The 283087-nt window shown below is 33.1% G+C and overlaps 7 protein-coding genes and 1 long non-coding RNA gene across 11 annotated transcripts; 6 read left to right on the plus strand and 2 right to left on the minus strand.

Moving 5' to 3' along the window:
- Positions 1 to 13012: 13012 nt before the first annotated feature.
- LOC145328018 (uncharacterized) lies at positions 13013 to 21568 on the plus strand. Its single transcript, XM_080171565.1, has 12 exons — positions 13013 to 13083; positions 14921 to 15031; positions 15692 to 15779; positions 16373 to 16468; positions 16991 to 17077; positions 17910 to 18014; positions 18364 to 18444; positions 18970 to 19065; positions 19649 to 19738; positions 20084 to 20179; positions 20587 to 20679; positions 21099 to 21568. The coding sequence occupies exons 1-12, from the start codon at positions 13081 to 13083 to the stop codon at positions 21305 to 21307; spliced, it is 1155 nt and encodes a 384-aa protein (XP_080027691.1). The 5' UTR covers positions 13013 to 13080; the 3' UTR covers positions 21308 to 21568.
- A 7256-nt stretch (positions 21569 to 28824) lies between these two features.
- LOC145328019 (uncharacterized) lies at positions 28825 to 36979 on the plus strand. The gene is made up of 8 exons (XM_080171566.1): positions 28825 to 28952; positions 30620 to 30694; positions 31388 to 31459; positions 31887 to 31948; positions 32473 to 32588; positions 32841 to 32927; positions 33762 to 33858; positions 36593 to 36979. The coding sequence occupies exons 1-8, from the start codon at positions 28901 to 28903 to the stop codon at positions 36632 to 36634; spliced, it is 603 nt and encodes a 200-aa protein (XP_080027692.1). The 5' UTR covers positions 28825 to 28900; the 3' UTR covers positions 36635 to 36979.
- A 2618-nt stretch (positions 36980 to 39597) lies between these two features.
- LOC145328409 (uncharacterized) lies at positions 39598 to 69120 on the plus strand. The gene is made up of 12 exons (XM_080172049.1): positions 39598 to 39698; positions 43889 to 43972; positions 46142 to 46173; positions 46632 to 46668; positions 48546 to 48625; positions 63966 to 64027; positions 64685 to 64745; positions 65883 to 65935; positions 66519 to 66579; positions 68339 to 68443; positions 68840 to 68911; positions 69008 to 69120. The coding sequence occupies exons 1-12, from the start codon at positions 39598 to 39600 to the stop codon at positions 69118 to 69120; spliced, it is 861 nt and encodes a 286-aa protein (XP_080028175.1).
- A 1525-nt stretch (positions 69121 to 70645) lies between these two features.
- LOC145328021 (uncharacterized) lies at positions 70646 to 109545 on the plus strand. The gene is made up of 15 exons (XM_080171567.1): positions 70646 to 70671; positions 71420 to 71492; positions 73807 to 73871; positions 79776 to 79855; positions 81159 to 81202; positions 81858 to 81901; positions 85773 to 85837; positions 86502 to 86549; positions 87487 to 87534; positions 87912 to 87984; positions 92538 to 92623; positions 93343 to 93459; positions 93937 to 94003; positions 94438 to 94491; positions 108569 to 109545. Exons 2-15 carry the CDS (start codon positions 71483 to 71485, stop codon positions 108653 to 108655), a joined length of 888 nt encoding a protein of 295 aa, XP_080027693.1. The 5' UTR covers positions 70646 to 70671; positions 71420 to 71482; the 3' UTR covers positions 108656 to 109545.
- Positions 98707 to 105520, minus strand: LOC145328015 (uncharacterized). Of its 3 annotated transcripts, none has more exons than XM_080171552.1 (2): positions 103241 to 105520; positions 98707 to 103191 (listed from the first exon to the last, which is right to left on the minus strand). In XM_080171552.1, exon 2 carries the CDS (start codon positions 102698 to 102700, stop codon positions 99446 to 99448), a length of 3255 nt encoding a protein of 1084 aa, XP_080027678.1. In that variant the 5' UTR covers positions 102701 to 103191; positions 103241 to 105520; the 3' UTR covers positions 98707 to 99445. The 3 variants fall into 3 exon arrangements, with proteins under 3 accessions (XP_080027678.1, XP_080027677.1, XP_080027679.1); XM_080171551.1 differs by having other exon boundaries at positions 98707 to 103202; XM_080171553.1 differs by having other exon boundaries at positions 103222 to 105520.
- Positions 109546 to 112792: 3247 nt separating the features above from the next.
- Positions 112793 to 150989, plus strand: LOC145328022 (uncharacterized). Of its 2 annotated transcripts, none has more exons than XM_080171569.1 (18): positions 112793 to 112858; positions 113412 to 113480; positions 116429 to 116482; positions 121477 to 121528; positions 122644 to 122684; positions 124094 to 124182; positions 124512 to 124603; positions 125580 to 125618; positions 126626 to 126671; positions 137743 to 137804; positions 138469 to 138530; positions 142562 to 142678; positions 142966 to 143049; positions 147981 to 148073; positions 148675 to 148742; positions 149204 to 149276; positions 150190 to 150293; positions 150863 to 150989. In XM_080171569.1, the coding sequence occupies exons 1-18, from the start codon at positions 112808 to 112810 to the stop codon at positions 150930 to 150932; spliced, it is 1266 nt and encodes a 421-aa protein (XP_080027695.1). In that variant the 5' UTR covers positions 112793 to 112807; the 3' UTR covers positions 150933 to 150989. The 2 variants fall into 2 exon arrangements, with proteins under 2 accessions (XP_080027695.1, XP_080027694.1); XM_080171568.1 differs by having other exon boundaries at positions 125574 to 125618; positions 150863 to 150987.
- Positions 150990 to 153934: 2945 nt separating this feature from the next.
- LOC145328410 (uncharacterized) lies at positions 153935 to 233925 on the minus strand. The gene is made up of 46 exons (XM_080172050.1): positions 233915 to 233925; positions 233411 to 233638; positions 232825 to 233009; positions 225598 to 225731; positions 219369 to 219446; positions 210558 to 210636; positions 209304 to 209390; positions 208785 to 208797; positions 208574 to 208612; positions 207031 to 207160; positions 206565 to 206685; positions 205144 to 205212; positions 204962 to 205078; positions 204594 to 204722; positions 204186 to 204266; positions 203664 to 204033; positions 203242 to 203518; positions 202986 to 203166; positions 202592 to 202834; positions 201764 to 201860; positions 200596 to 200732; positions 200238 to 200306; positions 198859 to 198974; positions 197352 to 197478; positions 196720 to 196823; positions 193513 to 193643; positions 192154 to 192191; positions 191148 to 191222; positions 188782 to 188858; positions 187699 to 187848; positions 186470 to 186480; positions 186123 to 186185; positions 181467 to 181558; positions 180836 to 180950; positions 179212 to 179344; positions 177343 to 177466; positions 176706 to 176854; positions 174556 to 174661; positions 174238 to 174359; positions 166806 to 166882; positions 165921 to 165985; positions 161236 to 161336; positions 160383 to 160465; positions 159135 to 159201; positions 155193 to 155273; positions 153935 to 154156 (listed from the first exon to the last, which is right to left on the minus strand). Exons 1-46 carry the CDS (start codon positions 233923 to 233925, stop codon positions 154094 to 154096), a joined length of 5145 nt encoding a protein of 1714 aa, XP_080028176.1. The 3' UTR covers positions 153935 to 154093.
- A 1123-nt stretch (positions 233926 to 235048) lies between these two features.
- On the plus strand, positions 235049 to 242878 carry LOC145328023 (uncharacterized). The gene is made up of 6 exons (XR_013882313.1): positions 235049 to 235907; positions 237112 to 237172; positions 239278 to 239355; positions 240883 to 240951; positions 241991 to 242060; positions 242621 to 242878. It is a non-coding gene; the product is annotated as an uncharacterized LOC145328023 (long non-coding RNA).
- The last annotated feature ends 40209 nt before the right edge of the window (positions 242879 to 283087 follow it).

The following is a 283087-nucleotide window of genomic DNA, read 5'->3' on the forward strand; positions in this document are numbered from 1 at the left end:
AATTTTCGTTAAAAAACGGCTCCGGCTCCGCACTAGATAAATAAAGAGATTTTTTTTATAAATTATGATTTGGTAACTCTGTTTTGTCATGTGCAAATGCCCCTATTAAGTTTTTCAAGTCCATTATTATCATAAATTGAACTTTTTAAACCTTCAAAAGTCAAAAATAGACTTTGGAAAAAAATGTGTCGAGTTTTTTTCTTGATTTTAGGTCGTAGCCGGAGCCGCACCAAAATCAAACGGCTCCGCAACGTTGCTAAAAGGTTTAGAGACTTATTATCAGATTTTGATTGGTAGATCTCAAACTAGTCCATGATTGTAGTTATTAATTTCAATCTACAGAAGGGAAATTATCATCCATCCTCTTATCCCTTAAGATCTCTGACAAAATTGCATTATATAAAATCCATCTTGGCTTTTAGTAAACATGTAGTTTTATTAATTTAATAATTATACATACATTACATTATACATAAACTAGTGTTAATGTCCGTTTGTCCTACCGTTTCAGTGCTTCGCTTTTATGGATGTTGTCATCCTTGTTTATTTGTTTTTAATTGACAAAATATTCATTTTGTGAATTTCTATAATGAAATAGAATATACGTAGATATATTAAAATGGGAAAGGTATAGAATACAGGGAATGGATAGGGGGTATCGTTATTTTAGCCAGCTGACTGTGTAACTTTATTAGAGTATATGAAAATCTGGTGCAACATCCAAGTCAAAATATAGTGTATACATATATCTAGTAGTTTTATCTAGTCAACGGAAAATTATTTATTTTACAAAATCTGTATATGTGTTAATTACCTCACCGAAAACGGAAAACAACAAATATATGTAAAAAATATTTGGTTAGGTTAAGATAATAAAGGATTTGAAAAGCCCGCAGGGATAGGACCCTCCTTGTGTCTTTGTATGGGCTTTAAAAAAAATTGGAACATTTGGGGCTTCAGTGATTTCAAAAACGTCCTAGGCTGGGTAGCTACCCCCTCTCTGACCATAAAAATTAGGAGTAGGGTAATAGAACGCCGACCTCACCCTTAAAATGCCAGTTCTTTATTAATGTCAGTTCTACCCTAACGATATCAAATAAATTCTAATAATTATTTGTCAAAAACTTAAATTTCGTTGCCCGTAGTCTAAAAATGTGTACATTTTTTTCTTTGTCTCAATTTTCCTTTGTTCTTCTAAAATTATGATAATTGCCTTTTTCTTCTAGTGCAATGATTTTACGACTACACGGCAGCAATATGAATATGTTATTACTTGGATCTTACACCAGATTTTCATGTTCTATGATAAAGTGAACTCTGTAGTGGGCTGAAATATAGATGTATCCCATCCCCCTTCTTTACCCTACCCTCTCCATTCCTACTGTATAAACGGCCAGTCCAATAAATGCGAGGGGAAATTGCAACCTAAATTGACGACAATTTTTGTCCTGTCATAATATCCATGTATTTTCTACATCCATTACGACAGCAAGGCTCTTTTCATCTTTTGTACAGTACAAGTTTTTGTAATTTTCATATTTTATAACGAAACGTTGCTACTCAAAAATTTACCGCAGTAATATTATCGGCTTGTCTGACACTTATACACTTAAATATATGTCAATATGATATTTTAATATTTGATAAATTAATGCTTTTATTTAGTTATTTTATGCATTATTTCATAGACACCTTTCCGCGGATATTAAAATGGAAAGAATAAAAGATTAAAAACAGTTTTGTTAGTTACGAGGGGCCAAAGTCCTGGGCTAACAAAACTGGTATTAATTTAATTATTTTTATTTTAACAGTCTTGGAAAATTGTGTATAATATGATTCTATACATGATTTTTCAGTATGGTTGAGAACCAGTTCCAATCCATCGGATATTAATCGGTTTCGAGGCCATACTGGAAATATACTTATTTGTAGTTTATATGATTTATTTCCCCCCAGCTTCGCTACAATCCTTCCTTGTATAGTATTTGTACAGTATAATAATTGTATGCCACTCAGGGATCATGGGGGATAAGACAAGGGAGTCCCCAATTATTGTCAACAAAATTAACCCTGACGGGACCGGAAATTATAATCACTGGTGATAAGTGATTAAGAGACCACATTAAGGTTATTTTTCTTAGAAAACATAGTTTTATCATTAGAGTAAAACACTAGAGGGAGAAAGGGTTAAAAAACAGTATCTCCCTGTCGCAACTACCTTGTGCAACCCTTCTATTGGGTCATTGAAAATCAACCAATGGTGTATCTTATATTAACACAGCCAAGTAGAAGAAAATAATTTAGAAACAGACGAAAGAGGTCTTTAAAAAAAGGAAGGGAGGTAGTTGTCTGTATATACATCTATACTATAGATCTCTTTTTATCTCAACGAATGTACGAACGTGTTTATAAAACTTTTGTGGCCAGTATAATTTACAGTCCAATGTCCCCTTTCTCCCTGAAGATTCTAGCAATATTGTACATTTTTTTATGTTATAAAATATTAAACATAGTCTAAACCATGAATTATATTTTTCATATACGACGCCAATATTTGTATATTAATTCTAATTTATCGACCGATATATCAAAGACAATTATGTTCAGTGCTATAAAACAAGGATGACAAAAACCATAAAAGCGAAGCTCTGTAACGGTAGAACAAACGGACATTAACACTTATATAGTGTCAAAACTGAACAATCAGAATGTGAATGTATAAGAGTCGTTGCAAAATTGAAAGAAGATTTTTTGAAAAAATGCTTAATACAGGATAATGTTTGTGGAGATACTTACACTTTTAGGACTCCATAATAGGGTTGCTTAGCTTTTGATATTGTACTTTGTTGTCCCAGGAATCAGTGTTCCAAAAATTAGATAAATCGGATAATTAGATGGCTTAAATATTTGTTGTTAAAAAAGTAAAAAAAAATCAACGTATTAAAATGGACGTACGGACATTCTGGTAATGATTATAGAGTTGCTACGATTTCTATATCGTACCTAAATACTATAAAAATCTCCATGCACAGTGTGAAATCGTTAGGACAATTCTAACATGCCTAAATTAACGAAAAAAGCTATCCGTTCCGGACGGACGTACGGAAAGACTGACTGACGGACGGACTAAACTAATTATAGAAAAGCTTCGTCTTTAAAAATTCAAAATAGAACAGTGGATTAGACTCTAGCCCATATGGCTTAAGTTTGACGAAATAGAACCCGTCCCCCCCCCCCATACCATACCTACAAATATTTTATATTTTTCTGATTTAATAAATTGAATTCTATATTTTCCCCAGGCCATTGCCAACAACTTTGAAAGTTATTATTCGTGTTTCTGTGTAAAGATCTTAAAAGCGAAGCTTTTCTATAATCAGGATCGGTCCGTCCGTCTGTCAGTCTGGAACTTTTTATGGTGATTCCTGTAGTAGTATTTAAGTCCAAAAAATGTAAGATGTCCTTAAACGTTATCCTGTACTTCAAAAAATTTACTTAGAATTTTGATTCGACATTTATATATCTATGTTCTGATTTTTCAGTTCTGACACTTTACAAGTGTTAATGTTCTTCTGTCCTACCGTTTCAGAGCTTCGCTTTTATGGATGTTGTCATCCTTGTTACATGAAAACAATTAGGTATTTCCAAAATAAAATATTGAAATTAGACAAATGTAATTTTTGAGATTTCCTAACAAAATTTATAAATGTCAATTTTTGATAATTTTATCTAATTGCTCTCTTTCTAATTCTTTTTCTATTGTTCCCATCCAGGAATTATTTTTATGTCAAGGGATACTCTTTCACTTAAACAAGATTAAAAACTATATTAAACTTATTTAATTATTTGATTGCTCTAAATTGCTTTAAATCTATAATAAGAATTACCTACATAACTTAGAGCTCTTGGTCCACATAATTTAATAAGAAGGAATTATTGAAAATGCATATAAACTGAAGTGTAGGAGTTTCCCTTTAAGTCAAAGTTTGTTTTTTCTCTTTAAAGTGTTACTAAATTAGTTAACTTCATATCTTTAAAATACATATAAACTGAAGTTTAGGAGTTTCCCTTTAAGTCAATGTTTGATGGTGCCCTCTGTTAAGGGTTACTAAACTAGTTAGTAGTGCATTTTTTAAATACATATAAACTAAAGTGTAGGAGTCTTCCTTTAAGTCAATGTTTTAGGTGCCCTCTGTAAAGTTGTACTAAGTTAGTATGCTGTGAATTTAAAAAAAAAATACATATAAACTGAAGTTTAAAAGTTTTTTAAGTCAATATTTGTTGGTACCCTGTTTAAAGTGTTACTGAACCAGTTAAATTAAAATATTCATAAATATATACAAACTGCAGTGAAGGAGTTTCCCTTTAGGTCAAAGTTTGTTTTTACTCTCTTTACAGTGTTACTAAGTTAGTTAACTTTATATCTTTAAAATACATATAAACAAAAGTAAAGGAGTTTCCCTTTAAGTCAATGTTTGATGGTGCTCTTTGTAAAGTGTTACTAAATTAGTTAACTTTATATCTTTAAAATACATATAAACTAAAGTTTAGGAGTTTCCCTTTAAGTCAATGTTTGTTGGTACCCTCTGTAAATTGTTAATGAACCAGTAAAATTAAAATATTCATAAATACATATAAACTGTAGTGAAGGAGTTTCCCTGTAAGTCAATGTTTTAGGTGCCCTCTGTAAAGTGTTACTAAACTAGTTAACAGTGGATTTTTAAAAATACATATAAACTGAAGTTTAGGAGTTTCCCTGTAAGTCAATGTTTGTTGGTACACTCTTTAAAGTGTTACTAAACTAGTTAGCAGTGCATTTTAAACATACATATGAACTAAAGTGAAGGAGTTTCCCTTTAAGTCAATGTTTGATGGTGCCCTCTGGAAAGTGCTACTGAACTAGTTAACTCTGGTTTCACTTGAAAATTTTTCTTGCTTACAGCTTACCCACCAAGATGTCCATAAAAAACCGCTAAAATTTTATTTTATTTCTGTTTCTTTCAATGACAATGTTATTAGACTATGATATTCTAATGTTTATGGGTATTATCTTTCATAAATTGAGGCTAGAAAGAATAGGGAAAATGATTCTTTAACGATTAGGAACGATTAGAAGCTTTTTTTTATAGTTTAAGCATGGCATTGAACCATCTTAGTAGCAAAAATATGCTGTATAACATTAGAGTAAAACACTAGAGGGGGAAGGGTTTAAATAACTGGATATCCCCTTCCCAAGGACCCTGTGTACAATTTTAATAGGGTCTCTAAAAATCAACGAATAGCGTCAGGAATATTAACACAGCCAAGTCGCTACAAAAGGTCAGAAAGCAATTTGCTAGCAGACAAAAAAGATCCTTACTAGGGGGATACAGGTAATTGTCTCGTTGTACTATAAATTTATTTGTATAACTTTTTTGTCAGTGTGTTTTATGTGCTGTTTTGTATGACACCGAAAAAGTAGACTTTGGCAATATTTTTAGAATCCCAACCCGTCTTATCCGTCCTGGCCGTCCTTGTTGGCTCAATAAATCCATAGAAACTGGTCTGTTGAATTTGAATTGCCAAATGTGTACACAGTTTCCTCGTTGTTTCCTCATCCGATCTCAATATTTACTACTAGCTAAAAAGAACTTCAAACTTACAAAAAAAAAATCAAAATTTGAATGTATAAACAATTTATACATTATACATTCAAAATTTTTATATTTCAAATTTTGATTTTTTTGGAAGTTTGAAGCTTTTTAGCAAGTAGTAAATATTGAGATAGGAAACTGTGTACACATTCGGCAATTAAAATTCAACTGACCTAGAAAATATAATATTCAGGGATCTTAAGGGATAAGACAGTGGAAGTAAAAAATTGTACGTCATTGCTTATTTAGAACTAGTGGCTAGGCCCCTAGAGGCCTCTAGTGGCACTTTAAATTTTTTTTTATTTAAAATATGTCTATGTTGCGTTTGACGTTTATGTTTGCGTTGAACTCTCTTTCTAAAATCAAGAAACGTAAAGATGTTTTCGATTTTTTGTGATTTCTCTTGGGAGGGTGGTGGTACCCTCCCCCCAAAAAAAACCTTCCCGGGACCTATAAAATCTACCCTGTTAAGAAGAACCCGATCGATTCAGCGATTAGCGAAATCCTTCGGTACAGACACACTGACAAACACACAAACATCCTGTTACTTTAGTATAAGGATTATCGGTTGTAAGTTTAAATACTGCTGGTTTAGTCCAATCAATCAATATTTTTTTAAAAGTACCTAAAACGTGAGAGAACGTGATTGTAAAATTTTGGGTACCCATATACTTTACAGTCCAATTTACCCACCATCCCATTCCCTGGTAATAATATTAGAAGTTAGCTGCGCTCCAGTCTTCATATAACAAGAATGACGACATCCATAAAAGCGAAGCTCTAAAACGGTAGAACAAACGAACATTAACATTTGTAGAGGGTCAGAACAGAAAAATCAGAACTTAAATGTGTAAATGTCGAATCAAAATTGTAAGTAAATTTGTTGAAAAGGGGCTTGATACAGGATAATGTTTATGAACATACTTACATTTTTAGAACTTGATTACAGAGTTGCTTCGCTTATAACATTTTACTTTCTTGTTCCAGAAATCAATATACCAAAAATCAGATCAATCAGATAATTAGATCACATAAAAATTTGTTGTTAAAAAAAGATTTTAAAAATCAACATTTTCCTACGTTTTCAAAATAATCTTTTCATTCTGTAAAGAAGAAGCCAATGTGTCCATTTTTGTACAGATATTTTTAAATTTTGATGAAAAAAAATTGTATAGCATTGTAGCAACATTTTAAAAACAGCATTTTTGTCTATAGCTTAGGATTTTTAGAACTAATGCACTGATTGAGTTTTTTTTTATTTTAGGGAATACTTAGAATTAAGTGGTTTAAGGCTATTTTTCTGCCCTTCCCTGAGATAATAGGGGGGGGGGGGGGCGCGTTCAACGCCCCCCCCCCCTATTATCTCAGTTCCTGTTAGAGCTAGAGGGCTAAATTTTTTTTGCAAGTCGCCTGTTTGATAATGAATATCCGACCTTTTATAAGTCTCAGTCAATTTTTGCTTCCTTCACCCTTTTATTTAACAACCTTTGTTTTAGGTCTTTTTTTACTAAAAATTTCAAACGGCTGTAATTTTCTTATTTTTGGATCTAGAAGAACAATTTTTTTTCCAGAAAATGTTTATCTTTATGTAAATTTTACATTAGAAATATCAAGATATAAATTTCAGCGGCCGCAGCTGTACTTGGCAGTTGCCAGCCGCCGCAGTCGGCGGTCGGCGGGAAAACGGAGGCGGATCTTTGTAAGAAAAGCTTAAGTTTAAAATTTGAAGTCTCTAAGTCAAAAATTGCGGCCACAGGAGCCTTTTAAAGATTTCTGGAGACCTGGAGGATCAGGACCTGCAGGGTCATACCTGGAACCTGAAAGTGACTTGAACACCTGTATTTCACATAAGAGTGTACTATTAGAGGATATTTTAGTATTTTGGTATGATAAAATGCTTTGTTTTAGTCAAAAAAATATTTTTGCTCTTTACCTGGATGACCCTGCCAGATTTGCTGGTATCCTGTGCCCGCCAGGATTGAGATATTCAAAAAATTCCAACTCTCAGTTATGTTCATACCAATACTTAAAAAGTCACGCAGTTTGGGCTATTTATCTTTCACACACAGAAAATGAGATATAAAAAAACGGAGGGGGGGGGGCGTTCAACGCCCCCCCCCCCCCCCCCCCGACCGTTAAGGGTTAAAGCTGTAAGAGTTTACTAGTAGCTACGCCCCTAGAGGCCTCTAGTGGCACTTTAAATGTTTTTTTTTAATGATACGATACCTATCTATGTTGCTTTCAAGTCTCTACGATACCTTGCAATGTTGCGTTCATGTCTCTATAGGTAAAAAAAAGTTTCGATTTTTTTGTGATTTCTCTTGGGAGGATGGTGGTACCCTCCCCTAAAATATTTATAAAACTTGCCGGGATCTATGAGAAGCTAACCTGTAAAGGAGTATCATACCGGTTCAGCGATTAGCGAGATCCTTCAGTACAAACATACAGACAAACACACAGACAGACAATCAGACATCCTGTTACATTAGTATATAATTACAAGCTCATACCATTATTGAACATTTTAAAGCTATAACTTTCATATAATTTTAAGTTTTGTAATATATTCAAATAAGTAAAATACTTTTTGCATAAAATGAAATAAAGAAAATCATCATGGATACTAATTGTACAAAATCTTCTTGAAAGAAACTTATTAAAACTCAGGTTTATTCTGGTTAATTATTCTATTGGCACTTTTATACCTAGAATAACTCTAGGCCAGCGACAGTTTTTATAAAAAATATTAATATATCTATAATACAAAGTAGATTGATGTCTGTCCGTCTGTCTGTCTGTCCGTCTGTCCGTATGTCCCTTAAGATCTCGGTAACCACTGAACCGATCGGATTCTACTGGTCCTGTGTTGGTTTTAGGCTATTTTCTTGGGGCGTAGGATACCCCCAACCCCCCAAAAATAAAAAAATCACCCTCATTTTTAATTTTTTTTTATTTTGATAATGATTATATGATGAAGATGAAGATCCACCACATGTACTGCATTTTTTAAAATTACCTCTTAGGGCACAGCCTCTAAAGGCTAGGGGAGAATCCGCTAGTAAAGTTGAATAGCATGAGATATAGGTCTTGTACGGTTTTAGATACAAAATAAAAGTGATTTTTACTACTGTCTCTAACGTAGGGGCAGACCTTAATTCCGCTGGATTAAAACCTGTTCTCAGCCATACTGAAAAATCATGTATACCATCGTATTACAGACAATTTCCTCAAATATTAAAATAAAAATCATAAAATTTATACCAGTTGTGTTAGCCCAGGACTCCGGCCCCTCGGGGCTAAAAAATGGTTTTAATCATATAATTTTGCATTTTATTATCCGCGGAAAGCTGTCTATAATACGATGCGATAAATAACTATTCTTCAACATCGAAAGATTGGGGGAAAATTCTGGTATGAGCAAGAAAAAGTAAAGTAGTTTATTTCCAATAAAAATATGTTTTACTCTTACATCTTAAATACATTAGAAATAAGGATGACGACCTCCAAAAAAGCGAAGCAACGAAACGGTAGGACAAACGAACATTAACACTTGTAGAGTGTCATAACTCAATAATCTGAATATAAATTTATAGAATTATAAGCAAAATTTTAAGCAAATTCGTTGAAAAAAATGATTAGATACAGGATAATGTTTAAGGACATACTTATATTTTTAGGACTTGAATATAGCGATAATTTGCTTTTAATTCTGTACTTTGTTGGCCTAAGAATCAGTATTCAAAGAATCAGATCAATTGAATAATTCTATCATGTAAAAATTTGCTGTTTAAAAAGTTTAAAATGGACTTAGGGACATTTTGGTAACGATTATAGAATTGCTTTCTAGATTTTACTCAACTACTACAGGAATCACCATGCAAAGTTTGAATTCGATAGGTCAACTCTAACATGCCTAAATTAACGATAAGAGCTAACCGTTACGAACTGACGGACGAACTGACACTAATAATAGAAAAGCTTCGCTTTTAAAAACAAGGATGACAACATTCAATAAAGCGTAGCTCATATGATTGGCTGTTCTTCATATTTTTAAAAGCGAAGCCTTTATGTAATTAGGGTCGATCCGTCTGTCCGTCCGAGACAGATAGCTTTTGTCGCTAATTAAAGCATCTTAGAATTGTCCTATCGATTTCATACTTTGCTTGGTGATTCCTGTAGTACTTGGGTTCGATTTAGAAAGCGCAGCATCTCTATAATCATTACCAGAATTCCGTACGTCCATTCTAAACATGTTGATTTTTCTACTTTTTTAACAACAAATTTTTATGTGATCTGATTAACCATTTGATTTGGTCTAATTTTTGGTATATTGATTCCTGGGACAACAATATTATAAGTGAAGCAACTCTATAATCAAGTCCTAAAAATATAAGTATGTCATTAAACATTATCCTGTATCTTTAACAAATTTACTTAGAATTTTGCTTCGACTATATTCTGATTATTCAGTTCTGACACTTTACAAGTATTATTGTTCATTTGTCCTACCGTTTCAGTGCTTTGCTTTTATGGATGTTGTCATCCTTGTTATATTTATGTTGCCATCCTCGTTTTATATACATTTTAAAATCTGCTTTTATCAAGATTTGTTGTCAAATGGACTTTAAAGATTTAATTTTATAAAGTTGTAGAATTAAACGTTTGCTTTAAGAATATGATTTTATAAAAGTAGCAAAGCTACTCTATAATTCCAAATATTTTCAGCTGCTGTTAGAAATAGAGGACCTTCTTCTCATATACAGAAATGGATACAGAATATTGGATAATATGACAAGTAAAAAAATATTGTCAATTTAGGTTGCTAAAATGGACATGATTTTTTGGTCAGTTCGTTCATCCAGTAGGAGTGTAGGGGGTAGAGAAAAAGGGGTGTTATTTTAGCCAGCTACAAGTTAAAATTTATTAGAGTAGATGCGAATCTGGTGTAAGATCCAAGTAATAATAAATCCATTTAGACAGATTGGCTTTTTAACTTTTCGGTGTCTGCTCTTTAACAATAATCATAAAAAAAATAATTTCATTGATTATAAAAAGAAAATCATGAAATAACAATTGTTTTGTGTTTTACATTTAATAAAATAAATCAAATGAATAAAATAAATTACTAAATAGCATAGTACGTTAAAATTCATAGAGCGTGCTAAACATAAAGAAAGAAATAAAGAGAAAATATATAAAAACAAGGATGACAACATCCATAAAAAACGAAGCTCTGAAACGTTATGATAGACGAACATTGACTCTTGTAAAGTGTCAGAACTGAATATACTAAATTGAATGTATACGTTTTGACAAAATTGTACATAAATTTGTTACAAAACTTCTTACTTTTTAAGGACATACTGACATTTTTAGGACTTGCATATAGAGTTGCTTTGAATTGTACCTTATTTCAATTGGAATCAGTAATCCAAAAATCAGATCAATCAGATGATTTTATCACATACCTAACTACTGCAGGAATCACCATGAAAAATTTGAAATCGATAGGACACTTTCAACATGCCTAAATTAACGAAAAAAGCTATCCGTTACAGACTGACCGACCCTAATTATAGAAAAATCTTCGCTTGTAATAAATAAAAAAACAAGGATGACAACATTTGTAATTACCACAAGCGCAGCAATAATAAAAACAATATTGATTATTGATCTGAATTTTTCTGAATTTTCCGTCAGTCAAAATAACAGTTCTTTAAAATTTTCTTTTAAAATGTTTTAATTTTACTGTAGAAACTCTGTGACCAAACCGTTTATTTCTAGATAAAATATCTCTTTTTAAAAGCGAAGCTTTTCTATAATTAGGGTCGGTCCGTAAATACGTCCGTCAGTCCGTAACGGATTGCTTTTTTCGTTAATTTAGGCATGTTAGAATTGTCCTATCGATTTCAAACTTTGCATGGTGATTCCTTTAGTAGTTAGGTACGATTTAGAAATCGTAGCAACTCTATAATCAATCATTGCCAGAATATCCGTACGTCCATTTTAAACATGTCGATTTTTTAAAACTTTTTTAACCACAAATTTTCATGTGATCTAATCATCCGATTGATCTAATTTTTGGTATATTAATTTCTGGGACAACAAAGTATAATGTTATAAGCGAAGCAACTCTATAATCAAAATGTAAGTATGTTCATAAACATTATCCTGTATCCAGCAGTTTTTCAACAAATTTACTTACAATTTTGCTCTGACTTTTATAAATTCATATTATGATACTTAAGTTCTAACACTATACAAGTGTTAATGTCCGTTTGTCCTACCGTTTCAGTGCTTCGCTTTTATGGATGTTGCCATCCTTGTTAAAAACGTTATTTTATGAAAATTCTGAAATTCTGATGAATTTACATACATCAATGAATAGCAACCAATACCACCGAAGAACCTTAGAAATAAATCTAGAAAATACGAATGACAATATCCATAATAGCGAAGCTCATCAAATCAGAAGGACATATCCTTATAATAAAGTAACAGAATGTTTGTATGTTTGTCTTTGTGTTTGCACCGAAAGATCTCGCTAACCGCTGAACCGATCGGGTTCTCATTAACAGGGTAGCTTCTCATCGGTCCCGGGAAGATTTATAACTATTTAAGGGAAGGGTACCACCACCCTCCCAAGAGAAATCGCCCCTAGAAAAAAATTCCCACCCTCAAAAAAATTTTACTTTTTCTTTTAAAATCTAAAATAAGAAATTGGGTTATCAAATTCGATTACCCCTCTTTTTCTAGAAGCCTCTAGGGGCGTTGCCGCTAGTGTATTATAAACGGTCAGACCATGTTGACAAAAAATTAGCTATATGCTTTCCAAATTGTACCTACCTGTTACAGGAATCACCTGCAAAGTTTAAAATCTTTAGAACAAACCTAAATTGTCAAAATAAATGGACGGACATTAGAACAGAACCTTATTGTACAAAATCTTCGCCTTTAAAGAGGGGAGAGAAAGGTAAAATTTTTAGAAAGCAAAAAAAGAGAGAGATTAAACGTGTAAGAGTTACATGCGTTCATAGAGTGAGAAAGCGCGCGAATGGGCAGGAGAAAGGGAGAGAGAAATGTGCGTACAGAGAGTGCGACGCGCATAACTTTATGCGTCAGCGCGCACCGTTAATGTATTGACGCATTTTTTGCGTAAGCTTTCGAAAAAATGTTTCTTTTAAAAAAAATTCATAAAAAAATTATCAAAAATCTTTAAAGAAAATTTTATTTATAAATTTTAAATGTTTAGCATTTTATATATTTTAAAATTAGTATTTTTTTTTAAGTAAAAATAATATTTTTTTGTACCATAAGCAATTTCTTGAGCAATCCTGGTTTATCGTGCATAGTATTTGTTTGAGTATAAATAGAGAATGCATAGGTAGATATAGTTTAGTTCATTTCAAGTTTAGGGTCCACAAACATATATTTATTTAGGGATAACATGGTAAGACATTTTTTAAAAAATTATTCAGCTTTAATTAATATTTTATATTGTCTTTTCAAAACATAAAATCTGGTACAGTAAAGAAGAGAGGGAGGGGACATTGGGCTATTTATTACACTAGTCCACAAAGTTTTATAACAACTTTGGGGACTAAAATTTCATTTGATATGTTGGTTAAAGCCGGGAGGGAGGGGACATTGGGATATTTATTACACTAGTCCCCAAAGTTTTATAACAACGTTGGGGACTTTTATTGAATTTTGATCAGTTGGTTTATTTAGTTGAGTGTTCAAACGTTTCAACCACTAATAGTAAATTACAGAATGGTACATCATTTTATCGGACATTGTCTTATCCCTTTAGAACCCTGGATTTTATCAGATAAACTGAAACGACAAAGTATCCCTTTATTAGAATCTTGTTTTGGTGAACAAAAGAATTTAGAAGTCAAGTGCATGTAGTTGAACAAAAGATTAGTTACAAATAATGTGATCGCACCTACAGATAAAGAGTGATAAAACACAGGGAACCAAAGGGATAAGACAATAGCTGATAAATAGATCACATCCCCAATGATGATACACAAATACTTCTGTAGATTGAAATTAGTTGTTGAAATGTTTGAACACTAGACCTAATGAGCCAAACAATCAAAATTCACTAAATTCAACGCCAACGAATAAGAATCGTTATTTCAAAAATTTGGGGACTAGTGTAATAAAAAGCCCATTGCCCCCCCCCCTCTCTCTCTCTCTCTCTCTGGATAAAACAACGATTATAATAGCTTCTCTATAATAAAGGTTGTACTTAGTTAGCTTGAATTTTTAGTTATTAAAGAACTAAATTACTGATATTAAACTTTATTTATTATTTATAGAGTGTCATTATAATTTTAGTACAGATACTTAATATTTTTTAACAAAATAGAACATTATAAATTTGTTTCAAAACTTTTCTCGTATTCATTCGTAACCGATTAATATCCGGTGGATTAGAACCGGTTCTCATCCATACGAAAAAATTATGTCTAGCATCGTATTATATCCAGTTTTCTAGTACTATAAAAAAAACTGGTTTTATTTTTGTAATTGTACGTTTTATATCCGCGGAAAGCTGTTTATAATACTATGCGAGAAATAACTGTCATATACTACTTTTGGATGTTGTCATTCTTGTAATATATGTAAAGATATGAAGTATTAAAGATAGACAGAAAGGGCTTATATTGAATATCTCTCGATAATAAAAAAGAAATAAAAAAATATTAAAAGATTACAATACAAATACTTTTTTATTGACAGACATTTATTCATTTTGATTCCTTTAAGTGTATAAAAAAAAGTTAGGGGTATAGTCACTTTCATGGCAACGCCTCTGAAGGGGCGTTTCTTCGCATTTTCACAGTAGCATTTCTAGCTTCTGTGGGGGGCTCTAACCCTGCGGGGCAATAACCTTATATACAACCTAGCCTAGCCTAAAATAACCATTTTGAAAAACGACGAATCGCCCCTTAAGAGGCGTTGCCACGAAAGAGAATATACCCAAAGATAGAATCAGAAATAAAATAAAAATAAAGGGGAAGATGGAAGATTATATTCAGGGGGTTTGCAGTCCCCAAAGTTGTTAAGCCAACGAATAAAAGTTTGGGGGAGTAGTGTAAAATACAGCCCAATGTCCTCTCTCTCTCTGCCTACAACACCTTTTATACGCTTCTGTTTTCAAGTTGGAACATTTTTTAAAAAAGCCTTTATATCAGTTTATTACAAGAATTATAAATTCTGCAATATAATTAAATGAAATCTAAATACTAATTGAATAATTCTATATTATATTTAAGATTGGGTACCTCGTATGCCTGCAGCTTGCTGTAGTTCTTGTTCAGACATCTCCCCTCCCCCAGGAGAATATTGAGACACTTCTGGAACATGCCATTGAAGAACAACAACAGGTAATAAATCCATTAATCTACAAATAAATCCATTAATCTACAAATAAATGTAATCTACAAATAAATGTATAAGGATTGATGTGTAAACTTACAACTACCTGGCCCAATCAGTGGAGATTCTTTACGTCTGCTAGCAAATTGCTTTCTGTTCTTTTGTAGCGACTTTGATGTGTTTATGTTTCCGACGCTATTAGCTGATTACAAAGACATAATACAAATCGGGAAAGAGTCACTGCCCTGTGGGCAGAGTTACATATAGCTCATGCCCCGTCTATTCTTTTACTTTAATCCATTTTCAAGCATATTAGTCAATTCACAGCCTATTTGACTTCATGAAAAAAACATGTGAACTTTGATTGCCAAAAGAAATTAAACAAAAATATCAAAAACAATCATTTTGTTATAAAATGATAATGTAGAACTCTGTATTTTCTTTATTGAAACTTTAAAAACTAATGTTTAGATTGCTTCTAAGCCGATTAATATACGCGCCATTAAAACTGGTTCTCAGCCATACTGAAAATTCATGTATAAAAAAAATAAAAATCTTAAAGTTAATCTAATAATTTTTTATTATGATATCCACGGAAGGCTGTCTATAATACGATGTGATTAATAGCTATTAAAATATGATTTTAATAATGGATTAAAACTGTACAGGACTTGAGTCAACCTATATTTGAGCAAGCTCCTAGGAATGGAAGAGCAAGAAACTTCGGCAATGTTGCTAATATCCTTGCTGTTGCAGGTCAGAATTAATCATTATTAGGACAATTTGTATTGTTATTGCAACTCATTTGAAGTAATCCTATTATATAAAGTAGTATGCTTTTTGTCTGAACCGTAGAATCTCGTTAACAGCTTAACCGCTATTGTTCTCTTTTACAGTGAAGCTTCTTATGGGTCCTGGGAATGTTTATAACTATTTTGGGGTGTGATATCTCCACTCTCCCAAGGTAAATCACCCCTAGTGTATAATAAAAAATTACAATATTTAGCATAATCTCTATTATTGCTTGCAAAATAGTTTTTCTCTAAAATGATATTGTTTTATTGAAAACAATATTTATTGCTTGACTGAAATTTCCAAAGAAAAAAATTCCGTGCCTTCCCTCAAAGTGAATAGCGGGCACAGACAAACCCCCTCCCTTATTCTTAACCTCTACCGGATACCATAGTTCTGAGTGGCTACCCTGTACCCAATGTTACCTAACCTGACCTTATATAAAACATGAAAAAACCCATCCCCTTATAATATATTTTTTATTTTATTATTATGCTCGACTTGACACTTTAAGAAAAATGACAAAAAATTCTATGTGTTTTTTTTTGTATCGCCAGGTGCAGAGCCCCAAAAAGTAGATCCCAGTGGTGGTTACAGTGGCAGAAAACGTCGTCAAACCTTTGAGGACTATGATTATGAGCAAACTGAAACCGGTAAGTATTTATCTTTTCAAAGATAGAAATTTCCTTAAATCAGACCAGTTTCAAGTGTTTGGAAGGGTAGGGGGGAGGGTCCGTCCGTCTGTCTGTCCCTTAAGATCTCGGTAACCACTGAACCATTCGGATTTTAATCTTTAGGAAATATACCTAATGGTCCTGTGGTGGTTTTAGGCTATTTTTTGGGGCGTGGGACACCCCTAACCCCTCAAAAAATAACTCCCCCCCCATTTTTCCCCCCGAAAATTTGAAATCGAAGGAGGGGCATCTCCAATTTTTTTTTATTACCTCTTGGGGCAAAGTCCGTAGAGGCTAGGGGTGAAGCAGATGGAAAGATCGTCAATTTTACTAAGTGTTGCCCCCTAACGACAGCTGAAAAACACGTATAGGTTTCGTGATTTCTTCCCCTGAATTATTTTCTTTATTGGTATAAGCTGGCAAAATCCATTGATATAAGTAGACGTATGGACTTCCTTTTTTTTCAATTAGAATTAGTTTAGATTATTTTCTCCTATTTAGCCAACCAAGAAGAGCAGTTTGAACAGGCCCAAGCTCCCAGAGGTGGTAGAGACTTTGGAGATATTGGAAGTATTCTGGCCATTGCAGGTACTTGTCATTTCATCTTTGTAAAAACATCACTGACCTCAGGACGAACCCCAATCTGTCCTACTTTGAGAAAGACGATTCCAGTGACGTCATATACGTTTTGGGAAAGAAAAAGGCAAGGGGGGAAGAAAATCTCTTCAAAAGAGATGGGAGAAAAGGGAAGAGATTTTCTTTCCCCCTTTCCTAAACGTATATGACGTCACTAGAATCGTCTTTCTCAAAGTAGGACAGATTGGGATTCGCCTGACCTCAGGGATAAGTAGACTAAATATTTAAATTTCTGTTTTGTAGGAGGAGGTGTTTGAAAAGTTGTTTATTTAACTAGTCTCCAAAGTTTTATAATAACGTTTTCTTATTCGTCGCGTTTGCTCAACAACTTTGGGGACTTTTTTTGTAAATTTTGATTTGTTGGTAAGTTGAGTGGCCAAACGTTTCACAACACTAATTATAGAAGAGGTAATTATGTACCTCATCATTGGGGATGTAGATCAATATAACGGCCATTTTCTTATCCCGTTAGATATCTGAGTAAAACTTTAACATTCATCCAATCTTGCTAATGGGTGTAATGTAATATTGAGTTTAAAAATCATAAGTTGGCTTATATTTACTGATGTAAGGTATATCTACCAAAGGGGGGGGGGGAGCCTGTACCATCTTTCAATTGAGTCTTTGAGTATCAGCCCATAGCGTTAGAAATATAACCACAGCAAGCCTCTACAAAAGAACAGAAAGCAATTTACTAGCTAAACAAAAAGGTTCCCAACAGTTTTCTGAGTTATACATCTATACTTTCATACATTTTGTGTTGTGACCTCCATTTTTGTTAAAGGAGCCAAGCCCGTAGAAGTTGATCCTAGCGGCAGTTACAGTGGCAGAAAACGTCGTCAGTCTGCTGATGATTATGATGAATATGTTTATGAGCAAACTGAAACTGGTAAGGATGTCCTTTATTTCATTAATTCACCATGCTCCTGCCTCCTTAATTTCTCTAATCATCTTAGAAATCAGCGTTTAAAAAAAAACAAGTTAATTCGAAATAATATTTTTAAAATGATTCAAAAAAGCTAAAAACCATTATTTTTTAAATGGATTCATGGTTTCTTAAATATTTAGTTGGTACGCTTTTCAAACTGTACATTTAGAGACGGACGGAATGATCCTAAATGTTGAATAGCTTTGCTTTTCGAATTGAATAAAAATTGAAAATAACCCCAGTAGTTAGGCCCTAACCTTGCGGGTCTACCCTACACCTAATATAACCTAGCCTAACCTTATATATTTAGCTGACCAAGAGGTAGAACAGACCCAAGCTTCAAGAGGTGGTAGGGACTTTGGTGATATTGGAAGCATCTTAGCCATCGCAGGTACATTGTGTAACACTCATGCTTCAGGGACGGACGAACTGACAAAGTGAATTATATAGCATTTGTTCAATTGGCATAATAAAGAAAAAGAAAAAGAGAGAATAGTTAAACGGCTTTCCGCAGATATTAAATGTGCCGAAGGCACTGGCTAAAAAAACTGGTTTTAATCTTATGATTGTACATTTTTATATTTGTAGAAAACTGGTTATAATACGGTGCTAGACATAGTTTTTTCGTATGGATGAGAACCGGTACCTATCCACCGGATTCAAATAAATACGAGAAAATGAGATAATTTCTAAAAACGACTAACCTTAAAAAATGTGTATTATTGTCTTGTAAAGAAACACTGACAAAACCAGTGATGGATCATCACCGAAAATTTCAGCTGTCTATCTTAAATAGCAAGAAGAAAATCTAATTTCTCCCACAGCGTTACAGACTGACTGACGGACGAATTGAGACGGACATAGTGAATTGTAAAGTAGCTTGGCATTGATTTTATGTTATTTTTTGTGGTTATAGGTGCCAAGCCCCAAGCTGTTGATCTTAGCGGTAGTTACAGTGGCAGGAAACGTCGTCAGACCTTTGAGGATTATGACTATGAGCAAACTGAATCCGGTAAAATATTGATAATACGAGACCTTTTTCATTACCCTTTTTAAGAGCGAATCTTTTCTATAATTAGGCTCGTTCAGTACGTCCGTCCGTCCGTGCGTAACGGATAGCTCTTTTCGTTAATTTAGGCATATTAGAATTGTCCTATCGATTTCAAACTTTGCATGATGATTCCTATAAGAGTTATGTACGAGTTAGAAAGCAAAGTAACCAGAAAGTTCGTAAGTCCATTTAAACATGTTGCTTTTTAACTTTTTTAACATTAAATTTTGTATGATAAACTTAATCTATTTAGTTAAATTTTGGAATATTGATTCCTAGAACAACAAGGTACAATATCATAAGCAATGATTTGGTGGAATATTGTATAGAAAACAAGCAAAATAAATCTAAAATAATATTTGTTGCTCCCAAATGACAAATAAAAATTCACGTATAAATTTCGTATAAATTTCGTATTAATTTCGTTGTTGGTATAAGTTGGTCCATTTGTCCTTTCATGTGATTTTAGAGCTTATGGATGTTTTCATCCTTGTTTATATTTGTATTGAAGATATATCCGTAATTGACCATGTTGAATGTTTAGACAATGCTGAAGTGATTGACCAAGTTGTTGAGCAGAATCCCCGTGGTGGCAGAGACTTTGGAGACATTGGCAGTATCTTGGCCATTGCAGGTACATTCTTAGGCAGTATTTTATTACTTTTTATCGCATCGTATTATAAACAGCTTTTCGCGGATATTAAAATTTTAAGATTGAAACCAGTTTTTGTTAACCCTGTGGGGACGAAGACCTGGGATAACAAAACTGGTAGTAACTTTATGACTTTATTTTACTATTCGTGGAAAAATTGTCTGTTATACATGATTTATCAGTATGGCTGAGAACCGGTTCTAATCAAGCGGATATTAATCGTTTTCGACTCATACTGGAAATATCTTGACGCCATATATTAATTAGATTTAATATTTTATTAAACAGCTACTTTTCGACATTTTTATGACATCTTTGTAATTGTAGGTGCCAAACCCCAAGTAGTTGATCCTAGCGGTGGTTACAGTGGCAGAAAACGTCGTCAGTCCATTGATGATTATGATTATGAGCAAACTGAAACCGGTAAGTATTATTTTTTTTTCTCTCTCTCTCTCTCTTTCTCTCTCTCTCTCTCTCTCTCATTCTCTCTCTCTTTCTCTCTCTCTCTCTCTCTCTCTCTCTCTCTCTCTCTTTCTCTCTCTCTCTCTCTCTCTCTCTCTCTCTCTCTCTCTCTCTCTCTCTCTCTCTCTCTCTCTCTCTCTCTCTCTCTCTCTCTATCTATCTATCTATCTTTTTCTCTCTTTAACTCTTTTCTCTTTTTTTTATTTCTTTCTCTTTTCTTTACTTCTTCCTTAAGGTATTCAATTTTATTTTTCTTATTATTTCAAACAACTTCATTTCTTCCATACATAAATATTCTTGCAGACAACAAATTTATAATATAACTTTAGCTAAAAAGGATAAAGAAGATACAATTATTAATGTTTTAGTTGAATCTGATGTAGCTACTGGTGCGGAGGCTGCTGAGCTCCCAAGATCTGGCAGAAATTTTGGCGATATTGCACACATTCTGGCAGTTGCAGGTGAGGCGTCAATTTACTACAGGGATCCAAAGGGATAAGAAAACGGCCGATAAATTGATGTACATCCCCAAATTTAATACACAAAATTATCCTTTCTGAAGAAAACAGTTTTTGGTTAAAACGTTTGGACACTCAACTTAATGAAACAACCAATCAAAAAAGTCCCCAAAGTTAATGAGTTAATAAGAAAACCATATTATAAAACTTTGGGGACTTATGTAATAAACAGCCTAATGATCCTTATTCCTTAATTTGATACATAAATTATTGAGTTGACCACCAAAGAACCTCCTCCAACCCTCCAACCATCCTGCATTCATTTGTATAATTTCATATATATTTCTAGTATCTGAAGGGTGCCCAATTCTTATTTTAAGACACTTTACTATTTACACTTTAAAATATAAATTCTCATTCAGGTGCTGAGCCCGTGGAAGTTGACTTCAGTGGCAGCTACACCGGCCGTCGCAAGCGCAGCGACACTCTCCCCGTCGACTCTCTCGTCAAAGAGGTGAAGCTGAAGGCCGTTAAGGTGAACACCCATGGCAAGTATGGCTCTCTCATCCATGAAGCTGTGGACGGCGCTACGCCTTCTAGAACAATCTTTGACGAGGCTATCTATGGCTAAGAAAACTATTGCTCCAAACCAAACCAGAAACCAAAGAGTCTTTCGCCTGTACAACCCGTACAAACAAATACAAACCCACAATTGAGACCCTAAAAGTTGAAATGAAATGAAATTGAGAATTATGAAAATTGTAGATCAGTGCTTTCTTCAAATATAAGATGTGAAGCAGGAGGAAATATTATTGTGATATCCATGGTTTATTTAGTTCATATGTATTTATTCTAATATTATTCTATGTATTAAATAAATAATTGAAAATTATTTACACAGTTTATTTAAAAACTAGCGGCTATGCCCCTAGAGGCCTGTAGGGACACGTAAAATTGTTTCTTTTCAATCTATTTTAAAATCAGCTAATTACCAAAAATATTTTTTTCTCCCATAGATGGTGTTACTTATGTTTTTAGCTAATTGCAAAAAATGTCCGCAGGGCGGCGTTTATTTAATTTTTTTTGCCAATTTCTCTGGGGAGGGTGGTGGTACCCTCCCCTTAAATAGTTATAAACCTTCCTGGTACCTATGAGAAGCTACCCTGTTAAGGAGAACCCGATTGATTCATCGGTTAGCGAGATCCTTCGTTAACAACAAAAAGACAGACAGACATCGTTCTACTTTGTGTTATAGACTACATTGTATTATAGATAAAAAATTCCGAATTTCATTTGGATATACCCAAATAAAAAATAGCTTTTTCCCAAGTTAAATTAAACTTTAACTAAGCTCAAAGAATCAGAAAAACGTACGTAAACAATATTAGAGTAGCAGCGTTATCAGATCAGACTGACGAACGGATAGACCCAGAATGTAGAAATATTTTGTTAACTTTTAGAATAATACCAAAAAATGTTTTTAGACCAACGATCTAAAGGGATAAGACAATGGCCGATGAATTGATGTACATCTCTAATGATGACACACAAAATTACCTCTTTTGTAGATTAGAATTAGTGGTTTAAACGTTTGGATTCTAAACTTATTGATCAAACCAATCAAAATTCACTAAGGCCCCCAAAGATGTCAAGCCATCTCTCTCTCCCTCTCTTTCTATCTTCCTCTTTCTATCTTCCTCTCTCTCTCTCTCTCTCTCTCTCTCTCTCTCTCTCACCTTTTCTTACTCTCTCTCTCTCTCTCTCTTACTCTCTTTGTCATAGTACATAGTCATTGTATGGTATAATGTTTGTGGCTAGGTGTACAATGTACATATTTGTATAAAAGCTTAGATAAAGGATTTCAGAGGATTTCAAACTTAAGCTTTTTAGTATTTTTACAATACAGTGTTTAGAATAGATATCATACTATCATAATATGTAGTCAATATTATATAAGCATAATGACTATATCGTTAACTAGCGGCAACGCCCCCTAGATTCCTCTAGGGGCACTTTATGTGGTGGTGAATTGAAATTGTCCCTCCCCCCTAGTTTTAGTCCTTCTAATCCTATTGTACAAAGTAGCACATTTTTTGTCTATTAAGACCTCGCTGACCACCACTGAACCCATTTAGTTCTCATTTTAGAGAAGTCTCACATATGTCCTAGAATAGTTCCAAATGCTTTAAGATACCTTTAGGCCAATTTTCTGACCCCTCTTTCCTTATTCGAATACAAAGCTCCTAAATGCTACGGGCGCAGCCGCTTGTTGCCCTAAGACTGTAACGTAGATATGTTTTCGAAAATAAAATATTTTTTTCAGTCAACATATCATGTATCAAAACACAATGATATGATCAGAATATTTACATAGGTATATTGTTTATATAGTTTTATTTTATTTATTTTTAATACATAAGAAATATCAAATATGTTGCCTAGTGGCAGGACCTAACGCAAAACACAATGTTGAATTTTTTTAGCATAAAGTGGATTATTAAGCAATAACATTATGATCATGCGGTAAAAAACATAGGGTCAATAAAGAAATGTGTATAAATATTGATCTAATTGTGTATATCTAGTGTTTATTTCTACCAAAAATATGAGAAAAGTGAAGGAGAGAGATATATTGAGATACATGCAAAGAATAAAAAGAATACTTTTCCAGTATGGCTTCGAAATCGTTTAATATCCACTGGATTAGAACCAGTTATACGCCATACTGAAAAATCATGTATAGCATCGTATAATAAACACAATTTTCCACGAATATTAAATGAAAAATTAGAAAATTTATACAAGTTTTGTTAGCCAGTGCCTTTGGCCCTCGGAGATAACAAAACTGGATTTAATCTAAATTATACTGGTACTCTAAGTGATATAAATGTAATTTTTTTATTTGATAATTTCAAAAATTTCTGCAATTTTATTGAATTTGATTGGTTGGAACCCAACCAGTAGTGTTTAAACTTTTCAACCAATAACTAAAATCATCTGTATTACTATCATTTGGGATGTGCATCAACTGATCCCTGAAAATTAACATATAAAAATATGGTTAATGTTTTTTTTTACTTTCATACACTATTCGTTTTTGGGGGGATTAGGGTTGTCCCACCTTCCAAAAAATAGCTTAAAACCACCAGAGGAGCAGTTGGTATATTCCCTGAAGAGTAGAATCCAATCGGTTCAGTGGTTACCGAGATCTTAAGCTTCAAACAGACAGACGGAAGACAGACAGACATCGTTCTACTTTGTATTATAGATAAATTTTTCCTAGGATCGAAGCTAGATTTATTTGTCCGTTTCTTCGACAAAGCTAGATTATCTTAGCTGCTTTTTGTAGATATATAAGTTTTTAGAATGTTAAAGTGTATTAAAAGAAAAATTGGCTATCTATATGATATGTTATACTGTGTTTGGTGTAAATTGCAAAGTAAGCTAAATAATCCGCGAGAAATATTTATTGCAAATGTGCAAAACCTTATTTTTGCAAGTCCCTTCACTCAACTTATTAACTATCTTTTCCTTTTTAGATGTATAAAAAGGAATCTTTAACCAGGATCATCCACATAATTTTGCCAGGAAGAAGGGGGGGGGGGGGGGCTACGATCATACAATATCAAACTAAAATTAGGTGAGTTAAGAGCTTATAAAAACTATATTAATACACTAAATTACCCCTTCTATAGATGACAATCAGTGGTTGAAACGTTTGGACACTCAACTTAATTAACCAACCAATCAAAATCAGTTAAAAGTCACCAAAGTTGTTTAGCCAACAAATAAGAAAACGTTATTATGCGACTAGTGCAATAAACAACCCATTGTCTGTCTGTGTGTCTTTCTATTTTGCATACCCTTTAACCCTTAACGGTCGGGGGGGGGGGGGCGTTGAACGCCCCCCCATCCGGTTTTTTCTATCTCATTTTCTGTGTGTGAAAGATAAAGAGCCCAAACTGCTTGACTTTTTAAGTATGGGTATGACACATAACTGAGAGTTAGAATTTTTTGAATATCTCCATCCTGGCGGGCACAGGATGTCAGCAAACCTGGCAGGGTCATCCAGGTAAAGAGCAAAAATATCTTTTTGACTAAAACAAAGCATTTTATCATACCAAAATACTAAAAAATCCTCTAGTAGTACATCCTTATATGAAATACAGGTGTTCAAGTCACTTTCAGGTTCCAGGTATGATCCTGCAGGTCCTGATCCTCCAGGTCTCCAGAAATCTTTAAAAGTCTCCTGTGGCCGCAATTTTTGACTTAGAGACTTCAAATTTTAAACTTAAGCTTTACTGACATGTCTACATAACGTTTTAAAATTTCATGAAGATCCGCCGCCGTTTTCCCGCCGACTGCGGCGGCTGGCAGCTGCCAAGTACAGCTGCGGCCGCTGAAATTTATATTTTGATATTTCAAATGTTAAATTTACATAAAGTTAAACATTTTCTGGAAAAAAAATTTTCTTCTAGCTTCAAAAATAAGAAAATTACAGCCGTTTGAAATTTTTAAGTAAAAAAAGACCTAAAAACAAAGGTTGTTAAATAAAAGGGTGAAGGAAGCGAAAATCGACTTAAACTTATAAAAGGTCGGAAATTTATTATCAAACAAGGGACTTGCACAAAAAAATTTAGCCCTCTAGCTCTAATAGGAACTGAGATAATAAGGTGCGGCTAGGGGCCCGACTGTAAAGGGTTAATTTGACAAAAATATGAATTATTAATCAAGTTTTCTCTACTTATTATCTAATTATCCTTGCTTATTAATATTTATAAACAGCAAGGAGTACAAAGCACGGTCTTGGCAGTTATATTATATTATGTTTTATGTAAGAAAACTTTTATATTATCAATCAGTACTCAATATACACCACTATTAATAATCAACCATTTGCTTACAAGGATAACAATATTACATGTACTGCAATGATATCCGTGTCAAAATTGATAACAAGCTGTTGCTTTGCAATTCTAATTTTTTTTATTTCGACATTTAACAATTCATAAAAGTATGTATTAATGACATATTATTGACATTTTATGGAAAATTACCTTCCCTCACACTGAACAAATTACTCTGTCCATGTAAATTTTACCCCAAAAAGTTATGTCAGGTAGTGAAGGGAGGGGGGAAACTAATTGCACCCTCCCCATGTTAAGATTATATCCCTCTCCCCCACTTTCTTTAAAAAGCTTGGATGTCCTTGTCAACCATGACCGCTTTATCAATTACAAAACAGATCGAATTAAACCATAAATTGTACATCGACAGAATACTATTAATTAGGGTTGGGCCGGATATCCGGCCATTTTCAATACCCGGACGGATACAGGATATTGAATTTATCCAGATACCGGATATCCGGCTGATTTTTAATGCCGGATATCCGGTTATTCCGTCGTATCTCCGATAATTTGCCAGATATCGAAAGTTGGCCGGATATAGAACGTTGGCCAAATATCCGGCCAGAATCAATTATCCGGCATTAGAAATCAGCGGAATATCCGGTATCCGGCCTAACCATTTCATAAGTATGCAACATATGGAAAAACTTGGTTATAGAGAATCTTTGAGTATAAGATATCATCAATACAATCTAAAATAAATCAGGAATTTGAGGGATACTATAACATTATAATTATTGTAAATGCACACAAACAAGCACAATCATATTCGAAATTAATGCTACAATAACAAAAATTTCTTCCTATGAGAAAAAAAATATATGAATATATTTTTGGTACAAAACTATATCAAAATATTTAATAATTCAAGATTAAATAATTAATAAAAATCTAAACTTTTTTTTAGAAGATTTCAAAAAATAAGAACAAAACTTATTGTCATTTTTATTAATTGAATATAGGAAAATTTTCTTTTAAAAATCTATTAATCTGATGGCTTTTGGAAAAAATTGGTATCTGTTTTTTTAAAGAGAACATGTCCTAACTTTCGTGATATTTTTTTAAAACAGCTAGTCGGTCTTTTAGTGATTAGTAGATGTAAAATGATCCACAGAATTTAGATATGCAATCGTTTTTTTTTGTAGACCTCTTATTTTTCTTTCTAAAAGCAGTGTGGTGTCATAAAAAATAGATGTCAGGCATATGGACATACTTTCTTGTAGAGTAGCTGCATTACGTTGTTTAGGGGCGTTTACCAATCCTTTTTGTCCCTGACTGGGAGCATAAGCAATCAGATACAAATTGGCATATTATTGATTATTCATTACTTTACAGGAATAGGGTAATGGTGACGATATATTAATATTCCCCTTGGATTATTGCTTGTAGATTTATGCCTTTGGCAAATTGAAAGGGAAGATTGCCTTTTATGGCATCACCCCTTAAGGGGCGATTCGTCGTATTTTGAAAATGGCTTTTGTAATGTCACTTTGAGAGCTCGTCACGAATGGGTTAAAACAAAATCACAAAAGTTAGTAAACGTTCTTTTCAAAATTTTGAAGCACTTTTTCCAATTGGAGTCTGGAGCCGTTAGAGAAACATTTTGAATTATGAAAGTAACTTTAATTCTAATTTAAATTTAGAATTAATGCATCTAGGGGCACTTGAAGAGGGGAGAGTTGAATCCCAAAACCTCTGTTTCTTTATTTTATTTTTAAATTTTTTTTTCGAGGGGGGTGGAATTATTTTCTAGTGACGATTTCTCTTATATGTAAACCTTCCCAGGACCTATGAGAAGCTAACCTGCAAAGGAGAACCTGATCGATTCAGACAAAGTTAGGTACAAACAAACAATCAAATAAACAGACAGACAGACAGACATCGTTCTACTTTGTATTATAGATAAATTTTTCCTGGGATCGAAGCTAGATTTATTTGTCCGTTTCTTCGACAAATCTAGATTATCTTAGCTGCTATTTGAATCATATTAAAGAATATTTTTGTTAATATCAGTCTGGCCATTTAATAAATCTAAGTGTTTAATACCGATTACTTTTACAGGAGATATGCTACTCTGGATTTTACTATCCTTGTTTAAATATAAATGAAATCAAATATAAAGTCTTGCTAATGTATTCAAATGAATTCTTTTATCTTATTTACGTAGGTATAAATGTATGTAATTCTTAAGTTTGGACAGGGAGTGAGGGAATGGTTAATTTTATCTACCTCACATTTTCTTCCTAATATTGAAAATATATAAAAAGCACAATTTTACAGATAAAATAAAGGGAAAAGACAATTTGTCATCAATTGTCGATTCCCTGTCTCACTAAGTTTTGAGGATATTGAATTGTTTCATAAACACATCTTATCTCACGTTTATAACAAAGGGTGTCCCAAAAATGATCTTAATATTTTGTTTTCAACTGATTATTTGTTAAAATTAAACAATATAAATTGTTTCATTATCAAAAAAAAGCATGTTTGAATAAACAGTGTTGATAACCCTATGGTTATGATTATATCTTTAATTATTGCTTCACCACTAGCCTCAAAATGGTATTTGCCTCAAGATGTCACATTTTTTTAAGGGCAGCTTGTTATATTGCAAAGCCTATTTAATAAGCCATTAATTAAACATTTAGTATAAGAAAACAAATGATAATAATGGAGTATTGCAATTTACAATTTAAATAATTTGAAAAGGAAGAATATGATGACAAATATATTGTTTTAAGCAGGAATTAGAATTCATTGTGAAAATTTATGTGACTTTTTCTTCCCCTCTGCCAAATAAATGCATGTTCAAATAAATTACACTTTTTAATATTAACAAACCTTTTACTTTGCATTTCTATTTTTCATTACTTTTACTTTAATACTATTCATAATTGATATTTGATAGATCTGTTCTTAATTTTTATTCATATTCAATTTTATTGTTTGTATATGAATATTTAATACCTGTATTATAATACTGTTATTTTTAGTACTTTTTTGTGTGTCATACAATAAATATCTAATCTAAACAAATTGTTTTCATAAAATTTGCATTTAAGATTGAAGTTAAGGGTTTTAAAATTAAGAATAGATGTTCCTTAAAATATCAGTAGCTTCAAACAAATGGGAAAATAATACACTTAAAATCTTAAAAACTCATTATTAACAATTCTTATTTCAATCAACAAAAATCATTTTTTTGAGGACATTCCTTAATGAGATAAGAGTAAAAGAATTTGACAAAGATTTATTTTTCTAATCTTTTTCTTTTTAGTGTTTTACTTGTGTTGTTGAGAATTTGTGGCTGGACCATGTTACTGAGTTATCTTGTACTTGTGTCCTCAGCCTTTACAATAGCAGCAGGTACATGTACTTTTTAAAAGCGAAGCTTTTCTATAATATTGGTCAGTTCGTCCGTCCGTCCGAGACAGATAGCTTTTTTTGTTAATTTAGGCATGTTAGAATTGTCCTATCGATTTCAAACTTTGTATGGTGATTCCTGTAGTAGTAATGTACGATTTAGAAAGCGTATCAACTCTATAATCATTATCAGAATGTCCGTACGTCCATTTTAAACATGTTGATTTTTCTTCTTTTTTAACAACAAATTTTTATGTGATCTAATTATCCGTTTTATCTTATTTTTGTTATAATGATTCCTGGGACAACAAAGTACAATAAACAATGTCCATAAACATTACCCTGTAACAAGCAGTTTAAAAAAAATTTACCTACAATTTTGCCTCTACTTTTATACTTTTATATTCAGATTTTTCAGTTCTGACACTATACACTATGTCCGTTTTGTCCTAACGTTTCAGTGCTTCGCTTTTATGATAGTTGTCATCCTTGTTTGTAAGGAAGCCAGGTATAGGTTTAGATGTTGCTTTAATTATAAGTGACAAGTAACTAATCTTGTTCTTATTTCAGCATCCTTTACAATTATTATGAACTAACTAGCATTTTTTCTTGAATTTATTGGACATCAATCAGCATTTAGCAAAGAACCTGGTATATTTAAGTGTGTAGGAACTTAGATATATGAATAGCACTAAAGTCACAAAATTTTAGTGACATTACAATTTTTGTAAAACAATATCATTTGTATTTAATAAAGGTTTTAACAAATCAGACTAATTTTATATTTTTATGATATGAATGTAATAACAAGTTTGTATACATGATTGTAATTGCAATCAAAAAGGCATTCAACTCACTTAAATTAATAATTCATAACATTATTTTGAGTTTGATTTCATACGGTTTGATTAACACACACTTTCATTAAATAAATATCTGCTTTGCGCATAAATTGAAAATTAATGTTCAAATGGAAAAAAAATTCAATGAATGTCATAAATAAAGAATAATTACACCTTATTTACTAAGTATATTTGCGATAACTTTTATTTAATGAAATCTTCCAATTTTTAACATGTACAAAACGGCCTGCTTAATTGCTTCAAGATCCATGTCAGATCTATATAGGAAATAAATGTCTATAAACGAGCTCAAGTTTTCCAAGGAATATTTGTTTAAAACTCATAGTGCTCCAATAATCCATAATAAACTCTCACTGCCCAGAACGATAAGACCCATTATTTTACTTTATTAAAAATAAATTCCTTTTTTTAATTTCATGTTGCTATTTACCTTATATCAATGTATTTAATTTCTAATCATAAAAAAGAAAATTTAAATTTATAATATAATAAATTTAAGAAAACTCTGTTTTAAAAGAATTCGATTGTGGCGACACTTTGTGTGTTCAAATATTAAACTAAAATTGTAATCATCATCATTAACCCTTTGGTGATGGTAATGTAAAGAAAAAAAATATAATTTAAAAAATCTTTTTAAAATCATTTAGATTATGAAATATCTACTTTCTTTTAGATAGTAATGCCGGGTGAGGAAAATAGATTTATTGAGAAATAGATATGCATATAGAAAACTAGCCAATAGGGAGATAATTATATCGAGCCAACTCTAGTAAATCATATAAAATAGATACAAATACTTTTTTTCAGGCATTGACTGTTCCCCACCCACTGATGATGACTGCAAGGGAATAATTGATTCTGAAATTCTTCATCCATGGCCATGTAAGTGTTGTTAAACATGCAAAACTCATTGAGTTAAAAAACACCAGTAATTTTATTTCTTATATTCATTCGAATCCAGTGGATAGGAACCGGTTCTCATCCATAAGAAAAAACTATGTCTAGCATTGAATCATATCCAGCTTTCTACGAATATAAAAATGTACAATCATAAGATTAAAACCAGTTTTAATCTTATAATTGTACCTTCTATATCCGTGGAAAGCTGTTTATAATACGATGCAAGAAATAACTATTCCAGTATTGCTTTAAAACAAATTATTATCCAATGGATTAGAACTGGTTCTCAGCTATATTGTAATATTATGTATAGCATCTTATAAAATCCAGTTTTCTACTAATATAAAAATGTACAATCATACAATTATAAGATTTAAACCAGTTTTTTTAGTATGTGCCTTTGGCGTCTTGGGGCTAAACAAACTGGTTTTAATCTTATAATTGTACATTTTTAAATCTGCGGAAGGTTATTTATCGAAATAAGTTAAATATTATAACTTTCTGACATAATAGTGATATTCCATTATTGGTTTTTAGTCTGTAATGCTACTAAAAATTAAAAATCTTGCTTGCTTGCAAACATGGTCTATATGCCCAAGATTCAGACTTTGTTTTTAATTAACTAAATAAAATTATTTTTAATCATCACATTTGTCCATATACTCTACTGTTTAGGCAACTGTCACAGATATTGGCAATGCACAGATGGACATATGGTTGGACACGATTGCCAACCTTACAGCTTAGGTAATGTTTTTAATCTTTCAAATTGGTATTTTTAGTTATAAGTAATATATGGTTGTCAAAAACCTTTTAGAATACAAATGAATTGATTTCATTAAGAACTTAGTTGAAGAAGTTGTTCATAGATCTTGTTGTCATTATTTGGCACTGCATATAATATATTGATTATTATTTTACTGTATAACTAAGAAATAAATTGTTAAAGCAAATGTAAGGCAATTGTGAAAATGAGCATTTGATTGATATTATTTTGTGACTTTTGTTCAACAATTTCTGTACATAGTCATAAGTACCCTATTTGATATAATTATATAAAAATTTCAACTATTTTTTGAAATAGGATGTCAATTTATCAAAAAAGCTATTAAATTAGGTTATTATACTCTATAATCTATTGAATTTTTATAATTTTTCATTCTTTGATGTCTAGTGTTTGATCCCTTGGTTGAACAATGTGTGTATGAGTATTCTGCTCCACCTGGAATTTGCACTGTAAGTTTACTTTTTATTGTTTTGATTTTATATTTATAATAAGCAGATTATATTTATCCTGTTATATAGAGTAGTCATTTTTGCTATCTGAAGCTAAAGATCTCATAAATTGCAGGTCTTAGTTAATTGTATTTTCAGGAAAGTTTATAAATGACTTTTGGTGGTTTCAGGCTATTTTCATTACCTTCTTTGTCCTCACCTAGAGGCTTAGAGTGAAGCAATTAGCATTTAAAACCACATTGACAGATTTACTATCAAAATGAAATCTTTTTGGGACAAATGTTTCTAAGAAATGACAATAAATGTAAAATTTTGATTAATTAATTTGAGATACATTTAAAATATATAAAAATAAAAACAAGTAAAAGTCAAAAACAAATAATTTATATGACATTATTTTAATTTAAGATAACAAACTATAAAGATTCATATTAAATTAAGTGTGTAAATGTAAAATTGATGAGTGAGTTATTCACAAAACTATAGCCAGCTTATTGAAATTTAAAAACAAATAATTATTCTAGTCCACTCCTGATGGTCCTACCACCACATCAAAGCCAACCACAACCACAGAAGCTCCCACAACTACAACTCCTAAACCAACAACAACCACCAGAGCTCCAACTACCACTGCTGCCAGGTAATTTAGTTTTTATGTTTAAAGAAAACTAAAATGGGAATAATCAATTACTTCGTCTAATTTTATGACAAGTCAATCTAATCAATTGTAGTGATTCCAAATCCTATTGATTTGTGTTTTGATATTGCAAGATATGAAGGTATATTTTAGTCATGAATTACTTTCAAAATATATTATTTACAGTTCAAATACCACAAATAAAAATTTTTCAGTATAAAATTTAAACAATGAAAACAAAAAATATTTTATTAGCTGTTTTGCCTGCCCTGCTTGCACCTGTGAGAATCCTCCAAGCCAGGACAATTTCTTCAGACCTACTCCAGGAACTGACTGCCATGAGTAAGTAACTATTAAAATAAATTAGGAGATTACTGAAGTAGAAGAGTTTGTTTTACTAATCATTACCCTGAAAGTTTATGAATCCATTCAAATGCTTCACCTGTGGTCTTTATCTTTGACATTTGTATTGTATCTGAAGTATTTTAAACAACGTTACCAAATTATACCACATACTCATTATAACAGTTTACCAATGACTACCTTTTGCCAATATGGTATACACCTAAAATGAAAGAATGATGTGGTTCAAGATTTGTTAACCCCTCAAATTGACATAAATAGTTTAAAGCAGGAAATTTTAATTTTTCATTTCAAAGAGAAAAAAAGTACACTTCACAAAGGAAGAATAAATAAACCTAAATAGGAATGTAGGGTTTGAATTACAAAAATACTTGACCTGTTTAACTCCAAAAAGAATTCTTAAACTCTATTTGAATTATTCTCTTTCAAGTTTTGTTTCTTTTTGTTTTCTATTGCTTCAATGGAAGAATTTAAAGTTTTACATTGTATATTTCTTTCTTAATTTTTAAAATTAGATGGTATTCAGTAAGTGTGTGAAGTATAAATGTTACTTTTTAATCAATCTGATTAATGGTTGAATTGTTTGTATATTTTTTTCATTTGTTTTTTTTTAACAAATTTAACAAATTTTTTTGTTTAATTATCTTTCATGACACTGTTATAATTAATACAAAACTTATGAGAAAATTGTATACTAATTGGATCTGCATTTTTTTTTAAAATCATAAATAGAGGCAAACCTGTACACACATCCAGTTACTTTCGCTATGTAAAGGCTGAACTAGTTTGCAACCTAAATTTGTCAATTTGTAGGTACTATGAGTGTATTCACAACTCTCCTGAGAGGCCAGACTGTGAATGGATTTCTGTAGGATATGACTGCGGAGACTGGATCTTTAATCCTAACCAGGTACTGTATGTACATTGTAGCAAAGCTACACAATAACTGTCTGTCATTCAGATCTTAGAGATCATACAATAGTGTCTTTGAATCTAACCTTCTTTCAAATTATTTTGATGGACATTTAGCTAATTTTTAACAACCCTAACATTTAAAAGCTATTTTTGTTAGCTTAGCTATCTAACCATTGGGGGGGGGGGGGGTTGATCTTGAGGAGGTGAAAAGAAGGGGAACATAAGCCTCTTCCATTTAAGTATTTATATTTCTACTATTTTTTAAAGACTCATGCTATATACAATTGCCAACAGTCTTTTTGCTGAATAAGTTGTTGGAAATTTTTTTTATTGTTGATATATAATAGTTATTTCTCGCATCGTATTAAAAACGGCTTTCCGCGGATATAGAATGTACAATTATAAGATTAAAACCAGTTTTTTTAGCCCCGTGGTGCCGAAGGCACGGGCTAAAAAAACTGGTTTTAATCTTATGATTGTACATTTTTATATTCGTAGAAAGCTGGATATAATACGATGCTAGACATAGTTTTTTCGTATGGATGAGAACTGGTTCCTATCCACCGGATTCGAATGAATACGAGAAAAAAAACTTATTTAACTTTACAATGAAAACAAAACTTAAACCAACTTACTTCCTGTGTTACATAAGGATTTATAGCTCCCACCTTAATATTTGTTTTGTTAAACTTTTAGACGTATTCATTTTAGCAGTGAAGCTTTTTTAAAAATATGTTTGTCTGTTGACTAATGTAATTGTGTACACTTTCTTTTTTATTTTCTACTTTCCTGATTTTTTTTACTTCTTTTAAACCTTTTTCTTTAATTGCATATCATGTTAAATCTCTTGATTTCTCTTAATATTTTTTTTTAATTTCCCTTATTTAAATGGTAAACTTAATATTTTTTCATTGACAATAAGGGCATTTACACACTAAAATTCTATATTTCATCATGAAAACTATATGTATATCTAACAAGAAATTGCGTACTTAGCACATAGGGACTCTGTATTCAAGGGTTTAGATGGGAAAAGAAAAGTAGCCTTAAACAATCCCAATGCTTAGATCTATAACAATATAGCTTAAAACCATCCCGATAACCTATGTGAAGGGATAACTTAATCAGTAGTGAAATCTTAAGCTTCAGACAAAAGAAACCTTACTACTTTATATAATAGGAGAATTAGTACTTTTTCCATGATCCTCCTTGTTTTGATCTTAACTTCTATCAAGTTTTGTGTTGGCCAAATTATTTGTCGGAGATGGCTTGTTAGTGGCAAATTTTTCCTACTTATTTCTTCAGGACACTTCGTTTGTAGACACATTTGTTTTTATTAAACATTACGATTTTTTGGGTGGAATTGGATATGGAAAATGAATAAAAATCCTCCAATTCTAACTAAAAAAGGATGACAACATCCATAAAAGCGAAGCTCTGAAACGGTAATACAATCGAACATTAATACTTGAAGAGTATCAGAACCGAATAATCAGAATATAAGTGTATATTGTATAAAAGTAGAAACAAAATTGTAAGTAAATTTGTTGAAAAACTACGTAAATACAGGATATTGTTTAAGGACATACTTACATTTTGAGAACTTGATTATAGAGATGCTTCGCTTATATATTAGTATTTTGTAGTCCTAGGAATCAGTATTCCAAAAATCAGATCAATCGGATAATTTTATCACATAATTATTTGTTATTAAAAAGGTTAAAAATCAACATGTTTTAAATGGACGTTTTAAATCGTACCTAACTACTACAGGAATCACCATGAAAACATTGAAATCGAAAGAACAATTCTAACATGCCTAAATTATCGAAAAAAGTTATCCGTTACGGACGGACGGACGGACTGGCCGACCCTAATTACAGAAAAGCTTCGCTTTAAAAAAAGGCAAATACAGTGTTTATATAACTATTGGTTGCGCCCCTAGAATCTAGGGGCCCTGTATGCGAAGGAGAAGCGAAGGAAAGAAAAATATTATAAAACCATCTTTAAAAAAGACTTAAATCTACATATTAAAATAGCCTTAAACCAGCCCAGGACATAAGTAAAGCTTCCCTATAATGAGAACTCATTTCGTTCAGTAGTTATTGAAATTTTAAGCTTTAGACAAATAAAGCCTTACTTCATTGCCTACTAAAAAGTAAGTAAATAGTAGCAAAGTAATTCTATAACTTATAAATTCTGTCAGTCGATCGATGATCTTTTTATTGTTATTGAATTTACTTTGCTACCTTCTTAGTTTATGAAACCAAAATAAATTAGTAAAGTATGAAGATTTTCATTACTAGCTTAAAATATCACTTTGTAACTTTCTTTGAATACTGAGCTGGATCTTTAAATGTTTAGCCGTTGCCGCTGACGTAGCCTTAGCCGTTGCCGTAGTCGTAGCCATAGCCTTAGCCGTAGCTGTAGCCGTCGCCAGTGATGCTAAAAAAAAATTAAGCAGTGCAATGCCAGCTATCCCAGAAATATGTATCTCCAAAATCTTCTATGGCCCACCCAAAAAATCAATAATTTTTATAAAAGAAATAGAATTATTATGTCTAATTTTACGCGTAGCCAATATGATTTGAAGGTGAGCCAACTTTCCACCAATGAGAGCACAGCATTTTATGAAATGCTGCGCTGTGATTGGCTGAAATTCGGCTCACCCCGATCTGGCTCACCACTAAAATGATTTAAAGATCCAGCTCTGATGATTTTTTTTTCAGGCTTCCTGTGCTTCACCTGACTTTGCCCAGTGCAATGAATAATCAGCTGATTTATACCGCAAAAAACAGCTGATTTTAATATGACATAACAGTCACAGCTAATATCGAACAGCTGACTTTTTGTTACTTCATAGTAACAGCTGATTTACACAATAGTTTTTTTTATCAATTCGAAAATTTTATAACAATTTACATATAAAAAATATTTGAACCATTATAAAATAGAAATTTTTATGTGCTATATTTTCATGCCATTTTAGTGATTTTTATTATTGTTTTTGTGAAAGTTTACTATATTTTATTTATTATGATTATTGTACTGCTAGATATATTGATATATTGTATACCTAAAAATATGAACTGTTTCTAATATAATACTCTTATAAATCAGGTTTTTTTCTATGATATTATAAGCTAAGCTATTCTACAATTAGATATGTCAAAACCTAAATCTGCTTTTTAATGGACGTTATAGCCTATCAATGAATCACATAATGTTCACAGAAAACTGATCCTTGAATTGCATAATATTTGTCCTAAATTTATTTTCATCAAAGTATTTTCTTCTTTAATAAAATGATGCAATTTAAAACCTACAATGCTTTAGCATGGCGCTGTTTTGTCAAGATGTCCCAAAAAATATGCAATGATTTGAAGCAGAGGTTTGCAGAAGTGGTTTGTATTCACTCTCTAATTCAGCCAAGGGGCCAGGGAGTCAAGTAAATGAGTTAACCCCTTTAAAAACTCCTCTATAGATTAAGTCCCCTACACATCCATCTATCTTGGTTAAAGGGTGAATCAAAGTTTTGGGTCCGCTCCACGCAAAATCCAGTGCACGCCACTGCTTTAAAGAATAATCTTAATGTTATCTCTTTTTCTTTATCCAAAGAAAATCTGCAAAAAAAATACTTGAACCATGACGATTTATTGTAAAATGTAGATTACAATACACAGTATAGAATTTCCAGCAAAACCACATAATTTTTGGAAGTTCATTGACGTTTCCATTTTTATGAGTTGGTGGTACATATGTTTTTTATGAACTACACACCATTGCAAACTTTAAGAATTAGTCATCCTTGATTTTAATTTGATTTTACTGTAGGGGTGGGGGAGGGGGGGTGTTTCTTTTTTTGCTTTACCCTGTTGTGTGGCCCTTAAACCTACGGGACAACTTTGACCTACAATAACATATCCTAACCAAACGTAAAACACTAACACAGAAAACACACAGAAAACCCCTTCCCAAATGATTTAAAAATAAGGGAAGGGTGTTTGACTAGGCATTTTAGGAAAACCACCTAAAATTAAATTCAATATGAACTCTAAAAACAACAGTAAAATTAGATTTGTTTTGTTATTTAGATATGATAGACTACTTATGAAAAGGATGTATTTGATTTTATGTGGGTGTGTGTGAGTGTAAGTGTGTGTGTGTGTAAGTGTAAGTGCGTGTGTGTGAGTGTAGTTGTGTGTGTGTGTGTGTGTGTGTGTCTGTGTGTGTGTGTGTAAGTGTAGGTGTGTGTGTGTGTGTGACCACCAAAGCATGACCAAAGTAAGCTAAAGAATTAACCTGTACATACATAACAAGAACAACTATTTACCAAAAGCAGCGAGGCGTGACAACCAAGCAAAGATTAATAGCAAGCATTGTAGCAAAACTTCCCTATTACTAACTTCTTCTTCTCGTCCATCTATCAGACCATTTGTAATGGGAGTAATTAGATTTGTAAAGTAGAACGATGTCTGTCTGTCTATTTGTTTGTTTGTTTCTACCGAAGGATCTCGCTAACCGCTAAACTGATCAGGTTCTTCCTAACAGGGTAGCTTCTCATAGGTCCCGGGAAGGTTTATAAATATTTTGGGGTAGGGTACCGTCCACCAACCTCCCTCTCGAGAAATCGTCACTAGATGCCTCTAGGGGGTTGAAGCCGTTGGTATATTAAATGCATTTGTTACGGTCGAACGACACATAAATTGTAGAGTAGCTTGACGTTTGAAAACTCATAAACCATTCTACTGCTTTCTTTTCCTTCCTTTAATCAGTCTAGCGAGCTCAGTCGGTTCCGGTCCGAGGTTTAGAAAACATAAATTTTGTGTGTGATTTTGCTCTTATCCTATAATAGTTTCATAAACAGATTTCCGCGGTTATAAAATCATAAAAAATTGTTTTAATATTATAATTCTACATTTTTATATTCGTAGAAAACTGGATATAATACGATAAAATACATAATTTTTCAGTATGGCTTGAACCGGTTCTAATCCAGCGGTTATTAATAGGTTTTGAAGCAATACTGGAATAAGTATTATTCTTTTGTCTGATGCTTAATATCTGTGAAACTGCTTGTCCTAATTGATTTTACTTTTATAAATATCTTAAGATGGTTTTAGGATATTTTTATGACCTTCTTTGCTTTTCCCTAGAGGCTAGGGACGAAACAACTAGTTATTGATAAAGTGATAATATTAAATATTAGTGCCTACTAATGCTATTTAAATCACATGACATTTGCGTATGCAGAATTCCTTGGCTCATTAACAGACAGAAATTCGAAGTATTAGACAAACTGTAGCAAAGAAAACACGTTTTTCTGTTTGTGCTGTAGCTCGTATTGTGTTTTAATCATTTTTATGTTTTCTACTGCTGCTATGTCTAATGCCATACCATCTTATTATTTAAAGCATTGCTATTCAATATATAGTTTAATCAGCTGGTTATTGGTGCGATACTTTAATCGTCTATGACTCTATGTGTTGTTGTTTTAATGGATGTAGAATATACATGGATATTATGACAGTGAAAAAATTGTCGTCAATTTAGGATTCTACTTCTTCTATAATTTATTGAGCAGTTCGTTAATCCAGTAGGAGGGTAGTGGATTGGGTAAAGGGGGCGGAAGGAAAGGATCGTTATTTTAGCCCAATACAAGTTTCACTTTATTAGCATACATGATAATCTGGTGTAAGATCCAGGTAATAATAGATTCATTTTCGTCTCAGAAATGTTATTAAAATGTATATCCATATTATCATGCATAGTGATCACAAATACAGAGTTGCATACTGATGATGTATGGAAAATTCCACAACAAATCATACTCAGGTAGATAGATAGATAGATAGATAGATAGATAGATAGATAGATAGATAGACAGAAAGACAGACAGACAGACAAATACAGAGTTATATACTGATGATGTATGGAAAGTTCCACAACAAATTATCCTCAGGTAGGTAGACAGATAGTTAGATAGACAGACAGACAGACAGACAAACTGACAGACAAACTGACAGACAAACAGACAGACAGGCAGACAGAAAGACAAATACAGATGACGTATGGAAAGTGCCACAGGAAATTATACTCAGGTAGATAGTTAGATATATAGACAGACAGGCAGACAGACTGACAAATACAGAGTTACATACTGATGATGTATGGAAAGTGCCACAGCAAATTATCTTCAGGTAGGTAGATAGATAGACAGACAGACAGACAGACAAATACAGAGTTACATACTGATAATTTATGGAAAGTTCCACAGCAAATTATCCTCAGGTAGATAGTTAGATAGACAGACAGACAGACAGACAAATACAGAGTTATATACTGAAAATGTATGAAAAGTTCCACAACAAATTATCCTCAGGTAGGTAGACCGACAGACAAATACAGGGTTACATACTGATGACGTATGGAAAGTTCCACAGCAAAATATCCTCAGGTATATAGACAGACAGACAGACAGACAGACAAATACAGAGTTACATACTGATGATGTATGGAAAGTGCCACAGCAAATTATCTTCAGGTAGGTAGATAGATAGACAGACAGACAGACAGACAAATACAGAGTTACATTCTGATAATTTATGGAAAGTTCCACAGCAAATTATCCTCAGGTAGATAGTTAGATAGACAGACAGACAGACAGACAAATACAGAGTTATATACTGAAAATGTATGAAAAGTTCCACAACAAATTATCCTCAGGTAGGTAGACCGACAGACAAATACAGGGTTACATACTGATGACGTATGGAAAGTTCCACAGCAAAATATCCTCAGGTATATAGACAGACAGACAGACAGACAGACAAATACAGAGTTACATACTGATGATGTATGGAAAGTGCCACAGCAAATTATCTTCAGGTAGGTAGATAGATAGACAGACAGACAGACAGACAAATACAGAGTTACATACTGATAATTTATGGAAAGTTCCACAGCAAATTATCCTCAGGTAGATAGTTAGATAGACAGACAGACAGACAGACAAATACAGAGTTATATACTGAAAATGTATGAAAAGTTCCACAACAAATTATCCTCAGGTAGGTAGACCGACAGACAAATACAGGGTTACATACTGATGACGTATGGAAAGTTCCACAGCAAAATATCCTCAGGTATATAGACAGACAGACAGACAGACTGACAAATACAGAGTTACATACTGATAATGTATGGAAAGTTCCACAGCAAATTATCTTCAGGTAGATAGATAGATGGACAGACAAATACAGATTTACATACTGATGATGTGTGGAAAGTGCCACATCAAATTATCCTCAGGTAGATAGATAGATAGATAGACAGACAGACAGACAGACAAATACAGAGTTATATACTGAAAATGTATGAAAAGTTCCACAACAAATTATCCTCAGGTAGGTAGACCGACAGACAAATACAGGGTTACATACTGATGACGTATGGAAAGTTCCACAGCAAAATATCCTCAGGTATATAGACAGACAGACAGACAGACAGACTGACAAATACAGAGTTACATACTGATAATGTATGGAAAGTTCCACAGCAAATTATCTTCAGGTAGATAGATAGATGGACAGACAAATACAGATTTACATACTGATGATGTGTGGAAAGTGCCACATCAAATTATCCTCAGGTAGATAGATAGATAGATAGACAGACAGACAGACAGACAAATACAGAGTTATATACTGAAAATGTATGAAAAGTTCCACAGCAAATTATCCTCAGGTAGGTAGACAGACAGACAAATACAGAGTTACATACTGATGACGTATGGAAAGTTCCACAGCAAAATATCCTCAGGTATATAGACAGACAGACAGACAGACTGACAAATACAGAGTTACATACTGATGATGTATGGAAAGTTCCACAACAAATTATCCCCTGGTAGATAGATAGATAGATAGATAGACAGACAGACAAATACTGATGATGTATGGAAAGTTCCACAGCAAATTATACTCAGGTAGGTAGATAGATAGATAGATAGACAGACAGACATACAGACAGACAAATACATAATGATGATTAATGGAAGGTTCCACAGCAAATTATTCTCAGGTAGATAGATAAACAGACAGACAGACAAATACAGAGTTACATACTGATAATTTATGGAAAGTTCCACAGCAAATAATACTCAGGTAGATAGATAGATAGATAGATAGACAGACAAAACAGATTTACATACTGATGATGTATGGAAAGTTCCACAGCAAATTATCTTCATGTAGATAGATAGATAGATAGACAGACAGACAGACTGACAAATACAGAGTTATATACTGATGATGTATGGAAAGTTCCACAACAAATTATCCTCAGGTAGGTAGACAGATAGTTAGATAGACAGACAGACAGACAGACAAACTGACAGACAAACTGACAGACAAACAGACAGACAGGCAGACAGAAAGACAAATACAGATGACGTATGGAAAGTGCCACAGGAAATTATACTCAGGTAGATAGTTAGATATATAGACAGACAGACAGACAGACTGACAAATACAGAGTTACATACTGATGACGTATGGAAAGTGCCACAGCAAATTATCCTCAGGTAGGTAGATAGATAGATATATAGACAGACAGACAGACAAATACAGAGTTGCATACTGATGACGTATGGAAAGTTCCACAGCAAATTATACTCAGGTAGATAGATAGATAGATATATAGACAGACAGACAGACAAATACAGAGTTACATGCTGATTATGTATGGAAAGTTCCACAACAAATTATCCTCAGGTAGATAGATAGATAGATAGACAGACAGACAGACAGACAGACAGACAGAAAAACTGACAGATATACTGACAGACAAACAGACAGTCAATTTGACTGACTTACTGACAAATACAGATAGACAGACAGACAGACAGACAAATACAGAGTTACATACTGATGACGTATGGAAAGTTCCACAGCAAATTATCTTCAGGTAGATAGATAGATAGATAGACAGACAGACAAACAAATACCGAGTTACATACTGATGACGTATGGAAGGTGCCACAGCAAATTATCCTCAGGTAGGTAGATAGATAGATAGACAGACAGACAGACAGACAAATACAGAGTTACATACTGATGACGTATGGAAAGTGCCACAGCAAAATATACTCAGGTAGTTAGATAGATAGATAGATAGATAGACAGACAGACAAATAAAGAGTTACATACTGATGACGTATGGAAAGTGCCACAGCAAATTATCCTCAGGTAGATAGATAGACAGATAGATAGATAGATAGACAGACAAACAAATACAGATTTACATACTGATGATGTATGGAAAGTGCCACAGCAAATTATCCTCAGGTAGATAGATAGATAGATAGATAGATAGATAGACAGACAGACAAATACAGAGTTACATACTGATGACGTATGGAAAGTTTTTACAGGAAATTATCCTTAGGTAATTAGATAGATATATAGACAGACAGACAGACAAATACAGAGTTACATTCTGATGATGTGTGAAACGTTCCACAGGTAGGTAGACAGACAGTCATACAGCCAGACAGACAAACAGACATACAAACAGACAGACAGACAAACAGACAGACAAACATACAGACAGATAGGCAAACAGGCGATAAACAAAAAGACAAACAGACAGACAAACAGACAACCATAGAATGACTTACAGACTCTGTTTTTCATCCTCACGACTTGTTAGAAAGATAGATAGATAGATAGACAGATCGATAGATTTGAAAGTAGAAGTATTAAAGAATGGGGGTATAGTCCTCTTAAGGGACGTTTTGTCGTATTTTCACGGTAGATTTTGATAGGTTATTTTTGGTAAGGTTAGGTTTAGTTGGACCCGCAGGGTTAAAGATTTCCGCAGGGGCTAGAAATAAGGGAAAAGCTGCTGTGAAAATGCGACAAAACGCCCCTTAAGATTAGTTGTCACGAAAGGGACTATACCCAGGAATAGATATATAGACAAAAATTTGATTATTTCAGAAAAGTATTTTTATTATTTTTCAGTAATGAATCTTCAATACATGACATACCGAAGAACAAAAAGGAAGATTTGAGCTTCGCTCCTTTGAAATGTTCCACCTCGTTATTAGGAAAAGAAAGTTGGTTGTCTTATTCGCTGGCTTTGAACCAGATTAATATCCACTGGATTACAACTAATACTGAAAAATCATGTATAGCAACGTATTACAGACAATTTTCCACGAATGTAAAAAAAAATCAAAAAATTGATACACGTTTGGATATACAAATTTGATTCTAATTTTATCATTTTTTCATATTAATATCTGGGGGAAAGCTGTCTATAATATGACGAGATAAATAACTATTACAATAAAAATACAAATAACAGGTTATAAAACAGATATTTTATGAGAATTTCTCTCTCATAATTGATTCTAAAATAATGAAAAGTCCAATTAATTAAAATTAACCTGAAACTTAAATCTATATTAATTTGGAATAATTCTGTTTTATGAAAGTGTACCTGTCCCCACCGCAGTTTTTATCAATAAATCACTGAATATGACCTTTTTAAGGGGAAGTTTAAATCTATCAATAAAGAAAAAAATTAATAACGTTTTCTTATTCATTGGCCTTAAAACTTTCAGAACTTTTATTTAATTTTGATTGGTTGGTTTCAAAATAATAATTGTAATCTACAGAAGGGATAATTTTTGTAGCATCGTTGGAGATGTACACCAATTTATCGGCAATTGTCTTATCCCTGTCGACCCCTGGTCGGACGTACTGTAATACTATAAAATTTTAGTTATAAGAGGGGGGGGGGGGAGATTCCATGTGCTGAAAATGGGAAAGCGCTGAAAAATTAAAATTGAGAACAATTTTATAACATCAGATATTTTTACAAAATTGGTTATTTTATATCCGCAGTAGTTTCAACAATATAATTTTAATATATTTAATTCTATTTTTATTAATTTTCGATTATGATTAATTTATATCATTTAATTTTTGAATATTACATTTTCAATTTCATCACCAATTTTACTTTGACAATCACATAGCCTTCTGAAAATGTTTTGTTAAAATACTACCCTATTAAGAAAAACCCGATCGGTTCAGCGGTTAGCAAGATCATTCGGTACAAACAGTCAGACATACAGACACACATCCTTTTACTTTATTATAAGAATTGAAAGTCTAGAATCCCCATATTACACTAATAAGAAAAATTCGTTCATATTAGTGGACAAAAAGTAGACACTGTTTTGATACGAACGGGTGGTTGATGTAGTAAGGTAGTGAGATTTTTTTGTCTGTAGCTAAAGATTTCAATTTCTAATGAACAACTGAGTTATCTATTTTATGGAAGCTTCTTATAGGTCCCTGTGTGGTTTCTCGCTAAGTTTGGTTTCAGGCTATTTTCCTACTTTCCATACTCCCTCGAATACAGAGCTTCTAGATGCTAGGAGCGCAGCCGGTAGTATAAGATATGTCAGCAATTAATAGTAGAATTTCTTATGATGAAGCTAGCTGACTAAAAATTATCATATTAGTCACTACGTTCTTCTATGGTCTGAGGAAGGGAATTTTGTCAAGTCATAATGGTTGGTGTATCGTTATATTAGCCAGCTAGGAGAAACATTTTATGCTATAATTATTACAATATCGACGTATTCTATATTCATTAATGTGACTAAGTGTAAATAAAATTCTTTTTCTGCTTTTTTCCATATATTAAAGTAAAATACTATAGGGAGAAAGGGTTCAATAACTGTATCGCCCCATCGCAATCGTCTTGTGCAACCTTTCTATTGGGTCATTGAAAATCAACCAATGGTGTCGATTATATTAACACAGCCAAGTAGCAGAAAATGAATTAGAAGCAGACGGAAGAGGTCTTTGAAAAAGGAAGATAGATCGTTGTCTGTATATACATCTATACTATAGATCCATATTAATTAAAGGGATTACTTTTATTACATGATAATAAATCTATCCTATTATATAAAGTAGTAAGCGTTTTTTGTCTGTCCCGAAGGATATCGATAACCACTGAACCGATATTGTTCTCCTTTACAGTGGAGCTTCTTATAGGTCCTGGGAAGGTTTTAAACTATTTTTGGGTAGGGTGTATTCACCCCCCCCCCCAAAAAAAAATATTTGTTTCTTTTTTGAAACCCAAATTTAAAATGATATGAGGTCAACTCTTCTCCCTCCTACTTTAAGTGCTCCTAGAGGCTTCTAGGGGCGTAGCTGCTAATTGTTAAAATCTTACTAACTTTCTTTATGAACAGAGCATACAATTAAAGAGTTAAACAAGGCTTGTAAGTATAATTTTTAATTTAGTAGCGTTGCAACTTTATAAATCTTTAAATATTTTCTATATTGTGCAGTTCATGGTAAAATTTTTAAATTGAAATGCCAAACGACTGAACGTATATATTATGCCAGCACATCTAGAATAGTTAAGATCCAATGATGCAGAGCGAAAGCTGAACGGAAGGAAACGCGTGTAAAAAAAGTATTTTCGCGCATTTATGTGCGCTGCGAGATTAACGTGCATTATTGAGCTTCAATGTTTTAGATTATTTCGGTTGAAATTATTTACAAACATAATATATACGTTAAGCCGTTTGGCCCCTAAGAGCCTTTATTGTTTATAGATTTTTTAAGATAATCTTTTTTTTTATTTTGTTGTAAAAAGTTTATGATTTGTTTGATAATTTGATTTACTAATTTTAATTAAACATAAAAAATATAATTAATTTTTTTTATTTTTCAGCTATCAGAAAGTATTATCCTCTGCTAAAAGACATAAGGTAGTTTTTTCTTTATAAAATTAAGATTTAAAACAAGGATGACAACATCCATAAAAGCAAAGCACTGAAACGGTAGGACAAACGGACATTAACACTTGTAAGTGTCAGAACTGAATAATCAGAATATAAATGTATAAGAGTCGAAGTGTGGTAATAAACACCCAAGTTTATGTATCCTTATTCCTGTTCACATTCCTATACTTCTCTGGCTGAGTCAGACCTCCACTTGTAACCGCCACCATACTCCATCCTGCTGTGTTGAGGGCTAGTTGATTGTTGCAGGCCAAAGAGTGAATACGCTTCCTCCCGTCTGCACTCGGTTAGATACAAGCCTATAAGTCTAGGCTGGCGGTATCTATATTTCCCACGTGTTCAAGTACGTCGTTTCTTACCTAACTAAGAAACAGGACGTCCAAGCCTTTAATATATATATCATAATAAATATATCCTATAATAATAATCCCATTAATCTGCCTATTTCTAACCAGTTTTATATGTTTAATAAATGTGTATTTTTTAGAAATACTTTGTTAGATTATTGATTATTAAATTGTATCGGAGCTACTCTATACTCGTATTCGCAGTCTGTCTGTACATCCCCTCATACGTCAGAAGCAAAATTGTAAGTAAATTTGTTGAAAAACTGCTTGATACAGTATAATGTTTATGGACATACTTACGTTTTTAGGAATTGATTATAGAGTTGCTTCTCTTATAATATTGTACTTTGTTATCCCAGGAATCAGTATACCAAAAATCAGATCAATCGAATAATTAGATCACATAAAAATTTGTTGTTAAAAAAGTTTTTAAAAATCATCATGTTTAAAATGGACGTACGGACATTCTGGTAATGATTATAGAGTTACTATGCTTTCTAAATCGTACCTAACTACTACAGGAATCACCATGCAAAGTTTGAAATAGATAGGAGAATTCTAACATGCCTAAATTAACGAAAAATGCTATCCTTTACGGACGGACGGACGTACGGACTGACCGATCCTAATTATAGAAAAGCTTTGCTTTTAAATAAAAGTAAGGAAATGTTCGTCTGTCTATTGGTTAGAGATTAATACATAACCAAAGCCCATTAATTTTCATATTTGATTAAAGCCCTCTAAATCTAGCCTTAAACATGCGTTTGCAAAGCACTAGTAATAAAATTTAAGAATATTGATATGAGAGAAAATTATTCGTTTTTCAATTTGCAATTTAGTTCTAAAACATTTTTTTCAAGTTCTTTAAATATTCGTGGATCATGGATAGAAAACGAAGTTGCTGGTTTCAGTCGTATTTTCACAGTGACTTTTTATAGGTTTTTTTATAGGTTAGGTAAAGTTAATGATTACCCCGCAGGGTAAGAGCCCCCACAGGGACTAGAAATAGGAGAAGATCTGTGAAAATCCATAATCGTTTTGAAATCCTTATTGAAATCCTTATTTGGCATTGATTTTCCATTATGGCTTCGAACCCAATTAATATCCGATGGATTAGAACCGGTTTTCAGCTATACTGAAAAATCATGTATAACATCTTATTGAAGACAATTTTCCATGAGTATTAAAATAAAAATCATAAAATTGATTATGATAAATAACTATTATACTTTATTTTGGCTGTAGGGTTAGGCTGGATACTTTTGTAGCCGGATACCTGTTATCCGGCTGATTTCTAATTCCGGATATCTGGCCAATGTTCGATATCCGGTAAATTATCGGATATCCAGCATTTGAAATCAGCCAGATATCCGGTATCCGGATAGTTAAAATATTCGGTATCCGGCAGGATATTTAAAATGGCCGGATATCCGGCCCAACCCTACTTAAAACTAGCAAACCTTGGCTGCTACTAATGTAGTCTTTCTTGTTTTATAGACGAGCCTATCCATCCACAGAAAAGTTTACCTCCAAATCTCCATTTGAGGAAGATAATGGAGACAATATTTATGACTCAGGTTTTAGTCCATTATTATGCTACAATGTGTATATAGCTGGAAGAACAATGAAACAAGGATGACGGCATCATTAAAAGCGAAGCACTGAAACGGTAGGACAAACGGACATTAACACTTGTGTCAGAACTGAATAATTAGAACATTAATGTATAAGAGTCGTAAGTAAATTTGTTGAAAAACTTGATACAGGATAATGTTTATGGACATACTTACATTTTAGGACTTGATTATAGAGTTGCTTCGCTTGCAATATTGTACTTTGTTTTCCCAGGAATCAGTATACCAAAAATCAGATCAATTGGATAATTAGATCACATCTAAATTTGTTGTTTAAAAAGTAAATAAATCAATATGTTCAAATGGACGTACGGACATTCTGGTAATGATTATAAAGTTGCTACGCTTTCTAAATCATACCCAACTACTACAAGAATCACCATGCAAAGTTTGAAATCGATAGGACACTTCTAACATGCCTATATTAACAAAAAAATGCTATCCGTTCCGAACAGACCCTAATTATAGAAAAATTAACTGCAACATTTTTTATTTTGGTGTTAAACGTATCAAATAAATGGAACCTTATGCAGGGATCGAAATAAATAAAACAATAGCCGATAAATTGATGTACATTCCCAATGACGATACATCAATTTACCCCTTCTGGAGCTTGCAAATAGGGACTGAAACGTTTGGACACTCAAGTAAATTATCTAACCAATCAGAATAATAGTCCCCAAAGTTATTAAGCCTACAAATGAGAAAACGTTATTAAAAACTTTGGAAACTAGTATAATAAACAGCCCAATGTCCCCTCCCTCCCTGGTATGTTTACATGCATGAGGCTAAATATAATGTTAACCCGGTTATAATCTTATAATATTTCATTTCGATATCTATGGAAAGCTGTTTATAATACGATACGATAAATAACTATTACAGGTTAAAATATTTTACAAAAGTATGGTACAATAGATATAATCAGCTACACCTAGTAGTGATTGTAAGTCAAATAAATCTTTTCCTAAAATATAACATCTAATATTTTAAGGTAAACATTATTATTTAATTTAAATTTGCACAACTACTCAATAGTTTGGCAATGTCCGAACGTCCGTCAATACGTGCAACTGGAAGGGTATTTAAAAATATTCTTTGCTTTGCACTAAAAGTGTATTCTTTTAGCAATTATATGGTTGAAAATAGCCTAAAATCGGAAAATTTTACAAGATATATTGTCCAAATTTTTGTAAGTAGCAAAGCTACTCTATAATTTTATCAATTATCCGTGTGTCCGTAATAATATGGAGAAAAGATTATTTATGGTATTTAAGGTATAGTTCAGATGTTTTTAGAAGATGTTTCTTGCATCCAGTATACTAAGAAATTGGTCCGTCAGGTCGTCTGTCATGCAACGAAATATATCTTTATTTTGATATGCAAAGGTTTCGTGATATTCTATGTAATATTATCATTTCCTCTCCCTCATTTTCATGACTCCTAAATATCAGCTTTGTCCGTTTTACCGTCCATGATTTTTTTACGCTTTCCTACTAAAGATTTTTCACATTGTTTAATTCTTATTTAAACAGATCTATAGTATAGATGTAAATACAGAAAACTACCTCCCTTCCTTTTTCAAAGACCTCTTTCGTCTGCTTCTAAATTATTTTCTGCTACTTGGCTGTGTTAATATAAGCGACACCATTAGTTGATTTTCAATGACCCAATAGAAAGGTTGCACAAGACGGTTGCGATGGGGAGATACAGTTATTTAACCTTTTCCCTCTAGTGTTTTACTCTGATCTTATTTATAATGATAAAAAAATACTAATATAAAGCATAAGATATGATTTAGCAAGATTTTGAAATGCCAAGATCTGTTTGGAACATAGATGTAGAAAATGATCAAAAGCACACACAATTTAATCCCTTTGATCATACAACCATTTAGAACATGGTAGCAAGAGTAGGGTTGGGCCAGATATCCGGTCATTTTTAATACACGACCGGATACCGGATATTGAAGTTATTAAAAACTAAGGCCGGATTCTTATTTAGCCGGATACCGGATATCCGGAATAATAAATCAGCAAGAGTGAAGGACTTGAGTCAACTACTTTAAATTTGTCCTGCAGGATCCTGCTTATTTTTATGCTATTGTGGTATCCGCCTTGGTTAAATGGCAGACACCCGAGTTCAAATGACTACGGCAGTGCGAACATACGTGGACACATATATTATAGAGAAGCTATGCTTCTCTAGCAATCACTAAATAATAAACAGAGTCTATTCAGGTGTTACTTTATTCAGGGTCTAAGGTTTACTAAAGTTATATACAACAAACAATAAATACACAGATTGGAATAAATAATCCTAAAGCAGAATCAATATAAATACATATACAATAATCAGATTGGGCAATAATGATCCCCCATCCCTGGAAAGGGTGGGGGAACCAAACAATACAGCTTAACCATAATAAGGCTGTCAAAATCTATCATTAATTTTAAAGCATAGGGAGGGGTCAGGCTGACCCCTTCCCCAGTACTCGGGGGAGGGCCCTCGGCCCTTCTCCGAACCAAGGTCAGGGTTGCCATAGAACATGGCTCACGGCTGCCGAATACCACAACTCTCCCCTCGGAAGGCTGGGAGGGGGTTTCCCTGCCAGACTTCCGACAGTGGTTGAGGCCTTCGGCCCGCTCATTAGGGGCTATTATGTACAAGAGATAATGATTCAATGGAATCCTAGTGGTGATTTTCAGGGCTGATGGGCCCCCAACGTGGGGTAGAAGGTAGAGGCTGGCTTTTGTTGGGCACGTAGCTCGGCGCCAGCGGGTGTCAGGTTGGCATGGGGCGCAGCCGCTGCTGGACCGGTCAGCAACGGGGCATTCTGGTTGGTGTTGGCAGCGGCTGGGGCACTGGCTACCAGGTTGACTGTCTGGGCGACAGCCTGGCCTCCCGAGGGGCCGCGGGGCTTTCCAGAGTGCGGCCCAGGCCTGCCTGGGCGGTCATTCCCACTATCGGCTGATTTCATGGATACCATCTCCTCGGCTGCTTCCCGGCCAATAGGAATGGCATCCCAGTCCACTGAAAAGTCCCGGGACTTGGCATGGGTGAGCCTGGCCCTGGCCAAGGCCTTACGATACAAGGTTGGGTGATACAGGAATACTTGTGACATCGCGTTCAGGGCGGCTCGTACACCTCCTTGTGCAGCTGCCAGGGAGATGATGGTTAAGTCTCCCAGCAGCTTGAGGATCAACAGCAACAGACACAGTATGGCTGCGCCATCTCCCCACTCGTGAATAGCCTGTCTGAACCCAGCCCAGACATCCAGGGTTTCCTCCCCTTCCTCCGCCAGTCGGTCAATATTGTAGGACACGATCCCATGGTCTCCGGTGGCTGAACAGCTGCCTTGCTGGACGCATGAGCCATACGACAGGCCGGTCAGCATGGCAGCCTTATACGCCGGGAACGCTAGTAGCTGCTGCCAGTCATTCAGCTCAGCCTGAGAATACAATCCTCCCGAGCTAAAGTCATCCAAGGGCTCGGTCAGCAGCTGCTTGGGTGTATCCAGCGGGGGCGGCCTCTTCTTAGGTGCAGGAGTTAGCTCTATCCACCCTTCCTCGGCGTGTACAGTTAGGGGGTAGGTGGAGGAGCAGGGAATCTTGGTGGCGTGACCGCTATACACCTTTGTCACGGCATCTACAAATCCTGTGGGCTCCACCGGCACCTTGTCCCAACATTCATTGCTCTCCCTTACCACGTACTTATTACGTTGGCAGGTAAGCTGGAGCAATACATCTCCCCTCAAAATAGAGAACGTGCTCCCCTAGACACGCACCGGATGGGCCGGGTCTAACTGCTGGAGCTTCCAGCAATTGGCCGCTACTTCTTCTGCTGCTGCGCTTCTCATTCGAGTCTCCAGGGTAAATCCGATGTAACCTGCGTGTATCTGGGCCTGGAGGGGGACATCCACGTCCCTGGCCGATACTCTAGGCAACGCTGCCGCGGCCGGGTCGGCTGCCACGAACAATGCTGGGTGGTTGGTGGCATGGGCCTCAAAGTCGCAGTTTACTATCGAGGTGGGGGTAGTCATGTTGATGAAGAATTGGGCCTGATGGTCAACCAGGAACGCATCAATCACCAGGCTGGGCTGGAGGCTGCGGATCAGCCTCAAGGGGCAATCTCTCCCCAGGTGGTCCCACACATATGTGGCCTCTCCAGTGACACAGGACAGCTCGGACTGGGGACACTCTAGGGTCAGGTGGTCGGACTGGGACTCCACCCGTCCGTTCTCAACTACGTAGGTCTCTTCCTTGACCAGCAGCCGTCGCTCCTGGAGCACTAACTCATTTCGGTACAGCTGGCCTTCAAAATGGACGTCCTCCCCTTCACAACCCACCCCCTCGGGGCTGTTGACCAATGCGCCTACCATATCGAGGGTAAAGAACAGGGGGTGGTTCAGCTGGAACGTCAATGGCTTGGTCTTGCCTGGCAGGGTGTAGACTCGGCTCCGGGCCAGGTCCCGGCACGTTTCGGGGTCAATCTTGGTTGGCCGCATGAGGGTGGGGACCGAGGTCACCTTCAGGTGGCCCCAGACTCCACACCTAAATGTCCACTGGGACACTGTGAGTTGACAGCTATATCCCGTGGTCTCCTGAATCTTAACTTGCTGCAGGACATGTACCTCATGGCCCAAGGGCACCTCCTGGTGTAGCGGCTCCTTGCTACACATCTGCTCTTTGTTGAAGGCGGTGACATGGGTGGGGTTGGCACAGTCCCACCCTACTAAGACATAGCTAGTTGTAGGCCACACAGCTGCTAGCAATAGGCCCCACAGAACCATCCACCAGTGGGAGAATCTGCCAGACAGCCACCGTCCTCGGGCGTGCATCTGGGGATTCTTGGCTCTGGCCACAACTGCTTCCTGGGGCTGGACACTGCTGGACTGCTCCTGGCTAGATATGAATTTCCATTGAGTGTTATCTTTAGACGCCCGGGGCGTCCCAACCCCCTCCCCAATGACGGACTGACAGGCGACGGGCGCCTGTCTGGGCGTCGGCTCCCCTAGCCCCAGGGTGGCCCTTCCCTCGTCCATGGCATGCCCAGTGGCATGGGGCTGTAGTGCGTGTGGCACAGGCTCGCCCTGTATTACATCCCTCCCCTGCCCTAGGAACTCAGGTGCATGTGGCACAGGCAAGTCCTGGTAACCCCAAATCTCAATCTCCCCAGCCTCTGGTGCGGGAGGCACAGGCAAGGCTGGAGGGTTACAATATTTTGGATACAATGCATTTGTCAATTTTAACTTATCCTGGCTCAGTTGAGGGTGGTAGACAGCTGGACTCTCTCTGCTGGCAGGGGGCTCTAGATGAGGGACAGCTGGACTCTCCCTGCTGGCTGGGGGCTCTGGATGATGGATAGCTGGGGGCGCGCTCCCTTCCATGTTGGCTACCTGGCTGGGCTTCCCTGAGTGAGCGCCCTTGCCAGCTACACTTCTCCTGCCGGCTACCTGGTCCCAGTCAGCCTTGCACTCGGCTGCCGTATGGCCTGCGTAATGGCAACGTTCACATTTGGCAGGACGGTCACGGCGTGGCTGGGTGCGTCGCTCTTCTAGGCTGACCTCCATAGGCGTAGGACAATCTCTGATCCGGTGGCCCTTCCCATGGCAGCGGTAGCAGCGGCCTGGAATCTTGTCGTCTGGTGCAACCTTCCCCATCTGGTGGAGACCCGGAGCCAAGGCGCCAATCTCCATTGGCTCCGACTCATCGTACTGGGGCAACTGGACGCTGGCCGATCCCGTGAGCCCGTCGGTGGCGTCCACCAGGCACACACCCTCCTTCAGCTGCTTGGTGATCATGGTCACGGTGAACATGGCTCGCCTCGTGTACTCAGGTACCGAGGCGATCTCATGTCCCATCATCACGCGTTTCACATTGGCATTGCGGATGCCGCGGTTAAGTTCATCGATGAGTAACTCCAGGTCTTCGTGGCTGTAGGCCTCCCTGTACAGCGCACACTTGGTGGATATGTAGGCTTGTATGGGCTCCGTCAAGTGTTGCCTGTAGTCTCTGAAGGCTTGCTTCAGGGTCTGAGACTCATAGGCTGGACGAAATAACATTTCACACTCGGCCTTGACTTGTTCGTAGGTCAAGGCTTGGCCTGCCTCTCCAAACAGATGAGAGGCCATCTCCGCCGCTTGCCCCGCCAGGGATAGTAAAAGGGCGTTGCGGCGGTTCAGTGTGTCATGGGGGGGTACGCGGTAAGCCGCCCATGACATTTCCAGCCTCCGGATGTGGGAGTTCCAGGACTGCTTGGGCAGTCCTCGGTACTCCGGCAGGTTACTCAACATCAGCTTGCGGTACTCGGCTGGAGCCGGCTGGGGATCGTCCTGGAGCCATCCTTGGAGCTGGTCGCCTCCTTGCGCTTGTGGCTGCTCCATCGGGTCAAAGGTTCAGCGGCGGGACACTAAGTTTTAAGTCAATACTATAGGCGGTTTACACTGATGGTTTCTATCCTAGCAGCCAATACCGTTTATCACTTGGTTGGTAGTTTGAACTACAAAGATCTAAAATAGGTGTACACTAGGATACTTGTCACTAGCTTCTAAGCTTTAAGGTAGGCTAATAGGTGTAGAGAGTTGTTGAGGGTCTGAACTGCTGTCAGGAACTGATTTGGTTTTCCTTATCACACTGTAGATAGGAGGGAGGAGCTTGCAAATCTTTTTTTTTCTAAAAATATCTCTGTTGTATGCTATAGAGTAGCTCCTCTCCTGTGTGTGTGTGTGTGCGTGAAATCTCCTTTCCTTGCAACGCGCCTACGCGCCGTCAGATTGCGCACACAGGTAAAACGCGCATCTATCCCTCAATCTGCTCTCTCATTGGTCCGCTTTATCTCCTTTGTCCGTTGAATTTTTGTTGCGTCCCGAGCTCCGCTGCGCAACCCGTGAAGTGCGCTCCATTCTCCCGGTCGCTATCTCCGCACAGTGGACGGACTTATCCAAGTGTGGGGAGAAGGAGGAGTTCGTGAGGGGACGGGGTAAAGCCGTCCTTCCCCAGATGGGGAGGGGGGTGCCGCAGGGTTGAGGTGACTGGGTGGTGAGGTAATTGTGCTTCTTCCTTAATCCTTGGCTTATTCTTATGTCACCTCAATTGTATTTGCTTCAATTTATGGTGGGCCCCTCCCCTTCCGTTGGGATAAGGGGGTGTATTTGTCGTGCTGCAGGTTTGGGGTCAGATTGTTTACCAATGCATTGTTATCTTACATCTAGGTTCTATTTTTGGCTTTATCACAATACACAACAAATTTGTTTACCAAGCCCTGCCCATAAATCTATTGTTCAGCTTTCACATCAGGGTGGTAATCCATAAAATCTGATATAATATCTGTTTTTCTCAATGGGTGGCTGCGCTGTAGCCTCTCAGGATACTTGGAGTTGACGTAGTTTTTTCTTCTGCTTGGTACACTACACTCGTATTTTCGCTCACAGCTCGCAGCTATTTTGCTTGTTTCAGCCAGTCGGCGGCAGGGAATGTCCCGTCCTGCAGCGCCGTGGGTCCGAATCCGGTTGGTGGCGGCAGGGAATGTCCCGTCCTGCAGCGCCGTGGGTTCGGATCCTGCTATCTTTTGCAGTAAATGTTGGCCTATTTTCAGCCGTTTGCAATTATTTGGCCTGTTTCAGCCCGTCCGCCGGCCTGTTTCAGCCCTTGAGCGCTCAATCCTCCATTAGATTTCGGCGCTCTTCGCGGTTCTCCGTCAAGTTTCGCTGCTCTCCGCAGTCTCTCGTCCGATTTCGCTACTCTCCGCAGCTCGGGTTCCGCCACTCTCCGTGGTCTTTCGCTAGGTTTCGCTTCCACAACTGCCGGATACAGAGTTAGACCTTGCTATCCAGGGTGGGTAATTCAGGTTGCTTGTGTCAGTTTTGCCAGTTTCACTGCTGGGAGTACCTTAGCCTCAGCTGCGCGTCTGCTCTACACTTGTGGTTTGCCGTAATCTCACACAGCTGTCACCAAAAGTTGTGGTATCCGCCTTGGTTAAATGGCAGACACCCGAGTTCAAATGACTACGGCAGTGCGAACAGACGTGGACACATATATTATAGAGAAGCTACGCTTCTCTAGCAATCACTAAATAATAAACAGAGTCTATTCAGGTGTTACTTTATTCAGGGTCTAAGGTTTACTAAAGTTATATACAACAAACAATAAATACACAGATTGGAATAAATAATCCTAAAGCAGAATCAATATAAATACATATACAATAATCAGATTGGGCAATAATGATCCCCCATCCCTGGAAAGGGTGGGGGAACCAAACAATACAGCTTAACCATAATAAGGCTGTCAAAATCTATCATTAATTTTAAAGCATAGGGAGGGGTCAGGCTGACCCCTTCCCCAGTACTCGGGGGAGGGCCCTCGGCCCTTCTCCGAACCAAGGTCAGGGTTGCCATAGAACATGGCTCACGGCTGCCGAATACCACACTATCAACTCATCTACCCGTATATTAAAATAAATTTAAAATAAGGTTACCCTAATCCTACCGGGCTTTACTGCGGTGCCCAATAAAATCTAACCTAACCTGACTTAAAGTAATAAACAAGCAATCGAAAACTAGCCAGCATATTAAAAATAAGGGAGGGGAGGGTTTAGTGCTCCACTGGGTGTTTTGTGTGTTAGCGCCTCTTTTAGTTAAAATTTTGTATTCAAACTAGGGTTAAGCCGGATACTTTTTTGTCCGGATACCAGATATCCGGCTTATTTCTGAGGCCGGATATCTGGTATCCGGCAAGATATTAAAATAGCCTAATATCCGGCAAATTCCCGGATAACCAGATATCCGGCATTATAAATCAGTCGGAAGTCCGGTATCCGGATACATTCAATATCCGGTATCCGAACGGATATTGAAAATGGCCGGATATCCGGTCCAACCCTAATTCAAACCTATGAGACAAGCATTTAAACTTTACTAGATATTTTAGCATCTTATTATAGACAGCTTTCCGCGGATATAAGATGTAAAATCAAAAGATTAAAACCAGTTTTGTTAAGCCCGAGTGGACGAAGGTCAGGGCAACTGATCTATAGTATAGATGAATATACAGACAACTACCTCTCTTTCTTTTTCAAATACCTCTTTCGTCTACTTCTAAATTATTTTCTGCTAATTGGCTGTGTTAAATATAAGCGACACCATTGGTTTGTTTTCAATGATCCAATAGAAGTATTGCACAAGTTAGTTACGATGGGGAGATACAGTTATTTAACCCTCTCTCCCTCTAGTGTTTTACTCAAATGTTAAGGCTAACATAAAAGGTATTAATTTTATGATTTTATTCATTATACGAGGAAAATTGCTTGCTATACACGATATTCCATTAAGATTTGTTCTTATCCAGCAGATTTTACTAGGTTTCGAAGCCATACTGGAAATTTGTTTACATATATGCCTACATAAACCCAGATGACGTCACTTCTTTAATACACTAATATCGATTTCAAACTTTGTATGATGATTACTGTAGTACTTAGGTACAATTTCGAAAGCGTAGCAACTCTTTAATCTTTGTCAGAATGTCCTTACGTACACTTTAAATGTGTTTTTAACCTTTTAATAATAATTTTTTATGTTATATAATCATCAGATTGATCTGATTTTTGGAGTACTGATTCCTCTTACAAGAAGGTACAATACTATAAGCGAAGCATCTCTTTATTCAAGTCCTAAAAATGTCAGTATGTCTTTAACAGTATTCCGTATTTAAGAAGTTTTGCAACAAATTTATGAATAATTTTGCGAAAACTTATATATTTATATTTCAGTATATTTAGTTCTGACACTCTACAAGACTTAATGTCGTCTGTCTTAACGTTTCAGAGCTTCGCTTTTATGAATGTTATCATCCTTGTTTTAATGTTTTTCCTTAACTGTCTTAAAACCTTTCAAACAACCAACCATTTACCTTATTATTGAATGGCAGGTTTGCCCGTTTCTGTACCAAGGAATTCCCTAGAATTGTAAAGTCTTAAGAATATCTTATTCTTTTAATAATAGTTATTTCTCGCATCGTATTATAAACAGCTTTCCGCAGATATAGAATGTACAATTATAAGATTAAATCCAGTTTTTTAGCCCCGAGGTGCCGAAGGCACGGGCTAAAAAACTGGTTTTAATCTTATGATTGTACATTTTTATATTCGTAGAAAGCCGTTTATAATACGATGCTAGACATAGTTTTTTCGTATGGATGAGAACCGGTTCCTATCCACCGGATTCAAATGAATACGAGAAAACAGTTAAAAAGATTTGAAAATTTTTGTTAAAATATGTTTTGATGTTTACTTTACAAAGTAAAATGCAGTTATCAAGACCATGCAAACAGGGAGGGAGGGGACATTGGGATGTTTATTACACTAGTCCCCAAAGTTTTATAATATCGTTCTCTTGTTCGTTGATCAACAATTTTGGGGACGTTTATTGATTTTGATTTGTTCGATGAGTGTCCAAACGTTTTAAACACTAATTGTAATATAGAGAAGGGGTAGTTTTGTATATTAGCATTAGGGGTGTACACTAACTTATCTGCTATTGTCTTATCCCTCTAGCATGAAACTATTGATGTCATATGCAGGGGTGGGCAGTTTATATTTGTAAACATATACATGGGCCAAGCCCTTAGGCATTCATATGCACATTACATGGTCCCATATACAGATAATATACGCCAAAATTTTGGGCGTTTTTCCTTAAAATGCCTCAGAATCCCGTTCGCCTATTTTAGATGAATTGAAAAAAGGCGAGGGGAAAATTTTTTGTTTTTTTCTACAAGGTTAGAGTTCACCCCCCCCCCCCCCCTCCCTTCCTCATATATTTTTTCAAAAAGAGTTTTAGTGCTCGATATAGAAACTTTGAAAGACAAAAAATAAACCATTCAAAATAGTATCTTAGAACGTTTGTAAAAAGGCAAATAATAATCTCCCCTCTCAGGTATTAATTTTTAATATAGGGCAGTTATTTAATGTTATTCCCTAAAGATGGGACAATGTCCTACACATTTGTTACCGACAAATTATTATTTGACCCCCCTCAACCTCCAACCTCCTCTAAGAAATCGTTTAAAATTTCAACAAATACAGACAATAAATGGTCTAAATTGTGTAAGAGCGGTTTTTAGCTTCATATTTTTATTATGCCAAATTGTAAGGCTATTACCTATAAGTGGGACAATGTCCTACACATTTGTACCAAAAAAAATATTATCTGAACTCCCCCTTTCCCCCCCCCCCCCCCCCCTCCAAGAAATTGTTTAAATTTTCAACAAATACAGACAAAAAATGGTTTTTCACTCTCTAGTTTTGGATTACAGCAAAGATTTGTAGGAGAAGTTTTTATTACCAATAGCACCATATTTTGTGTGATGCCAAAATTTTAATGTTATTCCCTAAAAATGGGACAGTGTCCTACACATTTGTTATTAACAAAATATTATCTGAACGCCCCCACCCCCCTCCAAGAAATCGTTTAAAATTGTAAAAAATACAGACAAAACATGGCTTTTCACTCTCTAAATTTGGATTACAGCAAAAATTTGTAGGAGAAGTTTTTAATACCCAATAGCACCATATTTTGAGGAAATACTAAACTGTCCCAATTTTGTATAACTTTTGCGGAACAAGTCCCAGTTACGTCATATTTTTCTTTCCCGAAAAAGAGAAGGGGGGAAGAAAATCTCTTCAAAAGAGATGGGGAAAACCCCCTTTTCTCCCATCTCTTTTTTCTTCCCCCCTTCCCTTTTTTTTTCTTTCATCCTTCCCTTTTTCGGGAATGAAAAATATGACGTAATGGGAACATGTTCCGCAAAAGTTATACAAAATTGGGACAGTTTGTATTTCCTCCCATATTTTGTGTGATGCCAAAATTTTAATGTTATTCCCCAAAAATGGGACAATGTCCTACACATTTGTTACCAACAAAATATTATCTGGATGCATCTAAACCTGAACCAGCATCTGTGTGCCCAGGCATACCTGGTGTTCATATCAAGTCTTTAAATTAAAAAATTATTGCAATATTGTCCTTGTGGCCTCTAGGGGGCAATGAAAGTGGTAGCCATGGGGGGGGGGGGATAGTGAGCCTTACATTTTAATTTTAGTTTTTAAAAAAGGATTTTTTTCAAATGATAGTTGTTTTTTTTCTAAGGGTGATATCTCTGGGGGTAGGAGGTATTCTCCCCCAAATTCCTTGGCCTATTAAGGAGAACCTTATCGGTTAAGAGGTTAGCAAGAATCTTCGCTACAGACAGAATTATACATAGACATCCTGTTACTTTTTATAATAGGATAAAATTTTTCTATTTATAAAATTGTTAACTAAGAAATATTATAATATTAATATAAAGATCATTAATTATTTTACTAAAAACAAAAAAGAAAATTTTCTAAATTACTTGAAACTTACTCTTGTTGTAGTTGTAAGATCTCTAGCATCACACAGCACCATGCTTTAATATTCTTGTTGTAGTGTAAGATCTCTAGCATCACACAGCATCATGCTTTAATATTCTTGTTGTAGTGTAAGATCTCTATATCATCACACAGCATCATGCTTTAATATTCTTGTTGTAGTGTAAGATCTCTAGCATCACACAGCATCATGCTTTAATATTCTTGTTGTAGTGTAAGATCTCTAGCATCACACAGCACCATGCTTTAATATTCTTGTTGTAGTGTAAGATCTCTAGCATCACACAGCACCATGCTTTAATATTCTTGTTGTAGTGTAAGATCTCTAGCATCACACAGCACCATGCTTTAATATTCTTGTTGTAGTGTAAGATCTCTAGCATCACACAGCATCATGCTTTAATACTCTTGTTGTAGTGTAAGATCTCTAGCATCACACAGCACCATGCTTTAATATTCTTGTTGTAGTGTAAGATCTCTAGCATCACACAGCATCATGCTTTAATATTCTTGTTGTAGTGTAAGATCTCTAGCATCACACAGCACCATGCTTTAATATTCTTGTTGTAGTGTAAGATCTCTAGCACCACACAGCATCATGCTTTAATATTCTTGTTGTAGTGTAAGATCTCTAGCATCACACAGCATCATGCTTTAATATTCTTGTTGTAGTGTAAGATCTCTAGCATCACACAGCATCATGCTTTAATATTCTTGTTGTAGTGTAAGATCTCTAGCATCACACAGCATCATGCTTTAATATTCTTGTTGTAGTGTAAGATCTCTATATCATCACACAGCATCATGCTTTAATATTCTTGTTGTAGTGTAAGATCTCTATATCATCACACAGCATCATGCTTTAATATTCTTGTTGTAGTGTAAGATCTCTAGCATCACACAGCATCATGCTTTAATATTCTTGTTGTAGTGTAAGATCTCTAGCATCACACAGCACCATGCTTTAATATTCTTGTTGTAGTGTAAGATCTCTAGCATCACACAGCACCATGCTTTAATATTCTTGTTGTAGTGTAAGATCTCTAGCATCACACAGCACCATGCTTTAATATTCTTGTTGTAGTGTAAGATCTCTAGCATCACACAGCATCATGCTTTAATACTCTTGTTGTAGTGTAAGATCTCTAGCATCACACAGCACCATGCTTTAATATTCTTGTTGTAGTGTAAGATCTCTAGCATCACACAGCATCATGCTTTAATATTCTTGTTGTAGTGTAAGATCTCTAGCATCACACAGCACCATGCTTTAATATTCTTGTTGTAGTGTAAGATCTCTAGCACCACACAGCATCATGCTTTAATATTCTTGTTGTAGTGTAAGATCTCTAGCATCACACAGCATCATGCTTTAATATTCTTGTTGTAGTGTAAGATCTCTAGCATCACACAGCATCATGCTTTAATATTCTTGTTGTAGTGTAAGATCTCTAGCATCACACAGCATCATGCTTTAATATTCTTGTTGTAGTGTAAGATCTCTAGCATCACACAGCATCATGCTTTAATATTCTTGTTGTAGTGTAAGATCTCTATATCATCACACAGCATCATGCTTTAATATTCTTGTTGTAGTGTAAGATCTCTAGCATCACACAGCATCATGCTTTAATATTCTTGTTGTAGTGTAAGATCTCTCTAGCATCACACAGCATCATGCTTTAATATTCTTGTTGTAGTGTAAGATCTCTAGCATCACACAGCACCATGCTTTAATATTCTTGTTGTAGTGTAAGATCTCTAGCATCACACAGCATCATGCTTTAATACTCTTGTTGTAGTGTAAGATCTCTAGCATCACACAGCTTCATGCTTTAATATTCTTGTTGTAGTGTAAGATCTCTAGCATCACACAGCACCATGCTTTAATATTCTTGTTGTAGTGTAAGATCTCTAGCATCACACAGCATCATGCTTTAATATTCTTGTTGTAGTGTAAGATATCTAGCATCACACAGCATCATGCTGCCTTAATGTAATCTAATTTAAACTCAGAGAAAATTCAATCAGAATTTTAATTCAGCTCTGCTTATAAGATTCTATATCTAAGCTTCTTCAGAGATAAGACAATGGATGATAAATTGATGTACATCCCCAATTTTTAAAGCAAAATTACACCCTTCTAGAAGAATGAAGATTGGTTGAAAAGTTCGGGCACTGCAAGTTGGAAACAAACAAGATTCAATGTTTCTGTGCCATGTAATGAAAGAGGATGTTCTAAAACTTTGTGTACCAATTTAATTTACAGTCCAATGTCCCCTCCCTCCCTCTACATAAACTTAAGGATGAATAGTTGAGGTTAAATATGCATTTGGGGTAAGAAAATAAGCATTGAAGTCATGTTTTAAATATACATAAAGCTTAAACTTTAAATTAATCAACATTTGGTTAAAAATAACAATACTGAATTATACAGTTCTATTAAAAGTTACAATGTTAATAAGAAAACAAAAAAGTGAATCATATTCAAACGTTTCAAACTGTGCAGATTGACGTTATATTTCCTTCTAATATGACGTCAATCGGGACATTTCAGCCAAGCGTCTTGACATTAGTCCACCTTTTTTTTGGAGACACTATAAGATGCTTCAATAGTGGTTGGATATTCAGGGAGGGAGGGTACACTACACTGTAAATTACACTGTTACCCAAAGTTTTTCTAATCCTAATTATTGGCTTTAAATTTTGGGTACTCTAAATAATTGATTAATTAATTTTAATGTGATTGGTCGGTTTAAAACTGCTATTATCACATCTTTTCTACCAACAATTTTAATCTGATGTACAATATACAGTCCATTGTCTTATCCCCTAAGATCCCTTCTAATATTGGACTAAATATTGTTATCAGTACCAGAAGATTATTGTACTGAAATGGCCAGACTGGGCACCTGCCTTGGACAAAATAATAAGGTAACAATTTTAGAACAAACACAGTAGTTCCCAAACGCAGGAGTCCCAAACGTCGGAGTGGACACTTAAACTAACCTAACCTATTTAAGAACATCTTATAGGTTTTTAATGCTTAACCCCTGCTGGGGGCTTATTTGTTCATTCATATCTTAACCTAACCTAATATGTATAGAAATACTTAATTAAATTAATATTTTAACACTCCTGCGTTTGTCCACTTTGACGTTTGGGACTCCTGCGTTTGTCCTCGAACCAAATTGTCTCCATTAATAGCGAAATAATTTTCTAGAATGAATTCGCTGGATTTTATAACCGCTACTCAGCCATAATGAAAAATCATGCTTGGTATAAAATTATAGACAATTATTCACGAATATTATAAAATTGGTGTAATCTTTGAGTTTAACATCCGTGAAAAGCGTCTATGATATATACGATGTGATAAATAACTGTTAAAGCATTAAGAACAAATAATAACTTTATATGTATAAGTATAGATGAATAATCCATACAACTATCTGTCCAATTGGTGGAGACCCTTATAGTGTATAATGAAATTGCTTTCTGTTCTTTTGTGTTTAAAAATCCGACGCTATTTCAAAGACCCAATACAAAATCGGGACAGGGTCTCCGCCCTGTGGACAGAGTTAAATATAGGTCCCGCCCTATTTATATGCTCATGGAGAGATGTGGAAACCTAGAGATCACACTGAAATAGGTAATCTTTTATTACACGACCTTTGTCAAGAAGTCCACACTATGCATGGTAATACATTGCGCCTGTTTTTACACCAATTGCCCTACTTTTACTATTTACATCTTTTGTCATACTTGTCATTCTGCAGACGATATTACTTTTCCAGTATGGCTTCGAATCCGCTGGATTAGACAAACCCCCTTGATTTTAATTTTAGTTTTAAAAGTAGAAAAAATAGGGGGGGGGGTATATTTTTTTCTAGGGGCGATTTAATTTGGGAAGTTTGTCGTACCATTCCCTAAAATACTTTTCCAGGATCTATAAAAAAATCTTTGCTATCAAGGAGAACCATATCGGGCCAGCTGTTAATAAGATCCTTGGTACAAACAGACAGACAGATAGAAATCCACTAACTTTTATATAAGGATATAACTAAGAGACTAATATTTCTCATTTCAACTTTTATAATTACATTTGAAAATTTTCCAAAAGTAAAGTTTTCTTTGATCTTTCATCTGTTTAATTCTCATTATGTTTAAAGGTACATACATTCATATATTTTTTTTATGGGGGGGATTTTCTTACATCTTTCACTAGTAGGATGCATAGTGTGAGAGGACATTGGGCTGTTTAATACGTTAGTCCCCAAAGTTTTATGATTTCTTTGGATTAACAACTTTGTTGACTTTTATTGAATTCATTTTGATTGGTTCATTAAGTTAATTGCCTAAACCGGTCAAGCATTGATTGTAATCTACAGAAGGGATAATTATGTGTATCATCATTGGGAATGTAATCAACTTACCAGCCATTGTCTATCTCTTTCAAAACCCTCAGCACCTCAAGTGCCCCTAGAGGCCTCTAGGTCCGTAGCCGCTAGTATTTGTATAAAGTACAGTATTACACAGGCTTTAATTAATTTCAATATTATGTAACAGATGTATAGATACATTCTCCAATAAATGTATAAGTATAGATGCATAACTCAGATAACTTGGCCCAAGTGGTGGGGACCTATTTCGTCTGCTAGCAAATTGCTTTCTGCTCTTTTGAAGCAGCTGTGTTTATATTTCCGACGCCATTGGCTATTATAAAATAATAGTTGTAGCTAGTGCCCCCCTCTATTCTTTTACATTCACCCTTTTATGTTTTATTTAGGTCATATAGATCAGATAGTGTATATGGCAGCTCATTGTAGAGAAACGTGCCAGGTAAAGATTTAACAAATATCAGAGATGGGTTTTTGAAAGATGAATGCCGCGTTTTTTTAATTTGCGAAATTTAAACAGAGTATACAACTATTTATTTAATTATTTCGCTTTTGTAGGTACGGCCTTTTTAGAGCTGTATTAGACATCATACAAATGGCTAAAATAATAATTTTAAAATTTTGAATTCTTAAGTTGTATACTCTGTTGAAATTCTATCGTCTTCGTTCAATCAATCAATGTTAAAAATGTCGAAAAAACGCGGCATTCATCTTTCAAAAACCCATCTCGGGACATTTACACTAGACGAAAGTAAATCCAATGTTTCAGTTTGTATTTGAAGAAATATTGTAGTTTCTTCTGCTTTTGCTCGAAGATAACTAAAATTTTGCTTCTGATATTTTTCAATATACATTTGGTAAGTACGTCTGGCTGTTTTGGAGGAGCGAAGTCACTCTATAAATAAAACATTTTTGAAAATCACATAAATCCGCCAACAAAATTTTTTTGTAATTCCTTGTTTGGCTCTACTTACAGCTATATCTAGAATATATGAAGAATAATAATATTTACTTTTCTATGTTAGAAAATGTACAAAGATGTGAAGCTAGAGTTGATGCCAGGAATAAGGATTTTGAATTTTATTTGTAGTAGCTTAGCGAAGCTACTTTATAATGAGGCTATGTCCATCTCAGTCCACCGATTATAATATCAAAATAGACCAGATCTAAATGTAGATTTTTGATTTAGTGGCAACATTTATTCGTTTAAAAGTACAACCCCGACAATAAAGAAAATGCCATAATTATTTAATAAATGACTATTAAAAGCTATACTTTCTTAAATTAAGAACGTTTTTTTATTTAGAACTTGATGATTCATTTAACATAATATAATTAACGAATTTATCCTAATCACTTGTTTTTTGAGAAATTGAAACTTGAAACAGTTTCATCTTCTAGTTTTATGAATATAAATCCTGGGTTAAATAAAATATTTATCTTTTAAATAATTCAGTTTTCTTTTCTATTCTTCAAATTTGCTCTCTCTCGTTCTCTCTCTGTCTATTTATCTATCAATCTATCTACTAACTTTCTATATATCCATCTATTTATATCTATCTCTCCTTTCTCTTTATCTCTCAAATACACTCTCTTTTTTCTCTCTCTCTCTAATCTATTTATACCTTTCTTTCTTTCTTCCTTCTCTCACTCTCTCTCTCTCATTCTTTCTCTATCAGTCTATGTATCTATCCCTCTCTATATATATCCATCTATTTTTCTCTCTCTCTCTTATCTATCTATACCTTTCTTTCTTTCTTCCTTTTCTCTCTCTCTCTCTTATCTATCTATACCTTTCTTTCTTTCTTCCTTCTCTCACTCTCTCTCTCTCTCTCTCTCTCATTCTTTTTATATTTGTCAATGTATCTATCTCTATTCTCTCTCTATATATATCTATCTATATCTTTTTATTGCTCAAACTCTCTCTTTCTCTCTTTTGCTGTATTCTTTTATTTGCTCTCTCTCTCTCTCTCTCTCTCTCTCTCTCTCTCTCTCTCTCTCTCTCTCTCTCTCTCTCTCTCTCACTCTCTCTCTCTCTCTCTCTCTCTCTCTCTCTCTCTCTCTCTCTCTTTCTCTTTCTCTTTCTCTCTCTCTTTCTCTCTCTCTCTCTTTCTCTCTCTCTTTCTCTCTCTCTTTCTATCTCTCTCTCTCTCTCTCTCTCGTTCTCTCTCTCTCTCTCTTTTGTTTTATCATTATCTATTCATTATTTTTTCTCTCTCCTCCTATCTATCTATTTATCTATCTGTCTATTTACCTATCTATATATTAACATCTTTCTATCTACCTATCTATCTATCTATTTATCTATCTGTCTATTTATCTATCTATCTATTTATCTTAATCAATCAATATTTTGGAACAGTTTTTACAAAAGAAACAAATGAACCAGCCCCAAACTGTCATATCTCTAGCAATATCAAACTTGAAACTGTTGTTATAACACAAAGCAAAATTATTGAAAAGATTAAGAAGCTGAAAGTTAATTCTTCCCCTGGTCCTGATGGTATCTCTGTCAAACTACTTCAAAGCCATGTTAATAGCTTATCTTTAGGATTGGCGATAATCTATGATAATTCTATAAGAACAGGCAAAGTTCCTAGCGACTGGAAGCTAGCAAATGTCACCCCAATCCACAAAAAAGGCTCTAAAGGTAATGTTGAGAATTACAGACCAATATCACTGACATCCATCCCATGCAAAATTCTCGAGGCTATTATTAAAGATAATATTGTGGATCATCTTTTAACGAACCTTCTTTTGAAATCAACACAACATGGTTTTATCAAGAACAAGTCAACTGTACCAAACCTTTTAGAATTTTTTGAATATGTTTCAAAAACTGTAGATGAAGGAAACAGTGTTGATGCTATCTACCTTGATTTTTCAAAGGCATTCGATAAAGTACCCATAAACAAACTTCTCATCAAACTGAAAGCTCATGGAATAGAAGGTTGTTTATTAAAATGGATTGGGGACTGGTTAACAGACAGAAAACAAAGAACAGTGATTAATGGACAATTTTCAGATTGGATAGCAGTTTTATCTGGAGTCCCTCAAGGGTCAGTTCTAGGACCAGTTGCCTTTATTATATTCATCAATGACATTGATTTTTGTATTAACAGACAGCTAGTTAACAAATTCGCAGATGATACCAAAGTTTGTACCAAAATACTAGACCTAAAAGACGCCGAAGACCTCCAACTTTGCCTAGACAACCTCCTTTGCTGGTCCAAAAAATGGGGCATGTCATTTAATGTTGAAAAGTGCTCTGTAATCCATTTTGGGAATAACAATCCAAAATTTAGTTACAAAATGTCTGACACATCTCTCAAGGAAACATGTTTAGAACGAGACCTAGGTGTTTACATTTCTCCAGACTTGAAGCCCAGCGAACAGTGTAAACTAGCTGCCAACAGAGGTATACATGCACTGTATCAGGTACAGAAATCATTTTTATACAGAGACCATAAAATATTTGTTAACATTTATAAACAATATGTTCGTTGCCACTTAGAGTATGCCTCACCTGCCTGGAATCCATCTAATCTAGCTGATATTGACAAACTTGAAAATGTGCAAAAAAAAGGCTGTCAACCTCGTCCAGGGATTAGAAGGATTGACCTATGAAGAAAAGCTTAAAAAGCTTAACCTAGAAACATTGAGAGTCAGACGAATAAAGGCAGATCTCACCCTTGCATTTAAGATCATTAGAGGATTTTCCGACGTTGATAAAAATACATGGTTTCATCTAGTTGATCAAAATAACAGAGTTACCCGTTTATCTTCCTGTCAATACAATCTTAAAAAACAAAAATCAAAAACAGAACTGAGAAAAAACTTTTTCTCTAACAGAATAATCAACTTTTGGAACTCTCTACCAACAGAAGTGAAAATGTGTGAAAATGTTAAACAATTTAAAGAAAAACTAAAAACACTTACAATTGATGCTTGAATCCAGTGAAAATGACGCTTTTAAAAGTTAAAAATTTTGTTAATAGACACTTGATTCCTGAGACAATATGATATTCCTTTAATGGACCTCTTGGTCCGCATGGAATTATAACAATCAAATCAAATCAAATCAAATCTTTCTATCTACCTATCTATCTATTTATCTATCTGTCTATTTATCTATCTATCTATTTATCTACCTATATATCTATCTATTTATCTATCTATCCTTCTCTCTCTATCTCTCTTGCTCTAAAAATATGTTTTGGTCTCTCTGTTTACATTTTTAATATATTTTCCAATTCAAAACATCAAGAATTATATTTTTTCCGTGGAAGTTTTTCTAAATATTTTAAGTGTTTTGTTTTCTTCAAAATTGTTTTACCAAATTATTTTATCAATCAACCTTTATATAAATTAGTAAGGATTTTGTATTTTAAGATTAAGATCTCATCTCAAAAATTGGTGGTTAGAATGGGATTTGCTAACAATGAAGTTTTTAAATTTTTTTGGGGTGGTTTTAGGCTATTTTCCCGCCCTTCCTTAATGACTACGGGTGATCCAGCACATCAAATTTCTCTTAAAGATGAAAAACATTTGGGGGAGGAAGACGAAGAAAGTCCCTCCAATAATCAGCATGTTACGTCATAAATACGAGGGATTATCCATCTCTTTTTAGGGGTTTTCTTTCCCACTCCTCCTCTCCTCATCCCTCATTTTGATGACGTCTTTGAGGGACTTTCTTCGTCTTCTTGAGGGAGATGGGTGGGGATTATGGGTAATTTTCCTTGAACGGGTGGAGGTATTCTCCCCACAATTGATAAACCTTTCTGGAACCATTTGTAAAGCCAACAGATCTATAGTATAGATGTATATACAGACAACTACCTCCCTTCCTTTTTCAAAGACCTCTTTCGTCTGCTTCTAAATTATTTTCTGCTACTTGGCTTTGTTAATATAAGCGACACCATTGGTTGATTTGCAATGAACCAATAGAAAGGTTGCACAAGGCGATTGCGATGGGGGGATACAGTTACTTAACCCTTTCCCCCTCTAGTGTTTTACTCTAATGTAAAGCCTACCTGTAAAGAAGAGTCAATCGGTCCAGCTGTTAGATAAATCTTTCGGCAGACAGACACATTTCCTTTGATATATAATCATTTATATGATTAAGAAATTATTTAACTAAAATAAAAAATCCTTATTTTTGTACCAGAGTTTATACAGGTGACTTTTTCTAATTTAACAAGAATAAATATATCCATTACTAGCGCAACAATAGGCTGTTAATTACAATATTAAGATATTTGTAATAAAAAAATAGTAATTTAGTTTATCTTAATGGCAGAAAAACAAGTTTAATAATAACCACGTTATCTTATTCGTTTAATCGTTGGATCAAAATTTTGGTTACTGAATGTTGATTGGTTGGTTCCTTACTAGTAGTGTCCAAACTTTTCAACCAACAATTTATATAATCAGGTAGTTTTGGATGTATAGCAGTTTATTGTCCATTGTCTTATCCCTTTTGATCCCTGCAGCAATAAACGTAAAATATTTTTCACCTTACTACCAGCGGTCAACCAACCAGCCGGATTGGGGAGTGGAGGGGGGGGGGGGGTGTAAGTTGAGCAACTAACCATCTTAAGTTTTGAAAACAAGAGTAAAAAGGTTTAGATATTTTTTAGGGCCTTTGTCGCTTTAACGGTTTCAGGTACCTTCCCTGAAACTCGAGAAAAAACTTCCGCTGTTAGGAACTTTTTTCGTCTGCTAGCAAATTGCTTTCTGCTCTTTTGCTAATCGCCAATCGTTAATTTTCAAAGACCCAATTGAAAGTCGGCACAGGGTCCTTGAGAAGAGAAAAAAATACAGTTATTTAACCCCCTACCCCTCTATTGTTATAATCTAATACACACAGATATACATACACTTATTGTGTTATGTTAGGCTATTTATTTTTTTAATTTATTTTCAGAAACTTGGTGGATATAACCGAACAATACAAGAAAACTTCAAGGAACCAATTGACATCTTTGATATGAGTCAAGGTGACATACATTATAATTATTGAGTAGCTACACTCTTCAACTACCACCCCTTCCTTTTCTTTGCCTGATATTTTTTTAACAATATACAGGGTCATTCAAGAGAAATGATTTTTAAAAAAGACTTAATTATATATAGAAAAAATACGGTTATATAAAATGATTTATATATTTGGAAAACCTGCCATGGGACATTTATATTTAAATATCTAAAAATGATTATTTCAACAAATTATGCCTTAAAAACCAGTATTTCTGTTATTGAAGGTCGTGCAAAAAATGCGCTTATTTGAAGGTTGAAAAGTTTTAAGTAAGTTTGGAACATTTTACCATATATGTCCAAAACTATATGTAGCACAGGAATGTTTTTTACATATTCAAAAACTAGATGTTATGGTAATTCTAACGGTAATGAGCGTTTCGTCGTATTTTCACATTAGCTTTTCTCCTTTTTCTAGCCCCTGCGGCGGGCTCTAACCCTGCGGAACAATCACCTAACTTAAAAATAACATATCATAAGCTACTGTGAAAATACGGCGAAACGCCCATTAAGAGGCGATGTCACGAAAGGGACTATACCCACACCCAAAAAATTAACTAGTCAAATATCTAATACTAGCGGCTTCGCCCCTAGCCTCTAGGGGCTTTGCCCCAAGAGGTAATTAAAAAATAAATGTAGTACATGTGATGGATCTTCATCCTCATCATATTATAATTATGCATCATCAAAAAATAATAATTATAATTATTCCTCATCATCTTCAAACTATACTTTAAAAAAAAAAAAAAAAAATTGGGGGGAGGATTTTTTTATTTTTGGGGAGGTTAGGGGTGTCCAACCCCCAAGAAAATAGCTTAAAACCACCACAGGACCAATAGGTATATACCCTCAAAAGAAGAATCCGATCGGTTCAGTGGTTACCGAGATCTTAAGGGACGGACGGACAGACAGACAGACAGACAGACAGACGGACAGACATCGTTCTACTTTATATTATAGATAAAAAAAATTGATGTAACTTGATCATTGTATGACAATTTCTTTCTCTCTCTATTATAAAATTTTTTGTTCACAATCCCTTTTTTCGTCACTACAGAATAAAGTGTCACCAGTTTTTGTTCAACTGTTTTTCATTTGATAACATAAAAAATACAAAACATCTGTATATGTGACCAACGGACAGTCAGACAAGCCCTAGTTATAAAGTAGCTGCGCAAATTCTTAATAGTTAATTATCGCATCGTAATATAGACAGGCTTCTGCGGATAGTAAAATGAAAAATAAGATTTATACAAAATTTTGTCAGCCCCGAGGGGTTCGGGCTATTAAAACTGGGTGTAATTATGTGGTTTTTCTCCTAATATTTGCGGAAACTTTTCTGTAATACGATGCTATACATGATTTTTCAGTATGGCTTAGAACCGGTTCTAATCCAGCGGATATTAATTGGGTAATCCACTAGTTTTAAACGGATATGTCTATCCCTCTATTGACTAAATATTAACAATGAAAATTGTGTTAAATAATTTTAATTAATTTATTTCTAACAATCAACTAAGGATTCATTAAAAATACAAGAATGATCTACAAAAGAAATCATTTAAATATGGCAGAGCGTTTTTTATGATACAAAATTTACGTTGTACAGTTAGGGAGTTGAATCTATTTTTATAGAAGCAGAAATATAATCTATGATTATGGTTTGGACCCTCTAAAACTGTAATCTACCTTTCCACTTTCCCCTCTCTTGTTGAAGATATCTTCAACGCCGATACGATTTTTGAAATGTAAGATTCTACTTTCCCTTCTCTTGGTGAAGATATCTTCAACGCCGATACGATTTTTGAAATGTAAGATTCCACTTTCCCCTCTCTTGGTGAAGATATCTTCACCAAGAGAGGGGAAAGTGGAAGGGTAGATTACAGTTTTAGAGGGTCCAAACCATAATCATAGATTATATTTCTGCTTATATTAAAATGGATTCAACTCCCTAACTGTTGTAATGGTGAAAAAATATAAAGAAAATACACAATATGTTATTTTAGAAATATCTTACTTAGCATTGAGCTTTATCGTACTAGGAAACTAAATTGTTGTCAAATTAACATTAACATTTCAAAATTGTACCTCTTTGTTTAAGAAATCATTATAAAAGCTTTTCATAAAAGTCAACTACTTAATAATTAACACAAGAGTTTTTTCCTCTTACAGTAACTTTTCTGGGGTGATTAACCTAACCACAACCGCCGTTTTTAAGACATAAATGGACAGACAAATCTCCATAATTTAAAGTTGATTAAATCATATTTTTTTTAGGTTTTAATGATGATGCTCGTTACCGCCTATTAGGAGTATTGGCTTTCAACAGTCTTCAACCTCAGGTTATATATATGTATCTGTCTATCTGTTTGTCTGTCTGTCTGTCTGTCTGTCTGTCATCTGTCTTTCTATCTGTCTATCTATCTAACTATTTATCTATCTGTCTATTTATCTATCTGTCTATTTATCTATCTAACTATTTATCTATCTGTCTATTTGTCTATCTGCCTATTTGTCTATCTGTCTATTTGTCTATCTGCCTATTTGTCTATCTGTATATCTGTCTGTCTTTTGTCTGTCTGTCTATCTATCTGTCTATCTGTCTATCTGTATATCTGTCTGTCTGTCTATCTGTCTATCTATCTATCTATCTATCTGTCTATCTGTCTATCTGTCTATTTGTCTATCTGTCTGTCTGTCTGTCTGTCTGTCTATCTATCTATCTATCTATCTAACTAACTATCTTTCACTATCTATATATCTATGTACATATATGTTCTGTCTGTCTGTCTAACTAGCCATCTGTCTTTCATCTTTCCATCCTCAAACTATCCATCCAAATAACTTTTTTTTATCTTTTATCTATCTATCCATTAATTAGAAATTTTTTTTTTATATTTATAGGTATTTAACTTTTATCTATTTTTAGAAATTTAATGTATACTTTATATTTGTATGCAAATAGAAAAGCTTAAAAGCTAACAAATCATTTTATTAGAATTAGAAAATTTTTATACAATTAATCTATAATACAAATTAGAATTATGTCTGTCCATCCGTCCGTCTGTCCCTTAAGATCTAGGTAACCACTATACATTCATTCTATTTCAAACCTGTAAAAAAAATATAGGGTTGTTTGTTAAATAACTTGACTATGAAAAAAGATTATACAAACAAATGATTTATGTAAGGAATTCGTGAAAACTTAGATAACAAAAAAAAAGGCTCGGCAGCCGCAGTTACAGCCTCATCAGTAGCGCAGCTTTCAAAACCCTCGATAAGAAACTTAATTCACGAATGAACTCATCCAAATATTTTAAGCAAAGCTATAGTCGCTACCGCAACAAACTTTACCATTGGATATTTTAGCTGCGGCAACTGTGAAGTGCTGTTGTAAATTTGTATTCAGCCACAGCAGTGCGACTGCCGACCCCTTGATAAATTCCCATTTGGAAAATTAACAGAGCAAGAGAAAACTAGAGTGGATATAAAAGAAAAACTAGAAAGCTAGACAATTAATTAACAAAAATAACACTTCACTCTCGCTCTTCTCTTTCAAAAAGAATAAAAATTTTACTCTAAAATAAATGAAAAGATAAAACTAGAATGAATATACATGAGTTATATAAAAAGATACATGGCAAGACGTTAAAAATGTTCTTTCCTTCAAACTTGTCATATGCGCATTTTTATTGATTGTTGGGAATACCCTGGCCAAAAACAGGCACAACTCATTATCCTGCACATTAAGGTCTCCCAGATTAAGGTTGCAAGATTTGGTTAGTTTATACATTAAGAATAGGTTATCCAGGTTAGGTTCAAGAAAAACAAAATTGTATTAACATAAAACACGGCCAATTAAGGCAAAAATTAGTGCAAGGAAGATGATTAAGGTCCCTCATCAGATTATGACGTCCTATGATAGAATAGCCAATGAGAGGCCAGTATACACTGTAATTGACCAAGGGTAAAATTAATGCTGGCCTCTCATTGGTTATTTTTTATTGTAAATAATAATTTGTTGAGGGACTTTAATCATCTTCTATTCTAGCGCAAGTCTTGTTTTACAAAAATAAAAATATGATCCTAAATTTGTTTACTGTTATGATTGTAATGTCTGTCTCTCTGTCTATCTATCCCCCTATCTGTCCTATTGTGTAAAGTAGTAAGCTTTTTTGTCTGTAGCGAAGGATCTCACTAACCACTGCACTGAACCGATTTGGTTCTCCTTTACATTGAAGCTTCATATTGTTACCGGGAATGTCTTTAACTATTTGGTGGGACAATATCTCCACCCTAACCATCTCATGTGCCCATAGATGCCTCTAGGGGCGTAGCTGCTAGTATTCTATATAGTGCAATGGCACATAATGTGAAATAAAACACAGTATCTTGCAATGTTAAACAAACGAATGTAACAGACAATATCTGCTTTTTAAGGATTTATACAGTAAAGTCCAAATGCCACTTCTGTAAAGTAAAATTATTGGTCAAAATGTTTTAACCTTTTCTAGGAAGCAAATTACGACATTATAACTTACTAGCGGCATCGCCCCTAGCCTCTAAGGGCTTTGCCCCAAGAGGTGATCAAAAAAATTAAGGTTAAATTCGTAAAAGGACCAAGGAAATCTCCTGGAAAAAAAGGACCAAGGAAATCTTCTGCAATAAAAAAAAATGGGGGGGGTTGTTTTTGGGGGGGTTGGGGGTGTCCCACCCCCCAAGAAAATAGCTTAAAACCATCACAGGACCAGTAGGTATAATCCCTGAAAAGTAGACCCAATCGGTTTAGCGGTTACTGAGATCTTAAGCTTCAGACGGACAAACAGATGGACAGACAGACGAGCAGACAGACGGACAGACAGACGGACAGATAGACATCGTTCTACCTTGTATTATAGATAACGAGGTCTCTTGTATAACCTGCCCTCCTTTTTATTGTATTTTGACTTTATTATTTGTGAGATAAGTATATTTTCTGTCTGTAGAAAATAAAAAGAAAATAAATTCAATTTGCTTCAGACAAATTTTCAATTGACACATAGATTAGATATCAGATGGATAGATAGTTAGATGGATGGATAAATACATACAGTGTGTTTTTTTTATGAGAACTTTTTTGAAAGCAATTTTACCCCACTTATAGTTATCAGAATTTAATGATTAATGGCTTGTTTTCTTCGTTTTTTAATGCAATTAATATAACAACACAAAAAAAAGTTTCAGTTTTTATTTAAAAAGTGCAGTAAAATCTAAAATTCAAAACTTAGGTGTCAACATCTAAAAATGTTTTTTTTTACGCGTTCAAATATTCAACCTTTTGCAAGAATGGCTGCTAAACACTTCAAAGTTGATATACAGATCTAAAAATGTATACAGATACTATTAGGGACTTGTACTAGAACATATCAAAGTTTGAAGGTCATATCTCAACCAGGGAGGGAGTACTGGCCCCCCAAAGTCGACTACAAAAATCCAATTTTTTTCTTGCAAAGGGTAGAAGATTTAGGCATAAGAAAAATGCACTAAAACCATTTTTAGATGTTGACACCTAAGTTTTGAATTTTAGATTTTACTGTACTTTTTAAATAAAGACTGAAATATTTTTTTGGTGTTCTATTAATTGCATTAAAAACGAAGAAAATAAGCTATTAATCATTAAATTCTGATTATTATAAGTGGGGTAAAATTGCTTTCAAAAAAGTTCTCATAAAAAAAACACACTGTATTACATACCTTATTATATAAAGTAGTCTGAAGCTTAAGATCTCATAAAATACTAAACTGATTAAGTTTTCCTTTATAGGGAAGCTTCACATAGATACTAGAATGGTGTTGGGCTATTTTATTTTTAGATTCAGGCGTTCGAATGGTTTTAGATTATTGGTATGCCGATTTTGCTCTATTTTTTAAGTAAGCTCCTGCGATAGGTTTAGGATATCTATTTTTAGTTTTGATTCTTTGGATGGCTTGAGGGTATTTTTATAACACACTTCGGACACAGATCCTGTAGTTGCTAGCGTAGCGTAGCCACTAGTAAATTAAAAAATACGTCACTTAAACGGATGTAGAGACCTTTTCTATTTGTATAGTAGCGACAGCACAATAATGTACAATGTACAACAAAGTACTCACTCTTTGAAAGCGAAGCTAGGGTCGGCCCGTACATCCGTCCGTACGTAACGGATAGCTTTTTACGTTAATTTAGACATGTTATAATTGTCCTATCTATTTTAAACTTTGCATGATGATTCCTGTAGGAGTACGGTACGATTTAGAAAGCATAGCAACTCTATAATCGTTACCAGAATGTCCGTACGTCCATTTAAAACATGTTGATTTTTAACTTTTTTAACAACAGTTTTTTATGTGATATTATCATCCGATTGATCAGAGTTTTGAAGTACTGATTCCTATTACAATATGGTGCAATCATCTTTAGAATAAAGTCCTAAAATGTCAGTATATCCTTAGACAGTATTCTGTATTTAAGAAGTTTTGCAACAAATTTACGTATTATTTTGTCAAAACTTGTATATTTTGTATATTCAGTTTTGACACTTTGCAAGATTTAATGTTCGTCTGTCATACCGTTACAGAGCTCTGCTTTTATGGATGTTGTCATCCTTGCTTTAAAGTATAAAAGTTGAATAGATAGGTAGATTGGAAGAATGAATTCAATTTAGTTGAGCCAAACTCCAAATTTACACATAGTTCCCGAAAGAGATAAGACATCCCAAGAAAAACAATTTCATTTTTTATTCTTTAATTATTTCACCCTTCACTATATGGTTAATTCTCTATCATTCTGGAACAATATTATTTGTCTAGTAGAAAAGTTAGAGGCGAAATAGTTTATTTTGTAGATGCTAAATCACTACTCCTGGTTTCAGACAAATTTACTTACTTGTTCAAATTGAAGAATTCAGTCTCAACTTTGTAGTATTCCAACAAAAGCACATGTTTTGATAATAGCGTGGTTACCTAATAAATAGAGAATTAATTCTAAGTAACAACACACAAACAAACAAACACAGGCATATTTTTAGAGCTAGTATAAGACTAGCAGCTACGCCCCCTAGAGCCCTCTAAGGGCACTTGAAGAAGGGGGAATTGAATTTTAGAGAAAAAGGAACAGTAGTAGAAAAAATTTGGAGGGATTTTTTTGGAGGTATGTCTCTTGTGAGGGTGGTGGTACCCTCCCCCAAAAATAGTTATAAACCTTCCCAGGACCTATGAGAAGCTACTCTATAAAAGAGCACTAAATCAGTTCAGCGGTTAGCGAGATCTTTCAGTAAAGACAAACTTGAGATACACAAACTTATAACCTGTTACTTTTATATAAGGATTATACCAATGCATATTTTAAAGAATAGTTATCTATCGCATCGTATTATAGACAGCTTTCCGCGGATATTAAAATGAAAAATTATAAGATTAAATCCAGTTGTGTTAGCCCCTAGAGGCCTAATCCCTGGGTAACAAAACTTTTATTATTCCTTGTCCTTAATGCGACGCTATAAATGATTTTTCAGTATGGCTGAAGCCACGCGGGAATAAAAGTTTTTTCTCGTGTCATAGATGAAACACTTTTTATGTAGATTTTCAAATTATTTTCTTTTTTCCTTTTTTTTCAAACGTTATAAACACTATAACAGCCTAAAAAAAGTATAAAATTTAAAAATGTTGATCCTAATGTATGAGTAGAATGATGTCTGTCCGTCTGTCTGTCTGTCTGTCTGTCTGTCTGTCTGTCTGTCTGTCTGTCTGTCCGTCTGTCTGTCCGTCTGTCTGTCTGTCCGTCTGTCCGTCTGTCCGTCTGTCCGTCTGTCCGTCTGTCCGTCTGTCCGTCTGTCCGTCTGTCCGTCTGTCCGTCTGTCCGTCTGTCCGTCTGTCCGTCTGTCCGTCTGTCTGTCTGTCTGTCCGTCTGTCTGTCCGTCTGTCTATCCGTCTGTCTGTCTGTCCGCCTGAAGCTTAAAATCTCAGTAACTGCTGAACCGTTTGTGATCTACTCTACAGGGCAAATAGTAAGGTTTTTAATCACTGATACAGCTTATTGTATGTAAGTCCAAGTTGGTTTATATATATATTAGGAGGGTATATTAACCCTCATAAAAAAATTATCCCCTTAAAAAACAAATTAATAAATCAATTTATTTTTCTTATTTATTTTTATTTATAGAATCAATTATTTTACGCCTTATATATCCCAAGATCCTACTGTTTATTAATTTAATCTGTTTATTTAGGTAGTGCCAGCTTTACATCCAGTTGGTTTCACAAAAACTAAGATTCCTAAAAAGATTTATGCTAGGATTTTAACAGCCAGGTATAGTCACATTTTCATCTATCTATCCATCTTTTTGTTATACTATCTTTATAAACCAGAGCTGGATCTTTAAATCATTTTAGTGGTGAGCCAGATCGGGGTAAGCCGAATTTCAGCCAATCACAGCGCGGCATTTCATAAAATGCTGTGCTCTCATTGGTGGAAAGTTGGCTCCCCCCGATCTGGCTCACCACTAAAATGATTTAAAGATCCAGCTCTGTATATTATTTAAGGATAAGACATTGGGCGATTCGTCGAATTTTTAAAATGGCTTTTTATAGGTTATTTTAGGTTAGGTTAGGTTATATTTAGTTAGGTGATTGCTCCACAGGGTTAGGTAATTGGCCCCGCAGGGTTAGAGCCCCCCGCAGGTGCTAGAAATAGGGGAAAAGCTACTTTGAAAAATACGAAGAATCGCCTCATAAGGTGCGATGTTACGAAAGGGTCTATACCCGAATTATTGGTTTAAAACATCAGACACACTACTAGCGTTACCAACCAATCAAAAATTATTAAAGTTTTTAGGTCAACAAATAAGAATTATTTATAATGATTATAATTTACAGTCCAATGACATGTCCCTTCCCTCCCTGAAATTTATCCTTATTTGTCTTTATCTATTAACCCGAGGTAGATTCCTAAAAAATTTTTGGCTCACTGCACTGCCTCACTATACTTAGTGAGGCTCGCTAAAATTTGCGTGAAAATCCTCCAAAATCGAATGAAATCTACAAAAATTAAACAAAATCTTATGTTGATAACCCTTTTATCATTTTATTTACTTTTTGTAGATTTTTATGCTATTTTGGAGGATTTTTCACAAAAACTTTTAGCGAGTCCCACTAATTTTACTGAGGCATTGAGCTAAACAGTTTTTTTGTTAAGAATCCACCTCTGTTGTCTTCACTAGAGCAAAGACTACAATGAAAATTTTGAATTTCATACGATTTTTTTTTCGTTTGTGTGCTTTTCCACAAACTGCCTGTCGAACACTAAACCCTCCTCCTTATTTTTTTAATAAATTGAAAATTTTATGAGGTTATTTTTTTCTATGCCTAACCAGCAAACTTCGGGGGGCCTTAAATCAGTCCTGATATTATCCGATGGACTAAATCTAACCCTTCAAGACTACCCCTCCCCTTTTTTTTATTTTAATTTTATCTAAAAAAATAAGAGGGATAAAAATGAGAAGTTGGGTGATTGAAGCAAAACGCCGTTTTTACTTTGATATTTATTTTGTATCTACATAATTGTAGGCTTTGTCTATTTTCAAACATTCTAAGAAAAATGTAAATTTTTGTAGGAAGAAAATGAAAAAAGAATTTGAGGTGGAGAGTTGTGATTTGGGTAAGATTTTTTTTTTATTTTGAATTTCTACTACAAAAATTTACTGTAAAGGAGATCCAGCTAATCTTTTGGTACAGACAGACTGAAAGACAACCTGCTATTTTTAAAAGCGAAACTTTTCTATAATCAGGGTCGGTCCGTCCGTCCGTAGTCTGTAACGGATAGCTTTTTTCGTTAATTTAAGCATGTTAGAATTGTCCTATCGATTTCAAACTTTGCATGGTGATTCCTGTAGTAGTTAGAAAGCGTTAGAAAGCGTAGCAACTCCATAATTATTGCCACAATGTACTTACGTCCATTTTAAACATGTTGATTTTTTAACTTTTTTAAAAACAAATTTTTATGTGATCTAATTATCCGATTGATCTAATTTTTGGTATACTGATTCCTGGGACAACAAAGTACAATATTATAAGCGAAACAACTCTATAATCAAGTCCTAAAAATATAAGTATGTCCATTAACATTATTCTGTATCAAGCAGTTTTTCAACAAATTAACTTACAATTTTGCTTTGACTCTTATACATTTATATTCTGATTATTCAGTTCTGACACTATATAAGTAATATTGTCCGTTTGTCCTACCGTTTCAGATCTTCGCTTTTATGAATGTTGTCATCCTTGTTGGTTTACCTTTATTCTTCCATTTCCAGGTATGCAGAATTGTGCCAGAATTTTGTATAGCAATATCAGTCAGGTACAATGTTTATATTTGTTGATATTCTACATGTGGCTGGTTAACCATTGATATACCCTTCCCAGGGACGTCAAGCTTTTATTTGGGGTGTGGGTGGGGGGTAAATAAGGGTTTTCAAAGGTTTGAGGGGGAAAAACAACGTTCTACCTCCTACCTTATACGTTAATGCTTTCCTCCTTTTTCAAATTCCGAAAATTTAAAAAATAATTTAACTACCAAAATGATTAAGTAGGGCTCGGAAGCCGCGAGTCAGCTGGCTGAAACGTCAGAAAAAAAATCAATCTTTTACAATTTTAAAATCAGCTGAAAGTCTAATCCTTACCCAAATATGGCAATCCCATTTTTTTGATTTAAAGCATCTAAAGTGGTTTAATTGGGGGGGGGGGGGGATGGGACACCCCCAACCCTCCCAAAAACAAAAAACAAAAAAAACATTTTTTTAAAAGAATTTACTGAAGATTTCCTTGGTCCTTTTACGAATTTCGCCTTAATTTTTTTTTAAATCACCTCTTGAGGCAAAGCCCCTAGAGGCTAGTATGAATTTTATAATAATAATAAAGGTGGTATTGGCTATTAATTATTAAACTTTGTATAGCAGCATTTCCCTTTGTGGTTATAACTTCTTACCATTTCTTCAAGGCCATAATTTCCTAATTAGTTTATTTGAACCGTCTATATGGTAGTTTAAAGAAAAACTCGCAGTATTAGACTTTTATGGCTATTTTAGGGGTTTTCTTTCCCACTCCCCCTCTCCTCATCCCTCTTTTTTGTGACGTCATTGAGGGACTTTCTTCATCTTCTACATTTGCCTATAGTCGCAATGAATCTTGATTTCAAGTCGTTGTAAGTAACTAGTAACTGCACCCCTATCTGCATTCAAGAGGGAGAGAAGGGTAGAAAAATAGCTTAGAACCATCACAAAGTAAGTCTAAAAATAATATAGCCTTTTACCAACCCGAATCCTATGTGAAGCGTTCTTGAAAAGAAGAACTCAATCAGTTCAGGGGTAGAATTCTTAAGCTTAAGAAAGAAAACCTTACTAGATATTACCTAGGTTGGATATAATGGGAAGATATTTTTCAAATAAAAAGGTAAACGTTTTCATCTAAACTAATTTTGTTATCTTTGAGAGTTTGCTAAAACACAGGGACTGCTATTCAGCCAATAATTCCATTTGAAATTGCCGAAAATTAAATATTTTGTCTGAGTAAAGTTGGATTAAAACTTGTTTTTTTTGTGTAATTGAAAGGAAAGTTGGTAAGAAGGGGAGAAAAAAAGGAAAGGGGTTGAGGGGATATTTTCACTTAGAATAGTTTGTCAGAATCACATCCCCTTTTCCTAAATTTACTTACCGGCCAGATAGATCCACAATGATGATAAACAAATTACCCCTTTTGTAGATCAAAATCATTGGTTCAAAAGGTCGGACAATGCTAGAACCAACCAATCATGATTAAATCAAAATACTCAAAGTTTGTAAGTCAACGAATGAATGATCGTGACAATATAACTTTGGGTACCAAACTCCCTCTTTTTCATTCCCTTTGGGAATGAGTTATTTAATCAAACAAAATTTAGCATAAATGAATATTTAAATCCCAAGGTAATAAATGACCGAGCGTTTTTTGCAACAAATGATAATTTTATGTAGTTACATAAACAGTGTAAAAGTGGGTCCAAGTAACCTTAGATGGAAATATATAAATGGCAGGAATATATTCCCCCTACTAATATACAATGCAATCTTACCTTTATATGCACAATTGTTTGTAGTGTAGCCACTCTATAATCATCTTTTAACAATACAAATAGTTGTATGAGTAAAACATGATTTAATAAATGGCCTTGTAAATCCTTTTTTTTATAAAGTAGTAAGGGTTTTTCTTTAAAGCTTAAGATCTTAAAAATAATTAGCCGATAATGTTCTTAGATTTATGTATGTTTTACACAAGTAGTTTTATGCTATTATATTTTTAGATTGAATTCTTAGGGTGGTTTTAATCTATTTTTCTGCCTACTCTCTGCCCTATCGAATACAGAGCCCCAAGGTGCTAGGGGCGCTTGAATTATATAAACTATAAATGATCGATTATTTTTTTCTGCGCAAAAATTTCAAAATGATATTCTTGTTAATATTTATAAGAGGGAGTTAATCAAACGCTTTTGTTAGGTCACGAAATAAAAGTATCAACAAACATTAAATGTTAAATGTTATCTATCTACCTATCTACTTATAAACAAATACAATAAATAATATATTTATTTAATTTATTAACATTTAACATAAATCACAAAAAGGAATAAATGATAAAAATAAGTTTCAAAGCAACCAGTACCTTTAATTATTAATGGGTTGCATTTAAATCTAGTGCAGTTCAAAGTATAATGTTCCTAGGATCGATTATTTTGAAAATATATCATCTTTAAATGCTGATAGCTGCCAAAAAGCATTCATGTGCGCTGCGAAAAAATTGTGCATTTTTAAATAATTGCTATTCCCGTTTAACTGCTTAAAATAGTTTAATTTTTTGCAAGCCGTTTGGCCGCTAATAACCTTTAAAGTTTATAGATTTTTTGAGAAAATCTATGCCAAGAACATTTACCGTGAACTGCGCTAGATCCTCTCTTTTATTGGATAATTTACTGTACTATAGCCATAAAAGAACCTTTATGATGTACTATCTTATGCATGAGTTAATCATAAAACTTAAAAATTCATGAAAATCTGCAGTAAAGCATAGTGGTAGTGGTTGTTAATAAGATTATAGAATATCTAAAACTTAGTAAGTCCGTCTCTCTCATTTTCTTTTATTGCCAAATTCAAGTTGTATAAACCTCTAAAACTTTGATTTTTATCTTTGCCGATTCCCTTGCACAAATCTAATCTTGCATTTGAGTTATTCAAATCGATTTATCACTTTGCATCATATTTCATGTATTCAAATAACGTGATACTCACAGCTGGCTATTATAACGATACCCCCCATCCACGTCCTTTCCCACACCCCCGCTCCTCATACTGGATTAACAAACTAACCAATAAATAAGGTCCATATTAGCAACCCTAAATTGACGAAAAATTTCCCCTTTCAATATATCCACGTATTCTATACCCATTGTTATTTGTCTTTATTCGTTTTATAGAAATCTATATAATTTTGTAAACAATAGATTTGTTATGATTTCTATCGAGTTTGATTATTCAGCTTAACAGGAACGTCCAAGCCTTTTTATTTTGAAGGGGGTAAAATGAGGGGTTTCTAAAGTAAGAGGGGGTAATTAAATGTAGTTTTTAATAAATTATTTGTTGGGGGGGATGAGGGGTTTCGAAGTTTGATGTGGTAAACACACTTGGACGTCTATGCAGCTTAACACAAAACAAATGTAGACAATTGTTCTTGTTTAACGTTTTTATTCCACTAGAGAATGAGTTAAATTTATTATGAATATATGTATCATAAATTTGTTAATCTAATAAATCAAATTTTCTACATATATCTTTAGTCTTAGAACAAAGCTTTGTTAGAAATTATTTATAAGTTTCTTGAAATTTAAAAGCAATATTTTATTTTTGAATCAAAAAGACATTTACCTACCGGATGAAAGTTAAAAGTGCAATCAAATTGTTTTTTGTTTATTTTGTAGTGACTCAACCGTATTTATGTTTTCCACAACAACCCAATACAAAATCAGTATTGGGTGTACAAGGTTACATATAGCTCGTGCATCCTCTATTCTTTTACTCTAATATGACCACAAAGTTTATAAGAAAAATTCAACAACATTAAAACCTAACAGATAAGAGTATTTGTTCTATTAAAGAACATTTATACGAGACCTCTGTAGACAATAAAATGAACTAAATTGTCAGGAATGTCACATGGTCAGTGCAGAAAACTATTGGTACGCGGATCTGGGAAAACAAACTAAAAGCAGGTAATACACGCGTGGCTTGCATAAATGCGTAATTTATCCGTTTGGAAACTGAAGAACAACATGATGTTAATAAAAATGGCTAGGTAGAAGGGGCCATAGGACTAAAAAGCATACTGGTTTTCAAAGTTTTATCAACTCGTTATCTCATTCGTTGGGTTAAAAACTGCTTTACTTAGACTCCTTATTAATTTTTTGTTTGTTGGTCCAAACTTAAAGTGTTCAAACTTTTTTACTAATACTTAAATCTACAGATAAAGTATTTTATGTATAACTAGCGGCTACGCCCCCTAGAGGCCTCTAGAGGCACTTTAAATGTTCTTTTTGTTCCAGTCTCTACCGATGTTGCGTTCAAGTCTCTCAATTATTTTTTTTTTAAATTAGATTTTTCATGATTTCTCATGGGAGGGTGGTGGTACCCTCCCCAAAAATAGTTATAAACCTTCTCGGGACCTATGAGAAGATACCCTGTTAGGGAGAACCCGATCGGCACAGCGGTTAGCGAGATACTTCGGTACAAACACACAGACACAAAAAACATCCTGTTACTTTGGTATATGGATTATTATTTAGGATGTAGAACAATTTAGCATCTATTGTCTTATCCCTTAAGATCCCTGAATCGCGACCCGTCATTTCTAATAACTACTTGTTGTTACTTTTTTAGTGTTTTTGAAGAACTCCGACCATTAGCTGAAAAATGGATCAATAACAAGTAAGACATAATCAGGGCTCGGCAGCCGCGCGTCAACCGCGACTAAGACTCAAATTTAAACCCTTCTCGATGCTTCAAGATTTCCAGCTGATTTAAATGTGTAAAAGGTTTATTACCCTGAGCCTTACTAACGTGTTACGCGCGGCTGCCGAGCCCTGGAAATTATTACTAGCATTATTTTAAAAATATTAGTACGTTTGTTTATTCTATTATGACAGATTTTGTTGAAATAGTAACATTTAAACATATCTTTCTCGTATTCATTCGAATCCGGTGGATAGGAACCGGTTCTCATCCATACGAAAAAACTATGTCTAGCATCGTATTATATCCAGTTTTCTACGAATATAGAAATGTACAATCATAAGATTAAAACCAGTTTTTTTAGCCGGTGCCTTCGGCACCACGGGGCTAAAAAAAACTAGTTTTAATCTTATAATTGTACATTCTATATCCGCGGAAAGCCGTTTATAATACGATACGAGAAATAACTATTATGTACTTTTAGATTTGTTTTTTTTTTGTTTATGCACATGAATATCCTTGATTCTCATAATCAAAATCTCGATAATTTTTTTTGAAAATAATAAACAATTCTTATCTAAAATCAGTACAATATGTTGTAAAATGTTATCAAGATAAGTTTTTTTTCAACAAAAAAGGATTAATTCACTGAAATTTTTTTGAAGATGAAAAAAAATGAAAAGTTATTTATTGCATCGTATTATAGACATTTAAGAATGGATGATAAGATTAATAAGTATTCGTGGGACATTATCTGTAATACGATGCTATACATGATTTTTAGGTATAAATGAGAACCGGATCTAGTTCAGCGGATATTATTCGGTTTGAAGCCATACTGAAAAATCTAATTTGATTTTTTGTATGTTTGTCCATGCATTATAGAGATTAGATAGTAAATTTATATTTTAAGGATTGAGCTGTTAGGAACATCAGTTTATGGAATCAGAAAATATACAAGGTGAAACCATTGTTTTTTTAAAGTAATACAAAATATTTGGTGCTTTTCCCAAAAGAGCCTGTCGACCATTGAACCCTACCCCCCACCCCCTTATTTCAAAATAAATTAAAAATGAAAGGTGTAGTTTTTCCTATACCTTACCCCTGAGGTGCCATAGCCCTTCAGGGCTTACCATTACCAAATATAGCCTAACTTAACCTGACCAAAAGAAAAAAAAAGCAATTACAAAGTAATTTTACATAATTGCATAAACTTAAGACTATCAGGACGTGTTAAAGGCCTCCACGCTTCTGGCAAATCTGTATGCACGTTTCTCAAAACTATTGAGATGATGTGAATAACTCGTGTGATTATTATTTATAATACTTTTTTTTCAGGGGAGCTTGGTTGATGTCCCATTTGGACCATCTGAAAACCCATGTGGTGTCTGCTATACTAAATATTGCACAGGTAGGTTATTCAAATACTTTAGTCTTAAAGTCTTATATTGAGTAGCTTTACCCTCGGCCAAGGACGTCCAAGCTTTTTTAATTTGGGTATGGGGGGGGGAGTAAAAAATTGAAGTAAAAAATGGGGGGGGGGGTAAAAAAAAAAAAAGTACTTTCCTGTACATGACTAAATATTTTGCCTACTAAGCGATGAACCGAATGTGTACAGTGTTTTCGCGGTGTTTCCTCATCCTATCTCAAAATTTACCACTAGCTAAAAAAGCTTCAAACTTCAAAAAAAAATCAAATTTAGATTTCTTTTTAGTTATAAGTTAATATTGCACGGTTGGACCCTCAGATGTCAAAACTTTATTTTAGTGTTTGGCCAAAATGACTTTGCAATTGTATCTGTAAGTACGTCTAATAACACCCTTTGCTATTTTTAAAATCCTAGAAAATTTTTTTTGCAAGAAAATTGCATAAATTCGCAACCTTTTTTAGAACCACTACATAACTCGAGTTTTAAAACTTTTTATATAAAATCCTTTTTACAAAAAATATCAATAATTACTTTAAATTAAACCTGAAAGAAAAAAAATCTCATTACACGTGTTAATTTGCATGTTTTAGGTCTTTTTTTGAGGAAAGTATAACTTCCACATTTTTGACAATAATTATATTTTTTTAACATTTCAAAGTAAAATATAATAAAACTTAAACGATTTTTCTTGAATTATCAGTTGAAAATTTCATCAAACATGCAATTTAAGTGATGAAAATTTAATAAAATCATTTTTTGAATGTTTAGAATTACCAATTTTCTACATTTAAAACAAAATGTTAACAAAATTTAAAAACATTTTAACATATAACTTCAAAAATCAATAACATTTTATAAAAAGATGTTTCAAAAAATAAATCATTAAAAGGTATTAAAATGCATTTCAAATTACTTAAAATTAAAACGAGAACATCTTTTTACAATGTATTCTGTGTAATAGAGTTTAAATGACATGATTAGTGAATGAAATATTTCCTAAACTCATTAAGCCTTTTTGTGACTATATTAAAAATAATTTATTTTGTTTTATAGTGTTTTTTTATTCAAATATTTGACAAAATTTTCCCTACGTCAATAAAATAAAGTCAGTTTTTTACTGTTTCCAGGTTTTTCTTTATAATTATAACAATTAAATATAATATAAATCTTCATTATCTTTTATTTGAATTACCATACACATTAAAATGTAAAGTATAAGCTAGAATAGCACTTTTTTTAACGAATATTTTAATGACATTATATCAAAATAATTCCTCTTAAATATCACACAACATATGATTGGGAAGTATAGCCATTTCTTGGAGGTATAATATTTACAAAAATACCATTAATTCTGTTTTTATCAGAAGTTAAAAAAATTGAACAATTCTAAAACAATGGTTGGCTGTCTAGATATTTAGTACACTAAGACTACGGCTCTGTTCTATTGAAATAACGTTGCAAAAAGAGGGGTTCTGAAAGTAATCTACCTAATTATTTTTAAAGAACCAACAAGTACTGTCAGTATCTTTTTTCTTGTAATCTAGCAGACAATCAAATCATAACACAATTTTCATGATAAAATATTCAGGTTTCTACTTCACATTTTAAAAAATATACTGATCAATAAAATGATCAAAATTTTACTTTGTACTAATTGGAAAAATATGTTGTAATTCTTATTTTAAAGTTACATTTTTATCCCTGACAAAATCATAGACGACTTTTAAAGGCATCTTATCTAAACTTTTTGAAGAAAAACTTAAAAACGTTAATTAAGTATTAAAACTATTTTCTTCGATTTTTCTGAAGTTATTATCGCATTCTATGGGTTTTTTATTATCATTTACTTATATCGAAAGTGCCAAACATTGTACCCTAACTTATTCATTTAATAAAAAACCAAGCGTGATTGAGAAACTGTGTACACATTCGGAATTTCAATTTCAGTTCACCTACTAAACTACTATGAATTATGTCTATTATATTAGGTTGGGGTTAATGTTTCATACTCTCTTACAAAGTCACAAAAATTAAAAGTCAGCTATTACAAATTTAAAGTTCATTTTTATGTACTTTACGATTTTAAAAATCAGCTGGAAGTATAAACCTGACCCCAAAGACGTCCTGGGGGGGAGGTAATGGGGCGATTACCCCCCCCCCCCTCAAAACGATTTAAATTTTACCACCCCCCCCCCCCCCAAAAAAAAAAAGCTTGGACGTCTATGCCTGACCCAAATATGGCAATCCCTAAAAGCATTCAAACAGGTGTTAATTAAAGCTTAGCCGCGGCAGCTGAGCTCTAACATTTTAAAAGCGAAGCTTTTCTACAATTAGGGTCGGTCCGTCCGTCCGTCCGTCTGTAAAGGAGAGCTTTTTTCGTTAATTTAGTCATGTTAGAATTTTCGTCAAATTACTAATCAATGTTGAAAATTATTTTAATATTTTCTGCAGCTTAATATGATAATATTTCTATTTAACATGGTTAACATGCAAGAAAATGATTCCTAAACCAGGAAAGGAGGGGATATTGGACTGTTTAGTCTCCAAAGTTTTAGAATATCGTTTACTTATTCGTTGGCTAAACAACTTTGGGGACTTTTTTTGAATTTTGATTGGTTGGCTCATTATTTTCTTTGTTCAAACATTTCAACCACTTATTGTAATCTACAGAAATTTTGTGTATCATCATGTGGGATGTACATTGTACATCAATTTATCGGCCATTGTCTCATCCCTTTAGAACCATGTTCTTAAACAATAATGTAATGGATATTTCAGGGAAAGGTTTATAGAAGATTAAATAATTGTGCTACAAAAATTTACCCCTATCATTTTGTCGCTTTTAAAAAATTAAGCTTTTCTATAATTAGGGACGGTCCGAATGATTAGACGTATGTACCTAACGAATACATCTTATTGTTAAAATAGACATTTTATAATTGTCCTATCGATTTCAAACTTTGCATGATGATTCCAGTAACAATTTAGAAAGTGTAGCATCTCTATAACCCATACCAGAATGACCGTACGTCCATTTAAAACATTTTAACCTGTATTGACAACAATATTTGTATAATATTTTTGACACCCTTTAAATGTAATGTCCGTTTGTCTAACCGTCTGAGTTTAGAGCTTTGCTTTGACGGTTGTTTTCATCCTTGTTTTTTTGTAGGATATGATATTGTAATATTTTTTTTTATATTTTATTTTGTACTATGCTAAATTTAACCTTGCATATGACCTATAAGATATCACGTAATGTTTCTATTAAAAGAATGATTAAAAAAAAAATCTACTAATATTTATCTACGACTTACAATTGAACTATATTTCATACATGAAAATTAACAATTACAAAACAAGGATGACAAACGCCATATGAGCATTGGGCAAAGTTATTTCCCCGCCGTATTTTTGTGTTGAATATTCTTAATCATATATGTCGACTAAATAACATTAAATAATGATTTTCTTTTTAATTGAACAATAAATAGATGTATACCTCAGACAACTACCTCCTTTGTCTGCTAGCAAATTGTTTTCTGCTCTTTTGTATTTAAATTTCAAGTTATTTTATTTTAATAATTGAACCATATATTTTATTGGCAGTTTGATTATTACTAAATCAACTAGGTAATGTGAGAAGCTCCAACCCTGCGGGTCTTTTCTAAATATTTTTATCAACGAAACGTAACCTAAGCTAATTTGAATAGTAGGTAAAAACAAATGGACTATTAGACTCTTAAGACGTACCTAAAAACATTTACTATTGAAATGTTTTGCTCTTTAAAGTCACGTAGTAACTTAACCTTTGTTTGTACATTCTAATAATAGTTTTATTTTATTTTAATCTCGTACATACCTTATTTAAGACTAGCGGTTTCGCCCCTAGTCCCTAGAATCTTTGGCCAAAGAAGTATAATTACATCTTTAATTACCTACCCAGCGGAAAAAAATGCGAATGGATCACTATACCCAGCGAAAAAAAATGCGAACGAATCGCAAATTTCCGCGAAAAAATGGCAAATTTCAGTGGTTACCGAGATCTTAGGGATGGACGAACAGACAGACAGACATCAAGCTACTTTGTATTATAGATACTTAAGAATTGCTAAATTGATATAAAATAATAGCTATTTATCGCATCTTATTATAGACTGCTTTCCGCGGATATGAAAAGGAAAAATTTTAAGATAAAAACCAGTTTTTAACCTCGAGAAGTCGAGAAGAGAAAAAAATCTATGTTGATTATGTTTAGATAACCCCCGGGCTGTAAAATATTCAGAAAGTATGGTTAATGTTATTGGACTGTTAATTATACTGACACGTTCTCTCTTCTGTTGGGCAAAAATTATGGGTGGCTTTATTTAATATTGATTGGTTGCTACAAACCTAAAGTGTACAACCTTTTTTACCATAGTTATAATCAATAGAATGCATAAATTTTCATTCTGATAAGCGATGTACAAAATTTTATTTAGATTGGCTAATCCCTTCAAATAACATTTATATAAACTAATTCTTTTTTCAAGGATGTGAAAGAGGAATGGCCATTACAAATTTTCGACCACTCTGGTAAGATGCACGAGATTCTACTAGCCCCGGGAGATATGGTTTGGTAAGTTTATACAATTTGGTAGCACAGCTGCTCTATGTTTTTAGTTGTCTGTACGTCCAGCTGTACATTATTTAAATGCTATGTAGTTATGAAAAAGACTAAACTAGTACTAGCCCCTGAAGATATGGTTTGGTAAGTTTAAACAGTTTGGTAGCACAGCTGCTCTATGTTTTTAGTTGTCTGTACGTCCAGCTGACCGTCTTTACATTACCTAAATGCTAGCTATGAAAAATACATAAGAATAAACTAGCACTAGCCCCTGAAAATATGTTTGGTAAGTTTATACAATTTGGTAGCACAGCTGCTCTATGTTTTTAGTTGTCTGTACGTTCAGCTGTACATTACCAAAATGCTAGCTATGAAAAATACAATTGACTAAACTAGCACTAGCCCCTGAAGATATGTTTGGTAAGTTTATACAATTTGGTAGCACAGCTGCTCTATGCTTCAGTTGTCAGTTTGACCAGCTGACCATCTTTACATTACCAAAATGCTAGTAATGAAAAATAGACTAAACTAGCATTAGCCCTAGGAGATATTGTTGGTAAGTTTAGGCATTGTCATAACACAGCTTCTCTTACCAAGTTGCCCGTACATCATTTAATGTAAGTTAATAAAAATGCAGCCCCAGAAGACAAATTTTGAATATTTTAACATTTTATCATCCTTTAACATTCATATATACAATAAATAACATGCAAAAAAAGGCTTTTTTTTAGGTATGAATCTGCTAAGCTTATTCACGGACGAGTGAAAAAGTTGAATGGCAAATATTTTGAAAACATGTTTGTGCATTACATGCCTCGGTCTCTTAATTGGTATGATAGCGACCTAGGGTAAGTATTATCATTCTAAGTGGTGAAGCTTTCTTCAAGTATTACATAAAAGTCTGGTTTGCTTAATGTATATGTATGTCTGATTCAATAATAGTACAAAGGACCTGTATGCAAACAAAGCAAAATAGTTCAATGTAAACTAATTATTGTTAATTATATGGTCTATAAATTGGTAAAATTGCGACATATCGTAAGTATTTTCATTCAAAGTGGTGAACTTTAATGGTTCTTAGAGTGTTTATTACACAAATATCACAATAAAGTTTTTATCTATGAAATGATATTTTCTGGAGAAAAAAATTTTTAAACCAGCCACATCATAACAAATTAAGTTTATTTATACTCGTCTGCTATATTCAAAACTAAAAAGCGAGTTGATGCGCTAGTACCCTAAGTCAGTCAGAACCTACTAAATTGTTTCACATTCCCTTTAAGCCTGACATTTCAATAAAATAATTCTAGTGTATTCTATTTCAGATTAGGCACAGAACCTAAGAGTGTCATCAGTTTAGAAGATTTAGAAAAATCTGAACGAGATTTTAGGGTAATTATTCTAATAGTATAAAGATGTAAAAACAAGGATGACACATACAGCATGAAAGTTCTAAAATGAAATTTGGCATAAACGGACACACAAATTAGACAATGGAATCAAATCTTTGTGAAGCATAACATGACAGGCTGACATTGAGAATCATAGAGAAGTAGATGCTCAACTATTTTAGACATCTTAAAAAATCTTTCAAATACCTTCAATGAAAAGGAGATGATTGCTATTGCATTACCAATAGAACGACAGACAATTAAAAAGATGTGTTTGTCATTTTTTGACACCACCCGTGGCTTTTTTTTTTTTGGGGGGGGGGGTGTGGGGGTTGTAGACCCCTCTGTCAATGGTATAGAGGGGTTAACCCTAATGAGATTTATCCAAACCATTAAAATTCTGAAAGCTTCTGATTCAAAGATATTTTTATCTAGGAAACCAGACAGAATATGATAACAGAAATGGAAACAAATCAGAAACAACAAGAGGTAACAAAAAATAATATTTTTTACATTGCATTGTTATAGGAATTTTAGGGGCTCTTAGGCCAATATTTCAATATCTTCATAAATGGCTTAAACTGTTTTTAACCTATTTTTAAAACATATATCAAAAATATACTATGACACCAGTAGAATTTAACTGCAGAGCCTAAATTTAAATTAAGTCCCCAATAAACTTTTTTGAGGGGATTTAAAAATTAATTTTACTGTTGCTGTGGTCTTTTTTGATCAGAGCAAAAGGTCTTTTTTTTATTTGGGTAAAATTCGTAGCTTTTAGAGTGTTTTACTTCATATATATAGTATTCTGGTGTAGAGTAAAATTAGGCCTTTTGATTTCATCTAAATCAATTCATTAAAAACTTAATTCTTTACAATATATCAATGAATTAACTTTATTGTGCTTGTTTTCCATCACTTATTTAAAACACAAAAAAATTGGCTGTAAAGGGTTAAATAGTGAAAGATGACAACAAACGTTTACGCAATACAACAAATTTTTTTGTCACATATACAAATATGATAAAATATAAGATTATTCAAACTTATTTTTTTAAATATTTTTAAAAAGCATGTATCTTTTATGTGTATAGTTTTCATTCTTTTCATTTTAATTAAATAAAAATTATTTAACTTTATTGGAAATAAGTCACTTTGTGAAAACACTCTTTTTTGAATTGTAAAAAACTGAAATGAAACGAGACTTCTAATTGGTTCAGACTTCAGAATAATATGTTTTATTTTAATGTTAAATTTCTTCTATATAAATTATTGTTTTAGAAAAAAATTATTTGCATCGAACAGAGTAGAGTTTTTATTATTGTATTGATATAATCTGAATCACATCAAATTGTTCTGTAAGAAACAATTTAACAGTTAGGGAGTTGAATCAATTTTTATAGAAGCAGAAATATAATCTATGATTATGGTTTGGACCCTCTAAAACTGTAATCTACCCTTCCACTTTCTCCTCTCTTGGTGAAGATATCTTCAACGCCGATACGATTTTTGAAATATAAGATTCCACTTTTGTCTCTCTTGTTGAAGATATCTTCACCAAGAGAGGCAAAAGTGGAATCTTAAATTTCAAAAATTGTATCGGCGTTGAAGATATCTTCACCAAGAGAGGGGAAAGTGGAATCTTACATTTCAAAAATCGTATCGGCGTTGAAGATATCTTCACCAAGAGAAGGGAAAGTAGAATCTTACATTTCAAAAATCGTATCGGCGTTGAAGATATCTTCACCAAGAGAGGGGAAAGTGGAAAGGTAGATTACAGTTTTAGAGGGTCCAAACCATAATCATAGATTATATTTTTGCTTCTATAAAAATGGATTCAACTCCCTAACTGTTTAACCCCAAACTAAAAAATGCTTTTGCTTCCATCAAAATGATCACAGCAACAAATAAAATTGATTTTTAAATCCCCCCAAAAAAGTTTATTGGGGACTTAATTCAAATTTGGGCTCTGCAGTCTGATTCTACTGGTGTCAGAGTATATTTTTGATATATGATAAAAAATAGGTTAAAAACAGTTTAAACACATGACTTTTACAATAAGCATACAAAATTATGAATATAAAAGATACTAACATTTAAATTGTATATATGCAATGCAACTTAGAAAATGTTTTCGAGTATGGCTTCGAAACCGATTTTTATCCGCTAGATTAGAACGGGTTCTCAAACATACTAAATAATCATGTATAGCATCGTAATACAGACAATTTTCCACAAATATTGAAATAAAAATCATAATATCAATACCAGTTTTGTTAGACTAGGCTGCTGGCCTCTCGGTGCTAACAAAACTGGTTTTTATCTCATAATTTTTAAGTTTAATATCCGGGGAAAGCTGTCTATAATATGATGCGATAAATAACTATTATTCTATTCAAACTATAATTTATAATAAAATTACTCTAATTTCTCTATCTTTCTTTTATTTTATTTCTTCATATAAATAATTGATAAATGTTAAAACATGTATATATTATATAATCAATCACATATATACAAGAATGAGTTTTTGAAAAGTAGCTCAGAAATTTAATTTTTATTTAAATGGTTCAGATAGTGTGATTTTAAAGGATTTTAATATCTTTACTTCTTGTAAAAATGATTATTACTAAATCAAAATCAATTGTTGTCCAATACAGCTATTATTATTACTTGGGTGTTGCACCAGATTTTCATCAACTCTATTGAAGGGACACTCGCAGCTGGCTAAAATAATGGGCCTCCTTTATCCCAATCCTTCCCCTCCAAATGGATGAATGAACTGACCAATAAATGATATAAAAATCCTTATTGACACAAAATACAACAACATTCAAAAATCTTAAACACATTTTTAACTTTACCTTACAAAGAAAGACAAACATATAAAGTAAATCATAGAAAAGGAGTAGAAGAAACTTTTCTAAAAGTTGAGAATAAGTTTGGCAAAACTATCATTCCATGTTAAAAACTTGGCAGTATCCCTCATGTTTAAATTGGAACATCCCCTGTCCATTAGAGTAAAACACTAGAGGGAGAAAGGGTTAAATACCTGTATCTCCCCATCGCAACCGCCTTGTGCAACCTTTCTATTGGGTCATTGAAAATCAACCAATGGTGTCGCTTATATTAACACAGCCAAGTAGCAGAAAAATTTAGAAGCAGACGAAAGAGGTCTTTAAAAATGATGGGAGGTAGTTGTCTGTATATACATCTATACTATAGATCTGCTCCCTGTCATGACAATCGATATATTATTACTTTTGCATTGCACCAGATTTGCATGTACTCTGATAAAGTGATACTTGCAGCTGGCTAAAATAACCATACCTCCCCATCACCTCCCCTCATACTGGATGAACAAACTGACAATAAATGCGGTTAAAATAAGCAGCATAAATCTACGACAAATTTTCCCCTGTCTATATATCCACGTATACTCTAAATCCATTGTAATAACTGTTCAGCATTTCATTGATTTATGTCGACTGAATGGCTCTAACAACTTTGATTTAATTAGTTTGTCATCATTGGGGATTTACATTGATTTATAGTCTATTGACTTATCACTATGTAAGCGAAATAAAAAAAGTAAGGAGGTCCAAAGATAGGAAAATTGAATAATACCAAAAACTTTGACTTTTTATTTTACTTTTGGATTAGTACGGAAATGGATATTCAGAAATAAAAAAAATAATAATTTTCATGATTGATAAATAACTACAGGCGTAATTGGTTAATCTTTTAAGGTTAAGATTTGACCAGTGAGGTAAATGACATTGGACTGTTAATTTTAGGTCTTATAAACTTAGCTTTACAACTTTAGGTACTTTTATTAGATCTGGCAGAAACTGAAATAGTCTAAACTTTTGTTTATTATGATTGGGGGTGGGGGTTGGTACATTAATTAGAAGGGATCTAAGGGGATAAATTAATGAATATCTCCAATTATGATGCATAAATTTAACCCTTCTGTAGATTACAATTAGTGGCCGAAACGTTTAAAAACGCAATTAATTAACCAACCAATCAAAATTCAAAATACCCCCAAAGCTGTGTAGCAAACGAATAAGAAAACGTTATAATAAAACTTTGGGGACTAGTATAATAAACAACCTATTGTCCAGTACCTATTAATTTACACTCACTTTGTTTATACCTTAAAAACAAAAATAGCGAAAATTTATAAAAGGCTGAAAAAATAAATGCAAATTTAGAATCTACTGCAAATTTCTTTTTTTTAAATATCCTTCTCTAACTCTGAGCTGGATCTTTAAATCATTTTAGTGGTGAGCCAGATCGGGGTGCGCCGAATTTCCGCCAATCTCAGCGCGGCATTTCACAAAATGCTGTGCTCTCATTGGTGGAAAGTTAACTTTTCTTAGTTGTAACAATTAGAAAAATGCTAATATCTATATATATAGGGAAATAAATTATATAAATACTATACAAGTTGTAGGATGTCTATTAGTCTGTCTGTCTGTACCGAATGATCTCGCAACCGCTGAACCGATATGGTTCTCCTTTAACATGTTGCTTCTCATAGGTACGGGGAAGGTTTATGATTATTTTTTGGGGAGGCTACCACCACCCACAAAAGAAATCACCCCTGGAAAATACCCCCCCCCCCCCATAGAACAAAGTCTTTCTCACATACGGAGTAGCTTTCCTTAGAGTAGCTGTGGTATCTGCCTAGGGTAAATGGCAGACACCAGAGTTCGAATAAAGACTACGGCAGTGTGAACAGACGTGGACACCTTACTATAGAGAAGCTACGCTTCTCTAGCATTCACTAGACAAGAATCAACATCTATTTCAGTTGTCACTTTATTGAAGGTGTAAAGGATACTAAAGCTATATACAACAAACAATAACTACATGGATAGGAATAAATGATCATAACATAAAAGCATTATAATACATATACAATAGTCAGTTTGGGCAATCATGATTCCCCATCCCTGGAAAGGGTGGGGGGGATTAAGAATACAGTTAACCATAATATAAATACATATGGATTAGGAATAAAGATGGTTAAAGATAAATCATACAGTAAAACATAGATAATTGCAATGGTTAGGTAGATGGCTATCCCTGTCTGGGGCAGGCAGGATAGCCCATGGAGCAGCACAATAGGTAGATAAGCATAGAGGGGTTGAGTGGTAGGTCTGGGTACTAAAGAGGGAAGGTTTGATGATTACTTGTGACAACAACAGTCTGTGTGGGGGCAGGTTTAGATCCTTTATCCTCAGGGTTGAGGTGGTGCTGATAACTTGGTGGTTGAAGGGGAAGGTTCCGGTGCTTAAGATGGGAGAGGGAGGGGTAACACCCCTCCCTCCATTTGCAGGACAACTGAGAGATAAAATCAGTACCGTTATCTGACATCTTTTCAGGTGGCTTCATAATTGTAGAATAACAGGATTTAACTAGGTGCGTAGCATCACTATAATGTCTTGGTTTCTGCATGGTCCAGAGCTGCCGCATACCACAACTCTCCCCTCGGAAGGCTGGAGGGGTTGTCTGCACCGCCAGACTTCCGACAGTGGTTGCGGCCTTCAGTTTGTTGTCCTTGTGGAATGGGTCCGCCAGGATACCAGTTGCTGGACGGTGGTGGACTCCAGCCCTCCCCAGGTCTAACGGAATCGGCTATATCTGCTGGAGTAGCTGGTCCTGTTGGATCTTCTGGCCGTTGGATGTGTACCTCTGAGGCCACCCTGGCAACCTCCAGGGGTGGCACAGCACATGAGGGGGCTTGGACCAACAGCCGCCTGGTGTACACCTCTGCAGGTTTCTCCACTGGGCTGGTGGTCTCCATCGTGTTGGTCACCTTGCTGCTGGCAGGCTGGCTACTGGATGCAGGCGCAGATTCTTCGCCCTCGGGGCTGGTCAGGTTCATTCGGCTTCCAGGGTCTCTGTCAACGCGGGCAGGTGGTGGTTGGCATACTGTAGGAGCGTTGCCTCCTTCAGGCTCATTCTGGACATTGGCAGGGTGGTGCATGGCAATCCGACCTGCGGGGTAGGGAAAGGTAACAGTCCACCCTTTATGCCGGAGGCTGTCTTGGATCTGCAAGGGTGGCTCCGCTCTAGTTGGCTGGGAGACAGGCCCATCCACGGATACTGCTGCTAGTGGACTGGAGGCACAAGGCTCCGGATTTCCTCCCCTAGCCTGAAGGGGTCCAGGCACATTGTCTCCATCTTGGGTAGACATAATTGTTGGGGATCCTCTACTTCTATGGTTAGGCTCGGCACTTGGCGCATCTAGTTGTGTTACTCCCCAGGCAGCGGTCAAAGCTTCTTCAGTTTGGCTGGTAATGGCTGATACCCTGGCTCCTGGGGCAGATGCAGGGGGCGCAGGCAAGTTTGGCCCAGCCCAAACTTCCTGGTACACCAGTGCAATACAATTACCCTGGCTTGGTTGAGGGAGGTAGACAGCTGGATGCAGTTGAAGGTGAGGGACAGCTGGACTCTCCCTGCTGGCTGGGGGCTCTGGCTGGCTGGGGGTGACGGGTGTCACCCCTTCCTCTGGGGCTGCGGGCTCATTCCGGGGTCCAGGTATCTCGGTGGCGGCGACGGTTGTCGCCCCAGGCACCAGTGTGGGGGCGCTGGATAGCACCCCCCAGTCTTCACAGGGGTCCAGGTCTCTCGGTGGCGGCGACGGTTGTCGCCCCAGGCACCAGCGTGGGGCGCTGGATAGCACCCCCCAGTCTTCACAGGTGGCGGCGACGGTTGTCGCCCCAGACATCAGCTTGGTGGTGCAGGGAAGCACCTCTCGTTCCTTCCAGGTGGCGACGCCGGTTGGCGTCCCATACATCGACTCAGACTCGCTGGCTAGCGCCTCTTGCCTCTCCCACTCGGCGGCCGCCAGGGCCTCCCCGTACACCGTCCCGGTGGCGCTGGGTAGCGCCCCTCGGCTCTTGCTGGGGGTGACAGGGGTTACGGACACCGGTCCCCTGTGGTTGCGGCTGAGGTCCAGGCCAACCCGGTTGGGTTCAGCCGCTCCTCCCAGCACGTTGATCCTGGCCACCATGGTCCCAATCTGAGACACAGACTCCTGGGTAGCCGCGGCCCCAGCGGCGGCAGCTAGTTGGGGTGACGGCTGGGCATCTCCCTCCAGGTGGACCTGGGTGGCAGACTGGTTGCATGCAGGTTGTTGGGCGGCCTGGTGTTTCTTCGTTGCCCGGTCCCAACCGGTTCTACACTTGGCGGCTGTGTGGCCGTTGAAGCGGCAGCGCCCCTTCGTCCAGCTGGGTCCCATCAGGCCGGCTTCCCCAGGGTGTATCAACCTGCCAGGTCTCTCCTCCTCCAGTTGGGGCACCAGCTGACAAACAGGGTCTCCCCTACTAGGGGGCAGGCGGTGCTGGGCTGCTTGTGGTGGCTCCTTGGTTACATTCAGCCTCCTCCCCATACACACAGGTTCCTTCCATCCAACAGCGGCTCTCCTCCCCTGGGTGGCGAGGCCAGCCTCGGCCTTAGCTTCTGCAGGTGCTTCTCCACATGAGGGATCCTGTCTCTGGGTATGCCAGGTGGTTGGTAGCAAAGGCTGTTGATGGTGCCAGTCGGAAAGGGGGCTATGATCTCTGGGGGGTACCTGTGGCCAGTGTGTGGACAGGTACCCACAGGTGGACCAGCAAGGCCCAGAAGATGCCATACTGATGGTAGCCTGAACTGTATTCCGGACTGTCAGCAGACTGTTGGTAGCCACCTGAGTTGGGCCAGAGTTGCCAGCTAGTATTGCGTCCCTGCCAGGCTCCGTCAGCGGCTGGTGGGGAGCCCCTGCGGTGGTTCTGGTTTTGGCAAGGGGTGGCCTTCTTATTGACTTTCCTAGTTGGAGCTCTGCATCCTGGTGGGCCTCCATCTTCAGCAGCATGGGGGAACTTGGCTGGGACATGTGCAGTGGTTCAACAGAGTAGCGGCATCTGGTCTTGGAATGTGGGGGAACAGCCTCACTGCTGCTGGTCAACCCTGCTCTCTCCGTGCTGGGTAAAGTCTTCCACTGCAGCAGGTCACCAGTCCCCATCCTTAGGCCGGTCCCCAGTCGTTCCATGCCTGGGGGCTCCCAGGGAGGCTTGGGTGGCGGCTCCCCCACCCCCAGGTACGCGTCGGGCATCTGGGTGAAGAGCCTATTCCCCTGGGACAGCTCCCCATCCTCCAGATTGGTGAGGCCAGTGCCAGGGAGGACCTTTCCACCCCAGAAACAGGTGGTACTGGCCCTAGGGCTGGGCCCCTTTGAAATCTCAGTTCTGGTAGTAGTGTCCATCTTGGGGCTGGCCACTAAGTCTCTGAAGCTTGTCACCTTCTCATTAGGCTCAGTTGCATTGTTCGACACCCCCAGGAGGACACCTACAGGTTCAGCAACCCCCAGTCCAGTATTGCTATTTCTCGTACGTTGAGCACCAACTGAACAGGAGCTGTGCAGCGGACATTCAGTCACCCTTCCAGACAAGGGCATCTCAGGGACCAGGGGTCTGTGACCTGGCATGTGTTTGATGTTCACTGTACTCGACACAGTAGGCCAAAGTAATAACAGAAGCAGTATCTTGTAGATATAGGAGCAGAGTAGAGTAGCCGCACCGCAAGGAGGTTCGAGCCGGCTCACCCCTAGTATAAATACTATAGCTGTGTAATTAGGGTGGTAGTCCACGTAGCCGTAGGCTCGGTCCTCCTGGCTCAAGAGTTTCTGTGGCTGGCGCGCCCCCATGATAAGTAGTAGGGGGTTGGTCTGTTGGTGCCAGCGTCTTGTTTAACTGTTGAGCCTGAGTTGTTCTCCTTTCCAGTATAGCTCTTGATTTCTGTGGCAACCAGCGGATCTTAGCTTAAAGGTAACAGGGAATATGTTAGGTATCACAGATGTCTCTAGGAGCGTATCCGCTAGTGGATATATGGATAGGTAGGTTATCTATATATATACATGGCTACACGCCCATATATATATATATACGTGTATAGGAATATCCCCAGAGCTAGATAGCTTTTCCTCCTTGCTTCAAAAAAATCACGCTTCCTCTGTATATAGTTCACAACTATGAAGGTCGATGGTCCAGGTACACACCACCACTGCCCAGTGTGGGGCAGCAAGTCAGGCTATGTCCACAGGGTGGGCGTACTTTCGTTCAGTTATCATATCAGTTTCCAGTGTTGTTTGGTGAGGTTAGTATTCACTTACTTGTACCCATGATACAAAAAAACAACCTTATTTATCACTTGGGTATTTATATATACATATATTTGTTTCACTAACCATTCAGCTTTGAAGTAGGGTTGGCAGGCTAGGAAGATGTTGAGGGTCTGAGCGGGTTTAAGGAACTGGTTTAGTTTTCCTTATCACACTGTAGACAGGGAGGGAGGAGCTTGCAAGTTTTTCTCCTAAAAAAATATCTCTGATGTATGCTATAGAATGGCCCCTCTCCTGTGTGGGTGTGTGTGTGTGTGTGTGTGCGTGGAATCTCCTGTCCTTGTAACGCGCGTCCGCGCCGTCAAATCCGCGCACACGGGGAAAACGCGCTCTCACCCCTCAACTCGCTCTCTCATTGGTCCGCTTCGTCCGTTGGATTTATGATATTTTCCGCACTCTGTTGCGCTATCCGTGAATGGCGCTCTGTGTGTCCGATCGCTAGCCCCACACTACAGACGGACTTAGTCTAGTGTGGGTAGGAAGGGGGAAGCGCGTGAGGGGACGGGGGTAACTCCGTCCGTTCCCCCTGTGAGGGAGGGGGGTAACTGTGTGCTGGTGTAATAGGGCCTTTTCTTCTTAATCCTAGGTTTATCTATTATATCACCCTGATTGTATTTGCCTTCAATGGAGAGGGGCCCCTCCCCTTCCCTTGGAATAAGGGGTGTATTGTTGTTGTTGTGCTGTGGGCTTGAGATTGTTTTGATTGTATATCAGGGTCTTTATTATGTTACATCTAGCTTCTATTTCTGTCCTTATCACAATTGCATAACAGATTTGTTTACCAACTCTGTTCTATTTTTAGCTGTTATCACAATACACAATAATCCAAGCCTGTTCTATTCTTAGATTTATCACAACACAACAATTTGTTTGCCAAGCTTTGCTCATAAATCTATTGTTTGGCCATCACACTAGGGTGGTAATCCCTGAAAATGTGATATAATATCTGTTTTCTAGATGGGTGGCTGCGTTGTAGCCTCTCAGGATACTCGGGGTTGACGTAGTTTTTCTCTGTTCTGGTGCACTACACTCGTATGTTAGCTCGCAGCTTGCAGCTATGTGGCATGTTTCAGCCTATCGGCGGCAGGGAATGTCCCGTCCTGCTAGCGCCGCTTGCAGCTATGTGGCGTGTTTCAGCCTATCGGCGGCAGGGAATGTCCCGTCCTGCTAGCGCCGCTTATCCAAATCCAGCTGATGGCGGCAGGGAATGTCCCGTCCTGCTAGCGCCACTGGTTCGGATCCTGCTATCTCTTGCAGTAAAATTGGCCTATTTTCAGCCGTTTACACTTATTTGGCTTGTTTCAGCCGGTCCGCAGGCCTGTTTCAGCCCTTTTGGCGCTCAATTCTCCGTTAGATATCAGCGCTGCTCGCGGTTATTCATCAAATTTCGCTGTCTCGCTTCCACAACTGCCGGATGCAGAGTTAAACTTTGCTGTCCAGGGTGGGTAATTCAGGTTGCTTGCGTCAGTTTTGCCAGATTCACTGCTGGGAGTACCTTAGCCTCAGATGCGCGTCTGCTCTACACTTGTGGTTCGCCGTAATCTCACACAGCTGTCACCAAAGTTGTGGTATCTGCCTAGGGTAAATGGCAGACACCAGAGTTCGAATAAAGACTACGGCAGTGTGAACAGACGTGGACACCTTACTATAGAGAAGCTACGCTTCTCTAGCATTCACTAGACAAGAATCAACATCTATTTCAGTTGTCACTTTATTGAAGGTGTAAAGGATACTAAAGCTATATACAACAAACAATAACTACATGGATAGGAATAAATGATCATAACATAAAAGCATTATAATACATATACAATAGTCAGTTTGGGCAATCATGATTCCCCATCCCTGGAAAGGGTGGGGGGGATTAAGAATACAGTTAACCATAATATAAATACATATGGATTAGGAATAAAGATGGTTAAAGATAAATCATACAGTAAAACATAGATAATTGCAATGGTTAGGTAGATGGCTATCCCTGTCTGGGGCAGGCAGGATAGCCCATGGAGCAGCACAATAGGTAGATAAGCATAGAGGGGTTGAGTGGTAGGTCTGGGTACTAAAGAGGGAAGGTTTGATGATTACTTGTGACAACAACAGTCTGTGTGGGGGCAGGTTTAGATCCTTTATCCTCAGGGTTGAGGTGGTGCTGATAACTTGGTGGTTGAAGGGGAAGGTTCCGGTGCTTAAGATGGGAGAGGGAGGGGTAACACCCCTCCCTCCATTTGCAGGACAACTGAGAGATAAAATCAGTACCGTTATCTGACATCTTTTCAGGTGGCTTCATAATTGTAGAATAACAGGATTTAACTAGGTGCGTAGCATCACTATAATGTCTTGGTTTCTGCATGGTCCAGAGCTGCCGCATACCACATAGCCACGACACGAGAAAAATAATATTGTAATGAATAAAAATGTTTAACATATTGTAACTTATACTTATTAGCTGATTATAAGATAAAATAATTATATTAATACACTCTGTAATAATCACACTATCCATAGAAGCGAAGAAAGGTATAAAAAATCTAATAAATTTTATCTGCAATATAAAGTCTGTAATTTTTTTATACGTTCGATCGTGTATTTGGCCAAAGCTTAGGTTGAAAAAGTTTTGAAAGAATTTATGACAGAGTTATTGCCAAATACATGATCGAACATATACAAAACTTACAGACTTTAAGTGCTTAAAATACAGTTTGGTTTATATGGACATGCTTACAATCAATAAGTAATTATTGTCTTCTCAAATAATTCTAAGTAACCATAACGTTTAAATGGACATACTGAATTTCTTAATAAGAATATAGAGTTGTAACACTCTTCGGTATCCTCATACTATGATGGCTGGAAACGTTTGAATTGTGAAAAAGCTTTGCTTTTTATAACTTTATTAATACTTATTAATATAATATTACACATTATACAAGTTATATTCGGTGATAGGGTAAAGTTTTAAGAAATATAAAGTATAAAAGCCAAAAATTCTTACATGTGTTTGAAGTAATATAGAAAAACCGAACCTAAAAGAAAGGTTGTTTAAAAAAAGAATTTTATAATTGTAAGTTCTTAACAAAAATTTCTCTAGCTGAAATAGAAGCTGGATAATAGGGGTGGAGTATCGAATGCATTTCTTACCCCCTCCGCCACGGGATTACGCTTTGGAAATTCTTATAGTTAAGTAACAGGTCCTGTGTATGTCTGTCTGTGAGTGTGTACTGAAGGATCTCGCTAACCGCTGAACCGATATGGTTCTACTTTACAATGTAGCCTCTCATAGGTCCTGGGAAGGTTTATAAATATTTCGAGGGAGAGTACCACTACCTCCAAAGAGAAGTCTAACCTAGAAAAAATTATCAACCAACCCCCCCCCAAAAAAAAAAAATTAATCTATAATTAAAAATTTTAGCCGATAGTGATAGTAATAATACAAAAATATTTTTGAAAATACTTTTGAGAAAAATTTTCATGATCCTAGATTGTGATATTCTGATATTGATATAATATGAGATATTGGTTTATGTTAACCCTCACCCCCCACTGCTGCACACACCATATCTAAAACCCTCACCCCCATTGCATCTCCCCCTCCATTATAACCCTCACCCCCACTGGAAATATATCACCCCTCTATTTATATATCAAATTAATTGTAATATCAATATGTGTTTGTCAGACTTGACTCTCAAACTCTTTGCTGTAATACAGGAAAAGATTGGTGTATATTTGTTTTTGTTTATGGCTTTGTTCACAAAAACAGCTGAACTAAAGGCGTGCAGAAGGTGTTGTAGTGAGGGTGGGTGTATCCAAAATTAAACCAACAACAACTCCACTCAATGATACCAATAACATAACACCCCTTAGGTTGTCTAACTTGCTAAATGGTCTAGGGGTGGTGTCAAAAAGCATGAGAGGGTTGGCAAATTAGAGTAAAACACTAAAGGGAAAAAGGGTTTGATTTCCCCATCGCAACCGCCTTGTGCAACCTTTCTATTGGGTCATTAAAAATCAACGAATGGTGTCGCTTATATTAACACAGCCAAGTAGCAAAAAATAATTTAGAAGCATACGAAAGAGGTCTTTGAAAACGGAAGGAAGGTAGTTGTCTGTATATACATCGATACTATAGATCTGTTGTTGGCAAAAACAGATTAACAAACTGCAAACACACCAAAAATAAAAAAAATATTGTCCTTAATACATTAATGTAAAAATAATTATATTAGTGGGAAAAAAGTTATAAAAAACAATTTCCTGATTGTAAGGAAAAACAAATAAAAGAATTAACTGAAGGGAAAAAGTGAACAAAAAAACATTATATTTCTTTATAATCAATTAGATTGATCTAATTGTTGGTGTTAGAAAATTGTCATTTCTTTCCTTGTCAATGGTCCTTTTAAAAATGGCGGTTTTCCTCAAACTGCCTAGTCGAGCGAATATGAACCCTTATTAAAAGCGAAGCTTTTCTAAAATTAGGGTAAGTCCGTACGTTCGTACGTCACAAACGGATAGCTTTTTTCGTTAATTTAGACATGTTAGAATTGTCCTATCGATTTCAAACTTTGCAAGGTGATTCCTTTAGTAGTTAGGTACGATTTAGAAAGTGTAGCAACTCTATAATCATAACAAGAATGTCCGTACGTCCATTTTAAACATTTCGATTTTTTCTACTTTTTAACAACAAATTCTTATGTGATCTAATCATCCGATTGATTTGATTTTTGGTATGTTGATTCCTGGGACAACAAAGTATAATTTTATAAGCAAAGCAACTCTATAATCAAATCCTAAAAATATAAGTATGTCCATAAACATTATTTTGTATAAAGCAGTTTTCAACAAATTTACTTACAATTTTGCTCCGATTTTTATACGTTTATTCTGATTATTCAGTTCTGACACTATATAAGTGTTAATGTCCGTTTGTCCTACCGTTTCAAATGCTTCGCTTTTATGGATGTTGTCATCCTTGTTTTAAAATAAAAAAAAGTAAGGAGAGGGCAGTTTTTCTTGTTTTGAATTAAGTTATTAGATAATATTGGGTGTAGGGTCTCCCGCATAGGTTAGGCATAAAATATTTACTTTAAAATTAGATATGGGGGGTTTCTATGCACACTCGGCATTTTGAGAGAAAAAACACACAAAAAAATTTTATGTTGCTTGATGAGTTGAGAAATTATTGAGAAAAAAATGTCCCTAACAAATAACATTGATAGATAATCTCTGTAATCAAGTCGTTAAATGTAAGGTTGACCACATTTGGCATTTTGTATTTCAGTAAATTTAAGATAGATTTATAATTGATATATTTCATAAATACTGTATAAAATTTTGCTGTAGAATTTAGTAGAACTTTAGTAGAAATGCCGCGCAACATTATTTTATCTATTTCAGGAAATGTATGGTCAACTCTCATTGGAGGAGAAACTATCAAAACTCGGAAATTCTGACCAACCAGGAGTCTTTGCGGAAAAATTATAAATATAATATAAAGTGTGTTTTTGAGTTCTTTAAGTCTATATGACAAATTTTGAAAAGAACATGTCCTAACTTTTGTGATTTTTTAAAAATAGCTAGTCAGTGCTTTTAGTAGATAGTAGATGTAAAATGATCCAAAGAATTTAGATATGCAATCTTTTTTTTTGTATATCTTAAGTTTTAATCTTAATTTTTTTAAAAATCAAGTTGGGTTTAAGGTACTAAAACGCAACAAAAAAAGAAGAAAATTGCCGTTATGAACAAAAATAACAACATCTTAAATTTGACACCTTACTTTTTTAATTCTGTAGAGTAATTATTGAGAAACGCGATTTTGTTGAACCCCGTTGAATCAAAACTTGGAACTTCGGGTTAAACAAAAATCACAAAAGTTAGGACACGTTCTTTTGAAAGAATAAAAGTAATATTTGACTAATACAGTTTTTAATGAAACATTTTTTGGGACAATAATTACTAAATTCTCGATTATAAAATTAAAAGTAATTTGTATTTGTTATAGTTACCATTTGTAGAAACAAATAAGGGATGACAAGTTACGAAGAAATTATAAAGAATTATCCAAATATTTAGAAAAGTTGAACAAACGGACTGACAAAGTTTTTATATAGTAGAGAATCAACGGATAAAGTAATACTTTTTTTTACATTTGGCGCCAAATGAATCACTTTTGTAAATTCCCCCAAGCATGACCAAAGTATACGAAAAAAGTTTATAGATTTTTCTTTGGTCAAGGGAATCTTCTTAAATAAATTCAGCCGTCTATCTTAAATAGAAGCCGAAAAAATGTACTTATATTAGAATGACTTAAAGTTATATGGTATTACAGAGTAGCTTTGTTAATATAAAAATTTAAGTAACCATTTTGTAGATCTGAATCTCATACATTTAAAAATCTTTGTTTTATTTTCGATAATTTTATAATTTTTATAGCTTTAATAAAATGATTGTGATATTTGTTCTTTTATATATATTTTTTAAATATATAATATCAAAATTGTAATTTTTTTGTTAAAAAAATTAATAACAACATAACTTTAAAACTCTTTTTATCATTTTGCATACTGATGCTAAGAAAAATTATTCTAGCCCTCCAAACAAATAAAAAATTGTTGATGAAACCTACTCAGTTTTTAATAGTTATTAGATAAAATTTGTTTGAAATATTTGTGTCAAATATCATATTTTGGTTGGTAGTCAAGTCATTAAAGTAAAAGAATAGAGGGGGCATGAGCTATATGTAATAGATCGGGGATCCTATCCCGATGTTGTATTAGGTCTTTGAACTCTCCAACACAGGGAGGTAGTTATCTTGATTATACATCTGTACCCATAAATCTATTGTCAACCCCTTACAAGCATCACCTATTAGGATCTTATTCAGTTAGGAGTGGCAATTTACAAACTTACAAGGTTTTATTGAAGTAATATTAATAAAAGTGAAGGTACGCTTAATAAAATTTCTAAAAAAATAATGGATATATTTTTATTATAAAATATCATAATTCTGGCACTACCCCTAACCTCTATCATTCTTTTTGTAAACCTCCATACCTCCACTCCCCACCTCCATTACCTCTAAAAATCATTTGACCAATACATTACATTAATGAAAATAACGCTGGGTCCTACCGCTTACTATTTAGCAGTTGACAAACAGACATAAGTCCTACAACTTTAAAATATACTAGCGGATACGCCCCTAGAGGCCTCTAGTGGCATTAAAATTTTTTTTATATTTTAAATATCTAATTTAAGAAATAATTGTCTATGGTCAATCAGCTGTTAAATTCTACGCAGCGCCACTACGCTAGCGACATTATGCAGCGGGAATATTTCAATTTTTTTCGATTTTATTGTGATTTCTCTTGGGAGGGTGGTGGTACCCTCCCCCAAAATAGTTATAAACCTTCCCAGGACCTATGAGAATCTACCCTGTTAAGGAGAACCCGATCGGTTCAGCGGTTAGCGAGATCCTTCGGTACAGACAGACATCCTGTTACTTTAGTATAAGGACTACCGGATACGCCCCTAGAGGCCTGTAGGGGCTCTTTATGTGGGCTGGGGGATGAGTCTTTCCTCCCTTCTTTAAAATTTAGTTTTTTAAAGTAAAAAATATTATTTATTTGGTGTGTTAGGCATATTTTTAAGGAGTGATTTATCTTTGTATGGTGGAGGTACCCTCCCCCAAATTATTATAAACATTCCCAAGATACATTGGAACAGACAGACAGACACAGATCCTGTTACTTTTATATCATAATGATCTGCTTTTGGGGGGAAGTAAATGTATATTGTATAAACTAGCGAAATAATAAATTCTACTGTATTCAAATACTTTTTTTTGTACATAAATATTTTTTTTAAAGCGAAGCTTTTCTAAAGTTAGGGTAGGTTTGTACGTCAGTCCGTCCGTTCGTACGTCCGTCCGTTACAGTTGGATCTTTTCGTTAATTTAAACAGGTTAGAATTGTCCTATCGATTTCAAACTTTGCATGCTGATTCCTACAACAGCTAGGTACGACTTAGAAAGCGCAGCAACTCTATAATCGTTACCAGAAAGTCCGTACGTCCATTTAAAATAAGCTGATTTTTTACTTTTTTAAAACAAATTCTTCAATGTTAAAATTATCCTATTCATCTGATTTTTTAATACTGATTACTATTACAACAAGGTATAGTGTTATAAGCGAAGCATCTCTATATATAATCAAGTCCTAAAAACTTCAGTATGTCCTTAAACAGTAATATGTATTTAATTAGTTTTGCAACAAATTTACTTTCAATTTTGTATAGACATATCCATTAATATTCAGTTTATTCAGTTCTGACACTCTACAAGTGTTAATGTCCGTTTGTCCTACCGTTTCAGAGCTTTGCCTTTATGGATGTTGTCATCCTTGTTAAACCAGAGGAGAGATGAATTTGTTTGTTTTTATGAAGGATAAATTATAACCATAGCAACAATCACAATATACACTCTCTTCAAATATTAAATATTTAATTTTTCTCTCTCTACCTCTATATAAACAGGGTGTTCAAAAAAAAGTTTAACGACATATTTTTATAAATAAATGTATAAGTATAGATGTATAATCCAGACAACTACCTGCCACAAATGACAGAGACCCTGTTCGTCTGCTTGCAAATTGATTTTTGTTCTTTTGTAGGGACTCGGCTGTGTTTATATTTCCGACGCTGTTAGCGGGTTTAAAAGACCCAATACAAGATCGGTGGAAGAGTTACATATAGATCATGCTCCCTCTATTCTTTTACTTCATGTATTATGTCTAAATATAGTTTTATTAACTTGTTTTTTTACATATTTTTTGCCTCTCACAATACGTCATAGGATATGATTTGTCTGTTATTTACGTTTACATTACATAATGTTTAGTTTTTAGCAATACTACTAGATACGTTTATCTACTATTTCATTTGCCATTTGATAGCGGTTTCCTTCAAAGTGCCTAGACAAGAACCAAACCATCCCTTAATTTAAAATAAATCATTATACTAAAATAACAGAATGTCTGTTTGTCTGTGTGTTTGCGTGTTTGTGTGTTTGTACCGAAGGATCTCGCTAACCGCTGAAGCGATCGGGTTCTCCTTAACAGGGTAGCTTCTCATAGGTCCCAGGAAGGTTTATAACTATTTTGGGGGAGGGTACAACAACCCTCCCAAGATAAATCACCCCTAGAAAAAAATTCCCTCTCTAATTTTTTTTTATAATTTTTTCAAACAAAATTAAAGTTGGGGGGGGGGGGCAACCCCCCCAAAAAAATTATTTTTACTTTTTCTTATAGAATCTAAAGTAATAAATTATCAAATTCGACTCTCTCCTCCTCGAGTGCCCCTAGAGGCCTCTAGGGGCGTAGCCGCTAATTAAATATAATGGGTGAGTGAAAAATACACCATTATATTCATTATAGGGGTGGGACTATTTGCTCGCCGGGCATTCTTAGTAAAACCACCGTTTGATGTTATAACAGCACATGTTCTTTTAAATCTTATTCTATATTTTTAAATTTGCATTTGATATTACTTTTTTATAATTTTTGTTGGTCACCCTGTAATTCTCTCTTTGGTTTTGAAATATATCTGCTGACAATTATTAAACAACAAACATTTTATAAAATGGACTTGAAGGAGACGGAGGAGCACGAAATCAAATCTTTTGAAAATAAGGTATGGTGATAGATAGATAGATTTTATAGACGTCCAAGGTAGGGCTAGGTGTGTAAAAAATTTAAAACCCTTATATTTGCCCCCTAAAAGAAGTATTTCAACAAATTTACTTACAATTTTGCTTCGGCTTATTCATATTCTGATAATTCAGTTTTGACACTATACAAGTGTTAATGTCCGTTTGTCCTACCGTTTCAGTGCTTAGCTTTTATGGATGTTGTCATCCTTGTTTTTAATGAATTAGATTAGATAAATGGATGGATAACGGAAATCTAACATTGGCTAATATTTCTGTGATCTTTAGATGGACATATAGAATAGATAGATTAATTGATTGATTTTTTATGAATTAAAATTGGTGACGGACTGAAAATTACTTATGGAAGGAAAGTTTTAGGATAATATAGCTGATAAATAAATAATTATATAATTGAAATGAGATATATTTGGACAAGATGATATTAAAAAACATAGTATTAAACCACACAAACTGTAAGACTAACGTACAGACGGTCAACTTGTGCAATGGCTTCGCTGATAAATAATTTCTTAGGAGTTGGGATTGGATGAAAGTCCCATAAATTGTAATGAGGAACCTGACAAGCCAGCAGATATCATTAAGGTAAATTTATCCTTGCAAATCCTTATATAAAAGTAGCAGGGTCTCTTTGTGTCTGTGTGCGTGTATGTCTGTAACGAAGGATCTCGCTAACCCCTGAACCGATGAGGTTTTCCCTTGAAATGTAGATATAGAAATGGTTATTGTGTCAAGGAAATTTTTGTCGTCAATTTAGGTTGCTTATTTAAGCTCAGAGCTGGATATTTAAATCATTTATAGGTGCGCTGAACCGGGGCGATTCATTTCAGCGCACCATCAGATTATTAATACCAATCTTTAAATCGAAATGGCATGGGGCGAATCGGCGCGGCCAGTGGCGCAGTACCAGCGCGCCAATGGTACTCAGCGAATACCATTGGTGCGCCAATCCGGGGTGATTTATTTAATAAATAGATATTTTTTTAAAATTACTTTAATATTTTATTGCAAAACTATCATGCAAACATTTTTATAGTTATTTTTGAAATAAATTATATATTGTTTTATATAAAATACCGTACTGACACGGCATTTTATATAAAATACCGTACTGACACGGCTTAAGTAATAAAGTTGTACTGGCGCGGATTGATATTTTATTGAGTGTCGCCAGCGATCAAGCAACACTGCGCCGAAACCTTTTAAAAATCCATGTTTTATAGCAGTAGCTGTGGTGCACCATCAGCGCACCTCCGGTTCACCTTTGAATCGCCCAAATTCAGCGCACCTCTAAAACGATTTAAAGATCCAGCTCAGATATTGGTCAATATTTTTCTTCTTGGTCATGGAAGGGGATGGGGTAAAGTCATTGAGGCGCGCTATTGTTATATTAGCCACATGAGAAAAACATTTTATCAGTTTATGCTAGAATCTCTCACAATATCCACGTATCCTATATCCATTGATATAGAGTTATTCTAATCACCCAAAATGATGATGTGTAATTAATAGCACCTAGACTTTAGCAAAATGTGTGATATGACAATTAATATACAATTAGTTTTTACATAGTGATTCTGAATACTCTGTAATACTCTGTAATACTGTAATACTCTTTAAAAAAAAAATTATTTTTTTAATTTTTACCTGTACAGAGAGGACCTGGAGGCCTGGAGCTCCGGAACCTGGAGGCCTATCCAAAAAATCTTAAAACTTGGGAAAATTCATCATATAAGAATGATTTTATCCCTAATAACCTATCCTCTCAGTCCAAAGATAAAGCCTATGCTCCCTGTTTACGCAAATGTGTCAAAACTTCCCCCCCCCCCCCTTAGTTTTTACATAGTGATTCTGAATACTCTGTAATTTTGATTACTAAATGATAAAAAAAAAAAACAGTCTTCTACTTTTTTATTATAATATCTATCTAGTTATCTTTGTCTGTCAGTAATTTCGTCAACACATATAAATATTTTGAAGATAGTTTTGTGATTTGTCTATAATTCTTAATATTTCTAGTCTTGTATAATTTCTTTTTCATTTCCTTCCTTTTTTAAAGGCCACTGAACGTTTGCTTCAAAATTCACTTCGTCTGTTTGTCTTTCAATTATTTTTGTGTTTCTCTTCTTATAAATTTTGTCATTCTTGATTTTAATTCATCCTTAAATTAAACAGATTAAATAAGATGCTGTGAGTATTAAGAGATATAAGTTTTCCGGAATTTTAATGTAGGGAGTAGATTTGAAATCTGCATCAAATTTTAAGGATTTTTTATAAAATTCGTTTTTTGTAAAATTCTTTATCTAAAAGCGGAAACACATTTTAAGTTAATTAATTTTGACCAATAGGATAGGTGGATATTAAACTACCTGCGCTCTAATTGGTTGAATGATGTACGACATCCAATCAGAGCGCAGATTTTTTAAATCCATCAATCACGGATGCCAAAATTAATTAACTTAATTTGTATTTCCGCTTTTAGATAAAGAATTATACAAAAAACGAATTTTATAAAAAATCCTTAAAATTTGATGCAGATTTCAAATCTACTCCCTACATTACAATTCCGGAAAACTTATATCTCTTAGTGAGCATTGGTGCAAAAAATATGACGTAACAAAAAAAATTAACCAATGAGAGTCCACTATAAATTTTACCATATTGGTCAATAACGGCCTCTCATTGGCTAATTTTTTTTGTTACGTCATATTTTTTGCACCAATACTCACAGCATCTTAAATAAAATCTATCCATTATTTTTATGTAGTGATAAAGCTATTCTATAACTCCTTGTCCATTTTAAATGTTTTTGAGGAAACGTAAATTTTATTGCAAAATTAAATTTGCTTTTGAATCTACTTCTCGTGTTACTTTGTTTTTTCCTCTATTTATAGATATTGTCATTCTTGTTTTTTTATATTAAGAAAGCTTGAACCTACGTTAAATCGTCGAATGTAAAGGGATAGTTGCATGAAGTGCATTTAAGAAAAACGATTTCAAGCATAAGTTACAAGTATACCATCAAACACATACATTTTTGTATTACAATGAATAACAAACAATTAGACATAATTAATTGTCATACTGTTTTTGTGAAAATAAGCCAGCATATAAATTGTATATTTCACAAGAATACGATTTTCAAGTCTTGATATTTTTAAAAATACATGGTAGAAAGTTTTAATTCTTTTTAATATATGCCTTAAAAATGTACTTTAAACCATTGAAAAAACGCAGTTCACTAAATTCAAGTTTAAATACATTTCGTGCAACTACCCCTTTGTTAGTCAAAATCCAGTTGCAATTTTTTACCATCAAATTTTTCTTAGCCATTATTATTTGTTATCTAAGTTAAGTTTAAATTTGTTACCTATTAAGAAAGTTTTATCATATACTTATTTTTTTGTATTTTTTTCCAGATGTGATTGATGAAGAGGATTTTTTACTTGAAATATTTTTTGAAATGATAAAGTAGACTTTTTCCCTGTTAATTGGGTTGAAAATGATTCTTAACTGATTGTTTTTTTTTTAAGGAAGCTGATTTTGGAGGCAAGGAGGGTAAAGAAGATGATGATTGTATTCCAAAGGTGATAAAAAATTTTGGATCTACTGCAGTTCACGGTAAAATATTGCTGGTAAACAATATTTCCAAAAATCTATGAATTTTAAAGGCTGCTAGCTGTCAAACGGCTAAACGTACAGATCATACCCGCACACCATTTTAAGCGGCCTAGAAATAATCTGGAATAGCCAAGATTCAATTATGCACAAGGAAAGCTTCACTGAAGAAAAAACGCGTAAAATAGGTATTTTTCGCGCATTTCTCTGCACTGGGAGATAATTATGCATTATTGATTTATGGCTATTCCAGATTATTTGTAGGCCTTTTTAAAACAGTGTGCGGGCATGATCTGTACGTTCAGCCGTTTGGCAGCTAGCAGCCTTTAAAATTCATAATTTTTTGGAAATATTGCTTACCAGCAATATTTTACCGTGAACTGCAGTAGATCCAAAATTTTAGTAGCGCAGCTACTTTATAATTTTTTTTTATTTGTTTGTATTTTGTTTATCAGTAAATTTTAGCTGCTAGTAACCAAATTAGGGAAATAAGCCCACCTATAACTAGAAAGTTTTAGGATTTTAAGATATTTTTGAAAGAAACAAGGATGACAACATCCATAAAAACAAAGCACTGAAACGGTAGGACAAACGGACATTAACACTTGTATAGTGTCAGAACTGAATAATCAGAATATAAATGTATAAGAGTCAAAGCAAAATTGTAAGTAAATTTGTTGAAAAACTGCTTGATACAGGATAATGTTTATGGACATACTTAATTATTGAGTTGCTTGGCTTGTAATATTGTACTTTGTTGTTCCAGGAATCAATATGCCAAAAATCATATCAATCGGATAATTAGATCACATAAAAATTTCTTGTTAAAAAAGTAGAAAAATCAACATGTTTAAAATGGACGTACGGACATTCTGGAAATGATTATAGAGATGCTACTTTTTCTAAATCGTACCTAACTACTACAGGAATCACCATGCAAAGTTTCAAATCGATAGGACAATTCTAACATGCCTAAATTAATGAAAAAATCTATCCGTCTCGGACGGACGGACCTACCCTAATTATAGAAAAGCTTCGCTTTAAAAAAATATATTTTGTACCTTTTTTATACTTTCTGTTTCATATTTTCCTCAGACTAAATTTTATATTTCTTTTATTTCTCTTGCAGCTAGAATTATGTTAGCAAAAATTTCTAGAATTACGATGCAGTAAAACATAAATGTTTTTGTAAAAAGGATAAAATGCGCTAAATGCTATGATGCAAAGAAAAGGAACCATATCGAGAACTTCGCTACAAAAAAAACAACAAACATCATGTTACTATTAAAAATGTATAAGATATATTTTATCTACAGTACAAAAACAATACGGTTCTAGGACAAACGTAGAAGTCCACAACCTAACCTATTTTAGACCATCCTTCAGAGTTTTAAATGGCTAACCCCTGCGGGGGGCTTATTTGTAGATTCATATCTTAACCTAACCTAATCTGTATAGAAATACTTATTTGAATTAATATTTCAACTATCCTGCGTTAGTCCTGGAACCAAAATTACCACTAACTTTCCTCTCGGTTACAAATAGCTAAATTTCAAAAAATAACAATGGGCTAATTTTCTATTTATGTAAATGATGTTTTTATTTAAAATGAAAGCAAAGTTAGAGACAAAAATCTCTTTAATAAGATATAACTTTTTCGCTAAAAGTATAAGTTGACTATTTTGTGAAAACTCTTAGTAAAAGTATTTCCATAATATTCGCAATATCTTACCAAAAGTATGTAACAAGAGACCTCTACATTTTTGCATCATTTTCCGTTTTTTTCCTTTTTTTTTGGAATATATAAAGATAGAAATCTTCAAACAAAATCTGAGGTGAATTCTTACATGTATACTTTAAATGTATATTGTTTTAAAAATACTGTTCTTTTAAACAGTAGCTTAAGAAAAGTTCAAAGGACGTACTGACAGACAAAGAACGTTCGGACGGACAAGCATAGAGAAAAAGAAAATTATAGAGTTGTTTTGCTGTTAAAGTGTTTTTTTTTACTGTACTTTATTTTTAAGCATTTTTGTAGAAGATCTTGCAAACTCTGATTTGATAAATGGTTGATTTTTTTATTGTAAACAATACTTAGAGTTTTATTATTTATCATAAAGGTACTTTTTTTCCTATTCTGTTGCTAAGTAAGAAAAAGCTAAAAAACATATTTCATATTAAAAGTGAACTTTAAACCTAACCTGTTTGAATTTGACTTACGTGTGAAAGGAGAAAGTCGCTCAAAAAGAATTCTGACGTCATAAAAATGAGGGATAATCCATCTATTTTTTAGGGGTTTTCTTTCCAAATCCTCCTCTCATCATCCCTCATTTATATAATGTCAGATTTCTCCTTTCACGTACTATCTAGTATTAATTATTGAGTTGCTGCACTTTTCAAATGTACCTAACTGCTTAATTAATTGCTATACAAAGTTTAAAACAGTATTATTTTACTAATTCAATAAGAAATATTCTATTTTGTTAGAAAATTAGGTTAATAATTAATTTTAATGGTGTTACTGTATAAAAAATTTAAACATACAACATTTGCTTGGTTAATTTTAATGACTGTAGCTGAATTTGCGAATGTTTCCGAAATAAAGAACATAAAAAATAGTATATATTCTTAGTTAAGTGTGCTAGTTTTATCGGATTTTTATTCTTCCAGTATGGCTTTGAAACCGGTTGAATTAAGCTGGATTAGAAAAATTTTCAGCCATACTGAAAAATCATGCATAGCATCGTATATGAGACAAATTTGTATGTATGAATAACATAATAAAATCCTAAAATTGATAACAAATTTGTTAGTCCGGACCTTCGGCCCCTTGGGGCTAAGAAACCAGTTTCAATCTTCAATAATTTTTCATTTCATTATCCGCGGAAAGCTGTCTATAATACGATATGATAAATAACTATTCTGGCACTACTCCAAAACATTTACATTTCAGGCTTAAAACCTCATCAAAATTAGAATAGGGATTATCTGTAATACAAAGTAGAATGATGTCTGTCCGTCCGTCCGTCTGTCTGTCCGTCTTAAGATCTCGGTAACCACTTAACCGATCGGATTCTACTCTTTAGGGAGTATACCTATTATTACACTTAAAAGTTTTCTGTGTGGTTTTGTATTAACATCAAATTTACAAAACTCAGGGAGGGAGAAGACATTTGTCTGTAAATAACACTGGTACCCAAAGTTTTTATTCTTATGATATCTTATTTGTTGACTTATATACTTTGGGTACTTTTACTGAATTTTGAATATCAGAAGATATGCATATAAATTTATCGTCCATTGTCTTATTCCTTAAGATCCTGACAAAGCCAGTAATTTTAAAACTTAATGGTTCTTGTAGAATTAGAATTAGAACAATAAATATTCTACAGGGATATAGGCATTGGTAAATTATTATTAGCCCCCCCCCCCCCCCCCCCCCTATAAAACTATAGTACGTAAGGATATTTCCAGTATGGCAATGAAGCGATTAATATCCGATAGATTACAACCGAATCTTAATTATACTGAAAAATCAGGTCTAGCATTGTATTATAGACAATTTTTTTACGCATATCAAAATGAAAATAATAAATTAATACCAGCTTTGTTGATACGGGCCTCCGGCCCCTTGAAGCTAACAAAACTGGTTTTAATCTTATAACTTTCCATTTGAATATATGCGAAAAACTGTTAATAATAAAATGCGATTAATAACTAATATTGCGCCTAAAATTTCTGTACATTGTTTAAATGTTAACAAATTTATGAATTTTGAAATTCTTGAATAGATTGATTTCTTCATTGTATCGATTTTCACATATGTCTCAGGATTGTTTTAGGCTATCTATTTCTAGACTTGAGTCTTGAAATAGTTTGGGCTATTTCCATAAATTAAAATACAGAGCTCCTAGATGTTTTGGTGGCAGCCGCTAGTTATTTAAATAGAACTACTATTATTTCGTCTAAAGTTACGATAAAAGAGTTGGTTATAACTTTGAAATATACTGGATTAATAAATAATTAGTACAACATGATATTAAGTTGTAAGGTTTTTTTTTTGTCTGAAGCTTAAGATCTTTATAACTATTGAACTGATTGGGTTCTCTTTTTTAGGTTAGCTTCACATGGGTCCTAAGATGGTTTTAGGCTATTTTAATGCCCCCTTCTTATTTACCCCTAATAGATGCTATGGTCGCAACCGCAAGTCTTATCATAGAGTATGCTATGCTACAAAAACAAATAAAAATTAGTTGCACTACCCAGTTGTGTAATAATAAAGAATTTATGAAGGTCGTAAAAGACGTTAACCCCACTGGATAAAGATAAAATTAGATGATTAAACCTTGTAATATAACAAGGTTGATTAATTACATTATTAGCAAAACTTTTTTGAATGGTTATTTTTTGTAAATACAATATTATAAAAATGTTCCCCTCAATGGGCCAAGTCAAACACAGAAACCCTATCCCCCTTATTAAAAGCGAAGCTTTTCTATAATTAGGGTCGATCCGGCCGTCCGTCCGAGACGGATAGCTTTTTTCGTTAATTTAGGCATGTTAGAATTGTCCTATCGACTTTGCATGGTAATTCCATTAGTAGTTAGGTACGATTTAGAAAGCGTAGCAACTCTATAATCATTACCAGAATGTCCGTATGTTCATTTTAAACATGTTTATTTTTTTACTTTTTTAACAACAAATTTGTAAGTGATCGATCTAATTATCCGACTGTTTATGTTAGGTTAGGTTATTGTATTTTGTACTAGGTAGCAACGCAGGTTCATGACCCCCACAGGGGTTTGACAATAGAATATATTCCTTTGCTTTTTCTATACGTGAATAGAAAAATAAGAATAAAGAGGGATTGAAGGTTTTTGTTCTCACTAGAAATTTTGAAATACAACCTAAACATTTAAAAAAAATACATCAAAATTATTTTATTAATTTTTATTATTTGTAGGCGTCCAACAGTTTGGCAGCGAGAGCTGATTTGCTCTATATAAAAAATGAAGGTAATGTTAGTCTTTTTCTATCAAATGCTTTGTTAAGTTCAAGGTGGCATAAATTGTCATTCGGTATATTTCAGGAACAGATCTATAGTATAGATGTACATACAGACAACTACCTCCCTTCTTTTTTTAAAGACATCTTTCGTCTGCTTCACCATTGGTTGATTTTCATTGACCCAATAGAAAGGCTGCACAAGGCGGTTGCGATGGGGAGATACAGTTATTTAACCCTTTCTCCCTCTAGTCTTTTACTCTAATATTTCAGATAACTGTGCCTATTTGGTTGGGAGGAGTTTAAAGTAGACAGGACGGGGACATTGAGCTGTTTATTGCACTAGTCCCCAAAGTTTTATAATAGCTTTTTCTGATTCGTTGGCTCAACAAATTTGGAGACTTGTATTAAATTTAGATTGTATGGTCCATTTTTAAACCGCTAGTTGTAATCTACAGAAGGATAATTTTGTGTTTCATCCTTGGGAATTTATCAATTTATCGGCTATTGTCTTATCCCTTTAGATCCCTTAGTTTAAAGGATAAGACAATGGATGATCATAAAAAAATATATACATCTGTAGATTTAAATTATTGAAACCAACCAATCAAAATTTAACAAAGTAACCAAAGTTTTTAAGCCAACGAATACTTAGTTACATTGTAATTAATAGTCCAAAAGCCTCAACCCCCGCCCCCCCCCCCCCCACGGCCTTGGGGGCTGGTAAACATTTTCTACTTCCCTTGAGACGGTTAAAAACCTTCCCAGTATCAAATATAATTTTTCTAAATTTAGGAATGCTATAATCTCTCTATCTAATTCATCTAAAAATTACTGTATTATGCCCTTAAAATTTTTTTAAGCTTAGGTCAATCTTAAATCATGATGATTTTTTGTTATAAACTTTATTTTTGGAATGGTTTTCAATGTTAATAATTCTGTCTTGGAGCTTTACTATAATATGGGATGAGAGGAGAAGTAGGAAAGGAACCCCCTTAAGATTGATCTATTGACGTCACACGGCTCATTTTTTAGGACACTTTGTAGAGCTTACTCTGTCTCTTTATGTATAATTTTTTTTTTGTTCTGTTTGTTGAGCTTATATTTTATTTATCCTTGTTTTTAGCTAGTATTGACCAACAGGAGGATGAAGAATATTCAGCAAGGGTATGTTGCTATTTTTACCCGTGACAGTGGCTCAACACTTACCCTTTCCGCTCGTTATCGGGGAGGTAATATGTAGGTTCAAAAACACCGCGACATAACTAAAATCTTTATCATGGTTCTTACTGCTGCTATGTCAGGTGCGCGACATAAATATTTAGAATACTCATTACCATGCACATTTAGGACTTCTGAAAAAAAGGTCGTCGAATCAAAGAGTTGGTTGTCTGATATCGTTGTGTATCCCGTCCTCAAGGCTATCCGAGACAATAAAATAAGGATGACAACATCCAAAAAAATCGAAGCTCTAAAACGGTCGTACAAACGGACATTAACACTTGTATAGTGTCAGAACTGAATAATCAGAATATAAATGAATAAAAGAAAAGGCAGATCTTCTTGTAATGATTATAGAGTTGCTACGCTTTCTAAATCGTACCTAACTACTACAGTAATCACCATGCAAAGTTTTAAATCGATAGGACAATTCTAACATGCCTAAATTTACAAAAAAAAAATGCTATCTTTCTTGGACGGACGGACGTAAGGACCGACCCTAATTATAGAAAAGCTTCCTATGCTTGGGGTGAAGTCAGACAGATAAAATAAGAATGTTTCTTTATCTTTTACTAGCGGCTGCGTCCTTAGCATCTAGGGGCTCTGTATACCAAGGGTGAGGAAAAGCAGTATAATTGCCAATAATAATATAAAAAAAACTGAAATCTAAAAATGAATTAGCCTAAAACCATCCAGGGACCTATGCAATGCTTTTCTAAATTCTAAATCGGATCAGTAGTCGAAATTTTAAGGAAGTTCAAAAAAACTTCACAACTTTATATTATAGGAATCTTTTTAAAGTTTTGATTATATGTATGTTGTCGTATTTTTAACAGTGAAGCTTTTCTATAATTAGTGTCGGTCCGTCCGTCCGTAACGGATATGTTTTTTCCTTAATCTAGGCATGTTAGAATTGTCCAATCGATTTCAAACTTTGCATGGTGATTCTTGTAGTAATTAAGTACAATTTAGAAAGCATAGAAATTCTATACTCATTACCAGAATGTACGTACGTCCATTTTAAACATGTTTTTTTCACTTTTTCAACAACAAATTTTTATATGATCTAATTATAATTATCCGATTTATCTGATTTTTGGTAAACTGATTCCTGGGACAACAAAGTACTATATTGTAAGCGAAGCAGCTCTATAAATTAAGTCCTAAAAATGTAAGTATGTCCTCAAACATTATCCTGCATCAAGCGGTTTTTCAAAAATTTACTTAAAAATTTGCTTTGACTCTTAAACATTTATAATCTGATTATTCAGTTCTGACACCATACAAGTGTTAATTTCCTTTTGTCCTACCGTTTCAGAGCTTCGCTTTTATGAATGTTGTCGTATTTGTTGCAGAAAGAAGTGGTCCAAGAAATCGACAGAATTTGTTCAAATATTGAAGAAAGAGAAACATTGCTAAAAATAAAAAAGGATGAATTCAAAAAGTAAGATTTTTTATTTGATGATATACAAAATTGTCACTTTTGTTGATTAAAATTATTTGTAAGATGACATTGCTATTTTGAACCAACTAATTAAGATTAGTGGAGTGGACACTATTCTATTTTAAACCATGTTTTCGGTTTTTTAAATGCCTAGCCCATGCGGGGTGCTTATTTGTATATTCATATCTTAACCTAACCTAACCTGTATAGAAATACTTACTGAAATTAACATTTTAATACTCCTGCGTCTGTCCACTCCGACGTTTGGAACTCCTGCGTTTGTCCTTTTTACCCTCTCATTATTATCAAACAAAATTTGTTTTATTTAGTCTTGAAATCGACATAGAATTGGATGTGTTTGCTCTGAAGAAAAAGGTTCTCGAGCTACAATCAAAGCTCTCAAAGAACAATCAAATGGAAGGTGAATACTATAACTTTTAATTGCAAATCTATTCTTCAAAGCACATATGTTAGTTTGTATAACAATCGGTCAACTTTTTTTTGTTATTTCGTGGTTTACAGGGATCTTTGTGGATGCAACAATGAACGATAAAATAATAAAGTAGTAAGGGATTTTTGTAGGTATATTAGATAGGCTTCAGCTTCACCTGGGTACTATGATGGTTTTAGTCTACGTTATTTAAAGATTTAAGTCTTGAGATGGTTTAAGGTATTTTTAGCCTTTCTCTACTCCTTTAAATACATAAAACTTAGATGCTAGGGGCGTATATTAATAAATGATATACAAATTATCCCTTTAATAGAAACAATTATTGGTTGAATGTTTGAACACAGCTAATTTGAAACAACCAAACAAGATTTATAAAAATTACCTTAAGAATAGAAGAATGTTTTTATAAAACTTTTGATACCAGTATAATTAGTTCATTGTCTCCTCTCTTCCCGGAATTTTATTTGAAATTCAAACCCATAACAATCAAATAGTAATAAATATCTTTCGAGTATTGCTTCGAAACCGAATAATATCCGGTGGATTAGAACCAGTTCTCATCCATACGAAAAAACTATGTCTAGCATCGTATTATATCCAGTTTTCTACAAATATAAAATGTAAAATCATAGGATTAAAACAAGTTTTTTTTTATATCCGCGGAAAGCTGTTTATAATACGGTGCGAGAAATAACTAAACCAGTACTGCCTCGAAACCGATTACTATCCGCTGGAATATAAACGGTTCCAGGCCGTACTGAAAAGTCATGTATCGTATTATAGAAAATTTTCTACGGAAACGAAAATGAAAAATCATGATATATTGTTAGCTTTGGGGCCCTGGGGTCAACAAAACTGGAATTAATCTTCTAATTTTTCAATTTACTAATTAGTATTAGTTTGTCCATCACTATCCCTTGAAGTGATATTTACTATTTAGATGAAGAAATGTTGGAGGATCTCAGCAAACTAAAGAGAATAATAGGTAATAGATAGATAGATAGATAGATAGATAGATAGATAGATAGATAGATAGATAGATAGATAGATAGATAGATAGATAGATAGATAGATAGATAGATAGATAGATAGATAGATAGATAGATAGATAGATAGATAGATAGATAGATAGATAGATAGATAGATAGATAGATAGATAGATAGATAGATAGATAGATAGATAGATAGATAGATAGATAGATAGATAGATAGATAGATAGATAGATAGATAGATAGATAGATAGATAGATAGATAGATAGATAGATAGATAGATAGATAGATAGATAGATAGATAAATAGATAGATAGATAGATAGATAGATATAGATAGATAGATAGATAGATAGATAGATAGATAGATAGATAGATAGATAGATAGATAGATAGATAGATAGATAGATAGATAGTTAGATAGATAGATAGATAGATAGATAGATAGTTAGATAGATAGATAGATAGTTAGATAGATAGATAGATAGATAGATAGATAGTTAGATAGATAGATAGATAGATAGATAGATAGATAGATAGATAGATAGATAGATAGTTAGATAGTTAGATAGTTAGATAGTTAGATAGTTAGATAGTTAGATAGTTAGATAGTTAGATAGTTAGATAGTTAGATAGTTAGATAGTTAGATAGTTAGGTAGTAAGATAGTTAGATAGTTAGATAGTTAGATAGTTAGATAGTTAGATAGTTAGATAGTTAGATAGTTAGATAGTTAGATAGTTAGATAGTTAGATAGTTAGATAGTTAGATAGTTAGATAGTTAGATAGTTAGATAGTTAGATAGTTAGATAGTTAGATAGTTAGATTGTTAGATAGTTAGATAGAAAGATAGATAGATTGATAGTTGATAGTTAGATAGTCAAATCTTTTGATAGATAATAGAAAGTTGTGTTACAAAAATATTGAAAAAAATGATATTGTCAACAATATTATCCATTATGAAATTAATATTAAAATTATTTTCACAGATATTTTATTTTAGGCAAAGGCTGGAGGAACAGCATTACTCAAAGAAAACTCTATGGAAGGTAGGAAACTAGTATAACAAACATGCAATCTGACTATTTAATAATTATAGAATAGGTTTGCTACTACAAAACTAGATATAGAGTAACTTTAAACTGGAAGATATGGAATATACATTTTGAGTATGAGAAGTATTAATTTGTGATATTTTATCCTATAACTAGGGCAATTTCTCTTGGGGGGAGGGGGGGATTTGAAGGTAACCGCCCCCAAAAAAAGTTATAAAACTTCCATGGACCTATACGGTTCTTCCTTGTAAAGGAGAACCATATCGGTCCAGTGGTTATACACAGATAGACACATAAAAATCCTCTTATATCAAAGGATATAAGGGTCTTTTCTAACTAAAGCTTAAGTTCTCGGAAATGGGTAGTCCGAATGGGCTGTAAGTTTCAGGAAAGCTTTTGAAATGTTCCGGATAAATTTTAGACTTCTCTGTCTTAACTTCCTATTTTAGAAGTAAACTACATGTATATAAAAACACAACTTTTTTTTATTTATGGAATACAATTGTTTAACTAATAAATGAATCATCAGCTTCAATAAAGATGTTAAAAAATAACAGTTAAAAATGAATTTTGAATCTTATAAAGAGACTGACTAGAAAGTAATGAATATGTGTTATAAATTGTTACACCCGCAAGGTTTTTGCAAGCTATTTCCTGAAAGGGCTGTGGGAACAGATCTATAGTATAGATGTATATACAGACAACTAAATCTCTTCCTTTTTCAAAGACTTCTTTCGTCTGCTTCTAAAATTATTTTCTGCTACTTGGCTGTGTTAATATAAGCGACACAATTGGTTGATTTTCAAGGACCCATTAGAAAGGTTTCACAAGGCGGTTGCATTGGGGAGATACAGTTAAATAACCCTTTCTTCCTGTAGTGTTTTACTCTAATGCAGTGGGAGTAGGACGAAGCCCCTTTGGGCTATTGGCGCAGGCATAAGTACAAATAATAGGTAATAGAGAAAAAAAAGATAAATAAATAATAATAATGTTTATAAATAATTAATATTCATTATAAGTAAATGATGAAAGAAGATATATTAAGAAAAATTAAGGAAGTTTCTAAAAAACAACAAATATTATAAGCAATTATGATTATATTCAACACTAGCTTTTGATAAGTAAAGCTTTTCAATAATTATGGTCTGTATGTTAGTCTGTGTGTAACAATTAGCTCTTTTCGTTAGTTTAGTTATGTTAGAGTATCCTATCGATTTCAAACTTTGAATGAAAAAATGATTGCGTACGACTTAGAAAGCGTAGCATTTCCTTACAAACTATTTAAATTATAATCCAGAAAGTCCAATTAAAACATTCCCTATTCATCTGATTTTTAAAGGAATAATTCCTTGGACAATAAAGTATAATATTTTAGACAAGTTCTCTAAAATGTTCAAAAGTCCTAAAAATATAAGTATGATCTTTAGAATCCTGTATTTACGCAATTTTGCAACAAGTTTATTTAAAACAATTTTATTTATACTTTTGAATTAATATTCTGCTTATTAAGTTTTGACACTCTCCAAGTGTTAATGCTTGTTTGTTCTATCGTCTGATTTTGTTCTTAAACAAGGACAATTATGTCAATAACAATGAATATGCTTACAGTGCTTTAGACATTTGAATACCAGAAAACATTACTAATTATATCTTATCGCTCACACTCACATTGCAGCATGAGGACGGTCATACACATATTACAAAGTAGCTGCGCTACTTAAGAAATATATTATTTGGTATTATTGTACCAACATGTTAGAAATTAGTGATGTGCTGAATTTTAATTTCCAAATGTGTACGCAGTTTCTCCGGTGTTTCCTCATCCTATCTCGATATTTACTACTAGCTAAAAAGCTTCAATTTTCCAAAAAAAAAATTTGAAAATTAAAGTTTTGAATGTATAAATCGTTTATACGTTCAAAATTTTGAAAGTTTTGAAGTTTGAAGCTTTTTTTAGCTAGTAGTAAATATTAAGATAGGATGAGGAAACACCGCGGAAAGAGCGTACACATTTGGAAATTAAAATTCAGCACATCAAATTAGTAACTATCCCTTAATACGGTCAGTTGAATTTGAGTTGCCGATTGTGTACACATTTTCCTTGGTGTTTACTCATCCTATCTCAATATTTAGTAGTAAATTTTAAGATAGGATGAGGAAACTGTGTACACAATCGGCAACTCAAATTGAGTTGACCAAATTAGTAACTATCCCCTAATATGCTTATAATTAATTATAGTATAAATAACCAAGAACATATTTTTCCCATGAGTAGCAAAGCTTTAAAATAATACGATTGTATCGCTTTCAAGGCTCTCCTTGAGTTTCTTTTGTCGTGCTCTGTGTGAAATCCCATAGGACGTTCATTCCTTATCCCAATACAATAAAGACGACTAACTTTCTTCACTCTGGTGAGTGATCAGCGCGGCATGTGCGCATTGTTTTCAGCTCCGGCGCGTTATTCTTTTGTTTCCATTGGAGAACTCAAATTCAGTTGACCAAATTAGTAACTATGCTTATAATTAATTATAGTATAAATAAACAACCAGGAACAAATTTTCCCCATGAGTAGCAAAGCTTCTAAAAACTTTTACATTTCTTTTTTCCAAAAAAAAATATCATAATATTAATATTAGAAGCTTCACCCCTATACGACTTAAGGAGCATTTGAGAGAAGGGGGCCGGGAGTGGAGTGAAAGATTTCTACTTTCAATTTAATTTTTTTATAATCAAAGGTGTTGATTTTTCAAGAGGTTTTTTGGGGAATTTCTGGGTACTCTCCCCCAAAATAGTTATAAACCTTCCCTGGACCTTCACTGGAACTGAGAACTCCACTGTGAGAGAGATACTTTGCTACATACCAGTAAGCCAGACATCCAAATACTTTTATATTTAGAAAATGTTAAATATAAGAGTTAATAATAATAACTTAATGTATTCCTCAGAAGAGAAAAAAAAGCTTTAAAATTGAATGAAATCCAGGGAGTAAGGGGACATTTGACTATAAATTATACTGGTACCCAAAGTTTGAAAGCAACGTTGGTTCTAAAATTTAGGATGCTTTTATTGTATTTTGATTGGTTGATTTCATAGTTGTAGTGTCTAAACTTTTCAACCAACAATTCTTAATTCCAGAAGGTTTATTAACCTTGGGGATGCTATGCATCAATTTATCATCCATTGTCTTATCCCCCAAACTCTCTGAGCCTGGCAGACAAAGTTGTTGTAAGGTTAAGGAGAAAAATAAGTTTGAAATTTATTATTCCACAAATAAATTTGGTGGGCCAATGTCATGAAACGTCTGGACGGATCAGATTTAGTAGTAGCGAAGCTACTCTTTTAAATTTTGTCTGTCCATACATCCGTTTAAGAGTTTTCAGAAATCCTCGGCTGCTGATAAATATGGATCCCAATTTTGGTAAAAAATTTACTGTGAAGCCTATAGTCTTTTCCCTAACTTACTTTGTCCGTCACTCATTCTATGTTGTAATCAATTTTTTGTACAATGAAATGTATATTTTCAGCTGCTGTTCTGTTAGAATTATGTAATGGTGTTACGCGGCATGTGCGCATCAATGAAAAATTTTAAATTTAAGCTTTATTAGGTTATCTTAGGTTATTTTAGGTTATGTTATGTTAGGTTAGGTTAGGTTAGGTCCAACTAACCTAATAAAGATTAACTCTCATTGATGCGCGCATGCCGCGTAACCTTTCAAATAGTATATAACACCATAACATAATTCAAACAGAACACTGCTATTAAAGTTATATCTCAAAAAACGCGCGGCTAGAGCCAACTACACATGGAAGAACACACTTCTTTGTAGAAAATATATTTCGCTTTATTCAAGCCTTCTCAATTCTATAAAATAACAACCATATTTGCAAAAATTCCTAAGAAAACAACAAGCTTCATACTAGTTAAAATTAATATAAGTTTAACAAAAAACAAGTTAAAAATATTAAGTAATTTGAAAAATAGAATTTTTTAAAACAAAATAAAATCCAAATTTTTTTACTTTGAAATATGGTGTACCTAATTGTTTGAAAGTTTATGTACAACTGAATTATTTATTGTAATGGAGGGGGGGGGGGGAAGGGTTAGCAGATAAAAATTGGTGGTCAAACTTTTCAACAGTGGTAAGAATTTATACAACAACAAGGAAGAAAATATTCAAAATTTTGGTTGGGTTAGCATTTTTTAAAAAATATTGCAATTTGCAAGTCAAATAGGTATAAATTATGTTACAAGAAAAAACAACATGTATTAGCAAAATTTACTTTCATTGACAAAAATATATAACAATAACAATAATTTTAAATTTTTCTGTTCAGCCCCAGGTGCTTTGTTTCAAATTTATTGATGAAGAAGGATTCTTGACATTTTCTGTACATGGCTGACTCCTGCCTGCAATTTTCTATAATAGATACTTTCATGTTGGCAACACTGTGTCCAGGAAGATTAAAATGTTCCCCAACTGCAGTTTTATTCAAGTTTTCATTTTGAGATCTGACACAATCTAAATGTTGTTTGAATCTTTCTTTAAGCTGTTTCCCCGTTTCTCCTACATACTGCGTGTATTTGCATTCTCTCCTATCACATGTTATAACATAAACGAGATTTTTTGTAGAGCAGCTGCCTGGTGTAGAAATAGGTACCTTAAAATTATTTGCTGAGCTGTAGACAACTTTGGCTTCACAAACATGAGGGCAGGAAGAACACAGTTAGGTACCTTCTTTTTTCACGTTCAGGTAGCTTTGATTTCACCAATATTTCCTGGAGAGAGCTGTGTTTAGGCAGACGATATGCAACTAAAGGTGGTTCTGGAATCATCTTTTTCAGTCTCTCATCCTTTACCATTATTTTCCAACCTTGTTTTAGGATTGTGATGATTGAAGGTAGAGCTGGATGGAAAGTAATAACAAATGGTATTCTCTTGGTTGATACTTTAATTTTCTTTTCCAGGGCCGCATTTCTATCAATATTTAGAGCCTTGGCAATAGCACCATTGATTATCTGTAGGTTGTAATTTCTAGAAAGAAGCAGTTGTTTAAGTTCATCTAGTCGTTGGATTAGTGTGTTTTTTTCAGAACATATTCTTACTAGTCTGTAACATAAGCTGAAGGGAATATTTTTGGTAATGTGTGCAGGATGTGCTGATGTTGGCAACAGGTACTGGCAACGGTCTGTAGGTTTTTTTATAGATATCTGTGACCAAGGTTTTGTTTTTGATGGTAACTAATGTGTCCAGGAAAGGTATGGATCGGCTTGAGTGGCAGAAGCAGTCATGTTCAAATCCAGCAGGATAAGTACAAGGGAAAGGACAGGTGAACGAACTTGAAAATTTAATTGTGGGGTGGAGTGTATTGACCAATTCTAAAAACATTTGTAGATTCTCCACACTGCCTCTCCAGATCATAAACAGGTCATCCAAGAATCTTTTCAGCAAAATTAGGGGATTTCTGCCAGCTGCCACTTGCCTTGCTAGATTTTTTATCTTGACATCTATACTATGCATCATTATTGTTGCATAGTTTGGAGCACAAGCCGTGCCCATGGCTGTGCCACAAGCTTGCAGGAACAGAGATTTGTCAAATTCAAATATATTACATGTGAGGACTAGTTGCAGAAGTTGAATTAGAAAGAGTGTTGGTACAGTTTTGTCTGGTCTGTTTTCTAGAGCAGATTTCATACAAGATATTCCATCATCATGGCGAATATTTGTATACAATGCAGAGACATCCATGGTCACCAGAATGTCCGTGTCTTCAATGTTTCCAGAGTCATTGAAATCTTTCAGTGTTCTGAGGAAATCTGGAGTATCTTCAATAAAGGCAGGAATTTGATGAATGACTTTTTTTGCATGAAAATCAACGAATCTTGATATGTTTTCAGTAATTGATCCATTACCAGAAACAATAGGACGGCCTGGGGGGATTGTGCCAGGTTCATGTTCCTTATGAACCTTAAAAATCTGGTAGAACCTGCCTGGGCCTTTGTCACTAGAATTCATGGCATTAAATTCGGATTTTGTTATCCATTTGTTGTTTAGCCCATCTTTTAATACAGAAACAATTTGGTGTTTCATTGTATCCAAATCCTTTTCAGATGATGGTTTGTAGTAAGGTAGCGGTGGCCCAGTTGGTTGCTGTTGAGAAGAAAGAAGGTGTTGATTGCAGCTGTTTACATAATCATCATAGTTAACCACAACTATACCACTGCCCTTGTCCGCAGGCTTAACTATGATCTGGCGTTCTTTCTGCAGCTTGACTAGGTTCTGGAGGGCCTCAAACTCGTCCTCTGGTAGATTTCTAATTTTTGGATTGAGGTGTTTTTTGTTCCACAGAGTTCTGTTTTGTAAATTAGATTCTACAGTATTAAGGAAAGTTTGTAGTGGTTTAGCTACATTACCACGATTTGGAAAATTTGTTTTCTCCTGTTTAAATATTGATGGAATAAAATTACTGTCCTCAGGTTCAACATTATCAGTGTAGAATTGTTCTGCCCATTGCATTCGTCGGCTGAATTTTAAATGATCTGATAAAATTTCTGTCATATCTATATTTGAAGGTTTGATACAAAAATTTAGACCTTTGTTCAGAGCTCGAATAGCTGCATCACTTAAATCAATGCTGGAGTAATTAAACACAATGTTGACTGGTGTTTTTTTCTGTATTAAGTATTGTTGATTTATACTTTCTTTGTCTCGCCCCTGGTCTATTCTTCTTTTTTGTCACTCTAACATTGTTGGTCCCCACTCTAGTGTTGTCCACGTTTTGTTGGCTCATATCTGTAGTTTCTGAGAGAGATATTATGTGTTTTAACTTATTGTTTTTGGTTTTTAATGCTTGACACAAAAGTTTTCGGTTTTGTTTCACTAAAAATTCTTGTAGATTCAGCTTGTCAATAGTTGTCACTAAACATAACATTTTATCTCTCAATTTATCAATTGTTCCCTGTACAATTTTAAGCAACAGTCATTCATGTCATCAATTGAATTTTGTATCCAAAGTTATATCTAAAATTATGCTTGCTAATCCGCTTGTTCAGCTGTATTTCTATATAAAAACTAATATTGACTTACTTGAATGCTGTTAAAGTTAGTTTTGTTATACCATTATATTTTATATTGTGTTTTCTTGAGAAAATGTGCTTGAAAGTACTACAACAACAAAATAGACATGATCCCTGTTATTTTATTCAATAAATTGAGACAGTCAGGTTTAATTAAGGAAAAGTTGTTATTATTCATCGCAGCATTCATTCAGGGAGCTAAAGGGATAAGACAATAAATTGATGTACATCCCAAATGATGATAACTAAAATTACCCTTTCGTAGATTAAAATTATTGATTGAAAAGGTTTAACCAAGGTTTAATGAAAGGTACCCAAAGTTTCTAAGCTAATGAAGGAGAAAAAGTTTATTGTAATACTTTGGGGGCCAGTGTAATTTTACAGAGAATTTCTCCCCCCATCCTGGATTTTCTGCATTTAGACTGCGGGTAATAATGAATAGTATGACCGAACAATAATGATCAGAAAATGATGTTGTGCAAAAATTTTAACTCACCCACCCAACCCACATATATTTTTACATCCATTTTTCAAATTAGACTGTAGTAAGCCTTCAGTGTGTTTTTTAAAGATGATGTTGGTTTTAATTTGACCAGTTTAAGTTTTAATATCAGAATTTTGACTGTACAAATACAGAGTCTAACATTTTTCAACTTTTTAAAATTATTTCGTTTCAAGCTTTTTGAAGTATAAGTAATTTATCTTGTGCGTAAAGTTGCACCAAAAAAATGACGTCATACGATAAAATAACCAATGATAGGCCAGTAAAAATTTAGTTATTGGTCAATTACTGTGTATATTGGCCTCTCATTGGTCAACTTTATTGTATGACGTCATTTTTTGGTGCCACTTTGGTACGCTGTTCTGGCGCGAAGCAGTAAAAAAGTATTCTTTAGTTGATACCAAATTGATATGATTTATTAAAGTTTATGTTTGACAATTTAATCGTAATATACACCTGGGGGTAAATCCGTTGCTTATTTTCATGCGGTTTGCCCCAACAACCAATTATCATTATTTTTCATTTATATAACTTATTTCAAAAGTATTAATTAAGTTAAAAACAGTTTGGCCTGTTTTGACAAATTACAGTATAGATTTAGACTTAAAGGATTAGAGGGAAAATCACCTATATTATATTTTTTTTTATCTGCACTTATTCAGTATAATTAACTAATTGTTTTTAGTAGTAAAGATGTTTGAAGAATTTTTCCAAAAAATTACAACCACCCTCCCCCCCCCCCTCCAAAAAAAAATCTTCTTAAAGAAATTTACCTATATCAGCAAGAAGTTTTGGTACCGACAGGGAGACATATACCCTTCTTATAGTTAAAATTAAAGGGTGAGCACAGGAATCGTTCTTATATTTCAAAAAAATAGACTCTTAGTGGTTCTAACGGTATGCGTAACATTTTTCTACAATTAACACAAGCCGCGCAATTTCAATTTTTAAAAGGTACGCATTTTTTTTGCTCACCCTTTAGTTTAATTCTCATAACAGTATTATAGATCTAAATTTCATTATAATTGAATTTTTTGGGATCTAACGGATCTCTCTACATCTAGTACATCCATTGTATTAAGACAACCTTGGTAGAGTTTAATTGTCAACTATTCAGACACTCTACATCTAGTATATCTATTGTATTAAGACAACCTTGGTAGAGTTTAATTGTCAACTATTCAGACACTTTACATCTAGTATATCTATTGTATTAGGACAACCTTGGTAGAGTTTAATTGTCAACTATTCAGACACTCTATATCTTGTATATCTATTGTATTAAGACAACCTTAGTAGAGTTTAATTGTCAACTATTCAGACACTCTATATCTAGTATATCTATTGTATTAAGACAACCTTGGTAGAGTTTAATTGTCAACTATTCAGACACTCTATATCTAGTACATCTATTGTATTAAGACAACCTTGGTAGTGTTTAATTGTCAACTATTCAGACACTCTCTATCTAGTACATCTATTGTATTAAGACAACCTTGGTAGAGTTTAATTGTCAACTATTCAGACACTCTATATCTAGTACATCTATTGTATTAAGACAACCTTGGCAGAGTTTAATTGTCAACTATTCAGACACTCTATATCTAGTACATCTAATGTATTAAGACAACCTTGGTAGAGTTTAATTGTCAACTATTCAGACACTCTATATCTAGTACATCTATTGTATTAAGACAACCTTGGTAGAGTTTAATTGTCAACTATTCAGACACTCTATATCTAGTATATCTATTGTATTAAGACAACCTTGGTAGAGTTTAATTGTCAACTATTCAGACACTCTATATCTAGTATATCTATTGTATTAAGACAACCTTGGTAGAGTTTAATTGTCAACTATTCAGACACTCTATATCTAGTACATCTATTGTATTAAGACAACCTTGGTAGAGTTTAATTGTCAACTATTCAGACACTCTATATCTAGTATATCTATTGTATTAAGACAACCTTGGTAGAGTTTAATTGTCAACTATTCAGACACTCTACATCTAGTATATCTATTGTATTAAGACAACCTTGGTAGAGTTTAATTGTCAACTATTCAGACACTCTATATCTAGTACATCTATTGTAATAAGACAACCTTGGTAGAGTTTAATTGTCAACTATTCAGACACTGCCAAAGTCAACCTAAAGAGTTCACTCATTATAAACAATTTAGTTCTATGTTTTTAAGCAATCCTGAATTTTATTTGTTGGTTTTGGGTAGCTATATAGTCATCCTACTCCCCTTTAAGTTAAAAGCTCTAAATTAGTTGTAAGAAAGGTACAGTTAAAAAATTGACTTTTCAAATGACACAAATAAAAGTAACCATTTCTGGAAGAAAAAAATTTAGGGATACAATGATCCTGGTGTCCCCAAACAGGTGTACATTTTTCAAGATGCTTGAAATTGATAAAGCACAATTTGTAAAACATTTTATAAACCAAAAACAAATGCACTCAAAATGGATGTTTAATGGTATTCATGGCACCAGAAGTATCATATACCTGATACAGCTCTTCTGGCTTTAAATGGCCATAAAAAAGGTTAAATTGGTAGAAGAAAAAAAATTAACATCACAAAAAAAACACTGAAAATGTTATCAAATTTGATTCATTGTGAAAATACTTTTAATTCTTGAAAATTAAAGTTTGTGGCCTATTCTTGTTCCAACAAACAAATCATTTTCTAACTTTGAGATAGATAGATAGATGGATGGACTTACTGATGGATGGATATATAGATGGATGTATAGTTATATAATTAAATAGATTTTGTTTTGTAAATTATTACACTTAATGATCAATCGTTTACAATAAATTCTCCAACTTAAAAGGAATTTCAATCACATACGATTCAATTCCATTACACTGCATGCGACCAAATTTTTGACAGTTTAATTTCCCAAAGCAAAGATTTCTTCAAAGATTTTTTTATACCTGTATATGCGTAAATGAAAAAAAAATCTGCTTTCTTACCAAACTTTGTACATGTTCTGACCAATAACGTGGTCGCATTTTTATTTCACTGTGTTCCTATTGGTACATTTAATGGATTGATCATCTAGACTTTACCTGCAATCGTGGCTCAACACGTAGCGCATCCGCTCGTCGCCGAGAGGATCGAATCTCGGCCGACACCATGTCATAACTTAGACGTTAAAAATGGTTCCTACTGCTGCTATGTCTGGTATGCGACATAAACAGTAAGAGTAGGGGGAATGCCTTGGCCCATAAAAAGGCGCAACTCACTACCATGCACAGTTAGGACTTCTCAGACAAAGGTCGTACTATCAAAGGGTCGGTTGTCTGATGGATGTTGCTTAACCTAGGGTGTTAGAGTATCGCATCCAATTACACGTTGATGATGCTTTGGATTCTCTAGATGATCACTTAAATCGAAGTAGAATTCCGCCCTTATGAGGTAATGGTAATGCAATGGTAATCTAGAGACTTTTTATATATATTTGTTTTGTTTTTAGGTTAAACATAAACGCGCGCAAAGAAGCTGAGGATTGGGCTAAGCTAACTAAGAAAACATTGGGTAGGTTTACTTTTATAACATTGTACCTTGTTGTCATAAGAATCACTTAGAAAAGTTTTTAAAGTTCAAAATATGTTTTAAATGAACCTACGAGCTTCTGTTAATGATTATAGAGTTGCAACGCTTTCTAAATCGTAGCCAACTAAATCATGCCAAGTTTGAAATCGATAGAAAATTCTAACATGCTTAAATCAATGATGAGGGCTTTTTGTACTGACGTACAGACCTTAATTATGATAAGTATTGCTGATTAAAAATGAAGAATTACTAAAAGTTGCAGGAACTATATATGTAAACTAGCGGCTATGCCCCTAGAGGCCTCAAGGGACACGTAAAATTGTTTCTTTCAATCTATTTTTTAAAAAAAAACAGCTATTTACCAAAAATATTTTTTCCGTTCAATCGTGTTAGTTATGTTTTTAGCTAATTGCATAAATGTCCGCAGGACGGCGTTTTTTTATTTTTTTATACATTTGTCGATCTCTCTGGGGAGGGTGGTTGTACCCTCCCCCAAAATAGTTTAAACCTTCCCGGGACCTATGCAAAGCTACCCTGTTAAGGAGAACCCGATCGGTTCAGCGGTTACCGAGATCGTTTGGTACAGACACACATACAGACAGACAAACATACATCCTGTTACTTTATTATAAGGATTATATTTTAGTGATGGACACACTAAAACAAAGAAAGCAAAGTATTGCCCAAGTCCAGCCGATAACCAAACAGGTACACTGTGGGCTAGAATTGAATCAAGACAAAAGTAAGTGCCGAGCCATGGGACCAATGTATGGTGAAAATAGACATAAAACCATGATGATTCCAGGTAAAACTAAAATATTTCAGCGGGGTCTTTTTGTTTTATTTCAATTTTAAGTTCTGAAAAAAAATTGAAAAAAATATGAAAATCTTTAATAAAAAACAAACAAAAACTGTTTTTTTAAATTTTTTTTCACTAAAAGATACTAACAACTTATATACATACTATAAGCTTTAAAAAAATCAAAATTTTCAAATTTAGGACTGCCTTTCCAAGGTTAGAAGAAAAATCCTAACAACGAATTCTAACATATTTCTGATCAACATAGCAATAAAACGTCTTTTGCTAAATCTTTAACATCAAAATTAAATAGCACTTACTAAAGACTTTTTTTCATTTAAACTTATACTTTTTACATTATTTAACTTTTAAGATTGTGTTTTTTTTAAAGAAAGGTTGCGTGATTTTTTCTCTCATAATTAATTTATCTTAATATGCTGCATTATAAGTGACTGACATTGTAGGCTGTGATGGCTTAGAAAACTCAATACCAGTTTTGTTAGCCCAGGCCATCGGCCCCTCGGGGCCTACAAAACTAGTTTTAATCTTTTTATTTTTATTTTACTATCTGCTAAAAGCTGTCTATAATCCCATACAATAAATAACTATTAAACATACAAATTAAAGTGAAACAGGGATCTTAAGGGATAAGACAAAGGATGATAAATTGATTACTCCTTCTGTAGATTAATATTATTGGTTAAAAAGTTTGGACTTTGCATGTTTGAACCATCAAATCATTAATCAATTCATAAATTATCAAAAGAATGAGAAAATGTGTTTATAAAACTTTGGATATGATTTACAATTCTATGTCCAGTTCACTCCCTCCCTCCTTCATTAAACATACACTTATATATAGACAGAAAGACATCCTGTTACTTTTTGTCTAGAGTTTTAGGATCTTTTGTTCTATCATACAAATTATTTAAATATCCTGTTTTGAAAAGCAGAATGCCGTTTTAAAATTTATTTTGTTAATTATAAGAGGGAGGGGACATTGGGATGTAAATCACACCAGTACCCACGTTAGCTCAAAAAAATTGTGTACTTTTACTAAAATTGATGGAATGGTTTCAATCAAACTAATATTTTACAAACATATAATCAAACAATAATTTTACATAAGAAATGGTTAGTTTCCTGTCATTATTTGTGGAAATCTACACGTATCACTTTATTGTCCTTTGTCTTATCCCTTAAGATCCCTGAAAGAAAGAAACAAGGATGACAACATCAATAACATGGATGAGATGGGAATATGGACAAGCAGTTTTAAAAAGAATTTCTTTAAATCCTGAAACCTTTCTTGCGTATTTTATAATTTTAATATTTATAGACCTTGACTGATATACAAAGTAAATTGTTTAGGGAATCTTCACAAAAAATGCAGCCGTCTGTCTTGAATAGCTGCTATACAAATTAAATTTCCCCTGAAAACAGACAAAAACAAAACTATTCAAAAGTACCCATAGTTGTTAAGTCAAAGAATAAGAAATGTCTTTATAAAGTTTGGAGACTAGTGTATTAAACAGTCAATTGTCCTCTCTATTTCTGGGACACATTCCATATAAGTTTCATTTTAAAAAAACCTAGAATAAACAAAACAAAATATTCTTACTAAAATATAAGCCAACGAATAGTAAATTATTATTATAGAGCTTTTTAGACTAGTGTTATAAACAGTCCAAAGCCCTCTACCTCCCAATGTATGATAAATAATTGATTTTATACATGATAAATACATGCAAATCGGCAAGATGGGAGGAAAAATGTGACTGTTTATTTGTTTGTGTAGCCATTGTTTCTTAGTGTTTGGACCTAAGTAGTAATGAAGAAGGATGAGACACTTTTGTTTAGCCACTAGGGCTATTAAGCTCCACGCTCAAGTATATTATACCTTGACCCGCTGTCACAAGTGAGCTACTCTTTATTACCTCACCCTCGCCAATTATGGCATGTGACTATAAATTATACTGGTACCAAAAGTTTTTATAGACACGTTATCTAATTAGTTAACTGGTCTTTTATTAAATCTTAATTGGATGGTTCAAACTAGCAGTGTCCACACAAAAGAAAACTTTTCCTATTTCTAAGAATCTTTACAGTTCTTATGTCCCCTTCTTCCCTGTTGTTTTGTTGTTTACAATTAAATTATACTGATAAATAAATTCTTCAATTTATGAAATGGTAGATTTAATATGGATCAAGGGGACATTGGAATGTAAAATTTGCTGGTACCCAAAGTTTCTCATTCATTGGTTCAAAAACTTTGGGAACTTTATTTTTCATCTTGATTGTTTGGTTTATACTATTAGTCTTGGTATGTTTTATTGATAATTTATGAATTGATTAATGATTTGATGGTTCAAACATGCAAAGTCCAAACTTTTTAACCAATAATATTAATCTACAGAAGGAGTAATCAATTTATCATCCTTTGTCTTGTCCCTTAAGATCCCTGTTTCACTTTAATTGGTATGTTTAATAGTTATTTATTGTATGGGATTATAGACAGCTTTTAGCAGATAGTAAAATAAAAATAAAAAGATTAAAACTAGTTTTGTAGGCCCCGAGGGGCCGATGGCCTGGGCTAACAAAACTGGTATTGAGTTTTCTAAGCCATCACAGCCTACAATGTCAGTCACTTATAATGCAGCATATTAAGATAAATTAATTATGAGAGAAAAAATCACGCAACCTTTCTTTTAAAAAAACACAATCTTAAAAGTTAAATAATGTAAAAAGTATAAGTTTAAATGAAAAAAAGTCTTTAGTAAGTGCTATTTAATTTTGATGTTAAAGATTTAGCAAAAGACGTTTTATTGCTATGTTGATCAGAAATATGTTAGAATTCGTTGTTAGGATTTTTCTTCTAACCTTGGAAAGGCAGTCCTAAATTTGAAAATTTTGATTTTTTTAAAGCTTATAGTATGTATATAAGTTATTTGTATCTTTTAGTGAAAAAAAATTTTGAAAAACAGTTTTTGTTTGTTTTTTATTAAAGATTTTCATATTTTTTTCAATTTTTTTTCAGAACTTAAAATTGAAATAAAACAAAAAGACCCCGCTGAAATATTTTGGTTTTACCTGGAATCATCATGGTTTTATGTCTATTTTCACCATACATAGGTCCCAGGGCTCGGCACTTACTTTTGTCTTGATTCAATTCTAGCCCACAGTGGGTATCTATCTATCAATATTTGACTATCTATTAATGTTTGTCCAATCCATCTATAAAGGTCTGTCGATCGGTTTATAATGAATAAACACAAAGATAAAGCAGATAATTATTTTTGTTTATCTGTTTATATATAAATCTACCAATGTCTGTTTGTGATCTTATAAATCTAAATTAGTTTTGGGCCGGATATCCGGTTGGCCTGATATCCGGTTTGGCCAGATATCCGGCCATTTTCAATATCCGCCCAGATACCGGACATTGAAACTATCTGGATACGGCCGGATATCTGGTAATTTGCAGAATATCCGGCGTTGGCCAGATATCCTGCCGAATATCGGATATCTGGCATTAAAAATCAGCCGGATATCCGGTATCCGGCCAAACCCTAATCTAAACATCCTATTTGGGGACAATAAAAAAACTTAAACTATCTATCTACATGTATATTTATTACATATCTATCTATCTATTTAGATACATTTAAATACTTGTAGTGACCGCTATCTATCTATCTATCTAGTTTTCTTGTATATCATCTACCTATGTATTTAGGGACAGCCCAGTACTTGTAATGAGACATCTGACCATAAAGAACTAAAAATCTGTCAGACCTTTTCATTTATCTATTTGTTACAAACTATCTATCTATCTTGTGATTGTAATTAACATTTATATATTATTAGTCAATATATGTTGCAAGCTATCTATCTATCTATCTATCTAGTTTTCTTGTATATCATCTATCTATGTATCTAGGGACAGCCAAGTACATGTAATGAGACATCTGACCATAAAGAACTAAATAAGGAGGATCAAAATTTTGGTTACAATGAGACAAGCAATGGATGCATTGAAATGCAGAACGACGCTAAGGTAAAAATATCAAGCTATCCAGTAGCTTGGGGGGGGGGGGGGTCAACACTCCCTAAAACAAGATACTAGAGAAATTGCTCTGCGTTTTTTTGATTGTATTTTCATATTGGAAGCCTTCGATCTGTTCTTAAATTTATCTAAATTTCATTTAATTAAGAAGCATAGAAAATCACTTTAACAGTTATTTCTCGCATCGTATTATAAACGGATTCGAATGAATACGAGAAAAGAATAGAAAATTAACCTATACAATTTTCTACCCATATTGATCATTTTCTGTTTGTTAGATTGTGCCTACATTGGCGTTTGAATCTATCAAGAACCAGATAGAAGCAAAGTGGAAGCAAGAAATAAAGCATAAAATACAAGAGGTCAGACTTTTTATTAGGGTTGGGCAGGATATTGAAAATGGCCCGATATCCAGCAAATTACCGGATATCCGGCATTATAAATCAGCCAGATATCCGGTATCTGGATAGTTTCAATATCCGGTAGCCTGCCGGATATTGGAAATAGCTGGATATCCTGCCAAACCAGATAGCTGGCCCAACCCTACGTTTAATTGAAGTAAAAGAAATAGAGGGGACACGAGCTATATGTAACTCAACCCATGGGATGGGTAACCTGTGTCGACTTTCAATAGCGTCGGAAATATTAACACAGCCAAGCCGCTACAAAAGAGCAGAAAGCAATTTGCTAGCAGATGAAAAAGGTCTCCAGCACTGCATTTTGACTAGGTAGTTGTCTGGGTTATACATCTATAAGGGTACATCTATTATTATACTTTTGATTTAGTTACATTCAATTTTTACCTGTAATAAATATAAATTAATTACAATATTAGTAATTTATCACACCGTAGGCAGCTTTCCACGGATATTAAAATAAAAATTTTAAGATTAAAATCAGTTTTGTTATCCACGTTAGCTGGGTTAATAAAACTGATATCAATTTTATGATTTTATTTGTATTTATGGAAAATTTCCCCTTATATATGATGCTATACATGATTTTTTCATTACAAACCGGTTCTAATCCAGCGTATACAAATCGGCTTCGAAGTCTTACTGGAAATATGTATAGTAATAGAGGCTATAAATATAATAATAGTTATTTTTTCATTTTTTCAGTATGGTTAAGAACCAGTTTTAATAAAGCTAAAATAAATTTAATTCGGAGCCATACTGATTATTCAATTATTTTTTAAGTATCTTTTTTTACAGGTTTACAATTTTAAGTAAGTTTTGTTATTTTCTTTTAATTGTTTAAGATCTAGAAGAATAGAAAAAAAGAATGATTATCTTGATAGTTCATTTTAAACACTTTTTTTTAAATTGCAATATTGATATAAAAAAATCTTCTGATTCATTTAAATTATAAATCACTCTTAAATCAGTATAAAGATTTGTATGTATAATTTGTTGAAATAGAAGGGACAAAGAGATTTCACTTTTATAAAGAAGAAGATATATAATATCTTTTAGTAATTTATACAATTTACCAAATAATACATTTAAAAATAGCAAAAAAATAAGGGATATTTAATATTCCTTGATATTATGACTGGGGAAAAATTGTCGTCAATTTAGGTTACTAACATTGACATCATTTATTGTTTATTTCGTGGGGATGGGGTAAAAGGGGTGGATACTGGTTTCATTATTTAGCCAGCTACGAGTTTCTAATGAAAATCTGGTGTAAGATCCAAGTAATAATAATGTTTTCGATGATAATATTTTTTGGTGCAGGGGGTGAGGGATTAAACATTAATTTTATCAGTATTAAGTGCTAGAACTTAAATATATCTATTTGTTCAAAGATGCCAGCAAAAATTGGTGGTTTAATAGTTTTTTTTTAAAGGTATAGTCCCTTTCGTGACAACGCCCCTTTAAGGGACGATTTTCCTTATTTTAACAGTAGCTTTTCTCCTATTTCAAGCCCCTGCGGGGGGCTCTAACCCTGAGGGGTCAATTGCCTAACCATGCGTGGCAATCATCTAACCCAATATAACCTAACCTAACATAAAATAACCTATTAAAAGCCTTTTTAAAAATACGACGAATCACCCCTTAGGGGGCGTTGTTAAGAAAGGGACTATACCCGTTTTTTTTAAACTTGTAAATGAACATCATTATTAATCAACGAGTTTGAAAGAACACCTTAGAAGATAACTCAATTTTGGTTGTAAATTCTCTGAGGGATAGAAACAAATTTAGTTCTGTCCCTATCAGCTGTTCAAACATTACTGCAAATGTTTGTTTTAAAAGATAATAGGCAGTTTGTTTTTCTATGTGTATATATGTATGGTGTTCTAAATGATTGTCTTTGTATTATCCGTATATTTGTGACTAGCGGCTACGCCACCTAACGCCTCTAGGGGCACTTGAGGAGGGGAGAGTCGAATTTGATAACCAAATTTTTCATTTCCTATTTTAAAAGAAAAAAAATGGGGGGGTGGGGTTTCTAGGGAGGTGGTACCCTCCCTAAAATAGTTATAAAACTTCCCGGGACCTCTGAGTAGCTACCCTGTTAAGGAGAGCCCGATCGGTTCAGCGGTTAGCGAGATCCTTCTGTACAAACAAACAGACACCCTGTTACTTTATTATAAGGATTGTTCCTGTCTGTTCTTTGTCTGTCTTTCTATCTGTATACCTTTCCAGGTGTCTCTCTTGCATCTTACTATCGATCTTTCTGGCTATCTTTCTACCCAACTGTCTTTCTATCTGTTTAGCTTTCTAGATGTCTCTCTTGCATCTTACTATCGATCTTTCTGGCTATCTTTCTTCCCAACTGTCTTTCTATCTGCCAATTTTAGTACAATTTTCTGTCTGTCTTTCTATCTAACATTCAGTGTGACTGTCTTTCTATGTGTCTTTCAAGCCGTCTGACTTTCTGGCTATCTTTTTATCTTCTATCTGTCAGTCTTTCAAGAATAATAAACCAAGTTAAAAAAAAAACTGATAAGGAAACAAATATTTTCTCATATTCATTCGAAACTGATTAATACCCGGTGGATTAGAACCAGTTCTCATCCATACGAAAAAACTATATTCAACATCCAGTTTTCTACGAATATAGAAATGTACAATCATAAGATTAAAACAAGTTTTTTAGCCCGTGCCTTTGGCATCTCGGGGCAAAAAAAACTAGTATTAATCTAATAATTTTATTTTCTATATCCGCGGAAAGCTGTTTCTAATACGATTCGAGAAATAACTATTATACGATTTTTTTACCAACATTGTATGGTCAATTTGATATCTAACTTAATATGCTTGTCAGGCCTCATACCTTTTTTTCATTCCAAAATATATCATAATTCCTTTTTTTCATCCTCTCCTCAATAATTTTCCTTCATTGAAAGTGAAGCTTTTCTACATATAAATTAAGGTCAGTCCGTCCGAGACGGATCGCTTTTTCCGTTAATTTAGGCATGTTAGAATTGTCATATCAATTTAAAACTTTGCATGGTGATTCCTGTAGTAGTTTGGTACGATTTAGAAAACGTATTAACTCTATAATCATTACCAGAATGTCCGTACGTCTATTTTAAACATGTTGATTTTTTTTACTTTTTTACAACAAATTTTTTTACAACCTAATTATCTGTTTGATCTGATTTTTGGTATACTGATTCCTGGGACAACAAAGTACAACAATATAAGCGAAACAACTCTATAATCAAGACCTAAAAATGTAAAAATATCCAAAAATCATTAGAAATTAGAGTTTTCTAACTTCAGGGTTTGTCCGTTTGAACATACACAACAAATAAACTCATCGGGCAAATATAAACATGTTAAAATCGTTCAATCGAATTAAAACCTTGAATTCTGTATCGATGAAAATGCATCAACTTTATAAATATATCCTAAAAAGTTACAATCATACATTTAAGCATAAATCAATTTCTTAACGTCCAGTATCCTACATTTAAAGCAATTTTAAGATATATTACTTACTAGTTATTGTTCAGATAATAAATGTATAAGTAAATATATATAACCCAGAAAACTACATGGTTCCAGTGGTGGAGATCTTTTTTGTCTTCAAGCAAATTGCTCTTTTGTAGCGACTTTGCTGTGTTAATATTTTCGACGCTATTGGCTGATATTCAAAGATTTAATTGAAAGTCAACTTAGGGTCCCCACTTAGTGAACCTACGCCTTCTATTCTAATGTTATTTTTTATCTTTATTTTAGTCAAAAAAATTTAGCTACGCTTTTCTTAATGTTGTCATCCTTCTTTGATCATTCTGAACACAAACTCTAAACTAAACATCCAAAAATAAACTATAAAAACCAACAACAAAAATTATTCGGAAAATGTTTGTCAAGGTTTCTTGATTTCATCTGTTTTTGGTGGTCCTTCTTATCTAACCCCTAAATATATATTTTTATTTAAAGATTAGATCGTTATAATCATTTTTGTAAACAAAGACATTTTAAAATATGGTTTAAACTTCTTAAAAATATCGCCAATTAAAAGTTTTTATATCTTTTTTACAGTGTTTTTTTCCTTAATCAAAAACTTTTCTCACTTGCTTTGTTTCTAAACTACCTAGTAAATTTTTAATTTAGATTTTAATTAATTTTCTGGATTTAAGGTTCCAAAAATCTTTATTTAAAATTGTTTAGAAACATTTTGTAAAAGTTAAAAGATCGACAAAAATTGTTCATCAACAAAATGTAATACTTTAAAAAGTTCTCCTATTAACATCTAATCAGATTTTTTTCCTAGAAATTTATAAGGTGGTTTCCCTTAAAGTGTTTATAGTTACCACAGTAATCCCCCTTTTAATTCAAATTAAATTGAAAATAAGGTGACGAAGGGTAATTTTTCGTGTTTTTGAGTTTCACCTTCGGTTAAGTTAGGTTAGATTAAATAGGTCACAAAGTTGCCCCGCAGTGTTAAGGCACCGCACTTTGAGGGAAAGCCCAATTAATCCTATAATTTTTCAGGGATTAAGTTAAGCAGAGTGTACCCTGTTTTGGTATACTCTGCTTTACTTGTCGAAATATTGGCCTACTCTGCTTTTCTTTCCAAAATATTGACATACTCTGATTAACTTGTTTAAAAAATTGGCTTGCTTTTTTTACTTGATAAAATATTGGCATACTTTGCTTTTCATGTCAAAATATTGACATACTCTGCTTAACTTGTCAAAATATTGACATACTCTGCCTTAATTAATGAAATTGATATCATCTGCTTTACTTGATGAATTATTGGCATACTCTGCCTTACTCTACATCCTTTTTTATATCTCTGCGGACAACTGATTATAATTAATTAATTTCAGCTGGAGGCGCAGAAGCAGTTGGATCAGAATGAGCTGCTCCTGAAGCTAGACAAGGTCCAGAACACGGCCATCCTTCAAACTGAGGCCCTTCAGGTTATTTAGATTTGGACAAGCCCCAAGGATTCTTGTGAAAGAATAGTTCATTCTCGCATCATATTATACACCTTTTCGCGGATATAAAATGTACAGTTATAAGATCAAAACCAGTTTTTTTAGCCTCGAGATGCCGAAAGTTTTAAAAAATGGTTTTAATTTTTTGATTCTACATTTTTATATTCGTAGAAAACTAGATATAATACGATGCTAGACAAAACAAACAAAAAACTGGATAGGAATATCTTCTCATTTAAACAAAAACTCATTTTTATGCTTAAATGTGGTTTAATTTTGGTTTTTAAATTTCATTTATTTCCCTGATATTATTTTTCTTTCTTTTAGTAATTAATAAAAATTCTAAAATCTTCCAAAACAAATTAAAAATCTTCTAAAATTGATGGATATAAATGATCATACCCGGGAATAAATGAATATTTACATCCACTATTTAAGGGGTCGTTTATATGGGAATGAAAAATTATCATTATTTTCATAAAATTAAATTCACACAGGCTGCTAAATACTTTTGGCAAAATTGTTCTTATTTATTCTGTAATAAAATTATTTTTAAATGTATTCTTTTTTATGAACTTTTTAGAAGGAGTATGAAAATTCTTGCTATGCCATCAACAAGATGATTGAATTGCTAAACAAAATGCTGAAAAGGTAAAAAATAATTTTTTTCAAATATTCTTTTTTTATTATCAAACCATTTGTTATTACCTATATTTAAAACAAGCGGCTTCGATCAACCTTATTTTTCGTGTTTTAGATTTAAAAGAAAATTAAATAAAAAAATTTTAGGGGATATTTTTTTTCGGGGGGGGGGGGGGGTAGTCGACCCAACTATTATAATTTTAGTTTTAAAAAGAAAATACAATTTTTTGGGGGTGAGGTATTTTTCATTTTTTTTTGGGGGGGGGTGGTTGGGGGTGTCCCACCTCCCAAGATAATAGCGGTTAGCGAGATCTTTCGGTACAAACAGACAGACCGACATCGTTCTACTTTGTATTATAGATAGCAAAAAAACTTATTGTTCTGTTGTACTGGGGTACAAGGGTTTGCTATCAAAGATAAGCTTGCTAATTTTAAGTTTATGGAAATAATTTTGATAATAATAATTGTAGTGAGAGACCTGAACATGAACCTGGAGAGCCTCATATGCTCAAATCAGAATTTGAATGCCCAATTTGCTTTGAGGTATATTTTTTATTTTTCATAATCTTATTTAGTTTTAGAATACTTTTTTTTCCCCTGCTTAAGATCATGCATTAAAAAAAATATTTAATCAAAGTTAATTATTTACTACCAAGTAAGATTGTACGATTTGCACGTTTCAATCAATCAAAGCATAATGCAGTTAAAGAGTTTACTAACAGGGCTAACAACTTTTTTTAATCTTATATTTTTTTGAATAAGGACACCTGCATAATTCTAACAATAGAAATATAAGAATAGAAGCATATTCTGAACCCTTTTTTCGTCAAATCTAAGAAGGAACATTTCTAGCAGACAAAAGTATTGTTTACTTTCGACTCAAGCTGATGTGGATTCTTTAAAAATGATAGACTCGCTACTCGATAGTGAGGCAAAATTATTTTTGTGAAAAATCATCTAAAAGCATGTTAAAAATCTACAAAAATTAAACAAAATCATATGTTAATAACCCTTTTAAGATTTTATTTAATTTTTGTAAGTTTTTTTATTCGATTTTAGAGGATTTTTCTCAAAAATAATTTTGCCTCACCAGAAAGTAGCCAGCCTAACTTTTTTTTTTTTTTAAAGAATCCACTTCTGTTTGAAGCTTTCAAATTGAAGACGAAATTTTTGGGCAATTGATTCTGATTCCGCAAAGCTTTCTACTATGAAAATATACTGTTTACAGCTGACTTTTATCTATGTATGAAATGAAAAAAAACATACGTTCATAACAAGATGTATACACAATTTCAACCAATGAGATTAAATGTATGTACCTATGCAATTCTCCTATTGGCTCAATCAGACATTACCTCTCTTACTTAGTACCTTTATAAATCTAACAATGTTTTCAGACCCTTTATACAGATAAAAGGTTTCATCATCAGGGTTGTAATTTTTTTCATGTTTAAAGGAAATGAGACCACCTGTGAAAATCTGGCAATGTACTGATGGCCATGCTATCTGTGAGTTCTGCAGAAACAAACTCAATCCTAAGAAATGTCCAAGTTGTTCCAGGTACAGATTTCGTTTTCTTTGACATCAATCGCCACATTTCATTTAATTTCACTGTAATACATTGATATCTGATTTTGTGCGTATCTGTGTCCACTAAGATTTTCAGACCCCGTTTTTTCACTTGTCATTCAAAATGCTATGGGATTAGTAAAAAGAATTTACTAATAGCTTAGCCTCTGGGATCTAAAGAATCTTTAATCAGGCAAGTGAGAAAGCTTTCCTTAAAATGAAGAACTCAATCAATTCATTTGGTTTTTGGAATCTTAATGAACAGATAAAAGAACTATTTCAGTCGATCCTCCCAACCTTTTGAATTTTTGATTTAAAAGAAAAAGTTTAAAAATATTTTGGTGGAGGTTAATTTTTTTCTAGGGGCGATTTATTTAGGGAGGTTGGTGGTACATTCCCCTAAGATAGTTATAAACCTTCCCGTGAGAAGCTACAATATAAAGGAGGATTTTATTTGTTCAGCGGTTAGCGAGATCCTTAAGTACACACATACAGACACAAAGACAGAAAGACATCCTGTTAAATGTATATAAGGATGATTGTTAAATTTAAAATTTTAGGATTTTGGAGGGAAGGAATCATACAGTTGAGAAGATGGCTAGAAGCTTCTATGGAGAGGACGACAATTAAACAAGGACAATAAAGTCGAATAATAGAAAGGCATTTCAAAGCTATTGTAAATCATATTATATTAATAACAAATTTCCTTCACATTTATATATTCGGCTGGTCACCTACTTTCAGATACAAAAATTAAATGATTTAGAGCCTATCAAGGGAGGGAGAAGACATTAAATCAAAGACGCTAAATTAAACTGGTACCCAAAGTTTTCATACCTACGTTATCTTATTCTTTGGCTTAAAAACTTTGGATCCTTCTTAAAATTTGATTTGGGGGTTTAAAACTAGTAGTGTTCAAAGTTTACAACAAATAATCTATAATTTGTTTATCATCATTGGGAATGTATATTAATTTATCATCCATTGACTTATCCCTTAAGATACCTCCATATGTTTATACTAGCGGCTTCGCCCCTAGCCTCTAGGGACACAATCATTTATAGAGTAGCTTTGTCAGTTATAACCATAGTTATAAGATTGGACCTGTATTTATGTAATTAAGAGCGAAGCTTTTCTATAGTTAGGGTCGGTCCGTCCGTACGTCCGTGACGGAAAACCTTTTGTTAATTTAGGCACGTTAGAACTGTCCTATCGATTTCAAATTTTGCATGTTGATCCCTGTAGTATGTAGATACAATTTTGAAAGCGCAGCAACTCTATAATCGTTACCAGAATATCCGTAAGTCCATTTTCAACATGTTGAAAAAAAATTTTATACGATCTAATTATCCGATTGATCTGATTTTTTTGTATACTGATTTCTGGGACAACAAAGTACAATATTGCAAGCGAAGTAACTCTATAATCAAGTCCTAGAAATGTAAGTATGTCCATAAACATTATCCTGCATCAAGCAATTTTTCAACAAATTTGCTTACCAATTTGCTTCGACTCTTATACATTTATATTCTGATTATTCAGTTCTGACACTCTACAAGTGCTAATGCCCCTTTGTCCTACCTTTTCAGAGCTTCGCTTTTATAGATATTGTCATACTTGTTTTTAATAATGTTTGTAGATGTAAACTTGTTAATAAATGCAATAACAATAAAATACAATAAAAATTGTCTTATAAAATATTCATAATATATTTTATTGAAGCGAAGCTTTTCTATGATTAGGTATTGTAATTCTGTCTGTACGTAACGGATAGCTCTTGTTTTTAATCAGGGGCTGCTATTCAGCCAATTAATTTCATTTGAAAATGCAGAAGATTAAATATTTTGTTGGAGTAAACATTTTGAAACAATGAGTCCTCAACAAGGAAAGTGTTAATGTTCGTTTGTTTATGGTCATATTTTATTCCTTCGCTTTTATGGATGTTGTCATCCTTTTATTTGCAAATTCAATCTAAAAATGGACATAAGGTCTACATAGAATTCACTTTATTGAAATTCTAATAAACTGAATTAGCTGCGCTAGTTATGAACATAATTTTACATTTATAATGAATAGTTAGGGCTAGACTGCATTAATCAAATCTGTATGTTACTTATTATATGTTATTATAAGCATAGCTACTCTATAATCTGTATGTTATTTATTATATGTTATTATAAGCATAGCTACTCTATAATCTGTATGTTATTTATTATATGTTATTATGAGCATAGCTACTCTATAATCTGTATGTTATTTATTATATGTTATTATAAGCATAGCTACTCTATAATCTGTATGTTATTTATTATATGTTATTATAAGCATAGCTACTCTATAATCTGTATGTTATTTATTATATGTTATTATAAGCATAGCTACTCTATAATCTGTATGTTATTTATTATATGTTATTATAAGCATAGCTACTCTATAATCTGTATGTTATTTATTATATGTTATTATAAGCATAGCTACTCTATAATCTGTATGTTATTTATTATATGTTATTATAAGCATAGCTACACTATAATCTGTATGTTATTATAAGCATAGCTTATATAGGTTATTTAGATCTTAAGCCTAAGAAACAAAAGCCTTACTACTTTAAATTATAGGATTGTGGTTACTGCGCTGCTAATAAATATAATTATTCTCGTTGTTATTTAATATATTAAGATTAATCATTTCTTTTATAAAACATTTGTTGTTACATATTAACAGTAATATAGTATTATATACAAGCGAGGGAGTACATACTGGGCTGTTTATTACAATAGTCCCCAAAGTTTTACAATAACGTTATCTTATTCGTTGTTTTAACAACTTTTGGAACTTTTATTTAATTTTAATTGGTTTGTATCCAGACGTTTCAACCATTGTAATCTACAGAAAGGATAATCATGTTTCAGAAAATATAAAATAATCAGCATTCAAACTTTTGCACCAATAGTTTTAATTTACATACTTAAGGCCTAACAACAATTTATCGTCCATTGTATTATCCCTTAAGATCTCTAAATGTAAATTGTAGTAGTATCCAAAATTTTATAAACACATTCTTCTCTTCGTTGTTTCAAAACATTATTAAAAAGCATCATTGTCTAAAAATGTTTACCAATAGTTTTATCATAACTTAACATCAATTTTTCTAAATTGTCTTAAGATCCTCTCTCCACATATCTATAATACAAAGTATCTTGATGTCTGTCCGTCCGTCCGTCTGAAGCTTAAGATCACGGTAACCACTGAACCGATCGGATTCTACTCTTCAGGGAATATACCTACTGGTCCTGTGGTGGTTTTAGGCTATTTTCTTGGGGGGTGGGACACCCCCAACCCCCCCAAAAACAAAAAAATCCCCTCCAATTTTTTTTTGTAGGTGATATCCTTGGTCCTTTTTTTGTAGAATATTTCCTTGGTTCTTCTTATTTTTTATTTTTTTTTTACGAATTTCACCTTAACTTTTTTTTATCCTCTCTTGGGGAAAAGCCCCTAGAGGCTAGGGGCGAAGCTGCTAGTATAGTCATATTGGACCTAGTTTGCATTTAAAATAAACTTTTTAAAAGTGTGAATAACCTAAATATACACAATACATGCCCAAAGTAATTTATTTACATAGTAAAACAATGTAATTTAGCTTTGATTTTATTTATCCATGACTTAGTTTCATGCTTTTCTTTATTGAAGGTTTATAATAATAATAATATAATTAAAAGACAATGCTAAACCAATTCTAGTGTACATATTACATTTAAAATCTAAAAAACAAAATAGAAATGATGATAAAATTATCCATTCTTCGCTTTCTCTTCCCATTTGGAAATAACTTTAGATTTGGCTTCTCCGGGTTTCTAAAAAAAGGTATATTATTAACAAGAATGACAACATCCATAAAAGCGAAGCTCTGAAACTGTATTAAAGACGAACACTAATTCTTGTGAAAAGTCAGAACTGAATATACAAAATATAAATAAATATGTTTTGACAAAATTATACGTAAATTTGTTGCGAAACTTCTTAAATACAGAATTCTGTTTAAGGACATACTGACATTTGGACTTGATTATAGAGATGCTTCGCTTATAATATTGTACCTCATTGTAATAGGAATCAGTACTCCAAAAATCAGATCAATCGGATGATTATATTCCATAAAAAATTGTTGAAAAAAAGTTAAAAATCAACATGCTTAAAATGGACATTTTAGTAACGATTTCTAAATCGTACCTAACTACTACAGGAATCATCATACAAAGTTTGAAATCGATAGGACAATTCTAACATGCCTAAATTAACAAAAAAAAAGCTATCAGTTACGGATGGACGTACGGACGGACCGATCCTAATTATAGAAAAGATTCGCTTTTAAAAAGGAAATATTATTATTTGGATCTTACGCGAGATTTTCATGTTCTCTAATAAAGAATAACACGCAGTGGGCTAAAATCACGATTTCCATCTTCCATCCCCTCCCCTCCTCCCCCTACTGAATGAACGAACTAAAAGGCATAAAATAGCCTTAAACCATACAAAGACTTAGAATTTACATAATATAGACTAAAACCATCCAGGACCTAGTTAAGCTTACCTAAAATAAAAAAAAATCTGTCGATTCACTGGTGAGCGAGATCTTAAAGAACAGACAAAAAACTTCACTTCTTGATATCATAGCAGGGACTAGGGAATGTGATTCAGACAAACAATTCAAAGTGAAAATTTCCCCACATCCCTATTTCCCTTATTTCCCCCCCCCCCCCTACCTCCTTATCCACTTCCCTTCACCTACACTAAAAAAAAAAAGTTTCAACAAAATATTTAATTTTTCGCAATTTCAAATTAAATTAATTGGCTGAATGGCAGCCCCTGCATAATAGGATGGATTAATACCTTTGCCCATTTTTGACCACTCCTGGAACTATTCTTGTCGTTCTTGCTAAGCTGTAACTCTCTCAGTATATTAATCACACTCTGAAATAAAATTATCTATATAACAATACTATAATATGGCCATAACATGCCTAATTAATTGCATTATAGTTATATATTGCATCGTATTATAGACAGCTTTCCACGGATGTTCAAATGAAAAATTATAAGATTAAGATCAGTTTTGTTGGCCTAACAAAACTGGTATTAATTTAAAGATTTTTATTTTATTATTTGTGGAAAATTGTCTGTAATACGATGATATACATGATCTTTCAGTTTGGCTGAGAACCAGTTCTAATCCATCAGACATAAATTGGTTTTAATCCTTATTGGAAAATAAATTTTATGCTTATAATACAATTAAAATTAGATACATTCATTAATCCCCCACACCGCACCGCCTTAAAAACACTTAGCTTAGGGGTGTTAATTTTTTAAATTGTATGACAATTTAAATAAAGTCACGAGTGCAACCTAAGCCCATACTTATCGAAAAAGAATTTTCATGTGTGCCCTTCCCCTCTAAATGATTATTGTTTGCATGTTTTAAATATTTAACGTCAAGGTACATTATTTTTTTTTACAAGACTATTTATAGATGTTTAGATTTACCCTAAAAATTGAACCTAACATTTCAATGAATTTTTAAGTTATGCCTTGGACTTCCAATAAGTGAAACATTTTATTTTTTGTTGGTTTATAAACCCATATCTGCAGTGAAAAAGTTACCAGAAGCTTTGCACAATAGAAATAGAAGAGTAGAAGAATATTCTGAACCCTTTTTTCGTCAAATCTAAGAGAGAACATTCCTAGCAGACAAAAGTATTGTTTACTTTCGACTCAAGCTGATGTGGATTCTTAAAAAATGATAGACTCGCTATTCGATAGTGAGGCAAAATTATTTTTGTGAAAAATCATCCAAAAGCACATTAAAAATCTACAAAAATTAAACAAAATCATATGTTAATAACCCTCTTAAGATTTTATTTCATTTTTGTAAATTTTTTTATTCGATTTTGGAGGATTTTTCACAAAAATAATTTTGCCTCACCAGCGAGTTGCCAACCTAACTTTTCTTTTAAGAATCCAACTTTGTTTCAAGCTTTCAAATTGTAAACGAAATTTTTGGGCAATTAATTCTGATTCCGCAAAGCTTTCTACTAAGAAAATATACTGTTAACAGCTGACTTTTATGTATGTATGAAATGAAAAAAAACATGCCTTCGTAGGAAAATGTGTACATAATTTCAACCAATGAGATCCAATGTAAATTCTGATGCGATTCTCCTATTGGCTCAATCAGACATTCCCTCTCTTTCTTAGTACCTTTATTCTTTGCACATAAAATGTAATGAAGAAAAACGGAAATCTATGAAGGTCATTAGCAACTCTTTAATTAAATTTTACGGAAATTTTCCCTTATATTGTTAGAAGACTACCCAACCTCCTATAACTCAGAAAATATTGGACTATCCTTATACTAAAGTAACAGGATGTTTGTCTGTATGTCTGTGTGTCTGTACCGAAGGATCTTGCTAACCGCTGAACCGATCGGGTTCTCCTTAACAGGGTAGATTCTCAAGGGTTCTGGGAAGGTTTATAACTGTTTTGGGGGAGGGTACAACCACCCTTCCAAGAGAAATGACAAAAAAATCGAAATTTTTAAAAATATATGGAAGACTTCAACGTAACATAAAGAGGTATCGGAACATAAAGAAGTAACGTAGAGACTTTAACAAACAAAAACATCTAAAGTGCCACTAGAGGCCTCTAGGGGCGTAGCCACTAGTATAACATAATTTCGTATGTTTTGTCCTTTCAATTTCATTGAGATTCCTGTAACACTTAGGTACAATTAAGGTAGCTAAGCAACTCTATAATACAGTGTGTGTGTTTTTATGAGAACTTTTTTGAAAAAAATTTTACCCCACTTATAGTTATCAGAATTTAATAATTAATGGCTTATTTTCTTTTTTTTTATAACTATTTCTAGAACATCAAAAAAATATTGTTTTTATTTAAAAAGTACAGTAAAATTCAAAAATTCAAAAACTAGGTGTCAACATCTAAAAATGGTTTTAGCGCATTTTTCTCATGCTCAAATCTTCTACCCTTTGCAAGAATGGCTGCAAAACACTTCAAAGTTTAGATACAGAGTTAAAAATTGATACAGTTACTTTTGGGGACATGTACAAGAACATATCAAAGTTTGAAGGCCATATCTAAACCAGGGAGGGAGTACTGGCCTCCCAAAGTCGACAACTAAAAATCCAATTGCAAAGGGTAGAAGATTTGAAAAAAATCGCACTGTATTTACCAAAAAGTCCCTACGACAACGAAGATTTCTGAATGTAATCAAAACAATATTTAATATGATGTTATAATCAGATTTATTTGGTTTTTATCATTGATTCCATAAACTATTAGGTAATATGATACAAGCGAAGCATCTCTATAATCAAGTTTAAAATGTAGGTATGTCCATAATATGCTTCCCGTTAAAGATCTAATTCCAGTATGACATCGAAACTAACTAATATCCGCTGGATTACAACCGGTTCACAGCCATACTAAAAAATCATGTATAGCATCGTATTACAGACAATTTTTCGCGACAACTAAAATAAAAATCATAAAATTAAAACCAGTGTTGTTAGACTGGGCCTTCGGTCCCTCTGGCTAACAAAATTTTTCATTTTAATATCCGCGGAAAGCTATCTATACTACGATAATAACTATTATATAAGAAATATTTTAATTCTATCATGTAGCTGAGGTGTTTGTTTATCTACTTACAAAAACAGGATTATACAGTTTTTTCATTGTTCCTAAGTATAAAGTGGATATAGCGAAAAGTGCAGCTGGAAAAGTGCAATTAATATAAAACAGTTAACAAATACTTAATTTTATTTGTACAGCATGTAGACATAAAAATACATTGAGTGAATCATTTTTTAATAGTGCAGCTACTCTATTATTCACTTTGTCTGTCAGTCCGTAACGCTATGTGGGAAACGTGATTTTCTCGGCTCCTATTCAAGATATACAGCTGAAATTTTTAGTGAAGATTTCTATTACTTACGTACATCGAATCTATACATTGTTTTGTCAATCTGTCTGTTACTTGGGGAACTAGATCGATTCCAAGATTTTCAAGTTTATGTGATTTTCTCAATTTCTATTCAAGATGGAAGGCTGAAACTTTCAGAGATTATTTTATTTTACATTCAAAATATTTTCACCAAGTTTTATTAAGATTTGTTTATTAATTGGAGTGCAAGATCAATTCCTAGATTTTTAGGTTTTAATGATTTTCTCTATTTTTATTATACATATTTCCATCAAGTTTCATTCATGGTTGTCTATTATTGCGGTGCTAGATCGGTTCCTAGACTTTTCAGTTTTCGTGATTCAAAGGTTGCGTGATTTTGAAGGCTTCGTGATTTCCCTATTTTATCAAGTTTAATGATAAATGTATAAATTTTTCCCGATTTCCATTTAAAATTTTTGAGTGTTGCTATTTATGGATGTTGTCATCCTTGTTTGTTTAGATTAAGTCATTTTTCTCCTCAACATAGCTAACAATTTAACATCAACTAACTATCTATTAACTTATATTACTATCTATCTACTATTCTAAATACATGAATATAAATATTATTCTATCTAATATCGGAGCATCTCTATCTTACTATCCTACCTATCTAACTTTTTATTCATATATCTTTCTATCCAACTATCTATCTTTCTATATATCTATTAATCTACCTATTTAACCAGATATCAATCGAACTTTTTATTTATCATCTACCTATCAAACGCTATAGCTAACTCTCTACCTAACTAATTATCTATCTACCAACATGACTATATATTTATATCTATCTATCTATCCTTCACCTTTGTTTCTTCGCCAGCCCCTGGTGCTAACAATTCATCATCACGTCCCAAACCAGTTAAATAGCTTCTACAAACAAAGATCAATATAAAAGACCAGGGAATGGCCTATAAATTGATGTATATCCCCAATGTTGACATACAAAATATTAGTGGTTGAATTGTTTGATCACTCAACGTAATTAACCAACCAATAAAAGTCGCCAAAGTTGTTGAGCCAGCGAATAAGAAAATGTTATTATTAAACTTTAGGAACTAGTGTAAAAAACTGACCAATTTCCTTCCTGAGTTTTGCTTTTAAAATATCTGGTGACTTGTTTACACAGGGAAAAATATTAAATTTTATGATGGAATTTTTAAAAGCGAAGCTTTTCTATAATTAGGGTCGGTCCGTGCGTACGTCCGTCCGTCACAAACGGATAGCTTCTTTCGTTAATTTAGGCATGTTAGAATTGTCCTATCGTTTTCAAACTTTGCATCATGATTCCTTTAGTAGTTAGGTACGATTTAGAAAGCGTAGCAACTCTATAATTATTACAAGAAAGTCCGTACGTCCATTTTAAACATGTTGTTTTTATATACTTTTTTAACAACAAATTTTTATGTGATCTAATCATCCGATTGATCTGATTTTTAGTATGTTGATTCCTGGGACAACAAAGTATAATGTTATAAGCAAAGAAACTCTATAATAAAATCCTAAAAATGTAAGTATGTCCATAAACATTATTCTGTATCAAGCAGTTTTTCAAAAAATTACTTATAATTTTTGTTCGACTCTTATACATTTATATTCTGACTATTCAGTTCTGACACTATATAAGTGTTAATGTCCCTTTGTCCTACCGTTTCAGTGCTTCGCTTTTATGGATGTTGTATTACATAAAAATAAATCCTACTAACGGCTAAACCCTTAGCACCTTTAATTCTTTCATGCTTGAACAAGCGACAATTACAACTTCCAGGCAAAGGTGAAATTAAAGAAAACTGATGGTAGTGCATAAAAAATGACGTCATACAAATGACTAATGGTAGGCAGTAAATATTTAAATTGACCAATAGTAGGCCGGCATGACCTCATTTTTTTAGGCACTATCATCAGTTTCAATTACTTTAATTGCATATAACTCTTGCTGCTATAGGACCTTCTACAAAGATATGAACCTGGTTTCAAATTATTAATTTTTTCTTAAAATATATATATTGAAGAACAAATGTTATGCAATAAAAGGGCCATTAAATAAGATGCACCTGACAACAACTGCCCACGGGATGGCTGTATTCAGAGGTTCCAGCTCTTCAAAATTTTGTGATCCTTCAAACATTTCTTTCTCCTAAATATATTAATAATATCAAACTACAAATTTATCAATTTATTCTTCATATCAAGGACGTCCAATGAGGGGGGGGGGTAATGGGATAATTACCCCCTCCCCCCTTCAAATAAAAAAAGCTTGGACGCCCTTGCTTCATATCCATAAATTAAAATACAAATGACCAATGATAGGCCAGTATACATTGTAATTAACCAATGGTAAATTGTATACTATCATTGGTCATTTGCATTGTATGACGTCATTTTTTATTTTATTGTCTTACTCAGGGAGGGATGAGACATTAGTCTGTCCATTACGGTAGTCCCCAAAGTTTTATAAAAACATTTTCTTATTCATTGGCCTAACAACTTTGCTGACTTTGATTGAATTTTTATTGCTTGTTTTATTAAGTTGAGTCTCCGTTTCCGCCACTAATTTTAATCTACAGAAGGGGTAACTTTGTTTATTATGACTGGGGATCTGCGGCAATTTATCGGCCCTTGTCTTATCCCTTTAGATTTTCTGTCTTCTAGGGATGGGCTGGATAATTATTTGGCCGGATTTCGGATATTCAGTTGATTTATAATGCCGAATATCCATTATCCGGCCGGATAATGAAAATGGCCCGATATCCGACAAATTATCGGTTATACGGCCGAATAACCGGATATCCGACATTATAAATCAGCCGGATATCTTGTATCCGAATAGTTTCAATATCCGGTGTCGGCCAGATATTGAAAATGGACTTATAATCTTTCGGATATCCGGCCCAAACCTAGTCTTACCCTTATTTTAGCCGCCTGTTCCCTATCCCATTTAGTCTGTATCCTCTCCACATCAATTATTTCTCCGGAGCCGGGAGGATTAAAACTCCATTTCATGTTGCCTGCAAAATAAATCATTTACAAAATATGAATCGATATATTATTTCTTGGATGTTGCATCAGATGTTCATGTTATCTGATAAAGTAATACTCGCAGCTGGCTAAAATAACGATCCCCTCATCCATCTATTTACTTTGTCCCCTCACCTTACTGACCATATAAGAAATATCTGTGTTAGCAACCTATAGTGACGAAAAATTTTCCCGTGTCATAATATCCACATATATTCTATATTCATTACAAAATATGAGTAGCTACTAAATATAATCAGGGAAAAAGGAATAGATCAATGGGCTCAATTGTATTGAAACCCAGGTTAATCTAGAAAATTGCAACAATTAGACAAGTGTAAATGTAACCAAAATTGAGACAAAAATGAGTTAAAGAAATAAATGTTTGATTAGTTGGGATTTAAATTATATTATTAAACAATAAAGTTTTCCAACAGAGTAAAACACTATATGGAGAAAGGGTTAAATAACTATATCCCCCTATCGCGGGTCATCTCAAAAAACGCCAAAAGTAGCAGAAAATAATTTAGAACCAGACGAAAGAGGTCTTTGAAAAACGAAGGGAGGTAGTTGTCTGTATATATACATCTATACTAGAGATGAATTCTTTAAAAGCTACCTTTCCTTTTATACCCAAAACTAAATTAGGCACTGACTCAAGAATAGATTTATTATTACTTGGATCTTACACCAGATTATCATTTTCTCTTATAAAGTGAAACTCCTAGCTGGCTAAAATGACTCTATCCTCCATCCGCCCCCTTTTCCCCATCCGCCTGTCTGTGTAGACAAACATCTTAGTTTATTTTTTGCATTTTTTTTGGCGACGAAATTTTTAAGGATATTTAATTTCTAGAAAGCTAACTATTCATAGCTAACTTATTATAGGTTTTGTCACTGTATTACACTATAATAGAAAATGAATTTTACAAGATGTAATTTACTCAAGAAAAGCTTTATCTTAAGAAATGCTCATTTTGCGAACGAAATGAACGTATGGACTTTCCTCCCAAAATTTGTGCACAATTTCAGCCAATGATAAGTCAGAGATGTTCCTCCACTATTTTCCTATTGGCAAATTTAGAGAGTATGTCTCTATATTACCTCTATTATTTGTATGTACCGTATTCAAATTTTTAAAAGCGAAGCTTTTATATAATTAGGATCGGTCCATCCGTAACGGATAGCTTTTTTTGTTAATTTAGGCATGTTAGAATTGTCCTATTGATTTCAAACTTTGCATGGCGATTCCTGAAGTAGTTAGGTACAATTTAGAAAGCGTAGCAACTCTATAATCATTACCAGAATGTCCGTACGTCCATTTTAAACATGTTGTTTTTTTTACTTTTTTAACAACAAATTTTTATGTGATCTAATTATCCGATTGATCTGATTCTTTCTATATTGATTCCTGGGACAACAAAGTACAATATTATAAGCGAAGCAACTCTATAATTAAGTCCTAAAATGTAAGTATGTCCATAAACATTATTCTGTATCAAGCAGTTTTTCAACAAATTTACTTACATTTTGCATCGACTCTTTACATTTATATTCTGATTATTCAGTTCTGACACTATACAAGTGTTAATGTCCGTTAGTCCTACCGTTTCGGCGCTTCGCTTTTATGGATGTTGTCATCCTTGTTTATATGAAAAGGATAATATGAATATAACAAAAACAGTTAATAAATAATTGTACATGAAAGAACGAGATATCAGGAATAAAGTATTTATTAGTTTATGTTATTTTTTAATTTCTTATTGAGACAGCGCAAAATGGCACCAAAAAAATGACGTCATAAAATAAAGTTGTCCAATGAGAGGCCAGTGTACATTGTAGTTAACCAATGGTAAAATATATACTCGCCTCTCATTGGTTATTTTATCGTATGGCGTCATTTTTTTATTGCCTTTTTCCGCTGTTTTTTTTATTTACTAAATAGTGTTTGATTCCTAGAACAAATAGGCAAGATGATCTGAGAGTAGCAATTTTAAAATATGTCCATATAGTCTTTATTTTTCAATTTCTGTAGCCAATAGAAGCTTGAACATCAAAGTATATTTTAAGTTCTTAAATTGATATTTAATTTAAATCTATTGTGAACTAAAGACTTTAGAAATGGGTTATTGTATTATGTTAGAGAGAACTGGGAATGGAAACAAAAAAGATATTATGACAGGGGAAAATTGTTATCAATTTAGGTTGCTATACCCCTCTTGTCTTTCATTGGCCAATTCGTTAATTCAGACGGAGGGGAGGGGATGGTGGAGATCGTTATTTTAGCCCGCTACAAAGTACACTTTATTAGGAAACATGATAATCTGTTGTAAGATCCAAGTAATAATAATACACTTGGATATTTCGGTACACCGACAAACGTCCTACTGCGACAAACCTCCTAAACGACAGTTCAATTTAATCTTCCTCCTAACTTTTACACTAAACTAGATTAGAGGTTTTAATAATATTTGAATAAATATATAAATAAATATTTGATAAAATCTTTTTTTCATATTTAACAAAGACTTGCCAGAAATTAAATAATTTCACCAGACAAAAACTTTTTTCTCTTTTATGTTTGTAATTTTTTTCTCTAAACGGCCTCTCTCCCCCATTTCAAATTATACTTTTTTCTTTTCTCAAGAAGAGGGGGGAGGGGGGAAACGACTACGCCCCCATCAAGTTGATTAATCTTTTATGTATGCTAGAACAAGCAACCAACTTTACATACCAGGGTTTTTAATACAGAGTGTTTGGAAGGGATTTTTCATCTGAAAAAAAAAAATACTTTTCCTCCAAATTTTTCAACCTTAACAGAAGCTTTGACAGGTCAGAAAGATCTCAGGAACCGCTATTCAGATAACAGATCTATAGTATAGATGTATATACAGACAACTACCTCCCTTCCTTTTTCAAAGACCTCTTTCATCTGCTTCCAAATTATTTTCTGCTACTTGGCTAAGTGACACCATTGCAGGTTGATTTTCAATGACCCAATAGAAAGGTTGCACAAGGCGGTTGCCATGGGAAGATACAGTTATGTAATCTTTCTCTCTCTAGTGTTTTACTCTAATATTCAGATCAGTCAAAAATTTTCTGGAAAGCTTAGTATTGGTCTAGAACAGGATAACAGCTATTTTAGCTAGCAGGGGATATATCAACCTAACCTAGCCCCAAAAGAAAAATTCAAATCACCCCCTCTAGAAATAGTTAGGAAGGGGGATAGAAACATTCGGTATAGTCCTATTTTTGGCAATGCCTCTTAAGGGGCGTTTTGTCGTATTATCACATTAGTTTTTTAGGGTTTAGGGTTTAGTTTGTTGCCGCAAGAGCTAGAAATAGGGGGAAAGCTACTGTGAAAATACAACGAATCGCCCATTAAGAGGCTTTGCCACGAAAGGAACTATACCCGAAACAAATATACAAAATAGCGTTGACTAATATATTCAGAGGCGTTAGAATATTCTTATAAATCTATGGTCCCTTCATCCTTGGATGGGTATACATATATTAACAATACTCCCAATTTTTGGTCAGCTGAATTTGAGTTTCCGATTGTGTACCTAGCACCCCTCATCCTATCTCAATATTTACTACTAACTAAAAAAAAGCTTCAAACTTAAAAAAAAATTCAAAATTTGAATAAAATAAATTTTAATGTGTAATGTATTAATCGTTTATACATTACTAGCTGCTTCGCCCCTAGCCTCTAGGGGCTTTGCCCCAAGAAGTTTAATCAAACCAATTTTTCGTATATTAGATTTAAAAGAAAAATTGTGAGAAGCGTCCCTGTAAAGGAGAACCCGATCGGTTCAGCGGTTAGCGAGATCCTTCGCTACAAACAAACAGACAGACATCGTTCTACTTTGTATTATAGATATCGCTTTTCCCTTTGACCGTAGTAGCTAAAAATGGCGTTTGCAATAGTTGAGTTATCTGCTGTACAACTTCGGAAATTAGGGAAGGAATAGGCAATCAATTTTCAGTTGATCCAATTTTTACCATACATGTACTCAACAAAAATATATTATTTTTCTTTTGTTTCTATTATTGATTGCTAGGATAGAAGAAAAAAACAATAATATACAACAACAAAAATATAACTACATACATAAAAGTTAATAAATCATTTTTATCAAGACAAACAGACATAATCAATTTTAGAATATTTTTTTGATATCAACATTTTTAAAATGGAAAGAAAATGAAGTAGTGGGTTACGACGTATTTTCACAGTAACTTTTCTCCTATTTCTAGCCTCTTTGGGGGGGGGGGGTGGAGGCTTTAACTCTGTAGGGCCTATTTCCCAACCCTGAGGGGCAATCATTAACATTTTCCTAACATTAACCTAAAAAAAACTTTCAAAAGCTACTGTGAAAATACACCCAAACTCGCTACATTAGAGTAAAACACTAGAAAGAGAAAAGGTTAAATAACTGTTCTCCCCATCGCGTCAACCTAGTGCAACCTTTCTATTTGGGCATTCATGGGTCTGTATATACATCTATAATATATTTAGATCTGTTCGCGCTACTTCGTTTCTTTCCATGATCCGAAAAATTCAATGTTACCTAAGGCATGAATCACTTTTGGCTTGGGTTTAACCTTCTTTTTCTCTTTATCTTCTACTACAAATCTAATAATGGTTCGTATTATTAGCATCGTATTATAGACAGCTTTACGCGGATATTAAAGTGCAAAATATTAGATAAAACTATAAATATTAATCGGTTTCAAAATCATAATAATTATAATTATGTATATTCCGTTACTTAGATATTAAATTTTCCTTGTTTTTTTTATCTAAATAGATGTTTATTCAGTAATACTAAAGAAACAAGGACAAAGATTTCTATTAGCAACGGGCACGTCTAAGAGGATATAAAGGGGAGATTTCCCCCACCCCCAAAACTTGACCTCCCCAAAACATTACCTCCCCAATATAGATTTTGTCAACTAAAGAAATATTTAGTCAAAAGCTATTTATATTGCCTACTAGCGGCTACGCCCCTAGAAACTTCTAGGGGCAGGTGGGAGGAGGTAAAGACGCCAACCTTTACAATTTGAGCTTTACGAAGAAAAAGTAAAAAAAAAATTTTTTAGGGGGTTGGGGTGGTTTGGGAGGATGGAAACCCCCTCCCCCAAAACAGTTAAACACCTTCCCTGGGCCTAAAAGAAGCTATACTGTCATGCATAACCATATAACAAAAAAATGCTCACTACTTTATATAGTAGGGTATAAAAGGTAATAAATTTAAAAACTTTTGGCCGAAGAATCCCGAATGACATCCATTACTCTAATATGACATCATTCGGAATACTTTGGCTAAAAGTTTTTTTACTTTATCCCCTTTCTTAAAGGCACTATTTTTTGAAAAGAAGTAAAAACATCTTAGTTACAGAGTAGCAGCGCTCCTGATAGTGTATTCAGTGATACATCTTGTGAGTGATTGTACCTCATTTCCGGGGCCTTCTGCATCATTTCCTCTCTCATGGCTCGACGAAACTTCATCTTGGCCTTTGCTTTGTCTGTCTAGAAACAATTAGTCAGGTTTCAGTGATTGGCTTTACTCAAAAATAGCTCAATATGGAAGCGACTTTACAAAATACGCATAACATATTTAGGGCAAATACGACAACAATTAAGTAAAATATGTTGATGTCATCGATGCCTTTGCTTTGTCTGTCTACAAACAATTAGTCAGGTTTCAGTGATTGGCTTTACTCAAAAATAGCTCAATATTAAAGCGACTTCACAAAATATACATAACATATTTAGGGCAAATAGGACAACAATTAAGTAAAATATGTTGATGTCATCGATGCCTCCGCTTTGTCCGTCTACAAATAATTAGTCAGGTTTCAGTGATTGGCAATACTCAAAAATAGCTCAAAATTAAATGACATTACAAAATATGCATCACATATTTTCGGCAATTAGGACCAAAATAAGTAAAATATGTTGATGTCATCTTTGCCTTGACCTTGTCTGTCTACAAACAATTAGCCAGGTTCCAGTGATTGGTAATACTTAAAAATAGCTCAATGTTAAAGCGACTTTACAAAATATGCATAACATAGTCAGGTTTCAGTGATTGGCTATACTCAAAAATAACTAAAACTTAAACGACCTCAAAAAATATGCTTTACATATTTGCAGTGACTAGGACCAAAATAAGTAATATATGTGAATGCCATCTTCACCAATTCTTTGTTTGTCTACAAATAATTAGTCAGGTTTCAGTGATTGACAATACTCTAAAGATTAAAGCGACTTCCCAAAATATGCATCACCAAAATAAGTAATATATGTTGATGTCATCTTTGCCTTCACTTTTTCTATGTACAAATAATTAGTCAGGTTTCAGTGATTGGCTATACTCAAAAATAGCTAAAAACTAAACGACCTCACAAAATATGCTTTATATATTTACAGTAGCTAGGACCAAAATAAGTAATACATGTAAATGCCCTGTTGACCAATGCTTTGTTTGTCTACAAGAAATTAGTCATGTTAGACTGTAGTGAACAATACTCAAAAATAGCTCAGAGTTGTTAAAATGACATCACAAAATACACTTTATTTATGGCAACTTGAACCCCGATAAGTAATTGTGTAAATGCCATCTTTGTCTATGCTTTATAGATCCACAAACAATTAGTTAGGATTCAGTTATTAATAAATTTCAAAAATTAATTCTTTATAGTAAACATTGGCTAATATATTCAAGGTAATTTGTCTATGAGTTTAATAATAGAGGCGCATTTTACTGTTTCCTGTTTTTCAATCTTTATTTTACATTTATGTGGTTAAAAACCTTTTTTCTATACAAGTCTGCAAACATAAATTAATACTAATCATTTTTAACAGTTCCATGCTTCTTTGCCTTCATAATTTTCTGGTAAATAGGCCATAATGACATTGTAGCTTTATAACTAATGAAAATATATTTACCAAGCCACCTTATATGCATACAAAGTAGAGGACATAATTTATACAAACATTGTTTCTTTGTATATTCAGTGTACATTATACAGTTTGGAGTTTCAGTGGATTACAGTTGTCATAGGCATAAACATAGATATAAATAAAAGAGAAAAAATAATTTTGATATTTTTTGTGGGATAAGTATTTTACATACTTGACATAGTTACCGTATGCTGATAGAATGAAAGGGAATCAAATTATTGTTTACTTTTTTGTTAAATGAAGTTTTTTGTGACCTCTATTGATAAACAAAGATTTATATCCTATTTACTAATATTCTTTTTTTAAATAAGATACGTTTAGGTACATTGAAGTCAAGTAATATCCCACACACATATTCATATGATACATACCTACACAAACATATATTACAAGGAATTATATACATACACAACAAACATTATATTCCCAGCTACTAAATATACAACATTACTTGTAACAAGGAGGCAAAATGAATAATCTTCACATTATTGTGTGTGTTAATACTCTTCACTGATAAAAATAGCCAAACAGGAAAATGTTCATATTTTGATAAAAATACACATCTAGCACAAGGACTCTGGCAGGAAATTGACAACTTATTCATACGTACTGTACTAAATCAATCTTTACGTGGACTAATTTAACCAAATTAGGTTTTTTTTAGGTTTTTTATAATTCATACAACCCCCTTAAGTTATTCATTACAATAGAATACAATTTTAAAATTTATTTACTGTGTAAATATGCATAAATATGACGTTTTTACTGACAATTAGGTTGATTTTTACTCAAAGCATTTTTCTTGTAGACAATAAAATGATTATAACTTTCGTTCTATTTAAGATAAATTGATGAAATAAAAAGTATTTTCAATTTTATTATGCTGAGAAGTCACCTATTGGTTTTAAGAAATAATAAACCCCTTTGAGTTGGGGAGGGGGGGGGGGCGTTGAGTATCGAAATAATGAAACTAATGTAAATTTCTTTTTATGGTGGGTTTTAATGATTCATATAGCAGCCAATTTGTTTTTAGGCAATACCCCTTTGTCTGTCTGTCCCTCTGTCTGTCTGTTTTTTGTCTGTCTGTCACTCCACTTGTCAGTCTATCTGTCTAACTGCCTCTTTTTCGGATTTCAATGAATCATCTAGCATAGCCTAATTCTAATTTGTTAATGCCTCAAAAACTGTCTGTCTGTCTATCCCTCCATCTGTCTGATCATTCACAGGTTCTCTATTGGATTTTATTTAATGAATTGTCTATTATGGTCAAACTGTAATTTGATCATTCTTCTTGCCTGTCTGTCTGTCTCGTCTATCTGCTGAGTTTCTACCATTGGTCTAACAGACTGATTCACTTAATTAACCCCTTACGGTCGGGCCCCTTACCGCACCTTAATCAGTCGGGGGGGGGGGGGGGGGGGTCACCCTATAAATGAACCTAACCTTATTTTTCTCAGACACCATTTGACCAATAGGGATGATTTCTTAAACTTAAGCTTTTATGATTATAAACTAACTCCTAGATTATAAGTCACCCCCTGCCGCCAACCCCTAGCCCTCCAGGGCTCCAAAAACCCTAAAAATGAACCTACCTTTATTTTTCTCAGAAACCATTTGACCAATAGGGATGATTTCTTAAACTTAAGCTTTTATGGTTATAAACTAACTTTTAGATTTTAAGTCACCCCCTGCCGCCAACCCCTAGCCCTCCGGGGCTCCAAAAAATCCTAAAAATGAACCTAACCTTAATTTTCTCAGAAACCATTTGACTAATAGGGATGATTTCTTAAACTTAAGCTTTTATGATTATAAGCTAACTCCTAGATTATAAGTCACCCCCTTGAAAATAAAGGTTAGGTTCATTTTTATGGTTTTTTTTGATCCCCGGAGGACTAGGGGTTAGCAGCAGGGGGGTGACTTCTATACCAAAAGCTAGTTTATAACCATAAAGGCTTAAGTTTAAGAATTCATCTCTATTGGTCAAATGGTTCCTGAGAAAATTAAGGTTAGGTTCATTTTTAGGGTTTTTTTGAGCCCCGGAGGGCTAGGAGTAGGCGGCAGGGGGGTGACTTCTAAACTAGAAGTTAGTTTATAACCATAAAAGCTTAAGTTTAAGAAATCATCCCTATTGGTCAAATGGTTTCTGAGAAAATTAAGGTTATGTTCATTTTTAGGGGGGTTTTGAGCCCCAGGGGGCTAGGGGATGGGGGTAGGGGGTTGACTTTGAAACCATAAGATGTTCATACCCCTAAAAGCTTAAGTCCAAAAAATTTGCATGGTTCATCAAGTGGTTCCGGAGAACCCCCCCCCCCCCCAGCATCAAAAAAGCTTCAGTTACGTCCCCCTTTTAAACGTAAGCTTTTCTTATATGTCAACATAACATATCTAAATTTCATAGAGATCCGCAGCCGTTTTCCCTGCTGACCGCCTGCTGCGGCCGCTGAAATTTATATTTGATATTTCTAATACAAAATTTACTTAAAGATAAACATTTTCTGTAAAAAAATTGTTCTTCTAGCTTCAAAAATAAGAAAATTACAGCCGTTTAAAATTTTTAAGTAAAAAAGGTTGTTAAATAAAAAGGTGAACTAAGCAAAAATTGACTTTGACTTATAAAAGGTCGGAAATTTATTATCAAACAGGGGACTTGCACAAAAAAGATTTAGCCCTCTAGGTCTAATAGGAACTGAGATAATAGGGGGGGAGCGTTGAACGCCCACCCCATCACCAACCGATTAAGGTGCGGCAAGGGGCCCGACTGTTAAGGGTTAATAATACATATTTAATAATTCATATTAAAATCGATAATACTGTAAAAATGGTTGAATGCTTGTTTCAATAGAAAATTAGATTTAACTAATAATAATGTTGAATCTTGTACCAGGAGATAAACAAATAACCTTGTGTTGCAATAAAAAATAAAAAAAATTATCCAATTTACTTATGAAAAAAAGTGTAATACTGTATCTATAATCTTTTTGTACATAAATGATAATAATATCAGGTTATATTCCATTAATTTATAACCACCTAAATTTTTTGACACTTACAACTTTTAACAGCTCCCTTTAACCAAAATCAAGGATAGTTTATTTAAGTATGTCACCAAAACTTCATTACATAAGTAATACATTTTTACAAACTTTAAAAAGAGGATTGGGAAATATCTCCCTCCCCAACATTAACTTTAATCACTATTGTAAACAATATTAAAAGTTATAAATATATATCAATCAAGATCTTTAGAGGTATTAACTGTGGTTTAATTACATATGTATGAGAGCTCCTTCTTGTGTCAATCACTTTTATTTACTGATTAAAATTTGTACAGTACAGTTGTACAGAATATTGCAAGATTTTTTTAGTTAAGTCTGGAAATTAATGATTAATTTATCTAAAAATAGATAGCATAGAATTATCTTAATCAGTGGCTTAATTTTATACACCCGCCTTAAACACCCCCCCCCTCACTCTTTATTTTAAGGGGTGTAAATTTATTTCCTTTACACCCCCTTGGAATTTATAGAGGGGTGTATCTGAGGGTGTAGGCTCTTGTCAAGAGGGTGGACATGGGTGGACACCTAGGGAGGTGTATCCATCCCCCTTAATTTTACAAGGGTGGTGTAAACAACCCCTACACCAACCTTTTGCACGCCTTTGATCTTAACTATACTTTTAGTGTACATAAAGTTGTAAATTCAGTAACTATTCTACAAAAATTACCTTCCTAAATTGATATATGATTTTCAGGGTAATCTCCGGTGGACTAAACATTAAAATTTTATGGAAAAAAAGATATCTTTGGAACATGCATGACTTGAAATTATCCCCCCTTTGTACTCAATACGCATTTTTTATTCTAAGTGCGTCAATTTTGCGTTTAAAGATACCCTTAGTTTAAGCATTAATTTCTCCAAAAAATGATGAAAAAAGATAAATTTTTTTTTGATAAAATGATAAAAGTATATGTAAAATGAAATAACCAGCAAAAAAAATTACAAAATTACGTTAAATAGAACGAAAATTAGAGCGTTTTGTAAGCCTTATAAAATGCGTATTTCTCATGAAAATTGTAACGATTTAGTGTCTTGAGTAAAATATTTACAAACTTCCCGCTTTTATAAGAAGCTAGAGTCTTTGTGCTAGGCAAATATAGCAGAATTTAGCTTGTAGCAATTTTGGCTCTATATTCAAAGATGGATAAAAGGCTAAAACTGTTCCAAGGCTTAAATCATAAATAAATAAGCCAAAAACCAGCCCCAGACATATGTGAAGCTTCCCTTAAAAGAAGAAGACAATCAATTCAGTAGCTATTGAAATCTTTAGCTTCAGACAAAAAAACCTTACTTTATTAAAAAGAATACAATTATAGATTAAAAATTTCATTAAAAAAGAAGATAAAATAGCAAATTGCCAAAAAAAATTTTAAAATACTTTTTTTTTGCAATAAAGAAAAGAGAAATGATAAACGTTTACAGTGCATTAATAACATTTGTTTGTAAATATTCATATATTAGCCATATACTTACTCATAAACACCCAACATCCACTGTACCCAAGTATTACTTACTATGTATGATCAAATTATGCAGTATACAATATTTCATACCATCTACATATAGGTAGGTCTCAAGAAATAAATAATTTATCCAAAGTTAGGTACATTTTTAAGGTATTTATTTTACAATTATAGACAAAACTTTTGTAATAAAATACCAGAATAATATTTACTCTATTTCCATTTTTCAAATAACATTAGGATCCAAATAATATACAATAATGAAGCCAATAATTTATTTTGCTTCTTTCAAGTCTAACCATTATCTATATGCTTCAAAATATGATATAGAATATATGTACATAAATTATAACATATTCAACATATTTACATCAATATAACTTTTTATGAGTTCATATAATAGCTTTATATGAGTTGCAAATATTTTAGTTTTGTAACTACATTTTTATTTTAGTTTCTGCATGGAGGAATGAATTTTTAAACTGCTTCCTTTGACTGTTAATAAACTGGAAGTAGTAAAGTTAATTTTATTTGAATAGCACTACCTTGATCTGATTAAATATTATGAAAATTAGCCAGTGAACTAAGTATGTTTAAATTAGGTAATGTTAATTTTTTATCCATCTAAATATTGCATGACAATTTGTCATTAAGGTAAAAGTAATTTCTTTACCAAACATATATTTAGTTTTGGCTGATTATCAAGTAAAAGTAATTTCTTTTCCAAACAAGGATAATTATGTCCATGGTTAAAACAACAGCAATAAGCTGAAAGTAGATTTTCATACAAATATTAAGATATATCTAATTGTATGCTGTATTTAAACATCACACAATTTTTCAAGTAAGAGTAAAGTTGTTCAATTTTAGATTGCTTTGTGTTTGTTTGTGTTTTCATGAGTTATAATATGAGCTTTGCAAATAGTGCAACAGTTTTACATAATAATTCATAATTGGTTGGTTAGAAAAAAATTGAATCGTTGATGAATAGCTGCACTACATAAACATACATTTTCTTTAAACTCATTATCTTTTCATTACAAATATATGTACTTCACATGGTACATTTACAATATTATAACTAAAAGATAATTATTTCAAAGTTTTACTTTGGAGACAAAGAAAGTCCTTAAAAAAATCAGCATGTTATGTCATAAAAACAAGGGATTATTCATCTCTTTTTTATTGGTTTTCTTTCCCACTCCTCATCGCTCATTTTTATGACGTCATTTAGGGACTTTCTTCGTCTTCTTATACTTTCATTAAATTTATTACAATACTAGTTTCACAATATGACTGACATGCACTCGCACATTTAGACCTGTAAATCAGCTTTGTTACTTATTAAAAGTTAGCATCATAATTAGACAGATTGATAAACATTTTAAAAAATACCCACCTTTACATCTCTATATTTTTGTCTGATTAAAACACACCATGTAGTAACTAGATTTAGAGGTGAAGGTGCTACTTGGGTTCTTTGCATATTTCTAATTAGTTTTGCCAGTCCAAACTTCCATTCTAAAATAAAATAAACAAAAAAGACTTATTGACCAATCTTTATCACTAATATGGTTTATATAATAGATTCAGGTAAAATAGATATGAATGTATATGCAAAATATTTTCAAGGCGTTTTTTCAAGTAGTCACAAATAAAAGAGTCTTTATTTTGAGATACACTTAAAACTATTATTGAATTAATTGTAAATTTTTACCTATATCTGACTGTTCTTGGATTCTACAGTACGTATCCGACATCATGGCAATCAGCAGATTAATTAGGACAATGACAGTCAGCAGAAGATAAGAGGCAAACACAAGCTTGAATCCATACCAGGTCCAGGCCTTAAATAAACATGAGATCATTCCTTTAAAATGTATTTGTTAACATGCATAGCATTTGTAATCCTTTATACTAGAGTAACAGGATGTATGTGTGTTTGTGTGTCTGTGTTTGTTTGTACCAAAGGATCTCGCTAACCACTGAACCGATAGGGTTCTCCTTAACAGGGTAGCCTCTCATAAGTCAAATTTTTATTTTAAAATCTATAATAAGAAATTAGGTTATCAAATTCGACTCCCCCCTCCTCAAGTGCCCCTAGAGGCCTCTAGTGGCGGAGCCGCTAGTCTTTATAAAAGTAACATGATGTATGTCTGTATGTCTGTCTGTCGCTGTGTACTTGCTAACCGCTGAACCGAAATGGTTCTCCATGTAGAACTTCAAGAATACCAAAAAGATATTAAATATTATGTTTTTTGAATATTTTTATGAAAATGCTTAATCTTATTTGCAATTTGTTCTGTTATGTAACACTTAGTAATTTATTAAAGATCAGAGCAAAATACAAAGTTTACCCAAATATATAAATTTTACATAAGATGGGATTTTCGAAAATACAAAAACATGGTTATGTAAGTTACAAGAACAATTTAAGCCAAAGCCATTGACCAATGAATGGTTAAGACTTTAAAAAGAATCTATACAAACAAGGATGACAACATCCATAAAAGCGTAGCTCTGAAACGGTAGGACAAATGAAAATTAACATTTTGTAGAGTGTCAAAACTGAAAAATCAGAACATAACTGTATAAATGTCGAATCAAAATTGTAAGTAAATTTGTTGAAAAACTGCTTAAATACTGGATAATGCATAAGGACATAATTACGTTTTTAGGACTTAATTATAGAGATGATTCGCTTATAACATTGTACTTTGTTGTTCTAGGAATCAGTATTCCAAAAATCAGATAAATCGGATAATTTTATCACATAAAAGTTTGTTGTTAAAAAATGTTAAAGATCAACAATATTAAAATAGACGTACACACATTCTGGTAACAATTATAGGGTTGCTACGCTTTCTAAATCTTACCTTACTACTACAGGAATCAACATATAAAGTTTGAAATCAATAGGACAATTCTAACATGCCTAAATTAACGAAAAAAGCTATCCATTCCAGACGTACGTACGGACGGACCGATCCTAATTATAGAAAAGCTTCACTTTTAAAAAGCGATAAAAGCAAAAATTAATGTTAGATTTATATCAATATATTATATTTTTCTCTCTTATAAAGAAAAAAAGCCGGATAGGCGGACGGTAAAAGTTAGTTTTAGAGCATCAACAATATAAACTTGTTCTCAGAGTAAAATATTTTGTAGAATTTTGTGTTACATAAACTAATCTTGCCAGAAAAAACATAATTTTTTCTTCATTCATCTTAAAACTAAATAGATAAATAAAATTGAAGCTCAATAAAGGTAGGACAGATGATCATTAGCTCTTGTAGAGTGTCAGAACTGAATATTCAAAATATAAATATATATAAGTAAGTTTTGACAAAATGTACGTAATTTTTGCAAAACCTCTTACATGGAGAAAACTGTTTAAGGAAATACTGGCATTTTTAGGACTTGATTATAGAGATGCTTCGCTTATAATACGGTACCTTATTGTAACAGGAATCAGTAATTAAAAAATCAGTTTAATCGGATGATTATATCACATAAAGATTTGTCGTTAAAAAGTTAAAAAATCAACATGTTTCAAATGGACGATTTTAGAGTTGCTACTCTGTCTAAATTGTACCTAACTACTACATAAATCACCATGCAAAGTTTAAAACCGAAAGGACATGTCTAAAGTGCCTAAATTAACGAAAAGAGCTAACCATGGCGGACGGGCGTACAGACCCTAATTATAGAAAAGCTTCGCTTTTAAACAATAAACCTGTAAATATTTGGAGATCATGATATCACTGGGTCCAGTGACTCCAAAAGTAACTCCAAAAGTGACTCCAAAAAGTGACTCCAAAAAATAAACTCCAAAAAGTGACTCTAAAAAGACACTCCAAAAGTGACTCCAAAAAGTGACTCCAAAAAGTGTACCTGTAAGTATTTAGAGATCATGATATCACTAGGTCCAGTGACTCCAAACAGGGCAAAAAATAATTTTTCAAACAGCAAGAATGGCTGGATCTCCTCCTCCCAGTTCTTCTCTGCCAGAAAGTCTCTGGAATCAGCCATTTTAGTTAAACAAGAACGAAAACATTCAATTTTATTAAGGATCTGTAATTCGTTTAAATGTTTCTGTTGTATAGTTCTGTATCTCTTTTTTTTCATCGATTTATTATCTTAAATATGATTAAGGCCAGAACAAACCTATGAACTAAATCACAAATAATGTTACTACAGATATATCTAAAAAATAGAATAAATATGTATGAAGATACAACCTTTCTTTTTTAACTATTGGTGATAAGGAAATGAGAGAAAAAAATTAAAATTTTTTTTGGAATTTTACTTATCCGGGGCAAGATCTCCTTTGACTAAGCAAAGGAATTAGTTAAACCTTAGACTAGATGAGAGGGATGTTATTGGGTAAAGGGGGGTTATCATTATTTTAGCCTTCTGCTGGCATAACTTTATCACAGTATATGAAAATCTTGTGAAACATCCAAGTAATAATATGTATATCAATTGATTTAATTAAAATAGCTGTTCCTAAAAGTAAGGTTATCTGGGTTAGTAGTAAGATTTCCATTGTACTCATCCGGAAATCCAAAAGGTTGATTCATAGCAGTCACTTGTAGGGCATAACCCATTATAAACAGACTTAATACCTAAAAAAATGTATAAGTATGAACTAAACAAAGCATTTAATTGTCTTATTGTTTGATCAAAAGCTATCACTTGTAGGGCATAACCCATTATAAACAGACTTAATACCTAAATTTATGTAAGTTTGAAATAAACAAAGCATTTAATTATCTTATTATTTGGTCAAGAGCTATCACTTGTAGGGTCTATCCAATAAACAGACTTAATACCTAAAAAAATTTATAAGTTTGAACTAAACAAAGCATATAATTATCTTATTTTTGATGTATTATTATCACTTGTAGGGCTTAACCTATTATAAACAGACTTAATACCTAAAGTTATTTATGTAAGTTTGAAATAAACAAAGCTTATAATAAACTAAAAGTTTTATATATTGCTGACACTTGTAGAGCATATCCCATTATAAACAGACTTAATACCTAAAAAAAATTGTAAGTATGAACTAAACAAAGCATTTAATTATCTTTTTTTTTTATGTATTATTATCACTTGTAGGACTTAACCCATTATAAACAGACTTAATACCTGAATAATTTATGTAAGTTTGAACTAAACAAAGCATATAATTGTATTATTTTTGATGTATTATTATCACTTGTAGGGCTTAACCTATTATAAACAGACTTAATACCTAAAGTTATTTATGTAAGTTTGAAAAAAACAAAGCATTTAATAAACTAAAAGTTTTATATTTTGCTGAAACTTGTAGGGCATATCCCATTATAAACAGACTTAATACCTAAAAAAATGTGTAATTTTGAACCAAACAAAGCATTTAATTATCTTATTTTTTGATGTATTATTATCACTTGTAGGGCATAACCCATTATAAACAGACTTAATACCTAAAATTTTTTTGTAAGTTTGAACTAAACAAAACATTTAATCAATTTCACTTTTAGGGTGTGTCCCATTATAAACAGACTTAATACCTGAATAATTTATGTAAGTTTGAACTAAACAAAGCATATAATTGTCTTATTTTTTATGTATTATTATCACTTGTAGGGCTTAACCTATTATAAACAGACTTAATACCTAAAGTTATTTATGTAAGTTTGAAATAAACAAAGCATTTAATAAACTAAAAGTTTTATATATTGCTGACACTTGTAAGGCATAACCCATTATAAACAGACTTAATACCTAAAAAAAAATGTAAGTTTGAACTAAACAAAGTATTTAATTATCTTATTATTGATGTATTATTATCACTTGTAGGGCATAACCAATTATAAACAGACTTAATACCTACAGATAATTTAACTAAGTTGAACTAAACAAAGCATTTGATAAAACTATTTTTTTATATATTACTTTCACTAGTAGGGCATATTCCATTATATACAGACTTAAAACCTAAATCTTAACAAATTTAAAATGTGTAATATAAAAATATATTCATCTAATTGTTACGCATGAATAAAAAAATATGCATTTACAGCTTTAAAGACTTATATTTTGATTATAAATAACTTATGGCTTCGCCCTTCGACCCATGGTGTAGTAAGGTTTTTGTTTTTAAATACAAAAATTTTTGAGGGGGTATTTTTACTTTTTTTGGAGGTGAAGGTGTCTCACCCCCCCCCCCCTCCCCAGTAAAAAAATAGTTTCAACTCAGATCATATGGGGGTATGAGTATAATAAGCAGTATTTTTTTTAATTTACATTAATCTTACTTCTCACTCCTCCCCCCCCCCCCCCTACTTCTCTTTAAAAAGAATAACTTAATAAAACAACTTACAACAACAAACTTGCCCACATCCATGAGAAGTTCTCCAATGATGATAGCCCAAGGTCCAAACAGATGGTGGAAAGCAAGAAAGTCCAAAATTTGGACAGCTGCCATAAGAAGGGTTACTCCGAGAAATTGGTTCCTATCAAATATATTTTAAATACTTTAAATATATTACTAGAGGCTATGCCCCTAGAGGCCTCTAGTGGCACTTTAAAAGTTTTTTTTTTAAATAATACGATACCTTTCAATGTTTCGATGGAGTCTCTATTAATATTCTATTTTACTTTGCAATGTTACGTAGAAGTCTCTATTCGAGAGAAAAAAAAATCGATTTATTGTGATTTCTCTTTGAAGGGTGGTGGTACCCTCCCCCAAAATAGTTATAAACCTTCCCGGAAACTATGAGAATGTACCCTGTTAAGGAGTACAGCGGTTAGCGAGATCCTTCGGTACAAACACACAGACACACAAACAAACAGACTGACATCCTGTTACTTTAGTATAAGGATTTATTAATACTTTTAGACCAAATTTCTTCTTTAATGTTAAAGTAAAATGTTGGGTGTTGATACCCCCTCCCCACCCCCCATTCTTATTTTTAGATAAATTGAAAATAAAATAAGTGGGAGTATTTTTTCCTATGCGTAACTCCTGGGGGGGGCTAACAATGGAGTCATTAATCGTAGTGCACTAACCCTCTGGGGTTACCCAGTACCCAATAAAACCTAACCTAAAGTAATAAAAAGACGAAATGAATAAACAATAAACATCCTCCAACCCCTCCTTATTTAAAATCGGATCTACTGCAGTTCACGGTAAAATATTGCTGGTAACGAATATTGCCAAAAATCTATGAATTTTAAAGAATGCTAGCTGTCAAACGGCTGAACATACAGACCATGCCCGCACACTGTTTTAAGCGGCATAAGAAGGCCTACAAATAATCTGGAATAGCCAAGATCCAATTATGCACAGGGAAAGCTTCACTGAAGAAAAAACACGTAAAATAGGACTTTTTCGCGCATTTCTCTGCACTGCGAGATAATTATGCATTATTGATTTAGGGCTATTCCAGATTATTTGTAGGTCTTCTTATGCTGCTTAAAACAGTGTGCGGGCATGATCTGTACGTTCAGCCGTTTGGCAGCTAGCATCCCTTAAAATTCATAGATTTTGGCAATATTCGTTACCAGCAATATTTTACCGTGAACTGCAGTAGATCCTTAAAATCTATTTCAAATTAAGGGTGGGTGAGTTTTTGGTGACTTTTACATTCTATTCTACCGCTAGACAAAAATGTAGATACTCTTTGTTTATATAAACAAGAATGTCAACATTCAAAGAGTCCAATCTAATTGTAAAGTACAGACGACATACTTATTGTGTAGAAGCTGTGCAATTAAAGTAAAATAATAGAGGGGGAGGGGTCAAATAACTGTATTTTTACGGGGCGGGGACCTTGTACCGACTTTCAATTGGTCTTTGAATATTAGCCAATAGCTCCGCCAAGTCGCTACCAAATAGCAGAAAGCAATTTGCTAGCAGACGAATAAGGTCCCCACCACTAAAACCAGGTAGATGTCTTGGTTATTATACATCTATACTTATACATAAAATGTTGTGTATTTACCTGATATAGATAAGAAAACTCCAATAATAGGCATCTAGAAATATTGACACCAAATGAACAATCAAAGCACAGAAGCCAAGCATTACGTTGAAAGATTTTACCCAGGACAAACCACCTGAAAAATCAAACATTAATTTACAACCCCTGAGTGCCATTAAGCTACCAATGGCAGAACTTGGCACATAATTCTAAATATATATCTAAAAATCTTAGATAATATTTAATTCTATGTATGATAGAATCGTTCTATGTTATAAGCTAGTATCTCAAAAAAAAAATTTTTTTTAAGGTTGGACTTTCCTTTGACAATTCTATATCTTATTAACGATATTATTCTATGTTTGCTAAATAATATTCGTTTCAAAATTTGTTAGGATTTTCGCTTTTTATAGATACTAGCAGCTTCGCCCCTAGCCTCTAGTTGCTTTGCCCCAAGAGAAAGCTTTGATCAACCTAATTTTTCGTATTTTAGATTTTAAAGAAAAATTTATAAACCTTCCTTGGACCTATGAGAAGCTATCCTGTAAAAGAGAACCCCATCAGTTCAGCGGTTAGCGAGATCCTTCGGTACAAACAGACAGACAGACATTGTTCTTCTTTGTATTATAGATTGTCATCATTATTTTTTTACCTTTAGCAGAAGGAGTAGTTAATTGGGCCAGGAAAAGGCCAACATACCATGTGATTGATACTATCTCATACCATAGGGGCCATAGGTTATCTCTAGATAGATAGATAGATAGATAGATAGATAGATAGATAGATAGATAGATAGATAGATAGATAGATAGATAGATAGATAGATAGATAGATAGATAGATAGATAGATAGATAGATAGATAAATAGATAGATATATAGATAGATAGATAGATAGATAGATAGATAGATAGATAGATAGATAGATAGATAGTTAGATAGATAGATAGATAGATAGATAGATAGATAGATAGATAGATAGATAGATAGATAGATAGATAGATAGATAGATAGATAGATAGATAGATAGATAGATAGATAGATAGATAGATAGATAGATAGATAGATAGATAGATAGATAGATAGATAGATAGATAGATAGATAGATAGATAGATAGATAGATAGATAGATAGATAGATAGATAGATAGATAGATAGATAGATAGATAGATAGATAGATAGATAGATAGATAGATAGATAGATAGATAGATAGATAGATAGATAGATAGATAGATAGATAGATAGATAGATAGATAGATAGATAGATAGATAGATAGATAGATAGATAGATAGATAGATAGATAGATAGATAGATAGATAGATAGATAGATAGATAGATAGATAGATAGATAGATAGATAGATAGATAGATAGATAGATAGATAGATAGATAGATAGATAGATAGATAGATAGATAGATAGATAGATAGATAGATAGATAGATAGATAGATAGATAGATAGATAGATAGATAGATAGATAGATAGATAGATAGATAGATAGATAGATAGATAGATAGATAGATAGGTAGATAGATAGATAGATAGATAATTTGGTAGATAGATAGATAGATAGATAGATAATTTGGTAGATAGATAGATAGATAGATAGATAGATAGATAGATAGATAGATAGATAGATAGATAGATAGATAGATAGATAGGTAGATAGATAGATAGATAGATAATTTGGTAGATAGATAGATAGATAGATAGATAATTTGGTAGATAGATAGATAGATAGATAGATAGATAGATAGATAGATAGATAGATAGATAGATAGATAGATAGATAGATAGATAGATAGATAGATAGATAGATAGATAGATAGATAGATAGATAGATAGATAGATAGATAGATAGATAGATAGATAGATAGATAGATAGATAGATAGATAGATAGATAGATAGATAGATAGATAGATAGATAGATAGATAGATAGATAGATAGATAGATAGATAGATAGATAGATAGATAGATAGATAGATAGATAGATAGATAGATAGATAGATAGATAGATAGATAGATAGATAGATATATAGATAGATAAATAGATAGATAGATAGATAGATAGATAGATAGATAGATAGATAAATAGATAGATAGATAGATAGATAGATAGATAGATAGATAGATAGATAGATAGATAGATAGATAGATAGATAGATAGATAGATAGATAGATAGATAGATAGATAGATAGATAGATAGATAGATAGATAGATAGATAGATAGATAGATAGATAGATAGATAGATAGATAGATAGATAGATAGATAGATAGATAGATAGATAGATAGATAGATAGATAGATAGATAGATAGATAGATAGATAGATAGATAGATAGATAGATAGATAGATAGATAGATAGATAGATAGATAGATAGATAGATAGATAGATAGATAGATAGATAGATAGATAGATAGATAGATAGATAGATAGATAGATAGATAGATAGATAGATAGATAGATAGATAGATAGATAGATAGATAGATAGATAGATAGATAGATAGATAGATAGATAGATAGATAGATAGATAGATAGATAGATAGATAGATAGATAGATAGATAATTTGGTAGATAGATAGATAGATAGATAGATAATTTGGTAGATAGATAGATAGATAGATAGATAGATAGATAGATAGATAGAAAAAAAACAATGAATAGACAAAAAGAAAAATTTTCTAAAATTTCTAACTTGACATAAAATTTTTTTTTTTCTCTCTTTGTGGTTATTATTTATTCATCTATATCTAACCCACTCTGCTCCCACTTTCCGGTCAGTTGAATTTGAATTGCCGAATTTGTACACAGTTTCCTTGGTGTTTCCTCATCCTATCTCAATATTTACTACTAGCTAAAATACTTCAAACTTCCAAATAAAATCAAATTTTGAAAAATTAAAATTTTAAACGTATAATGTATAATTTTGATTTTTTTTAAGTTTGAAGTTTTTTAGCTAGTAGTAAATATTGAGTTGGGATGAGGAAACATTTGGAAATTAAAATTCAGCACATCCATTTTCCGCTATAAAACATTCACACAAAACAACTTGAGAATCTGTTTTGGTAAACAAGGACATAGCAAAGATTTTAGATTGATAATAGTTATTTCTTTCATCGTATTATAAACCGCTTTCCGCGGATATAGAATGTACAATTATCAAATCTTATGATTGTACAGTTCGTAGAAAGCGGTTTATAATACGATGCTAGACATAGTTTTTTTCGTATTGATGAGAACCGGTTCCTGTCCACCGGATTCGAATGAATACGAGAAAGATAATTCTCTCTTTCTCACTCTCTCTCTTTTTATCTTTATCTCTCTCTTACTCTCTCATTATGGGGGGGGGGATTTTTATTTTTGAGGGGGTTGGTGGTGTCCCACCCCCCAAGAAAATAGCTTAAAACCACCACAGGACCAATAGGTATATACCCTGAAGAGTAGAATCCGATTGGTTCAGTGGTTACTAAGATCTTAAGCTTCAGACGGACAGACATCAAGCTACTTTGTATTATAGATAATTCATTTTTATCAGCGGTTAGAAAGAAACATCTCCATCTCTTTGGAAGCCGCAGAATTATTGATAATGGTTTTAAACCAGAATAAAAATATTTTCAAATTTATAATATTTCAATGTTTGAGAAAAGTATAAGAGCAAGGAAAGTAGGAACCAAACCAGCGAACGGGGACATATCTAATTTAAGAAATAAGGGCTAGGGAACATTTTATATAAATCTGCGACGAAGACCAAACTGCATAACTTTTGTGTCACTTTAGATTCCTGTGACGTCATAAAATGAGGAAGATGAGAGGAGAAGTGGGACAAAATCCCTAAAAAAGATATGGTGACGGCAAAAGTAATGCAGTTTGGTCTTCGTCTAAATCTGCCTTTAAAATGTCTCAATTTACACCCTTTTATTTTAAGACTTGCTCATAGAGATATGCTTCGCATAACGTCTGAGGAATCATCACTTTATAAATCAACAAGCGGTTACTTCCCTAGATGCCTCTAGAGGCACTTAAGGCGGAGGAAGTCAACTACCCCCCCCTGTTTATTTAGTTTTAATTTTTAACAGAAAAAGTTAGGAGAAATCTTCGGGGGAGGTAATTTGATTGGAAGCAATTTCTCCTGTCCCACCACCCAAGAAAATAGCTTAAAACCATCCCAGGACCAGAAGGTATATTCCTTGAAGCGTAGAGCCAATCGGTTCAGTGGTTACTGAGTCTTAAGCTTCAGACAGACAGACAGACAGACAGACAGACATCGTACTACTTTGTAATGTAAAGTTAGTAAAGATTAAGAGTTTGCTACGCTTTCAAAAGTGTACCTTATCGTCGAAAGAATCTAAATCGAGTTTTAAAATCGGTAGGACAGTTTTAAACATTAGGACAGTAAATACCCAAATAAAATTATAACAGTCCACACAAAAGACAGACACACACAACTGTTCTAAAGCTTCGCTTTTAAAACTATGAGAATATCTGAATTTTATAACCATACAGAAAGAAATAATATTCAGATCTTTTTATACATTGGAAAAGAATGGAAAAAAAGCACAAACTTTAAATCAGGGTATGTTTTACCTAAAAGAAACAAAAAATAAGAAAAACAAAGTAATAAGGGTTTTTAATAATACGTTAATACGATTGATTGGTCCGTTAAGTTGAGCGTCCAAACGTTTCAACCACTAATTGTAATCTATAGTGGGGTTAATTTTGTTTATCATTATTTGGGATGTACATTAGGGTGGGTCGGGGTGGGTCGATTTTGAAATTTCACATTAGTACACATTGGCAAAGGTTACTGGGGCTTTGTAAAACAGACATGTAACAGACAGAAATACACTTACCTGTAAGTTGAGTCTGGGGGTAGAACACATGTTACAGACAGAAATGAATACACTTACCTGTAAGTTGAGTCTGGAGGTAGGACACATGTAACAGACAGAAATACACGTACCTGTAAGTGGAGTCTGGAGGTAGGACACATGTTACAGACAGAAATGAATACACTTACCTGTAAGTTGAGTCTGGAGGTAGGACACATGTTACAGACAGAAATGAATACACTTACCTCTAAGTTGAGTCTGGAGGTAGGACACATGTGACAGACAGAAATGAATACACTTACCTGTAAGTGGAGCCTGGAGGTAGGACACATGTAACAGACAGAAATGAATACACTTACCTGTAAGTGGAGCCTGGAGGTAGGACACATGTAACAGACAGAAATGAATACACTTACCTGTAAGTGGAGCCTGGAGGTAGGACACATGTTACAGACAGAAATGAATACACTTACCTGTAAGTTGAGTCTGGAGGTAGGACACATGTGACAGACAGAAATCCCATAAAATAAATATGACTACAACATTGTTTGTATGTGTGTTTTTATAGGATTTTTTAGATGCTTAGTTTTTCTAAAAATTGTCTAAAAGTTTTATTTTTTAGCTTGACTATTTGCATTGCTTTTTTAGTATGGCTTCGAATCCGATTAATATCCGCTAGATTAAAACCAGTTCTCAGCCATACTGAAAGATCATGTACCTAAACATAAACAATTTTCAACGAATATTAAAAGAAATATAGCCGGGACTTGTTTTGACCTTTTAATTTCTATATTAAAATACGCGGGAAGCTTTCTATAACATGCGAATAACCTGTGAATAAAATAATAAGTAATTGCTTTAATAGATAAAAACACACACTATTCCTTGTTAAATAACCCATAAATCTAATCACAGGAATTTTGTTCATTCTGAAATAACATTCATTTTCATAGCATCCTTAAATAAAAGTAACAGGATGTCTGTGTGTGTCTGTCTGACGTCATAAAAATGAGGGCGGCTGAGGAGGGAATGAGTGGGAAAGAAAACTCTAAAAAGAAGTGGATAAACCTTTATTTTTATGACGTCACATGCTGATTTTTTTAGCGTACTCTCTCTGTCTATGCCAAAGGATCTCACTAACCGTTAAACAGATTTTGTTCTCTTTTACAATGTAAGTTCTGATAGGTTGTAGGGGGGATTATATTTATTTTTGGTGGAGGACACACCCATAATAAAGGAGAATTAGCCCCTAGAAAAAATGACCCTCCAAAAAATTACTTTCTTTAAAACTGAAATTGAAAATGGAAAATGGGGGAGAGCGAGAAAGATAGATAGACAGAGAGAGAGAGAAAGATGGAAAGAGAAAATAGCCACATCAAGGACGTCTAAGCTTTTTCATTCTGGGGGGGTAAAAATGCAAAATTCAATTTTTTTTTTGGGGGGGGGGGGTGGCGGGGGGTATACTTTATATCATATAGACAAGGACGTCCAAGCTTTTTTATTTTATGGGGGGGGGGGAATTCAAACTAGAAATTCATTTGGGGGGGGGGGGGGGGGTGGAATCACGTATTTATCCCCCCCCCCTCACCATTGGACGTACTTGAGCTACATATTTAGTAGTGAGAAACATGAGGACATTTTACGATACTTAATGACAAACTCAAATAATCCAGAAGCTAAACAGACATTTTGTCAGTAATTTACCAATGAAAGGATTTATTTGCCCTCAACCAACTCTTGTCTTCCTTATCTATAATACAATGATGATCTGTCCGTCCGTCAGTCTGTCTGTCTGTCCGTCCGTCTGAAGCTTAAGATCTCGGTACCTACTAAACCGATTGGATTCTCAGGGTATATACCTACTGGTCCTGTGGTGGTTTTATGCTATTTTCTTGAGGGGTGGGACACCCCTAACCCCCCCAAAAACAAAAAAAATCCCCCCCCATTTTTTTTTTTTGCAGAAGAATTCCTTGGTCCTTTTACGAATTCCACCTTAATTTTTTTTTGATCACCTCTTGGGGCAAAGTCCCTAGAGGCTAGGGGCTAAGCCGCTAGTTTAATATATGATTTTAAGTATGAAAGATTCCTAGTCTCCATTGGCATACTAAAGAAAATCCAGACAGGCGGAGCTATGACAAACAGGATGAACAGAGAAACCATCTTCCAGGCTGGCCACTCCAGCTGACCGTTCCAGATCTCCTAATGGACATTTTTAAAATCAAGACTATATTACTTTTTAAAAGCAAAGCTTTTCTATAATTAGGGTCGGTCCGTCCGTACTTCCGTAACGAATAGCTTTTTCGTTAATTTAGGCATGTTAGAATTGTCCTATCGATTTTAAATTTTGCATGGTGATTCCTTTAATAGTTAGGTACGACTCTAATAATTATCACCAAAATGTTTTTTAACAACAAATTTTTATGTTATCTAATCTTATGTAATTTAGAAGCAAACTAAATAGGTCTTTGAAAAATGAAGGGAGGTAGTTGTCTGTATATACATCTTTACTATAGATCTGTTTATACGGTATTGACATGTTCAATTTATATTGTAACTGCGCTACTAAAAATATTATGTTTAATTTTCTTTTCCAAGTTTTAAAAATGTCCCTGTAGATAATTCTGCACAACATATTCAGAAATTACCAGCTTCTGTACATTTTTAAACATCAAATTAATGTAAAACATTTTTGCAGAAAAAAAAATAGTTTTTAGCTTATAACTATTGGATAGATAGATACCAAAATTTTAGTTTAAATCTCTTGGATAATTCCTCTCTCTTGGTAGGTTAAAGTACCATTACCCAATATGGTGATGATACTTCTTTAGACCTATAAGAAGCTTCACTGTAAAGAAGAATCTGTTGAGTAATAAGCTACAAACAAACAGACATCCTGTTACCTTTACGACATTGCCTTTTTTAATTGTATTTTCGTGACAACGCTCCTTAAGGAACGTTTCTTCGTTTTTTTACAGTAGCTTTTTTCTATTTCTAGCCCCTGCGGGGCCAATTGCCTAATCCTGTGGGGCAATCACCTAACCCAATATAACCTAAAATAACCTATCAAAAGCCATTTAAAAAATACAACGAAGGGACTATTCCCGTATATTTGTTTTATAATGTTCAATTTGATATTTGTTCCTGTTGAGTTTCAATGAGAATATCTATGAACTGATCTTCTTTCTCGTCTATGGCATTCAAAATCTTTCCTGAAATATTTTACTGCATTCAATTAAAACCCAGAGCTCGGCAACCGCGAGACAGTCTTGTATAATCCCACACTTGACATTTTTTAAAACCGAAAAGTACAGAATACGTCTTTACGTCTGTATGCCCGCCCTAGCGTAAAAGTTAGCTCTTATTATTAATTTAGGCATGTTAGAATTGTTCTATTGATTTCAAACTTTCAATGATGATTCCTCTATAATCATTTCAAGAAATGCAATCTATTTAAAAGACATTAACTGGTTTGACAAGAATATTTTGTACATTATGATTATACTATTTATATGATTTTTATAATAATGATTCCTACGACAACAAGGTACAATTATTTAAGCTTTGCATCTCTAGAATCGATTTCTAAAGTATGTATAAAAATATATACATTTAACTTTGTATTTTGCTTGTTCATGTTGGTTTGTTAAAAGAGCTTTGCTTTTATAGATGTTAAATGTTTAGGTTGGTAAGATCCACAAGTCGGAGGGAATATATAATATTCATATTGTTTTATATTATTTCACATCTAGCACATCTGTTACACTTTTATAGTAGAAGGTTATCAATTTATTGGAATAGAGGGGGCATGAGCTATATGTATCTCTACCCACGGTTGGGGAACCTGAGACGACTTTTAATTTGAATATCAGCCAATAGCGTTTAAAATATAAATACAGCCAAGACGCTACAAAACAGCAGAAAGCAAATTGATAGCAGACGAAAAATGTCTCTTCATTACTTGGGCCAGGTGGTTGTCTGGGTTATACATCTATATTAATATATTCATTAGCAACACTTCATAAACAATTACTCCTAGCTTCTACAAAATTCGTTTTTTACTCTCTCTTTTTATAAGAGTGTTATTATCAGAACTCTAAAGCGATAAGACAATGACCGATAAATTGATGTTTTTTAAAAGCGAAGCTTTTCTATAATTAGGTTCGGTCCGTCCGTACGTCACAGTTAGCTTTTTTCATTAATTTAAACAGGTTAGAATTGTCCTATCAATTCCAAACTTTGCATGATGATTCCTGTAGTAGTTAGGTACAATTAGAAAGCGTAGCAACTCTATAATCAATACCAGAATGTCCATACGTCCAATTGACAACAAATTTTTGTATGTTAAAATTATCCGTTTGATCTGATTTTTGGTATACTGATTCCTAGTACAACAAGGTACAATGTTATAAGCGAAGCATCTCTATAAACAAGTCCTAAAATGTAAGTATGTCCTTAAACAGTGTCATCTATTTATGCAGTTTTGCAACAAATTTACTTACAATATTGTTTGTACTGATGCATTTAATATTCTGCTAATTCAGTTCTGACAATCTACATGTGTAAACGTTCGTTTGTCCTTCCATTTCATAGCTTCGCTTTTATGGATGTTGTCATCCTTGTTTTTTAATTAATTTATAGGTCTGTTTGTTCGATGTTTTTTTTTCAATTGCCTGTCTATAAGTCTGTCCTTCTGTATCCTTATACTAAAGTAACAGGATGTCTGTTTGTGTCTGTGTGTTTGTTGTTGTTGTTGTAGCCATGATCCTCTGAAGTTAGAACTCAGATGCACACGGAGACTGGAAGTGAGAATCCTTTGGCCAATCTTAGATTGGTAAGCTTTGCGCACAGCTGATTGTATTCTATGGCAGGTGTTCCATATTAAGCCACCCTAATTAATGGCACTCTCGTACGAGGAGCATGGACTATGGAAAGCATGGTTAGAGCTGCTTGATTTGTAGAATCCTAACTTCCTGCAAATCTCCCCCCTTACAACTCTAGGGCATCTTAGGCAAGGTTGCGTGATCATAATCTGACAAATTGCGACAGCATTTGTCAACCAAGTCTATGTGGGGACTTGAACTCGGTTTGTCCCAACCACAGCGTAGTGCGCTAATCACTACACTATGGGATACCCTTTCTCTTAAAAACTGTCTGTGTGTTTGTACTGAAGGATCTCGTTAACCGCTGAACCGCTCGGGTTCTCCTTAACAGGGTAGCTTCTCATAGGTCCCATTTATAACTATTTTGGGGGAGGCTACAACCACCCTCCCCAGAGAAATCGAAAAAAAATAAAATAAAAACAACGCCCTGCGGACAAATTTGCAATTAGCTAAAAACCATACACAAAACCCATCTATCGGTGAAAAAAATATTTTTGGTAAATAGCTGATTTAAAATATATTGAAAAGAAACAATTTTACGTGTTAGGGGCGTAGCCGCTAGTAAATTTATTGAACTAAATATACATTTATAAGTTATGCATTTATCTATCTATCTACCTGGGCTAGTAATTTCTGAAGAAACTACAACCATTTCCCTGGCAATTTCTTCACAAAAGTCTCCAGCAGCAACTATAAGATGTAAATAGTATCATATGTTTTTTTTTATAAAAAGTTCTAGATTATATATTACTAGCGGCAACGCCCCTAGAAGCTTCTAGGGGCACTTAAATTAGGAGGGAGAAAAGTCAACCTCATCCCATTTTAAATTTGATTTTCAAAAGAGTAAAAAAATAGTTTAAAACCTTCCCAGGACCTGTAAGAAGCTTCACTGTAAAGGAGAACAATATCGGTTTAGCGGTTAGAGAGATCCTTCGGGACAGACAAAAAAAAACGCTTACTACTTTATATGATAGGATTTTATATTATTTAATGATTTGTAAGGTGCTTTACCCTGCGTTAACATAAAACACCCGCTTTTTAAAATAAATTAACAATAAGGGGGAAAAACAAAAACAATCATCTCTTTGCTCCACAAGGAACTTTAAGAGAAACTGCCTGTTGTCCTTATTTATTTAGATAAGATTGATCTTAAATCCTCCTATTATATAAAATAGTAAGCATTTTTTGTCTGTAGCGAAGGATCTCGCTAACCGCTGAACCAATATGGTTCTCCTTTACAGCAAAGCTTCATATAGGTCCTGAAATAGTTTTAGGCTATTTAATTTTTATAAATAAGTCAGGGTATAGTTTTAGGCTATTTTTCTGCACCTCCATATCCCTTCGAATATAGAGCCCCTAAATGCTAGGGGCGCAGCCGCTAGTATTTTATAAAGTAGTAAGTTTTTTTGTATGTAGCTTAAGATTTCGATAACTACTGAACCTATTGAGTTTTCCATTTTATGGAAGCTTCTTATATGTCCCTGAATGGTTTTAGGCTATTTTATTCTTTCCTTACTCCTTCGAATACAGGGCTCATACATGCTAGGAGCGCAGCCGCTAGTTATTTTTAAAGTAGAAGCCTTTATTCTGTCTTTATCTATTTATGATATTTTATCCATCCCTAAATCTGCAGCCCTTTCTTTTTCTGTTTCTGACATATCTCTGAGGTCATTCAAATTTTCAAATATATTTTAAATGGTAAATGCCAGGGGCGTCCAATCTTTTTTTGTTGGGGGGGGGGTTAAATTTTTTTAACCCTCAAAAATTTTTACCCTGGGGATAAAATTTGCTTTGAGGGGGGGGGGGGGGGTAATTACCCCTCCTGAAATCTGTTGGCCGGGGAAAATTCCCCCCCCCCAAAAAAAAAAAATTATGAAATACTATTAAATATTTAGTAGTAAAAATGCAGGCGAAGTGCGCCAAAAACTTTTTTTAGGGATTATTAATTTTGGGGGGGTATTTATCCACCAAATTCGTTTGGGGGGAGGGGTAATCACCACTTTCACCTCCCCCCCCCCCCCTTGGACGTCCCTGGTAAATGCATTATCAATATGTAGCACACATGCATCTAAAGGGATAAGACAATAGCCGATAAATTGATGTATATCCCCATTGATAATACACAAATAACCCTTTTTTTTATTAAAATATTACGTATTTGAAAAGTTTGAACAATCAATTAAATGAACCAACCAATCAAAATTAAATAAAAGTCTCAAAAGTTGTTGAGCCAACGAATAAGAAAACTATAAAACATTGAGGACTAATGTCCCCTGTGTAGCATAGCTAATCTATTACAAGTCAGAGACGTTTGTAATTAAATCCAAGCTGTGTGTATGTATTTATATCCTTATAATAAAGTAACATGATGTCTGTCTGTTTGTTTGTTTGTTTGTACCGAAGGATCTCGCTAACCGCTTAACCGATCGAACTCTCCTTAAAAGGGTAGCTTCTCATAGGTCCCGGGAGGTTTATTTTGGGGGAGGGTACCAGCACCCTCCCAAGAGAAATTTTTAAAAAATTGTAGAGACTTGAACGCAACATAGACATGAAATAAAAAAAAACATATACAATGCCACTAGAGGCCTCTAGGGGCGTAGCCGCTAATAAGTAATTAAATTTAAAAAGAAAGATTTTCAAAAAATTGAACCAAACACTTGTGTTTTTTTAATATTTTAAGACAGCTTTTATTGGCTTAATTTTTCAACTATTTAATTCACTTTTAGTAGCCAATTGATATAGATATTGTGAAAGTAAAAATTTTGTCGCCAATTTAGCTTGCTAATTTAGACCTCATTTATTGGCCAATTCGTTCATCACGAGGAGGGAAAGTGATGCGGTAAAATGGTTAAAATGTTTTTTGTTTTGTTAATTCAGTCATTTGCAAGTATTTCGTTTTCAGAGTACATGAAAATCAGGTGCAACATCCAAGTAATAATTCATCGATTATATAATGACTTTAAGACATGTGGAAATTTTATGCATTTGAAAATTCCTGTAAATTGAGGATAATTTAGCGGCTGTATCGGCTGGAGCTGGTGACACAAATATAAAATTCTCAACAGCTTTGTAGTTATCCTTCGCGGACATCTTCATCAGATTGTAAACAAACTTCTAAATAAAAAAAAAATAAATGTTTTTGCTGTGTTATTAAAAGCGAAGCTTTTCTATAATTAGGGACGGTCCTTACGTCCGTCCGTACGTAACGGATAGCTCTTTTTAGGCATGTTAGAATTGTCCTATCGATTTCAAATTTTTCATGGTGATTCCTATAGGAGTTAGAAAGCAAAGAGCAATTCTATAATCGTTACGAGAAAGTCCGTACGTCCATTTTAAACATGTTGATTTTTAACTTTTTTAACATCAAGTTCTAAAAATGTAAGTATGGCCTTAAACAATATCCTGTAATTAAGCAGTTTTTCATCAGATATACTTTCAATTTTGATTCGTTCGACTTTTCTAAATTTATATACTGATTATTAAGTTCTGACACTATGAAAGTGTTAATGTTCGTTTGTCCTAACGTTTTAGAGCTTCGCTTTTATGGATGTTGTCATCCTTGTTTATTAGTGGTTTTTATCCCTAATCTATAGGGGCTTCGCCCCATGAGAGGAGAAATCAAGGAAAGTTGCATATCACACATGTAGGATAGTAGCCATAGTTCTTATCTTTTTTTTACAAAAATACAAAATAGCTTAAAACTACCGCAAGACCAGTAACTAAAAATTAGTTAAGTTAAAAGGGCAAATTTTGCATTTGAAAAGAGAAACATTTTTGATAGACAACTTTCTGTGGATATGAAAATGAAAAATTATAATATTGAAACCAAATGGACGAATGAATTGACCAGGCTAACAAAGCTGGCATTAATTTGTATCCTAATATTTATTTGATACGATGCTATACATGATTTTTCAGTATGGCTAAGAACCGGTTCTAATCCAGCGTAAATCATTATTCAGGTTTTGAAGCAATACTGGAAAAATGTCTTTTCCCATAAATATATCCAGGTTTACACAAAACTAGAACAAGGATGACAACATCCATAAAAGCGAAGCTATGAAATGGAAGGACAAACGAACGTTTACACATGTAGATATTGTCAGAACTGAATTAGCAGAATATTAAATGCATTAGTACAAACAATATTGTAAGTAAATCTGTTGCAAAACTGCATAAATAGATGATACTGTTTAAGGACATACTTACATTTTAGGACTTGTTTATAGAGATGCTTCGCTTATAACATTGTACCTTGTTGAAATAGGAATCAGTTTTCAAAAAATCAGATGAATCGGATAATTTTAACATACAAAAATTTGTTGGCAAAAAAGTTAAAAATCGACAAGTTTAAAATGGACGTACGGACATTTTGGTATTGATCATAGAGTTGCTACGCTTTCTAAATTGTACCTAACTAAAACTACAGGAATCATCATGCAAAGTTTGGAATCGATTTTAACCTGTTTAAATTAACGAAAAGTGCTAACTGTGACGTACGGATCGACCCTAATTATAAAAAAGCTTCGTTTTTAAAAAGAAAAGTAAAAGCTTTGCAAAATAGTTTGAAAAACTATTTTAACTTTTTAAAGTAAATTTTGTTCTGTAGATCTTATATTTACACAAGTAATACTTCAATTTCAAATTCAAGCCATTTGTCATTTTACCTTGAATATGTTTTTACGAGAAAAAAGGATTTTAAAAAGAAATATCAAAGACAAATAACAATAACACGAAAAAATCTTAAACTTAAGCATAACTAACTAATTTTTAAAACGTATTAAAAACTTTTTCTGAATTTATATCCTTCCAACAAGATTTAAGTTAATAAAGGTACAGGTAAGTTTCTGATTTCTGACATACAATTTGGATATCAGTAAACCAAAAAAAATAACTAGTTACAATGTATTTTTAAAAGCAAAGCTTTTCTATAATTAGGGTCGGTCCGTCCGTACGTCCGTAACGGAAAGCTTTTTTCGTTAATTAAGGCATGTTTGAATTGTCCTATCAATTTTAAACTTTGAATGGTGATTCCTGTATTAGTTAGGTACGATTTAGAAAGCGTAGCAACTCTATAATCATTACCAGAATGTCCGATTGATGTGATTTTTGGTATACAGATTCCTGGGACAACAAAGTACAATATCATAAGCGAAGCAACTCTATAATCAAGATCTAAAAATGTAAGTATGTCCATAAACATTATTCTGTATCAAGCAGTTTTTCAACAAATTTACTTACAATTTTGCTTCGACTCTTATTCTGATTATTCAGTTCTGACACTATACAAGTGTTAATGTCCGTTTGTCCTACCGTTTCAGTGCTTCGCTTTTATAATTGTTGTCATCCTTGTTTATGCAACAAAAGTACTGCATATTTATCCACTTACCCTTAACACAAATCAATCATTAATATCTAATTTTCTTTATTGACTTCAGGAGAATAAATCATAAAAAATAGTTCCAACTTTTGATGTTTTTTTCATAATAGGTGATCTTTGAAATATTAGGAGAAATAACTAGGATATCCTGAGATGGTTTTTTTTTAAAAATGCCGCGTTTTTTCAACATTTTTTAAGACATGTAGAACAAGCGCGGCATTCGCGAAATCTAAACAGAGTATACAACTATTTATTTTATTATTTTGCTTTTGTTGGTACAGCCTTCATAAAAGAAAAACAAATTATCTTAAAACCATTTTTGCTGCATATTAATTAATACATCTTTTTAGAACTGTATTAGACATTATAAAAATGGCTAAAATAATAATTTAAAAATTTTGAATTCTTAAGTTGTATACTCTGTTAAAAACCTTATTTGATCTTAAAGATCAATGCCCCGTACGATTTTAACAGAGTATACAACTTAAGAATTCAAAATTTTAAAGTTATTATTTTAGCCATTTGTATAATATCTAATACAGCTCTAAAAAGATGCATTAATAGATATGCAGCGAAAATGGATTTAAGTTGTATTAGACATTATACAAATGGCTAAAATAATAATTTTAAAATTTTGAATTCTTAAGTTGTATACTCTGTGTTGAAATCCCATCGTCTTCGTTCAATCAATCAATGTCTAAAAAATTGTCGAAAAACGCGGCATTTTTTATAAAACCCCATCTCTGACAAAATTTCTTGAGCAAAACTAAAATTCTTTGTCCGAAAATCAATCAACAAAAAATATGTTACCGTATCCTGAAGTAAACTATTGGTGCTATGGGGCTCTCTGAGCAAATATTCTGTCACGTTCTTGTTAAATTCACAACAGCTGTACCACAGCGGTATTCTACCCTCTAGGCATACAAATAAATTTAAAATAATTTGAACACATTTTACCCTTTTGATTTAAATTTAGTCTGTCCCTTTAGAATGATCTCGGTAAGCAAAAGACTAGGATAGTTTAATGCCCCTCTCTACCCATTCGAATAAATTTGGATGCCAAAGCACATTGATAATTTATAAATAATCAAAATTGTTTACAAAATTTGATTAAAATTGAGGCTTAAAGTCAGGAAAGAAAAAAGAAGAGAAAGGAAATGGGTTCAAAGGGACCTAACAATAATTCGTGAGAACAACGATCCAACATAGTATTATTGCCCCCTCTTTAAAGTTATTGAAAATAAGGGGGAGGTACATTTTTCCTATAACTAACCACTGCGATGGGCCCTTGTCTTAACTGCAGTGTTTTAATCCCATAAAAAAAATAACGTAACCTGACCTGAACCAATATAATAAACTAAAAAACCGAAAACTATCCACATCCTTCACCTTATTTCTTTCTTAAGTAAAGTGGGATTGGTTATCTGTGATCAACAAGGTACTTTGTGTGAACTGTCCAATATTTCCAATGTTATTTGTTCCTGAAGTGCTGGCAGTAGTTGGAGACCCAGCACTGACCAGCAAAGATGCTATATCCAAAAATCCACCTCTAAATATCATCCTCAAATTCTAATTAGAAAAAAAGAAGATTTTATCAAAAAGGGAAGCCTATATGCTACATTAATTTATAAAAAAAAAGATTATTCAATACTATTATTTCTTTTTTCCGTGTGGCTTAGAAACGGATTAATATTCAATGTATATGAACCATTTCTAAGGCATACTGAAAAATCATGTATCCTTTCGTTTTATAGATAATTTTCTACAATTAATAAAAGAAAAAAATGATAATATTAAAACCAGGAAATCTAAGTATGGTTGGGCTGGATACCGGATATCCGGTATCTGGCCAGATATCTAATTAACCGGATATCCGGCATTATAAATCAGCCGGATATCCAAAATCCGGATGGCTTCAATATTCAGTATCCGGCCGGATATTAAAAATGGCCGGGTATCCGGCCCAACTATACATTAATGATATAATTAGAATGTATTCCTCGCAGCATAATGTAGAGGATGCCACATCTTGTTGTCCTCAGCCACAATACTCGCTCCCTTTAACAATAAAATCCATTTAAATTCTGCCTCCTTCAATACTAATTCAATCATGAATGGCTTCGAAACCGATTAATATCCGCTATATTAGAACTGATACTCAGTCATACTGAAAAAGAACATACACATGAAGCATCGTATTACAAACAATTTTCCACGAATATTAAAATGCAAATCGTAAAATTCGGGATTAACAAAACTGAGTTTGATCTTTTAATTGATCACTTTAATATCCGCGGAAAGCTGTATATAATAAGATCTAATAAATAACTATTCTTTGCCAAGAAAGGATCTTTAATGACAATTTGTTTACCTTCAAAAAAAAGTGTAAGAAACTACAAATAAAAATGTATTGTTAATGAAAGGTTTAAAAGGTGTAATCTTCAGATTAAACTTGTTTTCATTTATTTTTGTAGATAGGCTTTTGATTGCAGTTTTAAAAATAATAACTTTTATTTGCTATGGTCAGGAATTTAATTAAAGTTAATATCGCATTTTATCATAAACAGCTTTCCGCGGATATAAAAATGAAAAGTCATAAGATTTAATCCAGTTTTATTAGCCTGCGCCTACGACCTTTTGGGTATAATAGGCATATAATCATTTTATGATTTTATTTTAATATTCGTCTAATAATTGTCTCAAATACGATGCTCTACATGAGTTTTTAGTATTGCTGAGAACTGGTTCTAATCCAGCGGATATTGTTCGGTTTCGAATCCAATCTGGAAAAACTTATAATTCTATGTTTAAGTTTGTTTGAATCTTAAAAGATTTTGTTTTCCTGTCCAATTAGAATTGGGAAATTGTCTGAAATGAGTTTTCAGTATTGCTGAGAACTGGTTCTAATCCAGCGGATATTAATCGGTTTCGAAGCCATTCTTGAAAAACTATAATTCCAAGTTCAAGTTTGTTTGAATTTTCAAAGATTTTGTTTTCCTGTCCAATGAGAATTGAGCACATTTCAATGTGTCCATTGTTAGCTGCTACATGGAGACAGGTTCTTCCTAAATTAACAAGGATGTCAACGTCCATAAAAGCAAAGCTCTGAAATGAAAGGACAAACGAACTTTAACACTTGTAGAGTGTCAGAACTGAATAAACTGAATATCAATGGATACGTTTATGTGTACAACATTGTAAGTAAATTTGTTGCAAAACTGATCAAATACATGATACTGTTTTAGGACATACTGACGTTCTTAGGACTTAATTATAGAGATGCTTCGCTTATCACATTGTACCTTGTTGTAATAGGAATTAGTATTCAAAAAATCAGATAAATAGGATAATTTTAACATACAAAAATTTGTTGTCAAAAATTTTTTTTAAAATTAGCTTGTTTTAAATGGACGTACAGACTTTCTGGTAGCAATTATAGAGTTGCTGCGCTTTCTAAGTCATATCTAACTGTTACAGGAATCAGCATACAAAGTTTGAAATCGATAGGACAATTTTAACCTGTTTTAAAAAAAAGAGCTAACTGTAACGGACGGACGTACGGACGGACCGACCCTAATTATAGAAAAGCTTCGCTTTAAAAAAAAGTTATACAATGGATGTAGGATATAATTGAATGTGGATAAATTGACAGGGGATATTTTGTCATCAATTTAGCTTGCTAATCTTAACCTTATTATTAGTCAGTTCGTTCATCCAGAAGGAGGTAAGGGTTAGGGTAAAGGTAGTGGAGGAGGGGGTATCATTAATTTAGCCGGCTGCGAGTATAACTTTATTAAAGTACATGAACATCTGGTGCAACATTCAAATAATAACATATCGATTTATACCACAAAAATGACAAATTTATATATTTTTTTTCTTTTCTTATTTTTAATCAAGAGGGTTGTAATACATTTTGTAGCTAGGACATAAAATAAATAAATTACTCAATTTAAAAGTTTAATTATTTGGGGCATAAACTTACACCAACACTAATGAATTACTTTGGATTTTATTTACATTTGTAATGAATTATTAAACTTTTAATTACTTAGATTGCTTAAATTTTAAATTTTATGTGTGTTTATTTAGCATTTAATGATTTTATGAAAAAATGCAGATACATCAACTATAAAACTATTGATAAAAAACAATATAAAAGGCATATAGTCATACTAATTTATATTTATTCAGTAAGGGGTATTTAGAAATTTTAATTAATACTTAGTTTTATTTAAAATTAAATTTTTTTTATAATTTTTGACTGGGAAAATATATAATTAAAATTGTAATTTAAGGAAAAGTTGTATTCAAATTATTTTTTGTACCTGCATTATCCTTGTTATGAATGAGGCCAGCATTACTACTGAGCAGAAGACCAACCACTCCAACTTGACCTAAAAATATGTAGATCTAGGGTAATGGATGTGTTGTATGATTGAAGTGGATATTATGACAGTGGAAAAATTTTGCTTGCTAACATGGAACTCGTTTATTGGTCAGTAGAAGGGAAGGGGGTGTGGAAAAGGGGGTGGAAGGGAGGAATCGTTATTATAGCCAGCTGTAAGTTTCACTTTATGAGGGAACATGACAATCTGATGTAAGTAATAATAAATCCATTTGAAAATTTTGACTTGTCTTGTCCAATGATCTTGATTTTCTGTATAATTTTAGTTCAATTTAAACCTGTTAGACAAGCAATATGCAAAGGAGTATAACCACTGGGCTCGGTAACACATGCAACTTCAACTGTAGCCTGATTAAGGACAGCTCTGACTATATTCTCACTCCCAGAGTAGGCTGCTAGATGTAGAGGCGTCATACTGTTGTACAATTATGTGAATTCAAGTAGTCTATCCATCTTTTTTTAACATGTATCTTTCTATCTATCATAGAGAATTATTGAAAAATGATATCTAAATATAGGACAAAAGTAAGTAAAAAAAACCCAATTATATTGATCTTTTGATATCCGTTTTAATTTTCATTAATTTTTTTTGCCCTTGGTGCATGTAAAGAATGTATGTTAGCATTTCATGTTATAGATCTATTCTGTGAGCTTTCTGAGTTTTGTTTCCTAATAAATGGTGTCGCATAAATCAAAAGAACACCCTTGTTGTCTTTTAAAATTTAAAACTAAATTCACTTATTCCTGAATTCATCACAAAGTTCTGAGATGAGTGCATTTTCTGGTTTTGTTGGTTTAGATGATTTAGAATTGACAGGTATATATCTTGAAATCATAGTCACTTATTTAGTCTGTGGACTACCTTTAAATACCAGTGCTAACTGCATGATGCTAACTGACTCGCGACCCTGGCTCAACATGTAGCGCATCCGCTCGTCGTCGGGAAGGTGATAGGTTCGAATTTCGGTCCAACACCACGTCATAACTACAGACGTTAAAAATGGTTCCCAGTGCGCTGCTAGTTACAGTGTGGGGAATGCCCTGGCCGTAAACAGGCGGAACTTGTTACCAGGCACAGTTGGGACTTCTCAGACAAAGGTGGTGCATTTACGAGAGTTGGTTGTCTGAATGGACGCTTTACACCGCAATCATAAGCAGAGTATGTTTCAAGATGCATGGGGAGAGGTCTAGTACCCAAAGCAACAAAGCCCCCTAGAGTCTTAACTCTTAACCAGTGCTAATGATTGAAATATAAATAAAGAGAAGATCATAAGAAAGTGTAAAAAGTGTTTTACCAACTCCCATTGAATTGTCAAATTGCATTAATAATTGTTATAGTTGTATGACAGAATAGAAAAATCAAGTAGAACTAAAAAATTGAAGTTACTAAAATTTTAGTTCAATTAGTAATTGAGTGTAGTTAGAAGAAAAAATAAGTGATTCTGCCTAAAGAGCTGGCGGGCAATTTCTTCTTCTCCAAAATAAGCAGCTATATGCAAAGCAGTCATTCCAATCTTGGAACTGGGGCTCTTAACTGACATACCTAAAAAATTACATTAGTCTCATTAAAAGAATAAAATGCACTGTAAACTTCAAACTTCAATTTTAAACTTACAAACTTTTGAATAATATAACTATTCTTGTAAATTGTGTACAAGAAAGACGTACAGGTTATAGGTATAGAGATGTAATATTTAACAATATACATATGTTTATTCTTTAAATCTTTACAGAATGTTCCAAAACTAAAAAAGTAAGTAAATAAATTTTTTTCTCTCCATATAATAGACTTATAAATCTAGCCAAATAGTAAATTATTTTACTACTAAAAATATGAATTGAGTTTTACGAATAAAGAAATAAAACTAGCAAAATTGCACCTTCTATGTTTATGTAATATAACTAATTCAATTACAAAAAAGAAGAAAGGAAATAGTTAAGCTTCTTTTCCACAAAATATTTCCTTTTTTGATTTCTTTATAATATGGTTATATAACTGTAATTTCTTTTATTACAAACCATAAAGCTAGAAAAAAAGTTTATTTGTGTCTGTTGTATTTCATACAGTACAATACACTCTACAGACATTATATGAATGATAGTCATAAAAACATTGATAAAATATTATATTTGTATTATTGTGTATTGTCCAGTTGACAGTAACATGAGAAAAACAAATTTATCATAAAATATGACTTTTAGTTATATAAGCTAACTTTGAAAAACCTCCCATTCTTGTTGCATACGTAAAATAGAAATAATGATATGACCTACCAGAGTTGGCAAAAACTTCAAAGACATCACCATGGCCACACCTAGCTGAAATCTGGACAGGGGTAAAACCATCAAGATTTTCATCAACAGCTGATACACCATTCTCAATCATTATCTTGACAGCATCAACATGTCCAGCCTCAGAAGCAAGATGCAGAGGTGTGTTCTCATTGAATTTGTTTTTAGATGTTGTCACCAAAGTTTTGTCTATGCTGAACATTACTTTTAGGACTTCCACAGAACCTAAAGTCAAGGTAAATCACATTATTAAGTTTCATCTAAATATGGTTTTACTGTTTAAGATCAGTTAAGAATGAGGGTAAATTAAAACATGAAATTGATCCAGATCATCAAATATAAATTTTTTTTCTATTCAGATTTATTTGAGAGTTACCTTTCTGAGCAGCCAAGTGAGCCAAGGCATTTCCATCCTTTGTAGTAGAAGATACCAATGAAGGTCTGGTATCTAAGAAGAACTTAACAATTTGTGTATGATCATTTTGTGCTGCAAGGTGGATGGGACGCTGTTCATTTTCATCACCAGCATCAACCATTGCATCCAGATTCACTAAAACCTAGAAAATAATAATGATTTAACATAATAAAGTCCTGAATGTCTAATTGCCTTACTGATTATTATTTGGCATTACCTTACAAGTCTCAATTTGTCCATATTTAGCAGCTAAATGCAGAGGTGTTTGTTTTTCAGAACTTCTAGACTCTATTTCAGCATGGTAATCTTTGATAAGATAGTGAACCAGCTCAATATGACCTTTTTGAGCTGCATAGTGTAGAGCTGTCAGTCCTTTTTTAGTCTTGCTGTTGACAAATGCATTCTTTTCTAATAGCAATTTACAAACTTCCATGCTGCCAGATTCAGCTGCAAGGTGTAGTGATGATTTGCCCTCATTGTCAAAAACATCAACCCTAAATAGATAAAGTTTAAACTATTTTGACAATTAAATAAAATTTGGTAGTGGAGAGGTGATTTTGATTCATGAATGGGTGACATTTCAAATACACAGATACCAGCTTGAAGGTATTTTGTTTTTAAAATATAAGATATATCTACCTTGCATGAGATTCAAGTAATTTCCTTGCAATTCCCAAATGCCCTTTGCTACAAGCAGTCAACAGAGGTGTCCACCCCAGCCTATTCTGTTTATTCACCACAAGAATCAACAATCCAGAATTTGTATTTGCTACAATTTCCTCCAGAATACTAACATTTCCAGAACAGGCAGAGTAATGAAAAGCAGATTCATTGTTAGAAGAAGTAATTGCTGTAACATTAACTTCATTCTTTAGAAGTAGCTGGACTATCTCAAGATCCTCTCCAGGATGATGAAGAAAGTTGTTTGATATCATTGAAGCAACATGCAGAACAGTTTCTCCTCTGTTGTTCTTGATGTTGATAAAATCTTTGCAGTTTCCAATGAACCCTGTTAATGCATAATATTAATAATTTTGTTTTAACTACCAAAAGATTTAGCTACTCTTATTAGTAAGAAACATAAAAACATATTTGTAAATATTGCTTAATTAATTTTATGGATATTAAATAAGATTCTAGATGAAAATGTTTGAATAATATATTTTCCTTTGATAAATTGAATAAGCTCAACCACTATTGGAAGATGGCAGTGTCTACATGCTTTGTGGAGTGGAGTTTCCCCTGAAATAATGGTATGGTTATTTTAAACATACTTTTATTTATTTACTTGGTTTTATTATGATTTGTTCTTACATCATCCAAATGGAATCAGAGAAAAAGAATGAATAAAGAATATTAGATATATTGACAGGAACATTTGTCATCAATTCAGGTTACTAAAATGGTTCTCATTAATTGGTCTGATCATCAAGTAGGATTGGACGGGATGGGATAAGGAGGTGGATTGGGGTAACTTTACTTTAGCCAGCTGCAAGCATCATTAAATCTGGTGCAACATCGAAGTATTGATTGATTATACTAATTTTCATTACCAAATATATAATACACCTTCATTATCTACGACATGAGGATCACCACCATTCTGCAGCAGAGTCTGAAGAGTTTTCTTATTGCCATGAGTTGCTGCAAAATGTAGGGCAGTCCGACCATCTTGTAGCTGCATATTTGGATTTGCTCCTACATGTTAAGAATTATTTATTCATTGTTACGTTATGTTTTTTTTAAGCCAGAGGAAGGGACAATTAATGAATTACTTTTTGTTTAATTTTCTCTTTACCTCAAATAACAATCTATTTTTCTTAAAATAGGTAATTCCTTAAGAAAATTTTCCCAATATTATATGCTGAATTTTTAAGTACAATGCAGTAAAATTCAACATCTTCATCATTTATCAAATAAAATTCATTAATAGATACCTGACTTTAGCAGCATTTTTGTACATTTATCTCCTTTGTGTTCATCAATCTTAGCAGCTAAATGGAGAGCTGTTTCCTTCATCTCTCCAACTGCTATGGCAAAATTTGCTCCATTTCCTTAAAAAAATTAAAATAATGTCAAACTAAAAACTTTTTCTTAATTGTTCAATGGTTTTATTTACCTAAAAGGCATTCCACAACACCAGAGTTGCCAAACTCCACAGCAATATGGAGTGCAGTTCTGCCATCACCTGAAAAATGCTTGTTTATAAATCCTATCCTATTAAGTAGTAAGTCGTGTGAGTGTGTGTTTATAAGATCTCATATAAAAATGAGTATTTGCATAATGCATCTTTAAAAAAATATTTTTCACAACCATGATGTGTTCTATAATTAGAAAAGTATATTTTTTAGAAGTTGATCTTTTCCATACTTCCTGCATGTTCGTTAGTAATTCTGTTTGTTGCAAATTAAAATAAGTTATTGATCCAAAAGACAAGATTTTGAAATTTAACATCTAATTAGTCATTATTTACAACCCTGTGTTAAAAAAAACTATAATTTTGGATACAATTATTCTTGTTTCACATCAAAGAAATGCATAATAAGAGATGAAAAACATCTAGAAATAATATTTCTCTGGAGAAAAAAAAATCATGATAAAAATATACTAAAAGAAAATTGTAGAGATAATGCATAAAGTTTTGCAAGTCTAATCTTATCTGGAATAATATATCATCATTTCATGGACTTTGCATATTCTTGTGTGCACTAGAATTATGGGTGTGAGGGACCCATAACCTCCAGATTATATTCAAATATATTAGTCTAGGGTTGGGCCGGATATCCGGCCATTTTCAATATTTTGCCGGATACTGGATATTGAAATTATCCAGATAGTGAATATCCAGTAATTTGCCAAACGTTGGCCAGATATTTGGCTTGATAGCAGATTTCCGGCACTAGAAATCAGCTGGATATCCGGTATTCGGTATCTGGCCAAAAAAGTATTTGTCCCAACCCTATAATGTTACCCCATCTCACATCACCACATCAAACTTTTTCAACTATCTTAGCAGAAGTGCTTTGTCAAAGTTTATCTAACAGTAAGTACTGTATTATTCTTAAATTCTATGTTTCATTTAACAAATTGCTCAAAATTAAGACAGTTAGTATAACATTTTCTTTGTTGATTACAATTCAAGCATAACATTTACACTTTAATGAAATGTGTATTTTTTTAGTTGAAATAACTTGGTAGGGTTTCATTAAAAAAAAATCTTACTCTGTAATATTTAAATTCCAATCTGGAATTTAATTGTTTTTAATTAAAATAAGCTTTTATACTTTATACAGAATTTATATTTCTTTTAAAAAGATAAGTCCTTTCATGAAGAAGATTAGATCAAAACTTATCCAAGTTTTTTACCATTTGATTTAAAAGCCTTAATTTTTCATTATTTTTTTGCAATACAACAAGCTAGCTTTAAAATAAGTAATCCCCTGATAACTTATTTAATACTAATGTGTTTTTATGTATAGAATTATAACATTAATCAAAAAAAAGAAGAAAATAAAAACAAAGTAGTATATAGGTTCATACCTGATAAAGCGTCCACTTTTTCTCCTTTCTTGATGAGACTGTTGACCACATTAGCATGACCTTCTCTGGCAGCTGTATGAATACTTCTCACACCATGTTTGTTTGGCATCAGCAAGGGTACCTTTCAAAACAGCTCAAAATTTATTGATATCTATTTTTTACATGTTATTTTTAAATTTTTTCCTAAGATGTCTTTGAGACTAAGGCAAAACTAATTTCAGTATAAAAATTGTACATATCCTATATAACATAAAAATAGTAAGTTATTTTTTGTCTAAAGTTAAAGAATAGATATATGGATCTGCTAATCTAAATCGATTGTTTTTTTTGGGAAATCTTATTATATGTCTTTGGGTGTTTTTAATCTTTAAACCTCTATTGCCCTTCCCTAGAGGCTTGGGGCAAAGCAATTAGTTTTTTTATAAAGTTATGACAAATACAATAGATATAATAAAAATAAAATTACCCCTTTCTCATGAAGAGCAATAGCTGTATCAGGATGTCCATTAACAGCAGCAATATGCATGAGAGTACTACCATCTCCAGTCCTCTCATAGATGGATGCTTTAAACTTCTCTGCTAAGTAGTTCACTATGCTGAAATAATAATAAGATTAACAGCAGCTATATGCATCAGAGTACTCCCATCTCCAGTCCTCTCATAGATGGATGCTTTAAACTTCTCTGCTAAGTAGTTCACTATGCTGAAATAATAATAAGATTAACAGCAGCTATATGCATCAGAGTACTCCCATCTCCAGTCCTCTCATAGATGGAAGCTTTAAACTTCTCTGCTAAGTAGTTCACTATGCTGAAATAATAATAAGATTAACAGGAGCTATATGCATCTCAGAGTACTACCATCTCCAGTCCTCTCATAGATGGATGCCTTAAACTTCTCTGCTAAGTAATTCACTATGCTGAAACAATAATAAGATTAACAGCAGCTATATGCATTAGAGTACTACCATCTCCAGTCCTCTCATAGATAGATGCTTTAAACTTCTCTGCTAAGTAGTTCACTATGCTGAAACAATAATAAGATTAACAGCGGCTATATGCATCAGAGTTCTACCGTCTCCAGTCCTCTCATAGATGGATGCTTTAAACTTCTCTGCTAAGTAGTTCACTATGCTGAAATAATAATAAGATTAACAGCAGCTATATGCATCAGAGTACTCCCATCTCCAGTCCTCTCATAGATGGAAGCTTTAAACTTCTCTGCTAAGTAGTTCACTATGCTGAAACAATAATAAGATTAACAGCAGCTATATGTATCTCAGAGTACTACCGTCTCCAGTCCTCTCATAGATGGATGCCTTAAACTTCTCTGCTAAGTAATTCACTATGCTGAAACAATAATAAGATTAACAGCAGCTATATGCATCTCAGAGTATTACCATCTCCAGTCCTCTCATAGATGGATGCTTTAAACTTCTCTGCTAAGTAGTTCACTATGCTGAAACAATAATAAGATTTCAGGTCAGAGGCAATGTTTGAATGTCAGCAACTCACAAATATAAGTGATTACTGCCTCAAAAATCTAAAGAGTAAGACAATAAATTGATTTACACCAACAATTATGTTACACCTAATTACCACTTCTATAGATGAAAATAAGTGGTTCAACATAATGAATCAAACCAATAAAAATTGACTAAATTCCCCAAAGTTGCTAGGCAAACGAATAAGAAAATGGCAATTATAAAACTTTGGGAAATAAACAGTCCAATGTCCCATCTCTCTCTATCTGTTACTGCCTTCTATATACTGACATTCATTAGTTTAAAAACTTTGAGAGATAAGATTAAATCTTAATTGGGTAGTGTTAAGTAACAAGTACTAATATCATCAATATTAGGGGCATAATATGAACATCCATTGACTCATACCCTAAAATCCCTTATAGCTAGTCAACATATTAATGGTTACTATAAGTTTTCTTAGAGAATTTGATTCCCAAAAGATCAAATTCCTACTAAATACCTTATCTATATGAATGTAATTTACCTTGTATATCCCCTTTCAGCGGCAAGATGAATAGGAACTCTAATTTCAAAAAGAAAATAAATTTTCATTTCACCAAATATTACAGGGATAAGTAAATGGCAGAAAAAAATGACAATTCTAACAAATTATAATAACTATGTTTTTTTTAGATTAAATATAGAAACATATGGAATTGAAGTTTCTTTAACTCAACTCCTATGGTTTCTAGTACCTGCTGGAAATTTCTAGAAGTTAAAAGGTATCAAGAGGTACATTAAGTATAATTGACATAGTCCTGCATTCCTGATTATACTACAATCTATTTGGATTTTCAATTTTAATAACATTTTGCTCATTCTTGCAGCAAAATGTACTTAAAATTCAATCTACAAACGTTTTCTCGTCCCACTGCTTTTAAAGAGAAGAGAAAATTATTTATTATCCAGTGTCCTATCCTTGTCTTCCAGCTTTTAAAAACTATTTGAAAATTTCATCTTGAAGTCACAATTTTGAAAAAAAATTAAAGTGACAAAGATTTTTAGGTTAATCAAATTAAATCAGTAAAGTAAAGAAAAGATAATTTGCCTAGTGAAATGAAATGATAAAATATCTATCTCTTCTTCTGTTACTGTTAAGCTTTTTTTTAGAGAATTTTTGTGAAACATTGCAGTTTTAATAGATATTTGAAATAAAAAAAGCATTCAAAGTGCCACTAGAGGCCTCTAGGGGCGTAGCCGCTAGTAACTACTACTGTATTTATTTCCATTCCTATCTGAATTATCCGGAATACTAGCGCTGGCCCGAGCCAAGAACAGGATTCGAACTATGTCCTCATTTCCTGATAAAAAAAAAACAAGAAAAATAACATTCATTAAAGTAAAGCAGAATAAATAGACAGATTGATTAAACAACAATTGATTGATTAAAAGAAACTTGAATTTACTGAGCTGGATCTTTAAATCGTTTTTATGGTGCGCTGAATCGGGGCGATTCAAAGGTGAACCGTAGGTGCGCAGATGGTGAGCCACAGCGCACCTATAATACATTGATTTTTAAAAGATTTTTGGCGCGGTGTTGTTAAATCGCTTGCGCACTCACTAAAATATCGATCCGCGCCAGTACAACTTTATTACTTAAGCAGTGTTAGTAAGGTATTTTATATAAAATGCCGTGTCAGTATGGTATTTTATATAAAACATTAATATATAATTTATTTTAAAAATAACTATAAAAATATTTTCACGATAGTTTTGCAATAAAATATTAAAGTAATCAAAAAAAATATTTATTTATTAAATAAATCACCCTGATTTGGTTCGGCAATGCCACTCGGTGAGTGGCATTGCCGCGCCGGCACCGCGCAACTGGGCGCGCCAAATCGCCCATGCAAATTCGATTTAAAGATTGGTATTTAATAATTTGAAGGCGCGCTGACTGAATCGCCCCGGTTTAGATCACCTATAAACGATTTAAAGATCAAGCTCTGCAGTTCACGGCAAAATATTGCTGGCGAGAAATATTTCCAAAAATCTATGATTTTTAAAGGCTGCTAGCTGCCAAACGGCTGAACATACAGATCATGCCCGCACACTGTTTTAAGCGCCATAAGAAGGCCTACAAATAATCTGGAATAGCCATAAATCAATAATGCATAATTATCTCGCAGTGCAGAAAAATGCGCGATAAAGACCTATTTTACGTGTTTTTTCTTCAGTAAAGCTTTCCCTGTGCATAATTGGATCTTGGCTATTCCAAATTATTTGTAGGCCTTCTTATGCCGCTTAAAATGGTGTGCGGGTATGGTCTGTACGTTCAGCCGTTTGGCTAAATGTAAATATTTTCTGTCTGTTAACGACAATAGGAGTTGTTATGTCTTCAGAATTATACCTTATCATCACAGGATCTTTCAATTGAACCTATGGACCCTAAACAATACTAATTTTTACCAGGGAACAGAAAGTTTCATAAGTAGAGCAGCAAACACAACTCAAAAATAAAAATCAACCTGCTAGGCAAGCAAGATGAAGCACTGTTTTGCCCTCTTTGTTTTTAGCATCCACTGGGGCTCCGTTGTCAATCAATAACTAGAAATAATGTAATTTTAGTTTTTAAAAGCGAAGCTTTTCTATAATTAGGGTCGGTCCGTCCGTACGTCCGTCCGTAACGGATAGCTTTTTTCGTTAATTTAGGCATGTTAAAATTGTCCTATCGATTTCAAACTTTGCATGGTGATTCCTTTAGTAGTCAGGTACGATTTAGAAAGCGTAGCAACTCTATAATCATTACCAGAATGTCCGTACGTCTATTTAAACATGTCGATTTTTTAACATTTTTAACAACAAATTTTTATGTGATCTAATCATCTGATTGATCTGATTTTTGGTATATTAATTCCTGGGACATCAAAGTATAACGTTATAAGCGAAGCAACTCTATGATCAAGTTCTAAAAATGTAAGTATGTCTATAAACATTATCCTGTATCCAGCAGTTTTTCAACAAATTTACTTACAATTTTGCTTCGACTCTTATACATTTATATTCTGATTATTCAGTTCTGACTATATACAAATGTTAATGTCCATTTGTCCTACCGTTTCAGTACTTCGTTTTTATGGATGTTGTCATCCTTTTTACACACATATTTCAGTGAAACCTATTAAAATCCGCTGGATATAACTGGTTCTAAAGTCATACTGAAAAATCATATGTAACATTGCATTACAGACAATTTTCCACGAATATTGAAATTAGAATTATAGATTATCTCAGTTTTGTTAGCTCGGAATGTTGGCCCTTTAGGGCTAACAAAATTCATTTTAATCAAATAATATTAAAACTTATATATTTTTAGTAGCGAAGCTACTCTACTATGTCCGTCTGTCATAGTTTGGGGGAAACCTGATTTTCTCGGCTCCTATTCAAGATAGATAGCTGAAAATCTGCCATGACATGCTTTATAGTAAATTTATTCCCGATATCCATTCATAAATTTTGAGCTTCGCTACTTATGGATGTTGTCATCCTTGTTTTTATATCCCTTACATTGGTTTTATATTTCGCTGTATATATTAATTTATCACTAATATTCAGCATATGTGTATTTTTTTATTATTTTTGTTCTACACAATACAAGACATATTATACAGTGAAGAATATGAATTTACTTCAGTTAGATAAACCAACTTCCAGTATATGGCTTCGAAAGCAATTAAATATCCGCTGGATTAGAACCGTTTCTTAGTGATACTGAAAAATCATGTACAGCATCTGCTTACAGACAATTTTCCACGGATATTAATAAAGAAATCAATACCATTTTTGTTAGCCCGAGGGGACGAATTTTAATCTCATAGTTTTTTTCATTTTAATATCCGTGGAAAAATCTCTATTATAAGATGTGAAAAATGACTATTATTTCACTTTATCTAAAAATAATGCAATTGATAAATTTCTTATCAAACAAAAAATTATTTTCTATTCTAATTTTAGATTAGGCTAGGTTAAGTTAAGTCAGTGCTAAGGATAGGAATTAGACAAAGTAATTTAAAAATAGAAAAGGGGTAGGAATATAAAAATAGCAAAACATTTTTTTAAACAACAATCTTTTTTTCAATTAAGTGAAAATATATATTGTAAAATAGCAGCTCAATTACACTTATATCAATTTTTGTCCCCACTATATTATTCCCTAATAAATTATTGCAGCATTGTTGTTGTATATAGAGACTATAGTGTATATAACTTCCTACTATATAAATTATTCATATTGTCACAATAAACAATTATTATATTATTTTTACTTGCGGCTTTGCCCCTAGTCTCTAGGGGTTTTCCCCCTAGAGGTAATTAAAAAGAAAATAGATAAATTAAGTAACTCTGGAGATGCCACCACTAATTTTAGATAATTCTAAAAAATAGGGGGGGGGGGTTTCATTTTGAGGGGTTGGGGTTTCCCCTCCCCCCCAAGGAAAATAGCCTAAAACCACCAGGGGACCAGTAGGTATATTCCCTGAAGAGTAGAATCCGATCGGTTCAGTAGTTACCGAGATCTTAAGGGACGGACGGACAGACAGACAGACATCATTCTACTTTGTATTATAGATATCATTTTCATCCCTATTGTTGGGATTTCCTCCCTTCTCAAAAAGACAGTATATTCATTTTTGAACTTCTGATTTTCATTTTAAATGAAGAAAACATGCAAAATACAGTTTGTTTGTTTTTAAAATTTCCTTGAAGACATGCATAAAAATAGTATTATTTATATGTACTAGCGATTTCGCCCCTAACCTCTATGGGCTTTGCCCCTAGAAGTATAATTACATCTTCTATTACTTACCCAGCAGAAAAACATGCGAACGGATCGCAAATTTTCGCACCTACCCAGCAGGAAAAAATGCGATTGGATCGCAAATTTTCGCGATTAAATAACGACTTCGCAAAATTCGTAAAGAAAAAATGGGGGGTGATTTTTTTGTTTTTTGGGGGGTTATAGGTGTCCCACCCCCCAAGAAAATATCCTAAAATCACCAAAGGACCAGTAGGTATATTCCCTGAAGAGTATAATTCGATCGATTCAGTGGTTACCAAGATCATAAGGGACGGACAGACAGACATCATTTTACTTTGTATTATAAATAAAACCTTTTGATAAATAATATATTATAAATTTTTGTATATTTTAGATATGTTGGTAAAAATTAAAATGTATGAAAAAAAAACTTTATAATCATTATTCATCTCTAGAGAAAAGAGAAAATTTCCATCTCTCTTTTCTTTTTCTAGAATAATGGATTTATTAATACTGGATCTTACACCAGATTATCATGTACTCTAATAAAGTTAAACTAGTAGTTGGTTAAAATAACGAATCATCCATTTAGCCCCCTTACCCCAATATCTCCCCTCCTACTGGCCATAAAATGATGTCCATTTTAGCATTTTAAACTTTTTCCCATGTCATAATATCCATGTATATTCTTATCCATTACAGGAGTGTACTTTGTTTGAGCATAAATAATTCATATATGAATACACCCAGCGGACATAATTATTTACCATCATTACAGGTTTTTTTTACAGGAGAGGACCTTGTGGAATATTTTTGTAAGCAGAGCTACTCTAGAGTCTACAAATATTTTCTTGTTTAATTCACTTATACTAGTAGAGTACTTTGTAAACTTAAAACAATAAATGCATAATACAAAACAGAGTTATAATATATACAGCTCATGCCCCTCTATTCTTTTACTTGTATTTTATACTAAACTTCTTTTGATTTCCCACATTTCACATTTTTTGTTCATGGTTTATGTGTGTCTGACATTTCCTAAATCCCTGTAAGTTCTGGAGGCAGGTGTAAAAACCCACAATTTTGGTGTTTAATGTCAAAATATTATCTGAGGTGGATTCTTAAACAAAAAATTGGGCTCGCTCCTCGCTGGTGAGGCAAACATTTTTTTGTGAAAAATCCTCCAAAATCACATTAAAAATCTACAAAAAATTAAACAAAATCTTATGTTTATTTAATTTTTGTAGATTTTTTATGCGATTTTGGAGGATTTTTTACAAAAAAAAAAAACAATGGAGTGAAGTGTCAAAACTTTTCAAATCTTTATTATTTGGTTTTCACCTAAAGAATGATCACTTTTGGAGATTAATTTATTTTACATTCAAAATATTTTCACAAAGATTTGTTCATTAATTGGGGTGTTGGTCGATTACTAGATTTTTAGGTTTTTGTGATTTTCTCTATTTCTATTCAGGATTGACGGCTGAAATTATCAGGGATTAAATATGCTTATATTCTACACATTTTCATCAAGTTTCATTAAGATTTTTCTATTAATTGCGGTACTAGACCGATTCCTAGATTTTTAAGTTTTCATGATTATAAGGTTGAGTGATTTTAAAGGCTTTGTGATTTCCCTATTTTATCAAGTTTAATGATTATTGTATGACAAGGCTCTATAGTGAATTCTTTCCAGATATCCATTCATAATTTTTTAGCTTGGAGAACTATCTTTAAACCATACAATAAATATATAATTTTCTTGCAAATGTTTTACTAGCATAAATAGTTCTAAATTGTAATAAGCCAAACTTAGCATAATGTTGAATATTTGAGCATGATAATGTTTATATCTTTATATTCCAAAACATTAAACATATCATTAGGCTTAAGGACTTATGTAAATAAGATACACTAGAGGTGGATTCTTAAAAATGAATTAGGGTTGCTTAGAAAGGCCATATTATTAGTGAGGCAAAATTGTTTTTGTAAAAAAATCCTTCAAATTCACAAAAAAATCTACAAAAATTAAATAAAGATTTTTTACAGAATTTTGGAGGATTTTTCACAAAAATAATTTTGCCTCACTAAGTAACCCTAATTTTTGTTTAAAGAATCCACCTCTGTTTACTTACATTGTAGTATCAAATAGCTATTTGTGTATATGCATCAAAAAAGGAATTTATAATCACTTTATTATGATTTAAATTTAGATATGGTAATATATTTAACCTCCCTTTACTTTTATAATAATTAATTTAACATTTTTGCATCCTTCTAAATAAGGTAATGTGAAAATGTTCAAGAAATGATACATTTGGTATATGTTTGATTGTTTTTTTAATTATCCTTGATTTTATTTTAATACCTATATTTGCGACAACTTTTATACCACAGAATCTTCCAATTTTCAACAATGACAAAAGTCCCTGCTACATTGCTTCAAGATCCATGTCAGATCTATATAGGAAATACACATCTATGGTATGCAGGGTGAGCTTGAGTTCTCCAACCATAGAGTGTTTGAAACTTACAGTGTTTTAAATATGATTTTACCACCCTAAAATGTAGCATTGGGTAAAGTAGCCCTAACATTTGGTCGTTAAATTAAAATTTTTAAAAAATTTAAGGGGGTTTTGGAATGACCAAAGCTATGCAATTAATATTAAAGGGAAAGTAGAAATCAAATATGATATATGTAGAAGATTAATAATTTGTGCATACAACTTTCTTTTAAAACATCATATAAACAGAGAGTAAAAGACAATTTTTCCTAAAAGTTAAAAGTAAGCTCCCAAACTCTAAACATTAATAATATATTTTTTTATAAATTTTCTTATATTAAAAAGGTGTTCAGATAAATATTCAAAAAAAAGGAAGCTTCAAAATTGACCATATTTGTAAAAAAAATATCCATGAACTTTCCAAAAAAAAATATATTCACCTGACTCATGATATCTATAATACAAAGTCCTAATATAAAGTAACAGGATGTCTATCTTTGTGTGTCTTTCTGTACCAAAGGATTACGCTAACCACTGAACTGATATGGTTCTTCTTTACAATGGAGCTTAGGGAATGATCATTACTTTTTAATCTATGAACTTATGTGTTGGTAAGTTTATCTATTAGCTGATGTAGTAAAAACTAAGCTAGAGTATCTTTTTAATGGTGTAAATGGAGGCTATGAAAGAAAGATAGGGAGAGAGAAAGTTGTATAAATTAGCATTTAGATTGGCTTATTTTAACACAAGTAGTACAACACATCTTCAAAACAAGAGCAAGCAATAATCACTTGGTTAGGTATAAATGTTTCAAAAACGTTTTCCAAAACATTAACATATTACACTAATTTTAAGATTCTTTTCATTTGATTGAGCTATTTACCTAAAAGAAAAATAATCTTGCTTTACAAAGATTGAGTGAGGTAAAATATAGACCTTATTCAATATCTTTTTTTAATGTTTTAGAAACGTTTTCCCAGAGTGCTTTTGCTTTAAAAGGCACAAAATACAATATAATTATGAAATTAGGGTCGGTCCGTCCGTACGTCCGTCTGTCTGAGATAGATAGCTTTTATTCGTTAATTTAGGCATGTTAGAATTGTCCTATCGATTTCAAACTTTGCATGATGATTCTGGTAGTAGTTAGGTACGATTTAGAAAGCGTGGCAACTCTATAATCATTACCAGAATGTCCGTACGTCCATTTTAAACATGTTGATTTTTCTAATTTTTTGACAACAAATTTTTATGTGATCTAATTATCTGTTTGATCTAATTTTTGGTATATTGATTCCTGGGACAACAAATAACAATAGTATAAGTGAAGCAACTCTTTAAATCAAGTTCTAAAAATGTAAGTATGTCCATAAACATTATCCTATATCAAGCAGTTTTTCAACAAATTTACTAACAATTTTGCTTCGACTCTTTCGATACTTTAATATTCTGATTATTCAGTTCAGAGACTATACAAGTGTAAATGTCCGTTTGTCCTACCGTTTCAGTGCTTCGCTTTTATGGATGTTGTCATCCTTGTTCTATAATACAATTTATTAAAAATATATTATAATTCTCTGCAAGTATATAATTCTATGACATGTTGTTTGTTAAGTCTTGTTGTCTTAAAGCACAATTTTTCTGAATAATGTTTTATTTTCTATTTAATAATGTAACCCTTTTATTCTCTTACATGTTTATTTGATGCTTTATATAGACATTTGGATTTAGTTGTTTTAGCACAAATCTTTTTGAATGCTCCAATTTTTCAACAATCAATAATATAACTGTATGTCTAACAAGTTTATTTAGATTTACAATAAAGGTACTAAGAAAGAGAGGTAATCAGGCTCCACCAATAAAAATATCCTGGGAGAACTCGGCAGACCTGCTATTGGGTAAAAACTGTACACATTTTGCTATAAAAGGCCTTATTTTTTATTTCTTCCCAATAAAAAAGTCGGCTATAAACGGTCGAATTTCTTAATGAAAACCCATAGATCAATTAGTTTCCATAGCTTTCAAATTTCGTTCGGACGGGTGCTACTAACAATACTCCTTAACTTTGTATAGATTCATATACATTTTAAAAATTTTAAAAAAAGTAAAAATACTATTAAACTTAGATAATAAAATACGAGTATATTCCCTTTCCTTTTTTATAAGTGCAATTTTTATTTTGAAATTAATTGTCACGAATATGATGCATTTTTATTTATTTCGTCGGTTCATATATTTTAAGGTGTTGAAGCAATAATACCCTCTAATAAAATCAAAACCCTGTATCCGAATATTAGGCATTAACTGTTCTTAATGTTGACGAGATCTTAAAGTACATACCACGCACAATCTATTTAATTTTTTAGAAGTATCTTCTGTAAACTAAAGGAATACAGTTTATACTCAGGTAGTTAACATATGATATACCAATTTTAAGAAACAATTATTTGGTATCTTTTTTGATAATATTGTAGTCTTAATTTTCTCATATAAAGTAAAAATAATAATAATAAAGTAACGTGCAATATTTTTTGTAATGTTTAAAAAATATTTAAATTACAAAAAAATCTCATAAAATAGTTTTAGTTAATACTGAATAAACGATGATAAATACTTTTTTTAAACTATCTAAAAGTTCTTTATTAATTGTGACAAATTGTTTTACTATACAATATTCTTCTTGTCTCATAATTCTATTAGATTTACATAACTTTAATTTTTTATATTTTGTCAATGTTCAAAGGCAGAAAAGTTAATGCCGTTTTACCTTTTCCACAATCAATCAATGGTATTATCCTCTTAGAAATTTTTTTTCAATATTGAAAATTTTAGTACCCCCCCCCCCCCCCTCCCCGACAGCGAACTATGAACTCTGGCCGCAGCGCTCGGCTCCCTAGCCTGCCTAGCCGCAGCGCTCGACCCCCTTGCCTGCCTAGCCGCAGCGCTCGGCCCCCTTTCCTGCCTAGCCGCAGTGCTCGGCTCCCTAGCCTAAAACCTAACCTAACCTAAAATAGTTGTTCGTCGGTAGTGGGGGGGGGGGGGGGGGGGAAGGTATAAAATTGAAAAAAATTGAAAAAAAAAATTTCTAAGAGGATAACGCCCAATCAATAATCTACCTCTATATCAAAACGTTTATTTTTAATTTCCATTACCCTTTTAATTAGACATTTTTATTGCTGAAGCTTTTGAATGCCGCGATACATTTTTATAATCAATTAATAATTTAACTCTATATCTAGCAAGCCTATTCTTTATTGCATAACCTTATCTATTTGTTTTTTAAAAGCAGAAATTTAAAAAGCCACTTTCTCTTTCCTACAATCAATCAATAATGTAATAATAAATCAAACTTTGTAAAACACTTGCTGGTTTACTTAGATGTCTAATGAATTCAGTTATTTTAGCGTAAAAGTGTTGTAAATGCCGCAATTAATTTATATAATCAATCAATAATGAAATTTAGAATGCTGCTATTCTTTTTCTACAATCAATCATTAATGTAACTATAAATACAAAAACTGCTTATTTTTACTTTGCAAAAAACTTGTTGATTTAATTAGACATTTTAACTTATCTTTTAGCGCAAAAGTTTTTGAATGTCGCAATAAGTTTCTATAATCAAGTCTATTATATATAGCAAGTCCATTTTTACTTGCATAACCTTATCTTGTTGTTTTTCAGAAATTTAAAAATCAATAATAATGTAATAATAAAAAACTTTGCAAAACACTTGCTGGTTTACTTAGATGTCTAATAGATATAGCTGTTTTAGCGCAAAAGTGTTTTAATGTTGCAATAAATTTCTATAATCAATCAATAATAAAATTTAGAATGCTGCTATCCTTTTTCTACAATCAATCATTAATGTAACTATAAATACAAAAACTGCTTATTTTTACTTTGCATAAAACTTGCTGGTTTAATTAGACATTTTAACTTATCTTTTAGCGCATTTGAATGCCGCAATAAATTTCCATAATTTATCAATAATGAAACTCTATATCTAGCAAGTCTATTCTTACTTTGCATAACTCTTGTTGGTTTAATCTTGTAGTAAGATGAAGGGCTGTATCCCCAGAGATTTCATGTATCAACCGAACCTGAAAACATAACAAGGATGATTGCATCAAAAAGTATCAAGATTAATATGCACACCCCATTAGGACAAACAAAATTATCCTTTCTAAAGAATAAAAAAGTTTAGACACTCAAGTGGTGAAACAGTTTGTACAATCTAATCAAGAGTTATTAAATATCTCCAAAATTTTAAGCCAACAAATAAGAGATCGTGTTTATAAGACTTTAGGTACCTGTTTAGTTTACCATTACCTTGATAGGGCGGGATTCTCCTTCTAATTAAGTGAACATCTAGAGAATCCAGAGCATCATCCACATGTAATGGGATGGGATACACCCAAGGATAATAGGTTAAGTAACATCCATCAGACAACCAACCCTTTGATTGCATGACCTTTGTCTGAGAAGTCCTAACTGTGCATGGTAGTGAGTTACGCCTGTTTAAGGGCCAATGCATTCCCCCTACTCTTACTATTTATGTCCCGCACCTGACATAGCAGCAGTAGGAACCATTTTTTAAACGTCTCTAGTTATGACGTGGTGTCGGCCCGAGATTCGAACCTATCACCTCCCCGGCGTCGAGCGGATGCGCTACGTGTTGAGCCACAATCGCGGGTTACCATGGTGTTGTATTAGCTAAATGTCCTCTCCCTATCTTGGTTTACCATTTCAAATTTTGTTTCACAAATTTCACGGGGAAAGAACAACATGAAACTAAACATTTATGAGTAGCTTTGACTCTCTTATTTTGTATTAGAATTTTCCATTTCATAAGTTAATTCTATATTATCATAAATTATATTATTCCTGCGTAAAAGTATTATTAGTAGCGGAGCTACTTTGTAGTTTTAGAAATTCAAATAATATTTTAATTCTAATCTTTGCGCATTTAGCTCTGTTTAAAATTCTACCAATTTTTCATCCATAAAAAAGTATTTACATTTTCATTTGATATTCCAGACAAAATCTTTTTGTGGTGTTCATACAAATATAGATAACTTTTTATCATGAGAATAGCTAATTTGTTTGTCTGTACATCTGTAGCGATGCTACTCCATAAATGTTTGTGTAAGTCTGTCATTCAGTCTTCCTGTTTGTAATTTTAGGGCAATGTCGTGTTTGATTGTTCGAAGGGTCCCTAAAAAATAAATCACTTCACATTTTTCCATACAAACTATAGAGTTTTGGTCCCAAAGTTATAAAAAAATCAATCCAATTCATGATCAAATAATGACAGTAAGAAAACAATATTGAATAGTTACCTTCCCAGGGCACTATAGCTTGAGTCCCAGCCCTATATAAAAATTTTGCTTTTCCTGGCACATAAAAGGAACAGTAGGAAAATATCATGTGACCTATAAGTTAAATTATGCTTGAAAGATTGATAAAAAATAATGTCATTAGCTCTTATATTAAAAAAAAAAAAATTGTTTTACAAAATTGATGGAGGTAGAGCTTATTTTACAGTAGGGTTGGGCCGGATATCCGGTCATTTTCAAATCCTGCCGGATACCGGATATCCGTATGATTTATAATTCCGGACATCCGGTAATTTGCCGGATATCAGGCTATTTTCAATATCCGGTATCCGGCCAAAAAAGTATCCGGCCCAACCCTATTTTACACTTTACATTCTCCTATATGGCTGGGACTCACTAGCCCTTCAATGTGATATCTAACCTTTATTAGTAGAATGACACGAATTTGAAAATGAAAGAACAAGTTGTTTTGCTTTTTCTAATTTTTGAAAGAAACTCTTTTGATATTCTGAACATAACTTTTGTCCAATTTTACATTTAAAGAGAAACTAAATCTATTCATATTAGAGAAAGATATGAGAAAAATTCTTTTAATCCTAGATTAAGATCTGTGTAAATTAATTGATTTAAATGTTTGGATCAACTGCAGTTCACGGTAAAATATTCCTGGTAACGAATATTTCTATTAATCTATTAATTTTTAAGCCTGCTAGCTGCCAAACGGCTGAACGTACAGATCATACCCGCACACCATTTTAAGCGGCATAAGAAGGCCTACAAATATTCTAAAATAGCCAAGATCCAATGATGCACAGGGAAAGCTTTACTGAAGAAAAACGCGTAAAATAGGTCTTTTTTAGCGCATTTCTCTGCACTGCAAGATAATTATTTATTTTTGATTTATGGCTATTCCAGATTATTTGTAGGCCTTTTTATGCCGCTTAAAACAGTGTGCGGGCATGATCTGTACGTTCAGCCGTTTGGCAGCTTGCAGCCTTTTAAATTCATAGATTTTTGGAAATATTCGTTACCAGGAATATTTTACCGTGAACTGCAGTTGATCAAAATTTTTTATTCCGTAGTTGGTTTCTAACAAGGTCTAAATCAGTAATCAGATCTATCTGTCTGTAGACTGAGGGACCCTAATTATAGAAAATCTTCTTCCAAAAATATATTAAAATTATATTATAAAATATTACATATTATACTAATATCAGCTCTATAATATAAACATGAATCTATTAAAAGAAGAAGTTTACTTATTTGTAAAACATATTATAAATAGATGATTACAAAAATCAGCATTTAATCATGGACGTACAAACTTCCTGGTAACGACTATAGAGTAGCCATTCTGTCTAAATCGTAACTTACTGTTTCAGTAATCATTATATTCAGTTTGAAATCGATAGGATATTTCTAACATGCCAAAATTGGACAGCGATAAGAGCTATCCGTTAATTATAGAATCATTACCACTTTGATTTTGTTATCCTTGTTTCATATTTATTTGTAAATTCTCATTTTTTTTTATCTCATATTGTCCAACCCAAATGTAAACAAAAATTGTAAATCATATTACTTTTGAATGAAGAAATATTTTCTTAGAAAAAAAACATTATTTCCTTTTTCTTGAATTTTGTAGCTACTCTTAGAGATTCAAAGATAAAGTAAATTTATGTCATAACCTTGCCTACGAAATTTTATATATAACATAATAGAAGCTAGTTTTAAAAATATCTTCATCTTCAAGGCATATACATCTAAGGGTGAGGATAAATGGGTGTTTTTTTGTTTACCCCCCTCAAACTTTAAAAACATTTATTTTACCTTCCTAAAAAAATTAAAGTGTATTAGATAACCACCATCAAACTTTTGAAACCTCTTACACACCTCCTCAAATTTAAAAGCTTGGACGTCCCTGCTGCAAGGTTGGTAGAAGAGGTTAGCTAAGGAAGTAAAATATTACAATCAAATGGGCAAACAACAAAATATACTTGTAGAATCGTTTGGCTACAAAGATGTTTCATACATTACAGTAAAACACTGAAGGGGGGGGGGGCTTAAATAACAGTTGGGTCTTTGAAAATCAACCAATAGTGTCGGGAATATTAACACAGCAAAGCAGCAGAAAACTTTTTGTTAGCAGACAAATATTGTCATTGGAAAAGGGGAGGAGGTAGTTTTCTGTATATACATCTATAATATAGATATGTTTTTAATACTGTAAAATAAAGGATATAAATGGATGTAGAATATACGTAGATATTATGACAGGTGCAAAATTGTCGTCAATTTAGCTTGCCAACATTGACCTCGTTTATTGTTTAGTTCGTTCATCCAGTAGGAGAATAGAGGATGGGATAAAAGGAGTGGAAGGGGGGAATCTTTATTTTTGCCCGCTGCAAGTTTCACTTAATTGGAGAATATGAAAATCTGGTGTAAGATCCAAGTAATAAAAAATCCATTCGATTGGATAAAAAAATATGGTAAGCTAAGAGAAAAATTTGAAGAAGAATATTTCTCGTATTCATTCGAATCCGGTGGATAGGAACCGGTTCTTATCCATACGAAAACAACTATGTCTAGCATCGTGTTATATCCAGCTTTCTACGAATATAAAAATGTACAATCAAAAGATTAAAACCAGTTTTTTTGGCCGGTGCCTTCGGCACCTCGGGGCTAAAAAACTAGTTTTAATCTTATAATTGTACATTCTATATCCGCGGAAAGCCGTTTATAATACGATGCGAGAAATAACTATTACTCTATTTTTTAACATTGTTGTCCTTGTTAAATGAGAAATATTTGACATGTAGGGAAAAAAACATTACTGAATCAAAATATGAATCAAATCTTTTTGTTTACAAAAAGTTGACATTTTTGTAAAAAGAAGTAAGATTTTGAATTATTTGGGGCACAGATATGACACCTGAAAATATTCTTTTCACTAAGGAAATTCTTACAATATAGTATTTATACTATATTGGTTAGAATTACAGCATGCTAGTGGATCTAAACATTCTAATAAAGTGAAACTTGTAGCAGGCTAAAATTACGATCCCCCGCTCTTGTCATAACATTCGCGTATATTCTATAACCATTGTTATTACCTGTCTTTCTCCATCCAAAGTTAGAATTTCTCTGACAACATTTACATTTCCCGCAGCTATACCACAGAACAGCGGGTAGTTACCTGGCATAGATAGATAATTAGATAGATAGATAGATAATATTTACATTTCCAGCAGCTATGCCACAGAACAGTTGGTAGTTACCTGGCAGAGATAGATAGATAGATAGATAGATAATATTTACATTTCCAGCAGCTATGCCACAGAACAGTTGGTAGTTACCTGGCAGAGATAGATAGATAGATAGATAGATAATATTTACATTTCCAGCAGCTATGCCACAGAACAGTGGGTAGTTACCTGGCAGAGATAGATAGATAGATAGATAGACAACATTTACATTTCCAGCAGCTATGCCACAGAACAGTGGGTAGTTACCTGGCATAGATAGATAGATAGATAGATAGATAGTTAGATAGATAGATAGATAGATAGATAGATAGTTAGATAGATAGATAGATAGATAGATAGATAGATAATATTTATATTTCCAGCAGCTATACCACAGAACAGTGGGTAGTTACCTGGCAGAGATAGATAGATAGATAGATAGATAGACAACATTTACATTTCCAGCAGCTATGCCACAGAACAGTGGGTAGTTACCTGGCATAGATAGATAGATAGATAGATAGATAGATAATATTTATATTTCCAGCAGCTATACCACAGAACAGTGGGTAGTTACCTGGCAGAGATAGATAGATAGATAGATAGATAGATAACATTTACATTTCCAGCAGCTATGCCACAGAACAGCGGGTAGTTACCTGGCATAGATAGATAGTTAGATAGATAGATAGATATATAGATAGATACATAGATAGATAGATAGATAGATTCATAGAAAGAATGTTAAAACAAATATTTACCTGTAAGATCATGTTTCAAAATTAAATCTTTGTGAGTATGTTGAAACAAAGTTCTGAAAACCTATAACAAAATATTGGAAAAGTCTTTATAGTTTGACAAGGATAAATATGGTTGTGTGTGACAAAACACTAAACACCAAAAATCATATCTATATTAAAAATCATACTACACCATAGAAAAAATTAATCTCCACACATTTTTTTTTTATTATGCAAGGTTATACAAGTTGTCACTAATATAAATAGGTATTATAAAGGGTAAGGGATAAAAATGTGTAGATTTTCAAAATTTAGATTGCGCGGCTTGAGTTATTGTCAGAAAAAAAGGTAGGCATACCGTTAGAACCGCTATGAAGTTTTTTGTGCTACGCATAGGTAAGGAGCTACACGTTTAAATGTCCCAACTGATGTAAAACTTTACTTTAGTTATTTATTACTAAATATTACAGAATAGGGTGTGCAAAATGAACTGCATTTATATATTTCAATTTCAAATTGCGCAGCTTGTGTTAATAGTAGAAAAATGTTATACATACCGTTAGAACCGCTATAAAGTCAAGTTTTAAGTCAGTTGGAACATTTTACCACGTAGCTCCCTAACTATACGTAACAGAGTAATCGTTCTTATATTTCCAAAAAATAGACTTCATAGCGGTTCTAACCGGCAAGTAGAGACAGTTCTGATTCATACATGAGAGGCTTGGCTAGTATGTCTGGCTGCCGCCAGGTAGAGGCAGTTCTGATTCATACCTGAGAGGCTTGACTAGTATGTCTTGCTGCCGCCAGGGGGAGACAGTCCTGATTCATACCTGCCTGGCTGCCGCCAGGTGGAGACAGTTCTGATTTATACCTGGGAGGCTTGGCTAGTATGCCTGGCTGCCACCAGGTAGAGACAGTTCTGATTCATACCTGGGAGGCTTGGCTAGTATGTCTTGCTGCCGCCAGGTGGAGACAGTTCTGATTCAAGGGTCCACCAGTCAAGTTAGGATCTGCTTTCTTGCTTATTAACCAAGAAATGGTATCTTCTCTTCCATATATACATGCTAAAAAAGATTAGTTAGAGACAGATTTATTAATTTACCATTGTCCTATCTAGGATTAGAAACTCTAAATCAAGGCTAAGTACATCTTTTATCTTAAGGTGAAGAAGAGCCTAGTCAAAATTAAAGACTTTGCTATGAAATGAACCAAAACACAAATGAATTATACGAAAGTTAAGCAAGGGTTGCTTGCCTGTAATTGATGGGAAGAATAGCGCAATATATGAACATAAAAACAGTTTTTTCTATAAACTGTTAGGCAAAAGCAAGAATTATTATTGCTTTTAATGGAAGCTTTCTTAGGAAAGTAAAATATTAGTTACCATAATGTAAAGCAGTCAAATTTTCAGAGTTTCTTGCATTGATGTTACAACCAAGTTCTAAAAGCCGTTCCATTACAGGGATCTTAATGTACATTTAGTTTTTAAGATAATATTTATCTGTCCCAAAAGATCCCAAAAAGTATTCTTTAGTCCATGTTCTAACTGGATATTTAATACTCTCCCCCCCCCCCCCAAACAAATTAACCAACAATGCCCCTATGAGCTTATTAACTTGTTAAATTAATTAAAAGCAGACAAATATTAAGTATTAACTGTATTACAATTTTTTTAAAATAAATTATATTTTACAGAAACAAAACATTTTGTATTATATATTTGAATAAACCACAATATGGTAGGACATGGGTTTTATTATTATGGTATTTATTTTAATAGTAAAAGTAGATTGATGGTCATATTAATAGATATATGGATGGATTGATTGATATTTTGATGGATTTTTTTGATTGATGGATAGATTCATGGATGGATTCATGGATAGATTCATGGATAGATTGATGGATAGATTAATGGATAGATTGATGGATATTTTGATGAATAGATTGTCGTATAAATTGATGGGTAGATTGTTGTATAGATTGATGTATAGATAGATGGATATATGGATTGATAGATTTATAGAAAGATTTATGGATAGATTTATGGATAGATTTATAGATGGATTTATAGATGGATTTATGGATAGATTATGATTATATTTGTGAAGAGATATATGGATATATATTAATAAATAGATTGATGGATAGATTTATGGATAGATTGATAGATAGATTGATGGATAGATTTATGGATAGATTTATGGATAGATTTATGGATAGATTTATGGATAGATTTATGGATAGATTTATGGATAGATTTATGGATAGATTTATGGATAGATTTATGGATAGATTTATGGATAGATTTATGGATAGATTTATGGATAGATTTATGGATAGATTTATGGATAGATTGATGAATAGATTGATGGATAGATTAATGGATAAATTGATTGATATATAGATATATTGTTGTATAAATTAAAGGATAGATTGATTCATAGATTAATGGATAGATTGATTGATAATATACATATGAACAAATTGATTAATAAATATATGGATAGATTGATTAATATATACATAGTTGAATATATTGATGGATAAATTGATGGATAGATATATGAACAAATTAATTAATAGATATATGGTTAGATTGATTAACATATACATAGTTGGTGGATATATTGATGGATAAATTGATGAATAGATAGTAGTATAATATAAGGGTTAAAATGTTGTATAAATTGATTGATAAATTGATGGATAGATTTATAGATAGATTTATGGATAGATTTATGGATAGATTTATAGATGGATTTAAGGATAGATTTATAGATGGATTTTTGGATAGATTTATGGATAGATTATGATTATATTTATGAAGAGATATATGGATGTATTTATAAATAGATTGATGGATAGATTTATGGATAGATTTATGGATAGATTTATGGATAGATTTATGGATAGATTTATGGATAGATTTATGGATAGAGTTATGGATAAATTGGTGGATAGATTGTCATAGTAAGTAATGGATAGATTGTCAGAAATTGTTGATGAATGGATTGATGTATAGATTAATGAATAGATATTTCTTTAGATAAATCGATAGATTGATAATTGCAAATACATTGGTAAAATGATATATACAAATGAATAGATAGACAAGATGATAATAAGATAGATAGATAGATATAGAAACATGTTAATGTAAAAATAAACTAATAGTTATTTCTTTCATCGTATTATAAAAGGCTTTCAGCGGATATAGAATGTACATTTTTATATTCGTAGAAAGCTGGATATAATACGATGCTAGACATAGTTTTTTCGTATGGATGAGAACCGGTTCCTATCCACCGGATTCGAATGAATACGAGAAAATAATATAAAATGACCTTATTATCCTGAACCGCATAGAAGAGAGGAGTGTTTCCAGTTGTCTTATCCCTCCAATTTAATTTCTTCATTGTCTCCATGGTTTTCACATTTTTTGATAACTCCAATACCTGTAAAAAAAAAGGATGACAACATCCATAAAAGCGAAGATCTGAAACTGTAGGACAAACGAACATTTACAATTGATGATTATAGAAAAGCTTCGCTTTTAAAAATGTTTATTCCAAAAAGTAACCAATTTGTAACTAACTCACCTAGTCTGTATTAGTTATTCATAAACAGTTTTCCGCACAGATGGTAAAATAAAGGTTATATCCAGTTTTGTCGGCCCTGAGGCCCAGTAAAAAAGGTTAATTGGGTGATTCAGCGGTAAATATTCTTTCAGTATTACTCAGAATCGATTTGAATTCAAATGAATTAGATCAGATTCGGAGAAATACTGAAAATTCTAAATATTAATGTTGTCTTCCTTGAAATATAATCGCATCGTATTATAAACGGCTTTCCGCGGATATAGAATGTACAATTATAAGATTAAAACCAGTTTTTAGCCCCGAGGTTCCGAAGACACGGGCTAAAAAAATGGTTTTAATCTTAAGATTGTACATTTTTATATTCGTAGAAAGCTGGATATAATACGATGCTAGACATAGGTTTTTTTTGTATGGATGAGAACCGGTTCCTATCCACCGGATTCGAATGAATACGAGAAATGAATTTTTAAAAACACAAAAAAAAGCATTATGTTAAAATAATGTAAAGAAAGTTAAAAACAGCAAGGAAGTACAGATGACAATTAAAATAATCTACAACCACTTTACCCCTCAATATATATGTGCAGTCTTCCAAAATAAGAATTTAACACACAAACATTTGGGGGAACATCAATTAGTCTTCCATTGTCCTACCCCTACAATCCTGGTAAGCAAGAAAAAGTTTGCAATGCAGAATTTAATTTGCAAAAATTTAGACTATATAGAGCTGAGAAAATGGCAGAGTTGGAAAGAAGGGATGTAAAGGGATAAGACAATGGCTGATAAATTGTAGTTCATTCCTAATGAGGATACACAAAATTACCCATTCAGTAGATTACAATTACTGGTTGAAACGTTTGGACACTTAACTAAATGAACGTCAGCCAATCAAATTTCAATAAAAGTCCACAAAGTTGAAAAGCAAAAGATTAAAAAACATTGTTGTAAAACTTTGGGGACTGGCGTAATAAACAACCCAATGTCCCCTCCCTCTCTGGTTGGAGAGTGGAAAGGATAATTAGATTCAAAGGTTGTGCAGCGCAGTTGCAAGATAATTAATTTCATTACAAATTGACAGTACAAGCCAACAATTTGAAATTCATTTTTTCTGCATTTATTGTGCGTCTGTCCGTCTGTAACGGGTAGCTCTGATTGTCAATGACAGAAAGTCTGTAGTCCATTAATAGCAGATTGGTTTTTTGGGCTATTTTCACAAATATGACTGATATTGCTCTACTAATGTTGTTATCCTTGTCAAATCTAATTCCTTATATTTTAACTAGCGGCAACGCCACCTAGACGCCTCTAGGGGCACTTGAGAATGGAGAGGCATGTCGATTTTAGTTTTAAAAAGAACAGGTAAAGAATTGTGGGTGAGGTATTTTTGCTTGGGGGCGATTTATCTTAGGAGGTTGGTCGCGCATACCCTCCCTCAAAACAGTTTTTAACCTTCTCAGTACACACAGACAGACAACTTGTTACTTTTATAAAAGGATAATTAAAGAGTATCTTTGCTCGAAATAAAAGTGAAAAGAATTGAAAATAACCTTTAAAGGTTCATTAGTAGACTCCCAATTATTCTTTTGAGACAGCGACACAATTTTCTTTACTAGTTGTTCCAACTTTCTACTTAAATTTTCTTCTTCTAAACAGATAGAGATAGATAAATAGATAGATAGATAGTTGATTAGATAAACACAGATATGTATAATAAGAAAATATTGAAAGACAGAATTTTCTTTACTAGCTGTTCCAACTTTCTACTTAAATTTTCTTCTTCTAAATAAATAGAAAGATACAATAGATAGATAGATAGATAGATAGATAGATAAATATATAGATAGATATATAGATATATAGATACAATAGATAGATAGATAGATACAATATATAGATAGATACAATAGATAGATAGATAGATAGATAGATAGATAGATAGATAGATAGATAGATTGATAGATAGATAGTTGATTAGATAAACACAGAGATGTATAATAAGAGAATATTGAAAGATAGAATTTTCTTCAGTAGTTTATCCAACTCTCTACTTAAATTTTCTTCTTCTAAATTGATAGATAGATAGATAGATAGTTAGATAGATAGTTGATTAGATAGACACAGATATGTATAATAAGAAAATATTGAAAGACATAATTTTCTTTACTAGCTGTTCCAACTTTATACTTGAATTTTCTTCTTCTAAATAGATAGATAGATAGATAGATAGTTGATTAGATAGACACAGAGATGTATAATAAGAGAATATTGAAAGATATAATTTTCTTTACTAGTTTATCCAACTTTCTACTTAAGTTTTCTTCTTCTAAATAGATAGATAGATAGAAAGACACAATAAATAGATGGATTGATAGATAGATGGATAAATAGATAAATAGTTTATTACATAAATAGACTAATGAAAAAAGAGATGTATAAAAAGAAATATATGCAAAGATAAAATGTTTTTATGCTAGTTGGTCCAACCTTTAGATGATTAATTTTCTTCCTTTAAATAGATAGATGGACAAATAGATTAATAGATAGATAGTGATTTGTAATAGATGAATCGATAGATAAATACTATAGAAAAAAAAATAGTGATACATTTGTAAAGGTGGTACAAAATATTTTGACATTGTCTATATTCCAATAAAATAATAATGAATAACAAGGTTTAGTGATTTTTTTCTTTCTTTTTTTGCAAACTTATGTTTAGTTTAAATTATAATACCAAAGATTTTTATTTATCGTTGCGGATCTACTCTATAAAGAGTTATATTTGTCAATATAGAATGAAAATTTCTTCATTAAATGTTCTGAAAAAGTTATTAAAATTATGGTTATGGCTGAAACTTATAAAAACCCAGTAATAATGTAAATTTGATGTAGAATTTAGCTAAAACAAAACATTGTAAAGAAAGCTACATAAATTTTGAACAAGATTAATTAAATGACATGACAATGTTCATTAAAATGTCCCAATTCCCCTCCCAAACTCCCTTCCCCCCCCCCCCCCTTAAAACATCTGAATTTAGGACAATTAGAGCTTAATTCCAAGGCATGTAGGCTTGATAGATAGATAGCCAGTAGGAGGAAACAAGAATGTAAAGATTTTTAAGCATCCAAGGGAGGTAGAGAAATTGGGTATGGGGGGGGGGGGAAGGGGCAGACTGGCATTTGGAGGATTTTTTTACATTGTGGTTGAGTTAAGCCAGGCCCTGGATTGTTCTAGTCACATGTGCTTTACCAGATAACCATACACACACACACACACATATTACAAGAGTAAGTAGGCAGTGTGTGTGTGTGTGTGGGTGCGTGAGTGTGGGTGTGTGAGTGAGGGTGTGTCCTTAGGGACAGAGAAACATAGAATACCTAGAGATAGAGAGAGAGAGAGAGGGAGAGAGTAATTTAGAAGAGGTGAAAATGAGAGAGAAAGATAGAGAGAGAGTTAGAATGATTGAAACTAAGATGATAAACAGAACAGAGATTAAGAGAGAGAGAGAAAGAGAGAGAGAGAGATAGAGATAGAAAAAGAAAGAGAGAGAATGAGAGAATAATTAAAGCCAATAAGATTCCTGGAATGGTAGAAAGTAAGAGTATACAAATAAGAAAGAGACTGGAGAGAGAGAGAGAGAGAGAGAGAGGTAAAGGGAATATAAGAATGAGACTATATTGCTGGCACAAAAGTTTTAGAGGATTTTATTCCTTTCCATTTGATATTATATAACAGAAGAGTAGTACATTATATCCAAAAAAATATTCAATTGTGATTATCTTGAATTAAACAAGTAAAGGAATATACATGGAAAGGGTGTGTTTCTGTTACACGACCTTGGTAACCAGTAATAAGAGCTAGGCACACACTTATATACAGTATGGTTCTGCTAGATAGATGGATTCATAGAGAGGAGAGAGAGAGAAAGAGAGAGAGCGAGAGAGAGAGAGAGAGAGAGAGAGAGAGAGATGGATGGATAAATAGGTTATTGGTTTATAAGATAGATGGATAAATCTAATTACATTTTATGGATATTTTGAGTCTAGATATGGATGGACATGACATACCTATTAATAGATGGATAGATTAGTGGAAGAATATATGGATAGATATATGATTACAGGCAGTTAAGAGTAGGGTGTTGCCTTTCAGAAATAATGGCACACTGTAATTAATCTACTTTTTAAAATTTTGTGTATGTCTTGATGTTTAAACCTGTACCCGAAGTAAAGATTTATCTTTTTTTTTAATGGCGATTCCCTGGGATTCCTGGGTGTCCAACTTGTAAGGCCTTTAAGATAAGGTGTTGCCTTGCTTTTGCCTGCCATTTAACCTATCCTCTGAAATATATAACCCAGGTTTCCTCTATTATTATACAGAGCTATATATCTCATATTACTTTCACTTCCTATCATTCCACATCTTTTCCTTAGGCCCCCCTTCCCCCTCCCCCCTCCAAATCTTTTGAGCCATTTTTTTTCTCTTTTGCCAGAGTCAATACAGAACCATTATACTAAGAGCAAGGTGGAAAATGTTCCATTTTCAGCATTTACTCACCCTCCCCTTCCCCATTTTCCTTCTCAACTTTTTCCTCTTTGGGGGATCTTGTGGTGGTGGTGGGTGCCCCTCCTCTTTTGTTGGGTGTGGGAGCAGCAGCAGTGCTGGGTGACAGGTTGGCTGAGGTCTGCTGGGTTCCTGGGTCTGTACCTGGTCCTCCCATACTGCTGGGAGTAGGGTTGGGCCTAGTAGGCACATTTGTGTTCACACAAAAAATCATTTTAAAAAATTTAAGAAGGATAGTTATGCCAAAAATTAAAACTAAACTTTACTAGGAATCTAGATTTGAATTAATATTTCTACAAATAATTGGTTGATTAAGAATCACATGACTGTATGTTGAGCGTATATGCTTATGTTTAACCTGAATGAGCATCATACAATAATATGTCAAAGGGAAAATATTTGTTTAAATTTATTTCATTTTCTATTCTTATTTAATCATTTAATTCCAAATTTTATTCCATGATTTTTTGTCGTCTTTATACACTATTGTTTTTTTAGAACAATCTACTTTTCCCCCTTAATGATTTTTTTTGGTTTTTTATAAACATTCCTTGTGGAAGGCCTTGGGCTAAGGCTGGGCCTGGCTGCAGACACTCTTGTCCGGAGGGGTGAGCGGGAGCTGGGTACAGTGGGTGTAGACACTCCTGTCCGGAGGGGTGAGCGGGAGCTGGGTGTGGGATCAGGCACTCCCGAGACTCCTAACTCTGTGCTGAGGTGTGTGGCTGGTGATGCTATGTTATTATTGCGGGTTGCTGGTGGTAGATCTGATGTCTTGATGGGCTCATATTCATCCTCTCTTGGTACAGCCCTGACAATTGAAGTAAATTAGAGTCTCTATACATAATTTCAGCAGTTTTTTTTCTAAACAAACTCATAAATCCAATCATTTAAAATTATTGAGTTAAATAACAAATTTATAATTATTAAAGCCAGATCGTATAAATTATAATAGAAAACTTTGTGTAAATCTGTTTACTAAAATAGTTAAAACTATTAGAAAAATTTTAGCAAGGTTAGCTCAAATTTCTCTTTAGACCTACTAAAGATGATTCTCAACTACTACAAATATTTAGTGAATGTATACCTATAATTCATTTTAGTTAGGAATGCTTTCATAGAATTTAAATGTTGACGACTTAATCATCTTTTACCACATCCAGGGCAAGGGAAAAGAGCTTTCTGTTCCTCCTTTGGAATCATGCACATCTTATGAAGCACATACAGATAGAACTTTTTTCATGTTTATCTTTGACAAATATATTTCAGAGCAAAGCAAGTTATGGAAGTTCCTGATCAGGGCAGCAGCCATAGTCACTTTTAGGCATGCCAGGGGGCCGAGTGCTGCGGCCATGACCTTTATTAACAATGGAGGCTACTTTCCTTAAGAGGCTACTTTGTCCTGAAGCTACTTTGTCCGGAAGCTACTTTGTCCTGAAGCTACTTTGTCCGAAGCTACTTTGTCTGAAGCTACTTTGTCCGACGCTACATTGTCTGAAGCTACTTTGTCCGAAGCTACTTTGTCCAAGATCCCTTTTTGGGCAATGAACAAATGATAGACTGAAATTTGGAGGCTCTAATGTACTTTTACAACCACAAAAAAAAACACAATTTCTCTATTTCTCCTACTGAATTCTAGCTTAAATTTTAAAAAAGAGAAAGAATAGAGGTTCTAGATCTATATGTAATTTTCTATATATTAAGGCAAGGACCTTGTCCCAATATTATATTAGAAAATCAGCTTATAGCAAGTAAAGTAACATTTCAAGTTTCTGGAATCATGACAATGTCAGGTCCATACTATTTGATCTTATAAAATAGTCAAAGATGTAATGGGACTTTCAGTGAAAAACTAGCCAAATCAATGAAAATAACACACAAAAGCTTCTAACAGCTAAATTGAGAAATTTAAGTTTGATGAAATTAATTTTTGTATGTTGCTAAAGAGTCCTTGCTATTGACTGTTGCTAGTTGTTGGTAATATATTTCTATTCCTCAAATGATAAAGAACCACGTACATCTTAATTTTGGAATATGTATTTACCCTTATAAGCATAGATTATTTAATATTAGTGCACTTATTTTTAGCGTAGATTCGATATTTGAAGCCAGATTTAACATAGGAGTTGCCGTTTTAGAGATATCAGGGGTAATAAAAAGCCCCTAAGTTAAAAAATTAGAAACCCAAGAAAGAGGTCTATAATTTTCACAGGAATAAGGCGGCTTTATGTAAAAAAAATAAAATACATACAACAGAATAAATATTTTACAGATTTAGTATTGGGTCATTTAACTAAAAGCCTTCATTGCAGTTATTTTTAATTTATTCAAAAAACATATGGCAATTAACACGATCTTACACACACGCCAACCAAGTTGCCTATACACACACATACACACACACACACACAACATTCAAGGTGCTCGGCAATGTCATCACACCCACACTCCCGCATTCTTAATAGCTGTAAATAAAAGATTCTCTTTCTAATTAATTGTTTACTTTATATCGAAACACACACACACACACCCGCAGCACAACGCTGCTTCCAGGAATTAAAATTTTTTTGTAATCTTTTGTGCCTCCTAGTCCTTTATAATGAAGGGAGGAAGGGTAAGGGTGCAGAAGAAAAAGAAATAGAGAAAGGGAAAGGGGTTTTCTAGACCGGTGTCTTTTAGATAATCATCATATTCATAAGCGCATACACTCAAAACATTAACACACAAACGTATAAATACATGTTAGCATTGTGTAATGTGTATTATATTAGGACGCACTTTTACCTTTCAGTAAATATTATTAATTAATATTATCAACAAGAAAGTACAATTGGACTTCAGTTCCGTAATTTTGTTTTAATGAAATAAAATATCAGTTTTAATTGTTATTCCCATCATGTACCCGCCCATTTATGCTTATTTAAGTGTATCAACAAACACTTTTTCTTTATTTATATTTGTCATGTTATTAAGGAAAATATTTGTTTTAATACGTATATGTTTCAGATTTCATTAAAATGGCAAGTAATCTCCACATTAAATGTTTGCAGCAGGATTTACGTCAGAGCTTAACAGAATAGGTAAACTATTATATTCCATAACATTGAGCAGGGGTTTAAAATTAGCTATCTAATTCTTTAAATCAAGCAGTTCCAATCTACGAACTCATTATTTAATATGATTAGCCCGCGATCTTTATTTTAAAGCATACTCAGTACTGTTTACTTAAAAGTGTATTATTTATTTAAAGCTATCTGTTAAAATATATTTGCTTCACAGGAAAAATGTTTATCCGGAGAGGGGGGGGGGGTCGGTTTAAACTTTCCCATGACCTACCATACCAGTTCAGCTGTAAGCGAGATCCATTCGTGCACACGCACATAATTCGTTTTTTAATACTACCGGTTGTGCCCCTAGCATCCAGAGGCTCTGTTTCTGAAGGGTGGGGGAGAGAAATAACTTTATATCTGGAAATATAAAGCCTAAAATCATTTTGAGGCTTCCTTAATACAAAACTCAATCTTTTAGTGTTATTAATGTCTTAAGCTTCAGACAATAAATCCCAACAACTTTAATTCACTATCTGCAACTCCCCTAGATGCCTCTAGGGGCACGAGAGCGTTTAGCAAGCTCTTTCGGTACTAACATACATAGATCCTGTTACTTTTTTTATTAAAAACTAGCGGCTTCGTCCTTAGAGGACTCTAGGGGCACTTTAGGAGGGGGAAGTTGAATTCCAAAACCTATTTTTGGTTATAAGGGAAAAATTTTTTGAAAAATAACATGGTCTTTCTAATGGTGGTGGGAAATAGCGGCGAACGGCGGGAGCGGCGGTCCCGCAGCCGTTTTTTTTAAAGATACCAAAACTTGGGGTAATTAGTGACACAACTCAAAAGATTTTACACAATTATCTCTAAAACTAAGGCAGTAGCGCCCTAAATAAAGTTGCTGGTATGGCGTGGCATAAGTCACCACATTTTAACCCCCCCCCCCCCACTTTCTTTGCACTAGTTAAGAAAAATATACATACAATAATTGAATTTTATATTTGCTTTTAAAAAGGAAGAAATGATTATTCCAGTTCTAAAAAAATATTTATCGTATCTTATTACAGACAATTTTTCTACGCATAAAATAAGATATAAATCATATGAAAATAACATTTTTTAGCCTGGCTCTCGGGACTAAAAAAACTGGTGTTAATCTTGCAACTTTCCATTTTACTATTCACTGATAGCTGTTTGTAATACGACAATGTGAATGTTAACTATTATCCTTATTTAGAATGAAATACAATAAGGCCAGAGAGAGGTCAATGCAAGAAGTTCTTGACTAATATAACCAGGTAAGAACAATATACTAAGGGGTTCTCTAAAAAGTATATTACAGCCTTGATTTCTAAATTATAATAGATAAATCGAAAAAAAGCTTATAGATTTTTCTACTAAAGGGTTTTTTTAATGCAACCATCTCGTAATCAATATATAAATGGCACTTAGAATTCGCATTTCGATCTGAAATTTTGCATCATGAGTAATCCTTGGAAGGTCTATTTTCCCTAAATTGAACAAAAAGATGGAAAAATAACGGCTAACAGCTGGCGGCTCAGCCGTTTAGCCATTTTTTGGGCAATATCTAATGCAAATCATCACGAAACTAATAATACTATTTGCTGCTGGTACTAGAAATCTAAAAATGTTTTTTTTTGTAGGTATCAATCACACGATTTAAAGCAAAACTATGTTTCAAAAAGTTGATGCCTAGGGTCAAGCGGGGCATTAACCGGTAAGGGGCATTACCGGTAACTTTTTACCCACCTTCAGAAAATGACATTTATCTCCATGTTTTAATCGACTGACAGAAAAAAACATAAAACCAAATTTGTTCCTTATTAAATTGCCTACAAAAAAGTATAAAATGAAATTTTTGTGAGATGAATTTTAAGGGTACTTTTTGGGTCTCAAAGTCGGACGAAAATTTTTTTTTTCCAAAAATTTTTTCACCTAGGTGTATAAAGATCGACCTACACAAAAATTGGTAAGACCTAGAACTGATCCGTAAAAACCTTTTGAACTAAGAATTGCCCGCTCTTTCCAAATCCGTTGAGAGCTTAAATGTAGAGTTGATATTTTTTTCAAAAATGACCAAAGTTCGCGCGGGGTATTTTTCGGTAACGTCGAAAAAAAATTCAAATTCGATTTTTAAGATCAATTTTCAGGTTTTCTTTGGTAAAATCTAAAATTCAATATTGGCTTTTTAAGAATTAGGCCAAAAAGTGAATAGAACAGGTTTTTTTATATAAAAAAATTTAAATTTTATTTTTTAAGAAAATTTTTGTGGAAAAAAAATCGAAATTTCTCGTCTTTAAAAAAAAATGATTTTTGACATAGAAGAAATAGTCCGATCTTTATGAAAATTTTTGTGGATAATCCCTGTAACCTATACAAATTATGATTATTTATGTTTGACTGGCCGTTTGGCCGTTTTTCATCGATTTTTTTTAGGTTGAAAAGACGTTACCCACAATGCCCCACCGTGGGGCATTTATCGGTAATTTCTTTGAGTCCAATTATGACAAACTTCTAAAAGTCCTAGGATAACGTCCTATTAGGACTTGATAGTCCTTTCCGTAAGCTTTCTAATGGTCTTGGTCCCATTTAAAAATATTAATATTTACCCCATTTTTTTTTCAAAAAACCGAAAAAATTACCGGTAATGCCCCGCCTCACCCTACGTAATTTATGACAGATTTGCCCTAAAAATAGCCAAAACTTTTTGTTCGATTCAGGGAAAATAGACCTACGAAGGATTACTCATGCAGAATTTTAGATTGAAATTCGAATTCTAAGTGCCATTTATACTTTGATTACGAGATGGTTGCATTTAACCCCCCCCCCCCCTTACATAATGTAGTTGTATAAAAATAAGCATGACAGCATTCATGAAAGCGAAGCTATAAAATCAGAAGGAAGGAAAAACGAACAATAACTCATCATATAGAGTATCAAGACTTCATAAGCAAAAAATTAAGTCTAATTTTTTTTCAAAAATAAAGGATACTGTTCAATGACATACTTTTTCTTAATATTCAATAATACAGATGCTTAGCTCCAATATTGTATCTTTTTGTCCAGGAAACATTATTAAAAAATCAGAAGAATATAATTATTATATCATACAAAGCTAATAATTAGCATGTTTTGAATGTACGGACTTGCTGGTAACGATTATAACCTAACTGTTATCGGAAAATCATGCAAAGTTTGAAATCGGTAGGACAATTCTAGCATATTCAAATTAATGTTTCAGACGGATCAACCCTTATTATAAAAAAGCTTCGCTTTTAAAAACTTTAGGTACTATACTTAAAAACTTGAATAGATTTAAGGCTTCATTTTTAAAATTATTTTGGTGTTTTAGAACATATTGGAATAATACCTACAATTTTAGGTGAACAGTCAAACTCTACCATGCTACGTGGCTTATTCCATTGAATATTTCAAACTTCTACATATGGATGGATTACAGGTAAGGTATAAATAATACTAGCTGTTGCGCCACTAGCTTCTAATGTATTGGAAGGGGTAGAGAAAAAAAAATATTTATTTCTCACGTCGTATTATAAACAGTTTTCTGAAGAAATGTACAATTATAAGATTATAAACAGTTATTTAGCTCATGCCTTCGGCATCTCTTAATCTTGTGATTGTACATTTTTATTATATTCGTAAAAACTCGATTTAATACGATGCTAGATATAGTTTTTCGTGTGGATGAGAACCGGTTTTAATTCACTGGTTGATATTGGTTTCTAATAAATAAGAGAATAGATATTTCTTGCATTGTATTATAAACGGCTTTTTAGCCCCTAGGTGCCGAATGCATGGCCTAAAAAAACTGGTTTTAATCTTATGATTGTACATTTTTATTCGTAGAAAGCTGGATATAATATAATGCTAGACATAGATTTTTCGTGTGGATGAGAACCGGTTCCTATCCACCTGATTTGAATGAATACGAGGAGAAACATTCTTAGACTTAAATCTATAAAATATAATGGCTTCTCTTTCATGGAAAACTCCTTTAATTCAATGCTTTTCGAAATCTTAAGCTACAGATAAAAAAAACTTTCTGCATGATTATTCTTGAAGATTGGGACACAGCATTTCGTAATATGATTATAAAAAAGGGAACATATGTATAACCAACTATAGATTTTAAGGCGGTTCCTCACAAAGCACCTAGTTAAGCAAAGAATCCCTGTCCTTTATTTTGATATTTAAAATAAGTAAGGGAGGAACACACAGGGGCTATTCCTGAAGAAAAATTATTCCCTTTCAATAATAAACCAACTGGGGGGGGGGGGAGGGGGGCTGGTGGGAGTTAGGTTCTCTGCTCACTAGGCACCAAAATCAGGAAGATATGTCTATGTTTTATTTTCTTGGCCTTATTAACATTGTTTTTTTAACCTAAGAAACAGTAATTTATTTCTTTATTACCCCCTCCCCTCCTCCAAACTTAATGACGTCTGGGTAAAATTAACATGGAACTGGGTTATTTTTTCATTTTTTTAGGGGGAGGGGGTGGTGAAACCCACATTTTAGATGATCTTTATGTTATCAATGTATTGTAAACAAGGATACAACATCCATAAGTAGAAAAGTTAAAAAATCAAGGATAAGATTACCCACATAAAGATTTATAGAGCATTTGTTAAAATCAAGAATAGATATGTTTGGGGAAAAAATCAGGAAGTACGTCCACGTGGGGGGCGGGCGAATTTAGGGGTGCCATATTGACAGCTTTCTACATATATTAAAATGAAAAGATTAATTCCAGCTGCTTTGTTTTTCCTGGCAATCAAAACTGACAATAATTTTTGATCACTTTTTTAATTCTTAAAAAATTATCTTTAATACGAAACAAAACATGACTTCTGTATTACTCATAACCAGTCCAGCGGACATAATAATATTTTCATTTTGATATCCACAGAAAGCTGTCTAAAATACGATGCAATATAAAAACTTAAACCATTACACTTATGTTTTTTAGTTGCAAAAATCCAGTCTTGAGAAGAAATCCAAGCAAGAGTTTTTCTAACTATCCTCATTACATTATTAGGTAAGCTTTGGTTAGTAGAATATAAAAATGGAGGATTTAATTATTTTTTCATTAGATAGATATTCACCATTCAATGATAGATAATACTGCCCTACTATCACATGAAATCTCTCGTTTTCTGTCCAAACACCTGGGTATTAGGTTAAGTAATACCCATCAGACAACCTACTCTTTGATTGCACAACCTCTGAGAAGTTCTAACTGTGCATAGTAATGAGTTTTGACCGTTTTGGGTCAGTGCATTCCCCCTACTCTGATATAGAAGCAGTAAAGAACCATTTTTAACGTCTTCAGTTAAAACCATTCACGAGCGGTTGCGCTAAGCCACGGTTGTGGGTTTAGATTGTAGACATTTTAAGCAGGGATAAGGGGGGGGGGGTTAATGCAACCATCCCGTAATCAATGAGTAAATGGCACTTAAAATTCGAATTTCGATCTCAAATTTTGCATGAGTAATCCTTGGTAGGTCTTTTTTTCCCTAAATCAAACAAAAAGTTGGAAAAGTGATTGCTGGCGGCTCAGCCGTTTAGCTGATTTTTTGTCTATTTTCAGGGTAAATTTATCATCAATTACATAGGAATCAACTTTTTAAAACATATTTTTGGTTTAATTCATGTTAAATGATACCTACCAAAAACTTTTTTTTAAATTTCTAGTAACAACAGCTACCGGCTATAACCGTATGATAACGTTTTTGAGCTGCATAGAGTATTATGTGATTGTGGAGATAGGTTTCGTGACTAATTTGAACCGAAGAAAGCCAAAAAAACGGCTGAGCCGTTAGCCGTACTTTTCCAACTTTTTGTTCGATTTAGGGAAAATAGACCTACCAAGGATTACTCATGCAAAATTTCAGATGGAAATTCGAATTTTAAGTGCCATTTACTCATTGATTACAAGATGGTTGCATTAATCCCCTCCCCCTTTTAAGGGGAATGACAATACAGGAGGAGAAACTTTGAAATATATTAAGTAGTCCACTTTGAAATTACCTACTCCGAAAATAAGAGATAAAATAATGAAATAAATAATTTTTTAGAATCAAAATTATCTACCTGGTCCTGCACATTTGAAGTTACAAAGAATATGAGAAGTAAAGTAATTTTCAGGTAATAAATTTAATCTTTATATGCTTCTTAAGTACTTGATAATTACCTATCCGATAAAAAAAAAGAAAATAATAGTGGTAATGTTGAAAACGCGTATTCGTTAATACTTTAAACTATTTCAACATTCAATTTTAACCTATATTGCAACGATAAATGAATGAAAATATGAGGAATAGTAATAACAAGGATGACAACACCCATTAGTATGAAGCTCAAACAATTATACAAAAGAAATCCACGAATAACAAGAAGTAGATGCTTGTAAATAAGAGGATTAAACTTAGATAATTGAAAATTTAATTCAGCAATAAAGCTACCTGTCCCTATATTTTTTTAATGTTATTATTCTCACTCAAAATCAACGGGTGATTCGACATATTTTTTTCTGCACTTGTGGGAGATTTAAGATGTGCTTTTAAGCGTTTTGCGAATCTGCCAAAAATAGCAGAGAAATAACCTAAGTTATGCAGTCAAATTAAAGTAGGTAATTTTTTTTAAAGGCCCTTTACAAAGTAAACCTTCGAAACCTGTTCTTTGTAAACTTTAATGTATTTTTTTAGGATGGAACCAAGAAGACGGGAAAGTTTACTGTTTCTTATAAAATTAAGTTAGTGAGATGTTCTTTTCCCTCCCTCTTCATTAAAATTGAAATTGTTATCATTTCAGTTCTAATAAAAAGAAATTTTATGTATTTAAATTAAATACACAAATTCACATTTTTTTGTTATCCTTGTAATATCATTTCAGGCCATGTTATATAATTTGTCATGTTAACTTTATTTTAATAAATAGATACTAAATAAAGTATTTTTTTCTAATGGATTATTTTTTATCTGTACATGTTAGTGAATTAATTTGTAACCAAGATGGGTTCATCTTTCATAGGGTATTTTTAAATTCAGTCTTTTTTTCTTCAGTTTTATGTACCTACTTCTTAGAAATTTTTAAACATCTAATCCTAAAAATAAAGTAGAAGGATCTATGTCTTTGTGTGTGTCTGTATGTAACTAAGGATCTTGCTAATCGCTGAACCGATATGGTTCTATACAGTGTAGCTTCAGACGGGACCTGGGAAGGTTTTAAACAATTTGTGCAGGGTACCATCACCTCAAGAGAAATCGTCCCTAAAATAAAATTACCCTCTCAATAAACTTTACTTTTTTTTAACTTCAAGTTTTTAATGTTTAAGTAAACAAGTCATATGCTATCCTAGGACTTAGCTTTGTTAAAATAAAGAGCTCATTCGAGATTTCCTATAACAAACCAAAAAGTAATCTTGCTGCGTCATTGCCAAAGATGTTACAAGGTTCCTACTGCTGCTCTGTGAAGTGCGTGACATGAATAGTTAGAACAGGGGAATGCCTTGGCCCAAAACAGCTGCAACTCATTACCATGTAAAGTAAGGACTTCCAGACAAAAGTTGTGCAATCACAGAGTTGGTTGTCTAAAGGGCTAGTGAAAATATAATCATGCACAGAAATTAAGCAAGATTTGGCTCAGAGATTAACCTAAATAAGATCTTGTGTATATCGAACTTATTTGCTATCTAACAGAATGATTGATTGTTAGTCTGTCTGTGTGAACCGAATGATCGTGTTAACCATTGACCAATATGGTCATAATAAAGCTTCTTGTAGATAAATTGTAGGTTAAGAACTATTGAGAGAGGATTCCTCAATTTCCCAAAGAGAAATTGTCCCTTAAAAACTAACTCTTACAACCGTTTCTTTTAAAACTAATGTAAAGTTTAGGGTTGACTCCACCCCTTCTGTCAAGTGTCCTTAAAAGCCTCTTTAATCGTAGCCAATCATATAAGATATACAGTGTATATTTTTCTTCTATTATACCCCTTCATATTAAGTATTACATTGTCCAGGTATTTCATATTAGATATGAAACATATGTTTTGCATAATATAAACAAACATAAAACAGCTGTTTGCATAATGTAAACAAATATCTCTATATTCCTTGGCAATATTATTAAAAGGCTTTTTGTAAAATACCCAAAATATAATAATATTTTTTTAATCAATAAAATTGATTTTATTATTTTTACACTAAGCGTTTATTCTTGTGAAAATGAAAAGGCTTTTTCTCGGTATCATTATTTTTTTACTTAGGGGCTATTTACTACCCCTTATATCTCGAAAACAGCAACTCCTTTGTAAAATCTGGCTTCAGATATTAAATCTACACGAAAAATAAGTACGGATAACCCTCTATACTCAACTCTTCTATGTCTGTTAGGGAAAATATATATTTCAAAACTAAGATGTACGTGGTTCTTTTGGGCCTATTAGGGTTTTCATATTGTTAGTTTAAATTGTTAATATACTTGCAAGACAAAGCATAAAGAAACGTATTTCAAGTTACCAGAAATTCAAAATTGCCCATTATCTTTTAAAATGTTCAATATTATTTCAAATGAAATCAGCCTTAATAGTAATAAGATTTATTATTCCAAAATCAAATGCCTCTTTTTCTGGAGGCATTTTAAATTTCATTTATTATATTCTCTAACCTATCATATCCTCAAAGCAAGTGTGCCAAGTCTCTTAATAATATTCCGGTGGGGTACAGAGCGGTGTTTCAAATATGAGGCATAAAATAGATGGATACACTGAAAGGGAGACACAAATTAAAAGAGTAAACACAGAGGAGCAAGAATGGTATGTTTATATACATATATAGAAAACAAGGATGACAACATCCATAAGTAGCAAAGCTCAAAATTGATGAAGGGATATCTGGAAAAATTTTAATATAGAGCAGTAACATACAATAAACATGAAACTTGATAAAATAGGGAAATCAAGAAACCTTTAAATCGCGCAACCTTTAAAACTTAAAAATCTAGGAATCAATCTAGCACCGTAATTAATAGACAAATCTTAATGAAACTTGATGGAAAACTGTAGAATATGAGCAAATTCAATCCCTGATAATTTCATCCGTCAATCCTGAAAAGGAATAGAGAAAATCATGAAAACCTAAAAATCTAGGAATCGTTCTAGTACCCCTATTTATTGACTATATATAAAACTTGGTGGAAATATGTAGATTGTAAAATTGATTAATCCCTGAAAATTTGAGCCCTCTTTCTTGAAAAGAGTTGAGAAAATTGTGAAAACGTAAAATGTAGGAATCGATTGGGCACCCCAAATAACAGACAGATGGACAAAACAATGGATATATTAGATGGGCATATATATTGGGAAAAGTATAAGAGGCATAGACTGGATGTTATGATATACTAGAGTTAGGCTCAATATAATTATCTCGCTATTGGCTAGGTTTATTTAATGTTTTATTTACTTTCTTTTGATTATCTGAATTCTGACTATTAACCCTATTCTTCCATTATCTTCTTCCTGACGATTTCTTTCTTTAAACTATTTTAGGATCTTAATATTTTTTATTTCAAATTATCGTCTGAAAGGGTTAAAATGTTCAGTTAACTGTTAAATTTTAGTTCAATATCTGACCACATTACACAGGTATCGCTAGTATCAAATTATTTTAAAACTAAGTTTTCTTTTATTTACTGTATTATTGATTTTAATTTTCTGTTTTATGGATAGAAATTTAATATTTCTATATATTTCAAATAGCAACATGAAATAAAAAAAATTAATTTATTCTTCATACAGTCTTATCTTACGGGTCTTATGGTTCTGGTCAATGAGAGTTTATTACGGATTATTGGAGCACTATGAGTTTTAAACATTTATCGCTTGGAAAACTTGAGCTCATATATAGACATTTATTTCCTATATAGATCTGTCATGGATCTTGATGCAATAAAGCAGGCTGTTTTGTAAATGTTAAAAATTGCAAGATTTCATTAAACAAAAGTTCCCGCAAATATAAGTATTAAATGAGATAAATATTTTTTAATGTCATGCTATTATTCAACTATATTAGAATTTGATAAATGCCTTTGAATCATTATTAGGCTAGGACTTCAGGAAAAGGGATGCGTAATCAAAGGGCTGTAGCTCTGTATTTGTACTGTACTAAAAGTATCAACCAACTTGTTCTGAAGTTTTACTTTTTTATGTAATGTGAGATTTAGTGTATTTTCCATTGTCCTATCCCTGAGTCCCTGATTAGAGGATGAGTGATTTCTAGAGTCTTAACTTTGTAATTTTACAGATGAAATTCAGCTAAACCAACCCTACTACTGTTGTGTGACAGTTCTAAGGCAGTTATCCTGAGAAATAGCCTGCATCACGTAAAAATCCACATGCAGCGCATGGTACACCTTACTAGTCCAGCTAGACGTCCATTTAAAACAACCAACTTATTCAACAAAAATTTAAGGATTAGAAAAAAAGATCAAACTGTTCTTCTAAAGAGAATGGAACATTGGAATGTAAAATAAAAATTGTACTTTATGTTTTATAAACTGATTAATTAGTCTAAAATCATTAGGAACTTTTAAAAAAGCTTTATTATCTAATATGAAATAAGAATATTTTCCACATACAATTTATTTTTATCTTATCTTATTTTTTATCCATTCCCTGAAGAGTTGAATCCAATCGGTTTAGTGGTTACCCATATCTTAAGGGACGGACGGACCGACAGACATCATCCTACTTTGTATTTTAATTTAAAAACTTTAATATTTATTGTTATTCATCCTGCAACTTTGAAAGAAGAAATAGATTTTCGCTATTTTCTTGTACACCCAACAAGACCTCAATTGAAACCATCCTCTAAACTCCACCCCCCCCCCCTCCCTATAGCCCCACCCCCTATTTCCAACCTCTCAGGGATCAGGAACCGGTAACGAGGTCATATAAAATGACATAATCACGTGACCAAAAATACCTAATGACAGATTCTGATCGAACTAGTTCTAATCAGGTTCAAAAACGCCACAAACCCCCCCCCCCCCCCCCACCTCTCTGTTTTTATTTTAATGAATTTTCAAGTTTATTCTTGGAACCTCTTAAATTTCAGCACATAATATACACATTCCATAAAGGAACGTTCTGATACTTGGGCTTCTTTACCTACTCTATGTAGGGACATTTTAGGAGTGAAATTATATATTTTGATGAAAAAAGGTTTTAAGATCCTTATAAAAATCACATGTAGAAATATTGGCCAAGTTCCTTAAATGAATTAAATTTTAACATTTTTGGTGTGAACCTTGTCTGTAGACAAAAGTGAGTTTTAAAGCAAATGTTCGGTGTTTGTGACAAAGAAAATGAGAAACAAAGATATTTAAATTACAAAACTTTATCAAAAATATATTTATATCTTTTTTATCAAGAACGTCAGATTGATGGACCAAGTAATTTGTATAATGTGTGCAACCTTCCCATTGGGTCATTGAAAATCAACCAATGGTATCGCTTATATTAACACAGCTAAGTAGCAGAAAATTATTTAGAAGCAGACGAAAGAGGTCTTTGAACAGCCTGAAGTGTCATGTGTTACGTCATAATAATACGTCTGTTATCCATCTCTTTTTTAGGGGTTTTCATTCCCACTTTTCATCTCATCTTTCTCTTAAGACTTATTTTTATGACGTCACACATGACACTCTAGGCTGTGTCAAAAATCAGTAGTCTATCTCAAATAGTAGCAGAGAAAATCACATTTACCGAATAGCGTTACGGAAGGAAATACATACAAGGAAAAGGAATCAGAGGATTGCCACTTTAATATAAAACAAGTAATTGAATGTCTTTTTAATAATATCTTTTCCTCTCTTTATGATAACATTATGTTCTACAATAACATTTTCATTTTAACAAAATTTTCTCTTTCTTGTAGAAAATCTACTATATGTCTTCTAAATGTTTATCTGTCCGTCTTTCGACACGACAATCCTAAATGGGAAATGTGATTTACAAACAAGCATTAACTCTAAAATTCGCTCAGTCTGTCTGTCTATAATGCTTTAATAGTTATTTCTCGCATCGTATTATAAACAGCTTTCCGCGGATATAGAATGTACAATTATAAGATTAAAACTAGTTTTTTTAGCCCCGTTTGGTATATTGATTGTAACAACTTTTATACACTTTAGTCGGATTAATCAGTTCTGACACTCTACAAGTGTTAATGTTCGTTGGTCCTACCATTTTAGAGCTTCGCTTTTATGGATGTTATCATCCTTGTTTCTTTACTGCTTTACTGTGTAGGTTTATGCGCTTCGCTTTTTATGAATGTTGTCATCCTTGTTTTTTTCCCATTCCCTTTATCTTTATGTCTTCACAACAAAATATTGTCAAAATCTAATTTCTTTCAGAATATAAAAATATTAAGGAAACAAGGATAACAACATCCATAAAAGCAGAAGGACAAACGGACATTAACACTTGTAGAGTGTCAGAACTGAATAATCAGAATATAAATGTATAAGAGTCGAAGCAAAATTGTAAGTAAATTTGTTGAAAAACTGCTTGATACAGGATAATGTTTATGGACATACTTACATTTTCAGGACTTGATTATAGAGTTGCTTTGCTTATAATATTATACTTTGTTGTCCCAGGAATTAGTATAACAAAAATCAGAACAATCGGAAAGTTAGATCACATAAAAATTTGTTGTTAAAAAATCAACATGTTTAAAATGGACGTACGGACATTCTGGTAATGATTAGAGAGTTGCTAAGCTTTCTAAATCGTACCTAACTACTAGAGGAATCACCATGCAAAGTTTGAAATCTATAGAACAATTCTAACATGCCTAGATTAAAAACGCTACTCTTACAGATGGACGGACCGTCCCTAATTATAGAAAAGCTTCGCTTTTAAAAATATTTCATTATTTAATATTTTAGGTAATCAGCTGATATTATCGTTAAGATTATCATTTGGATGTTTGGTAATTTTTTACTTAAAATGCTAAGTCATAATATAATCAACTCTACAATCAGGTCTGTCAGTTCATTCGTATTTTCTATTATTAAGCATCATTATTTTCTGTAGATAAAAAAGGTTTAAATTTTTTTCTCTAAAACCATAGAGTACACTTCTGACCTTTTGAGTTTATTAGCTTTTTCTGAAAAACATTTTTATTTAAATTTTGTACCGATTTTCCTTACTATAATAAATATAACTATAAGAGTTTAGTATCAGTATAGAAGTCCAAGGGTAGGGTTAGGGGGGTGTTTAGCCCCCTCTAACTTTGAAACCCCTCGTTTTTTTATTACATTTGATTACCCCCTCAAATCTATGGAACCCCCTTAAAAATTAACCAAATTTCAAACAGAGACAAAAAAAATCAAATCACCTTATTTTGCTTAAAGAATTAGTTCTGTTGATTGGCGGCTTGAGAAATATATTTGTCAACGAATCATTGGAAAGCTCGCGTCTCAATGACCGCTTTTCCTGTAAAGACAAAAAGAGTGTAACTAAAAAGTCAAGCTTTTGATTTTGATATTTTTAACTAAATGAGGTTGCGTGATAATAGATAAGTAAAACAATAAAATAGTGTTATTTTTAACAAGTGTTTAATGAAAACCGCTGCGCCCCTAGCAACTAGATTCGAATATGGAGGAAAGGCTAAAAATGGCCTAAAACTGTCCCAATACCTCATCAAATACCAAATACAGGGGTTAATATTCTTTAGAAAAGAGTTGTTACACTTTTTTTACAAATGTCGTCCTTGTAATTAAAAAGTTTGTTGCTTTCCCTTAAAGAGCCTATCGAGAAAATAACCCCCCCCCCCTCTCCCTATTTTTGGAATAACTTGAAAAAAAACTGGGATATTTTTATTGTTGGGCCGGATATCCGGCCAATTTCAATATCCGGTATCCGACCGGATATTAAATACCTGATATCCGACTAATTTCTTTTGCTGGATATTCGGTTATAAAGCCGTAAATCAGGTAATATGCCGGATATCGAACGTTGGCCAGATATTCGGCCAGAACGGGATATCCGGTATTAGAAATCAGTCAGATATCCGGCATCCGTATAAAAAAGTATCCGGCCCAACCATTATATTTTTTTGTTTGCCTATCCCTGTGGTGGGCCCTAATCATGCCGGGCTACTCAACACCTAATAAAACCTAACCTAACCTTATCTAAAGTAAAATACACGAAAAACTCCCTCATTTAATTTCAAAGTAGGGGGAAAGGGTTTCCCTGCTTTACTTGGCACTTTAAGGAAAATCGCCAAAAGTTTACCTGATTAGATTTTGGCAAATTAAGATTAAGCCCTTGGCTCACATTTTCTACAAGATTTCCACTTCTACCTAGCATAATACAAAATTATCAGGGATAAACGGATAGAATAATTGAAAATAAATTAATATTTTATCAGCTTTTCTTTCTACTCTTCTATTCTGTAAGAAAATCGGGTATATTCCATTTCGTGGCAACGCCCATTAAGGGGCGATTCTTCATAATTTGCAACTATAACAAGGGAAAAAAGCTATCCGTCTCAGACGTACGGACGGACGTACGGACGGACCGACCCTAAATATAGCAAAGCTTCGATTTTAAAAATTCTTCTTTTATCTATTAATCTTAAATTTTCAATCACTTTACTATATTTTTTTCTATTAGTTAACCCCACTTATTAAGATATAGTTGCAGTGTAGTATTTTAATTTATTATCCAAAACCTCTACCTCTACATATCTGCAGATTATCAATTTATCTAATTTATCTATCTATCTATCATCTGATGTCGAAACTAGTTGATACCTAAATTTTCTGTCTAAATTATCTACTTCTATACCTGGCCTGTAATAAGTAGCATCTGATGTCGAAACTAGTGGATACCTAAATTTTCTGTCTGATTATCTATCTATCTATCTAATTATCTATCTATCTATATTATCTATCTCTATACCTGGCCTGTAATAAGTAGCATCTGGTGTTGCAAATAGTGTACACCTAAACTTTCTATCTAATTCTATCTATTCATTTTTCAATCTAATCAATTATGTTTATCTATCTAATTGTCTTTCTATCTAATTGTCTATCTATCTAAATTATCTATCTCTATACCTGGCCTGTTATAAGTAGCATCTGATGTCAAAACTAGTGGATACCTAAATTTTCTGTCTGATTATCTATCTATCTGTCTAATTATCTATCTATCTATATTATCTAACTCTATACCTGGCCTGTAATAAGTAGCATCTGATGTCGAAACTAGTGGATACCTAAATTTTCTGTCTGATTATCTATCTATCTAAATTATCTACTTCTATACCTGGCATGTAATTAGTAGCATCTGGTGTTGAAACTAGTGGATACCTCAACTTTCTATCTAATTCTATCTATCTTTCCAATTTTCTATCTATCTATCTTAATTATTTATCTATCTACCTGGCCTGTAATTAGTAGCATCTGTTGTTGCAACTAGTGGATATCTCAACTTTCTATCTAATCATATCTATCTATCTGTCCAATTATCTATCTATCTATCTACCTGACCTGTAATAAGTAGCATCTGGTGTTGCAACTAGTGGATACCTCAACTTTCTAACTATCTGTCCAATTATCTATCTAATTTTCTATCTATCTTAATCTATCTATCTATCTAAATTATCTATCTACCTACCTGGCCTGTAATAAGTAACATTTGGTGTGGCAACTAGTGGATTCCTGAACTTTCTATATAATTCTATCTATCTATTCATTTTTCTATCTATTTAATTATGTCTATTTGTCTAATTATCTATCTATCTAAATTATCTATCTCTATACCTGGCCTGTAACAAGTAGCATCTGGTGTTGCAAATAGTGGATACCTAAATTTTTTATCTAATTCTATATATCTATCTAAATTATCTACTTCTATACCTGGCATGTAATTAGTAGCATCTGGTGTGGCAACTAGTAGATTCCTGAACTATCTATCTAATTCTATCTATCTATCCAATTTTCTATCCATCTATCTAATTATTTATCTGTCTACCTGGCCTGTAATTAGTAGCATCTGGTGTGGCAACTAGTGGATTCCTGAACTTTCTATATAATTCTATCTATCTATCTATCTAATTATCTATCTATCTAAATCATCTATTTCTATACCTGGCATGTAATTAGTAGCATCTGGTGTGGCAACTAGTAGATTCCTGAACTATCTATCTAATTCTATATATCTATCCAATTATGTCTATTTATCTAATTATCTATCTATCTAAATCATCTATTTCTATACCTGGCATGTAATTAGTAGCATCTGGTGTGGCAACTAGTAGATTCCTGAACTATCTATCCAATTCAATCTATTTATCCAATTTTCTATCTATCTATCTTAATTAATTATCTGTCTACCTGGCCTGTAATTAGTAGCATCTGTTGTTGAAACTAGTGGATACCTCAACTTGAAACAAGGATGAAAATATACAATTAAGTGAGGCTTTGATTGGAATCAAAAATACAAAATAGAACTATGTAAGCCCGAATGAAGCTCAAGATCTCGCTAATCACTAGAACTCATTGTGCTCTGCTTTACATTTCAATATCGATAGGACAATTCTAAAATTAAGTATGAGAGTTATACACAGTACAGACATAAGGACGGACCTTCTATAACTATGGAAAAGAACGAAGTAAGTTATAGAGTAGATTATGATAAGTCTAACTTTCACACAAATATCAACTTTATTAAAGTTAAGCCAACAAATATCATTAATTAACAGCAACTTGGTATCCTAAAAACGTTGCTTATTTGTTTTTAAATCTTGAAAAAATGTAGTTTTTTTATGCATAAGGTTGTATTTGAATATACAATGTTATACCAACAACGAAATAAATTCGAAAAAAAATCACGAGACCTATACGTGCTTTTTAGCTGTTGTTTAAAGGGAAAACATATAGTACAATTGACGACCTTTTTATTTGCCCCCCAAATATTATTTTAGATTTATTTCTTTTTCTTGCATCGTAGCAGTCGTACATTAGGGCATATTATAGGCAATTTGCTTAACTAAGACCTTTGATGAAGATTCCTGTAACAATAAAATAATATCTAGAAAGCTAAGATAATACCTTGTTTTTCTTTTCCTCTGCTTTTGCTAGTATTGCGTCTATACTGTCTCCATTTATAGTATCTTTTTCATTGCTGATTTTCCTGGCATTATCTTCAGTTGTATATCTTCGACGATTTTCAGGCGAACTAAAAATAGATAAGTTAAAAAATGTATACTATCATTTATAAGTCCTATCATACTATCATTTGAAGACGGAAAATAGCTTAAAACCAAACATAGATATAATAATAATTAAATTGCCTAAAATCATCCCTAAATCTATAATAAGCTTTCATAAAAGGGATACATCAAAATGTTCAGAAGTTATCGAAATCTTCAGAAAAAAATCACCTTACTACTTTATATAATAGGATAATGTCTGAAGCTTAGATTTAAATAACTACTGATCTGATTAGCTTCTTATTTTTAGGGAAGCTTCACAAAGAGCCCGGGTTAATTCAATTTTTTACCAAAGCCTTGTGATGGCTTTGGGCTACATTTCGGCCATCTTTTTTAACACCTTTACATTCTTTAAATATAATGTTGCACAAAAAAGGACAGAAGAAAGAGGAGTTGAAAGAAGTTTTATGAGCATTACTGACCAACACAAGAACAATTAACCGACCGACAGTTACACTTCTTTAGTTAAAAGTAGGGTTATTCGTTTGATGCCAAAGATTCATGAGTTATGCTTTTAAGAAAGTTCTTGTGTTGTTTTGAAGTCTGAAGCAACTATGAAAAATATCCATAAATCAAATGCTATTGTATAGTCAAACTGTCTTTAATTTCTCCTAATCACCTTTTACCCCTAACTACTTCATTCCCCTCTCTCTCTCTCACTCTCTCTCTCTCTCTCTCTCTCTCTCTCTCTCTCTCTCTCTCTCTCTCTCTCTCTCTCTTTCTCTCTCTCTCTCTCTTTCTTTTTTTTTCTCTCTCTCTCTCTATCTATCTATCTCTTTCCCTCTCTCTCTCTATCTCCCTCTCTCAACCCTCTCTATCTCTTTCCCTCTCTCTCTCTCTCTTTCTTTCTCTCTCCTTCCTTCTCTCTCTCTCTTTCTTTCTCTCTCTCTCTCTCTCTTATTCTCAATCTCTCTCTCTTTCTTTTTTTTTTATTTTTTATTAAATCTCTCATTTGACACTATGCTCATTTGCTTTGAATTCTTTCTACATCGTTTAATGTGATTGGATTGTAATCTAAAGCTGTAGAAAGCAATGCTACTCTTGAGTCTTGATTAGTAGAATTTCATTCTTTTTTTAATAAAGAGTTTAAAACAAGTAAGGATTTTCAGACAAATATTGTTTTTTTAAATACTAGCGGCTAAGCCCGAGTTGCTCCTAGAGACATGCCCGGTGAAGTTTGACTTCTAATAAATCTAAATCTAAAAATTTTGTTTAATGACGAAAAGGATATAAAGTGGAGGGGTAACTTTTTCTAGGGTCGATTTCTCTTTGGAAGGTGAAATAGATAAAAAACTTCTATTAAAAAGCTGTTTTTTGGTCGACCAGTTAAGTAGGTGCGATCTTTAGGTAAAAACTCAAAGATATAAAGTCATCCTATTACTTTTTTAGGGAAATAAATTTTCTAACTTTGCCATCCTTGTTTTTACTTTTTGTTTTCTTTTATTGCCTAAATTACCCATTTGTATATTTATTCTACAAATTTATTCACTGAAAAAAAGGTATTTTTGTTTAGTTTATTTAAAGAAGGGTTCTGTACAGCTGCAACCAACAACTGAATTAATTCGACAAACTTTTTGGTATTTTTAGCAGATTTTGTCGTGATTTTTACATCATAGTAAAGACGACCTTTTCTTCTTCCTCCCAAATATTATTTTAGATTTATTCTACTTGTTGGCTATATCTTATTCTTTGGTTCTATATGTAATTTAGAATTGTAATCTTTATGTAAATTGTAATAGGATATGTGCCTGTATGTAAGGAAGAATCTCGTTAACTGCTCTACCGATATGGTTCTTTTTACAGTACAACTTCTAATACGTCCAGGTATGATTTATAACTTTTTGTGGGAAGGATACCTCCTCCCTCCCTACAGAAATCATCCCCGATAGTGCACCTAGAGCCTCTAGGGGCACTAAAGGCGAACACAGTAATAGTGTCTGACTGATTATGACGTAACAAAAAAAATTAGCCAATGAGAGGCCGTTATTGACCAATGGTAAAAATTATAGTGGCCTCTCATTGGCTATTTTTTTTTGTTACGTCATAATCAGTCAGACACTATTACTGTGTTCACTAAAGGCCTATAGTGGCGAAACGGTTTTCAATTTATAAATTTTATTTTAATCACAAAACCTTTTATATTTAATCAAATGTAAATATTATCTAAGTAGAAATTTAAAGACAGATATAACTTTTTTTTTAGTTTTCAGTATTGCTATGAAACCGATTAATATCCGCTGCATTAGAACCGGATCTCAGCCGTAAGGATTAAATCATATATAGCATCGTATTAAAGAAAATTTTCCACAAATATTGAAGTAAAAATCATAAAATTAGTACTATTTTTATTAGTTTAGACATTTGACCCCTCGTAGATAAGAAAACGGATTTTAATCTAATAATTTTTAGTTTTAATATCTGCGAAAAAGTGTCTATAATACGATACGATAAAAAACTAATCTAAATTTGCATATTATTTCTAAGAGTGTGTGTATATAAGGAAAAAAGGTACATATGAGGCTTATTGGCTCTTTGCAGAGAAAACAAGGATGACAACATCATAGACGTCCAAGGGGGGGGGGGTAAAGGGATGATTACCCCCCCCCCCCCCCAAAAAAAAAAAAAAAAAAGCTTGGACGCCCCTGGACAATATACATAAAAGTGATACACGAAACAGTCGTATAATGGTTGTTTAAAGTGGCAGCGCTTTCCAAATCGAAAAGGTTTGAACATATTGGAAATAGAATATACGTGAATAGGGACAGGGGACAAGTTGTTATCAATTTAGGTTGCTCTATTTTTTTACTATATAGAGTATCCTGCTGTGTTTGGTGAGAACTTTACTGGCGTCAACCTCACCGATGGCGTCCATCTACAGGACAGTGCCGCGGAAACAATGTCCAAATTTGTGTTTGGTCTGCTAACCAAACTCAATCTATAAACGTAAGCTTTAATTTTGAATAAAATTTAATAAAAAAGAAAATAGTTTTTTTATATAAAAATGTTAAATATTAAAATTTATGTATATTAATGTATTTTAAACACCCCCCCCCCCTGCTGATATTGTCTCTTGCTAAAAAAAATCCCTTCCAGTTTACTTTTAACATCCAACTAAACTCAAGGTTGATCATATTATTTTCTTCTTTTTTTAGCAACATTTTCTGCCTCTATAGTTCTACAAATTTCTTTATCTTTACCTATCTTTTAATATGTAAATTAAATTAATATGATTTATGTCATTTAGACTGATGAGGGTGCAATGTCCACCGAAATATATTTCAATAAATTGCTGGGAAGTATCAAAGACTTTTTCACTCAGTGAATTTATCAACAAACTAACTTCCAGATTCGAGAAGAATTTACAAATACAACTCTCTTCCTTGCTATCAAAGAAGAATATATTCAACAGCAACACCATCATCGACACTAACAATGATGCAGAGGATGATAACATCAACATGGAAAATGGAATCGATACAGCCATCAAACTTATTTACCAGTAAAACTATATCTCACCGTTTTTTTTATCTTATCTTATATGCGTATTTTATCAATATTTTATGTTTATTTTATAGAAAAACCAATTAATACATATTGGTCAGTACTTTCATTCAGTATGAAGTGAGGAGATTTGGTAAAGTGGGTGGATGGGATCATTATTTTAGCCCGCTGCATGTTCCACTTTATGTATTACAGAACATGAAAATCTGGTGTAATATCCAAGTAATAATATATTTATTTTTAACATACATTTTGTGTAAATCTGTCGTAAAATTGCTTACATACATGCTGTATTTTTCAAGACTTTCTTCTCTAAGAAGATTATACCCCATCCTTCAAGGAATGAATATTGGGGTATTACTATTCATATCATGTAAGTACTAACTGTCAAAAATGTGTAGACTTTCTCCTAAGAAAAATGTATAATCAATATAAAGTTTTAAATCATTAGTACGATTCTAAAACGCCAATTTGAACAATTAAAGTTATCTGTTCGGGACAGGGGAATGAATTTAGAAAAGCTTTGCTTGTAAGAAGTTTATAGTTCGCATTATGGTAATTGAATACTTAAATCTTTATATTAGACTATTTACATTTTAAATAAGGATTCAACAAATACATTATATATTTACAACAACTAGCGGATACGCCCCTAGAAGCCTCTCGGGGCAATTAAGGTAGGTGGGGGAAAAGTCGAACCCATCACATTTTAAATTTGAGTTTAAAATAGTAAAAAAAAATATTTTTTGGGGGTGAGGGGGTTGAAGACACCTTCCCTTAAAAATAGTTTAAAATCTTCCCATGACCTATAAGAAGCTTCACTGTAAATGGGAATAATATCGGTTCAGCGGTTAGCGAGATCCTTCGGGAGAGACAAAAAACGCTTACTACTTTATATAAATAGGATGTGATATATATTTATATCTAAAACTTTAAATCAGACCTTCGGCAGCTATAGCCACAAAAAGCTGCGCGGCTTATTGAAGCCTCTTATATAAGCTGCGCGGTTTTTGAAAGTTACCAAATTAGCCTAAGCCAAAGCCACATGAATTATTCAGCCAAACAAAGTAGTAGGATGTAAAAGTGTCTATCTTCGTGTAATTTTGTTTACCTCAGCCATTTTTCATCCGATTTAGATTTTAAAAGCGAAGCTTTTCTATAACTAGGGTTGATCCGTCCGTCCGGATAGCTTTTTTCATTAGAATTATCCTATCGATTTCAAACTTTGCATGGTGCTTCCTGTAGTAGTTAGGTATGATTTAGAAAGCGTAGCAACTCTATAATCAATACCAGAATGTCCGTACGTCCATTTTAAACATGATGATTTGTTTACTTTTCTAAAAACAAATTTTTATGTGATCTAATTATCCGATTTATCTGATTTTTGGTATATTGATTCCTGGGAAAACAAAGTACAATAATATAGCGAAGCAACTCTATAATCAAGTCCTGTATTAAGCAGTTTTTCAACAAATTTACTTACAATTTTGCTTCGACTCTTATACATTTATATTCTGATTATTTAGTTCTGACACTATTCAAGTGTTAATGTCCGTTTGTCCTTCCTACCATTGCAGTGCTTCGCTTTTATGGATGTTGTCATCCTTGATTTGGTGAAATTATCCCAAACAAATTTCCAGAAGTGACGTTCTATAATGTGTATATCTGTAGACGAACGGATCTTATTTTTGTCTCAAAAGGCATAAGTTTTCATGAGGGATGCTAACTTGGGTACTAGTCCCCAAAGTTTAAAACAACGTTTTCTTACTCTTTGGCTTAACCTAATTTTGGGGACTTTTAATGAATTTTTATTGATTGGTCCATTAAGTGTCAAAATTATTAAACAGCCAATTTTAATACACAGAAGGGGTAATTTTGTGTATCATCATTAGGGATATGTATCAATTTATCGGCCATTATCTTATACCTTAATATACCTTAGAATAAGAGAATCTAAACTTCTGGAATCTCTTGGACTTGCTATACTTGAAGTTTCTGTCCTTGGGTCCCAAAGGTCCACTGATAAATCTGAATCTAAAATAATGCAACATTTTAAAAAAATTGGGATTGACACTGATTCGAAAAAGTTAATTTGGCCGTTTCCATCAAAGTTACTAGTCGAACACAGAAACCCCTCTCCTTAAAATTTAAAATATACAATTTGCAACATATTAATTTACACCCTCAATGTTGATTTACCAAATTACCCCCTCTGTAGATTGAAAATTTACGTGGAAAAGCTTGATCACTCTAGGTTTGTACAATTCAATTTAATGAAGGTCCCCAAAGTTTTAATGAAAGTCCCCAAAGTTTTAAGCTAACAGAATGAGAGGACGTTATCCGCTTTTACCAACAATCAAATTAATTCGGGGAAAAATCACGAAATCTATACATGTTTTTCAGCTGTCGTTGGGGGGGGGGGGGGCAACACATCGTAAAATTGACGACCTCTCCATTTTCCCCCTAAATATTATTTTAGATTTATTTCGCTTGTTGGTTATACCATATACCTGGGACGTAATTAATTAAAATGCTAACCTGTATCCATTCTTTTGTAAACACGAGATGCATGTGGTCTAAAAATATACATAACAAGAATCAGATTATTCAAAATATTGGAATCAGGAACGTCCAGTGGAGACACCGCTTGAGGAGTTATTTACTTCCCTTGCCAATTTTTTGATCAAATGATCCTAATAACATTTTTAGCAGGGATCGGTAGCCGAGGGTAAGCCGCGTGTAAGCCTCAGTGAAATCGTCGTTTTATCACTATTAAATTCAGCTGGATGTATAAAACTGATCTTTAGTAGACAATCCTTCTTTCTGAAATTTCTTTTTCTGCTCACAACCAGGGTTTAAAACCAGCTGAGGCGCGGCTGACGAAACCTATCTTTTTTAGCTTTAATGAAAATAATTTACTAAATAGAACAAGGATGACAAAATTTATCTTGTGGCAAAGCCAAAACAAAAAAACGGACTAAATAAAATATGGCGTTATGCTGAGAGATCATAAAATTCATACAATGAAAAAAAAATAGAAAAAGTTATAAATAACGAAACCTTTATAAGTGATTTTATATACATGTCACAGTGAATCTTCAACAAAAGTCTATCTTGAATATCAGCTGAGAAGTAACGTTCCCAACATCCAGTTGCTTGCAGAAGGACGGACGGACATTTCGAATTATAGAGAAGCTTTGCTACTACAAATATGGGTACCTGGCCCATTTTGAATTCTGAGCAATCTCCTCCAAATTTGATTTAAATTTTCTCGACCTGTTCCCCTTGTCCTTGGCTTTCTGAAATAGTTATTTCTCGTATTCATTCGAATCCGGTGGATAGGAACCGGTTCTCATCCATACGAAAAAACTATATCTAGCACCGAATTATGTCCAGCTTTCTACGAATATAAAAATGTACAATCATAAGATTAAAACCAGTTTTTTTAGCCGGTGCCTTCGGCTTAATTGTACATTCTATATCCGCGGAAAGCCGTTTATAATACGATGCGAGAAATAACTATTATCGTATCTTATTTATCTTATTATAGACAGCTTTCCGCGTATATTAAAATAAAAATCATAAGATTTAAACCAGTTTTAGGAGGGGCCGAAGGCGCACTAACAAAACTGGTGTTAATTTTTTTCATATTAATATTGCTGGTCAAATAGTCATTAATACGATGCTATACATATTTTTTTCATTATAGCTTAGAACCGGTTTTAATCCAGCAGATATCAATCGGTTTCAAAGGCATACTGGAATACTTATTTTTGAAATTTTGTAGAGGAGTTTTTTTTTCAGGGGTGATTGCACTTGGAAGGATAATATTTATTTCTCGCATCGTATTATAAACGGCTTTCCGCGGATATAGAATGTACAATTATGACTGTACATTTTTATATTCGTAGAAAGCTGGATATAATACGATGCTAGAAATAGTTTTTTTGTATGGATGAGAACCGGTTCGCATCCACCGGATACGAATGAATACGAGAAAAATAGTTACAAATAGATCCCTATACATGTAAATAACTCCTCTGTAAAGGGGAACAAGACCGCTACAGACAGAAAGTTTAGGGTCTAGTTGCTTGGCCCCTAGCCTCTATGAAGTTAAAATGGATAGAAAAGAGCCAAACAAATAGAGTCTGTGGGAATAGTCCATTTCGTAACATCGCCCTATAAGGGGCGATTGGTCGTATTTTTAAAATGGCTTTTTATAGGTTATTTTAGGTTAGGTTAGGTTATATTGGGTTAGGTGATTGCCCCACAGGGTTAGGTAGTTGGGCCCGCAGGGTTAGAGCCCCCCGCAGGGGTTAGAAATAGGAGAAAAGCTACTGTGAAAAATACGAAGAATCTGGGGCAATGTTACGAAAGGGACTATACCCTGTCTATACAGTATGTCAATACGTTTACCTGAGATTTTGGCAGAGGCAACTTTTCCTCGCTTTGGGATCTTTTTCTCCAACTAAAAAGAATAATAATATTATTTTCTAAGCTGTTTATAGTGCGTATAAATAATGGTGTCATACAATACAAATGCCCAATTCACAGACTAAATTAAAAAAGCTTAATAATTTACTACCAAAAAACTGTTTTATGTCTTTACATTATCAACAAATTTACTTTTTTCAAACAACATAAAAATTATCATTTTACACAACAATTACGCACTTAAATGGTGTATTTAAAAAAATATTTTACAATAAACCCTCCATTTTTGTTTAATATTAGTCCACTTATATAAACTTGAAATGTAGAATGTGTAAAGTGTTTAAATTAAAAATTAAGACTCTATTGTAAGAAATATAGTGCGATTTTTAAACACCCTTTAATTGATAAAGTCATACTTAATTAAAATGCATGTACTTATGCACTTTTGTATGGCTTTTCATACAAAAACGTGATTATAGACAATTATAATAATGGATAAAAGTGGATGGATGCATTGAAAGGGGAAAATTTTAAGTTAATTTAGGTTGCTAATATGGACCTCATTTATTGGTCAGTTCATTCATACAGTAGGAGGGGAGGGGATGGGGTAAAGGGGGTGGATGGGGGTATCGACATTTTAGCCACCTACAAGTATCACTCTCTTAGATGAAAATCTGGTGTAACATCCAAGTAATAATATATCCATTTCGACAATCAGGTGAAATGTAAACAAGAACAGTTCTATAGCATAAAAGCATTCAAAGGCTTGAATTTATTAGCTTCCCAAAAAGTAAGAATTTTATCGGTTTAGTTGACAGCGAGATCTTAACGTTATAAGACTAGTGACAATAAATTAGTGGCGTTCTCCTCTTTTGAGTACCCCCCCCCCCCCCCCCCGTCAGAACAACTATTTTAGGTTAGGTTGGGTTTTAGGCTAGGGAGAAGTGCGCTGCGGCTAGGCAGGCAAGAGGGCCGAGCGCTGCGGCTAGGGAGGCTGGAGGGGGGGGGGGAGTGGGTACTCAAATTTTCAATATTGAAAAAAAATTTCTAAGAGGATATTACCGATGTATCATAATAATCAAAACCACACTTTCTGACATTACATCTTTGGTGGAAAGTTTGAATGCTGCTAGTTTGACCCAACCTGTTATTATTTAATAAAAGTACCCTAGGTTTATAAGGCTACGCCCCAAGAGGTCGCACTTAAGATGTATGGGCCAGTGAAGCGACACTTTAAAATATTTTTGTGGGCCCTCGACTCGTGGTAGGAGGGATAAGGGGAAGTCGATCCCAACACTTTCAATTGTAGTTTTACAAAGAAAAAGTTTTAACACCCAGTTTTAAGAAGGGAAGCCCATTAAGTCAAAAAGTGGCGGTCACTAGTGGCACTTAAAATATTTGTTGGTATTCTTTTAAGGGGCGATTTTTCTTGGGAGGGTGATGGTATCCTTCTTCAAAATAGGTATAAACCTTTCCAGGACCTTTGAGAAGCTATATTGTAAAGGAAAACCATATTGGTTCAGTGGTTGGGGATATTATTTGGTACAGAAAGACGCACATTAATATCATTTAATTTCAAAATAAATATTAACTTTTGTTTTGATGGATATTTGCGTTTCTTAGAGTGCAACATACATGATTACTTATACGATATACTTATCTTTCAATCTTTGAATAAATAAATGTTTTTTGCATTAGTACTATGTTAAAAATTACATAATATGAGGAAAACAATTATTTCAAATAGTGCAATCTTATAGTACAAAAATATTTCAGTGTTTTTTTTAATCGAACAGAAAGCAAAATTAACGTTTCATCAAATTAAAGTTTTTTTTTATAATTAACATAAAAACTTTGTTGTCAAAAAGCTACTGAATCATTTTTAACATGGACATACAGACTTCTTGGTAATGATAACATAGTTGCTGTCTCAAAAGATTTTTCGGGTAAAGTCCCTTTCGCCTCTTAAGGGGCGTTTCGTCGTATTTTCACAATAGCTTTTCTTCTATTTCTAGTCCCTGCGGGGCCAATTGCCTACCCATGCGGGGCAATCACCCGATCTTTATTGCTACAGAAATTTCCCTGTAAGGTTTGAAATCAATTAAGCGATTCCAACATACCTAATTTTATATTCAGTGCTATCCGTCACAGACAAGGATAATCCCTAAATGTAGGAAACGGGGGAACGGACTTTCTGGTATTAATTATAATGTTGCCACGCTTTTAAATTGTAGATAATCGTTAACCCTTACAGATCGGGCCCCTATTCCCACCTTAATAGATCGGGGGGGGGGGGGGTCATATTGACCCCCCCCCCTCTATCTCGGCTTCTGTTACAGATAAAGACGTAAAATTTTTATTTTTTCTGGTGGTTCATGTGTATTTTTAGAGAAAATTACTTTTTCTAGTCATAGCAGTCAGGCCGCTCCTTAGCAGCTTTTTAGCGGCCAGCCGCTAAATTTTAAAACAGCTGTAGAGCGGCCAATTTTGCAGCTAGGATGACCAAATTTTAACACGAACTTTTATTTTTCATAACAAAAAAATTACTTTTTCTGATCATCGCCAAAATACGGCAAATAACGGAAACCGCCATTTTCGGCGGTTACGGCGGTAAAACGGCGGTTGGCGGCGCCAATTAATATTTTTTTCTGTTTATTATTGCTAAAGGATTTACCAAAAAAAAATTATAGGTCTCTAGCTGTAATAGAAGCCACGATATTCATGATATATGTCTGTAGTAAAAGCCGGACAAAAATCGGTCATAAAGTCGGTCAGGGTGCGGTCAAACGGTCATAACACCACTTTTCTCATAAGGTCATTGATATCTCAGTATTCAACAAAAAAAATTTAGTTTTCTATTTTATATACAAAGTCATAATGTAGAAATTAAGAATTATTTAGAATTTTTTTAAAATTTTGGTGCTACCCAACCGACTTTGACCGGACACTACGACCGACACAGACCAGATATCCTAATAAAATCAACTCTTGCCGACGTATAATTACTAAACTTAAAAAGTCATGAGGTCACAACTCTCTATCATACCTACAAAAAAATGGCATTGAAAAAATAGAGAGGGGGGTCAATATGACCCCCCCCCCCCGATCTGTAAGGGTTAAAAAAAACACCATGCCAAGTTTTAAATCGAAAAGACAATTCTAACATGCCTAAATTAACAAAAAGGCTATCAATTACGGACATACTGTCCTAATTATAGAAAAGCTTCGCCTTTAAAAATAAAATAACACATACTTTCTATTATTCATTGTAGTGTCAATAACTTACTAACTTAATAAACCAAAGATTTATTCTATGATAACATAATAAAATCTATAACAAGAATCATAATGTTTATAAATGGCGGAGCAGCGAAGTTTAGTAAATCGTTATCTTCAAGCTAAATTAAATTTAAAATATTAGAAAAATGCGGACATAGTCAAAAGGCATTCAATGAGAGGTTTGGTCTGCTTTGTCATTAAATATCTAACATGCCCAATAGTTAGGGGAAGCTACACTAGAAAATTTAGACCTCTATCTTTCATATCCCTTTAGAAGTTCTAATTCTTGTTAATTTACTCTGTCAGACAGTCGTAAAAGTAATCGATATATTATTACTTGTATGTTGCACCTGCTTTTCATGTAATCTGATAAGCTCGCAGCTGGCTAAAATAACGATACCCAACATCCACCCGCATTATTTATCCCCTCCCCTTCTACTGGATTAACAAACTGTTCAATAAATGAGGTCAATATTAGCAAGCTAAATTGACCACAAATTCACCCTGTCAATATATCCAAGCGTATATCCTATACCCATTCGAATAGAAGGTCGGATGGACTAAACCTGGTCATAGAGTAGCTTACGCTACTAAAAATAAAAGTTACATGCGGAGAAAGTGAGCTATAGAGCATCTGTAAAATCAATAATAAGCCAAGACCTAATAAGATTAGAGTTGTTATTTTTGTGGGGTTTTTTCTATTATTTATGGTAATATATTATAAGCTTAGCTTTTTGTGCCAGAACTCATTTTACAATGAATAATAAAAGGTTTTTTTGAAGCAAATTATCTCAAAAACGACTAAACCATTTTAATTGTCATTTTTAGAAAAGACAAATAAACTATACTTGTCGTAAGAGAAGCCTGATTAATCTACCTATCTCTATTTTACATTTTATAGTTGATTGTATCTTTGACTTTACAATCTATAATACAAAGTAGCATTTTTTAAATTACCTCTTGGGGCAAAGCCCCTAGAGGCTAGGGACGAAGCCGCTAGTACTATATACAACGCGAGGGGTTGCGCCCCTAGTATACATATATATATATAAGGGCTCTGTCCTCAAATATAAACACAAAAAATACCTTACCAATCCGGTTCAGTGGTTACCGAGATCTTTAGGGACGGACAGACAGACATCATTTTACTTTGTATTATAGATAAAAACTATCGATAAAGATATTTAAATAAATTTATGTTATTATTTTAAAAAAACATTTGAAGACTACTTTTCTTACATAAATTTGTAAAAATTTACATCAGATTCTAAATCAATGTTACTTCGTCTGCATTTGTCATCCATTGTCTTATCCCTTAAATATCCGTGATATCAATCAATAACATTAGTCACTAATAACTAATCAATTATTATTAAGTCATATTCAATTATATATGCAGGGTCATAGAATTTTGCAGAATTTTCCATAGTTTGTTGCCTTTATTTTATAATTAACCAGCGGCTGCGCCCCTATCATCCAGGGGTTGTGTATTTGTAGAGCTAGTAACGGGCAAAAAATATCCTAATACTAAAATCTGGAATTAAATAGCCTAAAACCTTCCCCGGACATATGTCAAGATTCCCTTAAAAAGATAACTCAATCGGTATAGTAGTTACCGAAAACTTAAGCTACAGATAAAAAAAAACCTTACTATTTTATATTATAGGATTATGTTTCTAGATAAAAAACAGATACGTCTAACAGTAGTTTTATGTTCTATAAAGATTTCCTGAAAAGTACATCTCATTCGGACTAGTCTTTTCCGAGATTTTTACCTTCAGATAGAAAAAACCATACTACTATATTATGAGAATAAATGTTCTTTGTGATAAAATTTTGCATTAAGTGTCAATTTTAGTATTATGCAAGACTAATAATACTAAAATTGACAAAAACAAGTTAAATAATTCTTAAATCTACTTCTAAGTATGTTTTTTTTCTATCTTGATTTAAATATGTGCATTTATGCTTCTAGTAAAAAGTCCAGTTGATACTGGGGGCGCGGCTACTAGATCTATAAAAACTCGAATTCATAATAAATAGTTAGATATCATTTTTTAATGTGAAATTGAGGATTTATCAGTTTCTTTTAAAAAAGATGACTCAATTTATCCAATTTAGATTTTTATGAATTATGACCACCGACTATCTACTCCATAACTTACTTTGTCTGTCTGTCTGTTATGCTATGGCAGATATTTGAAATTTTGTGTGGAAGCTAGTAAAAGTGGCTGACTCAGATTATGACATCAAAAAAATTAACCAATGAGAGGCCACTATAAATTTTACCATTAGTCAATTACAGTGTATACTGGCCTCTCATTGGTTAATTTTTTTTGACGTCATAATCTGAGTCAGCCGCTTTTACTAGCTTCTTTTGTGTGTCTATTGACATAACATTAACCAAAAGCTACTTATGGATGTTGCACAACCTTATGAGAAAGTTAAAGGTACTGTGTATGTGAAAACAGTAAAAGTGTCGAACATTGACGTCAGAAAAAAATTAACAATTAACCAATAAGAAGCCAGTATTCACTGTGGTAAAATGTATAGCGGCCTCACATTGGTTAAGGGGGGGGGGAAGTTTTGACGCATTTGCGTAAACAGGAAGCATAGGCTTTATCTTTGGACTGAGAGGATAGGTTATTAGAGATAAAATCATCCTTATATAATGAATTTTCCCAAGTTTTAAGATTTTTTGGATATATATTATATATTATATTGTTTTATAAACTTACCTCTAGCTCTTCAAATAAGAAATTTTAATTTTCTACCTCTCCAGAGGCCACCTGGAGGCCTGCAGCACCTGAACCTGGAGGCTGATGGTAATTTTTTCTTTGAATATGCAAATAACATTTAAAAATACGCATATATTGTTTTATAAACTTACCTCTAGCTCTTCAAATAAGAAATTTTAATTTTTTACCTGCCGAGAGGCCACCTGGAGGCCTGCAGCACCTGAACCTGGAGACCGATTGTATATTTTTCTTCAAATGTGTAAATAACATCTAAAAATACGCTTATGTTGTTTTATAAACTTACCTCTAGCTCTTCAAATAAGAAATTTTAATTTTTTACCTGTCCAGAGGCCACCTGGAGGCCTGCAGCACCTGAACTTGGAGGCCGATTGTAACTTTTTCTTTAAATATGTAAATAATATATTAAAAGAAGCTTATTTTGTTTTATAAACTCACCTCTAACTCTTCAAATAAGAAATTTTAATTTTTACCTGTCCAGAGGCCACCTGGAGGCCTGCAGCACCTGAACCTGGAGGCCGATTGTAATTTTTTCTTTAAATATGTAAATAATATAGTGAAAGAAGCTTATTTTGTTTTATAAACTCACCTCTAACTCTTCAAATAAGAAATTTTTATTTTTTTTACCTGTCCAGAAACCACCTGGAGGCCTGGAGCTCCGGAACCTGGAGGCCTATCCAAAAAATCTTAAAACTTGGGAAAATTCATTATATAAGGATGATTTTATCTCTAATAACCTATCCTCTCAGTCCAAAGATAAAGCCTATGCTTCCTGTTTACGCAAATGTGTCAAAACTTCCCCCCCCTTGTTAATTTTTTCTGAGGTCGTAGTTCGACACTTTTACTGTTTTCGTGTATGTCTGTGTGTACTTAAGGATCTCCTGAACTACTTAACCGAAATAATTCTCTTTTAGCTTCTTATAGGTCCTGGAAGGATTATAACTATTTTAGGGAAGAGAATTAACTACCCTTCCTATCGCCCCTACACGGTTGGTTTTTTATTAAATGAATAAGTTAGGGTACAATGTTTGGCACTTTCGATATATGTAAATGATAATAACAAAGCCACAGAATACGATAATACCTTCAGAAAAATCGATGAAAATAGTTTTCATACTAAATTTTGTTTTTTTATATTTTTTCTAAAATGTCATGACAGTAGATGTAAAATGTCGTCTTAGTTTTTTGAAAGGATTAATCTTCTCTGAAATCTAAATTATCAAAATATTTTTTTTGATAAATGATTATACGATATATGTCAAACATTTTATCAAAAAGAAATATTTAGAATTGTGAAGTAGAAACCTGAATAATTTTTCTTGTGGAAATAGCTTTCTGCAAATGTTGATAAACATATGTCTGCTAGCATTAAGATGTTTGTACTGCCAATACACGTTGGGTTTTATTTAAATAATTTTTTTAAAATGTTCTTTTTTTTACCTCGTATACCAATAACGCAAATTTGCTATCAGGAATTTAGGTCTAAGACTCGCCTACGGCCCGATCTTTTAGGATTGCTTTGTAATTCACATTTTTGAAAGTCTTTCAACACAGCAAATTCTCTCTTTTTTAACTAACTTTCCGAATAATATACCTAAAGCATTTGAATTACCAAAGGATATGCTAATATTTTTACCATTCAAGTTTATTTAATATTCTAATAAATAGCGCAACCCTCCAAGTTATGGCTACTTTTCATGAACATATGATCTAAAGAATAAGCTCTGACGCAATGTCATATAAGGATATTATAATATTCATTAAAAAAATTGTTATTTTTGCATATATGTTACATTTTACAGTGTTTTGTGGCTCAAAAGAAAGACAATTAAAATTTATTTCATATTATATAGTTTAAATTGCATAAGATAACCTAGAAATAGTAAAAAAGTCCCTTTCTTTTTTTGTCGTAAAACAGAAATTAACAAAGATTTTTATTAAAAAACACCTTAGTGTAAAAATTAAAAATTTTAAATATGGTCACAAAAAGAGTCAATTAGTTTATTAAATGTTTCATTTTCAGCAAATGACGATTAATCTCTATTACAAAGAATAAAGTGTAAAAAGATATTCTCGTTTTAATTTTAAGCAACTTAAAATGCATTTTAATACCTTTTAATGATTTATTTTTTAAAACATCATTTTATAAAATGTTATTGATTTTTAAAGTTATATATTAGAATGTTTTTAAATTTTGTTAACATTTTGTTTTAAATGTAGAAAATTGGTAATTCTAAACATTCAAAAAATGATTTTATTAATTTTTCATCACTTAAATTGCATGTTTGATGAAATTTTCAACTGATAATTCAAGAAAAATCGTTTAAGTTTTATTATATTTTACTTTGAAATGTTAAAAAATATAATTATTGTCAAAAATGTGGAAGTTATACTTTCCTCAAAAAAAGACCTAAAACATGCAAATTAACACGTGTAATGAGATTTTTTTTCTTTCAGGTTTAATTTTAAGTAATTATTGATATTTTTTGTAAAAAGGATTTTATATAAAAAGTTTTAAAACTCGAGTTATGTAGTGGTTCTAAAAAAGGTTGCGAATTTATGCAATTTTCTTGCAAAAAAAATTTTCTAGGATTTTAAAAATAGCAAAGGGTGTTATTAGACGTACTTACAGATACAATTGCTAAGTCATTTTGGCCAAACACTAAAATAAAGTTTTGACATCTGAGGGTCCAACCGTGCCTAGAAAAAAAATGCCCCCCATTACAATTTTTTAATACTTTGTATTTTTAAAACTACAAATAAAAGTTTTGGGGTTGACTTCCCCCAATCCTCCAGAGGTCTCTAGGGGTGTAGCCGCGAGAATTTGATAAATTATATATAAGTATAGCAGACATCTGTCTTCAATAATAATATACTTATTTCTTCCCATAATACCAGAAAAAAATACAATTATATTGAATACCAAAAATATATCTTTTTGAAGGATTATGGGGCCTGTTTCACCATCTATATTCTATATACATAATTTTCAGTGGTGCTTTTAAAAAAATTGCAATGTTGCTTGTTTAACTTTTGAGTGGGTGGGTGGACAGTGACACTTAGGATGGTGTATCCACCCATTGACACTGAGAAAAAAACCTCTCCTTTTGTTTTCTGTAATACACCACCCTAAAGCTTACCTTCCATACCCCCCTCGATTTTGATTTAGGAAGGGTGTCAAGAATCGTGATGGGGTTGCCAATGATTTCAAAATCTTGTACACGCCACTAAATAGGAGGTATATTTATCTTTAATTCTTTTTTTTAATATCACCTTTTTATGAGGTGAAATAATCCACTTTCAAAAAAATGTATAGTACAATATAATTCATACTATAGATCAGACAGAATTATAGAGTAGCCTCGCTAATAAAAATTATAAGCTTTATTTCTTGGAAAGAAAATATATTGTTAGTTTATTTTTATACCTTATTTATCATAATACACATAGTTATAATCCCTTTTGTCTAATACTATAGTCACGTTTTTCATAACACACTCAGCTGGCGGGTTCTATGAATATTAAAGTATAAATATCACATTAGAATATGAAATTTGGAAAAAAATTGTGAAGTAATTTAATTTCCTTTGGGGCCTCGAATCCGGTAAATATCCACTGAATTAGAACCAGTTTAGAGTCACATGGGAAAAAATGTATCATGTAAATATATCGTATTATGGACAGGAAGAATAAAAAATATTCCAATTCAAATAAAAACTTATAAATCATCTAGAGATATGTATGGAAATTTTAGATAAGCTATGCCTTAATTGGACCAATTAAAACACAGTAAAAAAAAACAATATAAGTGCCTATGTCATAGGAATCTTCACTGAAAATTTCAGTTGTCTTTCTTCAATAGCAGCCAAGAAAATCACACATTCCCCATAGTATTACGGACTTACGGACAGATAAAAGTAATTATAGTGTATCTTTGCTACTTAAAAATATGTACAGGGTGGGGCAAATAAGACCGGACAAATTCCAACTTGTAAACAAATGAACATAAAATCGTCAATTTTAAAGATTTTTTTGAATTTTAAAAATTGGCAAGCAAAATAGGTATATGACTATTAGATTATTCAATAAAATCGCCGCCAGCCTTAATCACCGCCTCTACCCGCCTCTTCAACCGCCGGCAGGTCCTGGTCAAAATGTACCTGTCCAAGCTGGCGTAGTTCTCCTTGATAGTGGCAATGAGGGAGGTCTTTTTGGTATGGGCATGTCTATTGGTGCATGCTTCAAAGTAGCCCCAGGCCTAAAAGTCCATTGAATTAAAATCGGGCTGCAGGGAGGCCACATTTCCTTAGGAACGTGAGTAATCACAGTATCCAAATTCGCCCAACTTTCAAGCTACCCTTATACACGGAGGCTATTATTTGGACCACAGTTGAGCTAGAACGACGTTCTTTACCTTTTTAGAATTGGCATAAAGTTTCAGCTAGGGTTGTCAGCGCAACCTATAGTCTAAAACGAGTTTTAAAGTTCAATATGGGTCCCTGAAGTCAAGAACCGAGAAATTTTTACGAATTTTCATGGTTTTTGACGTTTTTTACATCTCAAAATGTGCCCCGTTCCACTTTGCTGGAGTACTACGGCCAAGCCATTTCAGATAGAGAGCTCTAGTCTTTTCTAGTGTCTTACGTATGTATCTAACAGTATCCCCAGCAATCAATTAGTATTAAGTCATATTCAATTATATGCAAGGTCATAGAATTTTGCAGAATTTTCCAGAGTTTGTTGTTATTACTTTATGATTAACTAGCGGCTGTGCTCCTAGCATCTAGGGCAAGGTAAGGGCAGAAAAAAAGCCTAAAACTAACCTGAGGGATACTAATCTAAAAATGAAAATGACTAAAACTTACCTGGGACCTATGTGGATCTATTCTGAAATGGAGAACTCACTCAGTACAGTAGTAATCGAAATTTTAAGCTACAGAGAAAAAAACCTTACTACTTTATCTATAATACAAAGTAGCTTGATGTCTGTCCGTCTGTCCGTCTGTCTGTCTGTCTGTCTGTCTGTCTGTCCCTTAAGATCTCGGTAACCGCTGAACCGATTGGATTCTACTCTTCAGGGTATATACCTATTGGTCCTGTGGTGGTTTTAAGCTATTTTCTTGAGGGGTGGGACACCCCCAACCCCCCCAAAAACAAAAAAAATTCCCCCCATTTTTTTTTTTTTTTTTTTTTTTTTTTTTTGTAGAAGAATTATTTTGTAGAAATATTCTTTTGTAGAAGAATTCTTTTGTAGAATATTTCTTTTGTAGAAAATTTCTTTTGTAGAAGATTTCTTTAATTCTTCTTATTTTTTTTTTTGAATTTTTTGTTGTTGTCATCTCTTGGGGCAAAGCCCCTAGAGGCTAGGGGCGAAGCCGCTAGTGTATAGAATAAAGTTTCTAGATAAAAACACAAGACAATTACTGCCATTAGTAGCGAAGCTACTTAAAATAATTTGCTAAACATCAGGGCAAACATTGTAATAAAAAACAACTATATATTGTAAGCTAAATTGACTGTCAATATAATATATCCTCGGTATATCCTATATCCATAAGAATTATTATTTGTTAGAGAAGCTACTCTATAATTTACTTAGTCTGTTCGTAGATCTATCCCTCATAATAATGTTTTGTTGTGAAGATTCACATGACTGACTAATTACTATTATATGATAGTACTACAGCTACGCCCCCTAGAAGACTCTAGTGGCACTTTAAATGTTTGTTTTTTTGTTGCGTTCAAGTTTCTACGATATGTTGCGTAAGAGTCTCTTTATACGATACCTCGCAATGTTACGTAGGAGTCTCTATACTTAAAATAAAAATTTCGATTTATTATTATTTCTCTTGGGAGGGTGGTGGTACCCTCCCCCAAAATAGTTATAAACCTTCCCGGGACCTATGCGAAGCTACCCTGTTAAGGAGAACCCGATCGGTTCAGCGGTTAGCGAGATCTATTGGTACAAACACACAGACACACAAACATCCTGTTTCTTTAATATAAGTACTAGCGGCTTCGCCCCTAGCTTCTAGGGGTTTTGCCCCAAGAGGTTTGATCAAACCAAATTTTCGTAATTTAGATTTAAAAATAAATCTAAAAAAAAATTTTCTTTAGGGGGGGGGGATTTTTTTTATGGGTTGGGGGGGGTTAGTCGACTTTACTAATTTAATTTTAGTTTTAAAAAGAAAAAAAAATATTTTTTTGGGGGGGGTATTTTTAATTTTTTCCACCCCCCAAGAAAATAGTTATAAACCTTCCCGGGACCTATGAGAAGCTACCCTGTAAAGGAAAACCCGATCGGTTCAGCGGTTAGCTAGATCCTTCGCTACAAACAAACAGACACACAGACAAACAAACAAACAGACAGACATCGTTCTACTTTGTATTATAGATATGAATTAGTATATTTTATTTGATTTTGATAACTACTGAACCTATTATGTTCATTTTTTAAGCTTCAAATAGGTCCAAAGATGGTTTTAGGCTATTTTCTGTCCACTTCTTACCCATTAGAAATAAAGCCCCTGTGTGCTAGGGGCGCAGACGCCAGTTCTTTAATTATCTATAAAACAAAGTAGCTTGATGTCTATCCGTCCGTCCGTCCGTCTGTCTGTCTGTCTGTCCGTCCGTCTGTCCCTTAAGATCTCGAAAACCGCTGAACCGATCGGATTCTACTCTTCAGGGTATATACCTATTGGTCCTGTGGTGGTTTTAAGCTATTTTCTTGGGAAAAAGCCCCTAGAGGCTAGGGGCGAAGCCGCAGGTTGACTATAATGGGTTAGGGTTAATTTTTTTTGGCAAAAAATTTTGGTTTATAGGATTCTTTTAAAAACTTGACTAAATATATCCATTCTATATGTATGCCGCCATATTTTGCTGGAGCCGAAGCCGTAATTTTCGTTAAAAAACGGCTCCGGCTCCGGACTAGATAAATAAAGAGATTTTTTATAAATTATAATTTGTTGACTCTGTTTTGTCATGTGCAAATGCCCCTATTAAGTTTTTAAAGTCCATTTTTATAAAAAATTGAACTTTAAAAACCTTCAAAGTCAAAAAATAGACGTGGGGAAAAAAATATGTCGAGTTTTTTCTTGATTTTAGGTCGGAGCCGGAGATGGAGCCGGAGCCGCACCAAAATCAAACGGCTCCGCAACGCTGACACTGACTATCATCTAACTTACTTTGTCTGTCTGTCCGTTATGCTGCGTGGCTATTGACATTACCAATTGCAACTTATGTATTGTATATTGTCATCCTTATATTTGTCATATTTACTGAATAATGTAGCAGACATCTGTCTTCAATAATAAATAAATATTAATATACATTTTTATGTCTTCTCATAATACCAGCAAAAATATACACAATCAATTATTGAATACAAAAAATGAATCTTTTTGACGGACTATGGAGCAAGTTTTACCATCAAGATATACTCAATTTTAAGGGGGATTTTTTAAAAAGGTGTATGGTCGCTTGTTTGACTTTTTAGAGGGTGCGTATCCCCCCTTAAGACTAAAAATACACCCTTTTTATTGTCTTCCTTTAATGCACCCCCTCAAAGCAGACCTCCTACACCCCCTCGATTTTTATTTAGGAAAGGTGTCAAGAATCGGGAGGGGGTTGTCATAAAATTCAAAACCTTGTACACGCCACTGAATAGGAGGTATGAATTTAAATGTTTTGAATACCACAATTTTTTATGGGTGAAAAATAACCAACTTTTAGAGAAAAAAAAGCATAGTACAATATGTTTCAACTAGCGGCTACGCCCCCTGGAAGCCTCTAGTGGCACTTTAAATGTTTGGTTTTTATTAAAAAATAAAGCTTGGCTTATGATAAAACAAGTATGACAACATACATAAGTAGCAAGCACAAAAAAATCATGGAACGGACAGGACAAAGTGAGTTGACATAACAACGAAAAGAAATAGAGAGAATATGCAAAAATTTAAAGAAAATCACAAAAACTTTGAAAACAAAGGTTTATGTCTTTTGAATCATGACCGACAGAAAAACGTACAAATATATGCTCAGACATCATAGTAATCTTCTCTAAAAGTTTCAACTGTGTTTATTCATTAGAGTAAAACACTAGAGGGGCAAGGGGTTAAATAACTGTATCTCCCCATCACAATTACCTTGTGCCGACTCTCAATTGGGTCATTGAAAATCAACCAATGGTATCGGTAAAAACAGCCAAGTGGCAGAAAACAATTTGCTAGCAGACGAAAAGGGTCATTGATAAAGGGAGGGAGGTAATTATCTGTATATACATTTGTACTATAGATCTGTTGTATATTCAATAGCAGCTGAGAATATCACATAGCGTTACGGACAGACAGAATTATAGAGTAGCTTCGCTAATAAAAATTATAATCTATATTTCTTGGAAAGAAAATATATTGTTAGTTTATTTTTATACCTTACTTATCATAATACACATTGTTATAATCCCTTTTGTCTTATACCATAGTCACGTTTTTCATACCACACTTAGCTGGCGGGTTCTATGGATATTAAAGTATAAATATCACATTAGAATATGAAATTTGGAAAAAAGTAATTTAATTTCCTTTGGGGCCTTGAATCTGGTAAATTTCCACTGAATTAGAACCAGTTTAGAGCAATATGGGAAAAAATGTATCATATAAATATATCGTATCATGAACAGTTTTCCACGAAGAATAAAAAATATTCCAATTTCCTACCAAATAGAAAACTTATAAATCATCTAAAGTTATGTATGGAAATTTCAGATGAGCTAAGCTTAATTGGACCAATTATAACACAGTAAAAGAACAATATATGTGCCTATGTCATAGAAATCTTCACTGAAAATTTCAGCTGTCTGTCTTCAATAGCAGCCAAGAAAAACCAATTAATGGATTGAGTCGGGCAACTGAATGACGTATTAGACTGTGTTAACCTTTACTATAAAGGAGCTTTGCTCCAATACCACAGAATAACAAGTAGAAGTATTTACAAAGGTTTAAACAGAAGTAACTACACAATATCAATTAATACAAATGAATTAGCAGGGTAAAGGGAAATTCAGTTATTAATCATAGACAAACATATTTCTAGACATATTGGACCCCTATCCCTTCATCCCTGCCCAGGGGGCAGCGAGGTAAGGGGCGGGGGTACTTATCCCAGGTAAATAAATACAATACATCAATTATACACAGAAATATTCAACCTGCCATCTAAATTTAGAGCACACAGGCTTAACTTAAATAAAGAGCATAGCTACTCCAAAACATACTACATATCTTTGCTACTAAAAGATATGTATATATACCACTTATTTGCATTTTTACCGTAACATTGATTGATATTGTTAATTAAAATATTAAAATATAATGGCGGCGGATAATGATTAATTATTATTACTTTACTGTACAATAATCCTGATATAAAATACAATCCTTATAATAAAGTAACAGGATGTCTGGATCATATGAAGAAAATGAAGTCATTCCTAAAAAGGACAGAAATTCCCTTCCTTGGGTATAGGAAGGCTATTTACTTTCCTTTTTCTTACAAATTCTCAGTAAGGAAGGTGATTTCTGTCCACTATCTTACAAATTCTCACTAAAGGAAGGTGACCTCTGTCCACCATCTTACAAATTCTTCTTAATTCTTAGAAATTCTTCCTTTTCCTCACTATTACAACTATACTTAATAAATCTACCTTATTTACCCAAATTCTCACTTATTCTCAGAAATTCTACCTTAATTACACAAATTCTCCCTTATTCTAAGAAGAGCTACCTTATTCTAGCAAATTCTTCCTTATTCCAAGAAAATCTACCTTATTCCCTCAAATTCTTCCTTATTCTAAGAAATACTTCCTAATTCTATGAAAATCTACCTTATTATAAGACATTCTTCCTTATTCTGAAAAAATCTACCTTATTCTAATAAGATCTACCTTATTATAAGACATTCTTCCTTATTCTAAGAAAATCTACCTTATTCTAAGACATTCTTCCTAATTCTAAGAAAATTTACCTTATTCTAAGACATTCTTCCTTATTCTAAGAAATTCTTCCTTATTCTAATAAGATCTACCTTATTCTAAGAAATACCTCCTAATTCTATGAAAATCTACCTTATTATAAGACATTCTTCCTTATTCTGAGAAAATCTACCTTATTCTAATAAGATCTACCTTATTATAAGACATTCTTCCTTATTATAAGACATTCTTCCTTATTCTAAGAAAATCTACCTTATTCTAAGACATTCTTCCTTATTCTAAGAAAATCTACCTTATTCTAAGACATTCTTCCTTATTCTAAGAAAATCTAGCTTATTCTAAGTAATTCTTTCTTTTCCTTACTAATTCTCTCTTATTTTCAGATAACCTAGCTTATTCTATGAAGTTCTTCCTTAATTCCCCTAATTCTTCCTTTTTCTCAGATAATTTTCCTAATTTTTATTGGGATATCATAACTGAAATAGAGGTATAGAGAATATATAAATTTCTGCCTTTTCACCTTCCTTATTCTCTCAAAATCTTGGTTTTTCTCACATATATTTCCTTATGTTTATTGGGATATCAGAACAAGATGTGTAGGATAAGTTTGGGTTGTATCTTTTGACCTGAAATATTTGTTTGTACTTTAGAGGTGGAATGTTCATAAAGTACATTTTAATAGAAGGAACCCCAGTCTGTAAAACAAATATGAAATTATCTTAAGAAATAATAGTACATTCAGTATTTTTTTGGTTGTATCTTTTGACATTTAGTGTTTATGTTTTTATTCATAAAATTATTGATAATATTAACATAATTTTACTGAGAAATAAACCTTATAATAACAGGATAGCAGAAAATAAGAACAGGAGTCTTTACAATCCTTCACTAGCCAACACATACAAATATTAGACCAAGACCAAAAAAGTAATAATTTCAAAACAAATTTAAATATATTGTATATTTTACTGATATTTTCTTCAATAACTATATGTAATTATCAATCCTTTTATAAAAGTAACAGGATGTTTGTCTGGGCTCCCAAGAGAAATTGCTTAAAGAAAAAGTTCCTACCCTACCCATCAGAAAAAAATTAATTTCCTTGTCAAAAATAAAATACCAGGCTTAGAGTCAGACATTTTTATTTGATTAATTACCCTAAGTGTCCATGGAAGCCTCTAGTGGCGTAGCTGCTAGTCTCAACCAATGTAATGTTTTTTTTCACATCCCTATTTATGTGGTACAAACTCTATAGAAGGTTGGCAACTTATTTTTTTTGCCGGAAGTGATTGAACTCAAACAGCTGATAATTATGAAATCAATTCAAGGGCGTACATTGAAGTTTTACTATTTAACCAAAAGGGGGGGAAAAGTTTAATAAATAGACAATAGAAAAAAAAAATAGAAAGTTGTAATTAATTAATTAAACTTGGAAATTAAAATCATTTTACCGGCCATTATCTTATCCCTTAGATCTTGAAGACTGGTTTTCACATATTATCCACCCCATAAACTGCATACGGAAGCAAAGGTTTTCTATAATTAGGGTCGTTCCGTCCATGTGTTAGCTTTTTTCGTTTATTTAGACATTCAAAACATGCGGATTTTTTACAACTTTTTGTATGAAACTAGCGGCTGCGTCCCTAGCCTTTGGTGGCTTTGTATTTCAATTGGTAGAAAAGAGCAGAATAGACTAAAACCATCCCTAGACTTAAATTAAAATAAAAAAGTTGCCTAAAACCATCCTGTACCTATGTAAAGGTTCTCTACAATGGAGAACCTAATCGGTTCAGCGGTTAGCGATATCCTTCTTTACTTTATATAATTGGAATAGCGGCTGCGCCCCTGGCATCTAGTAGACTCTTTCTGTTGAGGGGTAAAGAGGTGGAAGACAAATAGCCTAAAACCATCCCAAGGCTTAAATATAAAATAGCCTATTAAACCATCCCTGGACCTATGGGAAGGTTCTCTACAATGGAGAACCTAATCGGTTCAGCGGTTAGCAAGATCCTTTGTTACAGACCAAAAATGCTTACTACTTTATATAATACTAGCGGCTACGCCCCTAGAAGCCTCTAGGGGCACTGCACTGGTAGGAGAAGGAAAAGTCGACCTCATCCTATTTTAAATTTGAGTTTCCAAAGAGTTATAAAAATATTTTTTGGGGGGGAGAGGGAGGTTAGGACACCCTCTCGAAAAATAGTTTAAAACCTTCCCAGGACCTATAAGAAGCTTCACTGTAAAGGAGAACAATATCGGTTCAGCGGTTAGCAAGATCCTTTGGGACAGACAACAAACGCTTACTACTTTATGCAATAGGACTAGCGGCTACGCCCCTAGAGGCCTCTAGGGACACGTAATTTTTTTTCTCTTATGAATCTATTTTAAAATCAGCTATTTACCAAAAATATTTTTTCGCTGATAGATTGTGTTAGTTATGTTTTTTTCCCGGGACATATGAGAAGCTACCCTGTTAAGGAGAACCCGATCGGTTCAGCGGTTAGCAAGATCCTTCGGTACAAACTTACAAACACAGAGACATCCTGTTACTTTATTATAAGGATTTATTTATATATGTAACATGGGTTATTTTTAACATTTTATTAATGGAAGACAATTGTTTCACTATTAAACAGATCATCGGTTCCAATTAAAATGTATAAAAAGAGTTACATCTTTATATAATAGGATAATTATCCTATTCATCATACTTTGGGAATAATGATTCCTAGGACAACAAGGTACAATATCATATGCAAGGCATCTCTCTAATCAAATCCTAATAAAAAAGTACATATATATAAACAGTATCCTGTATTTACAGTTTAAACATTTTTACAGTAACACATTTATAGTCGGATTATTTAGTTCTGACACTCTAAAGTTTTAATGTTAATTCTTCTTTCCCGCCGTTTTAGAGCTTTGGTTTTATGGATGTTGTCATCCTTTTTAAAACTAAAATAAGGGTTGTAGGTTGACCTCCCCTCACCTTAGGTGCCCTTAAAGGCCTTGAGGAGCGCAACTACTAGTCAATATTCAAAATTAACATTGTGTGTTTGTGTATATCTGTCAATACCTGTGATTATGTATGTATATCGAAAGATCTTGCTAACTGTTAGACCAATTTCTGGTTCTCCTTTGCATAAATTGGGGAAGGTACCCCCACTCTCCCAAGAGAAATCACTTAGAGAAAGAGGGTACAATGGGCTGTTTAATAATAGTCCCCAAAGTTTTATTATAATGATTCTTATTCGTTGGCTTATTACCTTGTGGAATATAGTGAATTTTGATTCTTTGATTTTTTGTGTTCAAACGTTTCAACCCCAAATTTTTAAGGAGTAATTTTGTGTATCATCATTGGGCTGTACATCAATTTAACGGCCATTGTATTATCCCTTTACATCCCTGGAAAAATCAGAGAAGAAACAACTTTAAAATCAAATTAACCAGCATAAAAACTAAAGGCATTAATAGTTAAAGTATGTAGAATGCCTTGGCCCCAAACAGTCACATCTCATTACCAATCCCATTTAGGACTTCTCCGACAAAGGTTTTGCAATCAAAATGGTGGTTGTGTGATGGGTGTTAGTGTTACTTAACCTAATACCTCGGGTGTTTGGGCAGTTATTTTGGTTTGTTGGACCTGGCGTTTGAGTTAATTGATAATACCCAGGGATCTAATGGGATAAGATAATGGCTAATAAAATTATGTAAATCTCAATGTTAAAACACAAAATTACCCCTTCTGTAGATTACAATTACAAACATTTGGACACTCAACTTAATACACCAACCAATTAAAATTTATTAAAAGTCCACACAGTTGTTAAGCCAACTAATAAGAAAATGGTATTGTAAATATTTTTGGACTTGTGTAATTAACAGCCCAATGTCCCCTTTCTCTCTCTCTCTCTGCAAACACCAATATTCTCTGTTTATGTAATACTTTTTGAACCACGGTAGCACGTACATCCCCAATGATGATGCACAAAATTATCCCTTCTATAGATTAAAATTAGTGGTTGAAATGTCTGAACACTTAATTAACCAACCAATAAAAATTCACTCAAGTGCGTAAAGTTGTATAAACTTACAAATAATAAAACATTATAATAAAACTTTGGGGACTAGTGTAATAAACAGACCATTGTCCCCTCTCTCCCTGAAATAATAAAAGTATAAACAAAATTAAACATGGATGACAGCATCCATAAAAGCGAAGCTCTAAAACGGTAGGACTTACGGACACTAACACATGTATAGTGTCAGAACTGAATAATCAGAATATAAAAAAAGGAGTCAAAGCAAAATTGTGAGTAAATTTGTTGGAAAAACTTCTTGATAGAGGATAATGTTTATGGACATATTTAATTTTTTTGGACTTGATTATAGAGTAGCTTTGCTTATAATATTGTACTTTGTTGTCCCAGGAATCACTATACCAACAAATTATAACAATCGGATTATTAGATCACAACATGTTTAAAATGGACGTACGGACATTCTGGTTGCTACGCTTTCTTAATCATACCTAACTACTAAAGGAATCACCATGAAATCGACAGGATAATTCTAACATGCCTAAATTAATGAAAAAAGCTATCTCTCTCAGACGTACGGACGGACCAACTCTAATTATAGAAAAGCTTCGCTTTTTAAAAAGAATGACAATATCCATAAAAATGAAGCTCTGAAATCAGAAGGACCTCATTGTTATAGGAATCATCATGCCAAGTTTAAAATTGATAAAACAATTTTAACTGTTTAAATTAACGAAAAAAGCTAACTGTTACATACAGACGGACCAACCCTAATTATAGAAAGCCTTTGCTTCGACCACTTTGAAGTCTCAGGGATCTAAAGGGATAAGATTATGTGTTCAATTTTTCAACTATAAGTTAAGTCAGTATTTAAATTATGTATCGTACAGACTTTAAGGTTAAAGAAAACATTCACATTTTTAAAAGAATATACAATTTAACATTAGCGATTGGGTGGGGTGGGGGAGGGTAGATAGATAGATAAAATACTATGCTATTTTTTGTACAGTTTACATGATTTGTAATTTACATAATTCTAATCTTACGTAACTCCAGTCTTGTATATTTTAATGTTTTTATGTGCAATCTTAGTTCGTTATCGATAAATAATTGCTATTCTGCATAATTTTACACATTGCTATCGTGTTATATAAAGATAAATGATGATCACTGTTCAAAAAGTTTAATTTAAATATTTCTGGAGAGAACAACAAAAATTTTCTTTATACCCCAAATAGTACAAATTCATAGTACGCCCTTGCATCCATTACATAATTATCAGCTGATTTATAGACAGACTGAAAATTAAGTTGCCAACCATTTGAGGGGGGGGGTTGTACTTTTCATTATATACAAATATCTGACTCTCTGCCTGGGTTTTTATTTTATTATTGTAAAGAAAATTTTTTTTTTTTGGGGGGGGGATGATTTTCCATTTTGGTCTAATATTTGTATCAGTTGGCAAGTAGAACAGATTATTGATACAGCTAGTGTGTTTTACAGACTGGGGTTCCTCATATTAAAATGTACTTTATGAACATTCCACCTCTAAAGTACAAACAAATATTTCAGGTCAAAAGATACAACCCAAACTTATCCTACACATCTTGTTCTGATATCCCAATAAACATAAGGAAATATATGTGAGAAAAACCAAGATTTTGAGAGAATAAGGAAGGTGAAAAGGCAGAATTTATATATTCTCTATACCTCTATTTCAGTTATGATATCCCAATAAAAATTAGGAAAATTATCTGAGAAAAAGGAAGAATTAGGGGAATTAAGGAAGAACTTCATAGAATAAGCTAGGTTATCTGAAAATAAGAGAGAATTAGTAAGGAAAAGGAAGAATTACTTAGAATAAGCTAGATTTTCTTAGAATAAGGAA

The sequence above is a fragment of the Acartia tonsa genome, chromosome 9 (genome assembly GCF_053477335.1).
Source record: "Acartia tonsa isolate MP-2025a chromosome 9, ASM5347733v1, whole genome shotgun sequence".
NCBI classification, from domain to species: Eukaryota; Metazoa; Arthropoda; class Copepoda; order Calanoida; family Acartiidae; genus Acartia; species Acartia tonsa.

Coding starts and splice junctions, on each gene's coding strand:
- LOC145328018 (XM_080171565.1), top strand. Junction 19,066..19,648: donor CTATGAGCAAACTGAATCCG/GTAAAATATTGA, acceptor TTGAATGTTTAG/ACAATGCTGAAGTGATTGAC. Junction 19,739..20,083: donor CAGTATCTTGGCCATTGCAG/GTACATTCTTAG, acceptor TTGTAATTGTAG/GTGCCAAACCCCAAGTAGTT.
- LOC145328019 (XM_080171566.1), top strand. CDS start 28,901: ATGTTACTGAGTTATCTTGTACTTGTGTCCTCAGCCTTTACAATAGCA. Junction 31,460..31,886: donor TTGCCAACCTTACAGCTTAG/GTAATGTTTTTA, acceptor TTTGATGTCTAG/TGTTTGATCCCTTGGTTGAA. Junction 32,928..33,761: donor CCAGGAACTGACTGCCATGA/GTAAGTAACTAT, acceptor GTCAATTTGTAG/GTACTATGAGTGTATTCACA.
- LOC145328409 (XM_080172049.1), top strand. CDS start 39,598: ATGTTATTAAAATGTATATCCATATTATCATGCATAGTGATCACAAAT. Junction 43,973..46,141: donor AAATGTTCCACCTCGTTATT/AGGAAAAGAAAG, acceptor TTCTTTATGAAC/AGAGCATACAATTAAAGAGT. Junction 46,669..48,545: donor CCTCTGCTAAAAGACATAAG/GTAGTTTTTTCT, acceptor CTTGTTTTATAG/ACGAGCCTATCCATCCACAG.
- LOC145328021 (XM_080171567.1), top strand. Junction 81,902..85,772: donor TGTATAGCAATATCAGTCAG/GTACAATGTTTA, acceptor CTAAATTGTCAG/GAATGTCACATGGTCAGTGC. Junction 87,535..87,911: donor GGAATCAGAAAATATACAAG/GTGAAACCATTG, acceptor CTTTTTTTTCAG/GGGAGCTTGGTTGATGTCCC.
- LOC145328015 (XM_080171552.1), bottom strand. CDS start 102,700: ATGGGGGCGCGCCAGCCACAGAAACTCTTGAGCCAGGAGGACCGAGCC.
- LOC145328022 (XM_080171568.1), top strand. CDS start 112,808: ATGGACTTGAAGGAGACGGAGGAGCACGAAATCAAATCTTTTGAAAAT. Junction 116,483..121,476: donor ATGATGATTGTATTCCAAAG/GTGATAAAAAAT, acceptor TATTATTTGTAG/GCGTCCAACAGTTTGGCAGC. Junction 122,685..124,093: donor ATGAAGAATATTCAGCAAGG/GTATGTTGCTAT, acceptor TATTTGTTGCAG/AAAGAAGTGGTCCAAGAAAT.
- LOC145328410 (XM_080172050.1), bottom strand. Junction 200,733..201,763: donor ATTGCCCGCCAGCTCTTTAG/GCAGAATCACTT, acceptor ATTGTACAACAG/TATGACGCCTCTACATCTAG. Junction 180,951..181,466: donor AACTACTCCTTCTGCTAAAG/GTAAAAAAATAA, acceptor TTGATTTTTCAG/GTGGTTTGTCCTGGGTAAAA.